The sequence below is a fragment of the Pseudophryne corroboree genome, unplaced genomic scaffold (assembly GCF_028390025.1).
Source record: "Pseudophryne corroboree isolate aPseCor3 unplaced genomic scaffold, aPseCor3.hap2 scaffold_143, whole genome shotgun sequence".
NCBI lineage: Eukaryota > Metazoa > Chordata > Amphibia > Anura > Myobatrachidae > Pseudophryne > Pseudophryne corroboree.
In genome coordinates this window covers 1036378-1324735 of record NW_026968057.1, presented here as the reverse complement: position 1 = coordinate 1324735, position 288358 = coordinate 1036378, and positions in this window count along the sequence as shown.

Genomic DNA, 288358 nt, shown 5'->3' with positions numbered 1-288358 from the left:
GGTTTGTTCTTGGATGTGAGACCACCTGGGAATACCAGGTGCTGTAGGTAGTTTTATACTACCAACACCGTTCTCTTGATGCATTCTATTTTGAAACTTATTCATTGATGTAGAAGTTAGAAACAGCAAAAATCATCTACAGCCGCATCACACTGGATATGTCCAATCCAGTGGCGTAACTAGAAATTTTTCTCCCCCAAGCCAAAAAATTCTTCGGCGCCCCCCCTTCATGCTCCATAATTGGGAGCAAGAAAGGGATAAATATGCGCGCGCCTAAGGCGCGCGCGTCAAAAAAGGGGCGTGGTTTTGTTGGAGTGGGCGTGGTTTCGCATAAAGGGGCGTGGCATTGCAGGAAAAGACTACCTTATACCCCAGTTTTGCAACCTGCACGCCCATACGTTGGCCACCACAGGAAAGAAAAATAATTCTGATTCATGCCCCTTACATTATTTGTCATTTTTCCTCCTTATAGTAATGCCCAGTATACATTATGCCACATACTGCAATGGCCCTTAGACATTATGCCGCACACAATAATGCACGACACAATATGCACACACTGTAATGCCCCCGACACATTATGCGGTTTTAAAAATACGGGGGATCCCCTGTCCGTTTTTCCCCCGGATTTTTAGAACCAGGACCGGCTCGAAGAGCCCGAGGCTGGTTATGCTTTGGAGGGGGGACCCCACGCAATTTTTCTTTTCCGGGTTTTTCACATTCCATTTAAAAAAAATAAAAAATAATAATCTTTTAAAAAATATATAAATAATACTTGTGCCTCCAAAAAAGACAAACCAAGTACCTAATCCCTTCTAATATAAATAGATATGCTATTACCCCAAAAAAATATTATTTTTTATTAGATTCCGCCTGCAAAGTGTGGCGGATTGAAAATGACGAATTTACTGTTTAAAAGCACTGTTGTCGAATTTACAAACTTCAATTGAATATACTTTTGTTGAATTGCCGCATTTGTACCATTGCAGAAAAGTCGAATTTGTCAAATGTCGAATTTTAAAAAGTCGAATTTTGAAAGGATGCAAGAATAGGCCCCGCCCCCTTCTTCACATCAGCCGTCCCCTTCTACCCCTGTACCTTGCTCTCTCCTGTCTGTGCTCTCTCCCGTCTGTAGGACTAGGCCCCGCCCCCTTCTTACCCTCCAGTGACTGCTCTCTCCTGACAAGTGGACCAGGCCTGCCCCCTACACGCTGCTGGTGTCTTCATTGTTACTTGGTCTGGAGCTCCGTTGGGGAGAGAACTCACGTGAGCTCATTAAGAATGAGGAACTGGGATGTTTTAATTTTATTGTGAGTAGTGTAGTGTGGTGATGTAGTATGTTGTATGGGGGGTATAGTGTAACTATGAAGTGCAGCATATGGGAGGGCTATAGCATAGTGATGTAGTGTGGCATATGGGGGGTGGTAGCGCATAGGCGTGCGTACAGGGGGTGCCTGGTGCGCACAGGCACTCCCTAATGTCCAGCACCGCTGCACGCCACGCTTGCTGTGGCACAGTGATCGCTGAGTGTGTGATCGGTGGAGCCTAGCCTGTAGCTCATTTCCATACCTCCCACCACCGCTGCGCCCGCCCCCCCTCTGCCTGCTGCTAATACTATGCTGAGTGCATTCGTCGGCGGCCTCACTGGGGGGACTGGTGTCACCTTGCAATGTGACGTGGTGATGTCCGCCTATGCTCTCCTCCCGCCCACCCGTGCTTTCCTCCCGCTGCGGTCTCTCAGTCCTAGTGTGCCGCGGCTGCCACACCACTGGCAGTGTTCCTCTAGGGGGGACTGGGAGCCGCCGGCAGACACATTCTGCTGAGACTTACTTGTCAGTGCGGGTTCCGGATGGCAGGCGGCGGGTGGGAGGGCAGACGGGGAGCAGGTGTCACAAGGAGTGTGTGGGTAACTAATTCACAATACTTCCGCTCAACGTGGCACTGCTGGTCCTTCATCTCCCATGTCTCTTCACCAGGTGGCGGGCGGCCCGGAAATTAAGTGATGTGTTGTGCAGCAGTCAGTGTGAAGTGACTGTGAGTAACACTGATGGTGCTGATGATGCTGCTGCAGAATCGGGAAGCAATTAATTCATAAATATAATGTACTCAGTGTATTATACATACATAAACATGTACATACGTGTATTTGTGTATACATGTATATACATGAGTGTGTGTGCATATATATATATATATACATACAGCCAGTTCCCTGGAACAAAAGTCCTCCCCCGCTTCCGCTAAGTCCACAGCATGACGCTGGGGCTCCACTGGTGGAGCCAGGTGCGGTGGGGGCCCGTCTCAAGTGCTTCAGCAATCAGTGGGCTTGCTCACAGGTGGATCCCTGGATTCTACAAGTAGTGTCTCAGGGATTCAAGCTGGAATTCGAGACGTCTCCCCCTCGCCGTTTCCTAAAATCTGCCTTGCCAACATCTCCCTTGGACAGGGAGGCTGTGATAGAGGCAAATTCACAAGCTGTATTTGCAGCAGGTGATAGTCAAGGTACCCCTCCTTCAACAAGGAAGGGGTTACTATTCCACGATGTTTGTGGTACCGAAACCGGACGGTTCGGTGAGACCCATTTTAAATTTTAAATCTTTGAACACGTATATAAAACGGTTCAAGTTCAAGATGGAATCGCTCAGGGCGGTTATCTCAAGCCTGGAGGAAGGGGATTACATGGTATCACTGGACATCAAGGATGCTTACCTGCATGTCCCCATTTACTCTCCTCACCAGGAGTACCTCAGATTTGTGGTACAGGACTGTCATTCTGCAGCGGGACTGCCGCATTCTAGATCAGTAAAAGCCCATTCCACGAGGAAGGTGGGCTCTTCTTGGGCGGCTGCCCGAGGGGTCTCTGCTTTACAACTTTGCCGAGCTGCTACTTGGTCGGGGTCAAACACATTTGCAAGATTTTACAAGTTTGACACCCTGGCTGAGGAGGACCTAGAGTTCGCTCATTTGGTGCTGCAGAGTCATCCGCACTCTCCCTCCCGTTTGGGAGCTTTGATATAATCCCCATGGTCCTTACGGAGTCCCAGCATCCACTTAGGATGTCAGAGAAAATAAGATTTTACTCACCGGTAAATCTATTTCTCGTAGTCCGTAGTGGATGCTGGGCGCCCATCCCAAGTACTTGTACATAGTTATTGTTAACAAAAGGGTTATTGTTGAGAGCCATCTGTGCAGAGGCTCCGTTGTTGTCATACTGTTAACTGGGTATAATATCACGAGTTGTACGGTGTGATTGGTGTGGCTGGTATGAGTCTTACCCGGGATTCAAAATCCTTCCTTAGTGTCAGCTCTTCCGGGCACAGTATCCTAACTGAGGTCTGGAGGAGGGTCATAGGGGGAGGAGCCAGTGCACACCAGGTAGTCCTAAAGCTCTCTTTAGTTGTGCCAAGTCTCCTGCGGAGCCGCTATTCCCCATGGTCCTTACGGAGTCCCAGCATCCACTACGGACTACGAGAAATAGATTTACCGGTGAGTAAAATCTTATTTTATATATATATATATATATATATATATGACTTGGGGTTTGTTTTATTAGATAGAGCATGTCCCTGTGAAGTGCCTTTTGGGGTTGTGGTTTTTCAGAAAGTTACAGGTTTTTTTTAATTAAGAGAAATATGCCCCATTATAGAGATCGGGCATTTCAATTTGTTGCGCCTGCGCAGTGGCCGCCAGCAGGGGGTGTACTAGAGTGCCTTCTCTTGAGAGCCGCAATATGGCCGCCTTCTCCCCGGTTATTCTGTAAATAGGAAAATAACCTCACAGGTTCACATAGGGCAGAGTTGCCACTACTAGTGCAGGGCTGTAACTTACAGTACTAAGGAAAAGCCATATACTAAAGCGGCACGGTGACCTCACCCCTCTCAGAGACACCAGGGCGCAGCACACTGGTACACACACCTGTTAGCTCAGGGCAGCACTATAGGACCCTCCTGTAATGCTGTGCTGGCGGCGTGTAGTGATCAGGGCACTGGGAGACTGGCTGGCTGGTCTCCGTCTCTGCTGCCTATAGAACTTCCACCTCTGTTATATATCAGGGCTGCTCTCCTGTTATGATTCCAATACTCTGGTCTGGGGATATCTTATAGCAAGGACCTGAGTACTGGAACGTAATGCTTGGAAAGGGAGTGGGAACGGGAATAGCCCCTGGCGCCCTATCTCCGTTGTCTCGCCCGTGCTGTCAGAAATCTCTTGCGAGACTATGGTTGCTTGGGCCCATGGCAGCCGCGTTTGAAGGGCGGATTACGTCTGCCCAACTCCGATGCCCCCTCAGGTCTTAATGGGAGACAAAGAGAAATCCGAGACAGGGTGATAACAAGGGGCCCTCTACTAAACAACAAAGCCAGGGGCTCAAAACTAACTTTAAACTAGAGTATGTGCGGAAAACCGCCAGGGAAAAGGACAACCAAAATACCCACTTGTCCACTCTTCTACCCGGCACCGGCGAGTTCCGGAGAGGAGTGTGGGAGCGTTAACCTCCGCAAATGCACCAACACAGAATACAAAATAAAGCGGCCTAGGCCGCAGCACGCGGCAGAGCCGCCACTCACGAAAATCACACGAGATCCTCTAGCGACTGTTGCGGGTAAATGAGGACTGGAAGACTCCTTGGGAAGAGATGACAACACTAAGATTCAGGAACTCTGAGGACAGGAATGACCGGACACAGCAGAACTGGAACAGACGTCAGCAAACCAAAGCAGCATGCAGGAAGCTATTACCGGCGTCTGTGTGAAGCACTGAGAAGGTATTTAGCAGGGAGTCCTTCAATCAGTAGTTCAGAGCCTGATTAGCACAATGCCGTGCAGCTGCCTTGCTGCACGACCAGAAGACAAGTGTGTGTGTGTAGTTCACTTGATTGACCCTGCAAGGGGAGCGCAGTCCGTCCGTGGCGTCCCCGTTGCTAGGGTCCAGGCGGCTCAGCGCGCCCGGCGTCCTAGCGTTGCTAGGGAGCCGGCGGCTAGCACGCTCGGCGTCCCTAGTTGCTAGGCGCCGGGCCGCGAGGACATCGCGGACCACGGCGCCTAACACCTGTGTGTTCTCTTCCTCTCCTACCTCACACTGGAACTGGCCGCCCAGAGAACGAGAGGGCAGCGGCTGACATCAGAGAGGGTGCAGCAATCTGTGTGGGCAGAGCCCCTCACAGCAAGGTGTCCTTATGCTGTGCCCCGTGTAATCACTGTGATCCATACAGACTCTCACCCTGGTATGCTCTCTATTATTTATTTTTTTACACTGCGGCATGATCGAGGGAAGGGAGCAGGCACCACCCCACCGCCACTACTCCTCCGCCAGCATCACTGCCGAGCCGGTCAGTGTTCCGGCGGCAATGAGCAGTAGGCAGCCACCAGCAACAACAGTCAGGAAGCTGTTACTCCCGGCAGCAGTAGCGTCAAGCTGCAATTCAGCCAGCGGCACGATGATCCGGGAGACAGTGGCAGCACAGGGAAGCAGTACCCCCTCCAATCGCAGCACCAACTAGGAGACTGAGGCAGCAACCTGCCCCCAGCAGCAGCACCACCCTGATGATAGGTAAGATGCATTTTGGTGTCACAAGAAGGTGGCCGGAGTAGTCGCTGGCTGTGGTCACACCCCGGGGAAAAGTGATAGTGATTTCAGTGTTCCCTTGCGCGGGGATTGGATGTTTAGATGTATGGAGGCTATGTATGTATAGATGTGAGCGGCAGTGTGCGGATGTATGAGAGCGGCAATGTACGGCTGTATAACTGCATCGGTGTGCGGCTGTATGAGTGCGATGGTGTGCGGCTGTATGCGTGCGGCGGTGTGCGGCTGTAAGAGTGCGGCAGTGTGCGGCTGTAAGAGCACGGCTGTAAGAGTGCGGCTGTAAGAGTGCGGGGTTGTACGGATGTATGAGAGCGGGGTTGTACGGATGTATGAGAGCGGGGTTGTACGGATGTATGAGAGCGGCAGTGTATGGATGTATGAGAGCAACAGTGTACAGTTGTGTGAGAGCGGCAGTGTGCGGATGTATGAGAGTGGCGGTGTACGGATGTATGAGAGCGGCAGTGTATGGATGGCAGCGTCATAGGAAGGGATGTCGGAATGCTGTTATAGGGTTCCTAATACAAAATGCCACGTTGGGCTTGATGGGCAGGTAGTGCGGCAAGCACACCCAAATTGGCATCTGACGTCGCCTGCAGTCCACACTGTTGTGAGGAGTCAGAGTTAATTTTGACTGTGTAGTGTACTCACAGAGGACCTACCGCCCGTCCCCTCGCATCTGAGCAGCAGGTCAGGCTCTTATTTTCTTTTTAATCAGGAGAGGCCGAGTGAACTGTGAGCAGGGGGGCAGAGCTACATGGGACCCAGAGGGGCTGCTGTGCTGTCAGAGAGGGAGAGGAAGAGAGAGATGAAGCTACTGCAGATCCCCAGCTGATTGTGAGGTGCCGGGTTGAAGGGTGATGTGATCACCCTTCTCCCTCGCTGCCGCTGGGGACCGCATCTAGGCTTCCTCCATCGAGGGCATGCGGCGCAGCAGTGGGCAGCGTGTAATGAGTTTGTCTGACTCATTATACTGCTGCCTGTTGTGGACACCTCCGTCCGTACGGACTGGTGTACATGCCCAGCACAGAGGTGACAGTGTTGGTGGAACTGCTGCCCAGTTCTGACCCTGCAGGCCTCCCTGATCTGACTGCGGCCGCTGCTACTGCTGCGGCCCGAAACCCCTGCCGGTCCCCTCCATAGACTTCTGCCTGTCCAGCGCTGAGGTACTAGGGGTATCCCAGCTGCGGGAAGGGTATGTCTCTGGCTTTCTCTCCGGCAGGGGAAGGTGACAGCGGCGGAGGAAGTGTTGCCCACCTCAGACACTGCAGGCCTCCCCGATCCAGCTGCGGCCACAGCTGATGCTGCCAGAACCCCCTGCTGGTCTCCTTTGTTGACTGCCGCATGGCCAGTGCTGAAGTACTGGGGGTAGGCCAGCTACGGGAAGAGTGTCTCTGCCTCGGGCTCTCTCTCTCTGTCAGGGGAAGGAAGGGCTGATTCTCTGGCACAACAGGGAGGGCTAGGCTGCAGGAACACAGCACTGGAAGAAACAGGAGGCCGAACTCATGACCAAAAAGTGAGCAGTGCAGTGATCAGCCCCCTAGTCTTTCCCTCTCTCTGGGTGCAGAGCTGTATTCTACAGAGAGAGCTGGGATGGGAAGAAGGGGAACGGCACCTGACACACACATACACGCGCGGCACCTGACACACACATACACGCGCAACACCTGACACACACACATACACGTGCGGCACCTGACACACACACACGTAGCATCAGACACAATAAAATAAACATGCAGCACCTGACCCACACATACACGCGCAACACCTGACACACACACATACACGTGCGGCACCTGACACACACACACGTAGCATCAGACACAATAAAATAAACATGCAGCACCTGACCCACACATACACGCGCAACACCTGACACACACACATATACACGTGCGGCACCTGACACACACACGTACCATCAGACACAATAAAATAAACATGCAGCACCTGACACATGCATATACACGCAGCACCTGACACATGCATATACACGCAGCACCTGACACATGCATATACACGCAGCACCTGACACATGCATATACACGCAGCACCTGACACATGCATATACACGCAGCACCTGACACATACATATACACGCACACCATCAGACACACACATACACACGCAGTGCCTTACTCACACACAGACACGTGCAGCACCTGAGGCACACACATGTACACGCGCAGCACCTGACGCACACACATGTACACGCGCAGCACCTGACGCACACTCATGTACACACGCAGCACCTGACGCACACTCATGTACACGCGCAGCACCTAATGCACACTCATGTACACGCGCAGCACCTGACGCACACTCATGTACACGCGCATCACCTGACACAGACATACGTATTCATGCACAGCACCAGACATACACTTGTACACACGCGGAGAACCTGATACTCACACACATATACACCCGCAACACCTGACACACACACACACACACACATGCGGCAGCTGACGCATACACACGCACCATCAGACACACTCATATATACACGCAGCACCAGACACACACATACACACAGGAGCTGACACACACATACACAGGCAGCACCTGACACACACACACATATACACGCGCAGCACCTGACACCACGCACTCACACGTACAAGCAATGCATTTCACGCCTACCTCCAGCCTCAGTTACAGGCTGCTGCCGCCTACCCCCCTCCCTGCATCAGCTGCAAAGGCAGCAAAATATTTTGACCAAAGTCTAAAGGCCCGTACACATTAAACGATGTCGCTCTGTGAGCTACATCGTCTAATGTTTCCCCTCCCGGGCCGGCCGGCGGCCGACTGTACACACTGAGCGATATGACCGCTCATATCGCTCAGTGACGTCACGCCCCCGCCAGCCCTGCATGAAGGTCGTGGACGACAGTCCACATCCTTCCTGCATGCCCTACCGACAGCGAAGATTGTTGCCGACCCGCGGGGCCGCGCATCGTTTGTCGCTGGCTGCATACACACTTAACGATAAAATGAGCGACGTCGCTCATTAAATCGTTAAGTGTGTACGGACCTTAAACAATTTGGTTTGGTTAATAAAATAATTTTGCACAGAACAGTGATGTTATACGAACATTTTCATTAAACATTTAAAAAATCAAATGTTTATTCTTTAAGTGAAATTTTACATTTCTGAATAAAAAAAATAAATTTAAAAAAAGCGATGAAATTCCATAGACAAAAAACCTTACGGTTTCACATGTCCCATTAAGGCTTCTTAGACATGATCGAAATTTCAGAAGCCTGTTGTAACTCTTCCACTCAAACTCCAAAAAGCAATGAAATTCCGATCATTAAGGCTGACGCCTTAATGGACGTGTTCCTTGCGCAATACAGATATGGTATGCCATCACAGCCTGTGGGTAAGTGCAGATTCAGCACTCTCACAGAGTGAGATTGCTGTCACTCACACAATGGTGGAGCTGCTAATTCACAGATTTGTGTGCTCATTGGAATACACACATGCAGTCTATGCAACTGAAGGTCTGAGCGGAAGACAAAGCTGCTCAGATGAGGTAAGAGTGTTGTTGATTGGAGGGAGGAGAGCGGTGTGGATGGGGGAACAGAAGTGTGTGGATAGAGGGAACACTAAGCAGCACTAATGGGGGGGACAGAGAAACACAGGGGGTAATTCAGACCGGAGCAGCAGCAGCAGCGATTGCAGTCTGAATTAGTTTGTGAGGTGCGTGCGTACCCCAGGAGCCCAGTGAGATGCTATCACCCTGTCTGATTGATAGGCAGAGGTGGTTGCGGGGAAGGAGGGGGGCGTGCAAACAGCGTTAGAATGCCATTGGCAGGGCATGGTCTGCACAACGGAGGCGTTTCCGGACCACTGGGGGGTGGGCTGTGGCGGTTATCCCCCTGCCAAGAGCGCAGGATCCACTAAATTTACCTTCAGGATGTCAGCTACATGAATAGGGTAAGAGTGGTGTGGATAGGGGGTAGATTAAGCAGCAAGTATGGGAAGGGAGACAGAGCGGTGCAGATGGGGGAAATGGTGCAGATGGGTTGAAAACACTGGCATGGATGGGTAGAAAACTGGTGCAGATGGGAGAGAAGACAGTGTGCCATGTACTGGAGGAGGCAGAGTGACGTTGAAGAATGAAACACTGAGCAGCACAGAGAGAAGGAAACGGTGGTACAGACAATGCACAGGTGGGGAAAGACAGATGGTACAGATAAGTTAGTACAGACTAGCACAGATGGGAGAACACAGCAGTAGGGATTGGGGAAGACCGGGCAGCATGGGGGTGTATAGGGGAAGTAAGTGTAGATGCATAGACCGTAGATGGGGTATTATAGTTTAGCAATTAACCAAGATGTTTGAGGGAGCTAAATGTGTATACTAAGTGAGATGGATGTATGGAGTTAGTAGGATGTTGTAACAAGGTGGCTTTGTTGTGTTGACTGAATGGGATGGTTGTGGGCACTGTGTGGGATGGGAGCACCACAAAACTGCTCAGACCTTCAGTTGCATAGACTGCATGTGTGTATTCCAATGAGCACACAAATCTGTGAATTAGCAGCTCCACCATTGTGTGAGTGACAGCAATCTCACTCTGTGAGAGTGCTGAATCTGCACTTACCCACAGGCTGTGATGGCATACCATATCTGTATTGCGCAAGGAACACGTCCATTAAGGCATCAGCCTTAATGATCGGAATTTCATTGCTTTTTGGAGTTTGAGTGGAAGAGTTACAACAGGTTTCTGAAATTTCGATCATGTCTAAGAAGCCTTAATGGGACATGTGAAACCGTAAGGTTTTTTGTCTATGGAATATATATATATATCACAAACATATATGATTCATACATATATCACACACACATACATGATACATACATGAGAAAGACCTGGGATGGTGATGAGGCCAGGGCCCCCTGCTGATGTTGCGTTGAGGAAGGCAGTGTTCCAGGGCGGATGCCAGTCGGGGAGAGCGCCGCGCAGCCCGGGAAAAATACTGCTGAGGAGCTACATCTGGAAGAGCCCCTGGGAGGGAGAGTGCCACATGCCCCATCCTGCGCGGCAGACTCTGCAGGCCTGCACATGGGAAGGGAGGTCTCTGGCCACACATACTCACCCTTCTGCTGAAGCCCCGCTGCTGTCCCCATCAGCGATCTCCAGCGGGGAGCGGGGCCAGGATGAACCTCAACCTGTGAGAACTATCTTCATGATCAAGAGATCTCATATGCAAGATAAGTATGTGTTGGGATAGGGCTGGGGAGGGCGGCTGCTCGGGCACACCCCCGTCAAGTTAAGGAGATTTAACTGAGGAAGCACAAGGGAACTCTCATCTGGGGACAACAACTGCAGGGAGACCACATCTTTTCAGATGAACATGGGAGGGCAGAAGGCTGCCTAATACTGAAGCACCCTCAGACATTAAACCATATGCAACAACTATTGCAAGCATTCCTGGGGGAAGGTCTGCAGCAGACGGATTTGCATACGGTGATGTCATCCAAGCAGTGGGCCAAAGTTGGCTGGAACCCTCATCTGTATATGAAAAGAGAAAAGGGGCATGCAGGGCATGGCGGCCTTTTGCGGCGCTTGTATAACCCCAAGTTTGCATTAAACACCCCCACCCTCCTTCGGTGTGGGGCTCATGTTGGCCATGCCCAAGCCCCTGAAGCATTCAAGCTGATTTCTTGCAGCAGCTGGGCACTGTAACAGCTTCAGAGCTGCTCTACAAGACAAGTAAAAGGGTGTGGGCCCTGCAGCACCACCTGTAGTTTGCATACACACATATATAGGACAGCATCTCTTATATGCCCCAGGGTCAATAAAATAGTATCCTTGTCTAGGCTATCCATCCCCTCAGATAAGGTATTTGTCCATGCCGCTACAGCACTACACACCCAGGCCGACGCAATTGCCGGTCTGAGTAAGGTACCTGAATGTGTATAAATGGACTTCAGGGTAATCTCCTGTTTGCGGTCAGCACACTCTTTGAGGGTAGCCGTATCCTGGGACGGGAGGGCTACCTTCTTGGATAAGCGTGTTAATGCTTTGTCCACCCTAGGGGAGGATTCCCATCGTAACCTATCCGTTGATGGGAAAGGATACGCCATAAGAATCCTTTTGGAAATCTGCAGTCTTTTATCTGGAGATTCCCAAGCTTTTTCACATAACTCGTTCAGCTCGTGTGAGGGGGGAAAGGTTACCTCAGGCTTCTTTCCCTTGTACATATGTACCCTCTTGTCAGCGACAGGGGGTTCCTCTGTGATGTGCAAAACATCTTTTATTGCCATAATCATAAATCGAATGGATTTTGCAAATTTTGGCTGTAACTTTGCATCATCGTAATCGACACTGGAGTCAGAATCCGTGTCAGTATCTGTGTCAACAATCTGGGATAGTGGGCGCTTATGAGACCCTGACAGTCCCTGCAACATAGGATCAGGCATGGGTTTAAATCCTGACTGTCCCAAAGCTTCTGCCTTGTCTAATCTTTTGTGCAATGAGTTTACACTAGCATTTAAAACATTCCACATATCCATCCAATCAGCTGTCGGCGGAGACACCACATTCATTTGCTCCCGCTCCTCTCTAATATAGCCTTCTTCCTCAGACATGTCGACACACGTGTACCGACATACTACACACACAGGGAATGCTTTTTCTGAAGACAGTTTCCCCACAAGGCCCTTTGGAGAGACAGAGAGAGAGTATGCCAGCACACCCCCCAGCGCTATATAACCCAGGAATAAAACAGTAACTTAATGTTTGCCCAGTAGTGCTGCTGTATGTAATTTGCGAATTATGTGCCCCCCCCCCCTCTTTTCAACCCTCTTGTCTAACGTGGTATAAGCAGGGTAGAGTCCGGGGAGCTTCCTCTCAGCGGTGCTGTGGAGAAAAAATGGCGCTGGTGAGTGCTGAGGGAGAAGCCCCGCCCCCTCGGAGGCGGGCTTCTGTCCCGCTTAAACTGTAAAATTGGTGGGGGCTTATACATATATAAAGTGCCCAGCTGTATATATGTTATATTTTTGCGAAAGAGGTTTATATTGCTGCCCAGGGCGCCCCCCCTGCGCCCTGCACCCTTACAGTGACCGGAGTATGTGAGGTGTATGGGAGCAAAGGCGCACAGCTGCAGTGCTGTGCGTTACCTCAGTGAAGATCATGAAGTCTTCTGCCGCCTCTGAAGTCTTCTTTTCTTCTCATACTCACCCGGCTTCTATCTTCCGGCTCTGCGAGGGGGACGGCGGCGCGGCTCTGGGACGGACGGCGAGGGTGAGATCCTGCGTACCAATCCCACTGGAGCTAATGGTGTCCAGTAGCCTAAGAAGCAGGACCTTGCAACTCAGATAGTAGGGCTGCTTCTCTCCCCTCAGTCCCTCGATGAGGGAGTCTGTTGCCAGCAGTGCTCCCTGAAAATTAAAAACCTAACAAAATACTTTCTGTCAGAAAGCTCAGGAGAGCTCCTGAAAAGCACCCAGTCTCCACTGGGTACAGTATCAAACTGAGGTCTGGAGGAGGGGCATAGAGGGAGGAGCCAGTGCACACCCAGAACTAAAGTCTTTCTTAAAGTGCCCATGTCTCCTGCGGAGCCCGTCTATCCCCATGGTCCTTACGGAGTCCCCAGCATCCTCTAGGACGTTAGAGAAAATAGGATTTTAATACCTACCGGTAAATCCTTTTCTCTTAGTCCGTAGAGGATGCTGGGCACCCGTCCCAGTGCGTACTGTGTCTGCAGTTATTAAATGGCCCTTAACTCCAGAACATTTATGTGGAGATGAAAACATCCAAGGAAGACTTGACCATCTTCCTTGGATGTTTTCCCCCTGTGTGACTGCTCTCCAGCCTCGGAGGGTTGCATCCGTGGTCCCTAGGATCCCGTCCTGGATCCCGAACCATCGCCCCTCTAGGTGGTGAGAACTGTGCAGCCACCAATGGAGTGAGATTCTGGTCTTGGAAGACAGGATTATCCTCCGGTGCATGTGTAGGTGGGATCCGGACAACTTGTCCAACAGGTCCCACTGGAACACTCTGGCATGGAACCTGCCAAACTGAATGGCCTCGTAGGCCGCAACCATCTTCCCCAGCAACTGAATGCATTGATGGATTAACACTCTTGCTGGTTTCAGAATTTGTTTGACCAGACTCTGGATCTCCAGAGCCTTTCCACTAGAAGAAAACCTCTTCTGTGTCCAGTATCACTCCCAAAAACAACAACCGCGTCATTGGGACCAACTGCGATTTTGGCAAGTTTAGGAGCCAACCATGTTGTTGAAGAACTGTCAGGGAGAGTAGATGTTTTGCACCAACTGGTCCCTGGATCTCGCCTTTATCAGGAGATCATCCAAGTACGGGATAATTGTGACTCCTTGCTTGCGAAGGAGGACCATCATTTCCGCCATCACCCTGGTGAAAATCCTCGGAGCCGTGGACAGACCAAACGGCAACGTCTGAAATTGGTAATGACAATCCTGAATTGCAAACCTCAGGTAGCTTGATGCAGTGGCTAAATGGGAACATATAAGTAGGCATCCTTTATGTCTACCAAAACCATGAAATCTCCTTTATCCCCCGGACTGGAGATCACTACCCTGAGAGATTCCATCTTGAAATTGAATTTCTTTAGGTAGAAATTAAGGGATTTCAGATTTAAGATTGGTCTGACTGAGCCGTCCGGCTTCTGGACCACGAAGAGGCTTGAATAAAAACCTTCTCCCTGCTGACTAAGGCTGATTTGAACAATCGTTGAGGGGGAACGTCTTGAAACCCCAGTTTGTACCCTTGGGACACTATTTGTAAAACCCACGAGTCCAGGTCCGAATGAATCTAGAACTGACTGAAGAGTTTTAGACGTGCCCCCCACTGGTGCGGGCTCCTGCAAGAGAGCCCCAGCGTCATGCAGTGGATTTGGCAGAAGCAGAGGACGATCTCTGCTCCTGCGATCTTGAAGAGGCTACAGACCTCTTCTCTCTTTTCCTTCCTCTACCTGCAAAGAAAGGGGAATCTTAACTTCTTGCATATCTATTGGGCCGAAATGACTGCGTCAGATAATGATGCGTCTTCATCCGTTGAGAGGGAACATAGGGCAAGAAGGATGACTTACCTGCGGGAGCTGCCGAGATCAAATTAACTAGGCCGTCGCCAAACAAGGCTTCACCTTCATAGGGAAGAGACTCCCTTTCTTCTTGGAGTCAGCATCAGCATTCCCTTGGTGAATCCACAATGCCCTCCTATCCGAGACTGCCATGAAATTGGCCCGTGAGCACTTGTGCCCGGTGTAGGATTTTTAAATATGTGTAGTTTACTGTATGCACGGGTTTAAAACCTTTTAGGAACTGAGATCTAAGGTGTATTACATGTAGTTTAAAAAAAACAAAAAAGGTTTATTTTATGGCAGTAGTTTCCAAACTGGGGTTCTTGCACTGGTAGCATAGTTTGGTGGTCCAGGACCAATTAAAATTATTTATACTTTATTAAATTGGCAAAACCATTCCCTCACAACATAACTGAACCTGAGGATGACATGCTATAAACACAATTTACTTAATTTTATATTTTTTTCTGAATTTCTCAATAAAAAAAACTTTGGCCTAGGGGTGCCGTGAAACAAATTTTGATACTCTAGGGCAGGGGTGTCAATCCCATGGGCCGCATGCCGCCCCCAATGCATCCTTTTGTGGCCCACAGGCCGGGGTCCGACAGGGGTCCTTTTGTGGCCCGATCACCTTGCTTAGAGCGAGGGCAGGAGAGTGCAGCCAGAGTCTTTGCTTTCTATGTGCGGCACCATCTTCCCGAAGAGATCACCGGGAAGATAGTGCCCCTTCCACTGGCTACAGCACAGGTATACTGGGGTGGGGTAGCAAACTGGGGGCCCCAATGGGCCCCTCCAGCAGTCCCTCTACCAAAACACGTCTTTTGGTGGTTTTGCGGTGTTGTTATAACTACATGGTGACGATACTGTAGCACAGAGATTTTCAACCATTTACAACTCACGTCACACAGAACAAGATTTAAATATTGACAAGGCACACTGAAATATAATGGTGATGCATGGTGCAGTATCGTGTCCTAGGATGTCATGTCGCAGCTTCTCCATAGGTAACGCCTGAACAGGCCCGGTGACAGGGGGGACAAAGGGGACACTTGTTCAGGGCTCCAAGTATTAAGAACAGAAATAATGGGGCCACAGTGCCAATATTGCTTTTTAAAGTGTATCCACCAACTGCTCAATTTAAGCAGGAAAACAATTAACAGGCCAACTAAACCCTCCCCCCTCCTTTTACCCCATCACTTTGTCCAGTCCCTGTGGTCCATACTGTATTGCCATTATTATGCATGTTGCTGTGCTGGCCCTTTTCTGAATGTCCCTGCCACCGCCACCGAAGAGCTGGATAGCCCAGTATGAAAACCACCTGCCGGCCTCACTGACGGTCCGAGTCAAAGGCTCCATTTTTTTTAAAGATCCCTCTGCCAAGTTAAGGGGGGGTTGAGGGGGCCCCAGAGATATCAGTGCACTGGGCCCCGAGATTTCTGTTGCTGGCCCTGACCCTCAGGGGCGTATCTACCCCTTGGCCAGGATGGCACTTGCCAGGGGCACCATCCAGCTGTGCCAACCGTAGCTAAGGGATAGAGTTCTGCAGTCTCGAAAGGGCGCTATGGCAATCAGCGTGGGACTGACCAATTAGACGGTGAGGGAAGGATACTGAAATTGTCCCAACCCTGTTACAGTTTGAAACGCCCCTCAACTGCTGTCCACTGCTTCACTCCTAGCTCTGCCCCTTTGAAATTATTAATCCCTACCCCCCGGTAGGCGGAGTTCTCCAGGCCCATACTCAGGAGTCACCACTGCTGTACATTATGTGCCGGTTGTAGAGGCAGAGCGGGGAACATCAGAGAACGCCACAAATTACACAGTGGGCAAGGAGATGGCTGGAGACAGCTGCACAGCCATGCCTTGCAAGTTCGAGAGAGCTGTTGAATTTCAGCACTTCAAGTCAGAGCCTGCCCCCTGCTGCCCAAGCAGTCCGTGACAGTTAGTGTCGAGGAGGGGGGGATTTGTGCATGTGTGCTATCAGTGTGTGTGTGGGGGGGTGGAGGATGTGTGCGACTGTGAGGGAGCTGTCAGTGTCAGTGGGGAGAGGAGCAGGAGGGAGTTGTCAGTGTGTGGAAGTGATGAGAGTCAGTACTGGGGAAATGTGTGTGTGTGTGTGTGTGTGTGTGTGTGTGTGTGTGTGTGTGTGTGTGTGTGTGTGTGTGTGTGTGTGTGTGTACTAGATTTAGGAGTGTGTGTTTGTGAGAGGTTTCAGTTGGGGAATTAGAGTTCATACAGTAATTAAATGTTTTCATATTGAGAACTACATCTCCCAGCATATACAGTGTGCTGGGGATGCTAACAAGCTTTATTTAAAAGTTTAAAAAACATTGCTTTTATGACTGCAATGGTTAAAAAGGGAGAGCTATAAATCAATTTATCAGTGAATGATCGCAGTTTGAGCTGTTACATTTTACTGAACCACCTATCCCTCCACACTCACTACCTGTCCTCAGGATACATTTACCATCCCGGCAGACGGTATACCGGCGGTCATTTGACCGATGTTGGAATCCTGACACCACTTGGGAGACTGGTGCCGGCACACAGACAGCCAACATCCCGAAGGCGAGTATTGGAGGGAGGGTTAGGACCGGGGGAGCGGGTGTTAGGGAAGGCACTAGGAGGGGGGGGGGGTTAGTCCTAGCTGCCACCCCCTGAGGGTTAGCCCTATCCGCCACCCCCCCAGAGGGTTAGGATTAGGTATCATGTGACTGCTGGAATCCCGAGCGCCGGATGCCATACCCAACCCCCTTTACTTTTTCAGGCATTTCTATCTCTCCTCTCTCTATGGTGTTCCGATTGCCCACTTTCCCTTGTGCTTTTCTCTCTCTCTCTCTCTCTCTCCTTTGTTTAGAGCATCAGTTTCTGTAGTCCACTTTATCCTTATTTTTTCCAGTGTTTCACTATCTCTCTGATGTAATGAGGATGTATGGTCTAGAGGGATCAGTAATGCATTGTACTGTATAGAGGCGTCAGGGATGTAGCGTAGGGTATAGAGGCGTCAGGGATGTAGCGTAGGTTATAGAGGCATCAGGAATGTAGCGTAGGGAATAGAGGCATCAGGGATGCAGCGTAGGGTATAGAGGCGTCAGGGATGTAGCATAGGGAATAGAGGCGTCAGGGATGTAGCGTAGGGAATAGAGGCGTCAGGGATTTAGCTAAGGGAATATAGGCATCAGGGATGTACTAGCAGGTATATAGAGGTCAGTGTACTGTATAGAGGGGTCAGTAATGCAGTGATGGTTATAGAAAGGTCAGTGATGTAGTGTAGGGTATAGAGGGGTCAGTTATGTAGTGTGGGGTAAAGAGGGGTCAGTAAAGATACTAAGCTGAAGTACTTAGAACACTTCTTGAATTAAGACACAACCTGCAAGAAAAAGTATGCAATATGGGTGAAAAGGCAAATGTCAGAGGTCTGATACAAGTAACCAGCTCCACACCTTGCACCACATAGCGTTATGTTAAACTGGGATATGTTCTTTTTTGGTGTGTGTGTGTGTGTGTGTGTGTGTGTGTGTGTGTGTGTGTGTGTGTATGTGTGTATGTGTGTGGGGGGGGGCCAAAGGAAATTTTTGCCATTGGCTCCTTTGGTCTAGAACCAGCCCTGATCACAAAATATTTTTGTCTAAGCAGACTGGACACTGATCAGCGTTGGCTCATTCTCAGCCCCCCGCCCAGCCTCTGCTGCCAACAGACTGCTATTAGCTAGTTAACCTTCTGCCTTCCCTATCTATGACACAGACTGCAGCTAATGCTACCAGACTGTTCCCAGTGGCTTCACACCAACAGTGAATCCCAGCCGATGATGTAGGGCAGCGTGTGGGGGAGGGGGTCAGTTGCTGTGGCTCCAACATGGTAACCGCCAATGGACTGCAATGCTTTATCGAAAGGGGGGGCGCCAGTCCCTTACTTTGCCAGGGGCGCTTGGACCCCTAGCTACACCTCTGTTGACCCTAACCGATACCCCTAAACTAACCATAATTCCTGCAGTAAAAATCCATGTTTCTATGTATATAGGGGGTCATTCCGAGTTGATCGCATGCTGCCGTTGTTCGCTGCGTAGCAATCAGTTGAAAAAAAATGGCTAATCTGTGCATGCGCATGCTCCGTAATGTGCATGCGCATCATACGGGTACAAAGTCCATTGTGGTTTTGCACTAGTTCTAGCGATTATTCCAATCACAGAACAGGCCACAAGGAGATTGACAGAAAGAGGGCGTTTCTGGGTGGCAACTGACCGTTTTCAGGGAGTGCTTGGAAAAATGCAGGCGTGGCAGAAGAAATGCAGACGTGGCTGGGCATTCGCTGGATGGGTGTGTGACATCAAAAGCCGTCCCTCGGTTGTTAGAATCAACGCACACGAAGTGTAACTGCAGTGCTGGTCTTATTTTGAAACGATTTTGCAGGCGCTCTGCTGCTCAAGTGTTCGCACTTCTCCAAAGTGAATATACACTCTCCAGTGGGCAGCGACAATGCGTTTGCATGGCTGCTAAAAACTGCTAGCGAGCAATCAACTCAGAATGACCCCCATAGTGTATTGCAAGAAAATATCTGTAAATCCAATGGTACCGTAAGTGCGGTATATACTCGCACTTCTTTGCGGGGTGAGAACATCTCCCCTAAGTGAAGTCAGCCCTATGAATAGAGTTTGTGTGATCCCTGTGCAGCAGTCACAGAAAGGGTTCATCTCTGCAGTTTGTCACTCAAATTACATTGCTGCATTTTTTCTAGAAGTGGATCTGAGAGCTGTTACCCGCAGACCAGCTACAATAATTATCCTGGGTACTCACTAGACCAGTGGTTCTCAAACTGCACCCTGGGGTGCCTCAGGACACTTGCAGGGGTGCCTTGGATTGGTGGTCCAGGACCAATTCAAAATATTTATAGTTAGTGTTATAGGCAAAACCAGTGCTGTTGGCTGGCAATCATAACATATGTGCACAAGCAGAAGCAAATCCTGTCCCCTACCAAAGGGCCAGTGCTAGGGTGTTTGGCGCCTCCCTGCAAACTATTAATTTGGGCCCTCTCTCCAATACTTAATAAAGGGACAGTGCGCTCCTTAAAAAAAGAAGGTGTGGTATCACAAGGAAGGGGCATGGCCACACAATAGCACCCCAAATCAAAATACGCCACACAGTAGCACTATCTTATTGTCATTACACCGCATATAATAATAATAATAATAATAATAATAATACCCACAGTCGCAGTGCCCTTTATACACATAACCACCATATCAGTGCAGCTTACACACATAATGCCAACAGTAGCAGTGCCCCTTCTACACATGCCCACGGTGGCAATCCTTTACATGGCAAATATCAACCTGGTTTTGCCATGTAAAGGATTGCCACTTTAAAAACAAACAATCAAACAAACAAACAAAAACAACAGGAAAAAACACAAAATCTCTCACTTTCTGATTCTCACACCCTATTACATTCCTCCCTATATATTTAAATGTTTCTATTACTGTATGTTCCCTCTTCCCTTCTCCAAACTATACACATCAACATTTTTTAGTATTTCCAGGTAAGTTTTGTGATGTAGGCCATGCACAATTTTAGTTGCCCTAATGTATTTACAGCCTTCTGGAGATATGGCTTCTGGAACTGAACACAGGATTCTAAATGTGGCTGTACCAAGGACCTATACAGTGGCATTACAGGTTGAGTATCCCTTATCCAAAATGCTTGGGACCAGAGGAATTTTGGATATCGGATTTTTCTGTATTTTGGAATAATTGCATACCATAACGAGATATTATGGTGATGGGACCTAAATCTAAGCACAGAAGGCATTTATGTTTCATATACACCTTATACACACAGCCTGAAGGTCATTTTAGCCAATATTTTTTATAACTTTGTGCATTAAACAAAGTGTGTGTACATTCACAGAATTCATTTATGTTTCATATACACCTTATACACACAGTCTGAAGTTCATTTAATACAATATTTTTAATAACTTTGAGTATTAAACAAAGTGTGTGTACACTGAGCCATCAAAACACAAAGGTTTCACTATCTCAGTCTCACTCAAAAAAGTCCGTATTTCGGAATATTCCGTATTTCGGAATATTTTGATATGGGATACTCAACCTGTATTACTTTTTTCTGCTACTGGTTCTTTAACCTATGCAAACAAGCATCTGACTTGCCTTTCCTATTGCTTTGTTACATTGCTTACCTGAAATAGTAATACTTAGATAGCTTTCCTCTTGCCATTATAATGCCCTTAATATTATAGTTAGCCTTTGCATTTTTGAGACGTGTATGATTTTGCATTTTTTGGCATTAAATGTTGCCATGTTCTTGACCATTCCTCTAGTCCAGGGGCGGAACTGCCAGAGACAACGGAGTCAGTTGCCGCCGGGCTCCAGCCCTAAAGGGGCTTCCTCCATTGCCCCCCGGCTGTTACGTGCCCTTCCTACTAAATAGACAAAGGCGCTACCAGCAGGGTCTCGCAGTTTGTACATTCCATGCCGTAACACCCTTCTTTCCACCTTCACAATGAAGCTATTGGTACTTTGCAAAAAAAAAAATTATTAGCATTGCAACTCAGCAGATCAATGCAGTGTGCAGCCACACACTCCATATATCTGCTCAGCCACAAAGCTGATTATTTCTTCACAAAGTACAAGGTGAGCTCCAAATAGAATTCTCTAGCTTAGATTATACCTTTCTATGCAAGGGTAAATAGCTCAATTGTTTGACTGCAATGCCACAGGAAATGGTTTGGATCCAAGACAGTGTGACTGAATAATAAAGAAACCTTAAGATGAGTTCATGAATGTTGTATAAGTATTAGTGAGAGAAGGGGTCAGGAGCATGCTAGGCTGCAAAAAATAAGGTAGGCTGCAAGTGAAAGTAATGATCTCCTATATATTTTCCCAGATCTGTCACTCTGTGTGGCTAACTCTGGGGGAAGTCACAGCAATGGGCGGAGACGGCAACTGCAGGACGATACACCAGTGCCAGCAGCAGACCGTAACAAAGTGACAGATCAGGGAGAATATATAGGAGGTAGGGAGGTGGCCATGGTACATGGCTGGCCAAGGGACACTAGCTCATGTACCCCTTTACCACTGAGGCTGGCCACCAAGGATGGACCTGTCACCAGTGCACATGCAATAACCTCTTCTGCTGCCCTCTTTGCAACTCAGATTGCCCAGTGCTCCCCTTCGCTAACAGTCCACAAAGTTTCCCCATCTCACGATCTGCCTCCTCACCCCCACTTTCATCTCTACAGCACACGCGCATATCATACAAGATCCCATCATGCGTACGTAGGTCTGAAATGCAAGAGGGAGGTTGGGGGGAGATTGGCATGCGCCAGCAACACCACACAGCTCACTGTGACCACAGTGGAGAGGCGCTGCAACAGGACAATACACCAACCTCGGAGCAAGGAACTGCGTCGGTCAGGAGGAGAACTATTTCAATAGCATAAAAATGTTAATGCGTCCCACCCTATGGACACCAGACTCATCAAGTCACTGTTGCCAGAGTCTCATACAATGACTCTGAACCTCTAAGCACACTATTTGACTGTCCACACCCTGCTGTGCCTATTACCCATCTCCTCCACCACCCTCAACACTGACCCACACATCATTCACCCACAAAGATACAATAAAGGTAGTTTGGATAAATTAGCTAAATGAAATGGATTTAACCAATTTATCTAAATGACCATTTTTGGATGTTTTCCAGTGTTTGTGAGCAAATGGTCAATTGTAATTTGCTGCCACATATTAGCATAATTTTGTTTCAACTAGAAAAAAAAATTGGACAGATAATCTAAGTGTGGATCCAGTTTAAAGGTCCGTATTCACGGCCCGATTTTGGTGAGAGATGTGTGCTGAGCGAACTGCTCAGCACACATCTCTCCCCCCGCTCAGCACAGCGTGATGTGTGCTGAGCGTACGGGGGGTGGGGGGGGCGCTCATTTCACCCCCTGTGTAGGGCATTCTGTGTGTATCCAGCTTAACAGGTGTGAGCATCATACAACTACTGACTTGCGAGTAACTATACAGCAGCTCCATACCTTGTGACTTGAAGAAACACCAGTTAACCCCGGGAATGCTGCAGTCAAAGCAACAATTCCTCTTCTTACATTCCGCTGCACTTATTGTGGGGTAGCCGCAATCCCTTCTGCTGTACGGTTCCACATTACATTGTTTCTTGTCACTTCCTGTTGATGCAGTAAGGAAACATCCAGGAATTACAGCAGCTTAGTTTTTTTTTTTTTTTTAACTGGGGCAATTTAGCTAGATCACAGGGCAATTTAGCTCCTTTGGTCCTTTTTTAGGACCAGTTAATCAGACAGTTGAGCAAACTGAAAAACAGCTAACAGGAAATTTCCACTTAAATGGTATTTTCTAATCTTATCTGACCATGACTAAGAATAAAGGATACACAAGATAAACTCTTAGAGCCATGGACCTTATCCATGTTTAAGCTCCATCAAATCTGTAATCAATAGCACTACATGCTCCCACTTTACCACTGTACTATATACTCTACCTGTGTTTTTAAGGTAAAAACACCATTTAACCCCAGTGACACTTGAATTAAAGCAGCAGCCTCTGGAATAGCATTCCTTAGCATTAATCCCAGGAAATCTGCAATCTTCACGCTCTTTGATAGCCATGCTACATTGCTGTTTACTTGGATGGAGCAGAGAGCACAACATCAGGACATAGGAAATATTACAATGCATGATAAGAAAGGTGTGAGCTCTACAGCAAGGCCTCTAACCCTTTGCCAGTGCCAAATACATAGGGCTTAACTCAGATCTGATCACAGCAGCAAATTTATTAGCTAAAACCATGTACACTGCAGGGGGGGGTATATAATATGTGCAGAGAGAGTTAGATTTTGGTGCGGTGTGTTCAAACTGAAATCTAAATTGCAGTGTAAAAACAAAACAGCCAGTATTTACCCTGCACACAAACAATATAACCCACCTAAATCTCTCTGCAAATGTTATATCTGCCCCCCCCCCCATCCCTGCAGTGCACATGGTTTTGCCCACTAGCTAACAAATTTGCTGCATCTGGGAATTACAGCAGCTTAATATTTCTTTTTACAGAAGGTTCAGCAAATTAAATTATTTAGTGAAATACTGTAATCATAACAGTTACAGGGATATTGTAGGTAGATTTATTGTCAGTGGATAAATGTAAAAATTAAACCCTTAGGCATAGTTCCAAAATGCTGTCATTGCAATCCAGATTTTAAGGATATCATGCTTGAGCACAGGTGACTTAATTAGAACTTCGGTCAATGTGAATTAACCATTGGACTCAACCATGGTTATCCTTAAAACCCAGGGGTCTATTTAAGATCGATCTTAATCGATGTTGGGCTTCCAGGTTGAAAAAAACACACACATTTACTAACATTTTAAAATTTATATAAAAAAATCATCTGTTCGTAAATGCAGTGCACATGGTTTTGCCCAACTGCTAACAAAAATCCTGCTGCGATCAACTCAGAATTACCCCCCATGGCCCTCATTCCGAGTTGTTCGCTCGCAAGCTGCTTTTAGCAGCATTGCACACGCTAAGCTGCCGCCTACTGGGAGTGAATCTTAGCATCTTAAAATTGCGAACGAAAGATTTGCAATATTGCGATAAGACATCTCTGTGCAGTTTCTGAGTAGCTCGAGACTTACTCTGCCAGTGCGATCAGTTCAGTGCTTGTCGTTCCTGGTTTGACGTCACAAACACACCCAGCGTTCGCCCAGACACTCCTCCGTTTCTCCAGCCACTCCCGCGTTTTCCCCAGAAACGGTAGCATTTTTTCCCACACGCCCCTAAAGCGGCCTGTTTCCGCCCAGAAACACCCACTTCCTGTCAATCACATTACGATCACCAGAACGATGAAAAAACCGTGAGTAATATTCCTAACTGCATAGCAAATTTACTTGGCGCAGTCGCAGTGTGAACATTGCGCATGCGCATTAAGCGGAAAATCGCTGCGATGCGAAGAAAATTACCGAGTGAACAACTCGGAATGACCACCTATGTGCACTGCAGGGAAGGCAGATTTAACATGTGCAGAGAGAGTTAGATTTGGGTGTGGTGTGTTCAATCTGCAATCTAATTTGCAGTGTAAAAATAAAGCAGTCAGTATTTACCCTGCACAGAAACAAAATAACTCACCCAAATCTAACTCTTTCTGCACATGTTATATCTGCCTCCCCTGCAGTACACATGGTTTTGCCCAACTGCTAACAAAATTCCTGCTGCGATCATCTTGGAATTACCCCCATCGATTGATGTTTTCACACTGCTCGTGTATATAAGACATATAGGGCCTAATTCAGTTTGGATCGTAATACGCGTTCCAACCGCAAAAACTATGAAGAGGATGGGGGCATATACGCAGGGTCCATCCTGTGCGTGTGCCTACATTTTCTCCGGGTGCCCCGCAGAAAATGCGAATGCCTCTGCCTGTCAATCAGTAGAGGGCGTACCTTCGCAGGTATATCGCGATCATGAGCCATGTCTCCCATTTTTGTCATTATAGGTGCTCTGTGAGCTGCTGGCCATGCCCCAGCCCCTCTGTCTCCCGTGAATAGACATTGAGGCTTATTCAGACCAGATCGCTTCAATTTATTTTCACCCAGCGGGCAATCTGGTCTGCACTGCACATGCGTATGCGCCACAATGCGTAAGTGCGACGGTCCGGAGATCACAAGAAGATTGACAAGAAGAGGGTGTTTGTGTGGGTGGCAACTGAATGTTTCTAGGGAGTGTCCGGAAAAACACTGGAGGGACCCGGCGTTTTGTGGGAGGATTTGTGACGTCACCTCAATGGCTGAGTAAGTGCTGAGCTGTGCAGCTCTTGTGCACATGTGATCACACACCTGCACAGCAAATTTTCCCTTCCGCTGTAGGCGGCAACTACCTGATTACAGGGATGCAAAAAACACACCCTAGCGATCAGGTCTGAATTACCCACAATTAGAGATGAGCGGGTTCGGTTTCTCTGAATCCGAACCCGCACGAACTTCATGTTTTTTTTCACGGGTCCGAGCGACTCGGATCTTCCCGCCTTGCTCGGTTAACCCGAGCGCGCCCGAACGTCATCATGACGCTGTCGGATTCTCGCGAGACTCGGATTCTATATAAGGAGCCGCGCGTCGCCGCCATTTTCACACGTGCATTGAGATTGATAGGGAGAGGACGTGGCTGGCGTCCTCTCCATTTAGATTAGGAGAGAGAGAGAGAGAGAGAGATTGACCTGAGGCTGATACTGTAGAAGAGAGTGCAGAGTTTAGTGACTGACCACAGTGACCACCAGCAGTGCAGTTGTTTTATTTAATATATCCGTTCTCTGCCTGAAAAAAACGGTACACACAGTGACTCAGTCACATACCATATCTGTGTGCACTGCTCAGCCCAGTGTGCTGCATGCCTGCATCATCTATGTATATATTATATATCTGACTGTGCTCAGCTCACACAGCTTATAATTGTGGGGGAGACTGGGGAGCACTGCAGTGCCAGTTATAGGTTATAGCAGGAGCCAGGAGTACAAGACAGTCACATACCATATCTGTGTGCACTGCTCAGCCCAGTGTGCTGCATCATCTATGTATATATTATATATCTGACTGTGCTCAGCTCACACAGCTTATAATTGTGGGGGAGACTGGGGAGCACTGCAGTGCCAGTTATAGGTTATAGCAGGAGCCAGGAGTACATATTATATTAAAATTAAACAGTGCACACTTTTGCTGCAGGAGTGCCACTGCCAGTGTGACTGACCAGTGACCTGACCACACTGACCACCAGTATAGTTAGTAGTATACTATATTGTGATTGCCTGAAAAAGTTAAACACTCGTCGTGTGACTTCACTTGTGTGGTGTTTTTTTTTTTATTCTATAAAAAACTCATTCTGCTGACAGACAGTGTCCAGCAGGTCCGTCATTATATAATATATATACCTGTCCGGCTGCAGTAGTGATATATATATATTTTTTATATCATTATTTATCATCCAGTCGCAGCAGACACAGTACGGTAGTTCACGGCTGTAGCTACCTCTGTGTCGGCACTCGGCAGTCCATCCATAATTGTATACCACCTACCCGTGGTTTTTTTTTCTTTCTTCTTTATACATACATACTACTACATCTCTTTATCAACCAGTCTATATTAGCAGCAGACACAGTACAGTACGGTAGTTCACGTCTGTGGCTACCTCTGTGTCGGCACTCGGCAGTCTGTCCATAATTGTATACCACCTAACCGTGGTTTTTTTTTCTTTCTTCTTTATACATACATACTACGACATCTCTTTATCAACCAGTCTATATTAGCAGCAGACACAGTACAGTACGGTAGTTCACGGCTGTGGCTACCTCTGTGTCGGCACTCGGCAGTCCGTCCATAATTGTATACCACCTAACCGTGGTTTTTTTTTCTTTCTTCTTCATACATACATACTACGACATCTCTTTATCAACCAGTCTATATTAGCAGCAGACACAGTACAGTACGGTAGTCCATGGCTGTGGCTACCTCTGTGTCGGCACTCGGCAGTCCGTCCATAATTGTATACCACCTAACCGTGGTTTTTTTTCTTTCTTCTTTATACATACATACTACGACATCTCTTTATCAACCAGTCTATATTAGCAGCAGACACAGTACAGTACGGTAGTTCACGGCTGTGGCTACCTCTGTGTCGGCACTCGGCAGTCCGTCCATAATTGTATACCACCTAACCGTGGTTTTTTTTTCTTTCTTCTTCATACATACATACTACGACATCTCTTTATCAACCAGTCTATATTAGCAGCAGACACAGTACAGTACGGTAGTTCACGGCTGTGGCTACCTCTGTGTCGGCACTCGGCAGTCCGTCCATAATTGTATACCACCTACCCGTGGTTTTTTTTTCTTTCTTCTTTATACATACATACTACTACATCTCTTTATCAACCAGTCTATATTAGCAGCAGACACAGTACAGTACGGTAGTTCACGGCTGTGGCTACCTCTGTGTCGGCACTCGGCAGTCCGTCCATAATTGTATACCACCTACCCGTGTTTTTTTTTTCTTTCTTCTTCATACATACATACTACGACATCTCTTTATCAACCAGTCTATATTAGCAGCAGACACAGTACAGTACGGTAGTTCACGGCTGTGGCTACCTCTGTGTCGGCACTCGGCAGTCCGTCCATAATTGTATACTAGTATCCATCCATCTCCATTGTTTACCTGAGGTGCCTTTTAGTTGTGCCTATTAAAATATGGAGAACAAAAATGTTGAGGTTCCAAAATTAGGGAAAGATCAAGATCCACTTCCACCTCGTGCTGAAGCTGCTGCCACTAGTCATGGCCGAGACGATGAAATGCCAGCAACGTCGTCTGCCAAGGCCGATGCCCAATGTCATAGTACAGAGCATGTCAAATCCAAAACACCAAATATCAGTAAAAAAAGGACTCCAAAACCTAAAATAAAATTGTCGGAGGAGAAGCGTAAACTTGCCAATATGCCATTTACCACACGGAGTGGCAAGGAACGGCTGAGGCCCTGGCCTATGTTCATGGCTAGTGGTTCAGCTTCACATGAGGATGGAGGCACTCAGCCTCTCGCTAGAAAAATGAAAAGACTCAAGCTGGCAAAAGCAGTGGCACCGCAAAGAACTGTGCGTTCTTCGAAATCCCAAATCCACAAGGAGAGTCCAATTGTGTCGGTTGCGATGCCTGACCTTCCCAACACTGGACGTGAAGAGCATGCGCCTTCCACCATTTACACGCCCCCTGCAAGTGCTGGAAGGAGCACCCGCAGTCCAGTTCCTGATAGTCAGATTGAAGATGTCAGTGTTGAAGTACACCAGGATGAGGAGGATATGGGTGTTGCTGGCGCTGGGGAGGAAATTGACCAGGAGGATTCTGATGGTGAGGTGGTTTGTTTAAGTCAGGCACCCGGGGAGACACCTGTTGTCCGTGGGAGGAATATGGCCGTTGACATGCCAGGTGAAAATACCAAAAAAATCAGCTCTTCAGTGTGGAGGTATTTCAACAGAAAAGCGGACAACAGGTGTCAAGCCGTGTGTTGCCTTTGTCAAGCTGTAATAAGTAGGGGTAAGGACGTTAACCACCTCGGAACATCCTCCCTTATACGTCACCTGCAGCGCATTCATAATAAGTCAGTGACAAGTTCAAAAACTTTGGGTGACAGCGGAAGCAGTCCACTGACCAGTAAATCCCTTCCTCTTGTAACCAAGCTCACGCAAACCACCCCACCAACTCCCTCAGTGTCAATTTCCTCCTTCCCCAGGAATGCCAATAGTCCTGCAGGCAATGTCACTGGCAATTCTGACGAGTCCTCTCCTGCCTGGGATTCCTCCGATGCATCCTTGCGTGTAACGCCTACTGCTGCTGGCGCTGCTGTTGTTGCTGCTGGGAGTCGATGGTCATCCCAGAGGGGAAGTCGTAAGCCCACTTGTACTACTTCCAGTAAGCAATTGACTGTTCAACAGTCCTTTGCGAGGAAGATGAAATATCACAGCAGTCATCCTGCTGCAAAGCGGATAACTGAGGCCTTGACAACTATGTTGGTGTTAGACGTGCGTCCGGTATCCGCCGTTAGTTCACAGGGAACTAGACAATTTATTGAGGCAGTGTGCCCCCGTTACCAAATACCATCTAGGTTCCACTTCTCTAGGCAGGCGATACCGAGAATGTACACGGACGTCAGAAAAAGACTCACCAGTGTCCTAAAAAATGCAGTTGTACCCAATGTCCACTTAACCACGGACATGTGGACAAGTGGAGCAGGGCAGGGTCAGGACTATATGACTGTGACAGCCCACTGGGTAGATGTATGGACTCCCGCCGCAAGAACAGCAGCGGCGGCACCAGTAGCAGCATCTCGCAAACGCCAACTCTTTCCTAGGCAGGCTACGCTTTGTATCACCGGTTTCCAGAATACGCACACAGCTGAAAACCTCTTACGGCAACTGAGGAAGATCATCGCGGAATGGCTTACCCCAATTGGACTCTCCTGTGGATTTGTGGCATCGGACAACGCCAGCAATATTGTGTGTGCATTAAATATGGGCAAATTCCAGCACGTCCCATGTTTTGCACATACCTTGAATTTGGTGGTGCAGAATTATTTAAAAAACGACAGGGGCGTGCAAGAGATGCTGTCGGTGGCCAGAAAAATTGCGGGACACTTTCGGCGTACAGGCACCACGTACAGAAGACTGGAGCACCACCAAAAACTACTGAACCTGCCCTGCCATCATCTGAAGCAAGAAGTGGTAACGAGGTGGAATTCAACCCTCTATATGCTTCAGAGGTTGGAGGAGCAGCAAAAGGCCATTCAAGCCTATACAATTGAGCACGATATAGGAGGTGGAATGCACCTGTCTCAAGCGCAGTGGAGAATGATTTCAACGTTGTGCAAGGTTCTGATGCCCTTTGAACTTGCCACACGTGAAGTCAGTTCAGACACTGCCAGCCTGAGTCAGGTCATTCCCCTCATCAGGCTTTTGCAGAAGAAGCTGGAGACATTGAAGGAGGAGCTAACACAGAGCGATTCCGCTAGGCATGTGGGACTTGTGGATGGAGCCCTTAATTCGCTTAACAAGGATTCACGGGTGGTCAATCTGTTGAAATCAGAGCACTACATTTTGGCCACCGTGCTCGATCCTAGATTTAAAGCCTACCTTGGATCTCTCTTTCCGGCAGACACAAGTCTGCTGGGGTTGAAAGACCTGCTGGTGAGAAAATTGTCAAGTCAAGCGGAACGCGACCTGTCAACATCTCCTCCTTCACATTCTCCCGCAACTGGGGGTGCGAGGAAAAGGCTCAGAATTCCGAGCCCACCCGCTGGCGGTGATGCAGGGCAGTCTGGAGCGACTGCTGATGCTGACATCTGGTCCGGACTGAAGGACCTGACAACGATTACGGACATGTCGTCTACTGTCACTGCATATGATTCTCTCACCATTGAAAGAATGGTGGAGGATTATATGAGTGACCGCATCCAAGTAGGCACGTCACACAGTCCATACTTATACTGGCAGGAAAAAGAGGCAATTTGGAGGCCATTGCACAAACTGGCTTTATTCTACCTAAGTTGCCCTCCCACAAGTGTGTACTCCGAAAGAGTGTTTAGTGCCGCCGCTCACCTTGTCAGCAATCGGCGTACGAGGTTACATCCAGAAAATGTGGAGAAGATGATGTTCATTAAAATGAATTATAATCAATTCCTCCGCGGAGACATTGACCAGCAGCAATTGCCTCCACAAAGTACACAGGGAGCTGAGATGGTGGATTCCAGTGGGGACGAATTGATAATCTGTGAGGAGGGGGATGTACACGGTGATATATCGAAGGGTGATGATGAGGTGGACATCTTGCCTCTGTAGAGCCAGTTTGTGCAAGGAGAGATTAATTGCTTCTTTTTTGGGGGGGGTCCAAACCAACCCGTCATATCAGTCACAGTCGTGTGGCAGACCCTGTCACTGAAATGATGGGTTGGTTAAAGTGTGCATGTCCTGTTTTGTTTATACAACATAAGGGTGGGTGGGAGGGCCCAAGGACAATTCCATCTTGCACCTCTTTTTTCTTTTATTTTTCTTTGCGTCATGTGCTGTTTGGGGAGGGTTTTTTGGAAGGGACATCCTGCGTGACACTGCAGTGCCACTCCTAAATGGGCCCGGTGTTTGTGTCGGCCACTAGGGTCGCTAATCTTACTCACACAGTCAGCTACCTCATTGCGCCTCTTTTTTTCTTTGCGTCATGTGCTGATTGGGGAGGGTTTTTTGGAAGGGACATCCTGCGTGACACTGCAGTGCCACTCCTAAATGGGCCCGGTGTTTGTGTCGGCCACTAGGGTCGCTAATCTTACTCACACAGTCAGCTACCTCATTGCGCCTCTTTTTTTCTTTGCGTCATGTGCTGATTGGGGAGGGTTTTTTGGAAGGGACATCCTGCGTGACACTGCAGTGCCACTCCTAAATGGGCCCGATGTTTGTGTCGGCCACTAGGGTCGCTAATCTTACTCACACAGTCAGCTACCTCATTGCGCCTCTTTTTTTCTTTGCGTCATGTGCTGATTGGGGAGGGTTTTTTGGAAGGGACATCCTGCGTGACACTGCAGTGCCACTCCTAAATGGGCCCGGTGTTTGTGTCGGCCACTAGGGTCGCTAATCTTACTCACACAGTCAGCTACCTCATTGCGCCTCTTTTTTTCTTTGCGTCATGTGCTGATTGGGGAGGGTTTTTTGGAAGGGACATCCTGCGTGACACTGCAGTGCCACTCCTAAATGGGCCCGGTGTTTGTGTCGGCCACTAGGGTCGCTTATCTTACTCACACAGTCAGCTACCTCATTGCGCCTCTTTTTTTCTTTGCGTCATGTGCTGATTGGGGAGGGTTTTTTGGAAGGGACATCCTGCGTGACACTGCAGTGCCACTCCTAAATGGGCCCGGTGTTTGTGTCGGCCACTAGGGTCGCTAATCTTACTCACACAGTCAGCTACCTCATTGCGCCTCTTTTTTTCTTTGCGTCATGTGCTGATTGGGGAGGGTATTTTGGAAGGGACATCCTGCGTGACACTGCAGTGCCACTCCAAAATGGGCCCGGTGTTTGTGTCGGCCACTAGGGTCGCTAATCTTACTCACACAGTCAGCTACCTCATTGCGCCTCTTTTTTTCTTTGCGTCATGTGCTGATTGGGGAGGGTTTTTTGGAAGGGACATCCTGCGTGACACTGCAGTGCCACTCCTAAATGGGCCCGATGTTTGTGTCGGCCACTAGGGTCGCTAATCTTACTCACACAGTCAGCTACCTCATTGCGCCTCTTTTTTTCTTTGCGTCATGTGCTGATTGGGGAGGGTTTTTTGGAAGGGACATCCTGCGTGACACTGCAGTGCCACTCCTAAATGGGCCCGGTGTTTGTGTCGGCCACTAGGGTCGCTAATCTTACTCACACAGTCAGCTACCTCATTGCGCCTCTTTTTTTCTTTGCGTCATGTGCTGATTGGGGAGGGTTTTTTGGAAGGGACATCCTGCGTGACACTGCAGTGCCACTCCTAAATGGGCCCGGTGTTTGTGTCGGCCACTAGGGTCGCTTATCTTACTCACACAGTCAGCTACCTCATTGCGCCTCTTTTTTTCTTTGCGTCATGTGCTGATTGGGGAGGGTTTTTTGGAAGGGACATCCTGTGTGACACTGCAGTGCCACTCCTAGATGGGCCAGGTGTTTGTGTCGGCCACTAGTGTCGCTTAGCTTAGTCATCCAGCGACCTTGGTGCAAATTTTAGGACTAAAAATAATATTGTGAGGTGTGAGGTATTCAGAATAGACTGAAAATGAGTGGAAATTATGGTTTTTGAGGTTAATAATAATATGGGATCAAAATGACCCCCAAATTCTATGATTTAAGCTGTTTTTTAGTGTTTTTTTAAAAAAACACCCGAATCCAAAACACACCCGAATCCGACAAAAAAAATTCGGTGAGGTTTTGCCAAAACGCGGTCGAACCCAAAACACGGCCGCGGAACCGAACCCAAAACCAAAACACAAAACCCGAAAAATTTCAGGCGCTCATCTCTACCCACAATGTGCATATTTGCAGAGCAACAAGCTACAGGGAGCCTTCCACCCCCCCCCCTTCCCCATGGGAAGGGGGGGGGGTTGTTTGGGTTAGCTGGACATTCCCCAAAAAAGTGACTGTCCTGCAAAAATTGGGATAGTTGGGAGGTATGTTCAAATACATTTATTGTTTTGCATGCAGGGTAAATACTGGCTTCTTTGACATTTAGCCACAAATGCTGCACAGCTGAATTACAGTATTACACTGCAATTAACAGTTATGCTAGGACATTCCCCCTCCCAAATCTACCTCTCTCTGCATGTTACATCTGTCCCACAGTGGCGTGCGGTGAGGTCAGTGGCTAGTGAGGCACTACAGCCATAATGTCCGCCGAATCCTGCCGATGACCCTTAGCCAATGCCCGCTACTGCCTCTGAGCCGATACCCGCTGCCACCGCCAATGGCTTACAAACTCGCCCACAATCAACTGACCCAGCCCTCCACCACTAATTTCTATCTCAGTCCGATGCCGCCAATGCCCGCTGCCTGCCTGCTCATTGTTCTCGTTATATATTATAAATTTTTAAAGAAAAAAAAATGAGTGTTTGGGACTGGGAAGGGTGAGGGAGGAGGACATGAATGCAATTTTGTTGTCCAGGGCTTCCATTAACTTAAAGGAGAAGGGTCTGAATGGGTTAAAAAAAAATGCGTGAGGTCCCCCCTCCTTAGTATAACCAGCCTCGGGCTCTTTGAGCCGGTCCTGGTTATTTAAATACTGGGGGAAAAATTGGACAGGGGTTCCCCGTATTTAGACAACTAGCACCGGGCTCTTAGACCGGTCCAGGTTCCAAAAATACGTGGGACAATAGATGTAGGGGTCCCCCATATTTTTAAAACCAGCACCGGGCTCCACTAGCCAGAGAGATAATGCCACAGCCGGGGGACACTTTTATGTAGGTCCCTGCGGCCCTGGCATTACCCCTCCAACTAGTCACCCCTGGCCGGGGTTCCCTGGAGGAGTGGGGACCCCTTAAATCAAGAGGTTCCTCCCCTCGAGGCACCCAAGGGCCAGGGGTGAAGCCCGAGGCTGTCCCCAGCACCCCTGGGTGGTGGGTGCCGGGCTGATAGCCATGTGTGTAAAAAAAGAATATTGTTTTTTCGTTGTGGAACTACAAGGCCCAGCAAGCCTCCCCTGCTTGCTGGTACTTGGAGAACCTCAAGTACCAGCAGGCGGGGAAATAACGGGCTTGCTGGTACCTGTAGTTCTACAACAACAAAAAATACCCAAATAAAAACACAAACACACACAGCGTGACAGTAAAATTATTGAGACAGGCTGTAGCATGTGGGTGCATGCAACCCTATAAAAGTGATGGATTGGGTGACTATTACAATACCCACTGTTGCTGTCTGAAAAATGATGGATTTATAGATTGCTCTGCCGAGACATGTTTTTTTCTAAAATGCACCACAGGTATGGATGGATAGTATACTTGACGACACAGAGGTAGGTAGAGCAGTGGCCTACTGTACCGTAATGCTATATATTATATTATTTATTATTATTATTATTATTATTATCCTTTATTTATATGGCGCCACAAGGGTTCCGCAGTGCCCAATTACAGAGTACATAAACAAATAATCAAACAGGAAAACAGCAACTTACAGTTGACGACAATATAGGACAACTACAGGGTAAATAAACATAGCTACATCAGCAGATGACACTGGAATAAGTATCAGGTGGCAGAAGACTGCTGGATTTGGTGCAGCTGAAGATTATTAAAGTAAGAAAAGAGTAAGCACATGAGGGAAGAGGGCCCTGCTCGTGAGAGCTTACATTCTAAAAGGGAGGGGTAGACAGACAGGGGTGAGACAGATGGGGTACATAGAGAGCATGGAACAGAGGTTTAGGATGAGATTTGGCTGGGTTTGGTGAAGAAGTGGGTCTTGAGAGCCCGTTTGAAGTTTTGTAGAGAGGTGGAGAGTCTGAGGGGGAGAGGTAGGGAATTCCAGAGAAGTGGTGCAGCACGTGAAAAATCTTGGAGGTAGGAGTGGGAGGAAGTAATCCGTAGGCAGGAGAGTCGGTGTGCATTAGCAGAGCGAAGAGGACGGGTGGGAGTGTAAAGCGAGATAAGATCAGAGATGTAGATGGGAGAGGAGTGGGTGAGGGCTTTGTAAGCAAGTGTGAGAAGCTTGAAATGGATTCTGAAAGGGAAGGGGAGCCAGTGAAGGACTAGTAAGAGAGGAGAGGTGGACGTAGTGCGTTTGGTGAGGAAAATGAGCCGGGCAGCAGCATTGAGGATAGATTGGAGTGGAGAGAGGTATTTGTCAGGAATGCCAGTCAGGAAGAGATTACAGCAGTCCAGTCTGGAGATGACCAGTGAGTGGATAAGAGTCTTAGTAGCATCCTGGGTCAGAAAAAGTCTGATCCTGGAAATATTTTTTAGATGAAAACGGCAGGTTTGTGAGAGGTGCTGAATGTGTGGTTTGAAGGAGAGGGAGGAGTCAAGGATTACTCCAAGACAGCGCGCTTGGGGGGTAGAGGAGATAGTAGTGCCATCAATAGATAATGAGATTGTAGGAGGTGAGATTATGCGGGAGGGAGGGAAGATGATCAGCTCGGTCTTAGACATGTTAAGTTTAAGAAAGCGCTGGGACATCCAGGAAGAGATAGCAGAGAGACAGTTGGAGATACGAGTGAGGAGAGTAGGGGAGAGGTCTGGAGAGGAAAGATAGATTTGAGTGTCATCAGCATAGAGATGATATTGGAAACCAAAAGAACTAATGAGCTTACCTAGTGAGGACGTATAGAGAGAGAAGAGAAGAGGACCAAGGACAGAACCTTGGGGTACCCCTACAGTTAGTGGAAGTGAGGGGGAGGTGGAGTCATGAGAGGAGACAGAGAATGAACGGTCAGAAAGGTAGGACGACAACCAAGAGAGGGCAGTGTTACGCAGACCAATGGAGTGAAGGATTTGCAGTAGGAGAGGATGGTCCACAGTATCAAAAGCAGCAGAGAGATCAAGTAGAATAAGTAGAGAGTAGTGTCCCTTAGATTTAGCAGCATGGAGGTCATTGCATACTTTTGTAAGGGCAGTTTCAGTGGAGTGGAGAGGATGGAAGCCAGACTGGAATGGGTCAAGCAGTGAGTGTGAGGAAAGAAAGGAAGTAAGGCGGTTGTAGACAATACGCTCAAGGAGTTTGGAGGCAAAAGGGAGGAGAGAGATGGGTCGGTAGTTGGAGAGAGTGTTTGGATCAAGGGTAGGTTTTTTAAGAATAGGAGAGATGAGAGCGTGCTTGAAGGCAGAGGGGACAGTGCCTGATGAGAGGGAGAGATTGAGAAGGTGGGAAAGATGGGAACAAGCAGAAGAGAGGTGGCAAAGGAGGCGGGAGGGGATAGGGTCAAGTGGGGAGGTGGTGAGGGGACAGGAACGAATGAGGGCCATGACTTCCTCTCCAGATGCATGGGAGAAAGATGACAGAGTTGGTGCGAGGGATGGGGAGGGTTGGTAAGGGATGGGAGAAGGCTGGTTACTGATAGTCTGGTGTGATGTGATGTCCTGACGTATGGAGTCAATTTTGGATGTGAAGTAAGTGGCAAAGTCAAGAGCAGAGAGTGAGGAAGGGAGACGAGGTGGAGGTGGGCAGAGGAGTGAGTTGAGAGTGGCAAAGAGGCGCCGGGGGTTGGAAGACTGGGAGGAGATGAGGTTCTTGAAGTATGACTGTTTAGCAAGAGAAAGGGCAGCACTGAAGGATGAGAGCATAAGTTTGAAATGGAGGAAGTCTGCCCTAGAGCGTGATTTCCTCCAGTGTCGCTCAGCAGTACATGAGCATTTTTGCAGATATCTGGTGCATTTGGTGTGCCAGGGTTGAGGTGTTAATTTGCAAGGGTGAATAGTGGTTGGTGGAGCAACAGAGTCAAGAGCAGAAGTAAGGGAAGCATTGTATGTGGAAGTGGCTTGTTCAGGGCATGAGAGAGAGAGAATAGGAGAGAGAAGTGAGTCAAACAGGGAGGAAAGGAATGTGGTGTCAATAGCTTCAATGTTACGCTTAGTGATGGTAGCCTTAGGAGGTAGAGATGGGGAAGTCGAGAGAGATAGGTTGAAGGAGAGCAGGTGGTGGTCAGAGAGGGGAAATGGGGAGTTGGAAAAATCAGAAATATCACAGCGGTGAGTGAAGACCAGATCCAGTGAGCTCCCATTCACATGGGAGGGTGAGGAGGTCCACTGGGAGAGACCAAGTGAAGAGGTGAGGTTAAGGAGTTTAGAGGCAGGGGATTGTGTGGGGATGTCAATAGGGATGTTGAAATTGCCTAGGATAATGGTGGGAATGTCAGAAGAGAGGAAGTGAGGAAGCCAGGAAGCAAAGTTGTCGATGAATTTGGAAGCAGTGCCAGGGGGGCGGTAAATGACAGCTACTCTAAGATGGACTGGTTGGAAGAGGCATATGGCGTGGACCTCAAATGTAGAGAATATAAGGGATGGTTCTGGTGGTATGAGTTGGTAGGAGTAACTAGAAGGTAAAAGGACCCCAACACCACCCCCATGGCGACCCCCAGGTCGGGGTGTGTGTGAATGTAAGGCCCCCAGCAGAGAGAGCAGCAGCAGAAGTAGTGTCAGAGGGCGTAATCCAAGTTTCAGTAATGGCTAGTAGGTGTAGGGAGTTGGAAATGAAAAGGTCATGAGTGGGGACCAGTTTGTTACAAACAGATCTGGCATTCCAGAGGGCACAGGATAGGGGGTATGAGTTTGTGGGAGAGATGTGAATTAGATTTTCAGGGTTGCTGTAGCGATTAGGTGGGATTAACTTTGAGGGCAGGGATGATGAGAGAGTAGTGATGGTACGGGTGCCTGAGCTAGGAGGGGAAACTGCAGGAGGTGGGCAGGGAGGGAGGTCAGTGTGATGTGGATGGGGGTGTGGGGAGGTGACAGGGAAGGGAGAGAGGGAGCAGGGCTGAGTTGTGGGGTAGCAGGACCATGGGGCAGAGGTGAATGAAAGTGGGGTAACAGGAAAGGTGGGGGAAGGAAACAGAGGGATGGAGGGGAGACAGAGGAGGGGAGAGAGGAGGAGGTGGAGGAGACTAGTGGGGGAAGGATAAAGATACATTATTAGGTAGACACTGAGTGATGTGGGGAGTATAAGAAAACCTTGACATAGTGTTAAGTAGGTAAATAGGTTGAAGTAGTGGAAGTAGGAGAGGAGACTGTAAGGCAATCCGAGCAGAAGAATTGCAGAAATGCAGGTGAGAAAAGCAGTGTAGGCTCAAGGGGTGTAGATTTAGTATGAAATGAGTCAAAAGCGTAGATAAAGTGGGTGCAGAAATGTATTTGGAGTGTAAGAAATGAAAGGATTGTGAGAGGTTTAAGAAGCAATGGTAATTATGTTAGATGTTTTAAGTGTTTGCAGGTAAAATTGCATTGGTGCAGCTGTGCTTAAAAAACAAAATTACAATAATACAGATACAGGCATTTGTAGGTGAAATGGATGGTTTATGAAATGTCCAAGTAAGGTAGTTCTGTGCTATGTAATCAGATGCAACAATCAGGAGGTGAGTGATCTGAGGAGTAAGTGACTCACATTTGTTATTAGTTCTTCAGTTTTCTTTGTTTTGTTAGATCGGTGTGCTTCTGTTTTCCTTCTTTTTCACTTCGATTGAACGCTGATTGAACACTGCTGTTATGTGTCAATTTTATCACGCTTTGATAAAAATGCACGCTTAGATCAATAAATGCACAGCCAAATGGCTTTGCACAGCCTACACCATTGGACTTAAGTAGAAGACTATTACAAGTGAAACCAATAATTGAAATCTGTAACCACACCCCACCCCCTCAAATGCCAGGCAATAAATTACCTTAAAAACAACAACCAGGCATTCCACAAAGATTAAACTGGGTCTATATCATTCAAAACTTTAAAAAAGTACTTCAAAATCACATACTATGCAATAATGTTTCAATTTGCATTACCCAGCAGAATTAGCTTTGCATATATAGATATAGTGCAGCAGAATATATTGGTGGTTGTAGTCAATTGTAATTACCTGGAGGTGACAAGAAGAGAAGAAACGTCAATTCACAATCGATATCAGCTGAAGATAAATTAACGCTGATTGAACACTGCTGTTATGTGTCAATTTTATCACGCTTTGATAAAAATGCACGCTTGGATCAATAAATGCGCAGCCAAACGGCTTTGCACAGCCTACACCATTGGACTTAAGTAGAAGACTATTACAAGTAAAACCAATAATTGAAATCTGTAACCAAACCCCCCCCACCTCAAATGTCAGGCAATAAATTACCTTAAAAACAACAACCAGGCATTCCACAAAGATTAAACTGGGTCTATATCATTCAAAACTTTAAAAAAGTACTTAAAAATAAACATACTATGCAATAATGTTTCAATTTGCATTACCCAGCAGAATTAGCTTTGCATATATAGATATAGTGCAGCAGAATATATTGGTGGTTGTAGTCAATTGTAATTACTCAGCAGAATTAGCTTTGCATATATAGATATAGTGCAGCAGAATATATTGGTGGTTGTAGTCAATTGTAATTACCCAGCAGAATTAGCTTTGCAAATATAGATATAGTGCAGCAGATATATTGGTGGTTGTAGTCAATTGTAATTACCCAGCAGAATTAGCTTTGCATATATATAGTGCAGCAGAATATATTGGTGGTTGTAGTAAATTGTAATTACCCAGCAGCAGCTCTACTGCACTCGACATCACCAGTGCTCACAATATATATAATGCTATATACTATGCCATAGTGGTGCTTACTATATAACACCTCCTACTGCGTTCCCCCTGGCAATGAGCATGACACCCAGAGAGTGAAACCCCTGGCAATGAGCATGACACCCAGCACGTGAAACTCTTGGCGTTGAGCAGTTTTTGTAAAAGTAATTAGAAGCTTTACTGTAGGGCATAGTGTATCACAGATATTGTGGTGAGTGACATAATATGTTCCAAAGGGCATTAATGTGTGGGGCTTAACATGGTGGAAATTACTGTACTTTTTTCCCTGTGGTGGCCGAGGTCTGTTGGTGCAGGGTCAAGAACTAGGGTGTAAGGTAGTCTTTGCCTGCAAGGCTACGCTCATTTTATGGAGACCATACCCATACATTTAAGTGTGGCATATACCTGCGCTTGCTCGCGGGGTGAGAACATCTCCCTAATTGAATTCAGCGATATGAATAGAGGTTGTGCAGCAGCCACAGAAAGGGTTAATCTCTGCAGCTTGTCACTAAATTACATTGTTGCAATTTTAGCTGGGAGCTGCAATAATTACTCTAATACATAACACAGCCAACACTTCTATATTCACACAATATACTGCATGGTGAATATAGAAGTGGTGCTTGCTAAACAGCACCTCCTACTGCATTCCACATCACCGCTGGTCACACTCATATCAGGCCCATAATGCTGTATACTATGCCATAGTGGTGCTTACTATATAACACCAGGTGCTGTGCAGTGGTCAAAACACACTAACTGGTCCCATGCTGTTGTTGAACTAAAGGCCTATACACACGATGAGATTCGGTCTATGCTAATAGGTTTAAAAAGGTTACATAAAAGCTACTTTATGTATTTATTCATTAAAGTTTTTAAGTTGTATTTTACAACCATACAATGATATGATATATAATGTATCGTATAATCATTACATAATGTTGATGGCATTGAATTGTCTCTGCCTTGACTAGTGGCAGCAGCTTCAGCACTAGGTGGAAGTGGATCTTGATCTTTCCCTATTTTACCCTCCACCTTTTTGTTCTCCATTTTTTAATGTGTGGAATTATATGCCAGTAATATATCTGGAATTAGACGGTGGTAATGTCTGGAATTAGATACCACTAGATAGATACCAGATATCACTGTGACTGGAATGATGACATATGCACAGTGACAGGACACTACCACAGCACCCTACAGCAGCCATATGCGGCACAAGACACTGGAGTATTAGTAATGTACTGTAGTATACTGAGCACCACAAGACAATGAGCAGTGATACGGAGCACTGATGAGATTACTAGAACTGACACTGAGCAGCCAGATGCAGCACTGGACTATTAGTAATGTTCTGTAGTATACTGAGCACCACAATGCAGCACAAGACAATGAGCAGTGATACTGAGCACTGATGAGGATACTAGAACTGACACTGAGCAGCAAGATGCAGCACTGGACTATTAGTAATGTACTCTAGTATACTGAGCACCACATTGCAGCACAAGACAATGAGCAGTGATACTGAGCACTGATGAGGATACTACTGAGAACTGACACTGAGCAGGAGAGACACACTACAATTTCATCTTGCGCCTCTTTTTTTATTTATCTTTGCATCATGTGCTGTTTGGGGCTATTTTTTTAAGTGCCATCCTGTCTGACACTGCAGTGCCACTCCTAGATGGGCCAGGTGTTTGTGCTGCCCACTTGGGTCGCTTAGCTTAGTCATCCAGGGACCTTGGTGCAAATTTTAGGACTAAAAATAATATTGGGAGGTGTGAGGTGTTCAGAATAGACTGGAAAGGAGTAGAAATTATGGTTATTGAGCTTAATACTATAGGATCAAAATTACCCCCAAATTCTATGATTTTAGCTGTTTGAGGTTTTAAAAAAAAATCACCCGAATACAAAACCCGAAAGGGTGGTTTTGCCAAAACGCGTCCGTATCCAAAACACAACTGCGGATCCGAAACCAAAACCAAAACATGAAACACGAAAAATGCCCGCTGCACATCTCTAGTTAGGGGAGAAGCATGTAGCCTTGTAGACTATGCACAGCTATATCTAGAAAAATATACGATCTAATCTTTAACCAACCAATGCAAGAAAGTATTTAATGTGAAAATACGAAACACTAGACTAATTGGAGGTGCGCCCTAAAGCAAATTACAATGTTAGGATTAGGGGGTTCGGAGAGACCTCTAGTGTAAACACTACTATATACATTTTAAGATAGGAAGGTACAAATTACATATTCACATTGCATCTATGGGCTGGATTCAAATGTCCCTTTCCTCCCTCAATCGTGCCCGTCAGCAGCTATTCTAATGTTGCTGCCAACGGGTGCGACATGTTTATTTCAGCTCGCTACCCCCAGGGGAAACAAGCTGAAATGTGTGCAAAGAGACCCATTTGGGCAACCAAACGGTGTCTTTTCATGATCGCGCCCATTACTTTATTCAGGTTTAGGTGCTTTGTGCACCTAAACCAGAGTGTAATGTGCGCAATAATTGAGGGCATTTGAATTTCCCTTATATGTGTGTGTGTGTGTGATATACACACAGACACACATACTGTATTTCTTTATATAATGGACACCTCAGTTTCTATTCATTCATGTCCTGCCCCCTACTCTGTCAGACCCCTTCCCCTCTACTTTTCTGACCCCAAACGCCACTCATTCTTGTTGAGTGCTGGTGGGCCCATTCAGAATTTTGCTATGGGGCCCACAAAGGTCTAGTTACGCCACTGGGCAGGGTTATAGAGGAGGCGGTGCAAGGCATCCTGGGAACAGTCAAAGCTTTAGCCTGTTGGTGCCTTGGATCAAGATCCAACTCTACACCCCGATGTTAGTGTAGTGCCTTTTGGGGTTAAGGTTTTACAGAAAGTTACAGGTTTTTTTAATTTAGTAAAATATGCCCCATTTTAAAGATAGGGCATTTACATTTGTTGCACCTGTGCAGTACATAGCAGCCTGCAGGGCATGTACAGTGGCTTCATTTGGGTGCACATACATTGCCGGCTCCTGGTCGCAAACTGAAATTATTGTGTGTAAGTGGAATTAGCGGTGTTTATTAGAGATGAGCGCCTGAAATTTTTCGGGTTTTGTGTTTTGGTTTTGGGTTCGGTTCCGCGGCCGTGTTTTGGGTTCGAACGCGTTTTGGCAAAACCTCACCGAATTTTTTTTGTCGGATTCGGGTGTGTTTTGGATTCGGGTGTTTTTTTCAAAAAACACTAAAAAACAGCTTAAATCATAGAATTTGGGGGTCATTTTGATCCCAAAGTATTATTAACCTCAAAAACCATAATTTACACTCATTTTCAGTCTATTCTGAATACCTCACACCTCACAATATTATTTTTAGTCCTAAAATTTGCACCGAGGTCGCTGTGTGAGTAAGATAAGCGACCCTAGTGGCCGACACAAACACCGGGCCCATCTAGGAGTGGCACTGCAGTGTCACGCAGGATGGCCCTTCCAAAAAACCCTCCCCAAACAGCACATGACGCAAAGAAAAAAAGAGGCGCAATGAGGTAGCTGTGTGAGTAAGATTAGCGACCCTAGTGGCCGACACAAACACCGGGCCCATCTAGGAGTGGCACTGCAGTGTCACGCAGGATGTCCCTTCCAAAAAACCCTCCCCAAACAGCACATGACGCAAAGAAAAAAAGAGGCGCAATGAGGTAGCTGCGTGAGTAAGATTAGCGACCCTAGTGGCCGACACAAACACCGGGCCCATCTAGGAGTGGCACTGCAGTGTCACGCAGGATGGCCCTTCCAAAAAACCCTCCCCAAACAGCACATGACGCAAAGAAAAAAAGAGGCGCAATGAGGTAGCTGTGTGAGTAAGATTAGCGACCCTAGTGGCCGACACAAACACCGGGCCCATCTAGGAGTGGCACTGCAGTGTCACGCAGGATGTCCCTTCCAAAAAACCCTCCCCAAACAGCACATGACGCAAAGAAAAAAAGAGGCGCAATGAGGTAGCTGTGTGAGTAAGATTAGCGACCCTAGTGGCCGACACAAACACCGGGCCCATCTAGGAGTGGCACTGCAGTGTCACGCAGGATGTCCCTTCCAAAAAACCCTCCCCAAACAGCACATGACGCAAAGAAAAAAAGAGGCGCAATGAGGTAGCTGACTGTGTGAGTAAGATTAGCGACCCTAGTGGCCGACACAAACACCGGGCCCATCTAGGAGTGGCACTGCAGTGTCACGCAGGATGTCCCTTCCAAAAAACCCTCCCCAATCAGCACATGATGCAAAGAAAAAGAAAAGAAAAAAGAGGTGCAAGATGGAATTGTCCTTGGGCCCTCCCACCCACCCTTATGTTGTATAAACAAAACAGGACATGTACACTTTAACCAACCCATCATTTCAGTGACAGGGTCTGCCACACGACTGTGACTGATATGACGGGTTGGTTTGGACCCCCCCCAAAAAAGAAGCAATTAATCTCTCCTTGCACAAACTGGCTCTACAGAGGCAAGATGTCCACCTCATCTTCACCCTCCGATATATCACCGTGTACATCCCCCTCCTCACAGATTATCAATTCGTCCCCACTGGAATCCACCATCTCAGCTCCCTGTGTACTTTGTGGAGGCAATTGCTGCTGGTCAATGTCTCCGCGGAGGAATTGATTATAATTCATTTTAATGAACATCATCTTCTCCACATTTTCTGGATGTAACCTCGTACGCCGATTGCTGACAAGGTGAGCGGCGGCACTAAACACTCTTTCGGAGTACACACTTGTGGGAGGGCAACTTAGGTAGAATAAAGCCAGTTTGTGCAAGGGCCTCCAAATTGCCTCTTTTTCCTGCCAGTATAAGTACGAACTGTGTGACGTGCCTACTTGGATGCGGTCACTCATATAATCCTCCACCATTCTATCAATGTTGAGAGAATCATATGCAGTGACAGTAGACGACATGTCCGTAATCGTTGTCAGGTCCTTCAGTCCGGACCAGATGTCAGCATCAGCAGTCGCTCCAGACTGCCCTGCATCACCGCCAGCGGGTGGGCTCGGAATTCTGAGCCTTTTCCTCGCACCCCCAGTTGCGGGAGAATGTGAAGGAGGAGATGTTGACAGGTCGCGTTCCGCTTGACTTGACAATTTTGTCACCAGCAGGTCTTTCAACCCCAGCAGACCTGTGTCTGCCGGAAAGAGAGATCCAAGGTAGGCTTTAAATCTAGGATCGAGCACGGTGGCCAAAATGTAGTGCTCTGATTTCAACAGATTGACCACCCGTGAATCCTTGTTAAGCGAATTAAGGGCTGCATCCACAAGTCCCACATGCCTAGCGGAATCGCTCCCTTTTAGCTCCTTCTTCAATGCCTCCAGCTTCTTCTGCAAAAGCCTGATGAGGGGAATGACCTGACTCAGGCTGGCAGTGTCTGAACTGACTTCACGTGTGGCAAGTTCAAAGGGCATCAGAACCTTGCACAACGTTGAAATCATTCTCCACTGCACTTGAGACAGGTGCATTCCACCTCCTATATCGTGCTCAATTGTATAGGCTTGAATGGCCTTTTGCTGCTCCTCCAACCTCTGAAGCATATAGAGGGTTGAATTCCACCTCGTTACCACTTCTTGCTTCAGATGATGGCAGGGCAGGTTCAGTAGTTTTTGGTGGTGCTCCAGTCTTCTGTACGTGGTGCCTGTACGCCGAAAGTGTCCCGCAATTTTTCTGGCCACCGACAGCATCTCTTGCACGCCCCTGTCGTTTTTTAAAAAATTCTGCACCACCAAATTCAAGGTATGTGCAAAACATGGGACGTGCTGGAATTTGCCCATATTTAATGCACACACAATATTGCTGGCGTTGTCCGATGCCACAAATCCACAGGAGAGTCCAATTGGGGTAAGCCATTCCGCGATGATCTTCCTCAGTTGCCATAAGAGGTTTTCAGCTGTGTGCGTATTCTGGAAAGCGGTGATACAAAGCGTAGCCTGCCTAGGAAAGAGTTGGCGTTTGCGAGATGCTGCTACTGGTGCCGCCGCTGCTGTTCTTGCGGCGGGAGTCCATACATCTACCCAGTGGGCTGTCACAGTCATATAGTCCTGACCCTGCCCTGCTCCACTTGTCCACATGTCCGTGGTTAAGTGGACATTGGGTACAACTGCATTTTTTAGGACACTGGTGAGTCTTTTTCTGACGTCCGTGTACATTCTCGGTATCGCCTGCCTAGAGAAGTGGAACCTAGATGGTATTTGGTAACGGGGGCACACTGCCTCAATAAATTGTCTAGTTCCCTGTGAACTAACGGCGGATACCGGACGCACGTCTAACACCAACATAGTTGTCAAGGCCTCAGTTATCCGCTTTGCAGTAGGATGACTGCTGTGATATTTCATCTTCCTCGCAAAGGACTGTTGAACAGTCAATTGCTTACTGGAAGTAGTACAAGTGGGCTTACGACTTCCCCTCTGGGATGACCATCGACTCCCAGCGGCAACAACAGCAGCGCCAGCAGCAGTAGGCGTTACACGCAAGGATGCATCGGAGGAATCCCAGGCAGGAGAGGACTCGTCAGAATTGCCAGTGACATGGCCTGCAGGACTATTGGCATTCCTGGGGAAGGAGGAAATTGACACTGAGGGAGTTGGTGGGGTGGTTTGCGTGAGCTTGGTTACAAGAGGAAGGGATTTACTGGTCAGTGGACTGCTTCCGCTGTCACCCAAAGTTTTTGAACTTGTCACTGACTTATTATGAATGCGCTGCAGGTGACGTATAAGGGAGGATGTTCCGAGGTGGTTAACGTCCTTACCCCTACTTATTACAGCTTGACAAAGGGAACACACGGCTTGACACCTGTTGTCCGCATTTCTGGTGAAATACCTCCACACCGAAGAGCTGATTTTTTTGGTATTTTCACCTGGCATGTCAACGGCCATATTCCTCCCACGGACAACAGGTGTCTCCCCGGGTGCCTGACTTAAACAAACCACCTCACCATCAGAATCCTCCTGGTCAATTTCCTCCCCAGCGCCAGCAACACCCATATCCTCCTCATCCTGGTGTACTTCAACACTGACATCTTCAATCTGACTATCAGGAACTGGACTGCGGGTGCTCCTTCCAGCACTTGCAGGGGGCGTGCAAATGGTGGAAGGCGCATGCTCTTCACGTCCAGTGTTGGGAAGGTCAGGCATCGCAACCGACACAATTGGACTCTCCTTGTGGATTTGGGATTTCGAAGAATGCACAGTTCTTTGCTGTGCTGCTTTTGCCAGCTTGAGTCTTTTCATTTTTCTAGCGAGAGGCTGAGTGCTTCCATCCTCATGTGAAGCTGAACCACTAGCCATGAACATAGGCCAGGGCCTCAGCCGTTCCTTGCCACTCCGTGTGGTAAATGGCATATTGGCAAGTTTACGCTTCTCCTCCGACAATTTTATTTTAGGTTTTGGAGTCCTTTTTTTTCTGATATTTGGTGTTTTGGATTTGACATGCTCTGTACTATGACATTGGGCATCGGCCTTGGCAGACGACGTTGCTGGCATTTCATCGTCTCGGCCATGACTAGTGGCAGCAGCTTCAGCACGAGGTGGAAGTGGATCTTGATCTTTCCCTAATTTTGGAACCTCAACATTTTTGTTCTCCATATTTTAATAGGCACAACTAAAAGGCACCTCAGGTAAACAATGGAGATGGATACTAGTATACAATTATGGACTGCCTGCCGACTGCAGACACAGAGGTAGCCACAGCCGTGAACTACCGTACTGTACTGTGTCTGCAGCTAATATAGACTGGTTGATAAAGAGAAGATGTCTATGTAACTATGTATGTATAAAGAAGACTGAAAAAAATCCACGGTTAGGTGGTATACAATTATGGACGGACTGCCTGCCGAGTGCAGACACAGAGGTAGCCACAGCCGTGAACTACCGTACTGTACTGTGTCTGCAGCTAATATAGACTGGTTGATAAAGAGAAGATGTCTATGTAACTATGTATGTATAAAGAAGAATGAAAAAAATCCACGGTTAGGTGGTATTACAATTATGGACGGACTGCCTGCCGAGTGCAGAGACACAGAGGTAGCCACAGCCGTGAACTACCGTACTGTGTCTGCTGCGACTGGATGATAAATGATATAAAATATATATATATATCACTACTGCAGCCGGACAGGTATATATTATATATTATATAATGACGGACCTGCTGGACACTGTCTGTCAGCAGAATGAGTTTTATTTTTATAGAATAAAAAAAAAAAAAACACACAAGTGAAGTCACACGACGAGTGTTTAACTTTTTCAGGCAATCACAATATAAGTATACTACTAACTATACTGGTGGTCAGTGTGGTCAGGTCACTGGTCAGTCACACTGGCAGTGGCACTCCGGCAGCAAAAGTGTGCACTGTTTAATTTTAATATAATATGTACTCCTGGCTCCTGCTATAACCTATAACTGGCACTGCAGTAGTGCTCCCCAGTCTCCCCCACAATTATAAGCTGTGTGAGCTGAGCAGTCAGACAGATATATAATATATATAGATGATGCAGCACACTGGCCTGAGCCTGAGCAGTGCACACAGATATGGTATGTGACTGACTGAGTCACTGTGTGTATCGCTTTTTTCAGGCAGAGAACGGATATATTAAATAAACTGCACTGTGTGTCTGGTGGTCACTCACTATATAATATATTATGTACTCCTGGCTCCTGCTATAACCTATAACTGGCACTGCAGTAGTGCTCCCCAGTCTCCCCCACAATTATAAGCTGTGTGAGCTGAGCAGTCAGACAGATATATAATATTATATATAGATAATAGATGATGCAGCACACTGGCCTGAGCCTGAGCAGTGCACACAGATATGGTATGTGACTGACTGAGTCACTGTGTGTATCGCTTTTTTCAGGCAGAGAACGGATATATTAAATAAACTGCACTGTGTGTCTGGTGGTCACTCACTATATAATATATTATGTACTCCTGGCTCCTGCTATAACCTATAACTGGCACTACAGTAGTGCTCCCCAGTCTCCCCCACAATTATAAGCTGTGTGAGCTGAGCAGTCAGACAGATATATATAATATTATATATAGATAATAGATGATGCAGCACACTGGCCTGAGCCTGAGCAGTGCACACAGATATGGTATGTGACTGACTGAGTCACTGTGTGTATCGCTTTTTTCAGGCAGAGAACGGATATATTAAATAAACTGCACTGTGTGTCTGGTGGTCACTCACTATATAATATATTATGTACTCCTGGCTCCTGCTATAACCTATAACTGGCACTGCAGTAGTGCTCCCCAGTCTCCCCCACAATTATAAGCTGTGTGAGCTGAGCAGTCAGACAGATATATATAATATTATATATAGATAATAGATGATGCAGCACACTGGCCTGAGCCTGAGCAGTGCACACAGATATGGTATGTGACTGAGTCACTGTGTGCTGTGTATCGCTTTTTTCAGGCAGAGAATGGATTATAAAGTAAACTGCACTGTCCTCACTAGTAAACTCTCTCCACTCAGTCTCTACACTTCTACAGTAACAGTACTCCTCCTAGTCAGCTCCAGTAAATCTCTCTCAGTCTCTTATAATCTAAATGGAGAGGACGCCAGCCACGTCCTCTCCCTATCAATCTCAATGCACGTGTGAAAATGGCGGCGACGCGCGGCTCCTTATATAGAATCCGAGTCTCGCGATAGAATCCGAGCCTCGCGAGAATCCGACAGCGTCATGATGACGTTCGGGCGCGCTCGGGTTAACCGAGCAAGGCGGGAAGATCCGAGTCGCTCGGACCCGTGAAAAAAAACATGAAGTTCTGGCGGGTTCGGATTCAGAGAAACCGAACCCGCTCATCTCTAGTGTTTATGTCATACAGGGGGGTGGGGGAGGTTTGTGGTTGGTGGGGGGCACGCTGTGTGATTATTATCCTGCATCTATACATACATGCGCTAACACCTGGACATACACTGATGTACCCACACCTAATATCCATACATACACGCCCTGACACCTGGACATACACCAACATTCCCACACCTGCATCTATACATACACATGCTGACACCTGGACATACACCAACATACAAGCACCTGCATCTACATATACACGCGCTGACAAATGGACATACACCGACGTACCCACACTTGCATCTATACATACATGCACTGACATCTGGACATACAAGCACCTGCATCTATACATACACGCGCTGACACCTGAACCTACACTGACGTTCCCACACCTGCATCTATACATACACATTCTGACACCTGGACATACACAGACGTACCCACACCTGCATCTATACATACACGCGTTGACACCTGGACGTACACTGACGTACACACACCTACATCTATATATGCATGGATGCAAATGTGGGTACGTCTGTATACGTCCAGGTGTTAGCATGTGTATGTATAGATGTTAGGTGTGGGTACATCAGTGTATGTCCAGGTGTCAGCACATGTATGTATAGATTCACATGTGGGTAAGCCGGTGTACGTCCACGTGTCAGCATGTGTAGGTATAGATGCAGGTGTGGGTACGTTGGTGTACGTTTAGGGGTCAGCGTGTTTATGTATAGATGTTGGTGTGTGTATGTCAGTGTACGTACAGATATAGGTGTGTGTATGTATGTATGTATGTATGTATGTATGTATATGTATAGAGGAAGGTGTGATACATACATATAACACATACATGATAGATACATACATATATCACACACACGATAGATAGATAGATAGATAGATAGATAGATAGATAGAACACATACATACAAGATAGATACATACATACATACATGATAGATACATATATATTAGAGATGAGCGGGTTCGGTTTCTTTGAATCCGAACCCGCACGAACTTCACTTTTTTTTTCACGGGTCCGAGCGACTCGGATCTTCCCGCCTTGCTCGGTTAACCCGAGCGCGCCCGAACGTCATCATGACGCTGTCGGATTCTCGCGAGACTCGGATTCTATATAAGGAGCCGCGCGTCGCCGCCATTTTCACACGTGCATTGAGATTGATAGGGAGAGGACGTGGCTGGCGTCCTCTCCATTTAGATTAGATTTAGAAGAGAGAGAGAGAGAGAGATTGCTGTGATACTGTAGATTAGAAGAGAGTGCAGACAGAGTTTAGTGACTGACGACCACAGTGACCAGTGACCACCAGAGACAGTGCAGTTGTTTGTTTTATTTAATATATCCGTTCTCTGCCTGAAAAAAACGATACACAGTCACACAGTGACTCAATCTGTGTGCACTGCTCAGCCCAGTGTGCTGCACATCAATGTATTGTATATAAAGCTTATAATTGTGGGGGAGACTGGGGAGCACTGCAGGTTGTTATAGCAGGAGCCAGGAGTACATGATAAATAATATTATATTAAAATTAAACAGTGCACACTTTTGCTGCAGGAGTGCCACTGCCAGTGTGACTAGTGGTGACCAGTGCCTGACCACCAGTATATTAGTAGTATTGTATACTATCTCTTTATCAACCAGTCTATATTAGCAGCAGACACAGTACAGTGCGGTAGTTCACGGCTGTGGCTACCTCTGTGTCGGCACTCGGCAGGCAGTCCGTCCATCCATAATTGTATTATAATATATACCACCTAACCGTGGTTTTTTTTTCATTCTTTATACCGTCGTCATACTAGTTGTTACGAGTATACTACTATCTCTTTATCAACCAGTGTACAGTGCGGTAGTTCACGGCTGTGGCTACCTCTGTGTCGGCACTCGGCAGGCAGTCCGTCCAACCATAATTGTATTATATACCACCTAACCGTGGTTTTTTTTTCATTCTTTATACCGTCGTCATACTAGTTGTTACGAGTATACTACTATCTCTTTATCAACCAGTGTACAGTGCGGTAGTTCACGGCTGTGGCTACCTCTGTGTCGGCACTCGGCAGGCAGTCCGTCCATCCATAATTGTATTATAATATATACCACCTAACCGTGGTTTTTTTTTCATTCTTTATACCGTCGTCATACTAGTTGTTACGAGTATACTACTATCTCTTTATCAACCAGTGTACAGTGCGGTAGTTCACGGCTGTGGCTACCTCTGTGTCGGCACTCGGCAGGCAGTCCGTCCAACCATAATTGTATTATAATATATACCACCTAACCGTGGTTTTTTTTTCATTCTTTATACCGTCGTCATACTAGTTGTTACGAGTATACTACTATCTCTTTATCAACCAGTGTACAGTGCGGTAGTTCACGGCTGTGGCTACCTCTGTGTCGGCACTCGGCAGGCAGTCCGTCCAACAATAATTGTATTATATACCACCTAACCGTGGTTTTTTTTTCATTCTTTATACCGTCGTCATACTAGTTGTTACGAGTATACTACTATCTCTTTATCAACCAGTGTACAGTGCGGTAGTTCACGGCTGTGGCTACCTCTGTGTCGGCACTCGGCAGGCAGTCCGTCCAACCATAATTGTATTATAATATATACCACCTAACCGTGGTTTTTTTTTCATTCTTTATACCGTCGTCATACTAGTTGGCCACAAAAGGATGCATTGGGGGCGGCATGCGGCCCATGGGTTTGACACCCCTGCCCTAGAGTATCAAAATTTGTTTCACGGCACCCCTAGGCCAAAGTTTTTTTTATTGAGAAATTCAGAAAAAAATATAAAATTAAGTAAATTGTGTTTATAGCATGTCATCCTCAGGTTCAGTTATGTTGTGAGGGAATGGTTTTGCCAATTTAATAAAGTATAAATAATTTTAATTGGTCCTGGACCACCAAACTATGCTAATAGTGCAAGAACCCCAGTTTGGAAACTACTGCCATAAAATAAACCTTTTTTGTTTTTTTTTAAACTACATGTAATACACCTTAGAGCTCAGTTCCTAAAAGGTTTTAAACCCTTGCATACAGTAAACTACACATATTTAAAAATCCTACACCGGGCACAAGTGCTCACGGGCCAATTTCATGGCAGTCTCGGATAGGAGGGCATTGTGGATTCACCAAGGGAATGCTGATGCTGACTCCAAGAAGAAAGGGAGTCTCTTCCCTATGAAGGTGAAGCCTTGTTTGGCGACGGCCTAGTTAATTTGATCTCGGCAGCTCCCGCAGGTAAGTCATCCTTCTTGCCCTATGTTCCCTCTCAACGGATGAAGACGCATCATTATCTGACGCAGTCATTTCGGCCCAATAGATATGCAAGAAGTTAAGATTCCCCTTTCTTTGCAGGTAGAGGAAGGAAAAGAGGGAAGAGGTCTGTAGCCTCTTCAAGATCGCAGGAGCAGAGATCGTCCTCTGCTTCTGCCAAATCCACTGCATGACGCTGGGGCTCTCTTGCAGGAGCCCGCACCAGTGGGGGGCACGTCTAAAACTCTTCAGTCAGTTCTGAATTCATTCGGACCTGGACTCGTGGGTTTTACAAATAGTGTCCCAAGGGTACAAACTGGGGTTTCAAGACGTTCCCCCTCACCGATTGTTCAAATCAGCCTTAGTCAGCAGGGAGAAGGTTTTTATTCAAGCCTCTTCGTGGTCCCGAAGCCGGACGGCTCAGTCAGACCAATCTTAAATCTGAAATCCCTTAATTTCTACCTAAAGAAATTCAATTTCAAGATGGAATCTCTCAGGGTAGTGATCTCCAGTCCGGGGGATAAAGGAGATTTCATGGTTTTGGTAGACATAAAGGATGCCTACTTATATGTTCCCATTTAGCCACTGCATCAAGCTACCTGAGGTTTGCAATTCAGGATTGTCATTACCAATTTCAGACGTTGCCGTTTGGTCTGTCCACGGCTCCGAGGATTTTCACCAGGGTGATGGCGGAAATGATGGTTCTCCTTCGCAATCAAGGAGTCACAATTATCCCGTACTTGGTTGATCTCCTGATAAAGGCGAGATCCAGGGACCAGTTGGTGCAAAACATCTACTCTCCCTGACAGTTCTTCAACAACATGGTTGGCTCCTAAACTTGCCAAAATCGCAGTTGGTCCCAATGACGCGGTTGTTGTTTTTGGGAGTGATACTGGACACAGAAGAGGTTTTCTTCTAGTGGAAAGGCTCTGGAGATCCAGAGTCTGGTCAAACAAATTCTGAAACCAGCAAGAGTGTTAATCCATCAATGCATTCAGTTGCTGGGGAAGATGGTTGCGGCCTACGAGGCCATTCAGTTTGGCAGGTTCCATGCCAGAGTGTTCCAGTGGGACCTGTTGGACAAGTGGTCCGGATCCCACCTACACATGCACCGGAGGATAATCCTGTCTTCCAAGACCAGAATCTCACTCCATTGGTGGCTGCACAGTTCTCACCACCTAGAGGGGCGATGGTTCGGGATCCAGGACGGGATCCTAGGGACCACGGATGCAACCCTCCGAGGCTGGAGAGCAGTCACACAGGGGGAAAACATCCAAGGAAGATGGTCAAGTCTTCCTTGGATGTTTTCATCTCCACATAAATGTTCTGGAGTTAAGGGCCATTTAATAACTGCAGACACAGTACGCACTGGGACGGGTGCCCAGCATCCTCTACGGACTAAGAGAAAAGAATTTACCGGTAGGTATTAAAATCCTATTTTCTCTAACGTCCTAGAGGATGCTGTGGACTCCGTAAGGACCATGGGGATAGACGGGCTCCGCAGGAGACATGGGCACTTTAAGAAAGACTTTAGTTCTGGGTGTGCACTGGCTCCTCCCTCTATGCCCCTCCTCCAGAACTCAGTTTGATACTGTACCCAGTGGAGACTGGGTGCTTTTCAGGAGCTCTCCTGAGCTTTCTGACAGAAAGTATTTTGTTAGGTTTTTAATTTTCAGGGAGCACTGCTGGCAACAGACTCCCTCATCGAGGGACTGAGGGGAGAGAAGCAGCCCTACTCTCTGAGTTGCAAGGTCCTGCTTCTTAGGCTACTGGACACCATTAGCTCCAGTGGGATTGGTACGCAGGATCTTACCCTCGCCGTCCGTCCCAGAGCCGCGCCGCCGTCCCCCTCGCAGAGCCGGAAGATAGAAGCCGGGTGAGTATGAGAAGAAAAGAAGACTTCAGAGGCGGCAGAAGACTTCATGATCTTCACTGAGGTAACGCACAGCACTGCAGCTGTGTGCCTTTGCTCCCATACACCTCACATACTCCGGTCACTGTAAGGGTGCAGGGCGCAGGGGGGCGCCCTGGGCAGCAATATAAACCTCTTTCGCAAAAATATAACATATATACAGCTGGGCACTTTATATATGTATAAGCCCCCACCAATTTTACAGTTTAAGCGGGACAGACGCCCGCCTCCGAGGGGGCGGGGCTTCTCCCTCAGCACTCACCAGCGCCATTTTTTCTCCACAGCACCGCTGAGAGGAAGCTCCCCGGACTCTACCCTGCTTATACCACGTTAGACAAGAGGGTTGAAAAGAGGGGTGGGGGGGCACATAATTCGCAAATTACATACAGCAGCACTACTGGGCAAACATTAAGTTACTGTTTTATTCCTGGGTTATATAGCGCTGGGGGTTGTGCTGGCATACTCTCTCTCTGTCTCTCCAAAGGGCCTTGTGGGGAAACTGTCTTCAGAAAAAGCATTCCCTGTGTGTGTAGTGTGTCGGTACACGTGTGTCGACATGTCTGAGGAAGAAGGCTATATTAGAGAGGAGCGGGAGCAAATAAATGTGGTGTCTCCGCCGACAGCTGATTGGATGGATATGTGGAATGTTTTAAATGCTAGTGTAAACTCATTGCACAAAAGATTAGACAAGGCAGAAGCTTTGGGACAGTCAGGGTTTCAACCCATGCCTGATCCTATGTTGCAGGGACTGTCAGGGTCTCATAAGCGCCCACTATCCCAGATTGTTGACACAGATACCGACACGGATTCTGACTCCAGTGTCGATTACGATGATGCAAAGTTACAGCCAAAATTGGCAAAATCCATTCGATTTATGATTATGGCAATAAAAGATGTTTTGCACATCACAGAGGAACCCCTTGTCGCTGACAAGAGGGTACATATGTACAAGGGAAAGAAGCCTGAGGTAACCTTTCCCCCCTCACACGAGCTGAACGAGTTATGTGAAAAAGCTTGGGAATCTCCAGATAAAAGACTGCAGATTTCCAAAAGGATTCTTATGGCGTATCCTTTCCCATCAACGGATAGGTTACGATGGGAATCCTCCCCTAGGGTGGACAAAGCATTAACACGCTTATCCAAGAAGGTAGCCCTCCCGTCCCAGGATACGGCTACCCTCAAAGAGTGTGCTGACCGCAAACAGGAGATTACCCTGAAGTCCATTTATACACATTCAGGTACCTTACTCAGACCGGCAATTGCGTCGGCCTGGGTGTGTAGTGCTGTAGCGGCATGGACAAATACCTTATCTGAGGGGATGGATAGCCTAGACAAGGATACTATTTTATTGACCCTGGGGCATATAAGAGATGCTGTCCTATATATGTGTGTATGCAAACTACAGGTGGTGCTGCAGGGCCCACACCTTTTACTTGTCTTGTAGAGCAGCTCTGAAGCTGTTACAGTGCCCAGCTGCTGCAAGAAATCAGCTTGAATGCTTCAGGGGCTTGGGCATGGCCAACATGAGCCCCACACCGAAGGAGGGTGGGGGTGTTTAATGCAAACTTGGGGTTATACAAGTGCCGCAAAAGGCCGCCATGCCCTGCATGCCCCTTTTCTCTTTTCATATACAGATGAGGGTTCCAGCCAACTTTGGCCCACTGCTTCGATGACATCACCGTATGCAAATCCGTCTGCTGCAGACCTTCCCCCAGGAATGCTTGCAATAGTTGTTGCATATGGTTTAATGTCTGAGGGTGCTTCAGTATTAGGCAGCCTTCCGCCCTCCCATGTTCATCTGAAAAGATGTGGTCTTCCTGCAGTTGTTGTCCCCAGACGAGAGTTCCCTTGTGCTTCCTCAGTTAAATCTCCTTAACTTGACGGGGGTGTGCCCGAGCAGCCGCCCTCCCCAGCCCTATCCCAACACATACTTATCTTGCATATGAGATCTCTTGATCATGAAGATAGTTCTCACAGGTTGAGGTTCATCCTGGCCCCGCTCCCCGCTGGAGAGCGCTGATGGGGATAGCAGCGGGGCTTCAGCAGAAGGGTGAGTATGTGTGGCCAGAGACCTCCCTTCCCATGTGCAGGCCTGCAGAGTCTGCCACGCAGGATGGGGCATGTGGCACTCTCCCTCCCAGGGGCTCTTCCAGATGTAGCTCCTCAGCAGTATTTTTCCCGGGCTGCGCGGCGCTCTCCCCGACTGGCATCCGCCCTGGAACACTGCCTTCCTCAACGCAACATCAGCAGGGGGCCCTGGCCTCATCACCATCCCAGGTCTTTCTCATGTATGTATCATGTATGTGTGTGTGATATATGTATGAATCATATAAGTTTGTGATATATCTATCTATCTATCTATCTATCTATCCATCGTATGTGTGTGTATATATATTAGAGATGAGCGCCTGAAATTTTTCGGGTTTTGTGTTTTGGTTTTGGGTTCGGTTCCGCGGCCGTGTTTTGGGTTCGAACGCGTTTTGGCAAAACCTCACCGAATTATTTTTGTCGGATTCGGGTGTGTTTTGGACTCGGGTGTTTTTTTCCAAAAACACTAAAAAACAGCTTAAATCATAGAATTTGGGGGTCATTTTGATCCCAAAGTATTATTAACCTCAAAAACCATAATTTACACTCATTTTCAGTCTATTCTGAATACCTCACACCTCACAATATTATTTTTAGTCCTAAAATTTGCACCGAGGTCGCTGTGTGAGTAAGATAAGCGACCCTAGTGGCCGACACAAACACCGGGCCCATCTAGGAGTGGCACTGCAGTGTCACGCAGGATGTCCCTTCCAAAAAACCCTCCCCAAACAGCACATGACGCAAAGAAAAAAAGAGGCGCAATGAGGTAGCTGTGTGAGTAAGATTAGCGACCCTAGTGGCCGACACAAACACCGGGCCCATCTAGGAGTGGCACTGCAGTGTCACGCAGGATGGCCCTTCCAAAAAACCCTCCCCAAACAGCACATGACGCAAAGAAAAAAAGAGGCGCAATGAGGTAGCTGACTGTGTGAGTAAGATTAGCGACCCTAGTGGCCGACACAAACACCGGGCACATCTAGGAGTGGCACTGCAGTGTCACGCAGGATGTCCCTTCCAAAAAACCCTCCCCAAACAGCACATGACGCAAAGAAAAAAAGAGGCGCAATGAGGTAGCTGTGTGAGTAAGATTAGCGACCCTAGTGGCCGACACAAACACCGGGCACATCTAGGAGTGGCACTGCAGTGTCACGCAGGATGTCCCTTCCAAAAAACCCTCCCCAAACAGCACATGACGCAAAGAAAAAAAGAGGCGCAATGAGGTAGCTGTGTGAGTAAGATTAGCGACCCTAGTGGCCGACACAAACACCGGGCCCATCTAGGAGTGGCACTGCAGTGTCACGCAGGATGTCCCTTCCAAAAAACCCTCCCCAATCAGCACATGATGCAAAGAAAAAGAAAAGAAAAAAGAGGTGCAAGATGGAATTATCCTTGGGCCCTCCCACCCACCCTTATGTTGTATAAACAAAACAGGACATGCACACTTTAACCAACCCATCATTTCAGTGACAGGGTCTGCCACACGACTGTGACTGATATGACGGGTTGGTTTGGACCCCCCCCAAAAAAGAAGCAATTAATCTCTCCTTGCACAAACTGGCTCTACAGAGGCAAGATGTCCACCTCATCTTCACCCTCCGATATATCACCGTGTACATCCCCCTCCTCACAGATTATCAATTCGTCCCCACTGGAATCCACCATCTCAGCTCCCTGTGTACTTTGTGGAGGCAATTGCTGCTGGTCAATGTCTCCGCGGAGGAATTGATTATAATTCATTTTAATGAACATCATCTTCTCCACATTTTCTGGATGTAACCTCGTACGCCGATTGCTGACAAGGTGAGCGGCGGCACTAAACACTCTTTCGGAGTACACACTTGTGGGAGGGCAACTTAGGTAGAATAAAGCCAGTTTGTGCAAGGGCCTCCAAATTGCCTCTTTTTCCTGCCAGTATAAGTACGGACTGTGTGACGTGCCTACTTGGATGCGGTCACTCATATAATCCTCCACCATTCTATCAATGTTGAGAGAATCATATGCAGTGACAGTAGACGACATGTCCGTAATCGTTGTCAGGTCCTTCAGTCCGGACCAGATGTCAGCATCAGCAGTCGCTCCAGACTGCCCTGCATCACCGCCAGCGGGTGGGCTCGGAATTCTGAGCCTTTTCCTCGCACCCCCAGTTGCGGGAGAATGTGAAGGAGGAGATGTTGACAGGTCGCGTTCCGCTTGACTTGACAATTTTGTCACCAGCAGGTCTTTCAACCCCAGCAGACCTGTGTCTGCCGGAAAGAGAGATCCAAGGTAGGCTTTAAATCTAGGATCGAGCACGGTGGCCAAAATGTAGTGCTCTGATTTCAACAGATTGACCACCCGTGAATCCTTGTTAAGCGAATTAAGGGCTCCATCCACAAGTCCCACATGCCTAGCGGAATCGCTCCGTGTTAGCTCCTTCTTCAATGCCTCCAGCTTCTTCTGCAAAAGCCTGATGAGGGGAATGACCTGACTCAGGCTGGCAGTGTCTGAACTGACTTCACGTGTGGCAAGTTCAAAGGGCATCAGAACCTTGCACAACGTTGAAATCATTCTCCACTGCACTTGAGACAGGTGCATTCCATCTCCTATATCGTGCTCAATTGTATAGGCTTGAATGGCCTTTTGCTGCTCCTCCAACCTCTGAAGCATATAGAGGGTTGAATTCCACCTCGTTACCACTTCTTGCTTCAGATGATGGCAGGGCAGGTTCAGTAGTTTTTGGTGGTGCTCCAGTCTTCTGTACGTGGTGCCTGTACGCCGAAAGTGTCCCGCAATTTTTCTGGCCACCGACAGCATCTCTTGCACGCCCCTGTCGTTTTTTAAAAAATTCTGCACCACCAAATTCAAGGTATGTGCAAAACATGGGACGTGCTGGAATTTGCCCATATTTAATGCACACACAATATTGCTGGCGTTGTCCGATGCCACAAATCCACAGGAGAGTCCAATTGGGGTAAGCCATTCCGCGATGATCTTCCTCAGTTGCCGTAAGAGGTTTTCAGCTGTGTGCGTATTCTGGAAAGCGGTGATACAAAGCGTAGCCTGCCTAGGAAAGAGTTGGCGTTTGCGAGATGCTGCTACTGGTGCCGCCGCTGCTGTTCTTGCGGCGGGAGTCCATACATCTACCCAGTGGGCTGTCACAGTCATATAGTCCTGACCCTGCCCTGCTCCACTTGTCCACATGTCCGTGGTTAAGTGGACATTGGGTACAACTGCATTTTTTAGGACACTGGTGAGTCTTTTTCTGACGTCCGTGTACATTCTCGGTATCGCCTGCCTAGAGAAGTGGAACCTAGATGGTATTTGGTAACGGGGGCACACTGCCTCAATAAATTGTCTAGTTCCCTGTGAACTAACGGCGGATACCGGACGCACGTCTAACACCAACATAGTTGTCAAGGACTCAGTTATCCGCTTTGCAGTAGGATGACTGCTGTGATATTTCATCTTCCTCGCAAAGGACTGTTGAACAGTCAATTGCTTACTGGAAGTAGTACAAGTGGGCTTACGACTTCCCCTCTGGGATGACCATCGACTCCCAGCGGCAACAACAGCAGCGCCAGCAGCAGTAGGCGTTACACGCAAGGATGCATCGGAGGAATCCCAGGCAGGAGAGGACTCGTCAGACTTGCCAGTGACATGGCCTGCAGGACTATTGGCATTCCTGGGGAAGGAGGAAATTGACACTGAGGGAGTTGGTGGGGTGGTTTGCGTGAGCTTGGTTACAAGAGGAAGGGATTTACTGGTCAGTGGACTGCTTCCGCTGTCACCCAAAGTTTTTGAACTTGTCACTGACTTATTATGAATGCGCTGCAGGTGACGTATAAGGGAGGATGTTCCGAGGTGGTTAACGTCCTTACCCCTACTTATTACAGCTTGACAAAGGGAACACACGGCTTGACACCTGTTGTCCGCATTTCTGGTGAAATACCTCCACACCGAAGAGCTGATTTTTTTGGTATTTTCACCTGGCATGTCAACGGCCATATTCCTCCCACGGACAACAGGTGTCTCCCCGGGTGCCTGACTTAAACAAACCACCTCACCATCAGAATCCTCCTGGTCAATTTCCTCCCCAGCGCCAGCAACACCCATATCCTCCTCATCCTGGTGTACTTCAACACTGACATCTTCAATCTGACTATCAGGAACTGGACTGCGGGTGCTCCTTCCAGCACTTGCAGGGGGCGTGCAAATGGTGGAAGGCGCATGCTCTTCACGTCCAGTGTTGGGAAGGTCAGGCATCGCAACCGACACAATTGGACTCTCCTTGTGGATTTGGGATTTCAAAGAACGCACAGTTCTTTGCGGTGCTTTTGCCAGCTTGAGTCTTTTCAGTTTTCTAGCGAGAGGCTGAGTGCTTCCATCCTCATGTGAAGCTGAACCACTAGCCATGAACATAGGCCAGGGCCTCAGCCGTTCCTTGCCACTCCGTGTGGTAAATGGCATATTGGCAAGTTTACGCTTCTCCTCCGACAATTTTATTTTAGGTTTTGGAGTCCTTTTTTTTCTGATATTTGGTGTTTTGGATTTGACATGCTCTGTACTATGACATTGGGCATCGGCCTTGGCAGACGACGTTGCTGGCATTTCATCGTCTCGGCCATGACTAGTGGCAGCAGCTTCAGCACGAGGTGGAAGTGGATCTTGATCTTTCCCTAATTTTGGAACCTCAACTTTTTTGTTCTCCATATTTTATAGGCAGAACTAAAAGGCACCTCAGGTAAACAATGGAGATGGATGGATTGGATACTAGTATACAATTATGGACGGACTGCCACGGTTAGGTGGTATAAAAAAACCACGGTTAGGTGGTATATAATACAATTATGGATGGACGGACTGCCTGCCGAGTGCCGACACAGAGGTAGCCACAGCCGTGAACTACCGCACTGTACACTGGTTGATAAAGAGATAGTAGTATACTCGTAACAACTAGTATGACGACGGTATAAAGAATGAAAAAAAAAACACGGTTAGGTGGTATATATTATAATACAATTATGGTTGGACGGACTGCCTGCCGAGTGCCGACACAGAGGTAGCCACAGCCGTGAACTACCGCACTGTACACTGGTTGATAAAGAGATAGTAGTATACTCGTAACAACTAGTATGACGACGGTATAAAGAATGAAAAAAAAACCACGGTTAGGTGGTATATATTATAATACAATTATGGATGGACGGACTGCCTGCCGAGTGCCGACACAGAGGTAGCCACAGCCGTGAACTACCGCACTGTACACTGGTTGATAAAGAGATAGTAGTATACTCGCACTCTCCTGCCCTCGCTCTAAGCGAGGTGATCGGGCCACAAAAGGACCCCTGTCGGACCCCGGCCTGTGGGCTCTTTCTTCAGGAGACAGCCGGGAGAGACCCATCTGCATGGTCTCCTCTACGTCTTCAGGAATGGAATATACACACGGACTTGACCTTACAGGTGCTCCTTTTTCAGCCCTCCGCTCTCTGAGACGACGATCAATCTTAATAGAAAGCTCCATGAGTTTATCGAGAGTCTCAGGAGCGGGGTACTGAAGGAGACTGTCTTTTATAGACTCTGATAAGCCGAGGCGAAACTGACTGCGCAGGGCTGGGTCATTCCAGCCACAGTCGTTCGACCAACGGCGAAACTCCGTACAATAAACCTCTGCAGGATTTCTACCCTGTCTGAGAGCGCGCAACTGACTTTCAGCGGACGCCTCTCTATCAGGGTCATCATACAAGAGCCCTAAAGACTCAAAAAAAGCGTCAACTGACAACAATGCCGGATCCTCTGCTCTTAAACCAAATGCCCAGGTCTGAGGATCCCCCTGGAGCAAAGAAATAATAAACCCGACCCGCTGAGATTCAGTACCCGAGGAAGTCGGTCTTAAACGAAAATAAAGTTTACAGGATTCTTTAAAATTAAAAAACTCTTTTCTATCACCAGAAAAAACGGTCAGGCAAATGCATCTTTGGTTCAGGGACTACCCTTGGGGAAGCTCGCAAAAGATCTTCCTGCGACTTCACCCGAAGAGAAAGATCCTGAACCATCTGAGTAAGTTCTTGAATCTGGCTGACTAAGAGCTGACCAGGATTTGGCCCTAAACCTGTTGGATTCATGAGGCCGATAAACTCTCACAAAACTGAATGAGAAAAAATTAAACCCCGTTTAATTTTAAGTTTTGGTATGGCCGGTAATAATGTTATGATACCAGCACTCTGGTCAGAGAAAATCTTATGGCATCTAGGAGTGGCACTGCAGTGTCACACAGGATGGCCCTTCCAAAAAACCCTCCCCAAACAGCACATGACGCAAAGAAAAAAAGAGGCGCAATGAGGTAGCTGTGTGAGTAAGATTAGCGACCCTAGTGGCCGACACAAACACCGGGCCCATCTAGGAGTGGCACTGCAGTGTCACGCAGGATGTCCCTTCCAAAAAACCCTCCCCAAACAGCACATGACGCAAAGAAAAAAAGAGGCGCAATGAGGTAGCTGTGTGAGTAAGATTAGCGACCCTAGTGGCCTGACTTGACCATCTTCCTTGGACGTTTTCCCCCTGTGTGACTGCTCCCCAGCCTCGGAGGGTTGCATCCGTGGTCCCTAGGATCCAGTCCTGGATCCCGAACCATCGCCCCTCTAGGAGGTGAGAACTGTGCAGCCACCAATGGAGTGAGATTCTGGTCTTGGAAGACAGGATTATCCTCCGATGCATGTGTAGGTGGGATCCGGACCACTTGTCCAACAGGTTCCACTGGAACACTCTGGCATGGAACCTGCCAAACTGAATGGCCTCGTAGGCCACAACCATCTTCCCCAGCAACCGAATGCATTGATGGATTAACACTCTTGCTGGTTTCAGAATGTGTTTGACCAGACTCTGGATCTCCATAGCCTTTCCACTGGAAGAAAACCTCTTCTGTGTCCAGTATGACTCCCAAAAACAACAACCGCGTCATTGGGACCAACTGCGGTTTTGGCAAGTTTAGGAGCCAACCATGTTGTTGAAGAACTGTCAGGGAGAGTGCAATGTTTTGCACCAACTGGTCCCTGGATCTCGCCTTTATCAGGAGATCATCCAAGTATGGGATAATTGTGACTCCTTGCTTGCGAAGGAGAACCATCATTTCCGCCATCATCCTGGTGAAAATCCTCGGAGCTGTGGACAGACCAAACGGCAACGTCTGAAATTGGTAATGACAATCCTGAATTGCAAACCTTAGGTAGCTTGATGCAGTGGCTAAATGGGAACATGTAAGTAGGCATCCTTTATGTCTACCAAAACCATGAAATCTCCTTCCTCCGGACTGGAGATCACTACCCTGAGAGATTCCATCTTGAAATTGAATTTCTTTAGGAAGAAATTGAGGGATTTCAGATTTAAGATTGGTCTGACTGAGCCGTCCGGCTTCGGGACCACGAAGAGGCTTGAATAAAAACCTTCTCCCTGCTGACTAAGGCCAGTTTGAACAATCAGTGAGGGGGAACGTCTTGAAACCCCAGTTTGTACCCTTGGGACACTATTTGTAAAACCCACGAGTCCAGGTCCGAATGAATCCAGAACTGACTGAAGAGTTTTAGACGTGCCCCCACTGGTGTGGGCTCCTGCAAGAAAGCCCCAGCGTCATGCAGTGGATTTGTCAGAAGCAGAGGACAATCTCTGCTCCTGCGATCTTGAAGAGGCTATAGACCTCTTCTTTCTCCTTCCTCTACCTGCAAAGAAAAGGGAATCTTAACTTCTTGCATATCTATTGGGCCAAAATGACTGCGTTAGATAATGATGCGTCTTCATCCGTTGAGAGGGAACATAGGGCAAGAAGGTTGACTTACCTGCGGGAGCTGCCGAGATCAAATTAACTAGGCCGTCGCCAAACAAGGCTTCACCTTCATAGGGAAGAGACTCCCTTTCTTCTTGGAGTCAGCATCAGCATTCCCTTGGTGAATCCACAATGCCCTCCTATCCGAGACTGCCATGAAATTGGCCCGTGAACTCAATGTTTTTTTCCTGGGTCATATAGGGCTGGGGTGTGTGCTGGCATACTCTCTCTCTCTGTCTCTCCAAAGGGCCTTGTTGGGGAACTGTCCTCAGATAAGAGGATTCCCTGAGTGTATGGTGTGTCGGTACACGTGTGTCGACATGTATGAGGTAGAAGGCTCTCCTAGAGAGGAGCAGGAGCAAATTAATGTGGTGTCTCCGTCGACAACGCCGACACCTGTCTGGATGGATATGTGGAATGTTTTAAGTGCTAATGTAAACTTATTGCACAAGAGATTAGACAAAGCTGAAGCTAGGGAACAGTCAGGGAGTCAACCCATGCCTGTCCCTATGTCGCAGGGACCTTCGGGGTCTCAAAAGCGCCCACTCTCCCAAATAGTTGACACAGATACCGACACGGATTCTGACTCCAGTGTCGACTACGATGATGCAAAGTTACAGCCAAAATTGGCTAAATGTATTCGATATATGATTATTGCAATAAAAGATGTTTTGCACATCACAGAGGAACCCCCTGTCCCTGACACGAGGGTACACATGTATAAGGGAAAGAAACCTGAGATAACCTTTCCCCCCTCACATGAGTTGAACGAATTATGTGAAAAAGCTTGGGAATCTCCAGACAAAAAGCTGCAGATTTCCAAAAGGATTCTTATGGCGTATCCTTTCCTGCCAATGGACAGGATACGGTGGGAATCCTCCCCTAGGGTGGATAAATCATTGACACACTTATCCAAAAAGGTAGCGCTGCCATCCCAGGATACGGCTACCCTCAGGGACCCTGCTGACCGCAAGCAGGAGGTTACCCTAAAGTCCATTTACACACATTCTGGTACCTTACTCAGACCGGCAATTGCGTCGGCCGGGGTTGTAGCGCGGTAGCAGCATGAACAGATCCCTTATTAGCAGAGATTGAGACCCTAGATAAGGATGCTATGTTATTGACCATAGGGCATATAAAAGATGCTGTCCTATATATGAGAGATGCTCAAAGAGACATTAGTCTACTGGGTTCTAGAATAAACGCTATGTCGATTTCTGCTAGACGAGTCCTATGGACCCGGCAATGGACAGGTGATGCCGACTCAAAAAGGCATATGGAGGTTTTACCTTACAGGGGTGAGGAATTGTTTGGGGAAGGTCTCTCGGACCTAGTCTCCACAGCTACAGCTGGTAAATCAAATTTTTTGCCTTATATTCCCTCACAGCCTAAGACAGCACCACATTATCAAATGCAGTCCTTTCGATCACAGAGAAACAAGAAAGTACGAGGTGCGTCCTTTCTTGCCAGAGGTAAGGGCAGAGGGAAAAAGCTGCACAACACAGCTAGTTCCCAGGAACAGAAGTCCTCCCCGGCCTCTACAAAATCCACTGCATGACGCTGGTGCTCCGCTAAAGGAGTACGCCCCAGTGGGGGCACGTCTTCGAGTTTTCAGCCACATCTGGGTTCATTCGCAGGTGAATCCCTAGGCAATAGAAATTGTTTCTCAGGGTTACAAGCTGGAATTCGAAGAGGTGCCTCCTCGCCGGTTTTTCAAATCGGCCCTACCATCTTCTCCCCTGGAAAGGGAGATAGTGTTAAATGCAATTCACAAATTGTATCTTCAACAGGTGGCGGTCAAGGTTCCCCTGCTTCAACAAGGAAGGGAAAATTATTCGACCCTGTTTGTAGTCCCGAAACCGGACGGTTTGGTCAGACCCATATTAAATTTAAAATCCCTGAACCTATACTTGAAAAGGTTCAAGTTCAAGATGGAATCGCTAAGAGCGGTCATCGCCAGCCTAGAGGGGGGGGGGATTTTATGGTATCTCTGGACATAAAGGAGGCATACCTTCATGTACCCATTATCCACCTCATCAGGCGTACCTAAGATTTGTGGTACAGTATTGTCATTACCAATTTCAGACGTTGCCGTTTGGTCTCTCCAGAATTTTCCCCGAGAATTTTCACCAAGGTAATGGCGGAAATTATGGTGCTCCTGCAAAAGCAAGGTGTCACAATTATCCCGTACTTGAACGATCTCCTCATAAAAGCGAGATCAAGAGAGCAGTTGCTGAACAGCGTATAACTTTCACTGAAGGTGTTACAGCAACACAGCTGGATTCTCAATATCCCGAAGTCGCAGTTGGTTCCTACGACTCGTCTGACTTTGCTTGGGCATGATTCTGGATACGGACCAGAAAAAGGTTTATCTTCCGATAGAAAAGGCCCAGGAACTCATGACTCTGGTCAGGAACCTATTGAAACCAAAGGGTGTGGAGTGTAAGAGGGTGAGGGACTCACAAGCCCGAAGCTTTATTGAAAGACAGACACATATAAAGGGAGGATTAATAAATACAAAGATATCCTTTACTATAGAATGTAGTCCAATCCGGTCTTTCAACTCTTCCAGAACTGAAAAACGGATAGTGTTCCCAAGCCTTCCATCCTGGAATATCTTCAGTCTCTCGCCAAAGAAGAAAACAATCCCTCCAGCAGACTCTTCAACCACGATACAAGATCACAGCCAAAAGGGCGAGAAGCAACTACACTTGCGTTTAACCAAAATGGCTAAAACTTAGTGGAGGAAAGTGCAGTGCACCAAAACATAAGCTGACACAATCATGGAGAATGCGCCAGCATATATGCTCTTCTAACAAGGGCCCTCATTCCGAGTTGTTCGCTCGGTAAAAATCTTCGCATCGCAGCGATTTTAAGCTTAATGCGCATGCGCAATGTCTGCACTGCGACTGCGCCAAGTAAATTTGCTATGCAGTTAGGAATTTTACTCATGGCATTTTCATCGTTCTGGCGATCGTAATGTGATTGACAGGAAATGGGTGTTACTGGGCGGAAACAGGCCGTTTTATGGGCGTGTGGGAAAAAACGCTACCGTTTCCGGAAAAAACGCAGGAGTGGCCGGAGAAACGGAGGAGTGTCTGGGCGAACGCTGGGTGTGTTTGTGACGTCAAACCAGGAACGACAAGCACTGAACTGATCGCAGATGCCGAGTAAGTCTGAAGCTACTCAGAAACTGCTACGAGGTGTGTAATCGCAATATTGCGAATACATCGTTCGCAATTTTAAGATGCTAAGATTCACTCCCAGTAGGCGGCGGCTTAGCATGAGCAAATCTGCTAAAATCCGCTTGCGAGCGAACAACTCGGAATGAGGGCCTATATTTTGCAAACCTGCTCTTGTTCCCTCCAGCTGCTCCATGTAGATTTGACGTCTGGCAAGGTGCATAACCCACTGACAAGCAGGCACACTCCTGCATGAGTTTTCACTCTCACTAGCTGGATGATACACATTCATTTGCACAGAGCCGGCCCTAACCAATATGATGCCCTAGGCAAGATTTTGGATGGTGCCCCCTAGCACCACCGCTGGTTCTGCCTCTGACCTTGCACCTCTTTCCCAGCACCATCACCCCTAACCCATAGCAGTCCTTGAACCCCCTATATTTTAAATAGGAACAGTTCGCACATTTGACGTACAGCCCAAAAAGAAGCATCTTCTTGCTGGGAAGGGGCATGGCCACACAATAGTAACCCCAATTCCAATTACACAACACATTACTGCAACTTTATTCACATTTTATCTTGTGATAGTGTCCATAATTCATATTATATCCCACAGTAGTATCACTTTACCTTATAAACGTTACTCCTCACAGTAGAGCCCCTTATTCACTTTACATCACACTGAATTGCTCCTTATTCACATTACACCACACTTTATTGCTCTTTATTCACATTAGACGACACAGTAGTGCCCTTTCTATATGCAACACCACATAGTAGAGCACCTTATACACATAATGTCACACATTAGTAATGCATTTATACACAATTCCACACAGTAATGCCCCTTACACATAAGAGACACATTAATGTCCTAATAAACATAATGCACCTTACAAATTTTATGACAACCTTTATTAATACCCTTTTACACATAATGTCCCTTACACATATGCCGCACATTATTAATGCCCTTATACACATAATGACACAAATAGTGCCCCCTACACATTTGATGCACATTATTAGTGCCCCTATACACATAATGACACACATAGTGGCCCTTTACACATATGTTGCACGTTATTAAAGCATTTTTACATGACACACATAATGCTCCTTACACATGTTCTGAACACTACTGCACAACCAACCCATTCACATGCACACAGCACTCACATTTCCACTAACACTGTGACCTCTGCCTCTGCTTGGATACAGATGTGTCCTCACAAATCTTGCATCAATGCTAACGTCGGGCACCTTTTTTTCATGAAAATGCATCTTATTTGCATTGCCATGAGGCTAGGATGCACAAGCAGCTTCTGCTGATTAAACTGATATGCAGCATGCCTATCTACTGTGTGCGACTGTGGCTGTATCTGCATATGAAATGTGGCTGTATCTGCATATGAAATGCTACATACAGAATATAGGCGTGCTGCATATCATTTTAATCAGCAGAAGCTGATGATGCCCCTAGGCATATCAAATGCCCTAGGCAATTGCCTAGTTTGCCTATGCCTATGGCCGGCTCTGCATTTGCATGTGCTCCACCTCCGACACACCGCCCACCCAACCACCCAGTCACCAGAGCCACCCACAAGCCAACTGGCTCCGTGATTTAATTTGCACAGTGCAGTCATCCAGGCAGCATGTCCTTCTCAATGGAATAATCTCTGGTTCCATGGAATCTTCCGCATTGGAATGCTGCGGAACAAAAATGATTTAAACATTCAGCTTGCTAGCATTCAATGTACCTGCGGCTTGGCTCTAGCACATGGGTCTTCATCCTGTGGCCCTCCAGCTGCTGTGAAACTATACATCCCAGCATGCCCTGCCATAGTTTTGCTATTAAGGTATGCTAAAACTGAGGCAGGGCATGCTGGGATATGTAGTTCCACAGCAGCTGGAGGGTCGCAGGTTGAAGACCCATGTTCTAGCATGCCTGTTCTATGATGCATGTTCCGTGATGTCACAATCAGCTTGGAATGGGGTGTCTAGCATGCATTTACTGACAGCCACTTGAGGGAGACACACATCAGGAGATGCAGCATATCGGAGGTCTTCGATGCCTTTCCAGCAAATGCACACCACCAGCTGCTGGTCTGGACACAAAGCAATGCCCACAATTGAAGGCTCAAAATGCCCAACTACAGGATTAATGTAAGTAGTGAATTTAGGAATGAATTTAGAAGTAGGAAATTAAGTTAGTTCACAAGTACATTCAAATTCAGATCTAAAGTCTAGGTAGGCCTCACGTCCTGGCAGCCCCCAGCATTTAAAAATGCCTTGATTAGAGTTAGGGAATTAAATGTAGATAAGAAGTAGACACAAAATAAGACTCCACAGAGCAATTATCAGGTGTCTTTATCAATTGTTGCATTTAAAAAATCAAGCAATTAGGGAACACAATGTTGTGACAATGTAACCCTATTTGCAAAATAGTACTAAATAAGTTTGTCGATGTAAGACATTTGCAAAGGCGCAAACAAAACACGCTGGAAAATGCAACTGAATCTGTTTTTGGAGGTTAGAATAGATGCAGGATCAAGTAGCTCAATGGGTAGGGTGTTTGATTAGAATTCAACAGGTTATAGGTTTGAATCCTGGGTATGGTAGTTTGAGATGTGTTATTTAATAAAGTATGTTTATATATTAGTCACACATGGCTTACTTGTATAAATGGCATGTCACCAGTTAGTGCTGACTGCTGATATGCCATTTGCACAAACACGCCATGTGTGACTGTATATGCATTTAAGGAGGGCAATACCACAAACCATTGAGTGTCAAGTATACTAGATATATCTTCATATCTCATGTGCTTTCTCTGAGACCAATCTTGTTATGCCCCTTCCCCACAAGGCATGCGCCTTTTGTCCATATTGCAAAAATGGGGAGGGGGGGGGCATATAATTCTCTGTCACAGGGCACCAAAAAGTCTAGTTATGGCTCTGGTATGCATTATGTAATCTGGCAGACCATCTCTCCAACACTGTCTGGTTGGAATAGAAATCCGGTTATCTATGTGAGCAAATGACCATCAACGATTTACTCTCAAACACTTGAAAATGGACAAAAATGGTCCCCTAAACAAATTGGTTAAATTTTGGGTTTAACCAATTTGTGTAATGACCATTTTTGACCACTTTTCTAGTGTTTGGGAGCAAATGGTTAATTGACATTTGCTCCTATACATTACCAGATTTTCATGCCATCCATCCAGACTGGATAGATAGCCTGACAGATAATTGTGTAGTGTACGCCCAGGATAACTGTCAGATGTGCTTTCTTTTATGACGGCACATAAATGGGTGGGCAGATCTAGGGCAAGCACTGCCCACTCATGCATAGTTGTCAACTGATGTGAAGTTCCAGGGGGCAATCTCAGTTATAAAGAAAAGTATCTGGAAATTGTCCCTAGTTTAAAAAAAAAAAAAAAAGAAATTGATCAACTCCATTTATTTAGTATGCTATCCCAGGTGATAGGATGCCGGCAGTCAGAACAACATACTTTATTAAATAACACATCTCAAACTACCATACCCAGGATTCAAACCTATAACCTGTTGAATTCTAATCAAACACCCTACCCATTGAGCTATTTGATCCTGCATAAAAATTGTGAACATTATATGAAGCTATTGGTACTTTGCAAAAAAAAAGTATCAGCATTACAATGCAGCAGATCCATGCAGTTTGCAGCCACACACTACATGTACCTGCTCAGCCACAATGCTGATTATTTCTTCACAAAGTACAAGGTGAGCTCCAAACAAAATTCTTTAGCTTAGAATTATACCTTTCTATGCCAAACCTAGAAGTCCCCCAGAGGGAGGCCTGCACCGTCATGCGGCAGGCTTGTCCGTTTTGGAAGCAGGCTGATGGGCAGCCCAGGCTTGCTTCAGTCTGGGCTTGGCAGGTCTGGAAGCATGAGCTTGCATTGGGTATGCCTGACCTTGGGTACGCTTTACCTGGAGGATGAAAGGGCCAAGGGAAAGTACTTTTAGCCTTCTGCGTGGTAGGAGTCATACTAGGTAGGCAAGCTGTTTTAGCAGTAGCCAGATCAGCTACAATCTTATTGAGGTCTTCTCCAAAGAGAGTGTCTCCCTTGAAAGGAAGCACCTCCAGGGTTTTCTTGGAATCCATATCCACCGACCAGGATCTCAACCAGCTGTATAAAGTATTACCTTGGAACTGGCTCTCCACTCCCCATTATCTGGTTATCATGGCTTCCTCCGCCAGTGTCCAGACTCGCTTGCTGAAGCTCGGCCACTTCTTCCTAGCAGCAGGCTCCTGGATCACTGGGCAGCAGAGGTGCTTGGGAGCCGGAAGGGGGCGGAGCAATCAGGCAGGCAGTTGCAGTGCTGCCCAGCTATCTGTGGTGTGAGAAGAAGCAGGGGCACCCCACCGCTGGCAGTGCTGCAGCTAGAGGCTGCTGGGCTGGGTCTTGAAAAAGGTGGAAAGAAGGGTGTTACGGCATGGAATGTACAAACTGCGAGACCCTGCTGGTAGCGCCTTTGTCTATTTAGTAGGAAGGGCACGTAACAGCCGGGGGGCTATGGGGGAAGCCCCTTTAGGGCTGGAGCCCGGCGGCAACTGACTCCGTTGTCTCTGGCAGTTCCACCCCTGCACTAGAGGAATGGTCAAGAACATGGCAACATTTAATGCCAAAAAATGCAAAATCATACACGTCTCAAAAATGCAAAGGCTAACTATAAGATTAAGGGCATTATAATGGCAAGAGGAAAGCTATCTAAGTATTACTATTTCAGGTGAGCAATGTATCAAAGCAATAGGAAAGGCAAGTCAGATGCTTGTTTGCATAGGTTAAAGAACCAGTAGCAGAAAAAAGTAATACAGGTTGAGTATCCCATATCCAAATATTCCGAAATACGGAATATTCCGAAATACGGACTTTTTTGAGTGAGACTTTGTTTTTTGATGGCTCAGTGTACACAAACTTTGTTTAATACTCAAAGTTATTAAAAATATTGTATTAAATGAACTTCAGACTGTGTGTATAAGGTGTATATGAAACATAAATGAATTCTGTGAATGTACACACACTTTGTTTAATGCACAAAGTTATAAAAAATATTGGCTAAAATGACCTTCAGGCTGTGTGTATAAGGTGTATATGAAACATAAATGCATTCTGTGCTTAGATTTAGGTCCCATCACCATAATATCTCGTTATGGTATGCAATTATTCCAAAATACAGAAAAATCCGATATCCAAAATTCCTCTGGTCCCAAGCATTTTGGATAAGGGATACTCAACCTGTAATGCCACTGTATAGGTCCTTGGTACAGCCACATTTAGAATCCTGTGTTCAGTTCCAGAAGCCATATCTCCAGAAGGCTGTAATTACATTAGGGCAACTAAAATGGTGCATGGCCTACATCACAAAACTTACCTGGAAATACTAAAAGATATTGATGTGTATAGTTTGGAGAAGGGAAGAGGGAACATACAGTAATAGAAACATTTAAATATATAGGGAGGAATGTAATAGGGTGTGAGAATCAGAAAGTGAGAGATTTTGTGTTTTTTTCCTGTTGTTTTTTTGTTTTTGTTTGATTGTTTGTTTTTTAAAGTGGCAATCCTTTACATGGCAAAACCAGGTTGATTTTTGCCATGTAAAGGATTGCCACCATGGGCATGTGTAGAAGGGGCACTGCTACTGTTGGCATTATGTGTGTAAGCTGCACTGATATGGTGGTTATGTGTATAAAGGGCACTGCGACTGTGGGTATTATTATTATTATTATTATTATTATTATTACATGCGGTGTAATGACAATAAGATAGTGCTACTGTGTGGCGTATATTGATTTGGGGTGCTATTGTGTGGCCATGCCCCTTCCTTGTGATACCACACCTTCTTTTTTTAAGGCGCCTTTATTAAGTATTGGAGAGAGGGCTTAAATTAATAGTTTGCAGGGAGGCGCCAAACACCCTAGCACCGGCCCTTTGGTAGGGGACAGGATTTGCTTCTGCTTGTGCACATATGTTATGATTGCCAGCCAACAGCACTGGTTTTGCCTAACTATAAATATTTTGAATTGGTCCTGGACCACCAATCCAAGGCACCCCTGCAAGGTGTCCTGAGGCACCCCAGGGTGCAGTTTGAGAACAACTGGTCTAGTGAGTACCCAGGATAATTATTGTAGCTGGTCTGCGGGTAACAGCTCACAGATCCACTTCTAGAAAAAATGCAACAATGTAATTTGAGTGACAAACTGCAGAGATGAACCCTTTCTGTGACTGCTGCACAGGGATCACACAAACTCTATTCATAGGGCTGACTTCACTTAGGGGAGATGTTCTCGCCCGTATATACCGCACTTACGGTACCATTGGATTTACAGATATTTTCTTGCAATACACTATGGGGGTCATTCTGAGTTGATTGTTTGCTAGCAGTTTTTAGCAGCCTTAAAACGGTGGAGTTAACATATCTCACGTGGAAGGTGGTCATGTTATTAGCCTTGGCTTCGGCTAGGCGAGTGTCGGAATTAGCGGCTTTGTCACATAAAAGCCCATATTTGGTGTTCCATGTGGATAGAGCGGAATTGCGGACCCGTCCTCAATTCCTACCAAAAGTGGTCTCATCTTTTCATATGAACCAACCTATTGTGGTGCCTTTGGCTATGTGTGACTTGGAGGATTCCGAGTTACTTGATGTGGTCAGGGCTTTGAAAATTTACGTGGCCAGGACTGCTAGAGTCAGGAAAACTGAAGCGCTGTTTGTCCTGTATGCAACCAACAAGATTGGTGCCCCTGCTTCAAAGCAGGCTATTGCTCGCTGGATTTGTAACACGATTCAGCAAGCGCATTCTATGGCTGGATTGCAGTTACAGAAATCGGTCTAGGCCCATTCCACGAGGAAAGTGGGCTCTTCTTGGGCGGCTGCCCGAGGGGTCTCGGCACTACAGCTGTGTCGAGCTGCTACTTGGCCAGGTTCAAACACCTTTTCAAAATACTATAAGTTTGATACCCTGGCTGAGGAGGAACTCATGTTTGCTCAATCGGTGCTGCAGAGTCATCCGCACTCTCCCGCCCGTTTTGGAGCTTTGGTATAATCCCCATGGTCCTTACGGAGTCCCCAGCATCCTCTAGGACGTTAGAGAAAATAAGATTTTAAACCTACCGGTAAATCTTTTTCTCGTAGTCCGTAGAGGATGCTGGGCGCCCGTCCCAAGTGCGGACTACTTCTGCAATACTTGTATATAGTTAATGCTTCAATAAGGGTTATGTTATAGTTGCATCGGTCCTGCACTGATGCTACAGTATGTTGTTTTTTCGTACTCATAACTGGGTAGTTTATCACAAGTTATACGGTGTGATTGGTGTGGCTGGTATGAATCTTGCCCTGGATTAACAAAATCCTTTCCTCATACTGTCAGTCTCCTCTGGGCACAGTTACTCTAACTGTGGCATAGAGGGGCATAGAGGGAGGAGCCAGTGCACACCCAGAACTAAAGTCTTTCTTAAAGTGCCCATGTCTCCTGCGGAGCCCGTCTATCCCCATGGTCCTTACGGAGTCCCCAGCATCCTCTACGGACTACGAGAAAAAGATTTACCGGTAGGTTTAAAATCTTATTTTCTACTTTATTCTTTTCTATCCTAGTTTATTCAGACCAACTCTCATCCAAGGAGTTTGATATTCTACTACCTGCATGCAATTTAAATTGCTTAAATTGTTTATATGGTTGATTTGTCCTTCACAATCCATAATCTGCAACTTGGATGTACTTGTGTCATTGAAAATCTTATAATAAAAATGTTTATATATTGAAAAAAAAAGTTATAAGACATATGCATTCAATATTTGAAGAAACAAAATAAAATAAAGCTATGTATTGGGTTTCACTAACAAGCACATTGGAAGACTTGACTACTGTTAAAAGACATGCATTACATGGTATAGAGCCACAAACCACAATGTAGTAAAATAAAAACAAACTTACATGTGTATCAAACCTATGTGAGGCTTACATTGATAGTGCAAGATCAACACTCTATCAACTGTGCAAACTAGACTGCACATAAATGCCATAAAATTTATCTGAGATTTTAGTAAATAAGGCCCGTTGCTGTCCGGGTCACACAGCCGTCACGGCCCGCCCCCATACGGTCCGGTCATGTCTGCGTTGTCCTGACTGTGCCCCCAAAATGGCGGCACAACGCCGCTGGCCCGACTCCTCCTGCCCAGTGACCGCCTCTGCCTGTCAATCAGACAGAGGCGCTCACTGGGCAGAGATGCTGATCGCATCTCTGGCATGTGCCGGTGCACTGTGGCACCAGCACACACGCACTTCAGACCTGATCTCCTGTTGTGTGAATATGCACAGCAGGGATCAGGTCTTAATTAGGCCCTATATACAGCTGTCAGTAAAGCAGGGATGTGCTGCTGCCAGTGAGGCAGGGATGTTCTGCTGTCAGTGAAGCAGTGATGTGCTGCTGTCAGTGAAGCAGTGATGTGCTGCTGTCAGCGAGGCAGTGATGTGCTGCTGTCAGCGAGGCAGGGATGTGCTGCTATAAGTGAGGCAGGGATGTGCTGCCGTCAATGAGGCAGGGATGTGCTGCCGTCAATGTTGCAGGGATGTGTTGCTGTCAACGTTGCAGGGATGTGCTGCTGTCAGTGAAGCAGGAATGTGCTGCTGCAGTGAGGCAGAGATATGCTGCCCACTATCTCCCTATCACCCCTGCCTGAGTCACACACTTTCCCTGTCACCCCTGCCTCAGTTACCCACTATCTCCCAGTCACCGCTGCCTCAGTCAACCACTATACCTGCGACCCCTGCCTCAGTCACCCACTATCCCTGTCACCCCTGCCTCAGTCACCCACTGTCACCCTATCACCCCTGCTTCAGTCACCCACTATCCCTGTCAACCCTGCCTCAGTCTCTTACTGTCCCTGTCACCCCTGCCACAGTCATCCACTATCTCCCTATCATCCCTGCCTTATTCATTTATTATCCCTGTCACCCACTTTCTTCCCATACTTACCCAACCCCTTCCTATCACCCCTCCCTCAGTAACCCACTATCTCCCTGTCACCCCTGCCTCAGTCACCCACTATCACTGTCACCCCTGCATCAGTCACCCACTATCTCCCAGTCACCCCGGCTTCAGTCACCCACTATCTCCCACTCATACATGCTTCAGTCACCCACTATCTCCCAGTCATCCCTGCCTCAGTCACCTACTGACACCAGTGCAGATATTTCTGCTGCAGCCTCTCCACTCTCCAGCGTGAACGTCCTGACGACTGAGGAAATCCGCTTTCCAGTTGAGGACTCCGGGAATGAACACTGCCGATATTGCTGGCAGATGACGTTCTACCCAACTGAGGATTTTTTTATACTTCCAGCTTTGCCATGCAGTTTCGAGTGCCGACTTGATGATTTGTGTACACTACCGTGGTGGCGTTGTCCGATTGTACTTGAACAGGCCTGTTCTGTACTAGAGGCAGGGCCAGTATCAATGAATTGAACACTGCCCGCAATTCCAGAATGTTTATCGGGAGGAGAGATTCCTCCCTGGTCCACCGATGGTGAAGGGTCGTCATCACGGCCATGACCTTGGTGAATTTCCGAGGTGCCGTGGCCAAACCAGAAGGCAGGACCTGAAATCCAAAAACTAACCAGGCACAACACTGCTTAGCTTCCAACATCAGATGAGATTGGACATATCCAGTGTGATGCGGCTGTAGATGATTTTTGCTGTTTCTAACTTCTACATCAATGAATAAGTTTCAAAATAGAATGCATCAAGAGAACGGTGTTGGTAGTATAAAACTACCTACAGCACCTGGTATTCCCAGGTGGTCTCACATCCAAGAACAAACCAGGCCTAAGATCAGGTGATATTGGGCATATACAGTGTGGTGTGGCTGTAGATGAACTTAGTGGTTTCTGTTAGAGTTCTTCTACTTCTAACTACTAGTACATAAATGAATAAGCGGCCGATTTATTAAACCTGGTGGAATGATAAAGTACCAGCCAATCAGCTCCTAATTGCCATGTCACAGGCTGGGTTTGAAAAATGACAGTTAGGAGCTGACTGGCTGGTACTTTATCACCTTGCACTTTATCAGTTCACCAGGCTTAATAGATCTGCCCCAATGTTTCAAAATGGAATGCATCAAGAGAACGGTGTTGGTATTGTAAAAATACACACAGCTCCTGGTATTTCCTGGTGGTCTCCCATCCAAGTACTAAAACCAGGACCAACACTGCTCAGCTTCCATGATCAGGAGAGATTGGGCAAATCCAGTGTGCTGTGGCTGTAGATGAGCTGGTGGTTTCTGCTAGAGCTTTTCTACTTCTAACTTCTGGTACATAAAAGAATACGTGTAAAAATTAAATGTACCAAGAAAAGGGTGTTGGTAGTTTAAAAACACCTAAAGAATCTGATAATACATGGATGGGAGACTGCTTGGTAGTAACAAAGTCCAATACTGCTTTGCTTCAAAGATCAAATGAGATTGGGCATATCCAGTGTGGTGTGGCTTTAGATAAGCTTTGTGGTTTCTGTTAGAGCTCTTCTACTTCTAACTACTGGTACATTAATGAATATGTATAAGGTTGTAGTTTATCCAATATGCCTTTACTACCTTACCTTCCCCCCCCCTCCCCTCCCCTCCTTATAGCTTCCTTTGTTCTCTCCTCCTCGTGTGTGCGTTATTTGTTTTCTCATACGTCCTAGAGGATGCAGGGATCACATTAAGAACCATGGGGTATAGACGGGATCCGCAGGAGACATGGGCACTTTAAGACTTTCAAAGGGTGTGAACTGTCTCCTCCCTCTATGCCCCTCCTCCAGACTCCAGTTTTAGAATTGTGCCCAGTGAGACTGGATGCACTACAGGGGAGCTCTACTGAGTTTCTCTGAAAAGACTTATGTTAGTTTTTCTTATTTTCAGGGAGGCTGCTGGCAACAGTCTCCCTGCTTCGTGGGACTTAGGGGAGAGAAGTATGACCAACTTCTAGTGAGTTCAATGGCTCTACTTCTGGCTGACAGGACACCATTAGCTCCTGAGGGTGCTGATCGCTGGGTACGCCTAGATGCCCACTCCCGTAGCCTGCCGTCACCCCCTTACAGAGCCAGAAGTCAGAAGACAGGCGAGTAGCAGAAGAACAGATGGCATTCTGAGGTACCACGCAGCGAGCGGAATGCTGTGCGCCATGCTCCCACACAAACACAGGCACTGCAGGGTGCAGGGCGTGGGGGGAGGGCACCCTGGGCAGCATAAATTCCTCACAAAAGGCTGGCAAAAGTGGACATTAGTGCCTGGGCACTGTCCTTACCCCACCAGCGTAATTAATTATTTGTTTCTGAGCGGGACAGAAGCGTGCCATTTCAGCGGCGGGGCTTCTTCCTCACCTCACCAGCACATCTAAAGAGCGTTACAAGTCTATCACTATAGAGTTTATTATTTCCCAGACTGTGTACTTTTGACGCTGGGTTGTGAGCTGAAAAATCCCATCTGTCCCTCTGACATATTTACTGTAGGTCTATCCCCCATAAGCCGATGTGTCTGTGGGTACTTGGTACATGTGTGTCAACATGTCGGTGGCTGAATGTTTTTCCCAAGAGGAAACTATATTAGGAATGCAGACATATGATGGTGGCCCTGTTGGCACCACCAATAACTGACTGGGTGAAAGTTTCAGTAATATCAGAGTGAGTTTGGATAAATCTGTGTCCCAGACACAGACGTAGAGAAAAGATGTGATGTTCATGGCTATGCTTCTTTTCCCTCAGGCCCCGCAAAAATGTTATTTTGCCCAGTTACTACACACTGATACTGACTCGGATACTGATTCCTATGTCGACCATAATATTTCCTGATTAGATCCAATATTGGCAAGGAGCATTCAGTACATGATTGTGGATATTAAGGACATATTAACATCACTGAGGACCCTGCTGTTCCTGACAAAGGGGTCTATTTGTATGTATATATAGATATATAATGAAAGCTGATGTAACGTTCCTTCATCTCTGTTTGAGAAAGTCTGGGCCAGCTCGACAAGATGGTTTCAAATCCCCAAAAGGTTTCCGGTTGTTTATTTATTTCCTGCCGCGGACAGAATAAAGTGGGAGTCACCCCCTGTTCTGCACGGGGCCCTGTCACAAATCCAGCGGATCGTATGCAGGAAGCTACATTATTTCTAGTTATGTAACCACGGGTACATTACTTAGACCTGCCATTACATGCGCATGGGTGAGTAGTAGTATTCAAGAATTGGTCGAATACCTTGTCATCCAATATAGATATCCTGGAGACATGGGATGCTCCTTACGTTGGATCATATCAAGGACACTGCAGCATACTTACGACTGCAAGGGATATAGGACTCTTGAGTTCACGGGCCAATTTCATGGCAGTCTCGGATAGGAGGGCATTGTGGATTCACCAAGGGAATGCTGATGCTGACTCCAAGAAGAAAGGGAGTCTCTTCCCTATGAAGGTGAAGCCTTGTTTGGCGACGGCCTAGTTAATTTGATCTCGGCAGCTCCCGCAGGTAAGTCAACCTTCTTGCCCTATGTTCCCTCTCAACGGATGAAGACGCATCATTATCTAACGCAGTCATTTTGGCCCAATAGATATGCAAGAAGTTAAGATTCCCATTTCTTTGCAGGTAGAGGAAGGAGAAGAGGGAAGAGGTCTGTAGCCTCTTCAAGATCGCAGGAGCAGAGATCGTCCTCTGCTTCTGCCAAATCCACTGCATGACGCTGGGGCTCTCTTGCAGGAGCCCACACCAGTGGGGGCACGTCTAAAACACTTCAGTCAGTACTGGATTAATTTGGACCTGGACTCGTGGGTTTTACAAATAGTGTCCCAAGGGTACAAACTGGGGTTTCAAGACGTTCCCCCTCACCGATTGTTCAAATCGGCATTAGTCAGCAGGGAGAAGGCTTTTATTCAAGCCTCTTCGTGGTCCCGAAGCCGGACGGCTCAGTCAGACCAATCTTAAATCTGAAATCCCTCAATTTCTACCTAAAGAAATTCAATTTCAAGATGGAATCTCTCAGGGTAGGGATCTCCGGTCCGGAGGAAGGAGATTTCATGGTTTTGGTAGACATAAGGATGCCTACTTACATGTTCCCGTTTAGCCACTGCATCAAGCTACCTGAGGTTTGCAATTCAGGATTGTCATTACCAATTTCAGACATTGCCGTTTGGTCTGTCCACGGCTCCGAGGATTTTCACCAGGGTGATGGCGGAAATGATGGTTCTCCTTCGCAAGCAAGGAGTCACAATTATCCCGTACTTGGATGATCTCTTGATAAAGGCGAGATCCAGGGACCAGTTGTTGCAAAACATTGCACTCTCCCTGACAGTTCTTCAACAACATGGTTGGCTCCTAAACTTGCCAAAATCGCAGTTGGTCCCAATGACACGGTTGTTGTTTTTGGGAGTGATACTGGACACAGAAGAGGTTTTCTTCCAGTGGAAAGGCTATGGAGATCCAGAGTCTGGTCAAACAAATTCTGAAACCAGCAAGAGTGTTAATCCATCAATGCATTCGGTTGCTGGGGAAGATGGTTGCGGCCTACGAGGCCATTCAGTTTGGCAGGTTCCATGCTAGAGTGTTCCAGTGGGACCTGTTGGACAAGTGGTCCGGATCCCACCTACACATGCACCGGAGGATAATCCTGTCTTCCAAGACCAGAATATCACTCCATTGGCGGCTGCACAGTTCTCACCTCCTAGAGGGGCGATGGTTCGGGATCCAGGACTGGATCCTAGGGACCACGGATGCAACCCTCCGAGGCTGGGAAGCAGTCACACAGGGTGAAAACATCCAAGGAAGATGGTCAAGTCGGGAAAGTTGTCTCCACATAAATGTTCTGGAGTTAAGGGCCATTTAATAACTGCAGACACAGTACGCACTGGGACGGGTGCCCAGCATCCTCTACGGACTAAGAGAAAAGGATTTACCGGTAGGTATTAAAATCCTATTTTCTCTAACGTCCTAGAGGATGCTGGGGACTCCGTAAGGACCATGGGGATAGACGGGCTCCGCAGGAGACATGGGCACTTTAAGAAAGACTTTAGTTCTGGGTGTGCAGTGGCTCCTCCCTCTATGCCCCTCCTCCATACCTCAGTTTGATACTGTGCCCAGTGGAAACTGGGTGCTTTTCAGGAGCTCTCCTGAGCTTTCTGACAGAAAGTATTTTGTTAGGTTTTTAATTTTCAGGGAGCACTGCTGGCAACAGACTCCCTGCATCGAGGGACTGAGGGGAGAGAAGCAGCCCTACTCTCTGAGTTGCAAGGCCCTGCTTCTTAGGCTACTGGACACCATTAGCTCCAGAGGGATTGGTACACAGGATCTCACCCTCGCCGTCCGTCCCAGAGCCGCGCCGCCGTCCCCCTCGCAGAGCCGGAAGATAGAAGCCGGGTGAGTATGAGAAGAAAAGAAAGACTTCAGCGGCGGAAGAAGACTTCATGATCTTCACTGAAGTAACGCACAGCACTGCAGCTGTGCGCCATTGCTCCCATACACCTCACATACTCTGGTCACTGTAAGGGTGCAGGGCGCAGGGGGGGCGCCCTGGGCAGCAATATAAACCTCTTTTTGCCAAAAATATAACACATATACAGCTGGGCACTGTATATATATATGAGCCCCCGCCAATTTTACAGTTTAAGCGGGACAGAAGCCCGCAGCTGAGGGGGCGTGGCTTCTCCCTCATCACTCACCAGCGCCATTTTTTCTCCACAGCACCGCTGAGGAAGCTCCCCAGACTCTCCCCTGCTGAAACCACGGTAGACAAGAGGGTTGAAAAGAGGGGGGGGGGCACATAATTCGGCGCAAATTACATACAGCAGCACTACTGGGCAAACATTAAGTTACTGTGTTATTCCTGGGTTATATAGCGCTGGGGTGTGTGCTGGCATACTCTCTCTCTCTGTCTCTCCAAAGGGCCTTGTGGGGAAACTGTCTTCAGAAAAAGCATTCCCTGTGTGTGTGGTGTGTCGGTACACGTGTGTCGACATGTCTGAGGAAGAAGGCTAAGAGCCCGGTGCTAGTTGTCTAAATACGGGGAACCCCTGTCCAATTTTTCCCCCAGTATTTAAATAACCAGGACCGGCTCAAAGAGCCCGAGGCTGGTTATACTAAGGAGGGGGGACCTCACGCATTTTTTTTAACCCATTCAGACCCTTCTCCTTTAAGTTAATGGAAGCCCTGGACAACAAAATTGCATTCATGTCCTCCTCCCTCACCCTTCCCAGTCCCAAACACTCATTTTTTTTTTCTTTAAAAATTTATAATATATAACGAGAACAATGAGCAGGCAGGCAGCGGGCATTGGCGGCATCGGACTGAGATAGAAATTAGTGGTGGAGGGCTGGGTCAGTTGATTGTGGGCGAGTTTGTAAGCCATTGGCGGTGGCAGCGGGTATCGGCTCAGAGGCAGTAGCGGGCATTGGCTAAGGGTCATCGGCAGGATTCGGCGGACATTATGGCTGTAGTGCCTCACTAGCCACTGACCTCACCGCACGCCACTGTGGGACAGATGTAACATGCAGAGAGAGGTAGATTTGGGAGGGGGAATGTCCTAGCATAACTGTTAATTGCAGTGTAATACTGTAATTCAGCTGTGCAGCATTTGTGGCTAAATGTCAAAGAAGCCAGTATTTACCCTGCATGCAAAACAATAAATGTATTTGAACATACCTCCCAACTATCCCAATTTTTGCAGGACAGTCACTTTTTTGGGGAATGTCCAGCTAACCCAAACAACCCCCCCCCCCCTTCCCATGGGGAAGGGGGGGGGGGGGGGTGGAAGGCTCCCTGTAGCTTGTTGCTCTGCAAATATGCACATTGTGGGTAATTCAGACCTGATCGCTAGGGTGTGTTTTTTGCATCCCTGTAATCAGGTAGTTGCCGCCTACAGCGGAAGGGAAAATTTGCTGTGCAGGTGTGTGATCACATGTGCACAAGAGCTGCACAGCTCAGCACTTACTCAGCCATTGAGGTGACGTCACAAATCCTCCCACAAAACGCCGGGTCCCTCCAGTGTTTTTCCGGACACTCCCTAGAAACATTCAGTTGCCACCCACACAAACACCCTCTTCTTGTCAATCTTCTTGTGATCTCCGGACCGTCGCACTTACGCATTGTGGCGCATACGCATGTGCAGTGCAGACCAGATTGCCCGCTGGGTGAAAATAAATTGAAGCGATCTGGTCTGAATAAGCCTCAATGTCTATTCACGGGAGACAGAGGGGCTGGGGCATGGCCAGCAGCTCACAGAGCACCTATAATGACAAAAATGGGAGACATGGCTCATGATCGCGATATACCTGCGAAGGTACGCCCTCTACTGATTGACAGGCAGAGGCATTCGCATTTTCTGCGGGGCACCCGGAGAAAATGTAGGCACACGCACAGGATGGACCCTGCGTATATGCCCCCATCCTCTTCATAGTTTTTGCGGTTGGAACGCGTATTACGATCCAAACTGAATTAGGCCCTATGTCTTATATACACGAGCAGTGTGAAAACATCAATCGATGGGGGTAATTCCAAGATGATTGCAGCAGGAATTTTGTTAGCAGTTGGGCAAAACCATGTGTACTGCAGGGGAGGCAGATATAACATGTGCAGAAAGAGTTAGATTTGGGTGAGTTATTTTGTTTCTGTGCAGGGTAAATACTGACTGCTTTATTTTTACACTGCAAATTAGATTGCAGATTGAACACACCACACCCAAATCTAACTCTCTCTGCACATGTTAAATCTGCCTTCCCTGCAGTGCACATAGGTGGTCATTCCGAGTTGTTCGCTCGGTAATTTTCTTCGCATCGCAGCGATTTTCCGCTTAATGCGCATGCGCAATGTTCACACTGCGACTGCGCCAAGTAAATTTGCTATGCAGTTAGGAATATTACTCACGGTTTTTTCATCGTTCTGGTGATCGTAATGTGATTGACAGGAAGTGGGTGTTTCTGGGCGGAAACAGGCCGCTTTAGGGGCGTGTGGGAAAAAATGCTACCGTTTCTGGGAAAAACGCGGGAGTGGCTGGAGAAACGGAGGAGTGTCTGGGCGAACGCTGGGTGTGTTTGTGACGTCAAACCAGGAACGACAAGCACTGAACTGATCGCACTGGCAGAGTAAGTCTCGAGCTACTCAGAAACTGCACAGAGATGTCTTATCGCAATATTGCAAATCTTTCGTTCGCAATTTTAAGATGCTAAGATTCACTCCCAGTAGGCGGCAGCTTAGCGTGTGCAATGCTGCTAAAAGCAGCTTGCGAGCGAACAACTCGGAATGAGGGCCATGGGGGGTAATTCTGAGTTGATCGCAGCAGGATTTTTGTTAGCAGTTGGGCAAAACCATGTGCACTGCATTTACGAACAGATGATTTTTTTATATAAATTTTAAAATGTTAGTAAATGTGTGTGTTTTTTTCAACCTGGAAGCCCAACATCGATTAAGATCGATCTTAAATAGACCCCTGGGTTTTAAGGATAACCATGGTTGAGTCCAATGGTTAATTCACATTGACCGAAGTTCTAATTAAGTCACCTGTGCTCAAGCATGATATCCTTAAAATCTGGATTGCAATGACAGCATTTTGGAACTATGCCTAAGGGTTTAATTTTTACATTTATCCACTGACAATAAATCGTCCTACAATATCCCTGTAAATGTTATGATTACAGTATTTCACTAAATAATTTAATTTGCTGAACCTTCTGTAAAAAGAAATATTAAGCTGCTGTAATTCCCAGATGCAGCAAATTTGTTAGCTTGTGGGCAAAACCATGTGCACTGCAGGGATGGGGGGGGGGGGGGGGGGCAGATATAACATTTGCAGAGAGATTTAGGTGGGTTATATTGTTTGTGTGCAGGGTAAATACTAGAGATGAGCGCCTGAACTTTTTCGGGTTTTGTGCTTTGGTTTTGGGTTCGGTTCCGCGGCCGTGTTTTGGGTTCGAACGCGTTTTGGCAAAACCTCACCGAATTTTTTTTGTCGGATTCGGGTGTGTTTTGGATTCGGGTGTTTTTTTCAAAAAACACTAAAAAACAGCTTAAATCATAGAATTTGGGGGTCATTTTGATCCCAAAGTATTATTAACCTCAAAAACCATAATTTACACTCATTTTCAGTCTATTCTGAATACCTCACACCTCACAATATTATTTTTAGTCCTAAAATTTGCACCGAGGTCGCTGTGTGAGTAAGATAAGCGACCCTAGTGGCCGACACAAACACCGGGCCCATCTAGGAGTGGCACTGCAGTGTCACGCAGGATGTCCCTTCCAAAAAACCCTCCCCAAACAGCACATGACGCAAAGAAAAAAAGAGGCGCAATGAGGTAGCTGTGTGAGTAAGATTAGCGACCCTAGTGGCCGACACAAACACCGGGCCCATCTAGGAGTGGCACTGCAGTGTCACACAGGATGGCCCTTCCAAAAAACCCTCCCCAAACAGCACATGACGCAAAGAAAAAAAGAGGCGCAATGAGGTAGCTGTGTGAGTAAGATTAGCGACCCTAGTGGCCGACACAAACACCGGGCCCATCTAGGAGTGGCACTGCAGTGTCACGCAGGATGTCCCTTCCAAAAAACCCTCCCCAAACAGCACATGACGCAAAGAAAAAAAGAGGCGCAATGAGGTAGCTGTGTGAGTAAGATTAGCGACCCTAGTGGCCTGACTTGACCATCTTCCTTGGACGTTTTCCCCCTGTGTGACTGCTCCCCAGCCTCGGAGGGTTGCATCCGTGGTCCCTAGGATCCAGTCCTGGATCCCGAACCATCGCCCCTCTAGGAGGTGAGAACTGTGCAGCCACCAATGGAGTGAGATTCTGGTCTTGGAAGACAGGATTATCCTCCGATGCATGTGTAGGTGGGATCCGGACCACTTGTCCAACAGGTTCCACTGGAACACTCTGGCATGGAACCTGCCAAACTGAATGGCCTCGTAGGCCACAACCATCTTCCCCAGCAACCGAATGCATTGATGGATTAACACTCTTGCTGGTTTCAGAATGTGTTTGACCAGACTCTGGATCTCCATAGCCTTTCCACTGGAAGAAAACCTCTTCTGTGTCCAGTATGACTCCCAAAAACAACAACCGCGTCATTGGGACCAACTGCGGTTTTGGCAAGTTTAGGAGCCAACCATGTTGTTGAAGAACTGTCAGGGAGAGTGCAATGTTTTGCACCAACTGGTCCCTGGATCTCGCCTTTATCAGGAGATCATCCAAGTATGGGATAATTGTGACTCCTTGCTTGCGAAGGAGAACCATCATTTCCGCCATCATCCTGGTGAAAATCCTCGGAGCTGTGGACAGACCAAACGGCAACGTCTGAAATTGGTAATGACAATCCTGAATTGCAAACCTTAGGTAGCTTGATGCAGTGGCTAAATGGGAACATGTAAGTAGGCATCCTTTATGTCTACCAAAACCATGAAATCTCCTTCCTCCGGACTGGAGATCACTACCCTGAGAGATTCCATCTTGAAATTGAATTTCTTTAGGAAGAAATTGAGGGATTTCAGATTTAAGATTGGTCTGACTGAGCCGTCCGGCTTCGGGACCACGAAGAGGCTTGAATAAAAACCTTCTCCCTGCTGACTAAGGCCAATTTGAACAATCTGTGAGGGGGAACGTCTTGAAACCCCAGTTTGTACCCTTGGGACACTATTTGTAAAACCCACGAGTCCAGGTCCGAATGAATCCAGAACTGACTGAAGAGTTTTAGACGTGCCCCCACTGGTGTGGGCTCCTGCAAGAAAGCCCCAGCGTCATGCAGTGGATTTGTCAGAAGCAGAGGACAATCTCTGCTCCTGCGATCTTGAAGAGGCTATAGACCTCTTCTTTCTCCTTCCTCTACCTGCAAAGAAAAGGGAATCTTAACTTCTTGCATATCTATTGGGCCAAAATGACTGCGTTAGATAATGATGCGTCTTCATCCGTTGAGAGGGAACATAGGGCAAGAAGGTTGACTTACCTGCGGGAGCTGCCGAGATCAAATTAACTAGGCCGTCGCCAAACAAGGCTTCACCTTCATAGGGAAGAGACTCCCTTTCTTCTTGGAGTCAGCATCAGCATTCCCTTGGTGAATCCACAATGCCCTCCTATCCGAGACTGCCATGAAATTGGCCCGTGAACTCAATGTTTTTTTCCTGGGTCATATAGTGCTGGGGTGTGTGCTGGCATACTCTCTCTCTCTGTCTCTCCAAAGGGCCTTGTTGGGGAACTGTCCTCAGATAAGAGGATTCCCTGAGTGTATGGTGTGTCGGTACACGTGTGTCGACATGTCTGAGGTAGAAGGCTCTCCTAGAGAGGAGCAGGAGCAAATTAATGTGGTGTCTCCGTCGACAACGCCGACACCTGTCTGGATGGATATGTGGAATGTTTTAAGTGCTAATGTAAACTTATTGCACAAGAGATTAGACAAAGCTGAAGCTAGGGAACAGTCAGGGAGTCAACCCATGCCTGTCCCTATGTCGCAGGGACCTTCGGGGTCTCAAAAGCGCCCACTATCCCAAATAGTTGACACAGATACCGACACGGATTCTGACTCCAGTGTCGACTACGATGATGCAAAGTTACAGCCAAAATTGGCTAAATGTATTCGATATATGATTATTGCAATAAAAGATGTTTTGCACATCACAGAGGAACCCCCTGTCCCTGACACGAGGGTACACATGTATAAGGGAAAGAAACCTGAGATAACCTTTCCCCCCTCACATGAGTTGAACGAATTATGTGAAAAAGCTTGGGAATCTCCAGACAAAAAGCTGCAGATTTCCAAAAGGATTCTTATGGCGTATCCTTTCCTGCCAATGGACAGGATACGGTGGGAATCCTCCCCTAGGGTGGATAAATCATTGACACACTTATCCAAAAAGGTAGCGCTGCCATCCCAGGATACGGCTACCCTCAGGGACCCTGCTGACCGCAAGCAGGAGGTTACCCTAAAGTCCATTTACACACATTCTGGTACCTTACTCAGACCGGCAATTGCGTCGGCCGGGGTTGTAGCGCGGTAGCAGCATGAACAGATCCCTTATTAGCAGAGATTGAGACCCTAGATAAGGATGCTATGTTATTGACCATAGGGCATATAAAAGATGCTGTCCTATATATGAGAGATGCTCAAAGAGACATTAGTCTACTGGGTTCTAGAATAAACGCTATGTCGATTTCTGCTAGACGAGTCCTATGGACCCGGCAATGGACAGGTGATGCCGACTCAAAAAGGCATATGGAGGTTTTACCTTACAGGGGTGAGGAATTGTTTGGGGAAGGTCTCTCGGACCTAGTCTCCACAGCTACAGCTGGTAAATCAAATTTTTTGCCTTATATTCCCTCACAGCCTAAGACAGCACCACATTATCAAATGCAGTCCTTTCGATCACAGAGAAACAAGAAAGTACGAGGTGCGTCCTTTCTTGCCAGAGGTAAGGGCAGAGGGAAAAAGCTGCACAACACAGCTAGTTCCCAGGAACAGAAGTCCTCCCCGGCCTCTACAAAATCCACTGCATGACGCTGGTGCTCCGCTAAAGGAGTACGCCCCAGTGGGGGCACGTCTTCGAGTTTTCAGCCACATCTGGGTTCATTCGCAGGTGAATCCCTAGGCAATAGAAATTGTTTCTCAGGGTTACAAGCTGGAATTCGAAGAGGTGCCTCCTCGCCGGTTTTTCAAATCGGCCCTACCATCTTCTCCCCTGGAAAGGGAGATAGTGTTAAATGCAATTCACAAATTGTATCTTCAACAGGTGGCGGTCAAGGTTCCCCTGCTTCAACAAGGAAGGGAAAATTATTCGACCCTGTTTGTAGTCCCGAAACCGGACGGTTTGGTCAGACCCATATTAAATTTAAAATCCCTGAACCTATACTTGAAAAGGTTCAAGTTCAAGATGGAATCGCTAAGAGCGGTCATCGCCAGCCTAGAGGGGGGGGGGATTTTATGGTATCTCTGGACATAAAGGAGGCATACCTTCATGTACCCATTATCCACCTCATCAGGCGTACCTAAGATTTGTGGTACAGTATTGTCATTACCAATTTCAGACGTTGCCGTTTGGTCTCTCCAGAATTTTCCCCGAGAATTTTCACCAAGGTAATGGCGGAAATTATGGTGCTCCTGCAAAAGCAAGGTGTCACAATTATCCCGTACTTGAACGATCTCCTCATAAAAGCGAGATCAAGAGAGCAGTTGCTGAACAGCGTATAACTTTCACTGAAGGTGTTACAGCAACACAGCTGGATTCTCAATATCCCGAAGTCGCAGTTGGTTCCTACGACTCGTCTGACTTTGCTTGGGCATGATTCTGGATACGGACCAGAAAAAGGTTTATCTTCCGATAGAAAAGGCCCAGGAACTCATGACTCTGGTCAGGAACCTATTGAAACCAAAGGGTGTGGAGTGTAAGAGGGTGAGGGACTCACAAGCCCGAAGCTTTATTGAAAGACAGACACATATAAAGGGAGGATTAATAAATACAAAGATATCCTTTACTATAGAATGTAGTCCAATCCGGTCTTTCAACTCTTCCAGAACTGAAAAACGGATAGTGTTCCCAAGCCTTCCATCCTGGAATATCTTCAGTCTCTCGCCAAAGAAGAAAACAATCCCTCCAGCAGACTCTTCAACCACGATACAAGATCACAGCCAAAAGGGCGAGAAGCAACTACACTTGCGTTTAACCAAAATGGCTAAAACTTAGTGGAGGAAAGTGCAGTGCACCAAAACATAAGCTGACACAATCATGGAGAATGCGCCAGCATATATGCTCTTCTAACAAGGGCCCTCATTCCGAGTTGTTCGCTCGGTAAAAATCTTCGCATCGCAGCGATTTTAAGCTTAATGCGCATGCGCAATGTCTGCACTGCGACTGCGCCAAGTAAATTTGCTATGCAGTTAGGAATTTTACTCATGGCATTTTCATCGTTCTGGCGATCGTAATGTGATTGACAGGAAATGGGTGTTACTGGGCGGAAACAGGCCGTTTTATGGGCGTGTGGGAAAAAACGCTACCGTTTCCGGAAAAAACGCAGGAGTGGCCGGAGAAACGGAGGAGTGTCTGGGCGAACGCTGGGTGTGTTTGTGACGTCAAACCAGGAACGACAAGCACTGAACTGATCGCAGATGCCGAGTAAGTCTGAAGCTACTCAGAAACTGCTACGAGGTGTGTAATCGCAATATTGCGAATACATCGTTCGCAATTTTAAGATGCTAAGATTCACTCCCAGTAGGCGGCGGCTTAGCATGAGCAAATCTGCTAAAATCCGCTTGCGAGCGAACAACTCGGAATGAGGGCCTATATTTTGCAAACCTGCTCTTGTTCCCTCCAGCTGCTCCATGTAGATTTGACGTCTGGCAAGGTGCATAACCCACTGACAAGCAGGCACACTCCTGCATGAGTTTTCACTCTCACTAGCTGGATGATACACATTCATTTGCATGTGCTCCACCTCCGACACACCGCCCACCCAACCACCCAGTCACCAGAGCCACCCACAAGCCAACTGGCTCCGTGATTTAATTTGCACAGTGCAGTCATCCAGGCAGCATGTCCTTCTCAATGGAATAATCTCTGGTTCCATGGAATCTTCCGCATTGGAATGCTGCGGAACAAAAATGATTTAAACATTCAGCTTGCTAGCATTCAATGTACCTGCGGCTTGGCTCTAGCACATGGGTCTTCATCCTGTGGCCCTCCAGCTGCTGTGAAACTACACATCCCAGCATGCCCTGCCATAGTTTTGCTATTAAGGTATGCTAAAACTGAGGCAGGGCATGCTGGGATATGTAGTTCCACAGCAGCTGGAGGGTCGCAGGTTGAAGACCCATGTTCTAGCATGCCTGTTCTATGATGCATGTTCCGTGATGTCACAATCAGCTTGGAATGGGGTGTCTAGCATGCATTTACTGACAGCCACTTGAGGGAGACACACATCAGGAGATGCAGCATATCGGAGGTCTTCGATGCCTTTCCAGCAAATGCACACCACCAGCTGCTGGTCTGGACACAAAGCAATGCCCACAATTGAAGGCTCAAAATGCCCAACTACAGGATTAATGTAAGTAGTGAATTTAGGAATGAATTTAGAAGTAGGAAATTAAGTTAGTTCACAAGTACATTCAAATTCAGATCTAAAGTCTAGGTAGGCCTCACGTCCTGGCAGCCCCCAGCATTTAAAAATGCCTTGATTAGAGTTAGGGAATTAAATGTAGATAAGAAGTAGACACAAAATAAGACTCCACAGAGCAATTATCAGGTGTCTTTATCAATTGTTGCATTTAAAAAATCAAGCAATTAGGGAACACAATGTTGTGACAATGTAACCCTATTTGCAAAATAGTACTAAATAAGTTTGTCGATGTAAGACATTTGCAAAGGCGCAAACAAAACACGCTGGAAAATGCAACTGAATCTGTTTTTGGAGGTTAGAATAGATGCAGGATCAAGTAGCTCAATGGGTAGGGTGTTTGATTAGAATTCAACAGGTTATAGGTTTGAATCCTGGGTATGGTAGTTTGAGATGTGTTATTTAATAAAGTATGTTTATATATTAGTCACACATGGCTTACTTGTATAAATGGCATGTCACCAGTTAGTGCTGACTGCTGATATGCCATTTGCACAAACACGCCATGTGTGACTGTATATGCATTTAAGGAGGGCAATACCACAAACCATTGAGTGTCAAGTATACTAGATATATCTTCATATCTCATGTGCTTTCTCTGAGACCAATCTTGTTATGCCCCTTCCCCACAAGGCATGCGCCTTTTGTCCATATTGCAAAAATGGGGAGGGGGGGGGCATATAATTCTCTGTCACAGGGCACCAAAAAGTCTAGTTATGGCTCTGGTATGCATTATGTAATCTGGCAGACCATCTCTCCAACACTGTCTGGTTGGAATAGAAATCCGGTTATCTATGTGAGCAAATGACCATCAACGATTTACTCTCAAACACTTGAAAATGGACAAAAATGGTCCCCTAAACAAATTGGTTAAATTTTGGGTTTAACCAATTTGTGTAATGACCATTTTTGACCACTTTTCTAGTGTTTGGGAGCAAATGGTTAATTGACATTTGCTCCTATACATTACCAGATTTTCATGCCATCCATCCAGACTGGATAGATAGCCTGACAGATAATTGTGTAGTGTACGCCCAGGATAACTGTCAGATGTGCTTTCTTTTATGACGGCACATAAATGGGTGGGCAGATCTAGGGCAAGCACTGCCCACTCATGCATAGTTGTCAACTGATGTGAAGTTCCAGGGGGCAATCTCAGTTATAAAGAAAAGTATCTGGAAATTGTCCCTAGTTTAAAAAAAAAAAAAAAAGAAATTGATCAACTCCATTTATTTAGTATGCTATCCCAGGTGATAGGATGCCGGCAGTCAGAACAACATACTTTATTAAATAACACATCTCAAACTACCATACCCAGGATTCAAACCTATAACCTGTTGAATTCTAATCAAACACCCTACCCATTGAGCTATTTGATCCTGCATAAAAATTGTGAACATTATATGAAGCTATTGGTACTTTGCAAAAAAAAAGTATCAGCATTACAATGCAGCAGATCCATGCAGTTTGCAGCCACACACTACATGTACCTGCTCAGCCACAATGCTGATTATTTCTTCACAAAGTACAAGGTGAGCTCCAAACAAAATTCTTTAGCTTAGAATTATACCTTTCTATGCCAAACCTAGAAGTCCCCCAGAGGGAGGCCTGCACCGTCATGCGGCAGGCTTGTCCGTTTTGGAAGCAGGCTGATGGGCAGCCCAGGCTTGCTTCAGTCTGGGCTTGGCAGGTCTGGAAGCATGAGCTTGCATTGGGTATGCCTGACCTTGGGTACGCTTTACCTGGAGGATGAAAGGGCCAAGGGAAAGTACTTTTAGCCTTCTGCGTGGTAGGAGTCATACTAGGTAGGCAAGCTGTTTTAGCAGTAGCCAGATCAGCTACAATCTTATTGAGGTCTTCTCCAAAGAGAGTGTCTCCCTTGAAAGGAAGCACCTCCAGGGTTTTCTTGGAATCCATATCCACCGACCAGGATCTCAACCAGCTGTATAAAGTATTACCTTGGAACTGGCTCTCCACTCCCCATTATCTGGTTATCATGGCTTCCTCCGCCAGTGTCCAGACTCGCTTGCTGAAGCTCGGCCACTTCTTCCTAGCAGCAGGCTCCTGGATCACTGGGCAGCAGAGGTGCTTGGGAGCCGGAAGGGGGCGGAGCAATCAGGCAGGCAGTTGCAGTGCTGCCCAGCTATCTGTGGTGTGAGAAGAAGCAGGGGCACCCCACCGCTGGCAGTGCTGCAGCTAGAGGCTGCTGGGCTGGGTCTTGAAAAAGGTGGAAAGAAGGGTGTTACGGCATGGAATGTACAAACTGCGAGACCCTGCTGGTAGCGCCTTTGTCTATTTAGTAGGAAGGGCACGTAACAGCCGGGGGGCTATGGGGGAAGCCCCTTTAGGGCTGGAGCCCGGCGGCAACTGACTCCGTTGTCTCTGGCAGTTCCACCCCTGCACTAGAGGAATGGTCAAGAACATGGCAACATTTAATGCCAAAAAATGCAAAATCATACACGTCTCAAAAATGCAAAGGCTAACTATAAGATTAAGGGCATTATAATGGCAAGAGGAAAGCTATCTAAGTATTACTATTTCAGGTGAGCAATGTATCAAAGCAATAGGAAAGGCAAGTCAGATGCTTGTTTGCATAGGTTAAAGAACCAGTAGCAGAAAAAAGTAATACAGGTTGAGTATCCCATATCCAAATATTCCGAAATACGGAATATTCCGAAATACGGACTTTTTTGAGTGAGACTTTGTTTTTTGATGGCTCAGTGTACACAAACTTTGTTTAATACTCAAAGTTATTAAAAATATTGTATTAAATGAACTTCAGACTGTGTGTATAAGGTGTATATGAAACATAAATGAATTCTGTGAATGTACACACACTTTGTTTAATGCACAAAGTTATAAAAAATATTGGCTAAAATGACCTTCAGGCTGTGTGTATAAGGTGTATATGAAACATAAATGCATTCTGTGCTTAGATTTAGGTCCCATCACCATAATATCTCGTTATGGTATGCAATTATTCCAAAATACAGAAAAATCCGATATCCAAAATTCCTCTGGTCCCAAGCATTTTGGATAAGGGATACTCAACCTGTAATGCCACTGTATAGGTCCTTGGTACAGCCACATTTAGAATCCTGTGTTCAGTTCCAGAAGCCATATCTCCAGAAGGCTGTAATTATATTAGGGCAACTAAAATGGTGCATGGCCTACATCACAAAACTTACCTGGAAATACTAAAAGATATTGATGTGTATAGTTTGGAGAAGGGAAGAGGGAACATACAGTAATAGAAACATTTAAATATATAGGGAGGAATGTAATAGGGTGTGAGAATCAGAAAGTGAGAGATTTTGTGTTTTTTTCCTGTTGTTTTTTTGTTTTTGTTTGATTGTTTGTTTTTTAAAGTGGCAATCCTTTACATGGCAAAACCAGGTTGATTTTTGCCATGTAAAGGATTGCCACCATGGGCATGTGTAGAAGGGGCACTGCTACTGTTGGCATTATGTGTGTAAGCTGCACTGATATGGTGGTTATGTGTATAAAGGGCACTGCGACTGTGGGTATTATTATTATTATTATTATTATTACATGCGGTGTAATGACAATAAGATAGTGCTACTGTGTGGCGTATATTGATTTGGGGTGCTATTGTGTGGCCATGCCCCTTCCTTGTGATACCACACCTTCTTTTTTTAAGGCGCCTTTATTAAGTATTGGAGAGAGGGCTTAAATTAATAGTTTGCAGGGAGGCGCCAAACACCCTAGCACCGGCCCTTTGGTAGGGGACAGGATTTGCTTCTGCTTGTGCACATATGTTATGATTGCCAGCCAACAGCACTGGTTTTGCCTATAACACTAACTATAAATATTTTGAATTGGTCCTGGACCACCAATCCAAGGCACCCCTGCAAGGTGTCCTGAGGCACCCCAGGGTGCAGTTTGAGAACAACTGGTCTAGTGAGTACCCAGGATAATTATTGTAGCTGGTCTGCGGGTAACAGCTCACAGATCCACTTCTAGAAAAAATGCAACAATGTAATTTGAGTGACAAACTGCAGAGATGAACCCTTTCTGTGACTGCTGCACAGGGATCACACAAACTCTATTCATAGGGCTGACTTCACTTAGGGGAGATGTTCTCGCCCGTATATACCGCACTTACGGTACCATTGGATTTACAGATATTTTCTTGCAATACACTATGGGGGTCATTCTGAGTTGATTGTTTGCTAGCAGTTTTTAGCAGCCTTAAAACGGTGGAGTTAACATATCTCACGTGGAAGGTGGTCATGTTATTAGCCTTGGCTTCGGCTAGGCGAGTGTCGGAATTAGCGGCTTTGTCACATAAAAGCCCATATTTGGTGTTCCATGTGGATAGAGCGGAATTGCGGACCCGTCCTCAATTCCTACCAAAAGTGGTCTCATCTTTTCATATGAACCAACCTATTGTGGTGCCTTTGGCTATGTGTGACTTGGAGGATTCCGAGTTACTTGATGTGGTCAGGGCTTTGAAAATTTACGTGGCCAGGACTGCTAGAGTCAGGAAAACTGAAGCGCTGTTTGTCCTGTATGCAACCAACAAGATTGGTGCCCCTGCTTCAAAGCAGGCTATTGCTCGCTGGATTTGTAACACGATTCAGCAAGCGCATTCTATGGCTGGATTGCAGTTACAGAAATCGGTCTAGGCCCATTCCACGAGGAAAGTGGGCTCTTCTTGGGCGGCTGCCCGAGGGGTCTCGGCACTACAGCTGTGTCGAGCTGCTACTTGGCCAGGTTCAAACACCTTTTCAAAATACTATAAGTTTGATACCCTGGCTGAGGAGGAACTCATGTTTGCTCAATCGGTGCTGCAGAGTCATCCGCACTCTCCCGCCCGTTTTGGAGCTTTGGTATAATCCCCATGGTCCTTACGGAGTCCCCAGCATCCTCTAGGACGTTAGAGAAAATAAGATTTTAAACCTACCGGTAAATCTTTTTCTCGTAGTCCGTAGAGGATGCTGGGCGCCCGTCCCAAGTGCGGACTACTTCTGCAATACTTGTATATAGTTAATGCTTCAATAAGGGTTATGTTATAGTTGCATCGGTCCTGCACTGATGCTACAGTATGTTGTTTTTTCGTACTCATAACTGGGTAGTTTATCACAAGTTATACGGTGTGATTGGTGTGGCTGGTATGAATCTTGCCCTGGATTAACAAAATCCTTTCCTCATACTGTCAGTCTCCTCTGGGCACAGTTACTCTAACTGTGGCATAGAGGGGCATAGAGGGAGGAGCCAGTGCACACCCAGAACTAAAGTCTTTCTTAAAGTGCCCATGTCTCCTGCGGAGCCCGTCTATCCCCATGGTCCTTACGGAGTCCCCAGCATCCTCTACGGACTACGAGAAAAAGATTTACCGGTAGGTTTAAAATCTTATTTTCTACTTTATTCTTTTCTATCCTAGTTTATTCAGACCAACTCTCATCCAAGGAGTTTGATATTCTACTACCTGCATGCAATTTAAATTGCTTAAATTGTTTATATGGTTGATTTGTCCTTCACAATCCATAATCTGCAACTTGGATGTACTTGTGTCATTGAAAATCTTATAATAAAAATGTTTATATATTGAAAAAAAAAAGTTATAAGACATATGCATTCAATATTTGAAGAAACAAAATAAAATAAAGCTATGTATTGGGTTTCACTAACAAGCACATTGGAAGACTTGACTACTGTTAAAAGACATGCATTACATGGTATAGAGCCACAAACCACAATGTAGTAAAATAAAAACAAACTTACATGTGTATCAAACCTATGTGAGGCTTACATTGATAGTGCAAGATCAACACTCTATCAACTGTGCAAACTAGACTGCACATAAATGCCATAAAATTTATCTGAGATTTTAGTAAATAAGGCCCGTTGCTGTCCGGGTCACACAGCCGTCACGGCCCGCCCCCATACGGTCCGGTCATGTCTGCGTTGTCCTGACTGTGCCCCCAAAATGGCGGCACAACGCCGCTGGCCCGACTCCTCCTGCCCAGTGACCGCCTCTGCCTGTCAATCAGACAGAGGCGCTCACTGGGCAGAGATGCTGATCGCATCTCTGGCATGTGCCGGTGCACTGTGGCACCAGCACACACGCACTTCAGACCTGATCTCCTGTTGTGTGAATATGCACAGCAGGGATCAGGTCTTAATTAGGCCCTATATACAGCTGTCAGTAAAGCAGGGATGTGCTGCTGCCAGTGAGGCAGGGATGTTCTGCTGTCAGTGAAGCAGTGATGTGCTGCTGTCAGTGAAGCAGTGATGTGCTGCTGTCAGCGAGGCAGTGATGTGCTGCTGTCAGCGAGGCAGGGATGTGCTGCTATAAGTGAGGCAGGGATGTGCTGCCGTCAATGAGGCAGGGATGTGCTGCCGTCAATGTTGCAGGGATGTGTTGCTGTCAACGTTGCAGGGATGTGCTGCTGTCAGTGAAGCAGGAATGTGCTGCTGCAGTGAGGCAGAGATATGCTGCCCACTATCTCCCTATCACCCCTGCCTGAGTCACACACTTTCCCTGTCACCCCTGCCTCAGTTACCCACTATCTCCCAGTCACCGCTGCCTCAGTCAACCACTATACCTGCGACCCCTGCCTCAGTCACCCACTATCCCTGTCACCCCTGCCTCAGTCACCCACTGTCACCCTATCACCCCTGCTTCAGTCACCCACTATCCCTGTCAACCCTGCCTCAGTCTCTTACTGTCCCTGTCACCCCTGCCACAGTCATCCACTATCTCCCTATCATCCCTGCCTTATTCATTTATTATCCCTGTCACCCACTTTCTTCCCATACTTACCCAACCCCTTCCTATCACCCCTCCCTCAGTAACCCACTATCTCCCTGTCACCCCTGCCTCAGTCACCCACTATCACTGTCACCCCTGCATCAGTCACCCACTATCTCCCAGTCACCCCGGCTTCAGTCACCCACTATCTCCCACTCATACATGCTTCAGTCACCCACTATCTCCCAGTCATCCCTGCCTCAGTCACCTACTGACACCAGTGCAGATATTTCTGCTGCAGCCTCTCCACTCTCCAGCGTGAACGTCCTGACGACTGAGGAAATCCGCTTTCCAGTTGAGGACTCCGGGAATGAACACTGCCGATATTGCTGGCAGATGACGTTCTACCCAACTGAGGATTTTTTTATACTTCCAGCTTTGCCATGCAGTTTCGAGTGCCGACTTGATGATTTGTGTACACTACCGTGGTGGCGTTGTCCGATTGTACTTGAACAGGCCTGTTCTGTACTAGAGGCAGGGCCAGTATCAATGAATTGAACACTGCCCGCAATTCCAGAATGTTTATCGGGAGGAGAGATTCCTCCCTGGTCCACCGATGGTGAAGGGTCGTCATCACGGCCATGACCTTGGTGAATTTCCGAGGTGCCGTGGCCAAACCAGAAGGCAGGACCTGAAATCCAAAAACTAACCAGGCACAACACTGCTTAGCTTCCAACATCAGATGAGATTGGACATATCCAGTGTGATGCGGCTGTAGATGATTTTTGCTGTTTCTAACTTCTACATCAATGAATAAGTTTCAAAATAGAATGCATCAAGAGAACGGTGTTGGTAGTATAAAACTACCTACAGCACCTGGTATTCCCAGGTGGTCTCACATCCAAGAACAAACCAGGCCTAAGATCAGGTGATATTGGGCATATACAGTGTGGTGTGGCTGTAGATGAACTTAGTGGTTTCTGTTAGAGTTCTTCTACTTCTAACTACTAGTACATAAATGAATAAGCGGCCGATTTATTAAACCTGGTGGAATGATAAAGTACCAGCCAATCAGCTCCTAATTGCCATGTCACAGGCTGGGTTTGAAAAATGACAGTTAGGAGCTGACTGGCTGGTACTTTATCACCTTGCACTTTATCAGTTCACCAGGCTTAATAGATCTGCCCCAATGTTTCAAAATGGAATGCATCAAGAGAACGGTGTTGGTATTGTAAAAATACACACAGCTCCTGGTATTTCCTGGTGGTCTCCCATCCAAGTACTAAAACCAGGACCAACACTGCTCAGCTTCCATGATCAGGAGAGATTGGGCAAATCCAGTGTGCTGTGGCTGTAGATGAGCTGGTGGTTTCTGCTAGAGCTTTTCTACTTCTAACTTCTGGTACATAAAAGAATACGTGTAAAAATTAAATGTACCAAGAAAAGGGTGTTGGTAGTTTAAAAACACCTAAAGAATCTGATAATACATGGATGGGAGACTGCTTGGTAGTAACAAAGTCCAATACTGCTTTGCTTCAAAGATCAAATGAGATTGGGCATATCCAGTGTGGTGTGGCTTTAGATAAGCTTTGTGGTTTCTGTTAGAGCTCTTCTACTTCTAACTACTGGTACATTAATGAATATGTATAAGGTTGTAGTTTATCCAATATGCCTTTACTACCTTACCTTCCCCCCCCCCTCCCCTCCCCTCCTTATAGCTTCCTTTGTTCTCTCCTCCTCGTGTGTGCGTTATTTGTTTTCTCATACGTCCTAGAGGATGCAGGGATCACATTAAGAACCATGGGGTATAGACGGGATCCGCAGGAGACATGGGCACTTTAAGACTTTCAAAGGGTGTGAACTGTCTCCTCCCTCTATGCCCCTCCTCCAGACTCCAGTTTTAGAATTGTGCCCAGTGAGACTGGATGCACTACAGGGGAGCTCTACTGAGTTTCTCTGAAAAGACTTATGTTAGTTTTTCTTATTTTCAGGGAGGCTGCTGGCAACAGTCTCCCTGCTTCGTGGGACTTAGGGGAGAGAAGTATGACCAACTTCTAGTGAGTTCAATGGCTCTACTTCTGGCTGACAGGACACCATTAGCTCCTGAGGGTGCTGATCGCTGGGTACGCCTAGATGCCCACTCCCGTAGCCTGCCGTCACCCCCTTACAGAGCCAGAAGTCAGAAGACAGGCGAGTAGCAGAAGAACAGATGGCATTCTGAGGTACCACGCAGCGAGCGGAATGCTGTGCGCCATGCTCCCACACAAACACAGGCACTGCAGGGTGCAGGGCGTGGGGGGAGGGCACCCTGGGCAGCATAAATTCCTCACAAAAGGCTGGCAAAAGTGGACATTAGTGCCTGTGCACTGTCCTTACCCCACCAGCGTAATTAATTATTTGTTTCTGAGCGGGACAGAAGCGTGCCATTACAGCGGCGGGGCTTCTTCCTCACCTCACCAGCACATCTAAAGAGCGTTACAAGTCTATCACTATAGAGTTTATTATTTCCCAGACTGTGTACTTTTGACGCTGGGTTGTGAGCTAAAAAATCCCATCTGTCCCTCTGACATATTTACTGTAGGTCTATCCCCCATAAGCCGATGTGTCTGTGGGTACTTGGTACATGTGTGTCAACATGTCGGTGGCTGAATGTTTTTCCCAAGAGGAAACTATATTAGGAATGCAGACATATGATGGTGGCCCTGTTGGCACCACCAATAACTGACTGGGTGAAAGTTTCAGTAATATCAGAGTGAGGTTGGATAAATCTGTGTCCCAGACACAGACGTAGAGAAAAGATGTGATGTTCATGGCTATGCTTCTTTTCCCTCAGGCCCCGCAAAAATGTTATTTTGCCCAGTTACTACACACTGATACTGACTCGGTGTCACGAACCGGTCTCTCACCTCTGCGGGTTCTGGGGTTCATCCATTGCCAGTGCGGTTGCTTGCGGTGCTGTGCGCCCGTGTGGGGACACGGCGTGATCAATGGCACAGGTGATGCAGAGTCTGGGAACTGTGAGTGCGGGGACCAAATGGCCTAAGGCACTGCGGTGTGTCTGCTGTATAGGAGGTGGCCATGTTGGAGACCAAATAGCTAATACAGAGCACTTGTGAAAACACCTGTGGGCAGGTGTAAGCCAATCCCGTGCTTGTGCTGCCTTTAAGTAGGCTGGGATTATGTTACTCTGGGCCAGTGCTTTGTTGTATCAAAGCTGTGCTCTAGCTCTGAACTCTCTCCGTGCATTCCTGTGTGATTCCCGTGGTCCAGATATCGCCTCCGTTCCCAGAGGTCCGTTTGCAGCCTTCACTGCCAAAGATCTACCGGCTCTCCATTGTGCTATCAGTCAATTGCACACCTATTGGAAATACTTGGATTCCCAGTGTCCTGCATGAGGTTACCTTGTCAGTCTGCCTATCCTACAAAGTCTGCAGGATCTCATTTCTCTCAGCTGTTCGTTTGTTCAACTCTGCATTTAACCCATTCATCACCTTGTCTTCTACTACAGTTTCACAGTGATCTCCGGAACCCGCAAGTAACCCAATTCAGTATCAGTACCTTTTGCTATGTTGTCATTACAAGGATAATTCATCACAGTCTCTCAGTTAACTCTCAAAGCTTCATTGCTAATCCTTACAGTTATCTCTTCATGTCTGCATTATCCAGTTAATAACATTCTACAGTTCAGCATCAAAGTTTGTTTATATTTGCTATGTTGTCATAACAAGGATAATTCTTCACAGTCTCTCAGTTAACTCTCAAAACTCCATTGCAAATCCTTACAGTTATTTCTTCATGTCTGCATTATCCAGTTAATAACATTCTACAGTTCAGCATCAAAGTTTGTTTATATTTGCTATGTTGTCATAACAAGGATAATTCTTCACAGTCTCTCAGTTAACTCTCAAAACTCCATTGCAAATCCTTACAGTTATCTCTTCATGTCTGCATTATCCAGTTAATCACATTCTGCAGTTCTGCATCAAAGCTTGTTTATATTTGGACAATCCAACATTTATTCATCAGCTTGTTTTGCATATGTTTCCATGAACATTTCTTTTATTTATTTTTGAGTTTTCTCTTGCATATTATTCCTGCAATACTTCAGTATAATATGATGATTACCAACTTGTCAGTTAACCCTTTACTGAATTATTATTTTGAATAAATATATGAATCGGAACTTTCTTCGTCCTCCCTGCTTTCTTCATAGCCCAGCACCTACACCTGTGGTTGGTTCCGGGTTAACGGATTCACAAAAACACCCGGGCCTGACAGTAAGCACTGGCCACATGGATCCGTCAAGTGACCAATTCGCAGGAGGCGGTGCTACGTCAGATATCCTTTCCCGTCTGGAAAATCAGGAGTCTATACAGACACAAATAGTGCAGTTTATGCAAACTATGGCAGACCGTTTAGAGACTCTTCATACGGCTATTAAAACGTTCCAAGTCCAGAGTCCAACCCTGGATGTCCCAGTTACCACTACAGCTTCTCCTGTGACGCTACCTACGTCCCGCTTGCAGTTACCCTCTCCGAGTAAGTTTGACGGAACCCCAAAACTTTGCAGAGGATTCCTGAATCAATGCGAGATCCAGTTCGAACTGTTGTCCTCCAGTTTCCCATCAGCTCGTTCTAAAGTTGCATATATTATTGCCCTCCTCTCCGGTCAGGCTCTGGAGTGGGCATCACCATTATGGGAGAGAGGTGATCCTATCCTCTCTAATTACAAAGAGTTCGTATCTTCCTTCCGGAGAATCTTTGACGAACCAGGCAGGACCACCTCAGCATCCTTGGAGATTCTCCGTCTACGTCAAGGTTTACGTCCTGTCAGTCAATATATTATTCAGTTTCGCACGTTGTCTTCAGAGTTAAACTGGAATGAGGAGGCCCTGATCGCCGCGTTTTGGAATGGACTTTCAGAGAGAATCAAGGATGATTTAACTATCCGGGATGTGCCAATTAAACTGGATGAATTGATTTCTCTCTGTAACAAATTTGACCTACGTCACAGGGAGCGATGTTTAGAGAAATCCAGGGCAGAGCGATCCAGTCCACGTGATCATCCTAGACCTCGACAAGATTCTTCATCACAGTCTCCAGTAATGACTGAAGAACCTATGCAGATTGGGCGCTCTCGCCTCACAGAGGAGGAACGACTTCGTCGTCGACAGGGTAACCTCTGCATGTACTGTGGGTCCTCCGAACATTTAGTTAAATTCTGCAAACTCCGACCGGGAAACTCTCGCCTCCTAGCTTATTCAAGAGAGGTTAAGCTAGGAGTTACTCTAGAATCACGTTCTGGGAAAGAGCCGACCTTGTCTATTCAATTAGAAGTTCCAAGTTCTACAGTGAAAGTTTCAGCTCTCCTAGATTCCGGGGCAGCCGAGAACTTCATCTCCTCAGCCTTTGTCATGCGGTCTAAAGTTCGAACCATGCCTCTGGAAGCAGCAGTTGCCGTTACAGCAGTGGATGGAAGTCGAATTCCAGATGGTATAATTACTCATCGAACCGTATGTCTCAAGATGAAAGTTGGTGAGCTCCATTCCGAATACCTCTCCTTCTACGTGATTCCCAAAGCCTCTCAAGATGTGATACTTGGTTTACCTTGGCTGCAGAAACATAATCCTCAACTCAATTGGCAAACCATGGAAGTCCTTTCATGGGGTAAATCTTGTACCAAGGACTGTGTAGCTGCAATTGTACCTCTTCGGTCAATTAGCCTTTCCGATCTACCTCCGGTGTATCAATCCCTTGCGGATGTTTCCAGTAAGCAAGCAGCAGACTCTCTACCTCCTCATAGTGAATGGGACTGCCCAGTCGTCCTGGTTCCGGGCAAGACCCCTCCTAGGGGACAAATTCATCCGCTATCCATCCCAGAGACGCGAGCTATCCGGGATTGGTCCACTCCTACAACTCTCAAGGGGATTCAGCGATTTCTTGGCTTTGCTAATTTCTATAGGAGATTCATTAAGAATTATTCTACGTTAGCTGCTCCTATCACAGCCCTAACTCGCAAGGGAGCAAATCCTACGAACTGGTCTTCTGAAGCAATCAAAGCCTTCTCTGATTTAAAGCAAGCCTTTGTGTCAGCCCCCATTCTTCGACAGCCTGAGTTGAATCGTCCCTTTCTATTAGAGGTGCATGCATCTACAGAAGCAGTAGGAGCTGTGTTGCCACAAGTCTCCAAAAACGGCTGCTTACCTGGGCTCACTCCTCTTCCTTCATGGGTCATCATGGGGTTCTAAAGACTCTCGAATTTATTCAACAGTCTTATTGGTGGCCACGTCTCAAAGCCGATGTCCAAGAGTTTATAGCAGCATGTCCTAAATGTGCCCAACATAAGAGTCCAAGAAGTTCTCCACCAGAGTTTCATCCTTTGCCAGCCCTAGAGGTTCCAGCAGCAGATCAAGAGCTTCAACGTCTATCTAGCATCTGGAGTTGTGTACGTAAGTCCTTGGTCAAAACTTCCACTCGTTATAAATCTTTTGCAGATAGAAAACGTAAAGCTGTACCGAATTACTAAGTGGGAGACCAAGTTTGGATTTCTACGCCAAATCTCAAGTTCAAAGTTCCTTCTAAGAAATTTGCTCTCAGGTTTATTGGTCCATTTCCCATTGTAAAGGTACTCAACCTTGTGTCATACAAAGTCAAATTGCCACCGTCTTTGAGAATTCCTAACGCCTTTCATACATCTTTACTGAAGCCTTTGATTCTCAATAAGTTCCGTACTACCCAGTCCAAATCTCCTAAAGTTCACTCTTTGCAGAATGAGGAATTTGAAGTTAAAGAGATTGTGGACTCACGTTCCCGATATGGTCGTTTACAGTTTCTGGTCGACTGGAAGGGTTACGGTCCGGAGGAGAGATCCTGGGTTTTCTCTGAAGATGTTCATGCTCCAAGACTGGTACAGAAATACTTCTCCAAAAATCCTGACAAGGTTCAAAGGTGTTCGGAGACCACCCGTAGAAGAGGGGGTACTGTCACGAACCGGTCTCTCACCTCTGCGGGTTCTGGGGTTCATCCATTGCCAGTGCGGTTGCTTGCGGTGCTGTGCGCCCGTGTGGGGACACGGCGTGATCAATGGCACAGGTGATGCAGAGTCTGGGAACTGTGAGTGCGGGGACCAAATGGCCTAAGGCACTGCGGTGTGTCTGCTGTATAGGAGGTGGCCATGTTGGAGACCAAATAGCTAATACAGAGCACTTGTGAAAACACCTGTGGGCAGGTGTAAGCCAATCCCGTGCTTGTGCTGCCTTTAAGTAGGCTGGGATTATGTTACTCTGGGCCAGTGCTTTGTTGTATCAAAGCTGTGCTCTAGCTCTGAACTCTCTCCGTGCATTCCTGTGTGATTCCCGTGGTCCAGATATCGCCTCCGTTCCCAGAGGTCCGTTTGCAGCCTTCACTGCCAAAGATCTACCGGCTCTCCATTGTGCTATCAGTCAATTGCACACCTATTGGAAATACTTGGATTCCCAGTGTCCTGCATGAGGTTACCTTGTCAGTCTGCCTATCCTACAAAGTCTGCAGGATCTCATTTCTCTCAGCTGTTCGTTTGTTCAACTCTGCATTTAACCCATTCATCACCTTGTCTTCTACTACAGTTTCACAGTGATCTCCGGAACCCGCAAGTAACCCAATTCAGTACCTTTTGCTATGTTGTCATTACAAGGATAATTCATCACAGTCTCTCAGTTAACTCTCAAAGCTTCATTGCTAATCCTTACAGTTATCTCTTCATGTCTGCATTATCCAGTTAATAACATTCTACAGTTCAGCATCAAAGTTTGTTTATATTTGCTATGTTGTCATAACAAGGATAATTCTTCACAGTCTCTCAGTTAACTCTCAAAACTCCATTGCAAATCCTTACAGTTATCTCTTCATGTCTGCATTATCCAGTTAATAACATTCTACAGTTCAGCATCAAAGTTTGTTTATATTTGCTATGTTGTCATAACAAGGATAATTCTTCACAGTCTCTCAGTTAACTCTCAACTCCATTGCAAATCCTTACAGTTATCTCTTCATGTCTGCATTATCCAGTTAATCACATTCTGCAGTTCTGCATCAAAGCTTGTTTATATTTGGACAATCCAACATTTATTCATCAGCTTGTTTTGCATATGTTTCCATGAACATTTCTTTTATTTATTTTTGAGTTTTCTCTTGCATATTATTCCTGCAATACTTCAGTATAATATGATGATTACCAACTTGTCAGTTAACCCTTTACTGAATTATTATTTTGAATAAATATATGAATCGGAACTTTCTTCGTCCTCCCTGCTTTCTTCATAGCCCAGCACCTACACCTGTGGTTGGTTCCGGGTTAACGGATTCACAAAAACACCCGGGCCTGACACTCGGATACTGATTCCTATGTCGACCATAATATTTCCTGATTAGATCCAATATTGGCAAGGAGCATTCAGTACATGATTGTGGATATTAAGGACATATTAACATCACTGAGGACCCTGCTGTTCCTGACAAAGGGGTCTATTTGTATGTATATATAGATATATAATGAAAGCTGATGTAACGTTCCTTCATCTCTGTTTGAGAAAGTCTGGGCCAGCTCGACAAGATGGTTTCAAATCCCCAAAAGGTTTCCGGTTGTTTATTTATTTCCTGCCGCGGACAGAATAAAGTGGGAGTCACCCCCTGTTCTGCACGGGGCCCTGTCACAAATCCAGCGGATCGTATGCAGGAAGCTACATTATTTCTAGTTATGTAACCACGGGTACATTACTTAGACCTGCCATTACATGCGCATGGGTGAGTAGTAGTATTCAAGAATTGGTCGAATACCTTGTCATCCAATATAGATATCCTGGAGACATGGGATGCTCCTTACGTTGGATCATATCAAGGACACTGCAGCATACTTACGACTGCAAGGGATATAGGACTCTTGAGTTCACGGGCCAATTTCATGGCAGTCTCGGATAGGAGGGCATTGTGGATTCACCAAGGGAATGCTGATGCTGACTCCAAGAAGAAAGGGAGTCTCTTCCCTATGAAGGTGAAGCCTTGTTTGGCGACGGCCTAGTTAATTTGATCTCGGCAGCTCCCGCAGGTAAGTCAACCTTCTTGCCCTATGTTCCCTCTCAACGGATGAAGACGCATCATTATCTAACGCAGTCATTTTGGCCCAATAGATATGCAAGAAGTTAAGATTCCCATTTCTTTGCAGGTAGAGGAAGGAGAAGAGGGAAGAGGTCTGTAGCCTCTTCAAGATCGCAGGAGCAGAGATCGTCCTCTGCTTCTGCCAAATCCACTGCATGACGCTGGGGCTCTCTTGCAGGAGCCCACACCAGTGGGGGCACGTCTAAAACACTTCAGTCAGTACTGGATTAATTTGGACCTGGACTCGTGGGTTTTACAAATAGTGTCCTAAGGGTACAAACTGGGGTTTCAAGACGTTCCCCCTCACCGATTGTTCAAATCGGCATTAGTCAGCAGGGAGAAGGCTTTTATTCAAGCCTCTTCGTGGTCCCGAAGCCGGACGGCTCAGTCAGACCAATCTTAAATCTGAAATCCCTCAATTTCTACCTAAAGAAATTCAATTTCAAGATGGAATCTCTCAGGGTAGGGATCTCCGGTCCGGAGGAAGGAGATTTCATGGTTTTGGTAGACATAAGGATGCCTACTTACATGTTCCCGTTTAGCCACTGCATCAAGCTACCTGAGGTTTGCAATTCAGGATTGTCATTACCAATTTCAGACATTGCCGTTTGGTCTGTCCACGGCTCCGAGGATTTTCACCAGGGTGATGGCGGAAATGATGGTTCTCCTTCGCAAGCAAGGAGTCACAATTATCCCGTACTTGGATGATCTCTTGATAAAGGCGAGATCCAGGGACCAGTTGTTGCAAAACATTGCACTCTCCCTGACAGTTCTTCAACAACATGGTTGGCTCCTAAACTTGCCAAAATCGCAGTTGGTCCCAATGACACGGTTGTTGTTTTTGGGAGTGATACTGGACACAGAAGAGGTTTTCTTCCAGTGGAAAGGCTATGGAGATCCAGAGTCTGGTCAAACAAATTCTGAAACCAGCAAGAGTGTTAATCCATCAATGCATTCGGTTGCTGGGGAAGATGGTTGCGGCCTACGAGGCCATTCAGTTTGGCAGGTTCCATGCTAGAGTGTTCCAGTGGGACCTGTTGGACAAGTGGTCCGGATCCCACCTACACATGCACCGGAGGATAATCCTGTCTTCCAAGACCAGAATATCACTCCATTGGCGGCTGCACAGTTCTCACCTCCTAGAGGGGCGATGGTTCGGGATCCAGGACTGGATCCTAGGGACCACGGATGCAACCCTCCGAGGCTGGGAAGCAGTCACACAGGGTGAAAACATCCAAGGAAGATGGTCAAGTCGGGAAAGTTGTCTCCACATAAATGTTCTGGAGTTAAGGGCCATTTAATAACTGCAGACACAGTACGCACTGGGACGGGTGCCCAGCATCCTCTACGGACTAAGAGAAAAGGATTTACCGGTAGGTATTAAAATCCTATTTTCTCTAACGTCCTAGAGGATGCTGGGGACTCCGTAAGGACCATGGGGATAGACGGGCTCCGCAGGAGACATGGGCACTTTAAGAAAGACTTTAGTTCTGGGTGTGCAGTGGCTCCTCCCTCTATGCCCCTCCTCCATACCTCAGTTTGATACTGTGCCCAGTGGAAACTGGGTGCTTTTCAGGAGCTCTCCTGAGCTTTCTGACAGAAAGTATTTTGTTAGGTTTTTAATTTTCAGGGAGCACTGCTGGCAACAGACTCCCTGCATCGAGGGACTGAGGGGAGAGAAGCAGCCCTACTCTCTGAGTTGCAAGGCCCTGCTTCTTAGGCTACTGGACACCATTAGCTCCAGAGGGATTGGTACACAGGATCTCACCCTCGCCGTCCGTCCCAGAGCCGCGCCGCCGTCCCCCTCGCAGAGCCGGAAGATAGAAGCCGGGTGAGTATGAGAAGAAAAGAAAGACTTCAGCGGCGGAAGAAGACTTCATGATCTTCACTGAAGTAACGCACAGCACTGCAGCTGTGCGCCATTGCTCCCATACACCTCACATACTCTGGTCACTGTAAGGGTGCAGGGCGCAGGGGGGGCGCCCTGGGCAGCAATATAAACCTCTTTTTGCCAAAAATATAACACATATACAGCTGGGCACTGTATATATATATGAGCCCCCGCCAATTTTACAGTTTAAGCGGGACAGAAGCCCGCAGCTGAGGGGGCGGGGCTTCTCCCTCATCACTCACCAGCGCCATTTTTTCTCCACAGCACCGCTGAGGAAGCTCCCCAGACTCTCCCCTGCTGAAACCACGGTAGACAAGAGGGTTGAAAAGAGGGGGGGGGGCACATAATTCGGCGCAAATTACATACAGCAGCACTACTGGGCAAACATTAAGTTACTGTGTTATTCCTGGGTTATATAGCGCTGGGGTGTGTGCTGGCATACTCTCTCTCTCTGTCTCTCCAAAGGGCCTTGTGTGGAAACTGTCTTCAGAAAAAGCATTCCCTGTGTGTGTGGTGTGTCGGTACACGTGTGTCGACATGTCTGAGGAAGAAGGCTAAGAGCCCGGTGCTAGTTGTCTAAATACGGGGAACCCCTGTCCAATTTTTCCCCCAGTATTTAAATAACCAGGACCGGCTCAAAGAGCCCGAGGCTGGTTATACTAAGGAGGGGGGACCTCACGCATTTTTTTTAACCCATTCAGACCCTTCTCCTTTAAGTTAATGGAAGCCCTGGACAACAAAATTGCATTCATGTCCTCCTCCCTCACCCTTCCCAGTCCCAAACACTCATTTTTTTTTTCTTTAAAAATTTATAATATATAACGAGAACAATGAGCAGGCAGGCAGCGGGCATTGGCGGCATCGGACTGAGATAGAAATTAGTGGTGGAGGGCTGGGTCAGTTGATTGTGGGCGAGTTTGTAAGCCATTGGCGGTGGCAGCGGGTATCGGCTCAGAGGCAGTAGCGGGCATTGGCTAAGGGTCATCGGCAGGATTCGGCGGACATTATGGCTGTAGTGCCTCACTAGCCACTGACCTCACCGCACGCCACTGTGGGACAGATGTAACATGCAGAGAGAGGTAGATTTGGGAGGGGGAATGTCCTAGCATAACTGTTAATTGCAGTGTAATACTGTAATTCAGCTGTGCAGCATTTGTGGCTAAATGTCAAAGAAGCCAGTATTTACCCTGCATGCAAAACAATAAATGTATTTGAACATACCTCCCAACTATCCCAATTTTTGCAGGACAGTCACTTTTTTGGGGAATGTCCAGCTAACCCAAACAACCCCCCCCCCCCTTCCCATGGGGAAGGGGGGGGGGGGGGGTGGAAGGCTCCCTGTAGCTTGTTGCTCTGCAAATATGCACATTGTGGGTAATTCAGACCTGATCGCTAGGGTGTGTTTTTTGCATCCCTGTAATCAGGTAGTTGCCGCCTACAGCGGAAGGGAAAATTTGCTGTGCAGGTGTGTGATCACATGTGCACAAGAGCTGCACAGCTCAGCACTTACTCAGCCATTGAGGTGACGTCACAAATCCTCCCACAAAACGCCGGGTCCCTCCAGTGTTTTTCCGGACACTCCCTAGAAACATTCAGTTGCCACCCACACAAACACCCTCTTCTTGTCAATCTTCTTGTGATCTCCGGACCGTCGCACTTACGCATTGTGGCGCATACGCATGTGCAGTGCAGACCAGATTGCCCGCTGGGTGAAAATAAATTGAAGCGATCTGGTCTGAATAAGCCTCAATGTCTATTCACGGGAGACAGAGGGGCTGGGGCATGGCCAGCAGCTCACAGAGCACCTATAATGACAAAAATGGGAGACATGGCTCATGATCGCGATATACCTGCGAAGGTACGCCCTCTACTGATTGACAGGCAGAGGCATTCGCATTTTCTGCGGGGCACCCGGAGAAAATGTAGGCACACGCACAGGATGGACCCTGCGTATATGCCCCCATCCTCTTCATAGTTTTTGCGGTTGGAACGCGTATTACGATCCAAACTGAATTAGGCCCTATGTCTTATATACACGAGCAGTGTGAAAACATCAATCGATGGGGGTAATTCCAAGATGATTGCAGCAGGAATTTTGTTAGCAGTTGGGCAAAACCATGTGTACTGCAGGGGAGGCAGATATAACATGTGCAGAAAGAGTTAGATTTGGGTGAGTTATTTTGTTTCTGTGCAGGGTAAATACTGACTGCTTTATTTTTACACTGCAAATTAGATTGCAGATTGAACACACCACACCCAAATCTAACTCTCTCTGCACATGTTAAATCTGCCTTCCCTGCAGTGCACATAGGTGGTCATTCCGAGTTGTTCGCTCGGTAATTTTCTTCGCATCGCAGCGATTTTCCGCTTAATGCGCATGCGCAATGTTCACACTGCGACTGCGCCAAGTAAATTTGCTATGCAGTTAGGAATATTACTCACGGTTTTTTCATCGTTCTGGTGATCGTAATGTGATTGACAGGAAGTGGGTGTTTCTGGGCGGAAACAGGCCGCTTTAGGGGCGTGTGGGAAAAAATGCTACCGTTTCTGGGAAAAACGCGGGAGTGGCTGGAGAAACGGAGGAGTGTCTGGGCGAACGCTGGGTGTGTTTGTGACGTCAAACCAGGAACGACAAGCACTGAACTGATCGCACTGGCAGAGTAAGTCTCGAGCTACTCAGAAACTGCACAGAGATGTCTTATCGCAATATTGCAAATCTTTCGTTCGCAATTTTAAGATGCTAAGATTCACTCCCAGTAGGCGGCAGCTACACAGTACTGGCTAACTTTCATGAACTGACTAACCAACAAAGATTCAGCAGCATCTGCTCACCCTGAAAAGAGGCCCTATAAAGCAGGTGCTGTCCACGCCCCACTCAGACCTCACAGACTGTGAGCACAAAAACCAGCACCGGATCCCCTGCCGTGCACAGAGCCTATAACCACTGCACAGCAAAAGACCCGAACCGGAGTATCAGCTGCGCTCAGGTTACTCCACTAGCACTTGTCTCCCGGTTGCCATGACGACGTGGTAGCACAGGGCAGGAGACCCTAACACATGGTTGGCTCCTAAACTTGCCAAAATCGCAGTTGGTCCCAATGACGCGGTTGTTGTTTCTGGGAGTCATACTGGACACAGAAGAGGCTTTCTTCCAGTGGAAAGGCTATGGAGTTCCAGAGTCTGGTCAAACAAATTCTGAAACCAGCAAGAGTGTTAATCCATCAATGCATTCACCCACTATCTCCCAGTCATCCCTGCCTCAGTCACCTACTGACACCAGTGCAGACATTTCTGCTGCGGCCTCTCCACTCTCCAGCGTGAACGTCCTGACGACTGAGGAAATCCGCTTCCTAGTTGAGGACTCCGGGAATGAACACTGCCGATATTGCTGTCAGATGACTTTCTACCCAACGGAGGATTTTTGATACTTCCAGCTTTGCCATGCAGTTTCGAGTGCCGCCTTGATGATTTGTGTACACTACCGTGGTGGCGTTGTCAGATTGTACTTGAACAGGCCTGTTCTGTACTAGAGGCAGGGCCAGTGTCAATTAATTGAACACTGCCTGCAATTCCAGAATGTATATCAGGAGGAGAGATTCCTCCCTGGTCCACCGACCCTGGAGAAAGTGTTGCTCCAACACCATGGCCCAGCCCAAAACACTGGCATCCATTGTCAGGAGGACACAGTTGGAGATCCAGAAGGGATGGCCCCTGCTCAACTGTTGGTCCTGTAGCCACCAGCTCACAGCTCAGTGTCAGACGAACCTCCGGAGTCAAGGAGATCATTTGAGACATCATCCGATGAGGCAGGCCGTCCCACTTGGAGAGGATTAACCTCTGCAGAGGGCGGTAATGAAATTGAGCGTACTCTACCATATCGAAAGCCGACACCATGAGGTCTAGTACTTGCATCGCCGTGTGTATCAACACTCTTGGGCGAGAGAGGACGATACTGTCCTGAATTTTCAGGACTTTCTCTGGAGACAGAAACAATTGTTGGCTGTGTGTGTCCAGCAGTGCCCCTAGGTGCACAATGTTCCGAGCAGGCACCAGCGAGGACTTTTTTCAGTCTCTCACAAGATTGGTGCCCCTGCTTCAAATATTGTTTACAATTTTGTAATCAATGGCCTAATTCAGTAAGGATTGCAAATTCTGCTAAGTAACAGAATTTGCAATCCTTTGGTTCGCAGGCTGGGGCCACCCATCACAGGGCATGGCCACCCAGCATGCCGCCTCCCTTCTTGACCACGCTGAAATTGCAGTCTCAGTGCAGTTCAGCGTGATCATAAAAAATGGGTTAGCCTCCTGTTGGTGCAGACTGTACGTGTGCGCAGGAAGCCGCCACCATTTTTGTGATAGCAACGGCTGCATGTGATGTCATGCAGCCGCTCTGACCACGCCTCCTGTTTCTCCGTTGAAGCCCTGCCCCCGCACCGCTCCATCTCCGACTTTGATATGGAGTGTTGCTGACCCCCCCCCCCTCCCGCACCGATTGACAGTCACAGAAAATGCAGGCGCATGCGTATGCTCTTTACAATTTTTGCAGTTGGATTGCTTATTGTGATTGCAATCCAACCTGAATCAGGCTCTATTACCTATCACAATGCACTGCAGGTAGTACAAAATGGGGTTAATATAGGAGAAAAACCCCCAGAGCTGTGCTCCTTAACTGTCCCTGGTGGCTAGTGGAGCGGCTGCCCAGTAATCAGTGTCCACGCCAGTGCGCACACGGCCCGCCCCCTACTGCCACGCTGGATCACGGTATAGTGTGGGCACAGAAGCCCCTTACCTCCCTTTCATCAGCGGCCTCGTGATCCCGGAGGGCGGTGTGTGTGTGACTGACCTTAGGAAGAAACCGGAGCCTCCGCTGCAGTGACCCAGCAACCAGGGCACGGGAGTATACTGCGCCGCTGGGAGTGATGGAGCTGCAGTAAAGATGTCTATTAGACCTAGCCTGCTGCAGCCCTTGTACATTCTTATAAAAAAAGTTCTTCTTTTCTTGTCAAAATTAATAGCTAAGTATAGGCTGCCTGAGGCAGCCCCCTGTTAAGTGTCCTGCTACTGAAGGCACCAACTACAAACTGAGCTCCCTGTTCATGGAAGCGAGGTTATAGAGCAGGGGGCGCTGAGCATCTTGGGAACAGTCAAAAGCTTTGAGCCTGTTGGTGCCTCAGATCAAGATCCTACTCTACACCCCAATGTGAATCCTTGTGGAGTCCAGTGTACCCCACAGAAGAAATGAATGTGTCACACCCATTGGCAGCAACATTAGAATAGCTGCTGATGGGCACAATTGAGAAAGGAAGGGGGGAAAACATTTGAATCCAGCACATATATGTAATTTGAATATGTAATTTGTACCTTCCTACTTTAAAATGTAATGGATGAACCTCACCCTGTGAGAACTATCTTCATGATCAAGAGATCTCATATGCAAGATAAGTATGTGTTGGCAGAGGCGCTCACTGGGCAGAGATGCTGATCGCACTGCGGCACCAGCACACACACACACACACTTCAGACCTGATCTCCTGTTGTGTGAATATGCACAGCAGAGATCAGGTCTGAATTAGGCCCTTTATACAGCTGTCAGTAAGGCAGGGATCTGCTGCTGCCAGTGAGGCAGGGATGTGCTGCTGTCAGTGAAGCAGTGATCTGCTGCTGCCAGTGAGGCAGGGATCTGCTGCTGCCAGTGAGGCAGGGATGTGCTGCTATAAGTGAGGCAGGTATGTGCTGCTGTCAATGAGGCAGGGATGTGCTGCTGTCAGTGAAGCAGGGATGTGCTGCTGTCAGCGAGGCAGTGATCTGCTGCCCACTATCTCCCTATCACCCCTGCCTGAGTCACACACTTTCCCTGTCACCCCTGCCCCAGTTACCCACTATCTCCCAGTCACCGCTGCCTCAGTTAACCACTATACCTGCGACCCCTGCCTCAGTCACCCACTATACCAGTCACCCCTGCTTTAGTCACCCACTATCTCTGTCACCCCTGCCTCAGTCAACCACTATCTCCATATCACCCCTACCTCAGTCACCCACTATCCCTGTCACCTCTGCCTCAGTCACCCACTGTCACCCTATCACCCCTGCCTCAGTCACCCACTATCCCTGTCACCCCTGCCTCAGTCTCCTACTGTCCCTGTCACCCCTGCCACAGTCATCCACTATATCCCTATCACCCCTGCCTTAGTCACTGACTATTTCCCAGTCACCCCGGCCTCAGTCACCCACTATCTCCCAGTCATACATGCTTCAGTCACCCACTATCTCCCAGTCATCCCTGCCTCAGTCACCTACTGACACCAGTGCAGACATTTCTGCTGCGGCCTCTCCACTCTCCAGCGTGAACGTAGTGACGACTGAGGAAATCCGCTTCCCAGTTGAGGACTCCGGGAATGAACACTGCCGATATTGCTGGCAGATGACGTTCTACCCAACTGAGGATTTTTGATACTTCCAGCTTTGCCATGCAATTTCGAGTGCCGCCTTGATGATTTGTGTACATTACCGTGGTGTCGTTGTCCGATTGTACTTGAACAGGCCTGTTCTGTACTAGAGGCAGGGCCAGTGTCAATGAATTGAACACTGCCCGCAATTCCAGAATGTTTATCGGGAGGAGAGATTCCTCCCTGGTCCACCGATGGTGAAGGGTCGTCATTACGGCCATGACCTTGGTGAATTTCCGAGGTGCCGTGGCCAAACCAGAAGGCAGGACCTGAAATCCAAAAACTAACCAGGCACAACACTGCTTAGCTTCCAACATCAGATGAGATTGGACATATCCAGTGTGATGCGGCTGTAGATGATTTTTGCTGTTTCTAACTTCTACTTCTAACTACTGGTACATCAATGAATAAGTTTCAAAATATAATGCATCAAGAGAACGGTGTTGGTAGTATAAAACTACCTACAGCACCTGGTATTCCCAGGTGGTCTCACATCCAAGAACAAACCAGGCCTAAAATCAGGTGATATTGGGCATATACAGTGTGGTGTGGCTGTAGATGAGCTTAGTGGTTTCTGTTAGAGTTCTTCTACTTCTAACTACTCGTACATAAATGAGTAAGCAGCCGATTTATTAAACCTGGTGAAATGATAATTTGCATGGTGATAAAGTACCAGCCAATCAGCTCCTAATTGCCATGTCACAGGCTGGGTTTGAAAAATGACAGTTAGGAGCTGACTGGCTGGTACTTTATCACCTTGCACTTTATCAGTTCACCAGGCTTAATAGATCTGCCCCAATGTTTCAAAATGGAATGCATCAAGAGAACGGTGTTGGTAGTATAAAACTACCTACAGCACCTGGTATTCCCAGGTGGTCTCACATCCAAGAACAAACCAGGCCTAAAATCAGGTGATATTGGGCATATACAGTGTGGTGTGGCTGTAGATGAGCTTAGTGGTTTCTGTTAGAGTTCTTCTACTTCTAACTACTCGTACATAAATGAGTAAGCAGCCGATTTATTAAACCTGGTGAAATGATAATTTGCATGGTGATAAAGTACCAGCCAATCAGCTCCTAATTGCCATGTCACAGGCTGGGTTTGAAAAATGACAGTTAGGAGCTGACTGGCTGGTACTTTATCACCTTGCACTTTATCAGTTCACCAGGCTTAATAGATCTGCCCCAATGTTTCAAAATGGAATGCATCAAGAGAACGGTGTTAGTATTGTAAAAATACACACAGCTCCTGGTATTTCCTTGTGGTCTCCCATCCAAGTACTAAAACCAGGACCAACACTGCTCAGCTTCCATGATCAGGAGAGATTGGGCAAATCCAGTGTGCTGTGGCTGTAGATGAGCTGGTGGTTTCTGTTACAGCTCTTCTACTTCTAACTTCTGGTACATAAAAGAATACATGTAAAAATTAAATGTACCAAGAAAATGGTGTTGGTAGTTTAAAAACACCTAAAGAATCTGATACTACCAAGCAGTCTCCCATCCATGTATTAACAAAGTCCAATACTGCTTTGCTTCAAAAATCAAATGAGATTGGGCATATCCAGTGTGGTGTGGCTTTAGATAAGCTTTGTGGTTTCTGTTAGAGCTCTTCTACTTCTAACTACTGGTACATTAATGAATATGTATAAGGTTGTAGTTTATCCAATATGCCTTTACTACCTTACCTTTCAACCCCCCCTCCCTCCCCTCTTCTCCTTATAGCTTCCTTAGTTCTCTCCTCCTCGTGTGTGCGTTATTTGTTTTCTCATACGTCCTAGAGGATGCTGGGGTCACATTAAGAACCATGGGGTATAGACGGGATCCGCAGGAGACATGGGCACTTTAAGACTTTCAAAGGGTGTGAACTGTCTCCTCCCTCTATGCCCCTCCTCCAGACTCCAGTTTTAGTATTGTGCGCAGTGATACTGGATGCACTACAGGGGAGCTCTACTGAGTTTCTCTGAAAAGACTTGTTAGTTTTTTTTATTTTCAGGGAGGCTGCTGGCAACAGTCTCCCTGCTTCGTGGGACTTAGGGGAGAGAAGTATGACCAACTTCTAGTGAGTTCAATGGCTCTGCTTCAGGCTGACAGGACACCATTAGCTCCTGAGGGTGCTGATCGCTGGGTACGCCTAGATGCACACTCCCGCAGCCTGCCGTCACCCCCTTACAGAGCCAGAAGACAGGTGAGTAGCAGAAGAACAGAAGACTTCTTCTTCAGTGACGGCATTCTGAGGTACCGAGCAGCGAGCGGAACGCTGCGCGCCATGCTCCCACACAAACACAGGCACTGCAGGGTGCAGGGCACGGGGGGGGGGGGCACCCTGGGCAGCATAAATTCCTCACAAAAGGCTGGAAAAAGTGGACATTAGTGCCTGGGCACTGTCCTTACCCCGCTAGCGTAATTAATTATTTCTGAGCGGGACAGATACGCGCCATTACAGCGGCGGGGCTTCTTCCTCACCTCACCAGAACATCTTTAGAGCATTACAAGTCTATCACTATAGAGTTTATTATTTCCCAGACTGTGTACTTTTGGCGCTGGATTGTGAGCTGAAAAATCCTCTGTGTCCCTCTGACAGATTTACTGACGGTCTGTCCCCCATAAGCCGGTGTGTCTGTGGGTACTTGGTATATGTGTGTCAACATGTCGGTGGCTGAATGGTTTTCCCAAGAGGAAACTATATTAGGAATGCAGACATATGATGGTGGCCCTGTTGGCACCACCAATAACTGACTGGGTAAAAGTTTCAGTAATATCAGAGTAAGGTTGGATAAATCTGTGTCCCAGACACAGACTTAGAGAATAGATGTGATATTCATGGCTATGTTTCTTTTCCCTCAGGCCCCGCTGGGTCGCAAAAATGTTATTTTGCCCAGTTACTACACACTGATACTGACACGGATACTGATACTTATGTCGACCATAATGTTTCCTGATTAGATCCAATATTGGCAAGGAGCATTCAGTACATGATTGTGGATATTAAGGACATATTAAAATCACTGAAGACCCTGCTGTTCCTGACAAAGGGGTCTATATGTATGTATATATAGATATATAATGAAAGCTGATGTAACGTTCCTCCATCTCTGTTTGAGAAAGTCTGGGCCAGCTCGACAAGATGGTTTCAAATCCCCAAAAGGATTCTGGTTGTTTATTCATTTCCCGCCGCGGACAGAATAAAGTGGGAGTCACCCCCTGTTCTGCACGGGGCCCTGTCACAAATCCAGCGGATCGTATGCAGGAAGCTACATTATTTCTAGTTATGTAACCACGGGTACATTACTTAGACCTGCCATTACATGTGCATGGGTGAGTAGTAGTATTCAAGAATTGGTCGAATACCTTGTCATCCGATATAGATACCCTGGAGAGATGGGATACTCCTTACGTTGTATCATATCAAGGACACTGCAGCATACTTACGTGAGACTGCAAGGGATATAGGACTCTTGAGTTCACGGGCCAATTTCATGGCAGTGTCGGATAGGAGGGCATTGTGGATTCACCAAGAGAATGCTGATGCTGACTCCAAGAAGAAAGGGAGTCTCTTCCCTATGAAGGTGAAGCCTTGTTTGGTGACTGCCTAGTTAATTTGATCTCGGCAGCTCCCGCAGGTAAGTCAACCTTCTTGCCCTATGTTCCCTCCCAACGGATGAAGACGCATCATTATCTGATGCAGTCATTTCGGCCCAATAGATATGCAAGAAGTTAAGATTCCCCTTTCTTTGCAGGTAGAGGAAGGAGAAGAGAGAAGAGGTCTGCATCCTCTTCAAGATCGCAGGAGCAGAGATCATCCTCTGCTTCTGCCAAATCCACTGCATGACGCTGGGGCTCTCTTGCAGGAGCCCGCACCAGTGGGGGCATGTCTAAAACTCTTCAGTCAGTTCTGGATTCATTCGGACATGGACTCGTGTGTTTTACAAATAGTGTCCCAAGGGTACAAACTGGGGTTTCAAGATGTTCCCCCTCACCGATTGTTCAAACATTAAGTTACTGTGCTATTCCTGGGTTATATAGCGCTGGGGTATGTGCTGGCATACTCTCTCTCTGTCTCTCCAAAGGGCCTTGTGGGGGAAATGTCTTCAGTAAAAGTATTCCCTGTGTGTGTGGTGTGTCGGTACGCGTGTGTCGACATGTCTGAGGAAGAAGGCTATATTAGAGAGGAGCGGGAGCAAATGAACGTGGTGTCTCCGCCGACACCTGATTGGATGGATATGTGGAATGTTTTAAATGCTAGTGTAAACTCATTGCACAAAAGATTAGACAAGGCAGAAGCTTTGGGACAGTCAGGGTCTCAACCAATGCCTAATCCTATGTCGCAGGGACTGTCAGGGTCTCATAAGCGCCCACTATCCAGATTGTTGACACAGATACCGACACGGATTCTGACTCCAGTGTCGATTACGATGATGCAAAGTTACAGCCAAAATTGGCAAAATACATTTGATATATGATTATGGCAATAAAAGATGTTTTGCACATCACAGAGGAGCCCCCTATCCCTGACAAGAGGGTACATATGTACAAGGGAAAGAAGCCTGAGGTAACCTTTCCCCCCTCACACGAGCTGAACGAGTTATGTGAAAAAGCTTGGGAATCTCCTGCAGATTTCCAAAAGGATTCCCCTTTCCCATCAACGGATAGGTTATGATGGGAATCCTCCCCTTGGGTGGACAAAGCATTAACACGCTTATCCAAGAAGGTAGCCCTCCCGTCCCAGGATACGGCTACCCTCAAAGAGTCTGCTGACCGCAAACAGGAGATTACCCTGAAGTCCATTTATACACATTCAGGTACCTTACTCAGACCGGCAATTGCGTCGGCCTGGGTGTGTAGTGCTGTAGCGGCATGGACGGATACCCTAGATAAGGCTACTATTTTATTGCCCCTGGGGCATATAAGAGATGCTGTCCTATATATGTGTGTATGCAAACTACAGGTGGTGCTGCAGGGCTCACACCCTTTTACTTGTCTTGTAGAGCAACTCTGGAGCTGTTACTGGGTCCAGCTGCTGCAAGAAATCAGCTTGAATGCTTCAGGGGCTTGGGCATGGCCAACATGAGCCCCACACTGATGGGGGTGTATAAAGCGATCTAGGGGTCATCCAAGCGCAACCCCACAAAGGCCGCCATGCCCTGCGTGACCATTTTCATATGCAGACGAGGGTTGCAGCCAACTATGCCCATTGCTTGGATGACATCACCGTATGCAAATCCGTCTGCTGCAGACCTTTCCCCAGGAATGCTTGTACTAGTTGTTGCATATGGTTTGATGTTTGAGGGTGCTTCAGTATTAGGCAGCCTTCCGCCCTCTCATGTTCATCTGAAAATATGTGGTCTCCCTGCAGTTCCCTTGTGCTTCCTCAGTTGAATCTCCTTAACTTGACGGGTGTGTGCCCGAGCAGCCGCCCTCCACAGCCCTATCCCAGCACATGCTTTTCTTGCGTATGAGATCTCTTGATCATGAAGATAGTTCTCACAGGGTGAGGTTCATCCATTACATTTTAAAGTAGGAAGGTACAAATTACATATTCAAATTACATATATGTGCTGGATTCAAATGTTTTCCCCCCTTCCTTTCTCAATTGTGCCCATCAGCAGCTATTCTAATGTTGCTGCCAATGGGTGTGACACATTCATTTCTTCTGTGGGGTACACTGGACTCCACAAGGATTCACATTGGGGTGTAGAGTAGGATCTTGATCTGAGGCACCAACAGGCTCAAAGCTTTTGACTGTTCCCAAGATGCTCAGCGCCCCCTCCTCTATAACCTCGCTTCCATGAACAGGGAGCTCAGTTTGTAGTTGGTGCCTTCAGTAGCAGGCCACTTAAGAGGGGGCTGCCTCAGGCAGCCTATTCTTAGCTATTAATTTTGACAAGAAAAGAAGAACTTTTTTTTATAAGAATCTACAAGGGCTGCAGCAGGCTAGGTCTAATAGACATCTTTACTGCAGCTCCATCACTCCCAGCGGCACAGTATACTCCCGCGCCCTGGTTGCTGGGTCACTGCAGCGGAGGCTCCGGTTTCTTCCTAAGGTCAGTCACACACACACCGCCCTCCGGGATCACGAGGCCGCTGATGAAAGGGAGGTAAGGGACTTCTGTGCCCACACTATACCGTGATCCAGCGTGGCTGTAGGGGGCGGGCCATGTGCGCACTGGCGTGGACACTGATTACTGGGCAGCTGCTCCACTAGCCACCAGGGACAGTTAAGGAGCACAGCTCTGGGGGGTTTTCTCTTATATTAACCCCATTTTGTACTACCCACAGTGCATTGTGATAGGTAATAGAGCCTGATTCAGGTTGGATTGCAATCGCAATAAGCAGTCCAACTGCAAAAATTGCTAAGAGCATACGCATGCGCCTGCATTTTCTGCGGCACCCCGCAGTTAATGCGATCGCCTCTGACTGTCAATCGGTGCTGGGGGGGGGGGTCAGCAACACTCCATTTCCAAGTCTGAGATGGAGCGGTGCGTGGGCAGGGCTTCAAAATGGGGTCGGCAACGGAGAAACAGGAGGCGTGGTCAGAGCGGTTGCATGACATCACATGCAGCAGCTGCGATCACAAAAATGGTGGCGGCTTCCTGCGCACACATACAGTCTGCACCAACAGGAGGCTAACCCATTTTTTATGATCACGCTGAACTGCACTGCGACTGCAATTTCAGCATGGTCAAGAAGGGAGGCGGCATGCTGGGTGGCCCCAGCATGCGAACCAAAGGATTGCAAATTCTGTTACTTAGCAGAATTTGCAATCCTTACTGAATTAGGCCCATTGATTACAAAATTTATTTGTAAATATTTGAAGTTTTTCTTCAGGGACTAACACAAAAGATGCTTGGGGCTACTAACACATGGGTAAGCCACGTAAAGCTTCCCATGGGTCAGTGGCATCACAACGGGGTTGCGGCCCACACCCGAGTGTCACCCGCCAAGGGGGGTGACACCAAAGTGCCGGCTCCTCTTCAGTGACAGAATATGGGTGTTTCACTGTGACATTACGTGCAACACCCAGTTTCTGTCACTGTGCAGGAGCCAGCACCACTCACACACTAGTCCCCGGGTGCAGCACTCAACCCCCGGGATACCCGGAGCAACAAAATGGAGATTCAGGCCAACAGGCCACACCCCTACCTATGAGACCATGCCTCCATTTTACCATTGCGCTGCTTATCTGCGCGCACTGCATTACAATCTCCCTCGCTGCCTCTCTGGGTGTCACAAATGATAGTGACACCTTTGCCATCCTTGTAGCAGCTGGTCCTAAGATCTACGCCTCCAGCCCTGAGTGTTTGCCCTTGTGACTTGTTGATCATCATAGCGAAGCAGATTCTTACAGAAAACTGCAGGGGCTTAGATTGAAAAGAAAAACATTGACGAACCCATCATTTCAGCAACAGGGTCTGCCACACGGCTGACTGAAATGACTGGTTGGTTTGGACCCCCACCAAAAAAGAAGCAATCAATCTCTCCTTGCACAAACTGGCTCTACAGAGGCAAGATGTCCACCTCATCATCCTCCGATTCCTCACCCCTTTCACTGTGTACATCGCCCTCCTCACAGATTATTAATTCGTCCCCACTGGAATCCACCATCTCAGATCCCTGTGTACTTTCTGGAGGCAATTGCTGGTGAATGTCTCCACGGAGGAATTGATTATAATTCATTTTGATGATCATCATCTTCTCCACAATTTCTGGAAGTAACCTCGTACGCCGATTGCTGACAAGGTGAGCGGCTGCACTAAACACTCTTTTGGAGTACACACTGGAGGGAGGGCAACTTAGGTAGAATAAAGCCAGTTTGTGCAAGGGCCTCCAAATTGCCTCTTTTTCCTGCCAGTATACATACGGACTGTCTGACGTGCCTACCTGGATGCGGTCACTCATATAATCCTCCACCATTCTTTCAAAGGTGACAGAATCATATGCAGTGACAGTAGACGACATGTCAGTAATCGTTGCCAGGTCCTTCAGTCCGGACCAGATGTCAGCACTCACTCCAGACTGCCCTGCATCACCGCCAGCGGGTGGGCTCGGAATTCTTAGCCTTTTCCTCGCACCCCCAGTTGCGGGAGAATGTGAAGGAGGAGCTGTTGACGGGTCACGTTCCGCTTGACTTGACAATTTTCTCACCAGCAGGTCTTTGAACCTCTGCAGACTTGTGTCTGCAGGAAAGAGAGATACAATGTAGGTTTTAAATCTAGGATCGAGCACGGTGGCCAAAATGTATTGCTCTGATTTCAACAGATTGAATCCTGGTTAAGCGAATTAAGGGCTCCATCCACAAGTCCCACATGCCTAGCGGAATCGCTCTGTTTTAGCTCCTCCTTCAATGTCTCCAGCTTCTTCTGCAAAAGCCTGATGAGGGGAATGACCTGACTCAGGCTGGCAGTGTCTGAACTGACTTCACGTGTGGCAAGTTCAAAGGATTGCAGAACCTTGCACAACGTTGAAATCATTCTCCACTGCGCTTGAGTCAGGTGCATTCCCCCTCCTTTGCCTATATCGTGGGTAGATGTATAGGCTTGAATGGCCTTTTGCTGCTCCTCCATCCTCTGAAGCATATAGAGGGTTGAATTCCACCTCGTTACCACCTCTTGCTTCAGAGGATGGCAGGGCAGGTTCAGGAATGTTTGGTGGTGCTCCAGTCTTCGGCACGCGGTGGCTGAATGCAGAAAGTGGCCCGCAATTCTTCGGGCCACCGACAGCATCTCTTGCACGCCCCTGTCGTTTTTTAAATAATTCTGCACCACCAAATTCAATGTATGTGCAAAACATGGGACGTGCTGGAATTTGCCCAGATGTAATGCACGCACAATATTGGTGGCGTTGTCCGATGTCACAAATCCCCAGGAGAGTCAAATTGGGGTAAGCCATTCTGCGATGATGTTCCTCAGTTTCCGTAAGAGGTTGTCAGCTGTGTGCCTCTTATGGAAAGCGGTGATACAAAGCGTAGCCTGCCTAGGAACGAGTTGGCATTTGCGAGATGCTGCTACTGGTGCCGCCGCTGCTGTTCTTGCTGCGGGAGGCAATACATCTACCCAGTGGGCTGTCACAGTCATATAGTCCTGAGTCTGCCCTGCTCCACTTAACCACGGACATGTGGACCAGTGGACATTGGGTACAACTGCATTTTTTAGGACACTGGTGACTCTTTTTCTGAGGTCTGTGTACATTTTCGGTATCGCCTGCCTAGAGAAATGGAACCTAGATGGCATTTGGTACCGGGGACACAGTACCTCAATCAAGTCTCTAGTTGCCTCTGAATTAACGATGGATACCGGAACCACGTTTCTCACCACCCAGGCTGACAAGACCTGAGTTATCCGCTTTGCAGCAGGATGACTGCTGTGATATTTCATCTTCCTCGCAAAGGACTGTTGGACAGTCAATTGCCTACTGGAAGTAGTACAAGTGGTCTTCCGACTTCCCCTCTGGGATGACGATCGACTCCCAGCAGCAACAACAGCAGCGCCAGCAGCAGTAGGCGTTACACTCAAGGATGCATCGGAGGAATCCCAGGCAGGAGAGGACTCGTCAGACTTGCCAGTGACATGGCCTGCAGGACTATTGGCTCTCCTGTCTAAGGAGGAAATTGACACTGAGGGAGTTGGTGGTGTGGTTTGCAGGAGCTTGGTTACAAGAGGAAGGGATTTAGTGGTCAGTGGACTGCTTCCGCTGTCATCCAAAGTTTTTGAACTTGTCACTGACTTATGATTAATGTGCTGCAGGTGACGTATAAGGGAGGATGTTCTGAGGTGGTTAACGTCCTTACCCCTACTTATTACAGCTTGACAAAGGCAACACACGGCTTGACACCTGTTGTCCGCATTTGTGTACAGGATGCATACCTTCATGTCCAAATTTATCCATCTCATCAGTCGTACCTCAGATTTGCGGTACAGGACTGTCATTGCCAATTTCAGACGTTGCTGTTTGGTCTCTCCACGGCCCAGAGAATTTTCACCAAGGTAATGGTGGAAATGATGGTTCTCCTGCGCAAGCAATGTGTCACAATTATCCCGTACTTGAGCGATCTCATAAAAGCGAGATCAAGAGAGCAGTTGCTGAACAGCGTATCACTTTCACTGAAAGTGTTACAGCAACACGGCTGGATTTTCAATATCCCAAAGTCGCAGTTGGTCTGTCTTTCTTGGGCATGATTCTGGACACAGACCAGAAGAGGGTTTATCTCCCGATAGAAAAGGCCCAGGAACTCATGACTCTTGTCAGGAACCTATTGAAACCAAAACTTGTGTCAGTGCATCACTGCACTCGAGTCCTGGGAAAGATGGTGGCATCATACAAAGCCATTCCATTCGGCAGGTTCCATGCGAGGACTTTCCAATGGGACCTACTGGACAAGTGGTCTGGGTCACATTTACAGATGCATTGGTTGATCACCCTCTCCCCCAGGGTCAGGGTATCACTCCTGTGGTGGCTGCAGAGTGCTCACCTTCTCGAGTGACGCAGATTCGGCATTCAGGACTGGATCCTGGTGACCACAGATGCAAGCCTCCAAGGTTGGGGAGCAGTCACACAGGGAAGAAATTTCCAAGGTCTTTGGTCAAGTCAAGAGACTTGTCTTCACATCAACATCCTGAAACTAGGGGCCATATACAATGCCCTACGTCAAGCGGAGACCTTACTTTGCGACCAACCGGTTCTGATCCAGTCAGACAACGTCACCGCAGTGGCTCATGTAAACCGCCAAGGCGGCACAAGGAGCAGAGTGGCGATGGCACAAGCTACCTTTGCATTTTTCTCCCAAACGAAGGACACTAGAATGAAAATTTTAAAGCCTCCTGTTAGTGCTTCATCTACACGGTATAGCCCTGAATTTTCCAATGCGTAGCTCTTTGCAAAAGAGAGATATTGGCAAGGAAAAGCTGTCTTGTACCTTTGCATTTTTCTCCCAAACGAAGGACACTAGAAAGAAAATTTTAAAGCCTCCTGTTAGGCCATCATCTACACGGCATAGCCCTGAATTTTCCAATGCGTAGCTCTTTGCAAAAGAGAGATATTGGCAAGGAAAAGCTGTCTTGTACCTTTGCATTTTTCTCCCAAACGAAGGACACTAGAAAGAAAATTTTAAAGCCTCCTGTTAGGCCATCATCTACACGGCATAGCCCTGAATTTTCCAATGTGCAGCTCTTTGCAAAAGAGAGATATTGGCAAGGAAAAGCTGTCTTGTACCTTTGCATTTTTCTCCCAAACGAAGGAAACTAGAATGAAAATTTTAAAGCCTCCTGTTAGTGCTTCATCTACACGGTATAGCCCTGAATTTTCCAATGCGTAGCTCTTTGCAAAAGAGAGATATTGGCAAGGAAAAGCTGTCTTTCAACTCTTCCACAACTGAAAAACAGATAGTGTTCCCAAGCCGTCCATCCTGTAATATCTTCAGTCTCTTGTCAATGAAGAAAACAATCCCTCCAGCAGACTCTTCAACCACGATACAAGATCACAGCCAAAAGGGCGAGAAGCAACTACACTTGCGTTTAACCAAAATGGCTAAAACTTAGTGGAGGAAAGTGCAGTGCACCAAAACATAAGCTGACACAATCATGGAGAATGCGCCAGCATATATGCTCTTCTATCTATATTTTGCAAACCTGCTCTTGTCCCCTCCAGCTGCTCCATGTAGATTTGACGCCTGGCAAGGTGCATAACCCACTGACAAGCAGGCACACTCCTGCATGAGTTTTCACTCTCACTAGCAGGATGATACACATTCATTTGCATGTGCTCCACCTCTGACACACCGCCCACCCAACCACCCAGTCACCAGAGCCACCCACAAGCCAAAAGGCTCCGTGATTTAATTTGCACAGTGCAGTCATCCAGGCAGCATGTCCTTCTCAATGGAATAATCTCTGGTTCCATGGAATCTTCCGCATTGGAATGCTGCGGAACAAAAAGGATTTAAACATTCAGCTTGCTAGCATTCAATGTACCTGCGGCTTGGCTCTAGCACATGGGTCTTCATCCTGTGGCCCTCCAGCTGCTGTGAAACTACACATCCCAGCATGCCCTGCCACAGTTTTGCTATTAAGGTATGCTAAAACTGAGGCAGGGCATGCTGGTATATGTAGTTCCACAGCAGCTGGAGGGTCGCAGGTTGAAGACCCATATTCTAGCATGCCTGTTCTATGATGCATGTTCCGTGATGTCACAATCAGCTTGGAATGGGGTGTCTAGCATGCATTTGCTGACAGCCACTTGAGGGAGACACACATCAGGAGATGCAGCATATCGGAGGTCTTCGATGCCTTTCCAGCAAATGCACACCACCAGCTGCTGGTCTGGACACAAAACAATACCCACAATTGAAGGCTCAAAATGCCCAACTACAGGATTAATGTAAGTAGTGAATTTAGGAATGAATTTAGAAGTAGGAAATTAAGTTAGTTCACAAGTACATTCAAATTCCGATCTAAAGTCTAGGTAGGCCTCACGTCCTGGCAGCCCCCAGCATTTAAAAATGCCTTGATTAGAGGTAGGGAATTAAATGTAGATAAGAAGTAGACACAAAATAACACTCCACAGAGCAATTATCAGGTGTCTTTATCAATTGTTGCATTTAAAAAATCAAGCAATTAGGGAACACAATGTTGCGACAATGTAACCCTATTTGCAAAATAGTACTAAATAAGTTTGTCGATGTAAGACATTTGCAAAGGCGCAAACAAAACACGCTGGAAAATGCAACTGAATCTGTTTTTGGAGGTTAGAATAGATGCAGGATCAAGTAGCTCAATGGGTAGGGTGTTTGATTAGAATTCAACAGGTTATAGATTTGAATCCTGGGTATGATAGTTTGAGGTGTTATTTAATAAAGTATGTTTATATATTAGTCACACATGGCTTACTTTTACAAATGGCATGTCACCAGTTAGTGCTGGCTGCTGATATGCCATTTGCACAAACACCCCATGTGTGACTGTATATGCAGTTAAGGAGGGCACCCCGGCAATACCACAAACCATTGAGTGTCAAGTATACTAGATATATCTTCATATCTCATGTGCTTTCTCTGAGACCAATCTTGTTATGCCCCTTCCCCACAAGGCATGCGCCTTTTGTCCATATTGCAAAAATGGGGAGGGGAGGGGGGGGGGCATATAATTCTCTGTCACAGGGCACCAAAAAGTCTAGTTATGGCTCTGGTATGCATTATGTAATCTGGCAGACCATATCTCCAACACTGGCTGGTTGGAATAGAAATCCGGTTATCTATGTGAGCAAATGACCATCAACGATTTACTCTCAAACACTAGAAAATGGACAAACATGGTCCCCTAAACAAATTGGTTAAATTTTGGGTTTAACCAATTTGTGTAATGACCATTTTTGACCACTTTTCTAGTGTTTGGGAGCAAATGGTTAATTGACATTTGCTACTATACATTACCAGATTTTCATTCCACCCATCCAGACTGGATAGATAGCCTGACAGATAATTGTGTAGTGTACGCCCAGGATAACTGTCAGTTGTGCTTTCTTTTATGACGGCACATAAATGGGTGGGCAGATCCAGAGCAAGCACTGCCCACTCATGCATAGTTGTCAACTGATGTGAAGTTCCAGGGGGCAATCTCAGTTATAAAGAAAAGTATCTGGAAATTGTCCCTAGTTTAAAAAAAAAAAAAAAAAAAAATTGATCAACTCCATTTATTTAGTATGATATCCCAGCAGTCAGAACAACATACTTTATTAAATAACACATCTCAAACTACCATACCCAGGATTCAATTCAAACCTATAACCTGTTGAATTCTAATCAAACACCCTACCTATTGAGCTATTTGATCCTGCATAAAAATTGTGAACATTATATGAAGCTATTGGTACTTTGCAAAAAAAAAGTATCAGCATTACAACGCAGCAGATCCATGCAGTTTGCAGCCACACACTACATGTATCTGCTCAGCCACAATGCTGATTATTTCTTCACAAAGTACAAGGTGAGCTCCAAACAGAATTCTCTAGCTTAGAATTATACCTTTCTATGCCAAACCTAGAAGTCGGGCCCCCCACCATGGGATCCCCCAGAGGGAGGCCTGCACCGTCATGCGGCAGGCTTGTCCGTTTTGGAAGCAGGCTGATGGGCAGCCCAGGCTTGCTTCAGTCTGGGCTTGGCAGGTCTGGAAGCATGAGCTTGCTTTGGGTATGCCTGACCTTGGGTACGCTTTACCTGAGGGATGAAAGGGCCAAGGGAAAGTACTTTTAGCCTTCTGCGTGGTAGGAGTCATACGAGGTAGGCAAGCTGTTTTAGCAGTAGCCAGATCAGCTACAATCTTATTGAGGTCTTCTCCAAAGAGAGTGTCTCCCTTGAAAGGAAGCACCTCCAGGGTTTTCTTGGAATCCATATCCACCGACCAGGATCTCAACCAGCTGTATAAAGTATTACCTTGGAACTGGCTCTCCACTCCCCATTATCTGGTTATCATGGCTTCCTCCGCCAGTGTCCAGACTCGCTTGCTGAAGCTCGGCCACTTCTTCCTAGCAGCAGGCTCCTGGATCACTGGGCAGCAGAGGTGCTTGGGAGCCGGAAGGGGGCGGAGCAATCAGGCAGGCAGTTGCAGTGCTGCCCAGCTATCTGTGGTGTGAGAAGAAGCAGGGGCACCCCACCGCTGGCAGTGCTGCAGCTAGCGGTGGTGGCAGCGGCGAGGCTGCTGGGCTGGGTCTTGAAAAAGGTTGAAAGAAGGGTTTTACGGCATGGAATGTACAAACTGCGAGACCCTGCTGGTAGCGCCTTTGTCTATTTAGTAGGAAGGGCACGTAACAGCCGGGGGGCAATGGAGGAAGCCCCTTTAGGGCTGGAGCCCCTTCAGGGCTGGAGCCCGGCGGCAACTGACTCCGTTGTCTCTGGCAGTTCTGCCCCTGGACTAGAGGAATGGTCAAGAACATGGCAACATTTAATGCCAAAAAATGCAAAATCATACACGTCTCAAAAATGCAAAGGCTAACTATAATATTAAGGGCATTATAATGGCAAGAGGAAAGCTATCTAAGTATTACTATTTCAGGTGAGCAATGTAACAAAGCAATAGGAAAGGCAAGTCAGATGCTTGTTTGCATAGGTTAAAGAACCAGTAGCAGAAAAAAGTAATACAGGTTGAGTATCCCATATGCAAATATTCCGAAATACGGAATATTCCGAAATACGGACTTTTTTGAGTGAGACTGAGATAGTGAAACCTTTGTTTTTTGATGGCTCAGTGTACACAAACTTTGTTTAATACTCAAAGTTATTAAAAATATTGTATTAAATGAACTTCAGACTGTGTGTATAAGGTGTATATGACACATGAATGAATTCTGTGAATGTACACACACTTTGTTTAATGCACAAAGTTAAAAAAAATATTGTCTAAAATGACCTTCAGGCTGTGTGTATAAGGTGTATATGAAACATAAATGCATTCTGTGCTTAGATTTAGGTCCCATCACCATAATATCTCGTTATGGTATGCAATTATTCCAAAATACAGAAAAATCCGATATCCAAAATTCCTCTGGTCCCAAGCATTTTGGATAAGGGATACTCAACCTGTAATGCCACTGTATAGGTCCTTGGTACAGCCACATTTAGAATCCTGTGTTCAGTTCCAGAAGCCATATCTCCAGAAGGCTGTAAATACATTAGGGCAACTAAAATTGTGCATGGCCTACATCACAAAACTTACCTGGAAATACTAAAAAATGTTGATGTGTATAGTTTGGAGAAGGGAAGAGGGAACATACAGTAATAGAAACATTTAAATATATAGGGAGGAATGTAATAGGGTGTGAGAATCAGAAAGTGAGAGATTTTGTGTTTTTTCCTGTTTTTTTTTTTTATTGTTTGTTTTTTAAAGTGGCAATCCTTTACATGGCAAAACCAGGTTGATATTTGCCACCGTGGGCATGTGTAGAAGGGGCACTGCTACTGTTGGCATTATGTGTGTAAGCTGCACTGATATGGTGGTTATGTGTATAAAGGGCACTGCGACTGTGGGTATTATTATTATTATTATTATTACATGCGGTGTAATGACAATAAGATAGTGCTACTGTGTGGCGTATTTTGATTTGGGGTGCTATTGTGTGGCCATGCCCCTTCCTTGTGATACCACACCTTCTTTTTTTAAGGAGCGCACTGTCCCTTTATTAAGTATTGGAGAGAGGGCCCAAATTAATAGTTTGCAGGGAGGCGCCAAACACCCTAGCACTGGCCCTTTGGTAGGGGACAGGATTTGCTTCTGCTTGTGCACATATGTTATGATTGCCAGCCAACAGCACTGGTTTTGCCTATAACACTAACTATAAATATTTTGAATTGGTCCTGGACCACCAATCCAAGGCACCCCTGCAAGTGTCCTGAGGCACCCCAGGGTGCAGTTTGAGAACCACTGGTCTAGTGAGTACCCAGGATAATTATTGTAGCTGGTCTGCGGGTAACAGCTCTCAGATCCACTTCTAGAAAAAATGCAGCAATGTAATTTGAGTGACAAACTGCAGAGATGAACCCTTTCTGTGACTGCTGCACAGGGATCACACAAACTCTATTCATAGGGCTGACTTCACTTAGGGGAGATGTTCTCACCCCGCAAAGAAGTGCGAGTATATACCGCACTTACGGTACCATTGGATTTACAGATATTTTCTTGCAATACACTATGGGGGTCATTCTGAGTTGATTGCTCGCTAGCAGTTTTTAGCAGCCATGCAAACGCATTGTCGCTGCCCACTGGAGAGTGTATATTCACTTTGGAGAAGTGCGAACACTTGAGCAGCCGAGCGCCTGCAAAATCGTTTCAAAATAAGACCAGCACTGTAGTTACACTTCGTGTGCGTTGATTCTAACAACCGAGGGACGGCTTTTGATGTCACACACCCATCCAGCGAATGCCCAGCCACGTCTGCATTTCTTCTGCCACGCCTGCATTTTTCCAAGCACTCCCTGAAAACGGTCAGTTGACACCCAGAAACGCCCTCTTTCTGTCAATCTCCTTGTGGCCTGTTCTGTGATTGGAATAATCGCTAGAACTAGTGCAAAACCACAATGGACTTTGTACCCGTACGATGCGCATGCACATTACGGAGCATGCGCATGCACAGATTAGCCATTTTTTTTCAACTGATTGCTACGCAGCGAACAACGGCAGCAAGCGATCAACTCGGAATGACCCCCTATATACATAGAAACATGGATTTTTACTGCAGGAATTATGGTTAGTTTAGGGGTATCGGTTAGGGTCAACAGAGGTGTAGCTAGGGGTCCAAGCGCCCCTGGCAAAGTAAGGGACTGGCGCCCCCCCTTTCGATAAAGCATTGCAGTCCATTGGCGGTTACCATGTTGGAGCCACAGCAACTGACCCCCTCCCCCACACGCTGCCCTACATCATCGGCTGGGATTCACTGTTGGTGTGAAGCCACTGGGAACATTCTGGTAGCATTAGCAGCAGTCTGTGTCATAGATAGGGAAGGCAGAAGGTTAACTAGCTAATAGCAGTCTGTTGGCAGCAGAGGCTGGGCGGGGGGCTGAGAATGAGCCAACGCTGATCAGTGTCCAGTCTGCTCAGACAAAAATATTTTGTGATCAGGGCTGGTTCTAGACCAAAGGAGCCAATGGCAAAAATTTCCTTTGGCACCCCCCCCCCCCCCACACACACACATACACACACACACACACACACACAAACACACACATACACACACACACACCAAAAAAGAACATATCCCAGTTTAACATAACGCTATGTGGTGCAAGGTGTGGAGCTGGTCACTTGTATCAGACCTCTGACATTTGCCTTTTCACCCATATTGCATACTTTTTCTTGCAGGTTGTGTCTTAATTCAAGAAGTGTTCTAAGTACTTCAGCTTAGTATCTTTACTGACCCCTCTTTACCCCACACTACATAACTGACCCCTCTATACCCTACACTACATCACTGACCTTTCTATAACCATCACTGCATTACTGACCCCTCTATACAGTACACTGACCTCTATATACCTGCTAGTACATCCCTGATGCCTATATTCCCTAAGCTAAATCCCTGACGCCTCTATTCCCTACGCTACATCCCTGACGCCTCTATACCCTACGCTACATCCTGTCACAACTGAGGGCCTGAGCTGACGGGAGGCAGCCTCAGTTGTAGGGGCTGAGATGTACCGGAACCTGGGAGGTTGTATCAGACCCCTGGACATGTAAGTAACATGAATAATAACTGCCCGAAGGCGTGACCACGACAACTTGGATAAAAGTCAATGATGTTTATTATGACAAATCCGCAACACAGCAGCAGTAAAAGAAAACGTAAAAGTCAGCAAATAATAAATACAGTTCCTGGGTACTACAGGATGGCAGGAGCCACAGGGCACTGGTAGTGTGAGATAGTTCTTATGATCTTCTAGATGGAAAGTCCTTACCAGGCCCGACTGTAGCAATGGAGATAACCCAGGATTGTGCCAGCTGGTGTTCCAGGAAAAGCTGGGTTGCTGAAGGTAAAACAGCTGCTGTGGATACTGGCTGGAACCAGACTGTTGTTAGCACGGAGTGGATACTGGCTGGAACCAGTTAAATAATAAATGAACTTGGGAGCGATGAAATATGAACTGAAATGTAGAACTTGAGAGCGGAGAAATAATAATACCGGTGGAGAGTGGTAAAGTGTAGAAAGGACACCGGCCCTTTAAGGAAAGCTGTACTCTGCTGGAAGCTGAGCTGGAAGCAGGTAATGTTGTAGCTGGAAACAGATGAATCCACAATGGATTGGAGAGTCAGGCTACACCGCAGGTGGAATGCTGGTGCGGGTCTCTATGGTGGAAGTCTTGAGACAGGAGCTGGAACCTGGAAGACAATCACAGGAGAGAGACAAACAGGAACTAGGTTTGACAACCAAAGCACTGACGCCTTCCTTGCTCAGGCACAGTGTATTTATACCTGCAGCAAGGAAGGGATTGGCTAGGCAATTATGCAGATTATCAATACTGAGAACAGATTGGTGGAAATGATCAGCTGACAGAATCCAAGATGGCTGCGCCCATGCAGACACTTGGAGGGAAGTTTGGTTTGTAATCCATGTGGCAATGAAAACAGTAATGGCGGCGCCGGCCACCGGAGACAGGAGGCGCCAGGCTGACAGATGCACATCCAACCACGCGGACACAGCGGAGGCCGCGGCCGACGTAATCGCCACTCAGACACTCTGCATGCAGAAGTTCAGGGACGGCGGCGGAGGCCGCGGGAGACGCCATGCCAGGTGTAATATGGCGTCCACTGTGACAGCGTCCCAGAGTGACAGGATAGGATACAGGAATGTACACATCAGGATAACAGATGGGATCCGGTCCTGGAGCGCTGAGCCAGCCTTAGGAGGCATCTGATGGGTAAGAAATGGCGTCCAGATACCCGGATCGTGACAGCACCCCCCCCTTTAGGAGTGGCCCCAGGACACTTATTTGGCTTTTGAGGAAACTTGGAATGGAATCTCCGGACCAAGGCAGGAGCATGGACATCAGAAGCATTGGTCCATGAACGTTCCTCAGGACCATAACCCTTCCAGTCAATAAGATATTGTAGTTGACCGTAACGGTGACGTGAGTCCAGGATCTTGGCCACTTCATACTCAACGCCTCGTTGAGTTTGGCTTTCGGAGTTGGAGGAAGTGAGGAATGAAACCGATTCAAGATCAGCGGTTTCAACAGGGAAACATGGAATGTCCTGGGTATTTTTAAGAAGGGAGGCAACTGGAGTCTGTAAGCAACAGGATTGATGACTTGTTCAATCTTGAAAGGACCGATATAGCGAGGTGCAAACTTCATACTGGGAACTCTTAACCTCAAATTCTTCGTGGATAACCATACCCGATCACCCACCTTGAGAGCAGGAACTGCTCGACGCTTCTTATCCGCAAACTTCTTGTACCTGAACGATGCCTTGAGCAGAGCTGATCGTACGCTCTTCCAGATATTGGCAAACTGATGCAAGGTGATATCCACTGCGGGAACAGAAGTTGCTGGAAGCGGTTGGAACTCAGGGACTTTAGGGTGGAATCCAAAGTTAGTGAAGAATGGTGTTGAAGCAGATGAAGAATGATACTGGTTGTTATGACAGAACTCGGCCCAGGGAAGTAATTGAACCCAGTCATCTTGAGAGGAGGACACATAGATGCGGAGGAAGGCCTCCAAGTCCTGATTCACCCTCTCGGTTTGACCATTGGTCTGAGGATGGTAAGCCGTGGAAAACTTTAGCTTGACTTGGAGGACTTGACATAAACTTCGCCAGAATTTGGCTGTGAATTGAACTCCTCGATCTGAGATAATTTCTTCAGGAAGACCGTGGAGTCGGAAGATCTCTTGTATGAATACTTGAGCCAACTTGGAAGCTGACGGAAGACCGGTGAGAGGAATGAAGTGTGCCATCTTGGTGAACCGGTCAACTACCACCCAGATGGTATTGAACTTGTTGCACATGGGTAAGTCTGTAATGAAATCCATCGACAAGTGGGTCCATGGTCGACGGGGAACGGATAGTGGAACCAGTTGCCCCGCAGGCGACTGGCGGGATACTTTATGTTGGGCACACTTTGGGCAAGATGCAATAAACTCCAAGACGTCCTTTTTCAGAGTTGGCCACCAATAGGACCTAGAGATAAACTCCAGGGTTTTTTGGATACCTGTATGTCCGGCAAAACGGGAAGCATGGGCCCAATGCATGAGCTTCTTCCTTAGCATCGGCTTCACAAAACTTTTCCCTGATGGGGGCGTAGAGTCCATCCCTACCGTGGAGAATGCCAACGGATTTATAATAGGATGCTTGTCTGAAGACTCTGACTCATTTTCTTGCTCCCATGAGCGGGAAAGGGCATCGGCCTTGCGATTCTGAGAGCCCGGACAGAACTGGAGTTTAAAGTCGAACCTGGAAAAGAAAAGTGCCCATCTGGCCTGACGAGGGTTGAGACATTGTGCGCCCTTCAGGTATAAAAGGTTCTTGTGGTCTGTAAGTATGGTGATTGAATGAGAAGCTCCCTCCAACAGATACCTCCACTCTTCTAGAGCGAGCTTGATGGCTAGCAACTCCTGGTCGCCAATGGCATAGTTGCGCTCAGCTGGGGAGAACTTCCGGGAGAAGAAACTGCAAGGGTGTAAATGGCCATCTTTAGCCCTCTGAGATAACACCGCTCCTACTCCAACGGAGGAGGCATCCACCTCTAAGATGAAAGGAGAGTCGATGTCAGGCTGTTTCAGAACAGGCGCAGAGATGAACCTTTGTTTTAAAAGATGAAATGCTTGCATGGCTTCTTCAGACCACTTGGACGGGTTAGCACCCTTCTTAGTGAAAGCAGTAATAGGTGCCACAATGGTGGAAAAGTCTCGTATAAACTTTCGGTAATAGTTGGCGAACCCTAAGAACCTCTGGACCCCTTTGAGGGTTAAGGGTACCGGCCAATTTTGGATTGCTTGTAGTTTCTCAGGATCCATCTCTAGTCCGGAACCAGACACAATGTACCCTAGAAACGGAATGGACTTGACTTCAAAGACGCATTTTTCTAATTTGCAATAGAGATGATTGACACGGAGACGGGACAGAACCTCTTTAACCCAAAAACGATGTTCCTCTAAATCGTTGGCAAAAATGAGGATATCGTCTAGATAGACCACGACATGACGGTATAGAATGTCTCTGAAGATCTCATTGACAAAATGCTGGAAGACAGCTGGAGCATTGCTCAATCCGAAGGGCATGACGAGGTACTCATAATGTCCGTCACGGGTGTTAAAGGCGGTCTTCCACTCGTCACCCTCACGGATCCGGATGAGATTGTATGCACCTCGCAAGTCCAGCTTTGTAAAGATGGTAGCTCCGCTAACTCTGTCAAAGAGCTCAGTAATCAGGGGTAAAGGATAACGGTTATTGATGGTAATGTCGTTCAAACCTCTGTAGTCAATGCACGGCCGCAGACCACCATCTTTCTTTTTTACAAAAAAGAAGCCTGCGCCGGCTGGGGAAGAAGAAGGTCGAATGAACCCCTTTGCTAGGTTCTCTTTAATGTATTCCTCCATAGAATGCGTCTCAGGCAGAGACAACGGATAAGTTCGGCCTCGAGGTGGAACCTTCCCTGGAACGAGATCAATCGGGCAGTCCCATTCTCTATGAGGAGGAAGGATATCAGCAGAAGCTTTACTGAACACATCCGTGAAATCTTGATATGGAGGAGGTGGAACATCAGACGACCTGGGGGAGGAAGAACAGACAGGCAATACTTTAAACAAACATGTCTCTGCACAAGAGGAACCCCATGCCAGGATTTGCGTAGTCGTCCAATCAATTGTAGGATTGTGAAGACGGAGCCATGGAAGGCCCAGGACCACAGGATGTGTGGCTCTTGGAATCACTAAAAGTGAAATAAGTTCGGAATGAAGAACTCCCACTCTCAGACGAACTGGTAGAGTCCTTAGAGCAATAACAGTATCAAAAATTTTACTGCCATCCACGGCAGTTAAGGAAAAGGAGGAAGGAAGTCTCTCGGTGGGTAGGGACCACCGTTTAACATAGGCTTCAGTAATAAAGTTCCCAGCTGCTCCGGAATCAAGGAGGGCAATGACGTTCCGATAACGTTGAGCAACTTGAAGCGAGACTGGGAGATTACAATCATGAGGAGATGGAGAGGAGATCATTACTCCTAGCCGGCCCTCTCCTGGGCGAGCTAGGGTTTGGAGTTTTCCCGGACGTTCGGGACAGGCATTGATGGTGTGAGACGGAGCTGCACAGTAAAGACAAAGAGACTCAGAGAGACGTCTTCGGCGCTCAGCAGGAGTTAAACGGGAACGGCCAATTTGCATGGGCTCATATTTAGATGGTGACAGTTGACGAGGAGGAGGAGCAGAAGATTTTGGAGCAGATGATCTTCCACGCTCAGTTGCTCTCTCTCTGAAACGTAAATCAACTTTCGTGCAGAGTGAGATTAGCTCATCTAACTTAGAAGGTAAGTCTCTGGTAGCTAACTCATCTTTAATAAGCTCAGATAAGCCATGCCAGAATGCAGCATACAGGGCCTCGTCGTTCCATGCCAGTTCGGATGCCAGGATCTGGAACTGTATCAGATATTGTCCTACAGTACGTGACCCCTGGCGTAAACGGAGAATCTCGGATGAAGCTGAGGTTACCCGGCCTGGCTCGTCGAAGATGCGCCTGAATGTTGACACGAATGCAGTGTAAGAAGATAGCAGGGTGTCGGACCTCTCCCATAACGGTGATGCCCAGTCAAGGGCGGAGCCACTGAGAAGAGAGATGATGTAGGCAATTTTTGTACGGTCACTGGGAAAATTGCCAGGTTGTAGCTCAAACTGAATCTCACACTGGTTGAGAAATCCCCTGCAGAATCTTGGAGATCCGTCAAATTTTGCTGGCGTTGGAAGATGAAGACGTGGAGCAGAAATGGGTACGGTGGGTGGGGTTATAGCTGGAGTCACTGTGGTTGACGCACCAGATGCGCCTGATCCACGGAGAGTTGTCTGAATCCCATCCAGCCGAGTAGAGAGATCCTGGAGACAGCGGATGATGTGGCCCTGTGCAGCCTCCTGATGTTCTAGTCGGGCTGCCAGTTCTTGCATCGGCCTGGCCGCTTGATCCTGGTCTCCGGCTGGATTCATTAGGTCAGTGCTTACTGTCACAACTGAGGGCCTGAGCTGACGGGAGGCAGCCTCATTTGTAGGGGCTGAGATGTACCGGAACCTGGGAGGTTGTATCAGACCCCTGGACATGTAAGTAACATGAATAATAACTGCCCGAAGGCGTGACCACGACAACTTGGATAAAAGTCAATGATGTTTATTATGACAAATCCGCAACACAGCAGCAGTAAAAGAAAACGTAAAAGTCAGCAAATAATAAATACAGTTCCTGGGTACTACAGGATGGCAGGAGCCACAGGGCACTGGTAGTGTGAGAGAGTTCTTATGATCTTCTAGATGGAAAGTCCTTACCAGGCCCGACTGTAGCAATGGAGATAACCCAGGATTGTGCCAGCTGGTGTTCCAGGAAAAGCTGGGTTGCTGAAGGTAAAACAGCTGCTGTGGATACTGGCTGGAACCAGACTGTTAGCACGGAGTGGATACTGGCTGGAACCAGTTAAATAATAAATGAACTTGGGAGCGATGAAATATGAACTGAAATGTAGAACTTGAGAGCGGAGAAATAATAATACCGGTGGAGAGTGGTAAAGTGTAGAAAGGACACCGGCCCTTTAAGGAAAGCTGTACTCTGCTGGAAGCTGAGCTGGAAGCAGGTAATGTTGTAGCTGGAAACAGATGAATCCACAATGGATTGGAGAGTCAGGCTACACCGCAGGTGGAATGCTGGTGCGGGTCTCTATGGTGGAAGTCTTGAGACAGGAGCTGGAACCTGGAAGACAATCACAGGAGAGAGACAAACAGGAACTAGGTTTGACAACCAAAGCACTGACGCCTTCCTTGCTCAGGCACAGTGTATTTATACCTGCAGCAAGGAAGGGATTGGCTAGGCAATTATGCAGATTATCAATACTGAGAACAGATTGGTGGAAATGATCAGCTGACAGAATCCAAGATGGCTGCGCCCATGCAGACACTTGGAGGGAAGTTTGGTTTGTAATCCATGTGGCAATGAAAACAGTAATGGCGGCGCCGGCCACCGGAGACAGGAGGCGCCAGGCTGACAGATGCACATCCAACCACGCGGACACAGCGGAGGCCGCGGCCGACGTAATCGCCACTCAGACACTCTGCATGCAGAAGTTCAGGGACGGCGGCGGAGGCCGCGGGAGACGCCATGCCAGGTGTAATATGGCGTCCACTGTGACAGCGTCCCAGAGTGACAGGATAGGATACAGGAATGTACACATCAGGATAACAGATGGGATCCGGTCCTGGAGCGCTGAGCCAGCCTTAGGAGGCATCTGATGGGTAAGAAATGGCGTCCAGATACCCGGATCGTGACACATCCCTGATGCCTCTATTCCCTACGCTACATTCCTGATGCCTCTATAACCTACGCTACATCCCTGACGCCTCTATACCCTACGCTACATCCCTGACGCCTCTATACAGTACAATGCATTACTGATCCCTCTAGACCATACATCCTCATTACATCAGAGAGATAGTGAAACACTGGAAAAAATAAGGATAAAGTGGACTATAGAAACTGATGCTCTAAACAAAGGAGAGAGAGAGAAAAGCACAAGGGAAAGTGGGCAATCGGAACACCATAGAGAGAGGAGAGATAGAAATGCCTGAAAAAGTAAAGGGGGTTGGGTATGGCATCCGGCGCTCGGGATTCCAGCAGTCACATGATACCTAATCCTAACCCTCTGGGGGGGTGGCGGATAGGGCTAACCCTCAGGGGGTGGCAGCTAGGACTAACCCCCCCCCCCCCTCCTAGTGCCTTCCCTAACACCCCCTCCCCCGGTCCTAACCCTCGCTCCAATACTCGCCTTCGGGATGTTGGCTGTCTGTGTGCCGGCACCAGTCTCCCAAGTGGTGTCAGGATTCCAACATCGGTCAAATGACCGCCGGTATACCGTCTGCCGGGATGGTAAATGTATCCTGAGGACAGGTAGTGAGTGTGGAGGGATAGGTGGTTCAGTAAAATGTAACAGCTCAAACTGCGATCATTCACTGATAAATTGATTTATAGCTCTCCCTTTTTAACCATTGCAGTCATAAAAGCAATGTTTTTTAAACTTTTAAATAAAGCTTGTTAGCATCCCCAGCACACTGTATATGCTGGGAGATGTAGTTCTCAATATGAAAACATTTAATTACTGTATGAACTCTAATTCCCCAACTGAAACCTCTCACAAACACACACTCCTAAATCTAGTACACACACACACACACACACACACACACACACACACACACACACACACACACACACACACACACACATTTCCCCAGTACTGACAACTCTCATCACTTCCACACACTGACAACTCCCTCCTGCTCCTCTCCCCACTGACACTGACAGCTCCCTCACAGTCACACACATCCTCCACCCCCCCATCCCCCCCCCACACACACACTGATAGCACACATGCACAAATCCCCCCCTCCTCGACACTAACTGTCACGGACTGCTTGGGCAGCAGGGGGCAGGCTCTGACTTGAAGTGCTGAAATTCAACAGCTCTCTCGAACTTGCAAGGCATGGCTGTGCAGCTGTCTCCAGCCATCTCATTGCCCACTGTGTAATTTGTGGCGTTCTCTGATGTTCCCCGCTCTGCCTCTACAACCGGCACATAATGTACAGCAGTGGTGACTCCTGAGTATGGGCCTGGAGAACTCCGCCTACCGGGGGGTAGGGATTAATAATTTCAAAGGGGCAGAGCTAGGAGTGAAGCAGTGGACAGCAGTTGAGGGGCGTTTCAAACTGTAACAGGGTTGGGACAATTTCAGTATCCTTCCCTCACCGTCTAATTGGTCAGTCCCACGCTGATTGCCATAGCGCCCTTTCGAGACTGCAGAACTCTATCCCTTAGCCACGGTTGGCACAGCTGGATGGTGCCCCTGGCAAGTGCCATCCTGGCCAAGGGGTAGATACGCCCCTGAGGGTCAGGGCCAGAAACAGAAATCTCGGGGCCCAGTACACTGATATCTCTGGGGCCCCCTCAACCCCCCCTTAACTTGGCAGAGGGATCTTTAAAAAAAAATGGAGCCTTTGACTCGGACCGTCAGTGAGGCCGGCAGGTAGTTTTCATACTGGGCTATCCAGCTCTTCGGTGGCGGTGGCAGGGACATTCAGAAAAGGGCCAGCACAGCAACATGCATAATAATGGCAATACAGTATGGACCACAGGGACTGGACAAAGTGATGGGGTAAAAGGAGGGGGGAGGGTTTAGTTGGCCTGTTAATTGTTTTCCTGCTTAAATTGAGCAGTTGGTGGATACACTTTAAAAAGCAATATTGGCACTGTGGCCCCATTATTTCTGTTCTTAATACTTGGAGCCCTGAACAAGTGTCCCCTTTGTCCCCCCTGTCACCGGGCCTGTTCAGGCGTTACCTATGGAGAAGCTGCGACATGACATCCTAGGACACGATACTGCACCATGCATCACCATTATATTTCAGTGTGCCTTGTCAATATTTAAATCTTGTTCTGTGTGACGTGAGTTGTAAATGGTTGAAAATCTCTGTGCTACAGTATCGTCACCATGTAGTTATAACAACACCGCAAAACCACCAAAAGACGTGTTTTGGTAGAGGGACTGCTGGAGGGGCCCATTGGGGCCCCCAGTTTGCTACCCCACCCCAGTATACCTGTGCTGTAGCCAGTGGAAGGGGCACTATCTTCCCGGTGATCTCTTCGGGAAGATGGTGCCGCACATAGAAAGCAAAGACTCTGGCTGCACTCTCCTGCCCTCGCTCTAAGCAAGGTGATCGGGCCACAAAAGGACCCCTGTCGGACCCCTGCCGGACCCCGGCCTGTGGGCCACAAAAGGATGCATTGGGGGCGGCATGCGGCCCATGGGTTTGACACCCCTGCCCTAGAGTATCAAAATTTGTTTCACGGCACCCCTAGGCCAAAGTTTTTTTTATTGAGAAATTCAGAAAAAAATATAAAATTAAGTAAATTGTGTTTATAGCATGTCATCCTCAGGTTCAGTTATGTTGTGAGGGAATGGTTTTGCCAATTTAATAAAGTATAAATAATTTTAATTGGTCCTGGACCACCAAACTATGCTACCAGTGCAAGAACCCCAGTTTGGAAACTACTGCCATAAAATAAACCTTTTTTGTTTTTTTTAAACTACATGTAATACACCTTAGAGCTCAGTTCCTAAAAGGTTTTAAACCCTTGCATACAGTAAACTACACATATTTAAAAATCCTACACCGGGCACAAGTACTCACGGGCCAATTTCATGGCAGTCTCAGATAGGAGGGCATTGTGGATTCACCAAGGGAATGCTGATGCTGACTCCAAGAAGAAAGGGAGTCTCTTCCCTATGAAGGTGAAGCCTTGTTTGGCGACGGCCTAGTTAATTTGATCTCGGCAGCTCCCGCAGGTAAGTCATCCTTCTTGCCCTATGTTCCCTCTCAACGGATGAAGACGCATCATTATCTGACGCAGTCATTTCGGCCCAATAGATATGCAAGAAGTTAAGATTCCCCCTTCTTTGCAGGTAGAGGAAGGAAAAGAGGGAAGAGGTCTGTAGCCTCTTCAAGATCGCAGGAGCAGAGATCGTCCTCTGCTTCTGCCAAATCCACTGCATGACGCTGGGGCTCTCTTGCAGGAGCCCGCACCAGTGGGGGGCACGTCTAAAACTCTTCAGTCAGTTCTGAATTCATTCGGACCTGGACTCGTGGGTTTTACAAATAGTGTCCCAAGGGTACAAACTGGGGTTTCAAGACGTTCCCCCTCACCGATTGTTCAAATCAGCCTTAGTCAGCAGGGAGAAGGTTTTTATTCAAGCCTCTTCGTGGTCCCGAAGCCGGACGGCTCAGTCAGACCAATCTTAAATCTGAAATCCCTTAATTTCTACCTAAAGAAATTCAATTTCAAGATGGAATCTCTCAGGGTAGTGATCTCCAGTCCGGGGGATAAAGGAGATTTCATGGTTTTGGTAGACATAAAGGATGCCTACTTATATGTTCCCATTTAGCCACTGCATCAAGCTACCTGAGGTTTGCAATTCAGGATTGTCATTACCAATTTCAGACGTTGCCGTTTGGTCTGTCCACGGCTCCGAGGATTTTCACCAGGGTGATGGCGGAAATGATGGTTCTCCTTCGCAAGCAAGGAGTCACAATTATCCCGTACTTGGATGATCTCCTGATAAAGGCGAGATCCAGGGACCAGTTGGTGCAAAACATCTACTCTCCCTGACAGTTCTTCAACAACATGGTTGGCTCCTAAACTTGCCAAAATCGCAGTTGGTCCCAATGACGCGGTTGTTGTTTTTGGGAGTGATACTGGACACAGAAGAGGTTTTCTTCTAGTGGAAAGGCACTGGAGATCCAGAGTCTGGTCAAACAAATTCTGAAACCAGCAAGAGTGTTAATCCATCAATGCATTCAGTTGCTGGGGAAGATGGTTGCGGCCTACGAGGCCATTCAGTTTGGCAGGTTCCATGCCAGAGTGTTCCAGTGGGACCTGTTGGACAAGTGGTCCGGATCCCACCTACACATGCACCGGAGGATAATCCTGTCTTCCAAGACCAGAATCTCACTCCATTGGTGGCTGCACAGTTCTCACCACCTAGAGGGGCGATGGTTCGGGATCCAGGACGGGATCCTAGGGACCACGGATGCAACCCTCCGAGGCTGGAGAGCAGTCAAACAGGGGGAAAACATCCAAGGAAGATGGTCAAGTCTTCCTTGGATGTTTTCATCTCCACATAAATGTTCTGGAGTTAAGGGCCATTTAATAACTGCAGACACAGTACGCACTGGGACGGGTGCCCAGCATCCTCTACGGACTAAGAGAAAAGGATTTACCGGTAGGTATTAAAATTCTATTTTCTCTAACGTCCTAGAGGATGCTGTGGACTCCGTAAGGACCATGGGGATAGACGGGCTCCGCAGGAGACATGGGCACTTTAAGAAAGACTTTAGTTCTGGGTGTGCACTGGCTCCTCCCTCTATGCCCCTCCTCCAGAACTCAGTTTGATACTGTACCCAGTGGAGACTGGGTGCTTTTCAGGAGCTCTCCTGAGCTTTCTGACAGAAAGTATTTTGTTAGGTTTTTAATTTTCAGGGAGCACTGCTGGCAACAGACTCCCTCATCGAGGGACTGAGGGGAGAGAAGCAGCCCTACTCTCTGAGTTGCAAGGTCCTGCTTCTTAGGCTACTGGACACCATTAGCTCCAGTGGGATTGGTACGCAGGATCTCACCCTCGCCGTCCGTCCCAGAGCCGCGCCGCCGTCCCCCTCGCAGAGCCGGAAGATAGAAGCCGGGTGAGTATGAGAAGAAAAGAAGACTTCAGAGGCGGCAGAAGACTTCATGATCTTCACTGAGGTAACGCACAGCACTGCAGCTGTGCGCCTTTGCTCCCATACACCTCACATACTCCGGTCACTGTAAGGGTGCAGGGCGCAGGGGGGCGCCCTGGGCAGCAATATAAACCTCTTTCGCAAAAATATAACATATATACAGCTGGGCACTTTATATATGTATAAGCCCCCACCAATTTTACAGTTTAAGCGGGACAGACGCCCGCCTCCGAGGGGGCGGGGCTTCTCCCTCAGCACTCACCAGCGCCATTTTTTCTCCACAGCACCGCTGAGAGGAAGCTCCCCGGACTCTACCCTGCTTATACCACGTTAGACAAGAGGGTTGAAAAGAGGGGTGGGGGGGCACATAATTCGCAAATTACATACAGCAGCACTACTGGGCAAACATTAAGTTACTGTTTTATTCCTGGGTTATATAGCGCTGGGGGGTGTGCTGGCATACTCTCTCTCTGTCTCTCCAAAGGGCCTTGTGGGGAAACTGTCTTCAGAAAAAGCATTCCCTGTGTGTGTAGTGTGTCGGTACACGTGTGTCGACATGTCTGAGGAAGAAGGCTATATTAGAGAGGAGCGGGAGCAAATGAATGTGGTGTCTCCGCCGACAGCTGATTGGATGGATATGTGGAATGTTTTAAATGCTAGTGTAAACTCATTGCACAAAAGATTAGACAAGGCAGAAGCTTTGGGACAGTCAGGGTTTCAACCCATGCCTGATCCTATGTTGCAGGGACTGTCAGGGTCTCATAAGCGCCCACTATCCCAGATTGTTGACACAGATACCGACACGGATTCTGACTCCAGTGTCGATTACGATGATGCAAAGTTACAGCCAAAATTGGCAAAATCCATTCGATTTATGATTATGGCAATAAAAGATGTTTTGCACATCACAGAGGAACCCCCTGTCGCTGACAAGAGGGTACATATGTACAAGGGAAAGAAGCCTGAGGTAACCTTTCCCCCCTCACACGAGCTGAACGAGTTATGTGAAAAAGCTTGGGAATCTCCAGATAAAAGACTGCAGATTTCCAAAAGGATTCTTATGGCGTATCCTTTCCCATCAACGGATAGGTTACGATGGGAATCCTCCCCTAGGGTGGACAAAGCATTAACACGCTTATCCAAGAAGGTAGCCCTCCCGTCCCAGGATACGGCTACCCTCAAAGAGTGTGCTGACCGCAAACAGGAGATTACCCTGAAGTCCATTTATACACATTCAGGTACCTTACTCAGACCGGCAATTGCGTCGGCCTGGGTGTGTAGTGCTGTAGCGGCATGGACAAATACCTTATCTGAGGGGATGGATAGCCTAGACAAGGATACTATTTTATTGACCCTGGGGCATATAAGAGATGCTGTCCTATATATGTGTGTATGCAAACTACAGGTGGTGCTGCAGGGCCCACACCCTTTTACTTGTCTTGTAGAGCAGCTCTGAAGCTGTTACAGTGCCCAGCTGCTGCAAGAAATCAGCTTGAATGCTTCAGGGGCTTGGGCATGGCCAACATGAGCCCCACACCGAAGGAGGGTGGGGGTGTTTAATGCAAACTTGGGGTTATACAAGCGCCGCAAAAGGCCGCCATGCCCTGCATGCCCCTTTTCTCTTTTCATATACAGATGAGGGTTCCAGCCAACTTTGGCCCACTGCTTGGATGACATCACCGTATGCAAATCCGTCTGCTGCAGACCTTCCCCCAGGAATGCTTGCAATAGTTGTTGCATATGGTTTAATGTCTGAGGGTGCTTCAGTATTAGGCAGCCTTCCGCCCTCCCATGTTCATCTGAAAAGATGTGGTCTCCCTGCAGTTGTTGTCCCCAGACGAGAGTTCCCTTGTGCTTCCTCAGTTAAATCTCCTTAACTTGACGGGGGTGTGCCCGAGCAGCCGCCCTCCCCAGCCCTATCCCAACACATACTTATCTTGCATATGAGATCTCTTGATCATGAAGATAGTTCTCACAGGTTGAGGTTCATCCTGGCTGGAGAGCGCTGATGGGGACAGCAGCGGGGCTTCAGCAGAAGGGTGAGTATGTGTGGCCAGAGACCTCCCTTCCCATGTGCAGGCCTGCAGAGTCTGCCACGCAGGATGGGGCATGTGGCACTCTCCCTCCCAGGGGCTCTTCCAGATGTAGCTCCTCAGCAGTATTTTTCCCGGGCTGCGCGGCGCTCTCCCCGACTGGCATCCGCCCTGGAACACTGCCTTCCTCAACGCAACATCAGCAGGGGGCCCTGGCCTCATCACCATCCCAGGTCTTTCTCATGTATGTATCATGTATGTGTGTGTGATATATGTATGAATCATATATGTTTGTGATATCTATCTATCTATCTATCTATCTATCTATCTATCGTATGTGTGTGTATATATATGTATCTATCATGTATGTATGTATGTATCTATCTTGTATGTATGTGTTCTATCTATCTATCTATCTATCTATCTATCGTGTGTGTGATATATGTATGTATCTATCATGTATGTGTTATATGTATGTATCACACCTTCCTCTATACATATACATACATACATACATACATACATACATACATACATACATACATACATACACACACCTATATCTGTACGTACACTGACATACACACACCAACATCTATACATTAACACGCTGACCCCTAAACGTACACCAACGTACCCACACCTGCATCTATACCTACACATGCTGACACGTGGACGTACACCGGCTTACCCACATGTGAATCTATACATACATGTGCTGACACCTGGACATACACTGATGTACCCACACCTAACATCTATACATACACATGCTAACACCTGGACGTATACAGACGTACCCACATTTGCATCCATGCATATATAGATGTAGGTGTGTGTACGTCAGTGTACGTCCAGGTGTCAACGCGTGTATGTATAGATGCAGGTGTGGGTACGTCTGTGTATGTCCAGGTGTCAGAATGTGTATGTATAGATGCAGGTGTGGGAACGTCAGTGTAGGTTCAGGTGTCAGCGCGTGTATGTATAGATGCAGGTGCTTGTATGTCCAGATGTCAGTGCATGTATGTATAGATACAAGTGTGGGTACGTCGGTGTATGTCCATTTGTCAGCGCGTGTATATATAGATGCAGGTGCTTGTATGTTGGTGTATGTCCAGGTGTCAGCATGTGTATGTATAGATGCAGGTGTGGGAATGTTGGTGTATGTCCAGGTGTCAGGGCGTGTATGTATGGATATTAGGTGTGGGTACATCAGTGTATGTCCAGGTGTTAGCGCATGTATGTATAGATGCAGGATAATAATCACACAGCGTGCCCCCCACCAACCACAAACCTCCCCCACCCCCCTGTATGACATAAACACCGCTAATTCCACTTACACACAATAATTTCAGTTTGCGACCACGAGCCGGCAATGTATGTGCACCCAAATGAAGCCACTGTACATGCCCTGCAGGCTGCTATGTACTGCACAGGTGCAACAAATGTAAATGCCCTATCTTTAAAATGGGGCATATTTTACTAAATTAAAAAAACCTGTAACTTTCTGTAAAACCTTAACCCCAAAAGGCACTACACTAACATCGGGGTGTAGAGTTGGATCTTGATCCAAGGCACCAACAGGCTAAAGCTTTGACTGTTCCCAGGATGCCTTGCACCGCCTCCTCTATAACCCTGCCCAGTGGCGTAACTAGACCTTTGTGGGCCCCATAGCAAAATTCTGAATGGGCCCACCAGCACTCAACAAGAATGAGTGGCGTTTGGGGTCAGAAAAGTAGAGGGGAAGGGGTCTGACAGAGTAGGGGGCAGGACATGAATGAATAGAAACTGAGGTGTCCATTATATAAAGAAATACAGTATGTGTGTCTGTGTGTATATCACACACACACACACATATAAGGGAAATTCAAATGCCCTCAATTATTGCGCACATTACACTCTGGTTTAGGTGCACAAAGCACCTAAACCTGAATAAAGTAATGGGCGCGATCATGAAAAGACACCGTTTGGTTGCCCAAATGGGTCTCTTTGCACACATTTCAGCTTGTTTCCCCTGGGGGTAGCGAGCTGAAATAAACATGTCGCACCCGTTGGCAGCAACATTAGAATAGCTGCTGACGGGCACGATTGAGGGAGGAAAGGGACATTTGAATCCAGCCCATAGATGCAATGTGAATATGTAATTTGTACCTTCCTATCTTAAAATGTATATAGTAGTGTTTACACTAGAGGTCTTTCCGAACCCCCTAATCCTAACATTGTAATTTGCTTTAGGGCGCACCTCCAATTAGTCTAGTGTTTCGTATTTTCACATTAAATACTTTCTTGCATTGGTTGGTTAAAGATTAGATCGTATATTTTTCTAGATATAGCTGTGCATAGTCTACAAGGCTACATGCTTCTCCCCTAACTAGAGATGTGCAGCGGGCATTTTTCGTGTTTCATGTTTTGGTTTTGGTTTCGGATCCGCAGTTGTGTTTTGGATACGGACGCGTTTTGGCAAAACCACCCTTTCGGGTTTTGTATTCGGGTGATTTTTTTTTAAAACCTCAAACAGCTAAAATCATAGAATTTGGGGGTAATTTTGATCCTATAGTATTAAGCTCAATAACCATAATTTCTACTCCTTTCCAGTCTATTCTGAACACCTCACACCTCCCAATATTATTTTTAGTCCTAAAATTTGCACCAAGGTCCCTGGATGACTAAGCTAAGCGACCCAAGTGGGCAGCACAAACACCTGGCCCATCTAGGAGTGGCACTGCAGTGTCAGACAGGATGGCACTTAAAAAAATAGCCCCAAACAGCACATGATGCAAAGATAAATAAAAAAAGAGGCGCAAGATGAAATTGTAGTGTGTCTCTCCTGCTCAGTGTCAGTTCTCAGTAGTATCCTCATCAGTGCTCAGTATCACTGCTCATTGTCTTGTGCTGCAATGTGGTGCTCAGTATACTAGAGTACATTACTAATAGTCCAGTGCTGCATCTTGCTGCTCAGTGTCAGTTCTAGTATCCTCATCAGTGCTCAGTATCACTGCTCATTGTCTTGTGCTGCATTGTGGTGCTCAGTATACTACAGAACATTACTAATAGTCCAGTGCTGCATCTGGCTGCTCAGTGTCAGTTCTAGTAATCTCATCAGTGCTCCGTATCACTGCTCATTGTCTTGTGGTGCTCAGTATACTACAGTACATTACTAATACTCCAGTGTCTTGTGCCGCATATGGCTGCTGTAGGGTGCTGTGGTAGTGTCCTGTCACTGTGCATATGTCATCATTCCAGTCACAGTGATATCTGGTATCTATCTAGTGGTATCTAATTCCAGACATTACCACCGTCTAATTCCAGATATATTACTGGCATATAATTCCACACATTAAAAAATGGAGAACAAAAAGGTGGAGGGTAAAATAGGGAAAGATCAAGATCCACTTCCACCTAGTGCTGAAGCTGCTGCCACTAGTCAAGGCAGAGACAATTCAATGCCATCAACATTATGTAATGATTATACGATACATTATATATCATATCATTGTATGGTTGTAAAATACAACTTAAAAACTTTAATGAATAAATACATAAAGTAGCTTTTATGTAACCTTTTTAAACCTATTAGCATAGACCGAATCTCATCGTGTGTATAGGCCTTTAGTTCAACAACAGCATGGGACCAGTTAGTGTGTTTTGACCACTGCACAGCACCTGGTGTTATATAGTAAGCACCACTATGGCATAGTATACAGCATTATGGGCCTGATATGAGTGTGACCAGCGGTGATGTGGAATGCAGTAGGAGGTGCTGTTTAGCAAGCACCACTTCTATATTCACCATGCAGTATATTGTGTGAATATAGAAGTGTTGGCTGTGTTATGTATTAGAGTAATTATTGCAGCTCCCAGCTAAAATTGCAACAATGTAATTTAGTGACAAGCTGCAGAGATTAACCCTTTCTGTGGCTGCTGCACAACCTCTATTCATATCGCTGAATTCAATTAGGGAGATGTTCTCACCCCGCGAGCAAGCGCAGGTATATGCCACACTTAAATGTGTGGTCTCCATAAAATGAGCGTAGCCTTGCAGGCAAAGACTACCTTACACCCTAGTTCTTGACCCTGCACCAACAGACCTCGGCCACCACAGGGAAAAAAGTACAGTAATTTCCACCATGTTAAGCCCCACACATTAATGCCCTTTGGAACATATTATGTCACTCACCACAATATCTGTGATACACTATGCCCTACAGTAAAGCTTCTAATTACTTTTACAAAAACTGCTCAACGCCAAGAGTTTCACGTGCTGGGTGTCATGCTCATTGCCAGGGGTTTCACTCTCTGGGTGTCATGCTCATTGCCAGGGGGAACGCAGTAGGAGGTGTTATATAGTAAGCACCACTATGGCATAGTATATAGCATTATATATATTGTGAGCACTGGTGATGTCGAGTGCAGTAGAGCTGCTGCTGGGTAATTACAATTTACTACAACCACCAATATATTCTGCTGCACTATATATATGCAAAGCTAATTCTGCTGGGTAATTACAATTGACTACAACCACCAATATATCTGCTGCACTATATCTATATTTGCAAAGCTAATTCTGCTGGGTAATTACAATTGACTACAACCACCAATATATTCTGCTGCACTATATCTATATATGCAAAGCTAATTCTGCTGAGTAATTACAATTGACTACAACCACCAATATATTCTGCTGCACTATATCTATATATGCAAAGCTAATTCTGCTGGGTAATGCAAATTGAAACATTATTGCATAGTATGTTTATTTTTAAGTACTTTTTTAAAGTTTTGAATGATATAGACCCAGTTTAATCTTTGTGGAATGCCTGGTTGTTGTTTTTAAGGTAATTTATTGCCTGGCATTTGAGGGGGTGGGGTGTGGTTACAGATTTCAATTATTGGTTTCACTTGTAATAGTCTTCTACTTAAGTCCAATGGTGTAGGCTGTGCAAAGCCATTTGGCTGTGCATTTATTGATCTAAGCGTGCATTTTTATCAAAGCGTGATAAAATTGACACATAACAGCAGTGTTCAATCAGCGTTCAATCGAAGTGAAAAAGAAGGAAAACAGAAGCACACCAATCTAACAAAACAAAGAAAACTGAAGAACTAATAACAAATGTGAGTCACTTACTCCTCAGATCACTCACCTCCTGATTGTTGCATCTGATTACATAGCACAGAACTACCTTACTTGGACATTTCATAAACCATCCATTTCACCTACAAATGCCTGTATCTGTATTATTGTAATTTTGTTTTTTAAGCACAGCTGCACCAATGCAATTTTACCTGCAAACACTTAAAACATCTAACATAATTACCATTGCTTCTTAAACCTCTCACAATCCTTTCATTTCTTACACTCCAAATACATTTCTGCACCCACTTTATCTACGCTTTTGACTCATTTCATACTAAATCTACACCCCTTGAGCCTACACTGCTTTTCTCACCTGCATTTCTGCAATTCTTCTGCTCGGATTGCCTTACAGTCTCCTCTCCTACTTCCACTACTTCAACCTATTTACCTACTTAACACTATGTCAAGGTTTTCTTATACTCCCCACATCACTCAGTGTCTACCTAATAATGTATCTTTATCCTTCCCCCACTAGTCTCCTCCACCTCCTCCTCTCTCCCCTCCTCTGTCTCCCCTCCATCCCTCTGTTTCCTTCCCCCACCTTTCCTGTTACCCCACTTTCATTCACCTCTGCCCCATGGTCCTGCTACCCCACAACTCAGCCCTGCTCCCTCTCTCCCTTCCCTGTCACCTCCCCACACCCCCATCCACATCACACTGACCTCCCTCCCTGCCCACCTCCTGCAGTTTCCCCTCCTAGCTCAGGCACCCGTACCATCACTACTCTCTCATCATCCCTGCCCTCAAAGTTAATCCCACCTAATCGCTACAGCAACCCTGAAAATCTAATTCACATCTCTCCCACAAACTCATACCCCCTATCCTGTGCCCTTTGGAATGCCAGATCTGTTTGTAACAAACTGGTCCCCACTCATGACCTTTTCATTTCCAACTCCCTACACCTACTAGCCATTACTGAAACTTGGATTACGCCCTCTGACACTACTTCTGCTGCTGCTCTCTCTGCTGGGGGCCTTACATTCCCACACACACCCCGACCTGGGGGTCGCCATGGGGGTGGTGTTGGGGTCCTTTTACCTTCTAGTTACTCCTACCAACTCATACCACCAGAACCATCCCTTATATTCTCTACATTTGAGGTCCACGCCATATGCCTCTTCCAACCAGTCCATCTTAGAGTAGCTGTCATTTACCGCCCCCCTGGCACTGCTTCCAAATTCATCGACAACTTTGCTTCCTGGCTTCCTCACTTCCTCTCTTCTGACATTCCCACCATTATCCTAGGCGATTTCAACATCCCTATTGACATCCCCACACAATCCCCTGCCTCTAAACTCCTTAACCTCACCTCTTCACTTGGTCTCTCCCAGTGGACCTCCTCACCCTCCCATGTGAATGGGAGCTCACTGGATCTGGTCTTCACTCACCGCTGTGATATTTCTGATTTTTCCAACTCCCCATTTCCCCTCTCTGACCACCACCTGCTCTCCTTCAACCTATCTCTCTCGACTTCCCCATCTCTACCTCCTAAGGCTACCATCACTAAGCGTAACATTGAAGCTATTGACACCACATTCCTTTCCTCCCTGTTTGACTCACTTCTCTCTCCTATTCTCTCTCTCTCATGCCCTGAACAAGCCACTTCCACATACAATGCTTCCCTTACTTCTGCTCTTGACTCTGTTGCTCCACCAACCACTATTCACCCTTGCAAATTAACACCTCAACCCTGGCACACCAAATGCACCAGATATCTGCAAAAATGCTCATGTACTGCTGAGCGACACTGGAGGAAATCACGCTCTAGGGCAGACTTCCTCCATTTCAAACTTATGCTCTCATCCTTCAGTGCTGCCCTTTCTCTTGCTAAACAGTCATACTTCAAGAACCTCATCTCCTCCCAGTCTTCCAACCCCCGGCGCCTCTTTGCCACTCTCAACTCACTCCTCTGCCCACCTCCACCTCGTCTCCCTTCCTCACTCTCTGCTCTTGACTTTGCCACTTACTTCACATCCAAAATTGACTCCATACGTCAGGACATCACATCACACCAGACTATCAGTAACCAGCCTTCTCCCATCCCTTACCAACCCTCCCCATCCCTCGCACCAACTCTGTCATCTTTCTCCCATGCATCTGGAGAGGAAGTCATGGCCCTCATTCGTTCCTGTCCCCTCACCACCTCCCCACTTGACCCTATCCCCTCCCGCCTCCTTTGCCACCTCTCTTCTTCTGCTTGTTCCCATCTTTCCCACCTTCTCAATCTCTCCCTCTCATCAGGCACTGTCCCCTCTGCCTTCAAGCACGCTCTCATCTCTCCTATTCTTAAAAAACCTACCCTTGATCCAAACACTCTCTCCAACTACCGACCCATCTCTCTCCTCCCTTTTGCCTCCAAACTCCTTGAGCGTATTGTCTACAACCGCCTTACTTCCTTTCTTTCCTCACACTCACTGCTTGACCCATTCCAGTCTGGCTTCCGTCCTCTCCACTCCACTGAAACTGCCCTTACAAAAGTATGCAATGACCTCCATGCTGCTAAATCTAAGGGACACTACTCTCTACTTATTCTACTTGATCTCTCTGCTGCTTTTGACACTGTGGACCATCCTCTCCTACTGCAAATCCTTCACTCCATTGGTCTGCGTAACACTGCCCTCTCTTGGTTGTCGTCCTACCTTTCTGACCGTTCATTCTCTGTCTCCTCTCATGACTCCACCTCCCCCTCACTTCCACTAACTGTAGGGGTACCCCAAGGTTCTGTCCTTGGTCCTCTTCTCTTCTCTCTCTATACGTCCTCACTAGGTAAGCTCATTAGTTCTTTTGGTTTCCAATATCCTCTCTATGCTGATGACACTCAAATCTATCTTTCCTCTCCAGACCTCTCCCCTACTCTCCTCACTCGTATCTCCAACTGTCTCTCTGCTATCTCTTCCTGGATGTCCCAGCGCTTTCTTAAACTTAACATGTCTAAGACCGAGCTGATCATCTTCCCTCCCTCCCGCATAATCTCACCTCCTACAATCTCATTATCTATTGATGGCACTACTATCTCCTCTACCCCCCAAGCGCGCTGTCTTGGAGTAATCCTTGACTCCTCCCTCTCCTTCAAACCACACATTCAGCACCTCTCACAAACCTGCCGTTTTCATCTAAAAAATATTTCCAGGATCAGACTTTTTCTGACCCAGGATGCTACTAAGACTCTTATCCACTCACTGGTCATCTCCAGACTGGACTGCTGTAATCTCTTCCTGACTGGCATTCCTGACAAATACCTCTCTCCACTCCAATCTATCCTCAATGCTGCTGCCCGGCTCATTTTCCTCACCAAACGCACTACGTCCACCTCTCCTCTCTTACTAGTCCTTCACTGGCTCCCCTTCCCTTTCAGAATCCATTTCAAGCTTCTCACACTTGCTTACAAAGCCCTCACCCACTCCTCTCCCATCTACATCTCTGATCTTATCTCGCTTTACACTCCCACCCGTCCTCTTCGCTCTGCTAATGCACACCGACTCTCCTGCCTACGGATTACTTCCTCCCACTCCTACCTCCAAGATTTTTCACGTGCTGCACCACTTCTCTGGAATTCCCTACCTCTCCCCCTCAGACTCTCCACCTCTCTACAAAACTTCAAACGGGCTCTCAAGACCCACTTCTTCACCAAACCCAGCCAAATCTCATCCTAAACCTCTGTTCCATGCTCTCTATGTACCCCATCTGTCTCACCCCTGTCTGTCTACCCCTCCCTTTTAGAATGTAAGCTCTCAGGAGCAGGGCCCTCTTCCCTCATGTGCTTACTCTTTTCTTACTTTAATAATCTTCAGCTGCACCAAATCCAGCAGTCTTCTGCCACCTGATACTTATTCCAGTGTCATCTGCTGATGTAGCTATGTTTATTTACCCTGTACTTGTCCTATATTGTCGTCAACTGTAAGTTGCTGTTTTCCTGTTTGATTATTTGTTTATGTACTCTGTAATTGGGCACTGCGGAACCCTTGTGGCGCCATATAAATAAAGGATAATAATAATAATAATAAATAATATAATATATAGCATTACGGTACAGTAGGCCACTGCTCTACCTACCTCTGTGTCGTCAAGTATACTATCCATCCATACCTGTGGTGCATTTTAGAAAAAAACATGTCTCGGCAGAGCAATCTATAAATCCATCATTTTTCAGACAGCAACAGTGGGTATTGTAATAGTCACCCAATCCATCACTTTTATAGGGTTACATGCACCCACATGCTACAGCCTGTCTCAATAATTTTACTGTCACGCTGTGTGTGTTTGTGTTTTTATTTGGGTATTTTTTGTTGTTGTAGAACTACAGGTACCAGCAAGCCCGTTATTTCCCCGCCTGCTGGTACTTGAGGTTCTCCAAGTACCAGCAAGCGGGGGAGGCTTGCTGGGCATTGTAGTTCCACAACGAAAAAACAATATTCTTTTTTTACACACATGGCTATCAGCCCGGCACCCACCACCCAGGGGTGCTGGGGACAGCCTCGGGCTTCACCCCTGGCCCTTGGGTGCCTCGAGGGGAGGAACCTCTTGATTTAAGGGGTCCCCACTCCTCCAGGGAACCCCGGCCAGGGGTGACTAGTTGGAGGGGTAATGCCAGGGCCGCAGGGACCTACATAAAAGTGTCCCCCGGCTGTGGCATTATCTCTCTGGCTAGTGGAGCCCGGTGCTGGTTTTAAAAATATGGGGGACCCCTACATCTATTGTCCCACGTATTTTTGGAACCTGGACCGGTCTAAGAGCCCGGTGCTAGTTGTCTAAATACGGGGAACCCCTGTCCAATTTTTCCCCCAGTATTTAAATAACCAGGACCGGCTCAAAGAGCCCGAGGCTGGTTATACTAAGGAGGGGGGACCTCACGCATTTTTTTTAACCCATTCAGACCCTTCTCCTTTAAGTTAATGGAAGCCCTGGACAACAAAATTGCATTCATGTCCTCTTCCCTCACCCTTCCCAGTCCCAAACACTCATTTTTTTTTTCTTTAAAAATTTATAATATATAACGAGAACAATGAGCAGGCAGGCAGCGGGCATTGGCGGCATCGGACTGAGATAGAAATTAGTGGTGGAGGGCTGGGTCAGTTGATTGTGGGCGAGTTTGTAAGCCATTGGCGGTGGCAGCGGGTATCGGCTCAGAGGCAGTAGCGGGCATTGGCTAAGGGTCATCGGCAGGATTCGGCGGACATTATGGCTGTAGTGCCTCACTAGCCACTGACCTCACCGCACGCCACTGTGGGACAGATGTAACATGCAGAGAGAGGTAGATTTGGGAGGGGGAATGTCCTAGCATAACTGTTAATTGCAGTGTAATACTGTAATTCAGCTGTGCAGCATTTGTGGCTAAATGTCAAAGAAGCCAGTATTTACCCTGCATGCAAAACAATAAATGTATTTGAACATACCTCCCAACTATCCCAATTTTTGCAGGACAGTCACTTTTTTGGGGAATGTCCAGCTAACCCAAACAACCCCCCCCCCCCTTCCCATGGGGAAGGGGGGGGGGGGGGGTGGAAGGCTCCCTGTAGCTTGTTGCTCTGCAAATATGCACATTGTGGGTAATTCAGACCTGATCGCTAGGGTGTGTTTTTTGCATCCCTGTAATCAGAAAGTTGCCGCCTACAGCGGAAGGGAAAATTTGCTGTGCAGGTGTGTGATCACATGTGCACAAGAGCTGCACAGCTCAGCACTTACTCAGCCATTGAGGTGACGTCACAAATCCTCCCACAAAACGCCGGGTCCCTCCAGTGTTTTTCCGGACACTCCCTAGAAACATTCAGTTGCCACCCACACAAACACCCTCTTCTTGTCAATCTTCTTGTGATCTCCGGACCGTCGCACTTACGCATTGTGGCGCATACGCATGTGCAGTGCAGACCAGATTGCCCGCTGGGTGAAAATAAATTGAAGCGATCTGGTCTGAATAAGCCTCAATGTCTATTCACGGGAGACAGAGGGGCTGGGGCATGGCCAGCAGCTCACAGAGCACCTATAATGACAAAAATGGGAGACATGGCTCATGATCGCGATATACCTGCGAAGGTACGCCCTCTACTGATTGACAGGCAGAGGCATTCGCATTTTCTGCGGGGCACCCGGAGAAAATGTAGGCACACGCACAGGATGGACCCTGCGTATATGCCCCCATCCTCTTCATAGTTTTTGCGGTTGGAACGCGTATTACGATCCAAACTGAATTAGGCCCTATATGTCTTATATACACGAGCAGTGTGAAAACATCAATCGATGGGGGTAATTCCAAGATGATCGCAGCAGGAATTTTGTTAGCAGTTGGGCAAAACCATGTGTACTGCAGGGGAGGCAGATATAACATGTGCAGAAAGAGTTAGATTTGGGTGAGTTATTTTGTTTCTGTGCAGGGTAAATACTGACTGCTTTATTTTTACACTGCAAATTAGATTGCAGATTGAACACACCACACCCAAATCTAACTCTCTCTGCACATGTTAAATCTGCCTTCCCTGCAGTGCACATAGGTGGTCATTCCGAGTTGTTCGCTCGGTAATTTTCTTCGCATCGCAGCGATTTTCCGCTTAATGCGCATGCGCAATGTTCACACTGCGACTGCGCCAAGTAAATTTGCTATGCAGTTAGGAATATTACTCACGGTTTTTTCATCGTTCTGGTGATCGTAATGTGATTGACAGGAAGTGGATGTTTCTGGGCGGAAACAGGCCGCTTTAGGGGCGTGTGGGAAAAAATGCTACCGTTTCTGGGAAAAACGCGGGAGTGGCTGGAGAAACGGAGGAGTGTCTGGGCGAACGCTGGGTGTGTTTGTGACGTCAAACCAGGAACGACAAGCACTGAACTGATCGCACTGGCAGAGTAAGTCTCGAGCTACTCAGAAACTGCACAGAGATGTCTTATCGCAATATTGCAAATCTTTCGTTCGCAATTTTAAGATGCTAAGATTCACTCACAGTAGGCGGCAGCTTAGCGTGTGCAATGCTGCTAAAAGCAGCTTGCGAGCGAACAACTCGGAATGAGGGCCATGGGGGGTAATTCTGAGTTGATCGCAGCAGGATTTTTGTTAGCAGTTGGGCAAAACCATGTGCACTGCATTTACGAACAGATAATTTTTTTATATAAATTTTAAAATGTTAGTAAATGTGTGTGTTTTTTTCAACCTGGAAGCCCAACATCGATTAAGATCGATCTTAAATAGACCCCTGGGTTTTAAGGATAACCATGGTTGAGTCCAATGGTTAATTCACGTTGACCGAAGTTCTAATTAAGTCACCTGTGCTCAAGCATGATATCCTTAAAATCTGGATTGCAATGACAGCATTTTGGAACTATGCCTAAGGGTTTAATTTTTACATTTATCCACTGACAATAAATCTACTTACAATATCCCTGTAACTGTTATGATTACAGTATTTCACTAAATAATTTAATTTGCTGAACCTTCTGTAAAAAGAAATATTAAGCTGCTGTAATTCCCAGATGCAGCAAATTTGTTAGCTAGTGGGCAAAACCATGTGCACTGCAGGGATGGGGGGGGGGGGGGGGGGGGGGCAGATATAACATTTGCAGAGAGATTTAGGTGGGTTATATTGTTTGTGTGCAGGGTAAATACTGGCTGTTTTGTTTTTACACTGCAATTTAGATTTCAGTTTGAACACACCGCACCAAAATCTAACTCTCTCTGCACATATTATACACCCCCCCCCCCCTGCAGTGTACATGGTTTTAGCTAATAAATTTGCTGCTGTGATCAGATCTGAGTTAAGCCCTATGTATTTGGCACTGGCAAAGGGTTAGAGGCCTTGCTGTAGAGCTCACACCTTTCTTATCATGCATTGTAATATTTCCTATGTCCTGATGTTGTGCTCTCTGCTCCATCCAAGTAAACAGCAATGTAGCATGGCTATCAAAGAGCGTGAAGATTGCAGATTTCCTGGGATTAATGCTAAGGAATGCTATTCCAGAGGCTGCTGCTTTAATTCAAGTGTCACTGGGGTTAAATGGTGTTTTTACCTTAAAAACACAGGTAGAGTATATAGTACAGTGGTAAAGTGGGAGCATGTAGTGCTATTGATTACAGATTTGATGGAGCTTAAACATGGATAAGGTCCATGGCTCTAAGAGTTTATCTTGTGTATCCTTTATTCTTAGTCATGGTAAGATAAGATTAGAAAATACCATTTAAGTGGAAATTTCCTGTTAGCTGTTTTTCAGTTTGCTCAACTGTCTGATTAACTGGTCCTAAAAAAGGACCAAAGGAGCTAAATTGCCCTGTGATCTAGCTAAATTGCCCCAGTTAAAAAAAAAAAAAAAAACTAAGCTGCTGTAATTCCTGGATGTTTCCTTACTGCATCAACAGGAAGTGACAAGAAACAATGTAATGTGGAACCGTACAGCAGAAGGGATTGCGGCTACCCCACAATAAGTGCAGCGGAATGTAAGAAGAGGAATTGTTGCTTTGACTGCAGCATTCCCGGGGTTAACTGGTGTTTCTTCAAGTCACAAGGTATGGAGCTGCTGTATAGTTACTCGCAAGTCAGTAGTTGTATGATGCTCACACCTGTTAAGCTGGATACACACAGAATGCCCTACACAGGGGGTGAAATGAGCGCCCCCCCCACCCCCCGTACGCTCAGCACACATCACGCTGTGCTGAGCGGGGGGAGAGATGTGTGCTGAGCAGTTCGCTCAGCACACATCTCTCCCCAAAATCGGGCCGTGAATACGGACCTTTAAACTGGATCCACACTTAGATTATCTGTCCAATTTTTTTTTCTAGTTGAAACAAAATTATGCTAATATGTGGCAGCAAATTACAATTGACCATTTGCTCACAAACACTGGAAAACATCCAAAAATGGTCATTTAGATAAATTGGTTAAATCCATTTCATTTAGCTAATTTATCCAAACTACCTTTATTGTATCTTTGTGGGTGAATGATGTGTGGGTCAGTGTTGAGGGTGGTGGAGGAGATGGGTAATAGGCACAGCAGGGTGTGGACAGTCAAATAGTGTGCTTAGAGGTTCAGAGTCATTGTATGAGACTCTGGCAACAGTGACTTGATGAGTCTGGTGTCCATAGGGTGGGACACATTAACCTTTTTATGCTATTGAAATAGTTCTCCTCCTGACCGACGCAGTTCCTTGCTCCGAGGTTGGTGTATTGTCCTGTTGCAGCGCCTCTCCACTGTGGTCACAGTGAGCTGTGTGGTGTTGCTGGCGCATGCCAATCTCCCCCCAACCTCCCTCTTGCATTTCAGACCTACGTACGCATGATGGGATCTTGTATGATATGCGCGTGTGCTGTAGAGATGAAAGTGGGGGTGAGGAGGCAGATCGTGAGATGGGGAAACTTTGTGGACTGTTAGCGAAGGGGAGCACTGGGCAATCTGAGTTGCAAAGAGGGCAGCAGAAGAGGTTATTGCATGTGCACTGGTGACAGGTCCATCCTTGGTGGCCAGCCTCAGTGGTAAAGGGGTACATGAGCTAGTGTCCCTTGGCCAGCCATGTACCATGGCCACCTCCCTACCTCCTATATATTCTCCCTGATCTGTCACTTTGTTACGGTCTGCTGCTGGCACTGGTGTATCGTCCTGCAGTTGCCGTCTCCGCCCATTGCTGTGACTTCCCCCAGAGTTAGCCACACAGAGTGACAGATCTGGGAAAATATATAGGAGATCATTACTTTCACTTGCAGCCTACCTTATTTTTTGCAGCCTAGCATGCTCCTGACCCCTTCTCTCACTACTACTTATACAACATTCATGAACTCATCTTAAGGTTTCTTTATTATTCAGTCACACTGTCTTGGATCCAAACCATTTCCTGTGGCATTGCAGTCAAACAATTGAGCTATTTACCCTTGCATAGAAAGGTATAATCTAAGCTAGAGAATTCTATTTGGAGCTCACCTTGTACTTTGTGAAGAAATAATCAGCTTTGTGGCTGAGCAGATAAATGGAGTGTGTGGCTGCACACTGCATTGATCTGCTGAGTTGCAATGCTAATAATTTTTTTTTTTGCAAAGTACCAATAGCTTCATTGTGAAGGTGGAAAGAAGGGTGTTACGGCATGGAATGTACAAACTGCGAGACCCTGCTGGTAGCGCCTTTGTCTATTTAGTAGGAAGGGCACGTAACAGCCGGGGGGCAATGGAGGAAGCCCCTTTAGGGCTGGAGCCCGGCGGCAACTGACTCCGTTGTCTCTGGCAGTTCCGCCCCTGGACTAGAGGACTGGTCAAGAACATGGCAACATTTAATGCCAAAAAATGCAAAATCATACACGTCTCAAAAATGCAAAGGCTAACTATAATATTAAGGGCATTATAATGGCAAGAGGAAAGCTATCTAAGTATTACTATTTCAGGTAAGCAATGTAACAAAGCAATAGGAAAGGCAAGTCAGATGCTTGTTTGCATAGGTTAAAGAACCAGTAGCAGAAAAAAGTAATACAGGTTGAGTATCCCATATCAAAATATTCCGAAATACGGAATATTCCGAAATACGGACTTTTTTGAGTGAGACTGAGATAGTGAAACCTTTGTGTTTTGATGGCTCAGTGTACACAAACTTTGTTTAATACTCAAAGTTATTAAAAATATTGTATTAAATGAACTTCAGACTGTGTGTATAAGGTGTATATGAAACATAAATGAATTCTGTGAATGTACACACACTTTGTTTAATGCACAAAGTTATAAAAAATATTGCCTAAAATGACCTTCAGGCTGTGTATAAGGTGTATATGAAACATAAATGCCTTCTGTGCTTAGATTTAGGTCCCATCACCATAATATCTCGTTATGGTATGCAATTATTCCAAAATACAGAAAAATCCGATATCCAAAATTCCTCTGGTCCCAAGCATTTTGGATAAGGGATACTCAACCTGTAATGCCACTGTATAGGTCCTTGGTACAGCCACATTTAGAATCCTGTGTTCAGTTCCAGAAGCCATATCTCCAGAAGGCTGTAAATACATTAGGGCAACTAAAATTGTGCATGGCCTACATCACAAAACTTACCTGGAAATACTAAAAAATGTTGATGTGTATAGTTTGGAGAAGGGAAGAGGGAACATACAGTAATAGAAACATTTAAATATATAGGGAGGAATGTAATAGGGTGTGAGAATCAGAAAGTGAGAGATTTTGTGTTTTTTCCTGTTGTTTTTTTTTTTTTTTTGTTTGATTGTTTGTTTTTAAAGTGGCAATCCTTTACATGGCAAAACCAGGTTGATATTTGCCATGTAAAGGATTGCCACCATGGGCATGTGTAGAAGGGGCACTGCTACTGTTGGCATTATGTGTGTAAGCTGCACTGATATGGTGGTTATGTGTATAAAGGGCACTGCGACTGTGGGTATTATTATTATTATATGCGGTGTAATGACAATAAGATAGTGCTACTGTGTGGCGTATTTTGATTTGGGGTGCTATTGTGTGGCCATGCCCCTTCCTTGTGATACCACACCTTCTTTTTTTAAGGAGCGCACTGTCCCTTTATTAAGTATTGGAGAGAGGGCCCAAATTAATAGTTTGCAGGGAGGCGCCAAACACCCTAGCACTGGCCCTTTGGTAGGGGACAGGATTTGCTTCTGCTTGTGCACATATGTTATGATTGCCAGCCAACAGCACTGGTTTTGCCTAAAACACTAACTATAAATATTTTGAATTGGTCCTGGACCACCAATCCAAGGCACCCCTGCAAGTGTCCTGAGGCACCCCAGGGTGCAGTTTGAGAACCACTGGTCTAGTGAGTACCCAGGATAATTATTGTAGCTGGTCTGCGGGTAACAGCTCTCAGATCCACTTCTAGAAAAAATGCAGCAATGTAATTTGAGTGACAAACTGCAGAGATGAACCCTTTCTGTGACTGCTGCACAGGGATCACACAAACTCTATTCATAGGGCTGACTTCACTTAGGGGAGATGTTCTCACCCCGCAAAGAAGTGCGAGTATATACCGCACTTACGGTACCATTGGATTTACAGATATTTTCTTGCAATACACTATGGGGGTCATTCTGAGTTGATTGCTCGCTAGCAGTTTTTAGCAGCCATGCAAACGCATTGTCGCTGCCCACTGGAGAGTGTATATTCACTTTGGAGAAGTGCGAACACTTGAGCAGCAGAGCGCCTGCAAAATCGTTTCAAAATAAGACCAGCACTGTAGTTACACTTCGTGTGCGTTGATTCTAACAACCGAGGGACGGCTTTTGATGTCACACACCCATCCAGCGAATGCCCAGCCACGTCTGCATTTCTTCTGCCACGCCTGCATTTTTCCAAGCACTCCCTGAAAACGGTCAGTTGCCACCCAGAAACGCCCTCTTTCTGTCAATCTCCTTGTGGCCTGTTCTGTGATTGGAATAATCGCTAGAACTAGTGCAAAACCACAATGGACTTTGTACCCGTATGATGCGCATGCACATTACGGAGCATGCGCATGCACAGATTAGCCATTTTTTTTCAACTGATTGCTACGCAGCGAACAACGGCAGCATGCGATCAACTCGGAATGACCCCCTATATACATAGAAACATGGATTTTTACTGCAGGAATTATGGTTAGTTTAGGGGTATCGGTTAGGGTCAACAGAGGTGTAGCTAGGGGTCCAAGCGCCCCTGGCAAAGTAAGGGACTGGCGCCCCCCCCTTTCGATAAAGCATTGCAGTCCATTGGCGGTTACCATGTTGGAGCCACAGCAACTGACCCCCTCCCCCACACGCTGCCCTACATCATCGGCTGGGATTCACTGTTGGTGTGAAGCCACTGGGAACAGTCTGGTAGCATTAGCAGCAGTCTGTGTCATAGATAGGGAAGGCAGAAGGTTAACTAGCTAATAGCAGTCTGTTGGCAGCAGAGGCTGGGCGGGGGGCTGAGAATGAGCCAACGCTGATCAGTGTCCAGTCTGCTTAGACAAAAACATTTTGTGATCAGGGCTGGTTCTAGACCAAAGGAGCCAATGGCAAAAATTTCCTTTGGCACCCCCCCCCCCCCCCCCCCCACACACACACACACACACACACACACACACACACCAAAAAAGAACATATCCCAGTTTAACATAACGCTATGTGGTGCAAGGTGTGGAGCTGGTTACTTGTATCAGACCTCTGACATTTGCCTTTTCACCCATATTGCATACTTTTTCTTGCAGGTTGTGTCTTAATTCAAGAAGTGTTCTAAGTACTTCAGCTTAGTATCTTTACTGACCCCTCTTTACCCCACACTACATAACTGACCCCTCTATACCCTACACTACATCACTGACCTTTCTATAACCATCACTGCATTACTGACCCCTCTATACAGTACACTGACCTCTATATACCTGCTAGTACATCCCTGATGCCTATATTCCCTAAGCTACATCCCTGACGCCTCTATTCCCTACGCTACATCCCTGACGCCTCTATTCCCTATGCTACATCCCTGACGCCTCTATACCCTACGCTACATTCCTGATGCCTCTATTCCCTACGCTACATTCCTGATGCCTCTATAACCTACGCTACATCCCTGACGCCTCTATACCCTACGCTACATCCCTGACGCCTCTATACAGTACAATGCATTACTGATCCCTCTAGACCATACATCCTCATTACATCAGAGAGATAGTGAAACACTGGAAAAAATAAGGATAAAGTGGACTACAGAAACTGATGCTCTAAACAAAGGAGAGAGAGAGAGAGAAAAGCACAAGGGAAAGTGGGCAATCGGAACACCATAGAGAGAGGAGAGATAGAAATGCCTGAAAAAGTAAAGGGGGTTGGGTATGGCATCCGGCGCTCGGGATTCCAGCAGTCACATGATACCTAATCCTAACCCTCTGGGGGGGTGGCGGATAGGGCTAACCCTCAGGGGGTGGCAGCTAGGACCAACCCCCCCCCCCCCCCCTCCTAGTGCCTTCCCTAACACCCGCTCCCCCGGTCCTAACCCTCCCTCCAATACTCGCCTTCGGGATGTTGGCTGTCTGTGTGCCGGCACCAGTCTCCCAAGTGGTGTCAGGATTCCAACATCGGTCAAATGACCGCCGGTATACCGTCTGCCGGGATGGTAAATGTATCCTGAGGACAGGTAGTGAGTGTGGAGGGATAGGTGGTTCAGTAAAATGTAACAGCTCAAACTGCGATCATTCACTGATAAATTGATTTATAGCTCTCCCTTTTTAACCATTGCAGTCATAAAAGCAATGTTTTTTAAACTTTTAAATAAAGCTTGTTAGCATCCCCAGCACACTGTATATGCTGGGAGATGTAGTTCTCAATATGAAAACATTTAATTACTGTATGAACTCTAATTCCCCAACTGAAACCTCTCACAAACACACACTCCTAAATCTAGTACACACACACACACACACACACACACACACACACACACACACACACACACACACACATTTCCCCAGTACTGACTCTCATCACTTCCACACACTGACAACTCCCTCCTGCTCCTCTCCCCACTGACACTGACAGCTCCCTCACAGTCACACACATCCTCCACCCCCCCACACACACACTGATAGCACACATGCACAAATCCCCCCCTCCTCGACACTAACTGTCACGGACTGCTTGGGCAGCAGGGGGCAGGCTCTGACTTGAAGTGCTGAAATTCAACAGCTCTCTCGAACTTGCAAGGCATGGCTGTGCAGCTGTCTCCAGCCATCTCCTTGCCCACTGTGTAATTTGTGGCGTTCTCTGATGTTCCCCGCTCTGCCTCTACAACCGGCACATAATGTACAGCAGTGGTGACTCCTGAGTATGGGCCTGGAGAACTCCGCCTACCGGGGGGTAGGGATTAATAATTTCAAAGGGGCAGAGCTAGGAGTGAAGCAGTGGACAGCAGTTGAGGGGCGTTTCAAACTGTAACAGGGTTGGGACAATTTCAGTATCCTTCCCTCACCGTCTAATTGGTCAGTCCCACGCTGATTGCCATAGCGCCCTTTCGAGACTGCTGAACTCTATCCCTTAGCCACGGTTGGCACAGCTGGATGGTGCCCCTGGCAAGTGCCATCCTGGCCAAGGGGTAGATACGCCCCTGAGGGTCAGGGCCAGCAACAGAAATCTCGGGGCCCAGTGCACTGATATCTCTGGGGCCCCCTCAACCCCCCCTTAACTTGGCAGAGGGATCTTTAAAAAAAATGGAGCCTTTGACTTGGACCGTCAGTGAGGCCGGCAGGTGGTTTTCATACTGGGCTATCCAGCTCTTCGGTGGCGGTGGCAGGGACATTCAGAAAAGGGCCAGCACAGCAACATGCATAATAATGGCAATACAGTATGGACCACAGGGACTGGACAAAGTGATGGGGTAAAAGGAGGGGGGAGGGTTTAGTTGGCCTGTTAATTGTTTTCCTGCTTAAATTGAGCAGTTGGTGGATACACTTTAAAAAGCAATATTGGCACTGTGGCCCCATTATTTCTGTTCTTAATACTTGGAGCCCTGAACAAGTGTCCCCTTTGTCCCCCCTGTCACCGGGCCTGTTCAGGCGTTACCTATGGAGAAGCTGCGACATGACATCCTAGGACACGATACTGCACCATGCATCACCATTATATTTCAGTGTGCCTTGTCAATATTTAAATCTTGTTCTGTGTGACGTGAGTTGTAAATGGTTGAAAATCTCTGTGCTACAGTATCGTCACCATGTAGTTATAACAACACCGCAAAACCACCAAAAGACGTGTTTTGGTAGAGGGACTGCTGGAGGGGCCCATTGGGGCCCCCAGTTTGCTACCCCACCCCAGTATACCTGTGCTGTAGCCAGTGGAAGGGGCACTATCTTCCCGGTGATCTCTTCGGGAAGATGGTGCCGCACATAGAAAGCAAAGACTCTGGCTGCACTCTCCTGCCCTCGCTCTAAGCAAGGTGATCGGGCCACAAAAGGACCCCTGTCGGACCCCGGCCTGTGGGCCACAAAAGGATGCATTGGGGGCGGCATGCGGCCCATGGGATTGACACCCCTGCCCTAGAGTATCAAAATTTGTTTCACGGCACCCCTAGGCCAAAGTTTTTTTTATTGAGAAATTCAGAAAAAAATATAAAATTAAGTAAATTGTGTTTATAGCATGTCATCCTCAGGTTCAGTTATGTTGTGAGGGAATGGTTTTGCCAATTTAATAAAGTATAAATAATTTTAATTGGTCCTGGACCACCAAACTATGCTACCAGTGCAAGAACCCCAGTTTGGAAACTACTGCCATAAAATAAACCTTTTTTGTTTTTTTTAAACTACATGTAATACACCTTAGATCTCAGTTCCTAAAAGGTTTTAAACCCTTGCATACAGTAAACTACACATATTTAAAAATCCTACACCGGGCACAAGTGCTCACGGGCCAATTTCATGGCAGTCTCGGATAGGAGGGCATTGTGGATTCACCAAGGGAATGCTGATGCTGACTCCAAGAAGAAAGGGAGTCTCTTCCCTATGAAGGTGAAGCCTTGTTTGGCGACGGCCTAGTTAATTTGATCTCGGCAGCTCCCGCAGGTAAGTCATCCTTCTTGCCCTATGTTCCCTCTCAACGGATGAAGACGCATCATTATCTGACGCAGTCATTTCGGCCCAATTGATATGCAAGAAGTTAAGATTCCCCTTTCTTTGCAGGTAGAGGAAGGAAAAGAGAGAAGAGGTCTGTAGCCTCTTCAAGATCGCAGGAGCAGAGATCGTCCTCTGCTTCTGCCAAATCCACTGCATGACGCTGGGGCTCTCTTGCAGGAGCCCGCACCAGTGGGGGGCACGTCTAAAACTCTTCAGTCAGTTCTAGATTCATTCGGACCTGGACTCGTGGGTTTTACAAATAGTGTCCCAAGGGTACAAACTGGGGTTTCAAGACGTTCCCCCTCACCGATTGTTCAAATCAGCCTTAGTCAGCAGGGAGAAGGTTTTTATTCAAGCCTCTTCGTGGTCCAGAAGCCGGACGGCTCAGTCAGACCAATCTTAAATCTGAAATCCCTTAATTTCTACCTAAAGAAATTCAATTTCAAGATGGAATCTCTCAGGGTAGTGATCTCCAGTCCGGGGGATAAAGGAGATTTCATGGTTTTGGTAGACATAAAGGATGCCTACTTATATGTTCCCATTTAGCCACTGCATCAAGCTACCTGAGGTTTGCAATTCAGGATTGTCATTACCAATTTCAGACGTTGCCGTTTGGTCTGTCCACGGCTCCGAGGATTTTCACCAGGGTGATGGCGGAAATGATGGTCCTCCTTCGCAAGCAAGGAGTCACAATTATCCCGTACTTGGATGATCTCCTGATAAAGGCGAGATCCAGGGACCAGTTGGTGCAAAACATCTACTCTCCCTGACAGTTCTTCAACAACATGGTTGGCTCCTAAACTTGCCAAAATCGCAGTTGGTCCCAATGACGCGGTTGTTGTTTTTGGGAGTGATACTGGACACAGAAGAGGTTTTCTTCTAGTGGAAAGGCTCTGGAGATCCAGAGTCTGGTCAAACAAATTCTGAAACCAGCAAGAGTGTTAATCCATCAATGCATTCAGTTGCTGGGGAAGATGGTTGCGGCCTACGAGGCCATTCAGTTTGGCAGGTTCCATGCCAGTGTGTTCCAGTGGGACCTGTTGGACAAGTGGTCCGGATCCCACCTACACATGCACCGGAGGATAATCCTGTCTTCCAAGACCAGAATCTCACTCCATTGGTGGCTGCACAGTTCTCACCACCTAGAGGGGCGATGGTTCGGGATCCAGGACGGGATCCTAGGGACCACGGATGCAACCCTCCGAGGCTGGAGAGCAGTCACACAGGGGGAAAACATCCAAGGAAGATGGTCAAGTCTTCCTTGGATGTTTTCATCTCCACATAAATGTTCTGGAGTTAAGGGCCATTTAATAACTGCAGACACAGTACGCACTGGGACGGGTGCCCAGCATCCTCTACGGACTAAGAGAAAAGGATTTACCGGTAGGTATTAAAATCCTATTTTCTCTAACGTCCTAGAGGATGCTGGGGACTCCGTAAGGACCATGGGGATAGACGGGCTCCGCAGGAGACATGGGCACTTTAAGAAAGACTTTAGTTCTGGGTGTGCACTGGCTCCTCCCTCTATGCCCCTCCTCCAGACCTCAGTTTGATACTGTACCCAGTGGAGACTGGGTGCTTTTCAGGAGCTCTCCTGAGCTTTCTGACAGAAAGTATTTTGTTAGGTTTTTAATTTTCAGGGAGCACTGCTGGCAACAGACTCCCTCATCGAGGGACTGAGGGGAGAGAAGCAGCCCTACTATCTGAGTTGCAAGGTCCTGCTTCTTAGGCTACTGGACACCATTAGCTCCAGTGGGATTGGTACGCAGGATCTCACCCTCGCCGTCCGTCCCAGAGCCGCGCCGCCGTCCCCCTCGCAGAGCCGGAAGATAGAAGCCGGGTGAGTATGAGAAGAAAAGAAGACTTCAGAGGCGGCAGAAGACTTCATGATCTTCACTGAGGTAACGCACAGCACTGCAGCTGTGCGCCTTTGCTCCCATACACCTCACATACTCCGGTCACTGTAAGGGTGCAGGGCGCAGGGGGGGCGCCCTGGGCAGCAATATAAACCTCTTTCGCAAAAATATAACATATATACAGCTGGGCACTTTATATATGTATAAGCCCCCACCAAATTATACAGTTTAAGCGGGACAGAAGCCCGCCTCCGAGGGGGCGGGGCTTCTCCCTCAGCACTCACCAGCGCCATTTTTTCTCCACAGCACCGCTGAGAGGAAGCTCCCCGGACTCTACCCTGCTTATACCACGTTAGACAAGAGGGTTGAAAAGAGGGGGGGGGCACATAATTCGCAAATTACATACAGCAGCACTACTGGGCAAACATTAAGTTACTGTTTTATTCCTGGGTTATATAGCGCTGGGGGGGGTGCTGGCATACTCTCTCTCTGTCTCTCCAAAGGGCCTTGTGGGGAAACTGTCTTCAGAAAAAGCATTCCCTGTGTGTGTAGTGTGTCGGTACACGTGTGTCGACATGTCTGAGGAAGAAGGCTATATTAGAGAGGAGCGGGAGCAAATGAATGTGGTGTCTCCGCCGACAGCTGATTGGATGGATATGTGGAATGTTTTAAATGCTAGTGTAAACTCATTGCACAAAAGATTAGACAAGGCAGAAGCTTTGGGACAGTCAGGATTTAAACCCATGCCTGATCCTATGTTGCAGGGACTGTCAGGGTCTCATAAGCGCCCACTATCCCAGATTGTTGACACAGATACCGACACGGATTCTGACTCCAGTGTCGATTACGATGATGCAAAGTTACAGCCAAAATTGGCAAAATCCATTCGATTTATGATTATGGCAATAAAAGATGTTTTGCACATCACAGAGGAACCCCCTGTCGCTGACAAGAGGGTACATATGTACAAGGGAAAGAAGCCTGAGGTAACCTTTCCCCCCTCACACGAGCTGAACGAGTTATGTGAAAAAGCTTGGGAATCTCCAGATAAAAGACTGCAGATTTCCAAAAGGATTCTTATGGCGTATCCTTTCCCATCAACGGATAGGTTACGATGGGAATCCTCCCCTAGGGTGGACAAAGCATTAACACGCTTATCCAAGAAGGTAGCCCTCCCGTCCCAGGATACGGCTACCCTCAAAGAGTGTGCTGACCGCAAACAGGAGATTACCCTGAAGTCCATTTATACACATTCAGGTACCTTACTCAGACCGGCAATTGCGTCGGCCTGGGTGTGTAGTGCTGTAGCGGCATGGACAAATACCTTATCTGAGGGGATGGATAGCCTAGACAAGGATACTATTTTATTGACCCTGGGGCATATAAGAGATGCTGTCCTATATATGTGTGTATGCAAACTACAGGTGGTGCTGCAGGGCCCACACCCTTTTACTTGTCTTGTAGAGCAGCTCTGAAGCTGTTACAGTGCCCAGCTGCTGCAAGAAATCAGCTTGAATGCTTCAGGGGCTTGGGCATGGCCAACATGAGCCCCACACCGAAGGAGGGTGGGGGTGTTTAATGCAAACTTGGGGTTATACAAGCGCCGCAAAAGGCCGCCATGCCCTGCATGCCCCTTTTCTCTTTTCATATACAGATGAGGGTTCCAGCCAACTTTGGCCCACTGCTTGGATGACATCACCGTATGCAAATCCATCTGCTGCAGACCTTCCCCCAGGAATGCTTGCAATAGTTGTTGCATATGGTTTAATGTCTGAGGGTGCTTCAGTATTAGGCAGCCTTCTGCCCTCCCATGTTCATCTGAAAAGATGTGGTCTCCCTGCAGTTGTTGTCCCCAGACGAGAGTTCCCTTGTGCTTCCTCAGTTAAATCTCCTTAACTTGACGGGGGTGTGCCCGAGCAGCCGCCCTCCCCAGCCCTATCCCAACACATACTTATCTTGCATATGAGATCTCTTGATCATGAAGATAGTTCTCACAGGTTGAGGTTCATCCTGGCCCCGCTCCCCGCTGGAGATCGCTGATGGGGACAGCAGCGGGGCTTCAGCAGAAGGGTGAGTATGTGTGGCCAGAGACCTCCCTTCCCATGTGCAGGCCTGCAGAGTCTGCCGCGCAGGATGGGGCATGTGGCACTCTCCCTCCCAGGGGCTCTTCCAGATGTAGCTCCTCAGCAGTATTTTTCCCGGGCTGCGCGGCGCTCTCCCCGACTGGCATCCGCCCTGGAACACTGCCTTCCTCAACGCAACATCAGCAGGGGGCCCTGGCCTCATCACCATCCCAGGTCTTTCTCATGTATGTATCATGTATGTGTGTGTGATATATGTATGAATCATATATGTTTGTGATATATATATATATTCCATAGACAAAAAACCTTACGGTTTCACATGTCCCATTAAGGCTTCTTAGACATGATCGAAATTTCAGAAACCTGTTGTAACTCTTCCACTCAAACTCCAAAAAGCAATGAAATTCCGATCATTAAGGCTGACGCCTTAATGGACGTGTTCCTTGCGCAATACAGATATGGTATGCCATCACAGCCTGTGGGTAAGTGCAGATTCAGCACTCTCACAGAGTGAGATTGCTGTCACTCACACAATGGTGGAGCTGCTAATTCACAGATTTGTGTGCTCATTGGAATACACACATGCAGTCTATGCAACTGAAGGTCTGAGCAGTTTTGTGGTGCTCCCATCCCACACAGTGCCCACAACCATCCCATTCAGTCAACACAACAAAGCCACCTTGTTACAACATCCTTCTAACTCCATACATCCATCTCACTTAGTATACACATTTAGCTCCCTCAAACATCTTGGTTAATTGCTAAACTATAATACCCCATCTACGGTCTATGCATCTACACTTACTTCCCCTATACACCCCCATGCTGCCCGGTCTTCCCCAATCCCTACTGCTGTGTTCTCCCATCTGTGCTAGTCTGTACTAACTTATCTGTACCATCTGTCTTTCCCCACCTGTGCATTGTCTGTACCACCGTTTCCTTCTCTCTGTGCTGCTCAGTGTTTCCTTCTTCAACGTCACTCTGCCTCCTCCAGTACATGGCACACTGTCTTCTCTCCCATCTGCACCAGTTTTCTACCCATCCATGCCAGTGTTTTCAACCCATCTGCACCATTTCCCCCATCTGCACCGCTCTGTCTCCCTACCCATACTTGCTGCTTAATCTACCCCCTATCCACACCACTCTTACCCTATTCATGTAGCTGACATCCTGAAGGTAAATTTAGTGGATCCTGCGCTCTTGGCAGGGGGATAACCGCCACAGCCCACCCCCCAGTGGTCCGGAAACGCCTCCGTTGTGCAGACCATGCCCTGCCAATGGCATTCTAACGCTGTTTGCACGCCCCCCTCCTTCCCCGCAACCACCTCTGCCTATCAATCAGGCAGGGTGATAGCATCTCACTGGGCTCCTGGGGTACGCACGCACCTCACAAACTAATTCAGACTGCAATCGCTGCTGCTGCTGCTGCGGTCTGAATTACCCCCTGTGTTTCTCTGTCCCCCCCATTAGTGCTGCTTAGTGTTCCCTCTATCCACACACTTCTGTTCCCCCATCCACACCGCTCTCCTCCCTCCAATCAACAACACTCTTACCTCATCTGAGCAGCTTTGTCTTCCGCTCAGACCTTCAGTTGCATAGACTGCATGTGTGTATTCCAATGAGCACACAAATCTGTGAATTATCAGCTCCACCATTGTGTGAGTGACAGCAATCTCACTCTGTGAGAGTGCTGAATCTGCACTTACCCACAGGCTGTGATGGCATACCATATCTGTATTGCGCAAGGAACACGTCCATTAAGGCGTCAGCCTTAATGATCGGAATTTCATTGCTTTTTGGAGTTTGAGTGGAAGAGTTACAACAGGCTTCTGAAATTTCGATCATGTCTAAGAAGCCTTAATGGGACATGTGAAACCGTAAGGTTTTTTGTCTATGGAATTTCATCGCTTTTTTTTAATTTATTTTTTTTATTCAGAAATGTAAAATTTCACTTAAAGAATAAACATTTGATTTTTTAAATGTTTAATGAAAATGTTCGTATAACATCACTGTTCTGTGCAAAATTATTTTATTAACCAAACCAAATTGTTTAAGGTCCGTACACACTTAACGATTTAATGAGCGACGTCGCTCATTTTATCGTTAAGTGTGTATGCAGCCAGCGACAAACGATGCGCGGCCCCGCGGGTCGGCAACAATCTTCGCTGTCGGTAGGGCATGCAGGAAGGATGTGGACTGTCGTCCACGACCTTTATGCAGGGCTGGCGGGGGCGTGACGTCACTGAGCGATATGAGCGGTCATATCGCTCAGTGTGTACAGTCGGCCGCCGGCCGGCCCGGGAGGGGAAACATTAGACGATGTAGCTCACAAAGCGACATCGTTTAATGTGTACGGGCCTTTAGACTTTGGTCAAAATATTTTGCTGCCTTTGCAGCTGATGCAGGGAGGGGGGTAGGCGGCAGCAGCCTGTAACTGAGGCTGGAGGTAGGCGTGAAATGCATTGCTTGTACGTGTGAGTGCGTGGTGTCAGGTGCTGCGCGTGTATATATGTGTGTGTGTGTCAGGTGCTGCCTGTGTATGTGTGTGTCAGCTCCTGTGTGTATGTGTGTGTCAGGTGCTGCGTGTATATATGAGTGTGTCTGATGGTGCGTGTGTATGCGTCAGCTGCCGCACGTGTGTGTGTGTGTGTCAGGTGTTGCGGGTGTATATGTGTGTGAGTATCAGGTGCTCCGCGTGTGTACAAGTGTATGTCTGGTGCTGTGCATGAATACGTATGTCTGTGTCAGGTGATGCGCGTGTACATGTGTGCGTCAGGTGCTGCGCGTGTACATGAGTGTGCATTAGGTGCTGCGCGTGTACATGAGTGTGCGTCAGGTGCTGCGTGTGTACATGAGTGTGCGTCAGGTGCTGCGCGTGTACATGTGTGTGCGTCAGGTGCTGCGCGTGTACATGTGTGTGCCTCAGGTGCTGCACGTGTCTATGTGTGTGTGAGTAAGGCACTGCGTGTGTATGTGTGTGTCTGATGGTGTGCGTGTATATGTATGTGTCAGGTGCTGCGTGTATATGCATGTGTCAGGTGCTGCGTGTATATGCATGTGTCAGGTGCTGCGTGTATATGCATGTGTCAGGTGCTGCGTGTATATGCATGTGTCAGGTGCTGCATGTTTATTTTATTGTGTCTGATGGTACGTGTGTGTGTCAGGTGCCGCACGTGTATATGTGTGTGTGTCAGGTGTTGCGCGTGTATGTGTGGGTCAGGTGCTGCATGTTTATTTTATTGTGTCTGATGCTACGTGTGTGTGTGTCAGGTGCCGCACGTGTATGTGTGTGTGTCAGGTGTTGCGCGTGTATGTGTGGGTCAGGTGCTGCATGTTTATTTTATTGTGTCTGATGCTACGTGTGTGTGTGTCAGGTGCCGCACGTGTATGTGTGTGTGTCAGGTGTTGCGCGTGTATGTGTGTGTCAGGTGCCGCGCGTGTATGTGTGTGTCAGGTGCCGTTCCCCTTCTTCCCATCCCAGCTCTCTCTGTAGAATACAGCTCTGCACCCAGAGAGAGGGAAAGACTAGGGGGCTGATCACTGCACTGCTCACTTTTTGGTCATGAGTTCGGCCTCCTGTTTCTTCCAGTGCTGTGTTCCTGCAGCCTAGCCCTCCCTGTTGTGCCAGAGAATCAGCCCTTCCTTCCCCTGACAGAGAGAGAGAGCCCGAGGCAGAGACACTCTTCCCGTAGCTGGCCTACCCCCAGTACTTCAGCACTGGCCATGCGGCAGTCAACAAAGGAGACCAGCAGGGGGTTCTGGCAGCATCAGCTGTGGCCGCAGCTGGATCGGGGAGGCCTGCAGTGTCTGAGGTGGGCAACACTTCCTCCGCCGCTGTCACCTTCCCCTGCCGGAGAGAAAGCCAGAGACATACCCTTCCCGCAGCTGGGATACCCCTAGTACCTCAGCGCTGGACAGGCAGAAGTCTATGGAGGGGACCGGCAGGGGTTTCGGGCCGCAGCAGTAGCAGCGGCCGCAGTCAGATCAGGGAGGCCTGCAGGGTCAGAACTGGGCAGCACTTCCACCAACACTGTCACCTCTGTGCTGGGCATGTACACCAGTCCGTACGGACGGAGGTGTCCACAACAGGCAGCAGTATAATGAGTCAGACAAACTCATTACACGCTGCCCACTGCTGCGCCGCATGCCCTCGATGGAGGAAGCCTAGATGCGGTCCCCAGCGGCAGCGAGGGAGAAGGGTGATCACATCACCCTTCAACCCGGCACCTCACAATCAGCTGGGGATCTGCAGTAGCTTCATCTCTCTCTTCCTCTCCCTCTCTGACAGCACAGCAGCCCCTCTGGGTCCCATGTAGCTCTGCCCCCCTGCTCACAGTTCACTCGGCCTCTCCTGATTAAAAAGAAAATAAGAGCCTGACCTGCTGCTCAGATGCGAGGGGACGGGCGGTAGGTCCTCTGTGAGTACACTACACAGTCAAAATTAACTCTGACTCCTCACAACAGTGTGGACTGCAGGCGACGTCAGATGCCAATTTGGGTGTGCTTGCCGCACTACCTGCCCATCAAGCCCAACGTGGCATTTTGTATTAGGAACCCTATAACAGCATTCCGACATCCCTCCCTATGACGCTGCCATCCATACACTGCCGCTCTCATACATCCGTACACCGCCACTCTCATACATCCGCACACTGCCGCTCTCACACAACTGTACACTGTTGCTCTCATACATCCATACACTGCCGCTCTCATACATCCGTACAACCCCGCTCTCATACATCCGTACAACCCCGCACTCTTACAGCCGCACTCTTACAGCCGTGCTCTTACAGCCGCACACTGCCGCACTCTTACAGCCGCACACCGCCGCACGCATACAGCCGCACACCATCGCACTCATACAGCCGCACACCGACGCAGTTATACAGCCGTACATTGCCGCTCTCATACATCCGCACACTGCCGCTCACATCTATACATACTGTCGAAGTCAGAAAAATGTCTCTATGCACGTTGCCATATTTGCACCTCATTCATGTCCGCGCTGCGCAGGCGTACGCTCTCCCGTACGTACACATACTCACAGCAGCGTGCACTCACAGGCGCGGTATGCGTATTTACGGTAGAGTTTACGTAGTCGTAGCGTGCGACTCATTCGTTACATATTTTCACAATTAATGTAGTTTATAGATTATGGTCCCTTTGATAGATTCTGAAAGTTTGGTTAATATAGAATGTCCCTGAACGGAGGAATCCCTCTTTGTATTGTGCGAAGGGTCTAACAGGAGTCAGACAGTGTGTTTGGTACCTATCGGAAGAGTATTTAAATAGCAATATTCCGGTGTTGGTTTGGAGCAGATTAATTGCTCGTGCGAATAGTTATGGACATAAGAAGTTATGTCCATTTATTTATTATTATTTGTCCTTACTTAGTCATGCATCTGAACAGTTGGAGACAGGCATCAGTAGGTCTCAAATGTCTCTTTGACCTCAGAGATCCCCCAAACAATAGTTTGCATGTTAAGAGGGCCTCATATCTATACATGCATAAGGTAAACACAGGAATAGTAATTGAAGATCAATTGTACTCCAAATCAGTATCTTTCCCGCAGACGGAGTACAATAGTCTTTAATTACACTGAGCTTTTGAGACTCAATGAGGAAGGCCAACACCTGTGTTTACAAATGGGGCTGGATTTGTATACAGGAGAATGAGGGCTGAGATGTCATTGTCTCAACTGAAAGTGGACATCATGAATATAAAACAAAGCCCAGAGACAGGATTCTGTTTTGTATTCGCCAAACAATAGCTTCTCACTAGACAGGAATGTGTTGGTCATCACCCATTGTGTTACATAACCAAGGCCACTGATGCAGCTGGCTCACATGCTGGGAGGGACACACACTTCCGGTGGTTGACACACCCCCACAGCTGGAATGCAGGTATGATATACCCACTGGAGATCACAGGGCTGACTCTCTCACTCAGAACTAAGCTAGCATCAAGCAGCATGGCGGCTACATCCCCAGGACAGAATTCCTTCCCAAAGGCTAAGTATAGAATCACATGGCTATAGAAGGAAATATAGACATATTGCTTTCTGGTTTAAATAGGATATTGTAACTTGGCTGGGATGATTGTTGGGTGTTTGTGTTGGTGCCCTGTGGAATCTGTGATGGTAGCTGGGATCTTGTTAATCATAAATACCACCATGCAGTACTTTTGAATATGTGCTGGTAGCAATGGCAGGCTGATACTTGTGAGTACCTGGTGGTCTGGTCTTGTGATAACTCATATGCTCTGGTTATAGAGATACTGTGTTTGCTTGAAATTGTGAAAGGTGATTTAGATTGTTTGGAATTGTAAAATCAGAACATATGCATTGTTTTGAGGCTTGGACATTTTGGAATCAATTGGAGTTTTTCCCAAAATGGAGTCTAGCTTCTGCCCCATGCGGCATTGTAGGGACGATTGTGTAGCTGGGTGTTGTGTATATAGGGACAGGCAGCATAGGTAAGCTCAAGTACTTTCTAAACAAAGATTCTCAGCATTTATTAACTGCGCAGCGATTGTTCCTCACATGTGTAAGCTTCGCTGCAACCATATTGTCTTTTAATGTTATTGTGAGCCAATTTCTCTCATCTCTCTCCGTCTCTCTCTCTCTCTCTCTCTCTCTCTCTCTCTCTCCTCTTTTCTCTTATATCTCTCATAGTATTATAGTATTGTACTGTATTGCATTTAGGTCAGTGTAGTATTGTCTTTTTGTATTTATTGTTTAGATCTGTGGTTAGGAAGTCTCTGTTATATTGTAGTGTATCATTTGTACTGTTACCCCCTTTTTACAAGTATATTAGATATAATACAGTTAATAGGCCTTGGAACCTAAACCAGTATCTGTGTATTTTCTATAGTGTTAAGTGTTCACTTGAGCGTCGGTGACGCTCAAGCAGCTTTGTAGTTAGTCAGGTTACACAAGGTTGCATTTACACCCTGTACTCACATTAAGGTATTCAGTGTATTTCATTGGTATAAGGTTTTAACATAAAGGTATAGCGTTGTGAGCGTCTGCGCCGCTGGTGACCTCCTCGTGGTCTCGAGCGTATGCTACGCCATAGCGAATCATTCCCCTAGACATAGCCAATAACGTGTCCTGTGATCACTGGGCCGTGAGCGTACGTGACGCTTGAGCGTCTCGCCTACGGCTGAGCGATCGCTACGCCAATAGCGTACCATTACGGTACTTCTTGAGCAAACAGCGTACAGTGTTCTTAGCTTCATAAAGGGTTGTTTATACGACAAGGAATTTAGCATTGTCAATTGCGGGCTCGTCCTATACTTCTCACATCTGCACTAGGTAGATCAGCAGACATTATCCCCCAGCAAAGGGTGGGAGATTGTCTCATAGTGCTGGCGGGATAAGCGTCTGCTTCGCTTAGATAAAGAGTGCTGAAGGAACCCGGTAACCGGAAGTAAGAACAAAACGCTTGTGTCTTTTTAAAACTGTTTATTTTTCTTTTGTCTTGCGTACGCATACATACCTGCATTTCTTTTCACTTGTGTATTTCATTTTTCGTATATCACTATTCCTGTTTGCCAAATTTTATAGTTGATAGAAAGTGCTAAAAGGAGATTTGCTGTTATTTAATAGTAGAGGTAATAGTTAAAGTATAGAACAACACACGGTTTGTCTGAAGATACAAGGCAGTCAGTGTGGATTGCGGTAGATGATCAGGGATCACCTACATTGATAAATAAATATATTGTGTTACGGTGGATCCTTTGCATTGCGTACACGTGTCGCTAACAAAGACTAGCGTACGCAATCCAAAAGGCAGACGCACGCAGCGTTCATTACGCAACGTAGCGTCCGGTTACGCCCACGTAGCTCAAGTTGTGATAAAGTGAAGTAACGCAAAGGCGATAATTAACGCACAGCGGTAGATAACGCGACGCGGTAAATAACGCAAATCTATTTTTAGAAAATCTGAAATTTAGTTTAACAGATCCTGCTCCTAATTGGTAACACTCTTGGCCTGAAGACAATTTCTGCGCAGAAATAGACATAGAAACAAAGTGTACATGTGTTGAGTGAGTGTGTTTATACAATTTAAAAGGTGGAACCAAAAGGAAAAGCCGAGTACTCGTCGAGGGACATACGTGTAAGTGACATATACGGTGGCTAGGGAGGCATCCCTGGTTAAATAATATTTGAGCATTAGAGTATAGCGGACCATAAGGTAACAAGACCAGGAGGTCATAAGGAACAAGACCAGGAGGTCATAAGGTAACAAGACCAGGAGGTCGTAAGGTAAAAGGTCCGCTATAAAAGTTCAGTGGCACAACGCCTGGGGTGTTGGTGCAGAACCCATATAGGCCATACAAGCTCTGGCTGAAGGAATCGCAGCCGGAAACATAGATTCCATTGATCTTTCAGTACATGACAAGTAGTGCTCGTATACTGAACGATTGGACCGCACGTTATTGTGTGCAGTAGTTAGTAATCTGACCTAATACCATTAGAGTAAAGTGGTCACAAACGCTATCTGTACATTCTGACGTGATTTGTGTAATTTTTTATTTTTGGAAGGGAAGTTCGCTGGTCACTCAGGAACTATCTAACAACCCCAACTTTACTGGAAAGAGTAAGTGTCCTGCGGGTAACCCTCATATGTTCCAGTAAATAAAGGTTCACAGGGGCCCTAGGTTGGGTACAGCAGCTCTGGCTACAGTGATTGCAGCACAGGCCAACGTGGGCGAGAAGTAAGTGGGGTACTTGATAAACCACCACCGCCGGCCTGCCCAAGGACATCTTGGTTTGTTTGTAAGGGTTCGCTGAAAGCCTTGATATTCAAGGAGGAATAAGCAACGCCTGCAGATTATGGGGGCCATTTGTTCAGGTAGGGGGCGATCAACCCTGGTTCAAGTTGATTCTGTGAACCGACCAGTTGGGTCGGCACGATATGTAATGTGTGAAAAATACGGTAGTCACACAGAGGTTTTATGTGATGAATGGGAGAGAATGACTGTACAAGACAGGGACAAATTCCCAAGAATAGGTAGCTTCAGTCCAGAAGTGTTACAAAATTTAAGGAGGAGGATATGTCTCGTAAAATCAGCAAAGAGACGAATTCAGCATCATGATTATTTACAGTTATGGCACCAGGAAGGTGAGATACAAAGAGGTTTGGCTCTGGCGGCAGGATCTGGGGCAGTCAGGAAGTTGATTGCCACAGCTCCTCCCCCACCATACATTGCAGGAGAGGAGTTGATTGCGGAGAGAAAAGCACAAAAGTGGAACAATAAAAATGCTCTTAGCAACTGTAGTATAGATAATAAGAATAAGTGTAATGAATGTAACAATGATTATTGTAATACTGTTGAATGTACAACTATTAACCCATGCAAGTCGCACCCCATGTTAAACTTTCCTCAGGAATACAAACAAGAAAGTGAGCCCAGAACGATGTCGGCACCTCTTCCAGAAGCCATCCTACAAGACATCCAGGTGGACACGACCAAATTGGTAAAGGCAATAATCAAACCCCCTAACGGAGGGTCAGGTGAGGTCGTGTCCACAGGTACGTACAATGTTTTATATCACGCACAAACAAATGTACCCCATATTGTAAGACCAAAACAAGGTGATGTGATTGAGTTTAGTCCTGTCAGGGTGATCACAGTCCCCAATGGGAAGACTGACGATCAGGGAACCATTCCCGTCAAGGACAGTGCAATGCGCCATCCCTGGTCCCGGACAGAATTGAGATCAATCATGTCTGATTACCCAGATCCTAGGAAAGATCTAACTGTATGATCAAAGATTCACAGAAGGTATATCAACTCCCTAGACAACGACATAATCATGGTATCCAAGGAATCAGGTAGGTACAGGGAAAGCGGTTGATGGTGATGAGCATCCAAACGTTTGAGGAGGCATCAAATCAGCCAAGACCCCATTTCACTGACACTTGGAGGAAGCCCAGGGTTTGTTATCATTGTAGAAGAGAAGGGCATTATGCCAGTAACTGTAATAACCCACATAAAGTTAGACCCCCTAGACATGAAAATGAGCATGAATATGACACACCAAATTACAAGCAGGGATCATATAGGAAGAATTTTGGGCCACACCCATAATATATAGTCAGGAAAGGTGATCATTAGGACTGATGGTAAGCCTGAGGTAACGGTTAGTAAATTGGGAGGTCATTCACTGAAGACACAGGAATGACCAGGTTAAACGTTGTAAATGTATTTGTGAAAAATGTTTTTTTTCTTTCTCTCTCTATCCCCATCTCTGACGATTATTGGTAAGAATTCAAACATTGCATATTCGCTTGGTCCTTGCAGAAGTCTACCAAACCCCAGCATGACCTATCCACCACAATGTATTCTGGCCAGATACAGACAGTGGAATAATGCAAGTGCTGGTGGGGAGGGACTGCTCAAGGAGACCAGTAGATACATAGATATGACAGCCTAATAAGTCTGACAATGTTTTTCTAATGCTAACAATGTTTTCTTACAATGTTTAAAAATGCTTTGTTTCTCTTTTCTTATTGATGGTTATTGTCGAGTTATGTAATGTATATATGCACATGAATTGTTCTCTATCTCTTTTGTTTTTTTATTTTCTCTCTCTCCTCACTCATGTTTCCATGATTTAAAGATGGTATGTCACCCCTAAGTGTTAACCAATGGTAATGCCAGATTTTTGCTCCTTACAGAAAGATCGTCGGTTAGGAAGGAATATTGCATCACCAGAATGATCGTTTTTGAAGACTGAGAGACAACACCTTTGAGAGGACAGCAGAACAAGAAGAACAACAAGACGAGAGAACTTATTATCGTAACGAGTTCTCTCCCCCTCAAACTGATTTTCTTATACCCCATTTACAAATTTCTTCTTTTCTCCTCCTGTAAGATGGACTTGCCCCAAGAGACTGTGATATGGATTTTTCCCGTTAACCATGATGTTGACCAGAGCAGTCTGTTTCGGTGAGAGTACCAGTGAGGTCGAGAAAGGATCCAGAAAGGTCCTGATGACTGAGACGGAGGTGTAAATTTCCAATAGCAACCCAATCACCAAGCAAAGGCGAGTACCGGGCACGATCTAACAACCATGTTATTTGTAAACAACTGTGAAGGAATGTTAGTTCAAAAAGAAAGTTGTATCTGTAGGCTCTGTAACAAAGAAATGCCAATCTAGTTTTAATATCCATATGGACCGGCATCCATTGAGTGACTATCACTCCTTAGTGGGTAACGTATTAAACAAGACCGATTGTTGGGTATGCTCTCAAGTACCTCAGGGTCACAGCAAATCAGGGCTAGTACCATTTCCTTTAACGTTAGGGGAGGTACTTGAGCTAAGTGGTGGGAGACCGGTGGACCGGAGGTTTAACATCTCCAGCCCTCCTAGTTTGAAGCTCCACCAATACCATGTGGATAGGTCCCTCTTATGTTTTAATATCTCCAATCCTAGAAAACCGGGAAATTGGGAAGTGTCATGGAGCAACCTTACCATGACCTTTTCACACAGAGCAGATAGAATGCCTACAGATACCGAGCTCGTACGCCACATAGCCAGTAGAGGAAAATCTTTTCGGTATCGATATACCTTAGGAAATAGGATTACTAGAGTTGGAGAGGTATCACCAGGATACTGTGCACATGTCATACAAACTGATACGTGCATTAGGCAGATGGAAGAATTAGGGTCAGGAGATTTCACCTGGAAGGTTTGTAACATGGTCATGTCCTTCTCCGTCCCTTATGTTCTCCCCGATGACGCATATTTCATATGCGGGAGAAAGGCGTACAAGTGGCTAGCCCCAAACTCTGAAGGATTGTGTTATATTGGAAAAGTATTGCCTGAAGTGATGACTTTTACACATGACAAAATGAAGGACATACACCGTGGTGCCCAAGCTCCTTATACTCACACTCATTACGAGCACCGAGTTAAAAGACAACTGTCAGAAAGGTTAGAGCATCCGGCCTCTGATCTTATCCATGAATCCACCGGGATTCAGGTTCTGGTAGCGTTAGATTTCACTCGTACCGCTCGAGGAGTGATGAATTATAAATACATTTCCGCACTCGCCAATTTGTTAGATAATATCACTGAAATGTATGATGACACGTTTAGATACACTGGAAGAGAACTTCAAGCTTACAAAACAGAACTAGTTCAGCATAGGATGGTTCTTAATTACCTTACAGCAGTAACAGGCGGATATTGTGTTACATTGGCAACACAGTACGGCATAAAGTGTTGCACGTATATCACAAATAGCACCGAGGATCCGGTAGAGGTCATAGACCAAAAGATGGACGATATTCTGCAATTAAAGTGGGAATTTCGTCGAAAACACAATCTCACCCTTGCTGCTGTAGGTAATGAGCTGACTGGTTGGGTGTCATGGTTGAACCCGCGAAATTGGTTCTCCGGTTTGGGAGAATGGGCTCAAGGAGTCATAATGGATGTTGGAAAGTTTCTACTATGTATCTTGGGTGTCGTTATATCAATTGGATTGATATTTAGATGCGGGCAGGCTTTAATGAGGTGCAAACAAAGTACAAAAGTGATGAGCTTGAGGAGTGAGGAAACTGTAATTAACCTGGATTTGATTTATGACCCAATGATAGAAACCAGAATGTGATGAAAAATGCGATTATACGGTCCGTTTCTTTCACCTGTTTTTCTGCTTTTCTCCAAGATACAAAGACCCCTTGGACGAGGAAGTTGACGAGACGGTATACAGACAAGACAACAGACAAGACCAAAGATGAAGTTTTGACAACCTATGATATGGACACTTGATGAACTTTGCCATGGATCCCCAGTTTCCCTAGTACTTTTAAACTCACGCTAGCCCAACATTTTTTGTAAATCTGATGGCTCAGACAAAGCTATTTGCTCATGCCTAAGGAGCAATACAGCGCAAAGAAGACGACTCTCAACAGATACCGAACACAACCTCAACGACAGATGTACATTTCCCTGACATAGAATATCATTGCATTCTCCATAAGTGTTCTTTATCTTCATCTCTACAACCCTCAGGTAATAACACACATAGACGATAGGGAATACAGGCACAGATATCAGCAACCACATACCTCCCCCATTCATGTATCATCAATTAAAATGTGCATCCCCATTTTGTTACAACCATAGCCGAAATGAGCTCGGTAGAGTTTGACAGCCCATCCACAGACCCTTAGTACGGGATAAGAAGGAATTCAAATGTATACTTCGCAATACCTCGAAGCTTGATTTACCACACGTACGGCACGATGATACATGACCCCCCAAACATGGACTCATACACACATGCTTCTACTTTCTCACTAGGTCATACCCTTTTCACACCTACTCCTCTCTTCTTCCTTACCCCACCATGGAAATCAATTAACCCCTGACTTACATTTTTCTCCTTAAATGTTTTGTGGCAGTTATTATTGACTGCCAAAGGGTGGACTGTCGAAGTCAGAAAAATGTCTCTATGCACGTTGCCATATTTGCACCTCATTCATGTCCGCGCTGCGCAGGCGTACGCTCTCCCGTACGTACACATACTCACAGCAGCGTGCACTCACAGGCGCGGTATGCGTATTTACGGTAGAGTTTACGTAGTCGTAGCGTGCGACTCATTCGTTACATATTTTCACAATTAATGTAGTTTATAGATTATGGTCCCTTTGATAGATTCTGAAAGTTTGGTTAATATAGAATGTCCCTGAACGGAGGAATCCCTCTTTGTATTGTGCGAAGGGTCTAACAGGAGTCACAGTGGTGTTTGGTACCTATCGGAAGAGTATTTAAATAGCAATATTCCGGTGTTGGTTTGGAGCAGATTAATTGCTCGTGCGAATAGTTATGGACATAAGAAGTTATGTCCATTTATTTATTATTATTTGTCCTTACTTAGTCATGCATCTGAACAGTTGGAGACAGGCATCAGTAGGTCTCAAATGTCTCTTTGACCTCAGAGATCCCCCAAACAATAGTTTGCATGTTAAGAGGGCCTCATATCTATACATGCATAAGGTAAACACAGGAATAGTAATTGAAGATCAATTGTACTCCAAATCAGTATCTTTCCCGCAGACGGAGTACAATAGTCTTTAATTACACTGAGCTTTTGAGACTCAATGAGGAAGGCCAACACCTGTGTTTACAAATGGGGCTGGATTTGTATACAGGAGAATGAGGGCTGAGATGTCATTGTCTCAACTGAAAGTGGACATCATGAATATAAAACAAAGCCCAGAGACAGGATTCTGTTTTGTATTCGCCAAACAATAGCTTCTCACTAGACAGGAATGTGTTGGTCATCACCCATTGTGTTACATAACCAAGGCCACTGATGCAGCTGGCTCACATGCTGGGAGGGACACACACTTCCGGTGGTTGACACACCCCCACAGCTGGAATGCAGGTATGATATACCCACTGGAGATCACAGGGCTGACTCTCTCACTCAGAACTAAGCTAGCATCAAGCAGCATGGCGGCTACATCCCCAGGACAGAATTCCTTCCCAAAGGCTAAGTATAGAATCACATGGCTATAGAAGGAAATATAGACATATTGCTTTCTGGTTTAAATAGGATATTGTAACTTGGCTGGGATGATTGTTGGGTGTTTGTGTTGGTGCCCTGTGGAATCTGTGATGGTAGCTGGGATCTTGTTAATCATAAATACCACCATGCAGTACTTTTGAATATGTGCTGGTAGCAATGGCAGGCTGATACTTGTGAGTACCTGGTGGTCTGGTCTTGTGATAACTCATATGCTCTGGTTATAGAGATACTGTGTTTGCTTGAAATTGTGAAAGGTGATTTAGATTGTTTGGAATTGTAAAATCAGAACATATGCATTGTTTTGAGGCTTGGACATTTTGGAATCAATTGGAGTTTTTCCCAAAATGGAGTCTAGCTTCTGCCCCATGCGGCATTGTAGGGACGATTGTGTAGCTGGGTGTTGTGTATATAGGGACAGGCAGCATAGGTAAGCTCAAGTACTTTCTAAACAAAGATTCTCAGCATTTATTAACTGCGCAGCGATTGTTCCTCACATGTGTAAGCTTCGCTGCAACCATATTGTCTTTTAATGTTATTGTGAGCCAATTTCTCTCATCTCTCTCCGTCTCTCTCTCTCTCTCTCTCTCTCTCCTCTTTTCTCTTATATCTCTCATAGTATTATAGTATTGTACTGTATTGCATTTAGGTCAGTGTAGTATTGTCTTTTTGTATTTATTGTTTAGATCTGTGGTTAGGAAGTCTCTGTTATATTGTAGTGTATCATTTGTACTGTTACCCCCTTTTTACAAGTATATTAGATATAATACAGTTAATAGGCCTTGGAACCTAAACCAGTATCTGTGTATTTTCTATAGTGTTAAGTGTTCACTTGAGCGTCGGTGACGCTCAAGCAGCTTTGTAGTTAGTCAGGTTACACAAGGTTGCATTTACACCCTGTACTCACATTAAGGTATTCAGTGTATTTCATTGGTATAAGGTTTTAACATAAAGGTATAGCGTTGTGAGCGTCTGCGCCGCTGGTGACCTCCTCGTGGTCTCGAGCGTATGCTACGCCATAGCGAATCATTCCCCTAGACATAGCCAATAACGTGTCCTGTGATCACTGGGCCGTGAGCGAACGTGACGCTTGAGCGTCTCGCCTACGGCTGAGCGATCGCTACGCCAATAGCGTACCATTACGGTACTTCTTGAGCAAACAGCGTACAGTGTTCTTAGCTTCATAAAGGGTTGTTTATACGACAAGGAATTTAGCATTGTCAATACATAGCCTCCATACATCTACACATCCAATCCCCGTGCAAGGGAACACTGAAATCACTATCACTTTTCCCCGGGGTGTGACCACAGCCAGCCACTACTCCGGCCACCTTCTTGTGACACCAAAATGCATCTTACCTATCATCAGGGTGGTGCTGCTGCTGGGGGCAGGTTGCTGCCTCAGTCTCCTAGTTGGTGCTGCGATTGGAGGGGGTACTGCTTCCCTGTGCTGCCACTGTCTCCCGGATCATCGTGCCGCTGGCTGAATTGCAGCTTGACGCTACTGCTGCCGGGAGTAACAGCTTCCTGACTGTTGTTGCTGGTGGCTGCCTACTGCTCATTGCCGCCGGAACACTGACCGGCTCGGCAGTGATGCTGGCGGAGGAGTAGTGGCGGTGGGGTGGTGCCTGCTCCCTTTCCACGAGCATGCCGCAGTGTAAAAAAATAAATAATAGAGAGCATACCAGAGTGAGAGTCTGTATGGATCACAGTGATTACACGGGGCACAGCATAAGGACACCTTGCTGTGAGGGGCTCTGCCCACACAGATTGCTGCACCCTCTCTGATGTCAGCCGCTGCCCTCTCGTTCTCTGGGCGGCCAGTTCCAGTGTGAGGTAGGAGAGGAAGAGAACACACAGGTGTTAGGCGCCGTGGTCCGCGATGTACTCGCGGCCCGGCGCCTAGCAACTAGGGACGCCGAGCGTGCTAGCCGCCGGCTCCCTAGCAACGCTAGGACGCCGGGCGCGCTGAGCCGCCTGGACCCTAGCAACGGGGACGCCACGGACGGACTGCGCTCCCCTTGCAGGGTCAATCAAGTGAACTACACACACACACTTGTCTTCTGGTCGTGCAGCAAGGCAGCTGCACGGCATTGTGCTAATCAGGCTCTGAACTTCTGATTGAAGGACTCCCTGCTAAATACCTTCTCAGTGCTTCACACAGACGCCGGTAATAGCTTCCTGCATGCTGCTTTGGTTTGCTGACGTCTGTTCCAGTTCTGCTGTGTCCGGTCATTCCTGTCCTCAGAGTTCCTGAATCTTAGTGTTGTCATCTCTTCCCAAGGAGTCTTCCAGTCCTCATTTACCCGCAACAGTCGCTAGAGGATCTCGTGTGGTTTTCGTGAGTGGCGGCTCTGCCGCGTGCTGCGGCCTAGGCCGCTTTATTTTGTATTCTGTGTTGGTGCATTTGCGGAGGTTTACGCTCCCACACTCCTCTCCGGAACTCGCCGGTGCCGGGTAGAAGAGTGGACAAGTGGGTATTTTGGTTGTCCTTTTCCCTGGCGGTTTTCCGCACATACTCTAGTTTAAAGTTAGTTTTGAGCCCCTGGCTTTGTTGTTTAGTAGAGGGCCCCTTGTTATCACCCTGTCTCGGATTTCTCTTTGTCTCCCATTAAGACCTGAGGGGGCATCGGAGTTGGGCAGACGTAATCCGCCCTTCAAACGCGGCTGCCATGGGCCCAAGCAACCATAGTCTCGCAAGAGATTTCTGACAGCACGGGCGAGACAACGGAGATAGGGCGCCAGGGGCTATTCCCGTTCCCACTCCCTTTCCAAGCATTACGTTCCAGTACTCAGGTCCTTGCTATAAGATATCCCCAGACTAGAGTATTGGAATCATAACAGGAGAGCAGCCCTGATATATAACAGAGGTGGAAGTTCTATAGGCAGCAGAGACGGAGACCAGCCAGCCAGTCTCCCAGTGCCCTGATCACTACACGCCGCCAGCACAGCATTAAAGGAGGGTCCTATAGTGCTGCCCTGAGCTAACAGGTGTGTGTACCAGTGTGCTGCGCCCTGGTGTCTCTGAGAGGGGTGAGGTCACCGTGCCGCTTTAGTATATGGCTTTTCCTTAGTACTGTAAGTTACAGCCCTGCACTAGTAGTGGCAACTCTGCCCTATGTGAACCTGTGAGGTTATTTTCCTATTTACAGAATAACCGGGGAGAAGGCGGCCATATTGCGGCTCTCAAGAGAAGGCACTCTAGTACACCCCCTGCTGGCGGCCACTGCGCAGGCGCAACAAATTGAAATGCCCGATCTCTATAATGGGGCATATTTCTCTTAATTAAAAAAAACCTGTAACTTTCTGAAAAACCACAACCCCAAAAGGCACTTCACAGGGACATGCTCTATCTAATAAAACAAACCCCAAGTCATATATATATATATATATATATAATAAGATTTTACTCACCGGTAAATCTATTTCTCGTAGTCCGTAGTGGATGCTGGGACTCCGTAAGGACCATGGGGAATAGCGGCTCCGCAGGAGACTTGGCACAACTAAAGAGAGCTTTAGGACTACCTGGTGTGCACTGGCTCCTCCCCCTATGACCCTCCTCCAGACCTCAGTTAGGATACTGTGCCCGGAAGAGCTGACACTAAGGAAGGATTTTGAATCCCGGGTAAGACTCATACCAGCCACACCAATCACACCGTACAACTCGTGATATTATACCCAGTTAACAGTATGACAACAACGGAGCCTCTGCACAGATGGCTCTCAACAATAACCCTTTTGTTAACAATAACTATGTACAAGTACTTGGGATGGGCGCCCAGCATCCACTACGGACTACGAGAAATAGATTTACCGGTGAGTAAAATCTTATTTTCTCTGACGTCCTAAGTGGATGCTGGGACTCCGTAAGGACCATGGGGATTATATCAAAGCTCCCAAACGGGAGGGAGAGTGCGGATGACTCTGCAGCACCGAATGAGCGAACTCTAGGTCCTCCTCAGCCAGGGTGTCAAACTTGTAAAATCTTGCAAATGTGTTTGACCCCGACCAAGTAGCAGCTCGGCAAAGTAGTAAAGCAGAGACCCCTCGGGCAGCCGCCCAAGAAGAGCCCACCTTCCTCGTGGAATGGGCTTTTACTGATCTAGAATGCGGCAGTCCCGCCGCAGAATGACAGTCCTGTACCACAAATCTGAGGTACTCCTGGTGAGGAGAGTAAATGGGGACATGCAGGTAAGCATCCTTGATGTCCAGTGATACCATGTAATCCCCTTCCTCCAGGCTTGAGATAACCGCCCTGAGCGATTCCATCTTGAACTTGAACCGTTTTATATACGTGTTCAAAGATTTAAAATTTAAAATGGGTCTCACCGAACCGTCCGGTTTCGGTACCACAAACATCGTGGAATAGTAACCCCTTCCTTGTTGAAGGAGGGGTACCTTGACTATCACCTGCTGCAAATACAGCTTGTGAATTTGCCTCTATCACAGCCTCCCTGTCCAAGGGAGATGTTGGCAAGGCAGATTTTAGGAAACGGCGAGGGGGAGACGTCTCGAATTCCAGCTTGAATCCCTGAGACACTACTTGTAGAATCCAGGGATCCACCTGTGAGCAAGTCCACTGATTGCTGAAGCACTTGAGACGGGCCCCCACCGCACCTGGCTCCACCAGTGGAGCCCCAGCGTAATGCTGTGGACTTAGCGGAAGCGGGGGAGGACTTTTGTTCCTGGGAACTGGCTGTATGTATATATATATATGCACACACACTCATGTATATACATGTATACACAAATACACGTATGTACATGTTTATGTATGTATAATACACTGAGTACATTATATTTATGAATTAATTGCTTCCCGATTCTGCAGCAGCATCATCAGCACCATCAGTGTTACTCACAGTCACTTCACACTGACTGCTGCACAACACATCACTTAATTTCCGGGCCGCCCGCCACCTGGTGAAGAGACATGGGAGATGAAGGACCAGCAGTGCCACGTTGAGCGGAAGTATTGTGAATTAGTTACCCACACACTCCTTGTGACACCTGCTCCCCGTCTGCCCTCCCACCCGCCGCCTGCCATCCGGAACCCGCACTGACAAGTAAGTCTCAGCAGAATGTGTCTGCCGGCGGCTCCCAGTCCCCCCTAGAGGAACACTGCCAGTGGTGTGGCAGCCGCGGCACACTAGGACTGAGAGACCGCAGCGGGAGGAAAGCACGGGTGGGCGGGAGGAGAGCATAGGCGGACATCACCACGTCACATTGCAAGGTGACACCAGTCCCCCCAGTGAGGCCGCCGACGAATGCACTCAGCATAGTATTAGCAGCAGGCAGAGGGGGGGCGGGCGCAGCGGTGGTGGGAGGTACGGAAATGAGCTACAGGCTAGGCTCCACCGATCACACACTCAGCGATCACTGTGCCACAGCAAGCGTGGCGTGCAGCGGTGCTGGACATTAGGGAGTGCCTGTGCGCACCAGGCACCCCCTGTACGCACGCCTATGCGCTACCACCCCCCATATGCCACACTACATCACTATGCTATAGCCCTCCCATATGCTGCACTTCATAGTTACACTATACCCCCCATACAACATACTACATCACCACACTACACTACTCACAATAAAATTAAAACATCCCAGTTCCTCATTCTTAATGAGCTCACGTGAGTTCTCTCCCCAACGGAGCTCCAGACCAAGTAACAATGAAGACACCAGCAGCGTGTAGGGGGCAGGCCTGGTCCACTTGTCAGGAGAGAGCAGTCACTGGAGGGTAAGAAGGGGGCGGGGCCTAGTCCTACAGACGGGAGAGAGCACAGACAGGAGAGAGCAAGGTACAGGGGTAGAAGGGGACGGCTGATGTGAAGGGGGCGGGGCCTATTCTTGCATCCTTTCAAAATTCGACTTTTTAAAATTCGACATTTGACAAATTCGACTTTTCTGCAATGGTACAAATGCGGCAATTCAACAAAAGTATATTCAATTGAAGTTTGTAAATTCGACAACAGTGCTTTTAAACAGTAAATTCGTCATTTTCAATCCGCCACACTTTGCAGGCGGAATCTAATAAAAAAATAATATTTTTTTGGGGTAATAGCATATCTATTTATATTAGAAGGGATTAGGTACTTGGTTTGTCTTTTTTGGAGGCACAAGTATTATTTATATATTTTTTAAAAGATTATTATTATTTTTTTTTTTTAAATGGAATGTGAAAAACCCGGAAAAGAAAAATTGCGTGGGGTCCCCCCTCCAAAGCATAACCAGCCTCGGGCTCTTCGAGCCGGTCCTGGTTCTAAAAATCCGGGGGAAAAACGGACAGGGGATCCCCCGTATTTATAAAACCAGCTCCGGGCTCTGCGCCTGGTGCTGGTGCAAAAAATACGGGGGACAAAAAGAGTAGGATCCCCCATTATTTTTACACCAGCATCGGGCTCCACTAGCTGGACAGATAATGCCACAGCCGGGGGTCACTTTTATACAGTGCCCTGCGGCCGTGGCATTAAATATCCAACTAGTCACCCCTGGCCGGGGTACCCTGGGGGAGTGGGGACCCCTTCAATCAAGGGGTCCCCCCCCAGCCACCCAAGGGCCAGGGGTGAAGCCCGAGGCTGTCCCCCCCATCCAAGGGCTGCGGATGGGAGGCTGATAGCCTTGAGAAAATTGAAAGAATATTGTTTTTTCCAGTAGTACTACAAGTCCCAGCAAGCCTCCCCCGCAATCTGGTACTTTGAGAACCACAAGTACCAGCATGCGGGAGAAAAACGGGCCAGCTGGTACCTGTAGTTCTACTGGGGAAAAAATACCCAAATAAAAACAGGACACAGACACCGTGAAAGTATAACTTTATTTCACACCTGCCGACACACACATACTTACCTATGTTGACACGAAGCAGTCGGTCCTCTTCTCCAAGTAGAATCCACGGGTACCTGAAAATAAAAGATAATTATACTCACCTGATCCAGGTTCCAGATTAACTCCACGTACTTGGCAAAACAACAAACCGAACACCCGGACCAGACGGACTGAAAGGGGTCCCATGTTTACACATGGGACCCCTTTCCACGAATGCAGACATCCGAATCTCGCGGGAATCCGACAGCGGGATGATGACGTTCGGGCGCGCTCGGGTTAGCCGAGCAAGGCGGGAAGGTTCAAACCTGCCTCGGACCCATGTAAAATGGGTGAAGTTCGGGGGGTCCGGATTCCGACGAACCGAACCCACTCATCACTAGTATGTACGTGTGTGTCAGGTGCCGTGCGCGTACGTACGTGTGTGTCAGGTGTCGTGCGTGTACGTGTGTGTGTGTCAGGTGGCGCGTACCTACATGTGTGTATGTCAGGTGCTGTGCATGTGTGTACGTACACGCGTGTATGTGTCAGGTGCCGCGCGTGTACGTGTGTGTGTGTGTGTGTGTGTGTGTGTGTGTGTGTGTGTGTGTGTGTGTGCCAGTGTGCCAGGAGCCACGCGTGTACATGCGTGAGGGTGTCAGGAGCCGCGCGTATACGTACATACGTGTAGGTTTCAGGTGCCGCGCGTATACATACGTGTGTGTGTCAGGAGCCGAGCGCGTACGTACATGTGTGTGTGTCAGGAGCAACGCGCGTGTGTGTCAGGAGCCACACGTGTGCATACGTGTGTGTGTCAGGTGCCACACATGTACGTACGTACGTACGTGTGTGTGTGTGTCAGGTGCCGCGCGTGTACGTGTGTGTCAAGTGCCGCGTGTGTACGTACGTATGTGTGTGCCTGGAGCCGCGCGTGTACATACATGTGTGTGTGTGTCTCAGGTGCTGTACGTGTATGTGTGTGTCTCAGGTGCTGCACGTGTATATGTGTGTATTTCAGGTGCTGCATTTGTATGCGTCAGCTGCCACGTGGGTGTCAGGTGTTGAGCGTGTATGTGTTTGTGTCAGCTGTCGCATCTGTATGTGTGTGACTGTCAGGTGCTGCGCGTGTATGTGTGTGTCAGGTGCTGTTCATGTATGTGGGAGTGGCAGGTGCTGCATGTGTATATATGTGTGAGTGGCAGGTGCTGCGTGTGTATACGAGTGTGTGTGAGGTGCTGCGAGTGTATGTGTGTGTTAGGTGCTCTGAGTGTATATGATTGTGTGTCAGGTGCTGTGCGTGTGTGCGTTAAATGCCACATGTATATATGTGTCAGGTGCTGTGTGTGTGTGTGTGTGTGTCAGGTGCTGCATGTTTGTATGTGTGTGTGTGTGTGTGTGTGTGTGTGTCAGGTGCTGCATGTCTGTATGTGTGTGTGTGTCAGGCGCTGCATGTCTGTGTGTGTGTGTGTCAGGTGCTGCATGTCTGTATATATGTGTGTGGGTGTGTCAGGTGATGCATGTCTGTGTGTGTGGGTGTGTCAGGTGATGCATGTGTGTGTGTGTGTGTGTGTGGGTGTGTCAGGTGCTGCATGTCTGTGTGTGTGTGTGTGGGTGTGTGTGTCTGTCAGGTGCTGCATGTGTGTGTCAGGTGCTGCATGTCTGCGTGTGTGTGTGTCAGGCGCTGTATGTCTGCGTGTGTGTGTCAGGCGCTGCATATCTGTGTCAGGTGCTGTGTGTGTGTGTGTGCGTGTCTGTCAGGTGCTGCGTGTCTGCGTGTGTGTCAGGCGCTGCGTGTCTGCGTGTGTGTCAGGCGCTGCGTGTCTGCGTGTGTGTCAGGCGCTGCGTGTCTGCGTGTGTGTCAGGCGCTGCGTGTCTGCGTGTGTGTCAGGCGCTGCGTGTGTGTCAGGCGCTGCGTGTGTGTCAGGCGCTGCGTGTGTGTCAGGCGCTGCGTGTCTGCGTGTGTGTCAGGCGCTGCGTGTGTGTCAGGCGCTGCGTGTTTGTGTGTGTCAGGCGCTGCGTGTCTGCGTGTGTGTCAGGCGCTGCGTGTGTGTCAGGCTCTGCGTGTGTGTCAGGCGCTGCGTGTCTGCGTGTGTGTCAGGCGCTGCGTGTCTGTCAGGCGCTGCGTGTCTGCGTGTGTGTCAGGCGCTGCGTGTCTGCGTGTGTGTCAGGCGCTGCGTGTCTGCGTGTTTGTGTGTCAGGTGCTGCGTGTGTGTGTCAGGTGCTGCGTGTGTGTGTGTCAGATGCTGCGTGTCTGCGTGTGTGTCAGGTGCTGCGTGTGAGTATGTCAGGTGCTGCGTGTGTCAGGAGCATGTGAGTGTCAGGTGCGTGTGTGTGTCAGGCGCTGCGTGTGTCAGGCGCTGCGTGTGTCAGGCGCTGCCTGTGCGTGTGCGTGTGTGTCAGGCGCTGCGTGTCTGTGTGTGTCAGGCGCTGCGTGTCTGTGTGTGTCAGGCGCTGCGTGTCTGTGTGTGTCAGGCGCTGCGTGTGTGCCAGGCGCTGCCTGTGCGTGTGTGTCAGGCGCTGCCTGTGCGTGTGTGCCAGGCGCTGCCTGTGCGTGTGTGCCAGGCGCCGCGTGTCTGTCAGGCGCCGCCTGTGCGTCAGGCGCCGCCTGTGCGTCAGGCGCCGCGTGTCTATGTGCGTCAGGCGCCGCGTGTGAGTGTGTGCGTGTGTGTCAGGTCCGTGTGAGTGTCAGGTGCTGCGTCTGTGTGTGCGTGTGTCAGGTGCTGCGTGTGTGTCAGGTGCTGCGTGTGAGTGTATGCGCGTGTGTCAGGTCCGTGTTAGTGTCAGGTGCTGTGTGTGTGCGTGTGTGTGTGTGTGCGTGTGTCAGGTGCTGTGTGTGTGCGTGTGTGTCAGGCGCTGCATATGCGTATGCGTGTCAGGCGTTGCATGTCTGTGTGTGTCAGACGCTGCGTGTCTGGGGGGGGGGTGGCCGGACACACAGCAGAGGGGGGGGGTGGCTGGACACACAGCACAGAGGGGAGGGTGACCGGACACACGGCAGGGAGGGGAGGGGGTAGGGGGTAACCGAACACAGCAGGAAGAGGGGGGAGTTGCCGAACACACAGCAGGGGAGGGGAGGGGATGGTGGCCAGACAAACAGCAGGGGAGGGGAGGGAGGGAGGGTAGGCCGGACACACAGCAGGTGAGGGGGGGGGGTGGCTGGACACACAGCAGGGAGGGGGGGTAGGCAGGACACACAGCAGGGGAGGGGAGGGTGGCCGGACAAACAGCAGGGAGGGGGGTAGGCCGGACACACAGCAGGGGAGGGGGGGTGGCTGGACACACAGCAGGTGAGGGGGGGCTGGACACACAGCAGGTGAGGGGGGGGGGCTGGACACACAGCAGGTGAGGGGGGGGGGGGCTGGACACACAGCAGGTGAGGGGGGGGGGGGCTGGACACACAGCAGGTGAGGGGGCTGGACACACAGCAGGTGAGGGGGGGGGGGCTGGACACACAGCAGGTGAGGGGGGGGGGCTGGACACAGCAGGTGAGGGGGGGGCTGGACACACAGCAGGTGAGGGGGGGGGGCTGGACACACAGCAGGTGAGGGGGGGGGCTGGACACGCAGCAGGTGAGGGGGGGGGGCTGGACACGCAGCAGGTGAGGGGGGGGGGCTGGACACACAGCAGGGGAGGGGGGGGGTAGGCCGGACACACAGCAGGGGAGGGGAGGGTGGCCGGACACACAGCAGGGGAGGGGAGGGTGGCCGGACACACAGCAGGGGAGGGGAGGGTGGCCGGACAAACAGCAGGGAGGGGGGGGGTAGGCCGGACACACAGCAGGGAGGAGGGGGGGGGGCTGGACACACAGCAGGTGAGGGGGGGGGGCTGGACACACAGCAGGTGAGGGGGGGGTAGGCCGGACACACAGCAGGGAGGGGGGGGGGTAGGCCGCCGGACACACAGCAGGGGAGGGGAGGGTGGCCGGACAAACAGCAGGGAGGGGGGGGTAGGCCGGACACACAGCAGGTGAGGGGGTGGGGGGGGGGTGGCTGGACACACAGCAGGTGAGGGGGGGGTCTGGACACACAGCAGGGAGGGGGGGGGTAGGCCGGACAAACAGCAGGGAGGGGGGGGGGTAGGCCGGACACACAGCAGGGAGGGGGGGGGGGGGCTGGACACACAGCAAGGGGGGGGGGGTAGGCCAGACACACAGCAGGTGAGGGGGGGTGGCTGGACACACAGCAGGGAGGGGGGGGGGTAGGCCGGACACGCAGCAGGTGAGGGGGGGGGGGGGCTGGACACACAGCAGGTGAGGGGGGGGGGCTGGACACACAGCAGGTGAGGGGGGGGGTAGGCCGGACACACAGCAGGTGAGGGGGGGGGGGTGGCTGGACACACAGCAGGGAGGGAAGGGGGTAGGGGGGTGGCCTTATTATAATAACCGTGTGGGGGAGGAGTCTGCGGCGGTGGGTGAATGAGATGTGGGGGCAGGCTGCTAAGGGTGCAGGGGAGGAGGGGAATGGAGCCGGATGGATCTGAATGTGAGCCGCACGTAAGGGACCATACTGATCCTCCCCACCTCAGCCAGCTGGTGCTGCTGCTGCTGCCTGACTTCTTCCGTGCAGCACAGCCAGGGCCGGTGCAAGGTTTCTCGGCACCCTAGGCAAAACTTCAGCCTCCCTCCCTCCGCCCCCCTCCCCAAACCCCAACCCCCCCCCCACCACCCCCATTGGGCACCACAGGAAAAAATAAAACACATTGGCATCCACAGGAAAATGTATAACAAATACATTGGCCCCTTTCAGGAAAAAAACACTTTGGCCTCCACACAATAAAAAAACATACACATTTGCTCCCCAGTACATAATTTGCATTTACCCCTTTATTATTGACAGAACAGCAAATTAATGTCCTCCTGCTAAGTACAAAGGGAAAATGTGATGGCTTCTCCAACATGTGTGCAAGGCCCTATCTTAAAGTATCAAAACTATTGTTATTGTTTACTTAGATAGTGCCACTAATTTGCACAGCGCTGTACACATAACAACATCAGAATTCGTATCACTCCCTGTCCCACTGGAATGAGAGTGATATTCCCTAAAATAAAAACACACACAGACAAATCCACATAACCTTCCCATATGTTTTTGGAGTGTGGGAGGAAACAGGAATACCCAGAGGAAACCCACACAAAAAGAAAATGCAAACTCCGCACATTCAGGCCATGACCAGGAATTGAACTAATGACCTGAGTGCTGAGGCGGTAATGCTTACCCTATGCCACTGTCCCGCGGATTGGATTATAACGTATAAAAAATGTTGCAGGCTGCATAGAGAATACACCCTACAGCAGGTTGGGAAAGGGATCCTGCCGCTTAGAATCCCAACACCTCGTTGGAAAGTATGCTAATCCTCTCCCCTTCCCTCCCCTTCCTGCAGCCTAACCCTAACTTCCCCCCTGCAACCTAACTACCCTCCCCAGCACACTTACATTCAGTATGCTGACTCTTGTGATTCCGGCATCGGGATTCTGAGCGTTGTCGGGCAGCACCTTTTTTTAGTGTGTGCAGTTAGATTTCAGTACTAATATACTGTATGGCAAAAAAATAGAACACGACAAATTGACAAATGCGTTTTCTAAGCAACAGGTACGGATGTCTTGTTCAGCCATACACTATATATCTGGTGATATACTATGTTGGTGCATTAACAAACAGTTTTTATTTGCAAATATAGGGAAATGTGCCCCCCCAGCCAATGTGGAAATACGAGTCCCAGCATATCCTGCTAAAAAGAAGCAGGTCATACTGGGAAATGTAGTTTCACATTAGCTACAGATGACACATGGAAAAAAAACTCCACTACCTACTTGTAAGGAGGAGAAACCATCAGATGGAGAAGCAATCAGTCAGCATCCATCACAGCCTATGGACCTACAGGTGTTCCGTAGCTCTGTAGGACAAAGTAAAAAAAAGTCTGTAGTAGGATCACAGGCTGGTGCTGGTCCCACAGTGACAGTGGGATTAGGCGGCAGACACATAAACCACTGGACCACTAGGGCACTTTCTGTAAAGGAGGCGACAAAGGACATACTGAGAGACACACACACACACACACACACTCATACTGAGACACACACACACTGACACTCATACTAAGGCAGAGGCACACGCACACACACTCATACTGAGACTGAGACACACTCACACTGACACTCATACGGAGTCAGAGGCACACACATTCATACTGGAGCACACACACACTGACACTTATACTGAGGCAGAGGCACACATACACTCATACTGAGGCAGAGGCACACACACTCATACTGAGACTGAGACACACTCACACTGAGGCAGAGGCACACACACACTCATACTGATACACACACACACACATACTGACACTCATACTGAGGCAGAGGCACACACACACACACACACACTGAAACTGAGACACGCTCATACTGAGGCAGAGGCACACACACTCATACTGAGACACACACACAGTGATACTGAGACATACACACTGACACTCATACTGAGGCAGAGACACACATACATTCATACTGAGACACACACAGTGAAACGGAGACACACACTCATACTGATACACACACACAGTGATACTGAGACACACACAGTGACAGAGAGACACACACACACTCATACTGAGACACACACAGTGACAGAGAGACACACACACACACTCATACTGAGACACACACAGTGATACTGAGACACACACAGTGACAGAGACACACACTCATACTGAGACGCACAGTGATACTGAGTCAGAGGCACATGTACACTCACATTGAGGCACACAAACACACTCACACTGAGGAACACACACACTCATTCTGAGGCACACACTGATATTGAGAGACACACACGCACTGACACATATACTAAGGCAGAGGCACACACACTCATACTGAGACACCCACAGTGACAGACACACACACACACACACACTGATACTGAGACACACACTGATACTCATACTGAGGCAGAGGCACACATACACTCATACTGAGGCAGAGGCACACACACTCATTCTGAGGCACACACACTCATACTGAGGCACACACTGATATTGAGAGACACACACGCACTGACACATATACTGAGGCAGAGGCACACACACTCATACTGAGACACCCACAGTGATAGAGAGACACACACACACACACACACACACACACACACACACACACACACTCATACTGAGACACACACTGATACTCATACTGAGGCAGAGGCACACATACACTCATACTGAGACTGAGACACACTCATACTGAGGCAGAGGCATGCACACACTCAAACTGAGACTGAGACACACTCACACTGACACTCATACTGAGGCAGAGGCACACACATACACACACACTCATACTGAGACACACACACAGTGACAGAGAGACACACACACACACACACACACACACACACACACACACACACACACACACTCATACTGAGACACACACTCATACTGAGACACACACTGACACACAAAGTGACAGAGAGAGACACACACTCATACTGAGACCCACAGTGATACTGAGTCAGAGGCACATGTACACTCACATTGAGGCACACAAACACACACTCACACTGAGGAACACACACACTCATTCTGAGGCACACACTGATATTGAGAGACACACACGCACTGACACACATACTGAGGCAGAGGCACACACGCTCATACTGAGACTGAGACACACTCACACTGAGGCAGAGGCACACTCACACTCATACTGATACACACACACACATACTGACACTCATACTGAGGCAGAGGCACACACACACACACTGAAACTGAGACACGCTCATACTGAGGCAGAGGCACACACACTCATACTGAGACACACACACAGTGATACTGAGACATACACACTGACACTCATACTGAGGCAGAGACACACATACATTCATACTGAGACACACACACAGTGAAACGGAGACACACACTCATACTGATACACACACACAGTGATACTGAGATACACACAGTGACAGAGAGACACACACACACACACACACACACACACACACTCATACTGAGACACACACAGTGATACTGAGACACACACAGTGATACTGAGACACACACAGTGATACTGAGACACACACACACACACACACACATACTGAGACACACACAGTGATACTGAGACACACACAGTGACAGAGACACACACAGTGACAGAGACACACACAGTGACAGAGACACACACAGTGACAGAGACACACAGTGATACTGAGTCAGAGGCACATGTACACTCACATTGAGGCACACAAACACACACTCACACTGAGGAACACACACACTCATTCTGAGGCACACACTGATATTGAGAGACACACACGCACTGACACATATACTAAGGCAGAGGCACACACACTCATACTGAGACACCCACAGTGACAGACACACACACACACACACACACACACACACACACACACACACACTGATACTGAGACACACACTGATACTCATACTGAGGCAGAGGCACACATACACTCATACTGAGACTGAGACACACACTGACACTCATACTGAGGCAGAGGCACACACACACTCATTCTGAGGCACACACACTCATACTGAGGCACACACGCACTGACACATATACTGAGGCAGAGGCACACACACTCATACTGAGACACCCACAGTGATAGAGAGACACACACACACACACTCATACTGACACACACACAGTGATACTGAGACACACACTGATACTCATACTGAGGCAGAGGCACACATACACTCATACTGAGACTGAGACACACTCATACTGAGGCAGAGGCATACACACACTCATACTGAGACACACACACAGTGATACTGAGACACGCTGACACTCATACTGAGGCAGAGGCACACACACACTCAAACTGAGACTGAGACACACTCACACTGACACTCATACTGAGGCAGAGGCACACACATACACACACACTCATACTGAGACACACACACAGTGACAGAGAGACACACACACACTCATACTGAGACACACAGTGATACTGAGACACACACTGACACACAAAGTGACAGAGACACACACTCATACTGAGACCCACAGTGATACTGAGTCAGAGGCACATGTACACTCACATTGAGGCACACAAACACACACTCACACTGAGGCACACTCATACTGAGGCACACACTGATATTGAGAGACACACGCACTGACACACATACTGAGGCAGAGGCACACACGCTCATACTGAGACACACAGTGACAGAGAGACACACACACTCATACTGAGACACACACAGTGATACTGATACACACACTGATACTCATACTGAGGCAGAGGCACACATACTGAGACTGAGACACACTGACACTCATACTGAGGCAGAGGCATACACACACTCATACTGAGACACACACACACACACACACACAGTGATACTGAGACACGCACAGTGATACTGAGACACACTGACACTCATACTGAGGCAGAGGCACACACACACTGACACTCATACTGAGGAAGAGTCACACACACTCATACTGAGACACACACACACAGTGATACTGAGACACACACACTGACACTCATACTTAGTCAGAGGCACACGTACACTCACATTGAGGCACACAAATACACACTCACACTGGGGCACACACACTCATACTGAGGCACACACTGATATTGAGAGACACACACGCACTGACACACATACTGAGGCAGAGGCACCCACAGACTCATACTGAGACACACATACACACACTTATACCGAGAGACACACACACAGTAGCACAGTAGTAACCTTCAGGCAGCTCAGATCACAGGAGCCAGTCTCCGAAAGAGTAGGCATGCCAGGCAGCAGAGCCACAGAGACAGACTATGGAGAACCTAGCATACTCAGGGGCGTGGCCTAATCACGGAGGTGTGGCCACGCCCCCTTTTTTTAAAAACCCATCAAGCAGCAGGCTATAGAGCTACCCGGTAGAGAGGAAACACCGGACTGGCCGAGGGGGAAACCACCTCTCTGCTCACACTACATAGTGGAGCGGTGGTGAATGAAAGAAAATCACTGGTGGATCCCAGGACACAGGGTAGTGTATAGTGCATCAGCTGCCTGTCAGTCCACTTAGCAGAATTGCAGGACTACCCGCAGCGTTGCTATGTGTGTCTATGACGCCGGGTGCCCTGCTGCTGCTATTGCGTGGGGGCTATATGGCGGGGGAGGGGGGGCAGCCTCAGCGTACCGCCCCCTCAGGTCCAGGCGCCCATAGGCAGCTGCCTAAAGCTGCCTAATGGAAGCGCCGGCCCTGAGCACAGCTGTCTTCTCCGGCTGCCGCTGCCGCTCCCGCACCCGCTTCAGGTGTGGGGGTACCACACCGCTCAGTAGGCAAGCGCTGTCAGTCAGGAGTCAGCGCTGCACCGGATGTCTCTTCTGGATGTCCTCTGACTTTCTCCTGCGGCGCAACTCCAGCTATTCCTCCCGCTGCGGCTCCCACTTCGGGTAAGGGGACCATATTTCTCAGTAGTGAGCACTTTCGGTAAGCCTGCGGCTGCTATGCCGCTACCCCTCTCCTCCACAGTCCTAATGGCATACTTGCCTACCTGACCCTCTCCATGAGGGAGAAAATGCTCTGTTCCTGGACTTTTCTGGTAATGTATGATTGCCATCACCTGTGGTGAAACACCTTTCTCATCAATGAACTAGCTCACCACAGGTGATGGCAATCATACATTACCAGGAAAGTCCAGGAGCAGAGCATTTTCTCCCTCATGGAGCGGGTCAGGTAGGCAAGTATGCCTAATGGGTCGCTGCAGTCTGTAAGGGACCGCAGGTGCACACACCCAGGAACCGCTGGCTCTCCTCCCGCCGCCAGCAGCTACTTTCTCTGACGTCCTAAGTGGATGCTGGGGACTCCGTCAGGACCATGGGGATTAGCGGCTCCGCAGGAGACAGGGCACAAAACTAAAGCTTTAGGATCAGGTGGTGTGTACTGGCTCCTCCCCCTATGACCCTCCTCCAAGCCTCAGTTAGGTTTTTGTGCCCGTCCGAGCAGGGTGCAATCTAGGTGGCTCTCTTAAGGAGCTGCTTAGAAAAAGTTTTTAGGTTTCTTATTTTCAGTGAGTCCTGCTGGCAACAGGCTCACTGCATCGAGGGACTTAGGGGAGAGAAGTTCAACTCACCTGCGTGCAGGATGGATTGGCTTCTTAGGCTACTGGACACCATTAGCTCCAGAGGGAGTCGGAACACAGGTCTCACCCTGGGGTTCGTCCCGGAGCCGCGCCGCCGACCCCCCTTGCAGATGCTGAAGATTGAAGGTCCAGAAACCGGCGGCAGAAGGCTTTTCAGTCTTCATGAAGGTAGCGCACAGCACTGCAGCTGTGCGCCATTGTTGTCACACACTTCACACCAACGGTCACGGAGGGTGCAGGGCGTTGCTGGGGGCGCCCTTGGCAGCAATGTATAATACCTTATTCTGGCTAAAAATACATCACATATAGCCCCTGGAGGCTATATGGATGTATTTAACCCCTGCCAGGTCTCAGAAAAACGGGAGAAGAAGCCCGCCGAAAAGGGGGCGGGGCCTATTCTCCTCAGCACACAGCGCCATTTTCCCTCACAGAAATGCTGGTGGGAAGGCTCCCAGGCTCTCCCCTGCACTGCACTACAGAAACAGGGTTAAAACAGAGAGGGGGGGCACTTATTTGGCGATATGTATATATATATTAAAATGCTATAAGGGAAAAACACTTATATAAAGGTTGTCCCTGTATAATATAGCGTTTTCTCTGACGTCCTAGTGGATGCTGGGCTCCGTAAGGACCATGGGGAATAGCGGCTCCGCAGGAGACAGGGCACAAAATAAAAGCTTAAGGATCAGGTGGTGTGCACTGGCTCCTCCCCCTATGACCCTCCTCCAAGCCTCAGTTAGATTTTTGTGCCCGGCCGAGAAGGGTGCAATCTAGGTGGCTCTCCTGAGCTGCTTAGAATAAAAGTTTAGTTTTTTTTTTTTTTTTTTTTTCAGTGAGTACTGCTGGCAACAGGCTCACTGCATCGTGGGACTAAGGGGAGAAGAAACGGACTCACCTGAGTGCAGAGTGGATCGGGTTTCTTAGGCTACTGGACATTAGCTCCAGAGGGACGATCACAGGTTCAGCCTGGATGGGTCACCGGAGCCGCGCCGCCGTCCCCCTTACAGAGCCAGAAGAGACGAAGAGGTCCGGTGAAATCGGCGGCAGAAGACATCCTGTCTTCAGACTAAGGTAGCGCACAGCACCGCAGCTGTGCGCCATTGCTCTCAGCACACTTCACACTCCGGTCACTGAGGGTGCAGGGCGCTGGGGGGGAGCGCCCTGAGACGCAATATAACAGTATATACCTTAGGTGGCAAAAAGAATACATCACATATAGCTCCTGGGCTATATGGATGTATTTTAACCCCTGCCATTTTTACACAAAAAAGCGGGAGATAAGGACGTCGTGAAGGGGCGGAGCCTATCTCCTCAGCACACAAGCGCCATTTTCCCTCACAGCTCCGCTGGAAGGACGGCTCCCTGACTCTCCCCTGCAGTCCTGCTTCAGAATCAGGGTAAAAAAGAGAAGGGGGGGCATTTTTGGCAGCAAATAACGATAATAACAGCAGCTATAAGGGAATAACACTTATATAAGGTTATCCCTGTATATATATATAGCGCTGGGTGTGTGCTGGCAGACTCTCCCTCTGTCTCTCCAAAGGGCTAAGTGGGGTCCTGTCCTCTATCAGAGCATTCCCGGTGTGTGTGCTGTGTGTCGGTACGCGTGTGTCGACATGTATGAGGAGGAAAATGATGTGGAGGCGGAGCAGTTGCCTGTGTTGGTGATGTCACCCCCTAGGGAGTCGACACCTGACTGGATGATTGTATTTAAACAATTAAGTGATAATGTCAGCAATTTGCAAAAAACTGTTGACGACATGAGACAGCCGGCAAATCAATTAGTGCCTGTCCAGGCGTCTCAGACACCGTCAGGGGCGCTAAAACGCCCGTTACCTCAGTGGGTCGACACAGACCCTGACACAGATACTGAGTCTAGTGTCAACGGTGACGAGACAAACGTAATGTCCAGTAGGGCCACACGTTACATGATCACGGCAATGAAAGAGGCATTGAACCTTTCTGACACTACAAGTACCACAAAGAAGGGTATTATGTGGGGTGTGAAAAAACTACCAATAGTTTTTCCTGAGTCAGAGGAAATAAATGAGGTGTGTGATAAAGCGTGGGTTTCCCCCGATAAAAAACAGCTAATTTCTAAAAAATTATTAGCATTATATCCCTTCCCGCCAGAGGTTAGGGCGCGTTGGGAAACACCCCCTAGGGTAGATAAGGCGCTCACACGTTTATCTAAACAAGTAGCGTTACCGTCTCCTGATACGGCCACCCTCAAAGAACCAGCTGATAGAAGGCTGGAAAATATCCTAAAAAGTATATACACACATACTGGTGTTATACTGCGACCAGCAATCGCCTCAGCCTGGATGTGCAGTGCTGGAGTCGCATGGTCGGATTCCCTGACTGAGAATATTGATACCCTGGATAGGGACAATATTTTGTTAACTATAGAACATTTAAAGGATGCATTACTATATATGCGTGATGCACAGAGGGATATTTGCACCCTGGCATCAAGAGTAAGTGCTATGTCCATCTCTGCCAGAAGAGCGTTATGGACGCGACAGTGGTCAGGGGATGCGGATTCCAAACGGCACATGGAAGTATTGCCGTATAAAGGGGAGGAGTTATTTGGGGCTGGTCTATCGGACCTGGTGGCCACGGCAACGGCTGGAAAATCCACCTTTTTACCCCAGGTCACTTCACATCAGCAGAAAAAGACACCGTCTTTTCAAACTCAGTCCTTTCGTTCCCATAAGTACAAGCGAGCAAAAGGCCACTCCTTTCTGCCCCGGGGCAGAGGAAGAGGAAAAAGACTGCACCATGCAGCCGCTTCCCAGGAGCAGAAGCCCTCCCCTGCTTCTGCCAAGTCTTCAGCATGACGCTGGGGCTTTACAAGCAGACTCAGATATGGTGGGGGCCCGTCTCAAGAATTTCAACGCGCAGTGGGCTCACTCGCAAGTGGATCCCTGGATTCTACAGGTAGTATCGCAGGGGTACAAATTGGAATTCGAGGCGTTTCCCCCTCGTCGGTTCCTGAAGTCTGCTTTACCAAAGTCTCCCTCCGACAGGGAGGCAGTTTTGGAAGCCATTCACAAGCTGTATTCCCAGCAGGTGATAATCAAGGTACCCCTCCTGCAACAAGGAAAGGGGTATTATTCCACGCTGTTTGTGGTACCGAAGCCGGACGGCTCGGTGAGACCAATTTTAAATCTGAAATCCTTGAACACTTACATAAAAAGGTTCAAATTCAAGATGGAGTCACTCAGAGCAGTGATAGCGAACCTGGAAGAAGGGGACTATATGGTGTCTCTGGACATCAAAGATGCTTATCTCCACGTCCCAATATACCCTTCTCACCAAGGGTACCTCAGGTTTGTAGTACAAAACTGTCATTATCAGTTTCAGACGCTGCCGTTTGGATTGTCCACGGCACCTCGGGTCTTTACCAAGGTAATGGCCGAAATGATGATTCTTCTACGAAGAAAAGGCATTTTAATTATCCCTTACTTGGACGATCTCCTGATAAGGGCAAGATCCAGGGAACAGTTAGAAGTCGGAGTAGCACTATCTCAGGTAGTGTTACGTCAGCACGGGTGGATTCTAAATATTCCAAAATCGCAGCTGATTCCAACGACACGTCTACTGTTCCTAGGAATGATTCTGGACACAGTCCAGAAGAAGGTGTTTCTCACGGAGGAGAAGGCCAGGGAGTTATCCGAGCTAGTCAGGAACCTCCTAAAACCAGGCCAGGTCTCAGTGCATCAGTGCACGAGGGTCCTGGGAAAAATGGTGGCTTCTTACGAAGCGATTCCATTCGGAAGATTCCATGCAAGAACGTTTCAGTGGGATCTACTGGACAAATGGTCCGGATCGCATCTGCAGATGCATCAGCGGATAACACTGTCGCCAAGGACAAGGGTGTCTCTCCTGTGGTGGCTGCAGAGTGCTCATCTACTAGAGGGCCGCAGATTTGGCATTCAGGATTGGATCCTGGTAACCACGGATGCCAGCCTGAGAGGCTGGGGAGCAGTCACACAGGGAAGGAATTTCCAGGGCTTGTGGTCAAGCATGGAAACATCTCTTCATATAAACATTCTGGAACTAAGGGCCATTTACAATGCCCTAAGTCAAGCAAAACCTCTGCTTCAGGGTCAGGTGGTGTTGATCCAATCGGACAACATCACGTCAGTCACCCACGTAAACAGACAGGGCGGCACGAGAAGCAGGAGGGCAATGGCAGAAGCTGCAAGGATTCTTCGCTGGGCGGAAAATCATGTGATAGCACTGTCAGCAGTGTTCATTCCGGGAGTGGACAACTGGGAAGCAGACTTCCTCAGCAGACACGACCTTCACCCGGGAGAGTGGGGACTTCACCCAGAAGTCTTCCACCTGATTGTAAACCGTTGGGAAAAACCAAAGGTGGACATGATGGCGTCACGTCTAAACAAAAAACTGGACAGATATTGCGCCAGGTCAAGGGACCCTCAGGCAATAGCAGTGGACGCTCTGGTAACGCCGTGGGTGTACCAGTCAGTGTATGTGTTCCCTCCTCTGCCTCTCATACCAAAAGTACTGAGAATCATAAGAAGGAGAGGAGTAAGAACTATACTCGTGGTTCCGGATTGGCCAAGAAGGACTTGGTACCCGGAACTTCAAGAGATGCTCACGGACGAACCGTGGCCTCGACCTCTAAGAAAGGACCTGCTACTGCAGGGGCCTTGTCTGTTCCAAGACTTACCGCGGCTGCGTTTGACGGCATGGCGGTTGAACGCCGGATCCTGAGGGAAAAAGGCATTCCAGAAGAAGTCATCCCTACTCTGGTCAAAGCCAGGAAGGACGTAACCGCAAAACATTATCACCGCATTTGGCGTAAATATGTTGCGTGGTGTGAGGCCAAGAAGGCCCCTACAGAGGAATTTCAACTGGGTCGTTTGCTTGGGACCAGAGGTATTTTGGATATGGGATTTTTCCGTATTTTGGAATAATTGCATACCATAATGAGATATCATGGCGATGGGACCCAAGTCTAAGCACAGAATGCATTTATGTTTCATATACACCTTATACACACAGCCTGAAGGTCATTTTAGCCAATATTTTTTGTAACTTTGTGCATTAAACAAAGTGTGTCTACATTTACACAATTCATTTATGTTTCATATACACCTTATACACACAGCCTGAAGGTCATTTAATACAATATTTTTAATAACTTTGTGCATTAAACAAAGTTTGTGTACATTGAGCCATCAAAAAACAAAGGGTTCACTATATCACTCTCACTCAAAAAAGTCCGTATTTCGGAATATTCCGTATTTCGGAATATTTGGATATGGGATACTCAACCTGTACCTGCGGCTACCAGGGACTTAGAGGACTCTAAGTTGCTTGACGTTGTCAGGGCCTTGAAAATATATGTTTCCAGGACGGCTGGAGTCAGAAAATCTGACTCGCTGTTTATCCTGTATGCACCCAACAAGCTGGGTGCTCCTGCTTCTAAGCAGACGATTGCTCGTTGGATTTGTAGTACAATTCAGCTTGCACATTCTGTGGCAGGATTGCCACAGCCAAAATCAGTAAAAGCCCATTCCACAAGGAAAGTGGGCTCATCTTGGGCGACTGCCCGAGGGGTCTCGGCTTTACAACTTTGCCGAGCAGCTACTTGGTCAGGGGCAAACACGTTTGCTAAATTCTACAAATTTGATACCCTGGCTGAGGAGGACCTGGAGTTCTCTCATTCGGTGCTGCAGAGTCATCCGCACTCTCCCGCCCGTTTGGGAGCTTTGGTATAATCCCCATGGTCCTTACGGAGTCCCAGCATCCACTAGGACGTCAGAGAAAATAAGATTTTACTTACCGATAAATCTATTTCTCGTAGTCCGTAGTGGATGCTGGGCGCCCATCCCTAGTGCGGATTGTCTGCAATACTTGTATATAGTTATTGTTACAAAAATTCGGGTTATTATTGTTGTGAGCCATCTTTTCAGAGGCTCCTTTGCGTTTATCATACTGTTAACTGGGTTCAGATCACAAGTTGTACGGTGTGATTGGTGTGGCTGGTATGAGTCTTACCCGGGATTCAATATCCTTCCTTATTATGTACGCTCGTCCGGGCACAGTATCCTAACTGAGGCTTGGAGGAGGGTCATAGGGGGAGGAGCCAGTGCACACCACCTGATCCTTAAGCTTTTATTTTGTGCCCTGTCTCCTGCGGAGCCGCTATTCCCCATGGTCCTTACGGAGCCCAGCATCCACTACGGACTACGAGAAATAGATTTATCGGTAAGTAAAATCTTATTTTTGGTGTGTGCTGGCAAACTCTCCCTCTGTCTCCCCAAAGGGCTAGTGGGGTCCTGTCCTCTATCAGAGCATTCCCTGTGTGTGTGCTGTGTGTCGGTACTTGTGTGTCGACATGTATGAGGACGATGTTGGTGAGGAGGCGGAGCAATTGCCGGTAATGGTGATGTCACTCTCTAGGGAGTCGACACCGGAATGGATGGCTTAATTAAGGAATTACGTGATAATGTCAACACGCTGCAAGGTCGGTTGACGACATGAGACGGCCGGCAAACCAATTAGTACCTGTCCAGGCGTCTAAAACACCGTCAGGGGCGTTAAAACGTCCTTTTTACCTCAGTCGGTCGACACAGACACAGACACGGACACTGACTCCAGTGTCGACGGTGAAGAAACAAACGTATTTTCCTTTAGGGCCACACGTTACTTGTTAAGGGCAATGAAGGAGATGTTACATATTTCTGATACTACAAGTACCACAAAAAAGGGTATTATGTGGAGTGTGAAAAAACTACATGTGGTTTTTCCTGAATCAGATAAATTAAATGAAGTGTGTGATGATGCGTGGGTTTCCCCCGATAGAAAATTATTGGCGGTATACCCTTTCCCGCCAGAAGTTATGGCGCGTTGGGAAACACACCTTAGGGTGGATAAGGCGCTCACACGCTTATAAAAACAAGTGGCGTTACCGTCTCCAGATACGGACGCCCTCAAGGAGCCAACTGATAGGAGGTTGGAAAATATCCTAAAAAGTATATACACACATACTGGTGTTATACTGCGACCAGCGATCGCCTCAGCCTGGATGGGCAGCGCTGGGGTGGCTTGGTCGGATTCCCTGACTGGAAATATTGATACCCTTGACAGGGACAGTATTTTATTGACTATAGAGCATTTAAAAGATGCATTTCTATATATGCGAAACTCTGGCATCAAGAGTAAGTGCGATGTCCATATCTGCCAGACGATGTTTATGGACACGACAGTGGTCAGGTGATGCAGATTCCAAACGGCACATGGAAGTATTGCCGTATAAAGGGGAGGAGTTATTTGGGGTCGGTCCATCGGACCTGGTGGCCACGGCAACAGCTAGAAAATCCACCTTTTTTACCCCAAGTCACATCTCAGCAGAAAAAGACATAGTCTTTTCAGCCTCAGTCCTTTCGTCCCCATAATATCTGCCCAGGGATAGAGGTAAGGGAAGAAGACTGCAGCAGGCAGCCCATTCCCAGGAACAGAAGCCTTCCACTGCTTCTGCCAAGTCCTCAGCATGACGCTGGGGCCGTACAAACAGGTGCGGTGGGGGGTCGTCTCAAGAGTTTCAGCACGCAGTGGGCTCACTCGCAAGTGGACCCCTGGATCCTACAAGTAGTATCCCAGGGGTACAGATTGGAAATTCGAGACGTCTTCCCCTCGCAGGTTCCTGAAGTTTGCTTTACCAACGTCTACATCCGACAGGGAGGCAGTATTGGAAACAATTCACAAGCTGTATTCCCAGCAGGTGATAATCAAAGTACCCCTCCTACAACAAGTAAAGGGGTATTATTCCACACTATATTGTGGTACTGAAGCCAGACGGCTCGGTGAGACCTATTCTAAATGGAGTCACTCAGAGCAGTGATCGTGAACCAGGAAGAAGGGGACTATATGGTGTCCCTGGACATCAAGGATGCTTACCTCCATGTCCAAATTTGCCCTTCTCACAAAGGGTACCTCAGGTTCGTGGTACAAAACTGTCACTATCAGTTTCAGACGCTGCCGTTTGGATTGTCTACGGCACCCCGGGTCTTTACCAAGGTAATGGCCGAAATGATGATTCTTCTTCAAAGAAAAGGCGTCTTAATTATCCCTTACTTGGACGATCTCCTGATAAGGGCAAGGTCCAGAGAACAGTTGGAGGTCTGAGTAGCACTATCTCAAGTAGTTCTACGACAGCACGGGTGGATTCTAAATATTCCAAAATCGCAGCTGTCTCCGACGACACGTCTGCTGTCCCTAGGGATGATTCTGGACACAGTCCAGAAAAAGGTGTTTCTCCCGGAGGAGAAAGCCAGGGAGTTATCCGAGCTAGTCAGGATCCTCCAAAAAACCAGGAAAAGTGTCAGTGCATCATTGCACAAGGGTCCTGGGAAAAATGGTGGCTTCTTACGAAGCGATTCCATTCGGCAGATTTCACGCAAGAACTTTTCAGTGGGATCTGCTGGACAAATGGTCCGGATCGCATCTTCAGATGCATCAGCGGATAACCCTGTCTCCAAGGACAAGGGTGTCTCTTCTGTGGTGGCTGCAGAGTGCTCATCTACTAAAGGGCCACAGTTATGCATTCAGGACTGGGTCCTGGTGACCACGGATTCCAGCTTGAAAGGCTGGGGAGCAGTCACACAGGGAAAAAAATTTCCAGGGAGTGTGATCAAGTCTGGGGACTTCTCTCCGCATAAATATACTGGAGCTAAGAGCAATTTACAATGCTCTAAGCTTAGCAAGACCTCTGCTTCAAGGTCAGCCGGTATTGATCCAGTGGGACAACATCACGGCAGTCGCCCACGTAAACAGACAGGGCGGCACAAGAAGCAGGAGGACAATGGCAGAAACTGCAAGGATTCTTCGCTGGGCGGAAAATCATGTGATAGCACTGTCAGCAGTTTTCATTCCGGGAGTGGACAACTGGGAAGCAGACTTCCTCAGCACGACCTCCACCCGGGAGAGTGGGGACTTCATCGAGAAGTTTTTTCCACATGATTGTGCACCGTTGGTAAAGACCAAAGGTGGACATGATGGCGTCCCGCCTGAACAAAAAACTGGACAGGTATTGCGCCAGGTCAAGAGACCCTCAGGCAATAGCTGTGGACGTTCTGGTAACACCAGGGGTGTACCAGTCGGTGTATGTGTTCCCTCCTCTGCTTCTCATACCAAAGGTACTGAGAATTATAAGACGTAGAGGAGTAAGTACTATACTCGTGGCTCCGGATGGGCCAAGAAGGACTTGGTACCCGGAACTTCAAGAGATGCTCACAGAGGACTCAGGGCCTCTGCCGATTAAGAAGGGACTTGTTTCAGCAAGTACCATGTCTGTTCCAAGACTTACCGCGGCTGCGTTTGACGGCATGGCGGTTGAACGCCGGATCCTAAGGGAAAAAGGCATTCCGGAAGAGGTCATTCCTACCCTGGTCAAAGCCAGGAAGGAGGTGACCGCACAACATTATCACCACATGTGGCGAAAATATGTTGCGTGGTGTGAGGCCAGGAAGGCCCCACGAAGAAATTTCAACTCGGTCGATTCCTGCATTTCCTGCAAACAGGAGTGTCTATGGGCCTCAAATTGGGGTCCATAAGGTTCAAATTTCGGCCCTGTCAATTTTCTTCCAGAAAGAATTGGCTTCAGTTCCTGAAGTCCAGAAATTTGACAAGGGAGTACTGCATATACAACCCCCTTTTGTGCCTCCAGTGGCACTGTGGGATCTCAACGTAGTCCTGGGATTCCTCAAATCACGTTGGTTTAAACCGCTCAAATCTGTGGATTTGAAATATCTCACATGGAAAGTGACCATGATGTTGGCCCTGGCCTCGGCCAGGCGAGTGTCAGAATTGGCGGCTTTGTCTCACAAAAGCCCATATCTGATTTCCATTCGGACAGGGCAGAGCTGCGGACTAGAGATGAGCGCCTGAAATTTTTCGGGTTTTGTGTTTTGGTTTTGGGTTCGGTTCCGCGGCCGTGTTTTGGGTTCGAACGCGTTTTGGCAAAACCTCACCGAATTATTTTTGTCGGATTCGGGTGTGTTTTGGATTCGGGTGTTTTTTTCCAAAAACACTAAAAAACAGCTTAAATCATAGAATTTGGGGGTCATTTTGATCCCAAAGTATTATTAACCTCAAAAACCATAATTTACACTCATTTTCAGTCTATTCTGAATACCTCACACCTCACAATATTATTTTTAGTCCTAAAATTTGCACCGAGGTCGCTGTGTGAGTAAGATAAGCGACCCTAGTGGCCGACACAAACACCGGGCCCATCTAGGAGTGGCACTGCAGTGTCACGCAGGATGTCCCTTCCAAAAAACCCTCCCCAAACAGCACATGACGCAAAGAAAAAAAGAGGCGCAATGAGGTAGCTGTGTGAGTAAGATTAGCGACCCTAGTGGCCGACACAAACACCGGGCCCATCTAGGAGTGGCACTGCAGTGTCACGCAGGATGGCCCTTCCAAAAAACCCTCCCCAAACAGCACATGACGCAAAGAAAAAAAGAGGCGCAATGAGGTAGCTGACTGTGTGAGTAAGATTAGCGACCCTAGTGGCCGACACAAACACCGGGCACATCTAGGAGTGGCACTGCAGTGTCACGCAGGATGTCCCTTCCAAAAAACCCTCCCCAAACAGCACATGACGCAAAGAAAAAAAGAGGCGCAATGAGGTAGCTGTGTGAGTAAGATTAGCGACCCTAGTGGCCGACACAAACACCGGGCCCATCTAGGAGTGGCACTGCAGTGTCACGCAGGATGTCCCTTCCAAAAAACCCTCCCCAATCAGCACATGATGCAAAGAAAAAGAAAAGAAAAAAGGAGGTGCAAGATGGAATTATCCTTGGGCCCTCCCACCCACCCTTATGTTGTATAAACAAAACAGGACATGCACACTTTAACCAACCCATCATTTCAGTGACAGGGTCTGCCACACGACTGTGACTGATATGACGGGTTGGTTTGGACCCCCCCCAAAAAAGAAGCAATTAATCTCTCCTTGCACAAACTGGCTCTACAGAGGCAAGATGTCCACCTCATCTTCACCCTCCGATATATCACCGTGTACATCCCCCTCCTCACAGATTATCAATTCGTCCCCACTGGAATCCACCATCTCAGCTCCCTGTGTACTTTGTGGAGGCAATTGCTGCTGGTCAATGTCTCCGCGGAGGAATTGATAATTCATTTTAATGAACATCATCTTCTCCACATTTTCTGGATGTAACCTCGTACGCCGATTGCTGACAAGGTGAGCGGCGGCACTAAACACTCTTTCGGAGTACACACTTGTGGGAGGGCAACTTAGGTAGAATAAAGCCAGTTTGTGCAAGGGCCTCCAAATTGCCTCTTTTTCCTGCCAGTATAAGTACGGACTGTGTGACGTGCCTACTTGGATGCGGTCACTCATATAATCCTCCACCATTCTATCAATGTTGAGAGAATCATATGCAGTGACAGTAGACGACATGTCCGTAATCGTTGTCAGGTCCTTCAGTCCGGACCAGATGTCAGCATCAGCAGTCGCTCCAGACTGCCCTGCATCACCGCCAGCGGGTGGGCTCGGAATTCTGAGCCTTTTCCTCGCACCCCCAGTTGCGGGAGAATGTGAAGGAGGAGATGTTGACAGGTCGCGTTCCGCTTGACTTGACAATTTTGTCACCAGCAGGTCTTTCAACCCCAGCAGACCTGTGTCTGCCGGAAAGAGAGATCCAAGGTAGGCTTTAAATCTAGGATCGAGCACGGTGGCCAAAATGTAGTGCTCTGATTTCAACAGATTGACCACCCGTGAATCCTTGTTAAGCGAATTAAGGGCTGCATCCACAAGTCCCACATGCCTAGCGGAATCGCTCCGTGTTAGCTCCTTCTTCAATGCCTCCAGCTTCTTCTGCAAAAGCCTGATGAGGGGAATGACCTGACTCAGGCTGGCAGTGTCTGAACTGACTTCACGTGTGGCAAGTTCAAAGGGCATCAGAACCTTGCACAACGTTGAAATCATTCTCCACTGCACTTGAGACAGGTGCATTCCATCTCCTATATCGTGCTCAATTGTATAGGCTTGAATGGCCTTTTGCTGCTCCTCCAACCTCTGAAGCATATAGAGGGTTGAATTCCACCTCGTTACCACTTCTTGCTTCAGATGATGGCAGGGCAGGTTCAGTAGTTTTTGGTGGTGCTCCAGTCTTCTGTACGTGGTGCCTGTACGCCGAAAGTGTCCCGCAATTTTTCTGGCCACCGACAGCATCTCTTGCACGCCCCTGTCGTTTTTTAAAAAATTCTGCACCACCAAATTCAAGGTATGTGCAAAACATGGGACGTGCTGGAATTTGCCCATATTTAATGCACACACAATATTGCTGGCGTTGTCCGATGCCACAAATCCACAGGAGAGTCCAATTGGGGTAAACCATTCCGCGATGATCTTCCTCAGTTGCCGTAAGAGGTTTTCAGCTGTGTGCGTATTCTGGAAAGCGGTGATACAAAGCGTAGCCTGCCTAGGAAAGAGTTGGCGTTTGCGAGATGCTGCTACTGGTGCCGCCGCTGCTGTTCTTGCGGCGGGAGTCCATACATCTACCCAGTGGGCTGTCACAGTCATATAGTCCTGACCCTGCCCTGCTCCACTTGTCCACATGTCCGTGGTTAAGTGGACATTGGGTACAACTGCATTTTTTAGGACACTGGTGAGTCTTTTTCTGACGTCCGTGTACATTCTCGGTATCGCCTGCCTAGAGAAGTGGAACCTAGATGGTATTTGGTAACGGGGGCACACTGCCTCAATAAATTGTCTAGTTCCCTGTGAACTAACGGCGGATACCGGACGCACGTCTAACACCAACATAGTTGTCAAGGACTCAGTTATCCGCTTTGCAGTAGGATGACTGCTGTGATATTTCATCTTCCTCGCAAAGGACTGTTGAACAGTCAATTGCTTACTGGAAGTAGTACAAGTGGGCTTACGACTTCCCCTCTGGGATGACCATCGACTCCCAGCGGCAACAACAGCAGCGCCAGCAGCAGTAGGCGTTACACGCAAGGATGCATCGGAGGAATCCCAGGCAGGAGAGGACTCGTCAGACTTGCCAGTGACATGGCCTGCAGGACTATTGGCATTCCTGGGGAAGGAGGAAATTGACACTGAGGGAGTTGGTGGGGTGGTTTGCGTGAGCTTGGTTACAAGAGGAAGGGATTTACTGGTCAGTGGACTGCTTCCGCTGTCACCCAAAGTTTTTGAACTTGTCACTGACTTATTATGAATGCGCTGCAGGTGACGTATAAGGGAGGATGTTCCGAGGTGGTTAACGTCCTTACCCCTACTTATTACAGCTTGACAAAGGGAACACACGGCTTGACACCTGTTGTCCGCATTTCTGGTGAAATACCTCCACACCGAAGAGCTGATTTTTTTGGTATTTTCACCTGGCATGTCAACGGCCATATTCCTCCCACGGACAACAGGTGTCTCCCCGGGTGCCTGACTTAAACAAACCACCTCACCATCAGAATCCTCCTGGTCAATTTCCTCCCCAGCGCCAGCAACACCCATATCCTCCTCATCCTGGTGTACTTCAACACTGACATCTTCAATCTGACTATCAGGAACTGGACTGCGGGTGCTCCTTCCAGCACTTGCAGGGGGCATGCAAATAGTGGAAGGCGCATGCTCTTCCCGTCCAGTGTTGGGAAGGTCAGGCATCGCAAACGACACAATTGGACTCTCCTTGTGGATTTGGGATTTCAAAGAACGCACAGTTCTTTGCGGTGCTTTTGCCAGCTTGAGTCTTTTCAGTTTTCTAGCGAGAGGCTGAGTGCTTCCATCCTCATGTGAAGCTGAACCACTAGCCATGAACATAGGCCAGGGCCTCAGCCGTTCCTTGCCACTCCGTGTGGTAAATGGCATATTGGCAAGTTTACGCTTCTCCTCCGACAATTTTATTTTAGGTTTTGGAGTCCTTTTTTTTCTGATATTTGGTGTTTTGGATTTGACATGCTCTGTACTATGACATTGGGCATCGGCCTTGGCAGACGACGTTGCTGGCATTTCATCGTCTCGGCCATGACTAGTGGCAGCAGCTTCAGCACGAGGTGGAAGTGGATCTTGATCTTTCCCTAATTTTGGAACCTCAACATTTTTGTTCTCCATATTTTATAGGCAGAACTAAAAGGCACCTCAGGTAAACAATGGAGATGGATGGATTGGATACTAGTATACAATTATGGACGGACTGCCACGGTTAGGTGGTATAAAAAAACCACGGTTAGGTGGTATATAATACAATTATGGATGGACGGACTGCCTGCCGAGTGCCGACACAGAGGTAGCCACAGCCGTGAACTACCGCACTGTATACTGGTTGATAAAGAGATAGTAGTATACTCGTAACAACTAGTATGACGACGGTATAAAGAATGAAAAAAAAACCACGGTTAGGTGGTATATATTATAATACAATTATGGTTGGACGGACTGCCTGCCGAGTGCCGACACAGAGGTAGCCACAGCCGTGAACTACCGCACTGTACACTGGTTGATAAAGAGATAGTAGTATACTCGTAACAACTAGTATGACACTATGACGGTATAAAGAATGAAAAAAAAACCACGGTTAGGTGGTATATATTATAATACAATTATGGATGGACGGACTGCCTGCCGACTGCCGACACAGAGGTAGCCACAGCCGTGAACTACCGCACTGTACACTGGTTGATAAAGAGATAGTAGTATACTCGTAACAACTAGTATGACACTATGACGGTATAAAGAATGAAAAAAAAACCACGGTTAGGTGGTATATATTATAATACAATTATGGATGGACGGACTGCCTGCCGAGTGCCGACACAGAGGTAGCCACAGCCGTGAACTACCGCACTGTACACTGGTTGATAAAGAGATAGTAGTATACTCGTAACAACTAGTATGACTGACTATGACGGTATAAAGAATGAAAAAAAAACCACGGTTAGGTGGTATATATTATAATACAATTATGGATGGACGGACTGCCTGCCGACTGCCGACACAGAGGTAGCCACAGCCGTGAACTACCGCACTGTACACTGGTTGATAAAGAGATAGTAGTATACTCGTAACAACTAGTATGACACTATGACGGTATAAAGAATGAAAAAAAAACCACGGTTAGGTGGTATATATTATAATACAATTATGGATGGACGGACTGCCTGCCGAGTGCCGACACAGAGGTAGCCACAGCCGTGAACTACCGCACTGTACACTGGTTGATAAAGAGATAGTAGTATACTCGTAACAACTAGTATGACTGACTATGACGGTATAAAGAATGAAAAAAAAACCACGGTTAGGTGGTATATATTATAATACAATTATGGATGGACGGACTGCCTGCCGACTGCCGACACAGAGGTAGCCACAGCCGTGAACTACCGCACTGTACACTGGTTGATAAAGAGATAGTAGTATACTCGTAACAACTAGTATGACACTATGACGGTATAAAGAATGAAAAAAAAACCACGGTTAGGTGGTATATATTATAATAATACAATTATGGATGGACGGACTGCCTGCCGACTGCCGACACAGAGGTAGCCACAGCCGTGAACTACCGCACTGTACACTGGTTGATAAAGAGATAGTAGTATACTCGTAACAACTAGTATGACACTATGACGGTATAAAGAATGAAAAAAAAACCACGGTTAGGTGGTATATATTATAATACAATTATGGATGGACGGACTGCCTGCCGACACAGAGGTAGCCACAGCCGTGAACTACCGCACTGTACACTGGTTGATAAAGAGATAGTAGTATACTCGTAACAACTAGTATGACACTATGACGGTATAAAGAATGAAAAAAAAACCACGGTTAGGTGGTATATATTATAATACAATTATGGATGGACGGACTGCCTGCCGAGTGCCGACACAGAGGTAGCCACAGCCGTGAACTACCGCACTGTACACTGGTTGATAAAGAGATAGTAGTATACTCGTAACAACTAGTATGACTGACTATGACGGTATAAAGAATGAAAAAAAAACCACGGTTAGGTGGTATATATTATAATACAATTATGGATGGACGGACTGCCTGCCGACTGCCGACACAGAGGTAGCCACAGCCGTGAACTACCGCACTGTACACTGGTTGATAAAGAGATAGTAGTATACTCGTAACAACTAGTATGACACTATGACGGTATAAAGAATGAAAAAAAAACCACGGTTAGGTGGTATATATTATAATACAATTATGGATGGACGGACTGCCTGCCGAGTGCCGACACAGAGGTAGCCACAGCCGTGAACTACCGCACTGTACACTGGTTGATAAAGAGATAGTAGTATACTCGTAACAACTAGTATGACTGACTATGAGGGTATAAAGAATGAAAAAAAAACCACGGTTAGGTGGTATATATTATAATACAATTATGGATGGACGGACTGCCTGCCGACTGCCGACACAGAGGTAGCCACAGCCGTGAACTACCGCACTGTACACTGGTTGATAAAGAGATAGTAGTATACTCGTAACAACTAGTATGACACTATGACGGTATAAAGAATGAAAAAAAAACCACGGTTAGGTGGTATATATTATAATAATACAATTATGGATGGACGGACTGCCTGCCGACTGCCGACACAGAGGTAGCCACAGCCGTGAACTACCGCACTGTACACTGGTTGATAAAGAGATAGTAGTATACTCGTAACAACTAGTATGACACTATGACGGTATAAAGAATGAAAAAAAAACCACGGTTAGGTGGTATATATTATAATAATACAATTATGGATGGACGGACTGCCTGCCGAGTTCCGACACAGAGGTAGCCACAGCCGTGAACTACCGCACTGTACACTGGTTGATAAAGAGATAGTAGTATACTCGTAACAACTAGTATGACACTATGACGGTATAAAGAATGAAAAAAAAACCACGGTTAGGTGGTATATATTATAATACAATTATGGATGGACGGACTGCCTGCCGACTGCCGACACAGAGGTAGCCACAGCCGTGAACTACCGCACTGTACACTGGTTGATAAAGAGATAGTAGTATACTCGTAACAACTAGTATGACACTATGACGGTATAAAGAATGAAAAAAAAACCACGGTTAGGTGGTATATATTATAATACAATTATGGATGGACGGACTGCCTGCCGAGTGCCGACACAGAGGTAGCCACAGCCGTGAACTACCGCACTGTACACTGGTTGATAAAGAGATAGTAGTATACTCGTAACAACTAGTATGACTGACTATGACGGTATAAAGAATGAAAAAAAAACCACGGTTAGGTGGTATATATTATAATACAATTATGGATGGACGGACTGCCTGCCGACTGCCGACACAGAGGTAGCCACAGCCGTGAACTACCGCACTGTACACTGGTTGATAAAGAGATAGTAGTATACTCGTAACAACTAGTATGACACTATGACGGTATAAAGAATGAAAAAAAAACCACGGTTAGGTGGTATATATTATAATACAATTATGGATGGACGGACTGCCTGCCGAGTGCCGACACAGAGGTAGCCACAGCCGTGAACTACCGCACTGTACACTGGTTGATAAAGAGATAGTAGTATACTCGTAACAACTAGTATGACTGACTATGACGGTATAAAGAATGAAAAAAAAACCACGGTTAGGTGGTATATATTATAATACAATTATGGATGGACGGACTGCCTGCCGACTGCCGACACAGAGGTAGCCACAGCCGTGAACTACCGCACTGTACACTGGTTGATAAAGAGATAGTAGTATACTCGTAACAACTAGTATGACACTATGACGGTATAAAGAATGAAAAAAAAACCACGGTTAGGTGGTATATATTATAATACAATTATGGATGGACGGACTGCCTGCCGAGTGCCGACACAGAGGTAGCCACAGCCGTGAACTACCGCACTGTACACTGGTTGATAAAGAGATAGTAGTATACTCGTAACAACTAGTATGACTGACTATGACGGTATAAAGAATGAAAAAAAAACCACGGTTAGGTGGTATATATTATAATACAATTATGGATGGACGGACTGCCTGCCGACTGCCGACACAGAGGTAGCCACAGCCGTGAACTACCGCACTGTACACTGGTTGATAAAGAGATAGTAGTATACTCGTAACAACTAGTATGACACTATGACGGTATAAAGAATGAAAAAAAAACCACGGTTAGGTGGTATATATTATAATAATACAATTATGGATGGACGGACTGCCTGCCGACTGCCGACACAGAGGTAGCCACAGCCGTGAACTACCGCACTGTACACTGGTTGATAAAGAGATAGTAGTATACTCGTAACAACTAGTATGACACTATGACGGTATAAAGAATGAAAAAAAAACCACGGTTAGGTGGTATATATTATAATAATACAATTATGGATGGACGGACTGCCTGCCGAGTTCCGACACAGAGGTAGCCACAGCCGTGAACTACCGCACTGTACACTGGTTGATAAAGAGATAGTAGTATACTCGTAACAACTAGTATGACACTATGACGGTATAAAGAATGAAAAAAAAACCACGGTTAGGTGGTATATATTATAATACAATTATGGATGGACGGACTGCCTGCCGACTGCCGACACAGAGGTAGCCACAGCCGTGAACTACCGCACTGTACACTGGTTGATAAAGAGATAGTAGTATACTCGTAACAACTAGTATGACACTATGACGGTATAAAGAATGAAAAAAAAACCACGGTTAGGTGGTATATATTATAATACAATTATGGATGGACGGACTGCCTGCCGAGTGCCGACACAGAGGTAGCCACAGCCGTGAACTACCGCACTGTACACTGGTTGATAAAGAGATAGTAGTATACTCGTAACAACTAGTATGACTGACTATGACGGTATAAAGAATGAAAAAAAAACCACGGTTAGGTGGTATATATTATAATACAATTATGGATGGACGGACTGCCTGCCGACTGCCGACACAGAGGTAGCCACAGCCGTGAACTACCGCACTGTACACTGGTTGATAAAGAGATAGTAGTATACTCGTAACAACTAGTATGACACTATGACAGTATAAAGAATGAAAAAAAAACCACGGTTAGGTGGTATATATTATAATACAATTATGGATGGACGGACTGCCTGCCGACTGCCGACACAGAGGTAGCCACAGCCGTGAACTACCGCACTGTACACTGGTTGATAAAGAGATAGTAGTATACTCGTAACAACTAGTATGACTATGACGACGGTATAAAGAAAGAAAAAAAAATACCACGGTTAGGTGGTATATAATTATACAATTATGGATGGACGGACTGCCTGCCGAGTGCCGACTGCCGACACAGAGGTAGCCACAGCCGTGAACTACCGCACTGTACTGTGTCTGCTGCTAATATAGACTGGTTGATAAAGAGATAGTATACAACAATATACTACTATACTGGTGGTCAGGCACTGGTCACCACTAGTCACACTGGCAGTGGCACTCCTGCAGCAAAAGTGTGCACTGTTTAATTTTAAATTAATATAATATTATGTACTCCTGGCTCCTGCTATAACAACCTGCAGTGCTCCCCAGTCTCCCCCACAATTATTATAAGCTTTTATACATTGATGTGCAGCACACTGGGCTGAGCTGAGTGCACACAGACTGAGTCACACTGTGTGACTGCTGTGTATCGTTTTTTTCAGGCAGAGAACGGATATAGCAGAGAACGGATATATTAAATAAAAGTTAACTTAACAACAACTGCACTGGTCACTGTGGTAAACTCTGTCTGCACAATCTCTCTCTCTCTCTCTCTCTTCTAATCTATTCTAATGGAGAGGACGCCAGCCACGTCCTCTCCCTATCAATCTCAATGCACGTGTGAAAATGGCGGCGACGCGCGGCTCCTTATATAGAATCCGAGTCTCGCGAGAATCCGACAGCGTCATGATGACGTTCGGGCGCGCTCGGGTTAACCGAGCAAGGCGGGAAGATCCGAGTCGCTCGGACCCGTGAAAAAAAAAGTGAAGTTCGTGCGGGTTCGGATTCAAAGAAACCGAACCCGCTCATCTCTACTGCGGACTCGTCCCCAGTTTCTCCCTAAGTTGGTGTCAGCGTTTCATCTGAACCAGCTTATTGTGGTACCTGCGGCTACTAGAGACTTGGAGGACTCCAAGTTGCTAGATGTTGTCAGGGCCCTGAAAATATAGATTTCCAGGACGGCTGGAGTCAGGAAAACTGACTTGCTGTTATCCTGTATGCACCCAAAAAACTGGGTGCTCTTGCTTCTAAGCAGAAGATTGCTAGTTGAATGTGTAGTACAATTCAGCTTGCACATTCTGTGGCAGGATTGCCACAGCCAAAATATATAAATGCCCATTCCACAAGGAAGGGGGCTCATCTTGGGCGACTGCCCGAGGGGTCTCGGCTTTACAACTTTGCCGAGCTGCTACTTGGTCAGGGGCACACCCTGGCTGAGGAGGACCTGGAGTTCTCTCACTCGGTGCTGCAGAGTCATCCGCACTCTCCCGCCCGTTTGGGAGCTTTGGTATAATCCCCATGGTCCTGACGGAGTCCCCAGCATCCACTTAGGACGTCAGAGAAAATAAGATTTTACTTACCGATAAATCTATTTCTCGTAGTCCGTAGTGGATGCTGGGCGCCCATCCCAAGTGCGGATTGTCTGCAATACTTGTACATAGTTATTGTTACAAAAAAATCGGGTTGTTATTGTTGTGAGCCGTCTGTTCAGAGGCTCCTACGTTTGTCATACTGTTAACTGGGTTTAGATCACAAGTTATACGGTGTGATTGGTGTGGCTGGTATGAGTCTTACCCGGGATTCAATATCCTTCCTTATTGTGTACGCTCGTCCGGGCACAGTATCCTTACTGAGGCTTGGAGGAGGGTCATAGGGGGAGGAGCCAGTACACACCACCTGATCCTAAAGCTTTAGTTTTGTGCCCTGTCTCCTGCGGAGCCGCTAATCCCCATGGTCCTGACGAAGTCCCCAGCATCCACTACGGACTACGAGAAATAGATTTATCGGTAAGTAAAATCTTATTTCTCTGACGTCCTAGTGGATGCTGGGAACTCCGTAAGGACCATGGGGAATAGCGGCTCCGCAGGAGACAGGGCACATCTAAAGAAAGCTTTAGGATCACCTGGTGTGCACTGGCTCCTCCCCCTATGACCCTCCTCCAAGCCTCAGTTAGATTTCTGTGCCCGACGAGAAGGGTGCACACTAGGGGCTCTCCTGAGCTCTTTGTGAAAGTTTTAGTTTAGGTTTATTATTTTCAGTGAGACCTGCTGGCAACAGGCTCACTGCATCGAGGGACTAAGGGGAGAAGAAGCGAACTCACCTGCGTGCAGAGTGGATTGGGCTTCTTAGGCTACTGGACATTAGCTCCAGAGGGACGATCACAGGTTCAGCCTGGATGGGTCACCGGAGCCGCGCCGCCGGCCCCCTTACAGAGCCAGAAGAGCGAAGAGGTCCGGAAAAATCGGCGGCAGAAGACTTTCCTGTCTTCAGATAAAGGTAGGCGCACAGCACCGCAGCTGTGCGCCATTGCTCTCAGCACACTTCACACTCCGGTCACTGAGGGTGCAGGGCGCTGGGGGGGCAGCGCCCTGAGACGCAATAAATCGTTAGAAAACCTTTTATGGCTAAAATAAATGCATCACATATAACTCCTGGGCTATATGGATGCATTTAACCCCTGCCAAAACATACAAGAAAACGGATGATAAGGACGCCGAGAAAGGGGCGGAGCCTATCTCCTCAGCACACTGGCGCCATTTTCCCTCACAGCTCAGTTGGAGGGAAGCTCCCTGGCTCTCCCCTGCAGTCACTACACTACAGAAAGGGGTTAAAAAAGAGAGGGGGGCACAAATTAGGCGCAGTATAAACAATACAGCAGCTAAAAAGGGAAAAACACTTATATAAGGTTATCCCTGTATATATATAGCGCTCTGGTGTGTGCTGGCAAACTCTCCCTCTGTCTCCCCAAAGGGCTAGTGGGGTCCTGTCCTCTATCAGAGCATTCCCTGTGTGTGTGCTGTGTGTCGGTACGTTTGTGTCGACATGTATGAGGAGAAAAATGATGAGGAGACGGAGTAGAGTGTCTGTAATAGTGTTGTCACCCCCTGGGGGGTCGACACCTGAGTGGATGTACTGTGGAAATTGCGTGACAGTGTCAGCTTTGTATAAAAGACAGTGGTTGACATGAGACAGCCGGCTACTCAGCTTGTGCATGTCCAGACGTCTCATATAGGGGCTCTAAAGCGCCCGTTACCTCAGATACAGACGCCGACACGGATACTGACTCCTGTGTCGACGGTGAAGAGACAACCGTGATTTCCAAATAGGGCCACACATTGCATGATTGAGGCAATGAAAAAAGTTTACACTTTTCTGATAATATGAATACCACCAAAAAAAAAAGGGGTATTATGTTGGTGAGGAAAAACTTCCTGTAGTTTTCCTGAATCTGAGAAATAAAATGCGTGGGTTTCCCCCCGATAACAATTGATAATTTCTAAAAAGTTATTGGCAGTATACCTTTTCCCGCCAGAGGTTAGGGTGCGTTGGGAAACACCCCCTAGGGGGGATAAGGCGCTCACACGCTTGTAAGAACAAGGGCTCTACCCTCTCTTGAGATGGCCGCCCTTAAGGATCCTGCTGATAGAAAGCAGGAGGGTATCCTAAAATGTATTTACACACATACTGGTGTTATACTGCGACCAGCAATCGCCTCAGCCTGGATGTGCAGTGCTGGGTTGGCGTGGTCGGATTCCCTGACTGGAAATATGATATCCTAGATAAGGACAGTATATTATTGCCTATAGAGCAATTAAAAGATGCATTTCTATATATGCATGATGCACAGCGGAATATTTGCCGACTGGCATCAAGTATAAGTGCGTTGTCCAATTATACCAGTAAAGTGGTCAGGTGATGCGGATTCCAAACGGCATTTGGAAGTATTGCCTTAAAAGAGGGGATGTACCCCAGGTCGCCTCTAAAAATAAGACGCCGTATTATCAGGCGCAGGCCTGGTTGGCAAGCGGACAAAAGGGTTCCTCTTTTCTGCTCGTGACAGAGGGAGAGGAAAATGGCTGCAGAGATCAGCCAGTTCCAAGGAACAGAAACTCTTTTCCGCCTCTGCCAAGCCCTCAGTATGACGCTAGGGCTTTACAAGTTCAGGCACGGTGGGGTCCCGTTCTCAATGAATTTCAGTGCGCAGTGGGCTCACTCGCAAGTAGACCCCTGGATCCTTCAGGTAATATTTCAGGGGTACAAATTGGAATTCGAGACGTATCCCCCTCGCCGTTTCCAAAGGTCTGTTTTACCGACGTCTCCCGCTGACAGGGAGGCAGTTTTGGAAACCATTCACAAGCTGTATTCCCAGCAGGTGATAATCAAGGTACCCCTCCTGCAACAGGGAACGGGGTATTATTCCACACTATTGTGGTACCGAAGCCAGACGGCTCGGTGAGACCGATTTTAAAATCTAAAATCTAAAATCTTTGAACACTTGCATACAGAGGATCAAATTCAAAATTGAGTCACTCAGAGCAGTGATTGCAAACCTGGAAGAAGGGGACTACATGATGTCTCGGGACATCAAGGATGCTTACCTTCATGTCAAAATTTACCCTTCTCACCAAGGGTATTTCAGGTTATGGTACAGAACTGTCACTATCAGTTCGGACGCTGCCGTAGGGATGGTCCACGGCACCCCGGGTCTTTACTGAAGTAATGACCGTAATGATGATATTCCTTCGAAGGAAGGGAATTTTAGTTATCCGTTACTTGGACGATTCCCTGATAAGGGTAAGATCCAGGGAACAGTTGGAGATCGGTGTAGCACTATATCAGGTAGTGTTGCGGCAGCACGATTGGATTCTCAATATTCCAAAATCGCAGCTGGTTCCGACGACTTGTCTTCTGTTCCTAGGGATGATCCTGGACACAGTCCAGAAAGAAGGTGTTTCTCCCGGAGGAGAAAGCCAGGGAGTTATCCGAGCTAGTCAGGAACCTCCTAAAACCGAACCAAGTCTCAGTGCATCAATGCACAAGGGTTCTGGGTAAAAATGGTGGCTTCCTACGAAGCAATCCCATTCGGCAGATTCCACGCAAGACTTTCCAGTGGAACCTACTGGACAAATGGTCCGGGTCGCATCTTCAGATGCTTCAGCGGATAACCCTGTCACCGGGGACAAGGGTATCCCTCCTGTGGTGGTTGCAGAGTGCTCATCTTCTAGAGGGCCGCAGATTCGGCATTCGGGACTGGGTCCTGGTGGCCACGGATGCCAGCCTGCGAGGCTGGGGAGCAGTCACACAGGGAAGGAATTTCCAGGGCTTATGGTCAAGCCTGGAGACATCTCTTCATATAAACATTCTGGAACTAAGGGCCATTTACAATGCCCTAAGTCAAGCGAAACCCCTGCTTCAGGGTCAGGCGGTATTGATCCAATCGGACAACATCACGTCAGTCGCCCACGTAAACAGACAGGGCGGCACGGGAAGCAGGGGGGCAATGGCAGAAGCTGCAAGGATTCTTCGCTGGGCGGAAAATCATGTGATAGCACTGTCAGCAGTGTTCATTCCAGGAGTGGACAACTGGGAAGCAGACTTCCTCAGCAGACACGATCTTCACCCGGGAGAGTGGGGACTTCACCCAGAAGTCTTCCACCTGATTGTAAACCGTTGGAAAAAACCAAAGGTGGACATAATGGCGTCCCGTCTAAACAAAAAACTAGACAGATATTGCGCCAGGTCAGGGGACCCTCAGGCAATAGCGGTGGACGCTCTGGTAACACCGTGGGTGTACCAGTCAGTGTATGTGTTCCCTCCTCTGCCTCTCATACCAAAAGTACTGAGAATCATAAGAAGGAGAGGAGTAAGAACTATACTCGTGGTTCCGGATTGGCCAAGAAGGACTTGGTATCCGGAACTTCAAGAGATGCTCACGGACGAACCGTGGCCTCTACCTCTAAGAAAGGAGCTGCTCCAACAGGGGCCTTGTCTGTTCCAAGACTTACCGCGGCTGCGTTTGACGGCTTGGCGGTTGAACGCCGGATCCTGAAGGAAAAAGGCATTCCAGATGAAGTCATCCCTACCCTGGTCAAGGCCAGGAAGGACGTAACCGCAAAACATTATCACCGCATTTGGCGAAAATATGTTGCGTGGTGGGAGGCCAAGAAGGCCCCTACAGAGGAATTTCAACTGGGTCGTTTCCTCCATTTCCTGCAAACAGGACTGTCTATGGGCCTAAAATTAGGGTCCATTAAGGTTCAAATTTCGGCCCTGTCGATTTTCTTCCAAAAGGAACTGGCTTCAGAGCCTGAAGTTCAGACATTTGTAAAAGGGGTACTGCATATACAGCCTCCTTTTGTGCCTCCAGTGGCACCTTGGGATCTCAATGTTGTGTTGAGTTTCCTAAAGTCACATTGGTTTGAACCACTCACCACTGTGGACTTAAAATATCTCACATGGAAGGTGACGATGCTGTTAGCCCTGGCTTCAGCCAGGCGTGTGTCAGAATTGGCGGCATTATCATATAAAAGCCCTTATTTAATATTTCATTCTGACAGGGCAGAATTGAGGACTTGTCCTCAATTTCTACCTAAGGTGGTTTCTGCATTTCACATGAAGCAACCTATTGTGGTACCTGCGGCTACTAAGGACTTGGAGGATTCCAAGTTGCTTGACGTGGTCAGGGCCCTGAAAATATATGTTTCCAGGACGGCTGGAGTCAGAAAATCTGACTCGCTGTTTATCCTGTATGCACCCAACAAACTGGGTGCTCCTGCTTCTAAGCAGACGATTGCTTGTTGGATTTGTAGTACAATTCAGCTTGCACATTCTGTGGCAGGCCTGCCACAGCCAAAAATCTTAAAATGCCCACTCCACAAGGAAGGTGGGCTCATCTTGGGCAGCTGCCCGAGGGGTCTCGGCTTTACAACTTTGCCGAGCAGTTACTTGGTCAGGAGCAAATACGTTTGTAAAATTCTACAAATTTGATACCCTGGCTGAGGAGGACCTGGAGTTCTCTCATTCGGTGCTGCAGAGTCATCCGCACTCTCCCGCCCGTTTGGGAGCTTTGGTATAATCCCCATGGTCCTTACGGAGTTCCCAGCATCCACTAGGACGTCAGAGAAAATAAGAATTTACTTACCGATAATTCTATTTCTCGTAGTCCGTAGTGGATGCTGGGCGCCCATCCCAAGTGCGGATTGTCTGCAATACTGGTACATAATTATTGTTACCAAAAAAAATTCGGGTTATTGTTGTAGTGAGCCATCTTTTATAGAGGCTTCTCTATTATCATGCTGTTAACTGGGTTCAGATCACAAGTTGTACAGTGTGATTGGTGTGGCTGGTATGAGTCTTACCCGGGATTCAAAATCCTTCCTTATTGTGTACGCTCGTCCGGGCACAGTATCCTAACTGAGGCTTGGAGGAGGGTCATAGGTGGAGGAGCCAGTGCACACCAGGTGATCCTAAAGCTTTCTTTAGATGTGCCCTGTCTCCTGCGGAGCCGCTATTCCCCATGGTCCTTACGGAGTTCCCAGCATCCACTACGGACTACGAGAAATAGAATTATCGGTAAGTAAATTCTTATTTTTTATAACCTCAGCCTGCACGAGACCCCTTCCCTCACTCACTCTCGCTCTCCTGGCGGCCACTGCGCAGCCGCAACAAATTGAAAAGCCCTATCTCTATAATGGGGCATATTTCTCTTAATTAAAAAAACCCTATAACTTTCTGAAAAACCACAACCCCAAAAGGCACTACACTGGGGCATACTCTATCTAGTAAAACAAACCCCAAGTCTTAATTCGTCCTCTATCCGGAGTTATGCCTTCCCAAAAAATATCTAATTCACTCTATAGGAAAACGGTGTCAAAAAGCCACAAAGGAAGTCACAGAAAAAAACTGACAGTTGGAACTTTAGGTTACTCCCAATTCCTCATTTTTTTATTATTTTGCCCTGAAATTTGGCATGCAGCACCGGGTGACGATTCTACACGCCCATGCCAAATTTCAGCTCAGTACGTCCAATCAGTTTTGAGGTGTAGCCCCTCAAACACCATGCCCCCATCTCAGAAGTTCCCTATGGGAGAATTCCGTTTGTTCGATTCAGCCTTAATATAAGGGCACGACCGTGCCCTTATAATATCTATCTATCTATCTATCTATCGTATGTGTATATATACATCTATACATACATGCGCTAACACCTGGACATACACTGATGTACCCACACCTAATATCCATACATACACGCCCTGACACCTGGACATACACCAACATTCCCACACCTGCATCTATACATACACATGCTGACACCTGGACATACACCAACATACAAGCACCTGCATCTATATATACACGCGCTGACAAATGGACATACACCGACGTACCCACACTTGCATCTATACATACATGCACTGACATCTGGACATACAAGCACCTGCATCTATACATACACGCGCTGACACCTGAACCTACACTGACCTTCCCACACCTGCATCTATACATACACATTCTGACACCTGGACATACACAGACGTACCCACACCTGCATCTATACATACACGCGTTGACACCTGGACGTACACTGACGTACACACACCTACATCTATATATGCATGGATGCAAATGTGGGTACGTCTGTATACGTCCAGGTGTTAGCATGTGTATGTATAGATGTTAGGTGTGGGTACATCAGTGTATGTCCAGGTGTCAGCACATGTATGTATAGATTCACATGTGGGTAAGCCGGTGTACGTCCACGTGTCAGCATGTGTAGGTATAGATGCAGGTGTGGGTACGTTGGTGTACGTTTAGGGGTCAGCGTGTTAATGTATAGATGTTGGTGTGTGTATGTCAGTGTACGTACAGATATAGGTGTGTGTGTGTATGTATGTATGTATGTATGTATGTATGTATGTATATGTATAGAGGAAGGTGTGATACATACATATAACACATACATGATACATACATATATCACACACACGATAGATAGATAGAACACATACATACAAGATAGATACATACATACATACATGATAGATACATATATATACACACACATACGATAGATAGATAGATACATACATACATATATATACACACACATACGATAGATAGATAGATAGATAGATAGATAGATAGATAGATAGATACATATATATATCACAAACATATATGATTCATACATATATCACACACACATACATGATACATACATGAGAAAGACCTGGGATGGTGATGAGGCCAGGGCCCCCTGCTGATGTTGCGTTGAGGAAGGCAGTGTTCCAGGGCGGATGCCAGTCGGGGAGAGCGCCGCGCAGCCCGGGAAAAATACTGCTGAGGAGCTACATCTGGAAGAGCCCCTGGGAGGGAGAGTGCCACATGCCCCATCCTGCGCGGCAGACTCTGCAGGCCTGCACATGGGAAGGGAGGTCTCTGGCCACACGTACTCACCCTTCTGCTGAAGCCCCGCTGCTGTCCCCATCAGCGCTCTCCAGCGGGGAGCGGGGCCAGGATGAACCTCAACCTGTGAGAACTATCTTCATGATCAAGAGATCTCATATGCAAGATAAGTATGTGTTGGGATAGGGCTGGGGAGGGTGGCTGCTCGGGCACACCCCCGTCAAGTTAAGGAGATTTAACTGAGGAAGCACAAGGGAACTCTCGTCTGTCTCGTCTGGGGACAACAACTGCAGGGAGACCACATCTTTTCAGATGAACATGGGAGGGCGGAAGGCTGCCTAATACTGAAGCACCCTCAGACATTAAACCATATGCAACAACTATTGCAAGCATTCCTGGGGGAAGGTCTGCAGCAGACGGATTTGCATACGGTGATGTCATCCAAGCAGTGGGCCAAAGTTGGCTGGAACCCTCATCTGTATATGAAAAGAGAAAAGGGGCATGCAGGGCATGGCGGCCTTTTGCGGCGCTTGGATAACCCCAAGTTTGCATTAAACACCCCCACCCTCCTTCGGTGTGGGGCTCATGTTGGCCATGCCCAAGCCCCTGAAGCATTCAAGCTGATTTCTTGCAGCAGCTGGGCACTGTAATAGCTTCAGAGCTGCTCTACAAGACAAGTAAAAGGGTGTGGGCCCTGCAGCACCACCTGTAGTTTGCATACACACATATATAGGACAGCATCTCTTATATGCCCCAGGGTCAATAAAATAGTATCCTTGTCTAGGCTATCAATCCCCTCAGATAAGGTATTTGTCCATGCCGCTACAGCACTACACACCCAGGCCGACGCAATTGCCGGTCTGAGTAAGGTACCTGAATGTGTATAAATGGACTTCAGGGTAATCTCCTGTTTGCGGTCAGCACACTCTTTGAGGGTAGCCGTATCCTGGGACGGGAGGGCTACCTTCTTGGATAAGCGTGTTAATGCTTTGTCCACCCTAGGGGAGGATTCCCATCGTAACCTATCCGTTGATGGGAAAGGATACGCCATAAGAATCCTTTTGGAAATCTGCAGTCTTTTATCTGGAGATTCCCAAGCTTTTTCACATAACTCGTTCAGCTCGTGTGAGGGGGGAAAGGTTACCTCAGGCTTCTTTCCCTTGTACATATGTACCCTCTTGTCAGCGACAGGGGGTTCCTCTGTGATGTGCAAAACATCTTTTTCTCTAACGTCCTAAGTGGATGCTGGGGACTCCGTCAGGACCATGGGGTTTAGCGGCTCCGCAGGAGACAGGGCACAATAATAAAAGCTTTAGGATCAGGTGGTGTGCACTGGCTCCTCCCCCTATGACCCTCCTCCAAGCCTCAGTTAGATTCTTGTGCCCGGCCGAGAAGGGTGCAATCTAGGTGGCTCTCCTGAGCTGCTTAGAATAAAAGTTTAAGTTAGGTTTTTTATTTTCAGTGAGTCCTGCTGGCAACAGGCTCACTGCTACGAGGGACTTAGGGGAGAGAAGTAAACTCACCTGCGTGCAGGATGGATTTGCTTCTTAGGCTACTGGACACCATTAGCTCCAGAGGGAGTCGGAACACAGGTCTCACCCTGGGGTTCGTCCCGGAGCCGTGCCGCCGACCCCCCTTGCAGATGCCGAAGTTGAAGAGGTCCAGAGGTCCAGAAACAGGCGGCAGAAGACTTTCAGTCTTCATAAGGTAGCGCACAGCACTGCAGCTGTGCGCCATTGTTGTCAGCACACTTCATACCAGCGGTCACTGAGGGTGCAGGGCGCTGGGGGGGGGCGCCCTGGGCAGCAATATATTATACCTTTTTTATGGCTAAAATACATCACATATAGCCCTTGAGGCTATATGGATGTATTTAACCCCTGCCAGATCTCACAAACTCCGGGAGAAGAGCCCGCCGTTTTAGGGGGCGGGGCCTATTCTCCTCAGCACACGGCGCCATTTTCCTGCTCAGCTCTGCTGTGAGGAAGGCTCCCAGGCTCTACCCTGCACTGCACTACAGAAACAGGGTTAAAACAGAGAGGGGGGGGGCACTTTTTTGGCGATATGATTACATATGTGAAAATGCTATAAGGGAAAACACTTGTATAAGGGGTTGTCCCTGTATAATTATAGCGTTTTTGGTGTGTGCTGGCAAACTCTCCCTCTGTCTCCCCAAAGGGCTAGTGGGGTCCTGTCCTCTATCAGAGCATTCCCTGTGTGTGTGCTGTGTGTCGGTACGTGTGTGTCGACATGTAGGAGGACGATGTTGGTGAGGAGGCGGAGCATATTGCCTGTATTGGTGATGTCACTCTCTAGGGAGTCGACACCGGAATGGATGGCTTATTTAGGAATTACGTGATAATGTCAACACGATGCAAGGTCGGTTGACGACATGAGACGGCCGGCAAACAAATTAGTACCTGTCCAGGCGTCTCAGACACCGTCAGGGGCTTGTAAAAACGCCCATTTACCTCAGTTGGTCGACACAGACACGGACACTGACTTCAGTGTCGACGGTGAAGAAACAAACGTATTTTCCTTTAGGGCCACACGTTACATGTTAAGGGCAATGAAGGAGGTGTTACATATTTCTGATACTACAAGTACCACAAATAAGGGTATTATGTAGGGTGGGAATAATCTACTTGTAGTTTTTCCTGAATCAGATAAATTAAAGTGTGTGATGATACGTGGGTTTCCTCCGATAGAAAATTATTGGAGGTATACCCTTTCCCGCCAGAAGTGAGGGCGAGTTGGGAAACACACCTTAGGGTGGATAAGGCGCTCACACGCTTATAAAAACAAGTGGCGTTACCGTCTCCAGATACGGCCGCCCTCAAGGAGCCAGCTGATAGGAAGCTGAAAAATATCCTAAAAAGTATATACACACATACTGGTGTTATACTACGACCAGCAATCGCCTCAGCCTGGATGTGCAGCGCTGGGGGGGCTTGGTCGGATTTCCTGACTGAAAATATTGATACCCTTGACAGGAACAATATTTTATTGACTATAGAGCATTTTAAGGATGCATTTCTATATATGCGAGATGCGCAGAGGGATATTTGCATTCTGGCATCAAGAGTAGATGTGATGTCCATATCTGCCAGACGATGTTTATAGACACGACAGTGGTCAGGTGATGCAGATTCCAGACGGCACATGGAAGTATTGCCGTATAAAGGGGCGGTCCATCGGACCTGGTGGCCATGGCAACAGCTGGAAAATCCACTTTTGTTACCCCAAGTCACATCTCAGCAGAAAAGGACACAGTCTTTTCAGTCTCAGTCCTTTCGTACCCATAAAGGCAGGCGGGCAAAAGGCCAGTCATATCTGCCCAGGGTTAGAGGAAAGGGAAGAAGACTGCAGCAGGCAGCCCATTCCCAGGAACAGAAGTCCTCCACAGCTTCTGCCAAGTCCGCAGCATGACGCTGGGGCCATACAAGCGGACTCAGGTGCGGTGGGGGGTCATCTCAAGAGTTTCAGCACGCAGTGGGCTCACTCGCAAGTGGACTCCTGGATCCTACACGTAGTATCCCAGGTGTACATTGGAAATTCGAGACGTCTTCCCCTCACAAGTTCCTGAAGTCTGCTTTACCAACGTCTCCCTCCGACAGGGAGGCAGTATTGGGAAAAAATTCACAGGCTGTATTCCCAGCAGGTGATAATCAAAGTACCCCTCCTACAACAAGGGAAGGGGTATTTCTCTATCGTCCTAGTGGATGCTGGGGTTCCTGAAAGGACCATGGGGAATAGCGGCTCCGCAGGAGACAGGGCACAAAAAGTAAAGCTTTTTCCGATCAGGTGGTGTGCACTGGCTCCTCCCCCCATGACCCTCCTCCAGACTCCAGTTAGATTTTTGTGCCCGGCCGAGAAGGGTGCAATCTAGGTGGCTCTCCTAAAGAGCTGCTTAGAAAAAGTTTAGCTAGGTTTTTTATTTTACAGTGATTCCTGCTGGCAACAGGATCACTGCAGCGAGGGACTGAGGGGAGAAGGAGTCAACTCACCTGCGTGCAGGATGGATTGGCTTCTTGGCTACTGGACATCAAGCTCCAGAGGGACGATCACAGGTACAGCCTGGATGGTCACCGGAGCCGCGCCGCCGGCCCCCTTGCAGATGCTGAAGTCAGAAGAGGTCCAGAATCGGCGGCTGAAGACTCCTGCAGTCTTCTAAAGGTAGCGCACAGCACTGCAGCTGTGCGCCATTTTCCTCTCAGCACACTTCACACGGCAGTCACTGAGGGTGCAGGGCGCTGGGAGGGGGGCGCCCTGGGAGGCAAATGAGTACCTATAAAGGCTAAAAATACCTCACATATAGCCCTAGAGGCTATATGGAGATATTTAACCCCTGCCTAATTTTTCTAAATAGCGGGAGACGAGCCCGCCGGAAAAGGGGCGGGGCCTATCTCCTCAGCACACGGCGCCATTTCCTCTCACAGCTCCGCTGGTCAGGACGGCTCCCAAGTCTCTCCCCTGCACTGCACTACAGAAACAGGGTAAAACAGAGAGGGGGGGGCACATTTATGGCGATATTTTGATATAACAAAGCAGCTATAAGGGAGCACTTATTATAAGGCTATCCCTGATATATATATAGCGCTTTTGGTGTGTGCTGGCAAACTCTCCCTCTGTCTCCCCAAAGGGCTAGTGGGTCCTGTCTTCATTAGGAGCATTCCCTGTGTGTCTGCTGTGTGTCGGTACGTGTGTGTCGACATGTATGAGGACGATATTGGTGTGGAGGCGGAGCAATTGCCAAATATGAGGATGTCACCCCCTAGGGAGTCGACACCAGAATGGATGCCTTTATTTATGGAACTACGGGATAGTGTCAACACGCTAAAGCAGTCGTTTGACGACATGAGACGGCCGGACAATCAATTAGTGCCTGTCCAGGCGACTCAAACACCGTCAGGGGCTGTGAAACGCCCTTTGCCTCAGTCGGTCGACACAGACCCAGACACAGGCGATGACTCCAGTGGTGACGGTGACGAATCAACCGTATTTTCCAGTAGGGCCACACGTTATATGATTTTGGCAATGAAGGAGGCGTTACATTTAGCTGATACTACAGGTACCACTAAACAGGGTATTATGTGGGGTATGAAAAAACTACCTATAGTTTTTCCTGAATCAGAAGAACTAAATGACGTGTGTAATGAAGCGTGGGTTGCCCCTGATAAAAAGCTGATAATTTCAAAGAAATTATTGGCATTATACCCTTTCCCGCCAGAGGTTAGGGAGCGCTGGGAAACACCTCCTAGGGTGGACAAGGCGCTAACACGCTTATCTAAACAAGTGGCGTTACCCTCTCCTGAGACGGCCGCACTTAAAGATCCATCAGATAGGAGGATGGAAAATATCCAAAAAAGTATATACACACATGCAGGTGTTATACTACGACCAGCTGTAGCGACTGCCTGGATGGGCAGTGCGGGGGTAGTTTGGTCAGAGTCCCTGATTGAAAATATTGATACCCTGGACAGGGACAATATTTTACTGTCGTTAGAACAAATAAAGGATGCATTTCTTTATATGCGTGATGCACAGAGGGATATATGCACACTGGCATCACGGGTAAGTGCTATGTCCATTTCGGCCAGAAGAGCTTTATGGACGCGACAGTGGACAGGCGATGCGGATTCAAAACGGCATATGGAAGTTTTGCCGTATAAAGGGGAGGAGTTATTTGGAGTCGGTCTATCAGATTTGGTGGCCACGGCTACAGCCGGGAAATCCACCTTTCTACCTCAAGTCACTCCCCAACAGAAAAAGGCACCGACTTTTCAACCGCAGCCCTTTCGTTCCTTTAAAAATAAGAGAGCAAAGGGCTATTCATATCTGCCACGAGGCAAAGGTCGAGGGAAGAGACAGCAACACGCAGCTCCTTCCCAGGATCAGAAGTCCTCCCCGGCTTCTACAAAAGCCTCAGCATGACGCTGGGGCTTCTCAAGCGGACTCGGGGACGGTGGGGGGTCGTCTCAAAAATTACAGCGCGCAGTGGGCTCACTCGCAAGTAGATCCCTGGATCCTGCAGATAATATCTCAGGGATACAGGTTGGAATTAGAGACAGATCCACCTCGCCGTTTCCTGAAGTCTGCTTTACCAACGTCCCCCTCCGAAAGGGAGACGGTGTTGGAAGCCATTCACAAGCTGTACTCTCAGCAGGTGATAGTCAAGGTACCTCTTCTGCAACAAGGGAAGGGGTATTATTCCACTCTTTTTGTGGTACCGAAGCCGGATGGCTCGGTAAGGCCTATTCTAAATCTGAAGTCCTTGAACCTGTACATAAAGAAGTTCAAGTTCAAAATGGAGTCACTCAGAGCAGTGATAGCGAACCTGGAAGAGGGGGACTTTATGGTATCCTTGGACATCAAGGATGCGTATCTCCACGTTCCAATTTACCCCTCACACCAGGGGTACCTCAGGTTCGTTGTACAAAACTGTCACTATCAGTTTCAGACGCTGCCGTTCGGATTGTCCACGGCACCTCGGATCTTTACAAAGGTAATGGCCGAGATGATGATTCTTCTTCGAAGAAAAGGCGTATTAATTATCCCATACTTGGACGATCTCCTAATAAGGGCGAGGTCCAGAGAACAGCTAGAGATGGGATTAGCACTGTCTCAAGAAGTGCTAAAACAGCACGGGTGGATTCTGAATATTCCAAAATCCCAGTTAATGCCGACAACTCGTCTGCTGTTCCTAGGGATGATTCTGGACACGGTTCAGAAAAAGGTTTTTCTCCCGGAGGAAAAAGCCAAGGAGTTATCCGAGCTTGTCAGGAACCTCCTAAAACCAGGAAAGGTGTCTGTACATCAATGCACAAGAGTCCTGGGAAAAATGGTGGCTTCTTACGAAGCAATTCCATTCGGCAGATTCCACGCAAGAATTTTCCAAAGGGATCTGTTGGACAAATGGTCAGGGTCGCATCTTCAGATGCACCTGCGGATAACCCTGTCTCCAAGGACAAGGGTGTCTCTTCTGTGGTGGTTGCAGAGTGCTCATCTATTGGAGGGCCGCAGATTCGGCATACAGGATTGGATCCTGGTGACCACGGACGCCAGCCTGAGAGGCTGGGGAGCAGTCACACAAGGAAGAAACTTCCAGGGAGTATGGACGAGCCTGGAAACGTCTCTTCACATAAACATTCTGGAACTAAGAGCAATATACAATGCTCTAAGCCAGGCAGAACCTCTGCTTCAGGGAAAACCGGTGTTGATCCAGTCGGACAACATCACGGCAGTCGCCCATGTGAACAGACAGGGCGGCACAAGAAGCAGGAGTGCAATGGCAAAAGCTGCAAGGATTCTTCGCTGGGCAGAGAATCATGTGATAGCACTGTCAGCAGTGTTCATCCCGGGAGTGGACAACTGGGAAGCAGACTTCCTCAGCAGACACGATCTTCACCCGGGAGAGTGGGGACTTCATCCAGAAGTCTTCCACATGCTGGTAACCCGTTGGGAAAGACCAATGGTGGACATGATGGCGTCTCGCCTCAACAAAAAACTGGACAGGTATTGCGCCAGGTCAAGAGATCCGCAGGCAATAGCTGTGGACGCGCTGGTAACGCCTTGGGTGTACCAGTCGGTGTATGTGTTTCCTCCTCTGCCTCTCATACCAAAAGTATTGAGAATTATACGGCAAAGAGGCGTAAGAACGATACTAGTGGTTCCGGATTGGCCAAGAAGGACTTGGTACCCGGAACTTCAAGAGATGATCACGGAAGATCCGTGGCCTCTACCTCTAAGGAGGGACTTGCTTCAGCAGGGTCCCTGTCTGTTTCAAGACTTACCGCGGCTGCGTTTGACGGCATGGCGGTTGAACGCCGGATCCTAAAGGAAAAAGGCATGCCGGAAGAAGTCATTCCTACTTTGATTAAAGCAAGGAAGGAAGTAACCGTGCAACATTATCACCGAATTTGGCGAAAATATGTTGCGTGGTGCGAAGATCGGAGTGCTCCGACGGAGGAATTTCAACTGGGTCGATTCCTACATTTCCTGCAATCAGGATTGTCAATGGGTCTCAAATTGGGATCTATTAAGGTTCAAATTTCGGCCCTGTCGATTTTCTTTCAAAAAGAATTGGCTTCAGTCCCTGAAGTCCAGACCTTTGTTAAGGGAGTGCTGCATATACAGCCTCCTGTGGTGCCTCCAGTGGCACCGTGGGATCTCAATGTGGTTTTGGACTTCCTAAAATCTCATTGGTTTGAACCACTAAAAAAGGTGGATTTGAAATATCTCACATGGAAAGTGACCATGCTTCTAGCCCTGGCTTCTGCCAGGAGAGTGTCAGAATTGGCAGCTTTATCTTACAAAAGCCCATATCTGATTTTCCATTCGGACAGGGCAGAACTGCGGACTCGTCCGCATTTTCTCCCTAAGGTGGTGTCAGCATTTCATCTGAACCAGCCTATTGTAGTGCCTGCGGCTACAAGTGACTTGGAGGACTCCAAGTTACTGGACGTTGTCAGAGCATTAAAAATATATATTGCAAGGACAGCTGGAGTCAGAAAATCTGACTCGTTGTTTATATTGTATGCACCCAACAAGATGGGTGCTCCTGCGTCTAAGCAGACGATTGCTCGTTGGATCTGTAGCACAATCCAACTTGCACATTCTGTGGCAGGCCTGCCACAGCCTAAATCTGTAAAGGCCCACTCCACAAGGAAGGTGGGCTCATCTTGGGCGGCTGCCCGAGGGGTCTCGGCATTACAACTTTGCCGAGCAGCTACGTGGTCAGGGGAGAACACGTTTGTAAAATTTTACAAATTTGATACTCTGGCTAAGGAGGACCTGGAGTTCTCTCATTCGGTGCTGCAGAGTCATCCGCACTCTCCCGCCCGTTTGGGAGCTTTGGTATAATCCCCATGGTCCTTTCAGGAACCCCAGCATCCACTAGGACGATAGAGAAAATAAGATTTTACTTACCGATAAATCTATTTCTCGGAGTCCGTAGTGGATGCTGGGCGCCCATCCCAAGTGCGGATTATCTGCATAAATTGTACATAGTTATTGTTAACTAATTCGGGTTATTGTTGAAGGAAGCCATCTTTCAGAGGCTCCGCTGTTATCATACTGTTAACTGGGTTTAGATCACAAGTTGTACGGTGTGATTGGTGTGGCTGGTATGAGTCTTACCCGGGATTCAAAATCCTCCCTTATTGTGTACGCTCGTCCGGGCACAGTACCTAACTGGAGTCTGGAGGAGGGTCATGGGGGGAGGAGCCAGTGCACACCACCTGATCGGAAAAAGCTTTACTTTTTGTGCCCTGTCTCCTGCGGAGCCGCTATTCCCCATGGTCCTTTCAGGAACCCCAGCATCCACTACGGACTCCGAGAAATAGATTTATCGGTAAGTAAAATCTTATTTATTCCACACTATATTGTGGTACTGAAGCCAAATGGCTCGGTGAGATCTAAAAGATTTGAACAATTACATACAAGGGTTCAAATCAAGATGGAGTCACTCAGAGCAGTGATAGCGAACCAGGACGATATGGTGTCACTGGATATCAGGGACGCTTACCTACATGTCCAAATTTTGCCCTTCTCACCAAGGGTATCTCAGGTTCGTGGTACAGAACTGTCCCTATCAGTTCAGACGCTGCCGTTTGGATTGTCCATGGCACCCCGGGTCTTTACCATGGTAATGGCCGAAATGATGATTCTTCCTAAAAGAAATATGGACGCTTTCCTGATAAGGGCAAGGTCCAGAGAACAGTTGGCGGTCGGAGTAGCACTATCTCAAGTAGTTCTACGACAGCGCGAGTGGTTTCTAAATATTCCAAAATCGCAGCTTTTCCGACGACACGTCTAATGTTCCTAGGAATGATTCTGGACACAGTCCAGAAAAGGATGTTTTCTCCCGGAGAAGAAGGCCAGGGAGTTATCCGAGCTAGTCAGGAACCTCCTAAAACCAGGAAAAGTATCAGTGCATACTTACACAAGGGTCCTGTGAAAAATGGTGGTTTCTTACAAAGCGATCCCATTCGGTAGATTTCACGCAAGAACCTTTCAGTGGAATCTGCTGGGAAAATGGTCCGGATCGCATCTTCAGATGCATCAGCGGATAACCCTGTCTCCAAGGACAAGGGTGTTTTCTTCTGCGGTGGCTGCAGAGTGCTCATCTATGAAAGGGCCGCAGATTCGACATTCAGGACTGGGTCCTGGTGACCACGGATGCCAGCCTGAGTGGCTGGGGAGCAGTCACACAAGGAAAAAATTTCCAGGGAGTGTGATCAAGTCTGGAGACTTCTCTCCACATAAATATACTGGAGCTAAGGGCAATTTACAAGGCTCTAAGCTTAGCAAGACCTCTGCTTCAAGGTCAGCCGGTATTGATCCAGTGGGACAACATCACGGCAGTCGCCCACGTAAACAGACAGGGCGGCACATGAAGCAGGAGGGAAATGGCAGAAACTGCAAGGATTCTTCGCTGGGCGAAAAATCATGTGATAACACTCTCAGCAGTGTTAATTCCGGGAGTGGAAAACTGGGAAGCAGACTTCCTCAGCAGGCATAACCTCCACCCGGGAGAGCGGGGACTTCAGCGGGAAGTCTTCCACATGATTGTAAACCGTTGGGAAAAACCAAAGGTGGACATGATGGCGTCCCGCCTGAACAAAAAACTAGACAGATATTGCGCCAGGTCAAGGGACCCTCAGGCAATAGCGGTGGACGCTCTGGTAACACTGTGGGTGTACCAGTCAGGGTATGTGTTCCCTCCTATGCATCTCATACCAAAAGTACTGAGAATCATAAGAAGGAGATGAGTAAGAACGATACTCGTGGTTCCGGATGGGTCAAGAAGGACTTGGTACCCGGAACTTCAAGAGATGCTCACGGAAGAACCGTGGCCTCTACCTTTAAGAGAGGACCTGCTCCAGCAGGGGCCTTGTCTGTTCCAAGACTTACCGCGGCTGCGTTTGACGTCATGGCAGTTGAACGCCGGATCCTGAAAGGGCATTCCAGATGAAGTCATCCCTACCCTGGTCGAAGCCAGGAAGGATGTAATCGCAAAACATTTTCACCGCATTGGGCGAAAATATGTTGCGTGGTGTGAGGCCAAGAAGGTCCCTACAGAGGAATTCCAACTGGGTCGTTTCCTACATTTCCTGAAAACAGGACTGTCTATGGGCCTAAAATTAGGGTCCATTAAGGTTCAAATTTCGACCCTGTCGAATTTCTTCCAGAAAGAACTGGCTTCAGTGCCTGAAGTTCAGACGTTTGTAAAAGGGATACTGCATATACAGCCTCCTTTTGTGCCCCCAGTGGCACCTTGGGATCTCAATGTTGTTTTGAGTTTCCTAAAGTCACATTGGTTGGATCCACTCACCACTGTGGAATTAAAATATTTCACATGGAAGGTGAAGATTCTATTAGCCCTGGCTTCAGCCAGGCGTGTGTCAGAATGGGCGGCTTTATCATATAAAAGCCCTTACTTAATTTTTTTATTCTGACAGGGCAGAATTGAGGACTCGTCCTCAATTTCTCCTTAAGGTGTTTTCTGTTTTTCACATGAACCAACCTATTGTGGTACCTGCGGCTACTAGGGACTTGGAGGACTCCAAGTTACTTGACGTTGTCAGGGCCCTGAAAATATATGTTTCCAGGACGACTGGAGTCAGAAAATCTGACTCGCTGTTTAGCCTGTATGCACCCAACAAGATGGGTGTTCCTGCTTCTAAGCAGACGATTACTCGCTGGATTTGTAGTACAATTCAGCTTGCACATTCTGTGGCAGGCTTGCCACAGCCAAAATCAGTAAAAGCCCATTCCACAAGGAAGTGGGCTCATCTTGGGCGGCTGCCCGAGGGGTCTCGGCTTTACAACTTTGCCGAGCTGCTACTTGGTCAGGGGCACACCCTGACTGAGGAGGACCTTGGAGTTCTCTCATTCGGTGCTGCAGAGTCATCCGCACTCTCCCGCCCGTTTGGGAGCTTTGGTATAATCCCCATGGTCCTGACGGAGTCCCCAGCATCCACTTAGGACGTTAGAGAAAATAAGAATTTACTTACCGATAATTCTATTTCTCGTAGTCCGTAGTGGATGCTGGGCGCCCATCCCAAGTGCAGATTGTCTGCAATACTTGTACATAGTTATTGTTACAAAAATCGGGTTATTCTTGTTGTGAGCCATCTTTTCAGAGGCTCCTTCGTTGTTATCATACTGTTAACTGGGTTCAGATCACAGGTTGTACGGTGTGATTGGTGTGGCTGGTATGAGTCTTACCCGGGATTCAATATCCTTCCTTATTATGCACGCTCGTCCGGGCACAGTATCCTAACTGAGGCTTGGAGGAGGGTCATAGGGGGAGGAGCCAGTGCACACCACCTGATCCTAAAGCTTTTATTATTGTGCCCTGTCTCCTGCGGAGCCGCTAAACCCCATGGTCCTGACGGAGTCCCCAGCATCCACTACGGACTATGAGAAATAGAATTATCGGTAAGTAAATTCTTATTTATTGCCATAATCATAAATCGAATGGATTTTGCCAATTTTGGCTGTAACTTTGCATCATCGTAATCGACACTGGAGTCAGAATCCGTGTCGGTATCTGTGTCAACAATCTGGGATAGTGGGCGCTTATGAGACCCTGACAGTCCCTGCAACATAGGATCAGGCATGGGTTGAAACCCTGACTGTCCCAAAGCTTCTGCCTTGTCTAATCTTTTGTGCAATGAGTTTACACTAGCATTTAAAACATTCCACATATCCATCCAATCAGCTGTCGGCGGAGACACCACATTCATTTGCTCCCGCTCCTCTCTAATATAGCCTTCTTCCTGTTAGGCGCCGGGGTCCGCTCGTCGGTGCGGCCCGGCGCCTAGCAACCAGGGACGCCGTGCGCGTTCAGCCGCCGGCTCCCTGGCAACGCTAGACGCCGGGCGCACAGAGCCGCTCTGACCTTAGCAACGGGGACGCCACGTTCAGCCGCGTTCCCCGTTGCTGGGTCTGTCCTAAATTACCTGATTTTGTGCTGGCCGTGCAGCATGCAAGCTGCACGGCATTTCCATTGATTACCCTGTCAGGATCTTGATTGGAGGGTTCCTGAATAAAGGCACCCTCAGGACTTCTTACAGACGCCGGTGATAGCTTCCTGTTTGCCTGTGTCTGCTACAGAGAGTTTCCAGTCCTGCTCAATCCGGTTGTTCCTGTCCTCAGAGATCCTGTACTCGGAAGTTTGCCATCTATTCCTGGAGTCTGACCGAGCACCTTTAACATCCTGTGGTGTTCGTGAGTCGCGGCTCAGCCGTGTGTTGCGGCTTGTCCGCTTACTGTTTATTATTTAGTTAATTTGTGTTCTGGAGCTTTTGCGGAGGATTCCGCTCCCACAGATCCACTCTGGTATCCAGCGGTGCTGGATAGGAGTAACGGATCAGTGGTTCTTTGGTTGTCCTTTTCCCTGGCGGCTAGTCCGCACATACCTTTGGTTAAAGTTAGTTAGCTTGTAACCCCTGGCCTGGTTGCTTAGTCAGAGGGCCCCTTGTTATCACCCTGTCTCGGATTTCCCTTTGTCTCCCATTAAGACCTGCGGGGGTCGGGGTTGGGCAGACATAATCCGCCCTTCGAACGCGGCTGCCATGGGCTCAAGCAACCATAGTCTCGCAAGGGATTTCTGATAACACGGGCGAGACAACGGAGTTAGGGCGCCAGGGGTTACTAGGCTCTCCTGCTCCCACAACCAGCATATCTTCCCAGTACTCAGACCTCTGCCATAAGATCTCTTCTGGTCTGGAGTACGGGAATCATAACACTTCCTCAGACATGTCGACACACGTGTACCGACACACTTCACACACAGGGAATGCTTTTTCTGAAGACCGTTTCCCCACAAGGCCCTTTGGAGAGACAGAGAGAGAGTATGCCAGCACCCCCCCCAGCGCTATATAACCCAGGAATAAAACAGTAACTTAATGTTTGCCCAGTAGTGCTGCTGTATGTAATTTGCGAATTATGTGCCCCCCCCCCCCCCCTTCCCCTCTTTTCAACCCTCTTGTCTAACGTGGTATAAGCAGGGTAGAGTCCGGGGAGCTTCCTCTCAGCGGTGCTGTGGAGAAAAAATGGCGCTGGTGAGTGCTGAGGGAGAAGCCCCGCCCCCTCGGAGGCGGGCTTCTGTCCCGCTTAAACTGTAAAATTGGTGGGGGCTTATACATATATAAAGTGCCCAGCTGTATATATGTTATATTTTTGCGAAAGAGGTTTATATTGCTGCCCAGGGCGCCCCCCCTGCGCCCTGCACCCTTACAGTGACCGGAGTATGTGAGGTGTATGGGAGCAAAGGCGCACAGCTGCAGTGCTGTGCGTTACCTCAGTGAAGATCATGAAGTCTTCTGCCGCCTCTGAAGTCTTCTTTTCTTCTCATACTCACCCGGCTTCTATCTTCCGGCTCTGCGAGGGGGACGGCGGCACGGCTCTGGGACGGACGGCGAGGGTGAGATCCTGCGGTACTGGAGCTAATGGTGTCCAGTAGCCTAAGAAGCAGGACCTTGCAACTCAGAGAGTAGGGCTGCTTCTCTCCCCTCAGTCCCTCGATGAGGGAGTCTGTTGCCAGCAGTGCTCCCTGAAAATTAAAAACCTAACAAAATACTTTCTGTCAGAAAGCTCAGGAGAGCTCCTGAAAAGCACCCAGTCTCCACTGGGTACAGTATCAAACTGAGGTCTGGAGGAGGGGCATAGAGGGAGGAGCCAGTGCACACCCAGAACTAAAGTCTTTCTTAAAGTGCCCATGTCTCCTGCGGAGCCCGTCTATCCCCATGGTCCTTACGGAGTCCCCAGCATCCTCTAGGACGTTAGAGAAAATAGGATTTTAATACCTACCGGTAAATCCTTTTCTCTTAGTCCGTAGAGGATGCTGGGCACCCGTCCCAGTGCGTACTGTGTCTGCAGTTATTAAATGGCCCTTAACTCCAGAACATTTATGTGGAGATGAAAACATCCAAGGAAGACTTGACCATCTTCCTTGGATGTTTTCCCCCTGTGTGACTGCTCTCCAGCCTCAGAGGGTTGCATCCGTGGTCCCTAGGATCCCGTCCTGGATCCCGAACCATCGCCCCTCTAGGTGGTGAGAACTGTGCAGCCACCAATGGAGTGAGATTCTGGTCTTGGAAGACAGGATTATCCTCCGGTGCATGTGTAGGTGGGATCCGGACCACTTGTCCAACAGGTCCCACTGGAACACTCTGGCATGGAACCTGCCAAACTGAATGGCCTCGTAGGCCGCAACCATCTTCCCCAGCAACTGAATGCATTGATGGATTAACACTCTTGCTGGTTTCAGAATTTGTTTGACCAGACTCTGGATCTCCAGAGCCTTTCCACTAGAAGAAAACCTCTTCTGTGTCCAGTATCACTCCCAAAAACAACAACCGCGTCATTGGGACCAACTGCGATTTTGGCAAGTTTAGGAGCCAACCATGTTGTTGAAGAACTGTCAGGGAGAGTAGATGTTTTGCACCAACTGGTCCCTGGATCTCGCCTTTATCAGGAGATCATCCAAGTACGGGATAATTGTGACTCCTTGCTTGCGAAGGAGAACCATCATTTCCGCCATCACCCTGGTGAAAATCCTCGGAGCCGTGGACAGACCAAACGGCAACGTCTGAAATTGGTAATGACAATCCTGAATTGCAAACCTCAGGTAGCTTGATGCAGTGGCTAAATGGGAACATATAAGTAGGCATCCTTTATGTCTACCAAAACCATGAAATCTCCTTTATCCCCCGGACTGGAGATCACTACCCTGAGAGATTCCATCTTGAAATTGAATTTCTTTAGGTAGAAATTAAGGGATTTCAGATTTAAGATTGGTCTGACTGAGCCGTCCGGCTTCGGGACCACGAAGAGGCTTGAATAAAAACCTTCTCCCTGCTGACTAAGGCTGATTTGAACAATCGGTGAGGGGGAACGTCTTGAAACCCCAGTTTGTACCTTTGGGACACTATTTGTAAAGCCCACGAGTCCAGGTCCGAATGAATCCAGAACTGACTGAAGAGTTTTAGACGTGCCACCCACTGGTGCGGGCTCCTGCAAGAGAGCCCCAGCGTCATGCAGTGGATTTGGCAAAAGCAGAGGACGATCTCTGCTCCTGCGATCTTGAAGAGGCTACAGACCTCTTCCCTCTTTTCCTTCCTCTACCTGCAAAGAAAGGGGAATCTTAACTTCTTGCATATCTATTGGGCCGAAATGACTGCGTCAGATAATGATGCGTCTTCATCCGTTGAGAGGGAACATAGGGCAAGAAGGATGACTTACCTGCGGGAGCTGCCGAGATCAAATTAACTAGGCCGTCGCCAAACAAGGCTTCACCTTCATAGGGAAGAGACTCCCTTTCTTCTTGGAGTCAGCATCAGCATTCCCTTGGTGAATCCACAATGCCCTCCTATCCGAGACTGCCATGAAATTGGCCCGTGAGCACTTGTGCCCGGTGTAGGATTTTTAAATATGTGTAGTTTACTGTATGCAAGGGTTTAAAACCTTTCAGGAACTGAGATCTAAGGTGTATTACATGTAGTTTAAAAAAAACAAAAAAGGTTTATTTTATGGCAGTAGTTTCCAAACTGGGGTTCTTGCACTGGTAGCATAGTTTGGTGGTCCAGGACCAATTAAAATTATTTATACTTTATTAAATTGGCAAAACCATTCCCTCACAACATAACTGAACCTGAGGATGACATGCTATAAACACAATTTACTTAATTTTATATTTTTTTCTGAATTTCTCAATAAAAAAAACTTTGGCCTAGGGGTGCCGTGAAACAAATTTTGATACTCTAGGGCAGGGGTGTCAAACCCATGGGCCGCATGCCGCCCCCAATGCATCCTTTTGTGGCCCACAGGCCGGGGTCCGACAGGGGTCCTTTTGTGGCCCGATCACCTTGCTTAGAGCGAGGGCAGGAGAGTGCAGCCAGAGTCTTTGCTTTCTATGTGCGGCACCATCTTCCCGAAGAGATCACCGGGAAGATAGTGCCCCTTCCACTGGCTACAGCACAGGTATACTGGGGTGGGGTAGCAAACTGGGGGCCCCAATGGGCCCCTCCAGCAGTCCCTCTACCAAAACACGTCTTTTGGTGGTTTTGCGGTGTTGTTATAACTACATGGTGACGATACTGTAGCACAGAGATTTTCAACCATTTACAACTCACGTCACACAGAACAAGATTTAAATATTGACAAGGCACACTGAAATATAATGGTGATGCATGGTGCAGTATTGTGTCCTAGGATGTCATGTCGCAGCTTCTCCATAGGTAACGCCTGAACAGGCCCGGTGACAGGGGGGACAAAGGGGACACTTGTTCAGGGCTCCAAGTATTATGGGGCCACAGTGCCAATATTGCTTTTTAAAGTGTATCCACCAACTGCTCAATTTAAGCAGGAAAACAATTAACAGGCCAACTAAACCCTCCCCCCTCCTTTTACCCCATCACTTTGTCCAGTCCCTGTGGTCCATACTGTATTGCCATTATTATGCATGTTGCTGTGCTGGCCCTTTGCTGAATGTCCCTGCCACCGCCACCGAAGAGCTGGATAGCCCAGTATGAAAACCACCTGCCGGCCTCACTGACGGTCCGAGTCAAAGGCTCCATTTTTTTTTAAAGATCCGTCTGCCAAGTTAAGGGGGGGTTGAGGGGGCCCCAGAGATATCAGTGTACTGGGCCCCGAGATTTCTGTTGCTGGCCCTGACCCTCAGGGGCGTATCTACCCCTTGGCCAGGATGGCACTTGCCAGGGGCACCATCCAGCTGTGCCAACCGTGGCTAAGGGATAGAGTTCTGCTGTCTCAAAAGGGCGCTATGGCAATCAGCGTGGGACTGACCAATTAGACGGTGAGGGAAGGATACTGAAATTGTCCCAACCCTGTTACAGTTTGAAACGCCCCTCAACTGCTGTCCACTGCTTCACTCCTAGCTCTGCCCCTTTGAAATTATTAATCCCTACCCCCCGGTAGGCGGAGTTCTCCAGGCCCATACTCAGGAGTCACCACTGCTGTACATTATGTGCCGGTTGTAGAGGCAGAGCGGGGAACATCAGAGAACGCCACAAATTACACAGTGGGCAAGGAGATGGCTGGAGACAGCTGCACAGCCATGCCTTGCAAGTTCGAGAGAGCTGTTGAATTTCAGCACTTCAAGTCAGAGCCTGCCCCCTGCTGCCCAAGCAGTCCGTGACAGTTAGTGTCGAGGAGGGGGGGATTTGTGCATGTGTGCTATCAGTGTGTGTGTGGGGGGGTGGAGGATGTGTGTGACTGTGAGGGAGCTGTCAGTGTCAGTGGGGAGAGGAGCAGGAGGGAGTTGTCAGTGTGTGGAAGTGATGAGAGTTGTCAGTACTGGGGAAATGTGTGTGTGTGTGTGTGTGTGTGTGTGTGTGTGTGTGTGTGTGTGTGTGTGTGTGTGTACTAGATTTAGGAGTGTGTGTTTGTGAGAGGTTTCAGTTGGGGAATTAGAGTTCATACAGTAATTAAATGTTTTCATATTGAGAACTACATCTCCCAGCATATACAGTGTGCTGGGGATGCTAACAAGCTTTATTTAAAAGTTTAAAAAACATTGCTTTTATGACTGCAATGGTTAAAAAGGGAGAGCTATAAATCAATTTATCAGTGAATGATCGCAGTTTGAGCTGTTACATTTTACTGAACCACCTATCCCTCCACACTCACTACCTGTCCTCAGGATACATTTACCATCCCGGCAGACGGTATACCGGCGGTCATTTGACCGATGTTGGAATCCTGACACCACTTGGGAGACTGGTGCCGGCACACAGACAGCCAACATCCCGAAGGTGAGTATTGGAGGGAGGGTTAGGACCGGGGGAGGGGGTGTTAGGGAAGGCACTAGGAGGTGGGGGGGGGGTTAGTCCTAGCTGCCACCCCCTGAGGGTTAGCCCTATCCGCCACCCCCCCAGAGGGTTAGGATTAGGTATCATGTGACTGCTGGAATCCCGAGCGCCGGATGCCATACCCAACCCCCTTTACTTTTTCAGGCATTTCTATCTCTCCTCTCTCTATGGTGTTCCGATTGCCCACTTTCCCTTGTGCTTTTCTCTCTCTCTCTCTCTCTCTCTCTCCTTTGTTTAGAGCATCAGTTTCTGTAGTCCACTTTATCCTTATTTTCTCTAACGTCCTAAGTGGATGCTGGGGACTTCGTAAGGACCATGGGGAATAGCGGCTCCGCAGGAGACTGGGCACATCTAAAGAAAGCTTTAGGACTAGCTGGTGTGCACTGGCTCCTCCCCCTATGACCCTCCTCCAAGCCTCAGTTAGATTTCTGTGCCCGACGAGAAGGGTGCACACTAGGGGCTCTCCTGAGCTTCTTAGTGAAAGTTTTAGTTTAGGTTTGTTATTTTCAGTGAGACCTGCTGGCAACAGGCTCACTGCATCGAGGGACTAAGGGGAGAAGAAGCGAACTCACCTGCGTGCAGAGTGGATTGGGCTTCTTGGCTACTGGACATTAGCTCCAGAGGGACGATCACAGGTCCAGCCTGGATGGGTCCCGGAGCCGCGCCGCCGGCCCCCTTACAGAGCCAGAAGAGCGAAGAGGTCCGGAAAAATCGGCGGCAGAAGACGTTCCTGTCTTCAATAAGGTAGCGCACAGCACTGCAGCTGTGCGCCATTGCTCTCAGCACACTTCATACTCCGGTCACTGAGGGTGCAGGGCGCTGGGGGGGGCGCCCTGAGACGCAATAAAACACGACAGAAATACCTTACATGGCAAAAAATACATCACATATAGCTCCTGGGCTATATGGATGCATTTAATCCCTGCCAAAATATACAAAAAACCGGGAGATAAGGCCGCCGGAAAGGGGGCGGAGCCTATCTCCTCAGCACACTGGCGCCATTTTCCCTCACAGCTCAGTTGGAGGGAAGCTCCCCTGGCTCTCCCCTGCAGTCACTACACTACAGAAAGGGTTAAAAAAGAGAGGGGGGCACTAATTAGGCGCAGTATTAAAACATACAGCAGCTATAAGGGGAAAAACACTTATATAAGGTTATCCCTGTATATATATAGCGCTCTGGTGTGTGCTGGCATACTCTCCCTCTGTCTCCCCAAAGGGCTAGTGGGGTCCTGTCCTCTATCAGAGCATTCCCTGTGTGTGTGCTGTGTGTCGGTACGTTTGTGTCGACATATATGAGGAGAAAAATGATGTGGAGATGGAGCAGAGTGTCTGTAACAGTGATGTCACCCCCTAGGGGGTCGACACCTGAGTGGATGTACTGTTGAAAATTACGTGACAGTGTCAGCTCTATATAAAAACAGTGGTTGACATGAGACAGCCGGCTACTCAGCTTGTGCCTGTCCAGACGTCTCATAGGCCGTCAGGGGCTCTAAAGCGGCCGTTACCTCAGATGGCAGATACAGACGCCGACACGGATACTGACTCCTGTGTCGACGGTGAAGAGACAACCGTGATTTCCAGTAGGGCCACACGTTACATGATTGATACAATGGAAAATGTTTTTATACATTTCTGATAATACGAGTACCACCAAAAAGGGGTATTATGTTCGGTGGGGGAAAAACTACCTGTAGTTTTCCTAAATCTGAAAAATAAAATGAGGTGTGTGATGATGCGTGGGTTTCCCCCCGATAACACTTGATAATTTCTTAAAAAGTATTGGCTGCATACCCTTTCCCGCCAGAGGTTAGGGTGCGTTGGGAAACACCCCCTACGGGGAATAAGGCGCTCACACGCTTGTAAGAACAAGGGCTCTACCCTCTCATGAGATGGCCGCCCTTAAGGATCCTGCTGATAGAAAGCAGGAGGGTATCCAAAAATGTATTTACACACATACTGGTGTTATACTGCGACCAGCTATCGCCTCAGCCTGGAGGTGCAGTGCTGGGTTGGCATGGTCGGATTCCCTGACTGGAAATATTGATATCCTAGATAAGGATAGTATATTATTGCCTATAGAGCATTTAAAAGATGCATTTCTATATATGCATGATGCACAGCGGAATAATTGCCGACTGGCATCAAGTATAAGTGCGTTGTCCAATTCTACCAGTAAAATGGTCAGGTGATGCGGATTCCAAACGGCATTTGGAAGTATTGCCTTTGAAAGGGGACATTTGGGGTCGGTCCTTTAGACCTGGTGGCCACGGCAACAGCTGGGAAATCCACGTTTGTACCCCAGGTCGCCTCTCAAAATAAGACGCCGTATTATCAGGCGCAGTCCTTTGTTGGCAAGCGGACAAAAGGTTCCTCTTTTCTGCTCGTGACAGACGGAGAGGAAAAAGGCTGCAGAGATCAGCCAGTTCCCAGGAACAGAAACCCTTTCCCGCCTCTGCCAAGCCCTCAGTATGACGCTAGGGCTATACAAGCTCAGGCACGGTGGGGGCCCGTTCTCAATGAATTTCAGTGCGCAGTGGGCTCACTCGCAAGTAGACCCCTGGATCCTTCAGGTAATATCTCAGGGGTACATATTGGAATTCGAGACGTCTCCCCCTCGCCGTTTCCAAAAGTTGGCTTTACCGACATCTCCCTCTGACAGGGAGGCAGTTTTGGAAGCCATTCACAAGCTGTATTCCCAGCAGGTGATAATCAAGGTACCCCTCCTGCAACAGGGAACGGGGTATTATTCCACACTATTGTGGTACCGAAGCCAGACGGCTCGGTGAGACCGATTCTAAATCTAAAATCTAAAATCTTTGAACACTTACATACAGAGGTTCAAATTCAAGATTGAGTCACTCAGAGTAGTGATTGCGAACCTGGAAGAAGGGGACTACATGATGTCTCGGGACATCAAGGATGCTTACCTTCATGTTAAAATTTACCCTTCTCACCAAGGGTACCTCAGGTTATGGTACAGAACTGTCACTATCAGTTCAGACGCTGCCGTAGGGATGGTCCACGGCACCCCGGGTCTTTACCAAGGTAATGGACGAAATGATATCCCTTCGAAGGAAGGGAATTTTAGTTATCCCTTACTTGGACGATTCCCTGATAAGGGTAAGATCCAGGGAACAGTTGGAGGTCGGTGTAGCACTATCTCAGGTAGTGTTGCGGCAGCACGATTGGATTCTCAATATTCCAAAATCGCAGCTGGTTCCGACGACTTGTCTTCTGTTTCCTAGGGATGATCCTGGACACAGTCCAGAAAAAAGGTGTTTCTCCCGGAAGAGAAAGCCAGGGAGTTATCCGTGCTAATCAGGAACCTCCTAAAACCGAACCAAGTCTCAGTGCATCAATGCACAAGGGTTCTGGGAAAAAATGATGGCTTCATACGAAGCAATCCCATTCGTTAGATTCCACGCAAGAACTTTCCAGTGGAACCTACTGGACAAATGGTCCGGGTCGCATTTTTAGATGCATCAGCGGATAACCCTGTCACCAAGGACAAGGGTATCCATCCTGTGGTGGTTGCAGAGTGCTCATCTTCTAGAGGGCCGCAGATTCGGCATTCAGGACTGGGTCCTGGTGACCACGGATGCCAGCCTGCGAGGCTGGGGAGCAGTCACACAGGGAAGGAATATCCAGGGCTTAGGGTCAAGCCGGGATACATCACTTCACATAAATATCCTGAAGCTAAGGGCCATTTACAATGCTCTAAGCTTAGCAAGACCTCTGCTTCAAGGTCAGCCGGTGTTGATCCAGTCGGACAACATCATGGCAGTCACCCACGTAAACAGACAGGGTGGCACAAGAAGCAGGAGGGCAATGGCAGAAGCTGCAAGGATTCTTCGCTGGGCGGAAAATCATGTGATAGCACTGTCAATAGTATTCATTCCGGGAGTGGACAACTGGGAAGCAGACTTCCTCAGCACGACCTCCACCCGGGAGAGTGGGGACTTCACCCAGAAGTCATCCACATGATTAAAAAACTCGACAGGTATTGCGCCAGGTCAAGAGACCCTCAGGCAATAGTTGTAGACGCTCTGGTAACACCGTGGGTGTACCAGTCAGTATATGTGTTCCCTCCTCTGCCTCTCATACCCAAGGTACTGAGATTGATAAGATGGAGAGGAGAAAGCACTATATTCATGGCTCCGGATTGGCCAAGAAGGACTTGGTAACCGGAACTTCAAGAGATGCTCACGGAGGATCCGTGGCCTCTACCTCTAAGAAGGGACCTGCTCCAGCAAGGACCCTGTCTGTTCCAAGACTTACCGCGGCTGCGTTTGACGGCATGGCGGTTGAACACCGGACCCTGAAGGAAAAAAGGCATTCCGGATGAAGTCATCCCTATCCTGATCAATAGCCAGGAAGGATGTAACCGCAAAAAACATTATCACCGCAATTGGCGAAAATATGTTGCGTAGTGCGAGGACAGTAAGGCCCGACGGAGGAAATTCAACTGGGTCGATTCCTACATTTCCTGCAAACAGGAGTGTTTATGGGCCTGAAATTGGGGTCCATTAAGGTTCAGATTTCGGCCCTGTCAATTTTCTTCCAAAAAAGAACTAGCTTCAGTCCCTGAAGTTTAGACGTTTGTAAAAGGGGTACTGCATATACAGCCTCCTTTTGTGCCTCCAGTGGCAATTTGGGATCTCAATGTAGTTTGGGTTCCAAAAGTCACATTGGTTTGAACCACTTAAATCTGTGGAGTTAAAATATCTCACATGGAAAGTGGTCATGCTGTTGGCCCTGGCCTCGGCCAGGCGCGTGTCAGAATTGGCGGCTTTATCCTGTGAAAGCCCTTATCTGATTTTCCATTCGGACAGGGCGGAATTGAGGACTCGTCCTCAGTTTCTCCCTAAGGTGGTTCCAGCGTTTTCACCTGAACCAACCTATTGTGGTGCCTGCGGCTACTAGGGACTTGGAGGAATCCAGGTTGCTGGATGTTGTCAGGGCCCTGAAAAAGATGTTTCCAGGACGGCTGGAGTCAGGAAATCTGACTCGCTGTTTATCCTGTATGCACCCAACATGCTTGGTGTTTCTGCTTCTAAGCAGACTATTGCTCGTTGGATTGTAGTGCAATTCAGCTTGCACATTCTGTGGCAGGCCTGCCACAGCTAAAATCTGTAAAAGCCCGTTCCACAAGGAAAGTGGGCTCATCTTGGGCGGCTGCCCGAGGGGTCTCGGCTTTACAACTTTGCCGAGCAGCTACTTGGTCAGGGGCAAACACGTTTGCTAAATTCTACAAATTTGATACCCTGGCTGAGGAGGACCTGGAGTTCTCTCATTCGGTGCTGCAGAGTCATCCGCACTCTCCCGCCCGTTTGGGAGCTTTGGTATAATCCCCATGGTCCTTACGGAGTCCCCAGCATCCACTTAGGACGTTAGAGAAAATAAGAATTTACTTACCGATAATTCTATTTCTCATAGTCCGTAGTGGATGCTGGGCGCCCATCCCAAGTGCGGATTGTCTGCAATACTTGTACATAGTTATTGTTACAAAAATCGGGTTATTATTGTTGGGAGCCATCTTTTCAGAGGCTCCTCTGTTATCATACTGTTAACTGGGTTCAGATCACAAGTTATACGGTGTGATCGGTGTGGCTGGTATGAGTCTTACCCGGGATTCAAAATCCTTCCTTATTGTGTACGCTCGTCCGGGCACAGTATCCTAACTGAGGCTTGGAGGAGGGTCATAGGGGGAGGAGCCAGTGCACACCAGCTAGTCCTAAAGCTTTCTTTAGATGTGCCCAGTCTCCTGCGGAGCCGCTATTCCCCATGGTCCTTACGGAGTCCCCAGCATCCACTACGGACTATGAGAAATAGAATTATCGGTAAGTAAATTCTTATTTTTTCCAGTGTTTCACTATCTCTCTGATGTAATGAGGATGCATGGTCTAGAGGGATCAGTAATGCATTGTACTGTATAGAGGCGTCAGGGATGTAGCGTAGGTTATAGAGGCATCAGGAATGTAGCGTAGGGAATAGAGGCATCAGGGATGTAGCGTAGGGTATAGAGGCGTCAGGGATGTAGCATAGGGAATAGAGGCGTCAGGGATGTAGCGTAGGGAATAGAGGCGTCTGGGATTTAGCTTAGGGAATATAGGCATCAGGGATGTACTAGCAGGTATATAGAGGTCAGTGTACTGTATAGAGGGTAGAGATGAGCGGGTTCGGTTCCTCAGAATCCGAACCCGCCCGAACTTCAGGTTTTTTTACACGGGGCCGAGCGACTCGGATCTTCCCGCCTTGCTCGGTTAACCCGAGCGCGCCCGAACGTCATCATCCCGCTGTCGGATTCTTGCGAGGCTCGTATTCTATCGCGAGACTCGGATTCTATATAAGGAGCCGCGCGTCGCCGCCATTTTCACACGTGCATTGAGATTGATAGGGAGAGGACGTGGCTGGCGTCCTCTCCGTTTAGACTAGAGTACTAGAGAGAGACACAAATTTTGGGGAGCATATTATTAGGAGGAGTACTACTTGCTGCTGATAGTGTGACCAGTGACCACCAGTTTAATTAATCCGTTCTCTGCCTGAAAAAAAACGATACACAGTGTGACACAGTCACATACCATATCTGTGCTCAGCCCAGTGTGCTGCATTATATGTAATACTGTATATCATTATCTGACTGTGCTGAGTGCTCACTGCTCACACAGCTTAATTGTGGGGGAGACTGGGGAGCAGTTATAGCAGGAGTACATATTTTAAGTACAGTGCACACTTTTGCTGCCAGAGTGCCACTGCCAGTGTGACTGACCAGTGACCACTGACCACCAGTATTGTGATTGTCTGCTGACCACCAGTATATTGTGATTGTCTGCCTGAAAAAGTTAAACACTCGTCGTGTGGTGTTTTTATAAACGCATTCTGCAGACAGTGTCCAGCAGGTCCGTCATTACATAATATATACCTGTCCGGCTGCAGTACTAGTGTGATATATATATATATTTTAATTTTATCTCATTATCATCCAGTCTATATTAGCAGCAGACACAGTACGGTAGTCCACGGCTGTAGCTACCTCTGTGTCGGCAGTCGCTCGTCCATCCATAATTGTATACCACATACCCGTGTTTTTTTTTTTTTCTATCTTCTTGATACTAGTAGCTTACTTTAGGAGTCTGCAGTGCTGACAGACAGTGTCCAGCAGGTCCGTCATTACATAATATATACCTGTCCGGCTGCAGTACTAGTGTGATATATATATATATATATATATATTTTAATTTTATCTCATTATCATCCAGTCTATATTAGCAGCAGACACAGTACGGTAGTCCACGGCTGTAGCTACCTCTGTGTCGGCAGTCGCTCGTCCATCCATAATTGTATACCACCTACCCGTGGTTTTTTTTTTTTTCTATCTTCTTGATACTAGTAGCTTACTTTAGGAGTCTGCAGTGCTGACAGTGTCCAGCAGGTCCGTCATTACATAATATATACCTGTCCGGCTGCAGTACTAGTGTGATATATATATATATTTTAATTTTATCTCATTATCATCCAGTCTATATTAGCAGCAGACACAGTACGGTAGTCCACGGCTTTAGCTACCTCTGTGTCGGCAGTCGCTCGTCCATCCATAATTGTATACCACCTACCCGTGTTTTTTTTTTTTTTTCTATCTTCTTGATACTAGTAGCTTACTTTAGGAGTCTGCAGTGCTGACAGACAGTGTCCAGCAGGTCCGTCATTACATAATATATACCTGTCCGGCTGCAGTACTAGTGTGATATATATATATATTTTAATTTTATCTCATTATCATCCAGTCTATATTAGCAGCAGACACAGTACGGTAGTCCACGGCTGTAGCTACCTCTGTGTCGGCAGTCGCTCGTCATCCATAAGTATACTAGTATCCATCCATCTCCATTGTTTACCTGAGGTGCCTTTTAGTTGTGCCTATTAAAATATGGAGAACAAAAATGTTGAGTTTCCAAAAATAGGGAAAGATCAAGATCGACTTCCACCTCGTGCTGAAGCTGCTGCCACTAGTCATGGCCGAGACGATGAAATGCCAGCAACGTTGTCTGCCAAGGCCGATGCCCAATGTCATAGTACAGAGCATGTAAAATCCAAAACACCAAATATCAGTAAAAAAAGGACTCAAAAATCTTAAATAAAATTGTCGGAGGAGAAGCGTAAACTTGCCAATATGCCATTTACCACACGGAGTAGCAAGGAACGGCTGAGGCCCTGGCCTATGTTCATGGCTAGTGGTTCAGCTTCACATGAGGATGGAAGCACTCAACCTCTCGCTAGAAAAATGAAAAGACTCAAGCTGGCAAAAGCACAGCAAAGAACTGTGCGTTCTTCGAAATCCCAAATCCACAAGGAGAGTCCAATTGTGTCGGTTGCGATGCCTGACCTTCCCAACACTGGACGTGAAGAGCATGCGCCTTCCACCATTTGCACGCCCCCTGCAAGTGCTGGAAGGAGCACCCGCAGTCCAGTTCCTGATAGTCAGATTGAAGATGTCAGTGTTGAAGTACACCAGGATGAGGAGGATATGGGTGTTGCTGGCGCTGGGGAGGAAATTGACCAGGAGGATTCTGATGGTGAGGTGGTTTGTTTAAGTCAGGCACCCGGGGAGACACCTGTTGTCCGTGGGAGGAATATGGCCATTGACATGCCTGGTGAAAATACCAAAAAAATCAGCTCTTCGGTGTGGAAGTATTTCAACAGAAATGCGGACAACAGGTGTCAAGCCGTGTGTTGCCTTTGTCAAGCTGTAATAAGTAGGGGTAAGGACGTTAACCACCTCGGAACATCCTCCCTTATACGTCACCTGCAGCGCATTCATAATAAGTCAGTGACAAGTTCAAAAACTTTGGGCGACAGCGGAAGCAGTCCACTGACCAGTAAATCCCTTCCTCTTGTAACCAAGCTCACGCAAACCACCCCACCAACTCCCTCAGTGTCAATTTCCTCCTTCCCCAGGAATGCCAATAGTCCTGCAGGCCATGTCACTGGCAATTCTGACGAGTCCTCTCCTGCCTGGGATTCCTCCGATGCATCCTTGCGTGTAACGCCTACTGCTGCTGGCGCTGCTGTTGTTGCTGCTGGGAGTCGATGGTCATCCCAGAGGGGAAGTCGTAAGCCCACTTTTACTACTTCCACCAAGCAATTGACTGTCCAACAGTCCTTTGCGAGGAAGATGAAATATCACAGCAGTCATCCTGTTGCAAAGCGGATAACTGAGGCCTTGACAACTATGTTGGTGTTAGACGTGCGTCCGGTATCCGCCGTTCGTTCACAGGGAACTAGACAATTTCTTGAGGTAGTGTGCCCCCGTTACCAAATACCATCTAGGTTCCACTTCTCTAGGCAGGCGATACCGAGAATGTACACGGACGTCAGAAAAAGACTCACCAGTGTCCTAAAAAATGCAGCTGTACCCAATGTCCACTTAACCACGGACATGTGGACAAGTGGAACAGGGCAGGGTCAGGACTATATGACTGACAGCCCACTGGGTAGATGTATGGACTCCCGCCGCAAGATCAGCAGCGGCGGCACCAGTAGCAGCATCTCGCAAACGCCAACTATTTCCTAGGCAGGCTACGCTTTGTATCACCGCTTTCCAGAATACGCACACAGCTGAAAACCTCTTACGGCAACTGAGGAAGATCATCGCGGAAGGGCTTACCCCAATTGGACTCTCCTGTGGATTTGTGGCATCGGACAACGCCAGCAATATTGTGTGTGCATTAAATATGGGCAAATTCCAGCACGTCCCATGTTTTGCACATACCTTGAATTTGGTGGTGCAGAATTATTTAAAAAACGAGAGGGGCATGCAAGAGATGTTGTCGGTGGCCAGAAGAATTGCGGGACACTTTCGGCGTACAGGCACCACGTACAGAAGACTGGAGCAACACCAAAAACGCCTGAACCTGCCCTGCCATCATCTGAAGCAAGAAGTGGTAACGAGGTGGAATTCAACCCTATATATGCTTCAGAGGTTGGAGGAGCAGCAAAAGGCCATTCAAGCCTATACAATTGAGCACGATATAGGAGGTGGAATGCACCTGTCTCAAGCGCAGTGGAGAATGATTTCAACGTTGTGCAAGGTTCTGCTGCCCTTTGAACTTGCCACACGTGAAGTCAGTTCAGACACTGCCAGCCTGAGTCAGGTCATTCCTCTCATCAGGCTTTTGCAGAAGAAGCTGGAGACATTGAAGGAGGAGCTAACACAGAGCGATTCCGCTAGGCATGTGGGACTTGTGGATGGAGCCCTTAATTCGCTTAACAAGGATTCACGGGTGGTCAATCCGTTGAAATCAGAGCACTACATTTTGGCCACCGTGCTCGATCCTAGATTTAAAACCTACCTTGGATCTCTCTTTCCGGCACACACAAGTCTGCTGGGGTTCAAAGACCTGCTGGTGAGAAAATTGTCAAGTCAAGCGGAACGCGACCTGTCAACATCTCCTCCTTCACATTCTCCCGCAACTGGGGGTGCGAGGAAAAGGCTCAGAATTCCGAGCCCACCCGCTGGCGGTGATGCAGGGCAGTCTGGAGCGACTGCTGATGCTGACATCTGGTCCGGACTGAAGGACCTGACAACGATTACGGAGTCGGACATGTCGTCTACGTCTACTGGCACTGCATATGATTCTCTCCCCATTGAAAGAATGGTGGAGGATTATATGAGTGACCGCATCCAAGTAGGCACGTCAGACAGTCCGTACTTATACTGGCAGGAAAAAGAGGCAATTTGGAGGCCCTTGCACAAACTGGCTTTATTCTACCTAAGTTGCCCTCCCACAAGTGTGTACTCCGAAAGAGTGTTTAGTGCCGCCGCTCACCTTGTCAGCAATCGGCGTAAGAGGTTACTTCCAGAAAATGTGGAGAAGATGATGTTCATTAAAATGAATTATAATCAATTCCTCCGTGGAGACATTGACCAGCAGCAATTGCCTCCACAAAGTACACAGGGAGCTGAGATGGTGGATTCCAGTGGGGACGAATTGATAATCTGTGAGGAGGGGGATGTACACGGTGATGTATCGGAGGATGATGATGAGGTGGACATCTTGCCTCTGTAGAGCCAGTTTGTGCAAGGAGAGATTAATTGCTTCTTTTTTGGTGGGGGTCCAAACCAACCCGTCATTTCAGTCACAGTCGTGTGGCAGACCCTGTCACTGAAATGATGGGTTGGTTAAAGTGTGCATGTCCTGTTTATACAACATAAGGGTGGATGGGAGGGCCCAAGGACAATTCCATCTTGCACCTCTTTTTTCTTTCATTTTTCTTTGCGTCATGTGCTGTTTGGGGAGTATTTTTTTGAAGGGCCATCCTGCGTGACACTGCAGTGCCACTCCTAGATGGGCCAGGTGTTTGTGTCGGCCACTAGGGTCGCTTATCTTACTCACACAGCTACCTCATTGCGCCTCTTTTTTTCTTTGCGTCATGTGCTGTTTGGGGAGTGTTTTTTGGAAGGGCCATCCTGCGTGACACTGCAGTGCCACTCCTAGATGGGCCAGGTGTTTGTGTCGGCCACTAGGGTCGCTTATCTTACTCACACAGCTACCTCATTGCGCCTCTTTTTTTCTTTGCATCATATGCTGTTTGGGGAGTGTTTTTTGGAAGGGCCATCCTGCGTGACACTGCAGTGCCACTCCTAGATGGGCCAGGTGTTTGTGTCGGCCGCTAGGGTCGCTTAGCTTACTCACACAGCTACCTCATTGCGCCTCTTTTTTTCTTTGCGTCATGTGCTGTTTGGGGAGTGTTTTTTGGAAGGGCCATCCTTCGTGACACTGCAGTGCCACTCCTAGATGGGCCAGGTGTTTGTGTCGGCCACTAGGGTCGCTTAGCTTAGTCATCCAGCGACCTCGGTGCAAATTTTAGGACTAAAAATAATATTGTGAGGTGTGAGGCGTTCAGAATAGACTGAAAATGAGTGGAAATTTATGGTTTTTGAGGTTAATAATACTTTGGGATCAAAATGAACCCCAAATTCTATGATTTAAGCTGTTTTTTAGTGTTTTTTGAAAAAAACACCCGAATCCAAAACACACCCGAATCCGACAAAAAAAATTCGTTGAAATTTTGCCAAAACGCGGTCGAACCCAAAACACGGCCGCGGAACCGAACCCAAAACCAAAACACAAAACCCGAAAAATTTCAAGTGCACATCTCTAGGGGGTCAGTAATGCAGTGATGGTTATAGAAAGGTCAGTGATGTAGTGTAGGGTATAGAGGGGTCAGTTATGTAGTGTGGGGTAAAGAGGGGTCAGTAAAGATACTAAGCTGAAGTACTTAGAACACTTCTTGAATTAAGACACAACCTGCAAGAAAAAGTATGCAATATGGGTGAAAAGGCAAATGTCAGAGGTCTGATACAAGTGACCAGCTCCACACCTTGCACCACATAGCGTTATGTTAAACTGGGATATGTTCTTTTTTGGTGTGTGTGTGTGTGTGTGTGTGTGTGTGTGGGGGGGGGGGGGGGGGGGGTGCCAAAGGAAATTTTTGCCATTGGCTCCTTTGGTCTAGAACCAGCCCTGATCACAAAATATTTTTGTCTGAGCAGACTGGACACTGATCAGCGTTGGCTCATTCTCAGCCCCCCGCCCAGCCTCTGCTGCCAACAGACTGCTATTAGCTAGTTAACCTTCTGCCTTCCCTATCTATGACACAGACTGCTGCTAATGCTACCAGAATGTTCCCAGTGGCTTCACACCAACAGTGAATCCCAGCCGATGATGTAGGGCAGCGTGTGGGGGAGGGGGTCAGTTGCTGTGGCTCCAACATGGTAACCGCCAATGGACTGCAATGCTTTATCGAAAGGGGGGGCGCCAGTCCCTTACTTTGCCAGGGGCGCTTGGACCCCTAGCTACACCTCTGTTGACCCTAACCGATACCCCTAAACTAACCATAATTCCTGCAGTAAAAATCCATGTTTCTATGTATATAGGGGGTCATTCCGAGTTGATCGCTTGCTGCCATTGTTCGCTGCGTAGCAATCAGTTGAAAAAAAATGGCTAATCTGTGCATGCGCATGCTCCGTAATGTGCATGCGCATCGTACGGGTACAAAGTCCATTGTGGTTTTGCACTAGTTCTAGCGATTATTCCAATCACAGAACAGGCCACAAGGAGATTGACAGAAAGAGGGCGTTTCTGGGTGTCAACTGACCGTTTTCAGGGAGTGCTTGGAAAAATGCAGGCGTGGCAGAAGAAATGCAGACGTGGCTGGGCATTCGCTGGATGGGTGTGTGACATCAAAAGCCGTACCTCGGTTGTTAGAATCAACGCACACGAAGTGTAACTACAGTGCTGGTCTTATTTTGAAACGATTTTGCAGGCGCTCTGCTACTCAAGTATTCGCACTTCTCCAAAGTGAATATACACTCTCCAGTGGGCAGCGACAATGCGTTTGCATGGCTGCTAAAAACTGCTAGCGAGCAATCAACTCAGAATGACCCCCATAGTGTATTGCAAGAAAATATCTGTAAATCCAATGGTACCGTAAGTGCGGTATATACTCGCACTTCTTTGCGGGGTGAGAACATCTCCCCTAAGTGAAGTCAGCCCTATGAATAGAGTTTGTGTGATCCCTGTGCAGCAGTCACAGAAAGGGTTCATCTCTGCAGTTTGTCACTCAAATTACATTGCTGCATTTTTTCTAGAAGTGGATCTGAGAGCTGTTACCCGCAGACCAGCTACAATAATTATCCTGGGTACTCACTAGACCAGTGGTTCTCAAACTGCACCCTGGGGTGCCTCAGGACACTTGCAGGGGTGCCTTGGATTGGTGGTCCAGGACCAATTCAAAATATTTATAGTTAGTGTTATAGGCAAAACCAGTGCTGTTGGCTGGCAATCATAACATATGTGCACAAGCAGAAGCAAATCCTGTCCCCTACCAAAGGGCCAGTGCTAGGGTGTTTGGCGCCTCCCTGCAAACTATTAATTTGGGCCCTCTCTCCAATACTTAATAAAGGGACAGTGCGAACCTTAAAAAAAGAAGGTGTGGTATCACAAGGAAGGGGCATGGCCACACAATAGCACCCCAAATCAAAATACGCCACACAGTAGCACTATCTTATTGTCATTACACCGCATGTAATAATAATAATAATAATAATAATAATAATACCCACAGTCGCAGTGCCCTTTATACACATAACCACCATATCAGTGCAGTTTACACACATAATGCCAACAGTAGCAGTGCCCCTTCTACACATGCCCACGGTGGCAATCCTTTACATGGCAAATATCAACCTGGTTTTGCCATGTAAAGGATTGCCACTTTAAAAACAAACAATCAAACAAACAAAACAAAAAAAACAACAGGAAAAAACACAAAATCTCTCACTTTCTGATTCCCACACCCTATTACATTCCTCCCTATATATTTAAATGTTTCTATTACTGTATGTTCCCTCTTCCCTTCTCCAAACTATACACATCAACATTTTTTAGTATTTCCAGGTAAGTTTTGTGATGTAGGCCATGCACAATTTTAGTTGCCCTAATGTATTTACAGCCTTCTGGAGATATGGCTTCTGGAACTGAACACAGGATTCTAAATGTGGCTGTACCAAGGACCTATACAGTGGCATTACAGGTTGAGTATCCCTTATCCAAAATGCTTGGGACCAGAGGAATTTTGGATATCGGATTTTTCTGTATTTTGGAATAATTGCATACCATAACGAGATATTATGGTGATGGGACCTAAATCTAAGCACAGAAGGCATTTATGTTTCATATACACCTTATACACACAGCCTGAAGGTCATTTTAGCCAATATTTTTTATAACTTTGTGCATTAAACAAAGTGTGTGTACATTCACAGAATTCATTTATGTTTCATATACACCTTATACACACAGTCTGAAGTTCATTTAATACAATATTTTTAATAACTTTGAGTATTAAACAAAGTTTGTGTACACTGAGCCATCAAAACACAAAGGTTTCACTATCTCAGTCTCACTCAAAAAAGTCCGTATTTCGGAATATTCCGTATTTCGGAATATTTGGATATGGGATACTCAACCTGTATTACTTTTTTCTGCTACTGGTTCTTTAACCTATGCAAACAAGCATCTGACTTGCCTTTCCTATTGCTTTGTTACATTGCTCACCTGAAATAGTAATACTTAGATAGCTTTCCTCTTGCCATTATAATGCCCTTAATATTATAGTTAGCCTTTGCATTTTTGAGACGTGTATGATTTTGCATTTTTTGGCATTAAATGTTGCCATGTTCTTGACCATTCCTCTAGTCCAGGGGCGGAACTGCCAGAGACAACGGAGTCAGTTGCCGCCGGGCTCCAGCCCTAAAGGGGCTTCCTCCATTGCCCCCCGGCTGTTACGTGCCCTTCCTACTAAATAGACAAAGGCGCTACCAGCAGGGTCTCGCAGTTTGTACATTCCATGCCGTAACACCCTTCTTTCCACCTTCACAATGAAGCTATTGGTACTTTGCAAAAAAAAAATTATTAGCATTGCAACTCAGCAGATCTATGCAGTGTGCAGCCACACACTCCATATATCTGCTCAGCCACAAAGCTGATTATTTCTTCACAAAGTACAAGGTGAGCTCCAAATAGAATTCTCTAGCTTAGATTATACCTTTCTATGCAAGGGTAAATAGCTCAATTGTTTGACTGCAATGCCACAGGAAATGGTTTGGATCCAAGACAGTGTGACTGAATAATAAAGAAACCTTAAGATGAGTTCATGAATGTTGTATAAGTATTAGTGAGAGAAGGGGTCAGGAGCATGCTAGGCTGCAAAAAATAAGGTAGGCTGCAAGTGAAAGTAATGATCTCCTATATATTTTCCCAGATCTGTCACTCTGTGTGGCTATCTCTGGGGGAAGTCACAGCAATGGGCGGAGACGGCATCTGCAGGACGATACACCAGTGCCAGCAGCAGACCGTAACAAAGTGACAGATCAGGGAGAATATATAGGAGGTAGGGAGGTGGCCATGGTACATGGCTGGCCAAGGGACACTAGCTCATGTACCCCTTTACCACTGAGGCTAGCCACCAAGGATGGACCTGTCACCAGTGCACATGCAATAACCTTTTCTGCTGCCCTCTTTGCAACTCAGATTGCCCAGTGCTCCCCTTCGCTAACAGTCCACAAAGTTTCCCCATCTCACGATCTGCCTCCTCACCCCCACTTTCATCTCTACAGCACACGCGCATATCATACAAGATCCCATCATGCGTACGTAGGTCTGAAATGCAAGAGGGAGGTTGGGGGGAGATTGGCATGCGCCAGCAACACCACACAGCTCACTGTGACCACAGTGGAGAGGCGCTGCAACAGGACAATACACCAACCTCGGAGCAAGGAACTGCGTCGGTCAGGAGGAGAACTATTTCAATAGCATAAAAAGGTTAATGCGTCCCACCCTATGGACACCAGACTCATCAAGTCACTGTTGCCAGAGTCTCATACAATGACTCTGAACCTCTAAGCACACTATTTGACTGTCCACACCCTGCTGTGCCTATTACCCATCTCCTCCACCACCCTCAACACTGACCCACACATCATTCACCCACAAAGATACAATAAAGGTAGTTTGGATAAATTAGCTAAATGAAATGGATTTAACCAATTTATCTAAATGACCATTTTTGGATGTTTTCCAGTGTTTGTGAGCAAATGGTCAATTGTCATTTGCTGCCACATATTAGCATAATTTTGTTTCAACTAGAAAAAAAAAATTGGACAGATAATCTAAGTGTGGATCCAGTTTAAAGGTCCGTATTCACGGCCCGATTTTGGGGAGAGATGTGTGCTGAGCGAACTGCTCAGCACACATCTCTGCCCCCGCTCAGCACAGCGTGATGTGTGCTGAGCGTACGGGGGGTGGGGGGGGGCGCTCATTTCACCCCCTGTGTAGGGCATTCTGTGTGTATCCAGTTTAACAGGTGTGAGCATCATACAACTACTGACTTGCGAGTAACTATACAGCAGCTCCATACCTTGTGACTTGAAGAAACACCAGTTAACCCCGGGAATGCTGCAGTCAAAGCAACAATTCCTCTTCTTACATTCCGCTGCACTTATTGTGGGGTAGCCGCAATCCCTTCTGCTGTACGGTTCCACATTACATTGTTTCTTGTCACTTCCTGTTGATGCAGTAAGGAAACATCCAGGAATTACAGCAGCTTAGTTTTTTTTTTTTTTAACTGGGGCAATTTAGCTAGATCACAGGGCAATTTAGCTCCTTTGGTCCTTTTTTAGGACCAGTTAATCAGACAGTTGAGCAAACTGAAAAACAGCTAACAGGAAATTTCCACTTAAATGGTATTTTCTAATCTTATCTGACCATGACTAAGAATAAAGGATACACAAGATAAACTCTTAGAGCCATGGACCTTATCCATGTTTAAGCTCCATCAAATCTGTAATCAATAGCACTACATGCTCCCACTTTACCACTGTACTATATACTCTACCTGTGTTTTTAAGGTAAAAACACCATTTAACCCCAGTGACACTTGAATTAAAGCAGCAGCCTCTGGAATAGCATTCCTTAGCATTAATCCCAGGAAATCTGCAATCTTCACGCTCTTTGATAGCCATGCTACATTGCTGTTTACTTGGATGGAGCAGAGAGCACAACATCAGGACATAGGAAATATTACAATGCATGATAAGAAAGGTGTGAGCTCTACAGCAAGGCCTCTAACCCTTTGCCAGTGCCAAATACATAGGGCTTAACCCAGATCTGATCACAGCAGCAAATTTATTAGCTAAAACCATGTACACTGCAGGGGGGGGGGGTGTATAATATGTGCAGAGAGAGTTAGATTTTGGTGCGGTGTGTTCAAACTGAAATCTAAATTGCAGTGTAAAAACAAAACAGCCAGTATTTACCCTGCACACAAACAATATAACCCACCTAAATCTCTCTGCAAATGTTATATCTGCCCCCCCCCCAACCCTGCAGTGCACATGGTTTTGCCCACTAGCTAACAAATTTGCTGCATCTGGGAATTACAGCAGCTTAATATTTCTTTTTACAGAAGGTTCAGCAAATTAAATTATTTAGTGAAATACTGTAATCATAACAGTTACAGGGATATTGTAGGTAGATTTATTGTCAGTGGATAAATGTAAAAATTAAACCCTTAGGCATAGTTCCAAAATGCTGTCATTGCAATCCAGATTTTAAGGATATCATGCTTGAGCACAGGTGACTTAATTAGAACTTCGGTCAATGTGAATTAACCATTGGACTCAACCATGGTTATCCTTAAAACCCAGGGGTCTATTTAAGATCGATCTTAATCGATGTTGGGCTTCCAGGTTGAAAAAAAAACACACATTTACTAACATTTTAAAATTTATATAAAAAATCATCTGTTCGTAAATGCAGTGCACATGGTTTTGCCCAACTGCTAACAAAAATCCTGCTGCGATCAACTCAGAATTACCCCCCATGGCCCTCATTCCGAGTTGTTCGCTCGCAAGCTGCTTTTAGCAGCATTGCACACGCTAAGCTGCCGCCTACTGGGAGTGAATCTTAGCATCTTAAAATTGCGAACGAAAGATTTGCAATATTGCGATAAGACATCTCTGTGCAGTTTCTGAGTAGCTCGAGACTTACTCTGCCAGTGCGATCAGTTCAGTGCTTGTCGTTCCTGGTTTGACGTCACAAACACACCCAGCGTTCGCCCAGACACTCCTCCGTTTCTCCAGCCACTCCCGCGTTTTTCCCAGAAACGGTAGCATTTTTTCCCACACGCCCCTAAAATGGCCTGTTTCCGCCCAGAAACACCCACTTCCTGTCAATCACATTACGATCACCAGAACGATGAAAAAAACGTGAGTAATATTCCTAACTGCATAGCAAATTTACTTGGCGCAGTCGCAGTGTGAACATTGCGCATGCGCATTAAGCGGAAAATCGCTGCGATGCGAAGAAAATTACCGAGCGAACAACTCGGAATGACCACCTATGTGCACTGCAGGGAAGGCAGATTTAACATGTGCAGAGAGAGTTAGATTTGGGTGTGGTGTGTTCAATCTGCAATCTAATTTGCAGTGTAAAAATAAAGCAGTCAGTATTTACCCTGCACAGAAACAAAATAACTCACCCAAATCTAACTCTTTCTGCACATGTTATATCTGCCTCCCCTGCAGTACACATGGTTTTGCCCAACTGCTAACAAAATTCCTGCTGCGATCAACTTGGAATTACCCCCATCGATTGATGTTTTCACACTGCTCGTGTATATAAGACATAGGGCCTAATTCAGTTTGGATCGTAATACGCGTTCCAACCGCAAAAACTATGAAGAGGATGGGGGCATATACGCAGGGTCCATCCTGTGCGTGTGCCTACATTTTCTCCGGGTGCCCCGCAGAAAATACGAATGCCTCTGCCTGTCAATCAGTAGAGGGCGTACCTTCGCAGGTATATCGCGATCATGAGCCATGTCTCCCATTTTTGTCATTATAGGTGCTCTGTGAGCTGCTGGCCATGCCCCAGCCCCTCTGTCTCCCGTGAATAGAGATTGAGGCTTATTCAGACCAGATCGCTTCAATTTATTTTCACCCAGCGGGCAATCTGGTTTGCACTGCACATGCGTATGCGCCACAATGCGTAAGTGCGACGGTCCGGAGATCACAAGAAGATTGACAAGAAGAGGGTGTTTGTGTGGGTGGCAACTGAATGTGTCTAGGGAGTGTCCGGAAAAACACTGGAGGGACCCGGCGTTTTGTGGGAGGATTTGTGACGTCACCTCAATGGCTGAGTAAGTGCTGAGCTGTGCAGCTCTTGTGCACATGTGATCACACACCTGCACAGCAAATTTTCCCTTCCGCTGTAGGCGACAACTACCTGATTACAGGGATGCAAAAAACACACCCTAGCGATCAGGTCTGAATTACCCACAATGTGCATATTTGCAGAGCAACAAGCTACAGGGAGCCTTCCACCCCCCCCCCTCCCCCATGGGAAGGGGGGGTGGGTTGTTTGGGTTAGCTGGACATTCCCCAAAAAAGTGACTGTCCTGCAAAAATTGGGATAGTTGGGAGGTATGTTCAAATACATTTATTGTTTTGCATGCAGGGTAAATACTGGCTTCTTTGACATTTAGCCACAAATGCTGCACAGCTGAATTACAGTATTACACTGCAATTAACAGTTATGCTAGGACATTCCCCCTCCCAAATCTACCTCTCTCTGCATGTTACATCTGTCCCACAGTGGCGTGCGGTGAGGTCAGTGGCTAGTGAGGCACTACAGCCATAATGTCCGCCGAATCCTGCCGATGACCCTTAGCCAATGCCCGCTACTGCCTCTGAGCCGATACCCGCTGCCACCGCCAATGGCTTACAAACTCGCCCACAATCAACTGACCCAGCCCTCCACCACTAATTTCTATCTCAGTCCGATGCCGCCAATGCCCGCTGCCTGCCTGCTCATTGTTCTCGTTATATATTATAAATTTTTAAAGAAAAAAAAAATGAGTGTTTGGGACTGGGAAGGGTGAGGGAGGAGGACATGAATGCAATTTTGTTGTCCAGGGCTTCCATTAACTTAAAGGAGAAGGGTCTGAATGGGTTAAAAAAAAATGCGTGAGGTCCCCCCTCCTTAGTATAACCAGCCTCGGGCTCTTTGAGCCGGTCCTGGTTAAATAAATACTGGGGGAAAAATTGGACAGGGGTTCCCCATATTTAGACAACCAGCACCGGGCTCTTAGACCGGTCCAGGTTCCAAAAATACGTGGGACAATAGATGTAGGGGTCCCCCATATTTTTTAAACCAGCACCGGGCTCCACTAGCCAGAGAGATAATGCCACAGCCGGGGGACACTTTTATGTAGGTCCCTGCGGCCCTGGCATTACCCCTCCAACTAGTCACCCCTGGCCGGGGTTCCCTGGAGGAGTGGGGACCCCTTAAATCAAGAGGTTCCTCCCCTCGAGGCACCCAAGGGTCAGGGGTGAAGCCCGAGGCTGTCCCCAGCACCCCTGGGTGGTGGGTGCCGGGCTGATAGCCATGTGTGTAAAAAAAGAATATTGTTTTTTCGTTGTGAAACTACAAGGCCCAGCAAGCCTCCCCCGCTTGCTGGTACTTGGAGAACCTCAAGTACCAGCAGGCGGGGAAATAACGGGCTTGCTGGTACCTGTAGTTCTACAACAACAAAAAATACCCAAATAAAAACACAAACACACACAGCGTGACAGTAAAATTATTGAGACAGGCTGTAGCATGTGGGTGCATGTAACCCTATAAAAGTGATGGATTGGGTGACTATGACAATACCCACTGTTGCTGTCTGAAAAATGATGGATTTATAGATTGCTCTGCCGAGACATGTTTTTTTCTAAAATGCACCACAGGTATGGATGGATAGTATACTTGACGACACAGAGGTAGGTAGAGCAGTGGCCTACTGTACCGTAATGCTATATATTATATTATTTATTATTATTATTATCCTTTATTTATATGGCGCCACAAGGGTTCCGCAGTGCCCAATTACAGAGTACATAAACAAATAATCAAACAGGAAAACAGCAACTTACAGTTGACGACAATATAGGACAAGTACAGGGTAAATAAACATAGCTACATCAGCAGATGACACTGGAATAAGTATCAGGTGGCAGAAGACTGCTGGATTTGGTGCAGCTGAAGATTATTAAAGTAAGAAAAGAGTAAGCACATGAGGGAAGAGGGCCCTGCTCGTGAGAGCTTACATTCTAAAAGGGAGGGGTAGACAGACAGGGGTGAGACAGATGGGGTACATAGAGAGCATGGAACAGAGGTTTAGGATGAGATTTGGCTGGGTTTGGTGAAGAAGTGGGTCTTGAGAGCCCGTTTGAAGTTTTGTAGAGAGGTGGAGAGTCTGAGGGGGAGAGGTAGGGAATTCCAGAGAAGTGGTGCAGCACGTGAAAAATCTTGGAGGTAGGAGTGGGAGGAAGTAATCCGTAGGCAGGAGAGTCGGTGTGCATTAGCAGAGCGAAGAGGACGGGTGGGAGTGTAAAGCGAGATAAGATCAGAGATGTAGATGGGAGAGGAGTGGGTGAGGGCTTTGTAAGCAAGTGTGAGAAGCTTGAAATGGATTCTGAAAGGGAAGGGGAGCCAGTGAAGGACTAGTAAGAGAGGAGAGGTGGACGTAGTGCGTTTGGTGAGGAAAATGAGCCGGGCAGCAGCATTGAGGATAGATTGGAGTGGAGAGAGGTATTTGTCAGGAATGCCAGTCAGGAAGAGATTACAGCAGTCCAGTCTGGAGATGACCAGTGAGTGGATAAGAGTCTTAGTAGCATCCTGGGTCAGAAAGGGTCTGATCCTGGAAATATTTTTTAGATGAAAACGGCAGGTTTGTGAGAGGTGCTGAATGTGTGGTTTGAAGGATAGGAAGGAGTCAAGGATTACTCCAAGACAGCGCGCTTGGGGGGTAGAGGAGATAGTAGTGCCATCAATAGATAATGAGATTGTAGGAGGTGAGATTATGCGGGAGGGAGGGAAGATGATCAGCTCGGTCTTAGACATGTTAAGTTTAAGAAAGCGCTGGGATATCCAGGAAGAGATAGCAGAGAGACAGTTGGAGATACGAGTGAGGAGAGTAGGGGAGAGGTCTGGAGAGGAAAGATAGATTTGAGTGTCATCAGCATAGAGATGATATTGGAAACCAAAAGAACTAATGAGCTTACCCAGTGAGGACGTATAGAGAGAGAAGAGAAGAGGACCAAGGACAGAACCTTGGGGTACCCCTAGTTAGTGGAAGTGAGGGGGAGGTGGAGTCATGAGAGGAGACAGAGAATGAACGGTCAGAAAGGTAGGACGACAACCAAGAGAGGGCAGTGTTACGCAGACCAATGGAGTGAAGGATTTGCAGTAGGAGAGGATGGTCCACAGTGTCAAAAGCAGCAGAGAGATCAAGTAGAATAAGTAGAGAGTAGTGTCCCTTAGATTTAGCAGCATGGAGGTCATTGCATACTTTTGTAAGGGCAGTTTCAGTGGAGTGGAGAGGACGGAAGCCAGACTGGAATGGGTCAAGCAGTGAGTGTGAGGAAAGAAAGGAAGTAAGGCGGTTGTAGACAATACGCTCAAGGAGTTTGGAGGCAAAAGGGAGGAGAGAGATGGGTCGGTAGTTGGAGAGAGTGTTTGGATCAAGGGTAGGTTTTTTAAGAATAGGAGAGATGAGAGCGTGCTTGAAGGCAGAGGGGACAGTGCCTGATGAGAGGGAGAGATTGAGAAGGTGGGAAAGATGGGAACAAGCAGAAGAAGAGAGGTGGCAAAGGAGGCGGGAGGGGATAGGGTCAAGTGGGGAGGTGGTGAGGGGACAGGAACGAATGAGGGCCATGACTTCCTCTCCAGATGCATGGGAGAAAGATGACAGAGTTGGTGCGAGGGATGGGGAGGGTTGGTAAGGGATGGGAGAAGGCTGGTTACTGATAGTCTGGTGTGATGTGATGTCCTGACGTATGGAGTCAATTTTGGATGTGAAGTAAGTGGCAAAGTCAAGAGCAGAGAGTGAGGAAGGGAGACGAGGTGGAGGTGGGCAGAGGAGTGAGTTGAGAGTGGCAAAGAGGCGCCGGGGGTTGGAAGACTGGGAGGAGATGAGGTTCTTGAAGTATGACTGTTTAGCAAGAGAAAGGGCAGCACTGAAGGATGAGAGCATAAGTTTGAAATGGAGGAAGTCTGCCTTAGAGCGTGATTTCCTCCAGTGTCGCTCAGCAGTACATGAGCATTTTTGCAGATATCTGGTGCATTTGGTGTGCCAGGGTTGAGGTGTTAATTTGCAAGGGTGAATAGTGGTTGGTGGAGCAACAGAGTCAAGAGCAGAAGTAAGGGAAGCATTGTATGTTGAAAGTGGCTTGTTCAGGGCATGAGAGAGAGAGAATAGGAGAGAGAAGTGAGTCAAACAGGGAGGAAAGGAATGTGGTGTCAATAGCTTCAATGTTACGCTTAGTGATGGTAGCCTTAGGAGGTAGAGATGGGGAAGTCGAGAGAGATAGGTTGAAGGAGAGCAGGTGGTGGTCAGAGAGGGGAAATGGGGAGTTGGAAAAATCAGAAATATCACAGCGGTGAGTGAAGACCAGATCCAGTGAGCTCCCATTCACATGGGAGGGTGAGGAGGTCCACTGGGAGAGACCAAGTGAAGAGGTGAGGTTAAGGAGTTTAGAGGCAGGGGATTGTGTGGGGATGTCAATAGGGATGTTGAAATCGCCTAGGATAATGGTGGGAATGTCAGAAGAGAGGAAGTGAGGAAGCCAGGAAGCAAAGTTGTCGATGAATTTGGAAGCAGTGCCAGGGGGGCGGTAAATGACAGCTACTCTAAGATGGACTGGTTGGAAGAGGCATATGGCGTGGACCTCAAATGTAGAGAATATAAGGGATGGTTCTGGTGGTATGAGTTGGTAGGAGTAACTAGAAGGTAAAAGGACCCCAACACCACCCCCATGGCAACCCCCAGGTCGGGGTGTGTGTGTGAATGTAAGGCGCCCAGCAGAGAGAGCAGCAGCAGAAGTAGTGTCAGAGGGCATAATCCAAGTTTCAGTAATGGCTAGTAGGTGTAGGGAGTTGGAAATGAAAAGGTCATGAGTGGGGACCAGTTTGTTACAAACAGATCTGGCATTCCAGAGGGCACAGGATAGGGGGTATGAGTTTGTGGGAGAGATGTGAATTAGATTTTCAGGGTTGCTGTAGCGATGAGGTGGGATTAACTTTGAGGGCAGGGATGATGAGAGAGTAGTGATGGTACGGGTGCCTGAGCTAGGAGGGGAAACTGCAGGAGGTGGGCAGGGAGGGAGGTCAGTGTGATGTGGATGGGGGTGTGGGGAGGTGACAGGGAAGGGAGAGAGGGAGCAGGGCTGAGTTGTGGGGTAGCAGGACCATGGGGCAGAGGTGAATGAAAGTGGGGTAACAGGAAAGGTGGGAGAAGGAAACAGAGGGATGGAGGGGAGACAGAGGAGGGGAGAGAGGAGGAGGTGGAGGAGACTAGTGGGGAAGGATAAAGATACATTATTAGGTAGACACTGAGTGATGTGGGGAGTATAAGAAAACCTTGACATAGTGTTAAGTAGGTAAATAGGTTGAAGTAGTGGAAGTAGGAGAGGAGACTGTAAGGCAATCCGAGCAGAAGAATTGCAGAAATGCAGGTGAGAAAAGCAGTGTAGGCTCAAGGGGTGTAGATTTAGTATGAAATGAGTCAAAAGCGTAGATAAAGTGGGTGCAGAAATGTATTTGGAGTGTAAGAAATGAAAGGATTGTGAGAGGTTTAAGAAGCAATGGTAATTATGTTAGATGTTTTAAGTGTTTGCAGGTAAAATTGCATTGGTGCAGCTGTGCTTAAAAAACAAAATTACAATAATACAGATACAGGCATTTGTAGGTGAAATGGATGGTTTATGAAATGTCCAAGTAAGGTAGTTCTGTGCTATGTAATCAGATGCAACAATCAGGAGGTGAGTGATCTGAGGAGTAAGTGACTCACATTTGTTATTAGTTCTTCAGTTTTCTTTGTTTTGTTAGATTGGTGTGCTTCTGTTTTCCTTCTTTTTCACTTCGATTGAACGCTGATTGAACACTGTTGTTATGTGTCAATTTTAGCACGCTTTGATAAAAATGCACGCTTAGATCAATAAATGCACAGCCAAATGGCTTTGCACAGCCTACACCATTGGACTTAAGTAGAAGACTATTACAAGTGAAACCAATAATTGAAATCTGTAACCACACTCCACCCCCTCAAATGCCAGGCAATAAATTACCTTAAAAACAACAACCAGGCATTCCACAAAGATTAAACTGGGTCTATATCATTCAAAACTTTAAAAAAGTACTTAAAAATCACATACTATGCAATATTGTTTCAATTTGCATTACCCAGCAGAATTAGCTTTGCATATATAGATATAGTGCAGCAGAATATATTGGTGGTTGTAGTCAATTGTAATTACCCAGCAGAATTAGCTTTGCAAATATAGATATAGTGCAGCAGAATATATTGGTGGTTGTAGTCAATTGTAATTACCCAGCAGAATTAGCTTTGCATATATATAGTGCAGCAGAATATATTGGTGGTTGTAGTAAATTGTAATTACCCAGCAGCAGCTCTACTGCACTCAACATCACCAGTGCTCACAATATATATAATGCTATATACTATGCCATAGTGGTGCTTACTATATAACACCTCCTACTGCGTTCCCCCTGGCAATGAGCATGACACCCAGAGAGTGAAACCCCTGGCAATGAGCATGACACCCAGCACGTGAAACTCTTGGCATTGAGCAGTTTTTGTAAAAGTAATTAGAAGCTTTACTGTAGGGCATAGTGTATCACAGATATTGTGGTGAGTGACATAATATGTTCCAAAGGGCATTAATGTGTGGGGCTTAACATGGTGGAAATTACTGTACTTTTTTCCCTGTGGTGGCCGAGGTCTGTTGGTGCAGGGTCAAGAACTGGGGTGTAAGGTAGTCTTTGCCTGCAAGGCTACGCCCATTTTATGGAGACCATACCCATTTTTGCGAGGTCACGCCCCCCCCCCCATCCCGTCCGGAGCGCTCACGCAAATATAGTTTTTTTTATATATATATATATGGGGAAGGGGCACAATTTTTTTTGCCAATGGTTGCGGGGGGCACGCATTTTTAAATCTCGCATTTGAAGCCAAATTGTTTAGAAACACCCCTGCAAGAAAATATCTGCAAATCCAATGTTACCATAAGTGTGGCATATACCTGCGCTTGCTGCTGCACAACCTCTATTCATATCGCTGAATTCAATTAGGGAGATGTTCTCACCCCGCGAGCAAGCGCAGGTATATGCCACACTTAAATGTATGGGTATGGTCTCCATAAAATGAGCGTAGCCTTGCAGGCAAAGACTACCTTACACCCCAGTTCTTGACCCTGCACCAACAGACCTCGGCCACCACAGGGAAAAAAGTACAGTAATTTCCACCATGTTAAGCCCCACACATTAATGCCCTTTGGAACATATTATGTCACTCACCACAATATCTGTGATACACTATGCCCTACAGTAAAGCTTCTAATTACTTTTACAAAAACTGCTCAATGCCAAGAGTTTCACGTGCTGGGTGTCATGCTCATTGCCAGGGGTTTCACTCTCTGGGTGTCATGCTCATTGCCAGGGGGAACGCAGTAGGGGGTGTTATATAGTAAGCACCACTATGGCATAGTATATAGCATTATATATATTGTGAGCACTGGTGATGTTGAGTGCAGTAGAGCTGCTGCTGGGTAATTACAATTTACTACAACCACCAATATATTCTGCTGCACTATATATATGCAAAGCTAATTCTGCTGGGTAATTACAATTGACTACAACCACCAATATATTCTGCTGCACTATATCTATATTTGCAAAGCTAATTCTGCTGGGTAATTACAATTGACTACAACCACCAATATATTCTGCTGCACTATATCTATATATGAAAAGCTAATTCTGCTGAGTAATTACAATTGACTACAACCACCAATATATTCTGCTGCACTATATCTATATATGCAAAGCTAATTCTGCTGGGTAATGCAAATTGAAACATTATTGCATAGTATGTGATTTTTAAGTACTTTTTTAAAGTTTTGAATGATATAGACCCAGTTTAATCTTTGTGGAATGCCTGGTTGTTGTTTTTAAGGTAATTTATTGCCTGGCATTTGAGGGGGTGGGGTGTGGTTACAGATTTCAATTATTGGTTTCACTTGTAATAGTCTTCTACTTAAGTCCAATGGTGTAGGCTGTGCAAAGCCGTTTGGCTGTGCATTTATTGATCCAAGCGTGCATTTTTATCAAAGCGTGATAAAATTGACACATAACAGCAGCGTTCAATCAGCGTTAATTTATCTTCAGCTGATATCGATTGTGAATTGACGTTTCTTCTCTTCTTGTCACCTACAGGTAATTACAATTGACTACAACCACCAATATATTCTGCTGCACTATATCTATATATGCAAAGCTAATTCTGCTGGGTAATGCAAATTGAAACATTATTGCATAGTATGTGATTTTTAAGTACTTTTTTAAAGTTTTGAATGATATAGACCCAGTTTAATCTTTGTGGAATGCCTGGTTGTTGTTTTTAAGGTAATTTATTGCCTGGCATTTGAGGGGGTGGGGTGTGGTTACAGATTTCAATTATTGGTTTCACTTGTAATAGTCTTCTACTTAAGTCCAATGGTGTAGGCTGTGCAAAGCCGTTTGGCTGTGCATTTATTGATCTAAGCGTGCATTTTTATCAAAGCGTGATAAAATTGACACATAACAGCAGCGTTCAATCAGCGTTAATTTATCTTCAGCTGATATCGATTGTGAATTGACGTTTCTTCTCTTCTTGTCACCTACAGGTAATTACAATTGACTACAACCACCAATATATTCTGCTGCACTATATCTATATATGCAAAGCTAATTCTGCTGGGTTATGCAAATTGAAACATTATTGCATAGTATGTGATTTTGAAGTACTTTTTTAAAGTTTTTAATGATATAGACCCAGTTTAATCTTTGTGGAATGCCTGGTTGTTGTTTTTAAGGTAATTTATTGCCTGGCATTTGAGGGGGTGGGGTGTGGTTACAGATTTCAATTATTGGTTTCACTTGTAATAGTCTTCTACTTAAGTCCAATGGTGTAGGCTGTGCAAAGCCATTTGGCTGTGCATTTATTGATCTAAGCGTGCATTTTTATCAAAGCATGATAAAATTGACACATAACAGCAGTGTTCAATCAGCGTTCAATCGAAGTGAAAAAGAAGGAAAACAGAAGCACACCAATCTAACAAAACAAAGAAAACTGAAGAACTAATAACAAATGTGAGTCACTTACTCCTCAGATCACTCACCTCCTGATTGTTGCATCTGATTACATAGCACAGAACTACCTTACTTGGACATTTCATAAACCATCCATTTCACCTACAAATGCCTGTATCTGTATTATTGTAATTTTGTTTTTTAAGCACAGCTGCACCAATGCAATTTTACCTGCAAACACTTAAAACATCTAACATAATTACCATTGCTTCTTAAACCTCTCACAATCCTTTCATTTCTTACACTCCAAATACATTTCTGCACCCACTTTATCTACGCTTTTGACTCATTTCATACTAAATCTACACCCCTTGAGCCTACACTGCTTTTCTCACCTGCATTTCTGCAATTCTTCTGCTTGGATTGCCTTACAGTCTCCTCTCCTACTTCCACTACTTCAACCTATTTACCTACTTAACACTATGTCAAGGTTTTCTTATACTCCCCACATCACTCAGTGTCTACCTAATAATGTATCTTTATCCTTCCCCACTAGTCTCCTCCACCTCCTCCTCTCTCCCCTCCTCTGTCTCCCCTCCATCCCTCTGTTTCCTTCCCCCACCTTTCCTGTTACCCCACTTTCATTCACCTCTGCCCCATGGTCCTGCTACCCCACAACTCAGCCCTGCTCTCTCTCTCCCTTCCCTGTCACCTCCCCACACCCCCATCCACATCACACTGACCTCCCTCCCTGCCCACCTCCTGCAGTTTCCCCTCCTAGCTCAGGCACCCGTACCATCACTACTCTCTCATCATCCCTGCCCTCAAAGTTAATCCCACCTCATCGCTACAGCAACCCTGAAAATCTAATTCACATCTCTCCCACAAACTCATACCCCCTATCCTGTGCCCTCTGGAATGCCAGATCTGTTTGTAACAAACTGGTCCCCACTCATGACCTTTTCATTTCCAACTCCCTACACCTACTAGCCATTACTGAAACTTGGATTATGCCCTCTGACACTACTTCTGCTGCTGCTCTCTCTGCTGGGGGCCTTACATTCACACACACACCCCGACCTGGGGGTCGCCATGGGGGTGGTGTTGGGGTCCTTTTACCTTCTAGTTACTCCTACCAACTCATACCACCAGAACCATCCCTTATATTCTCTACATTTGAGGTCCACGCCATATGCCTCTTCCAACCAGTCCATCTTAGAGTAGCTGTCATTTACCGCCCCCCTGGCACTGCTTCCAAATTCATCGACAACTTTGCTTCCTGGCTTCCTCACTTCCTCTCTTCTGACATTCCCACCATTATCCTAGGCGATTTCAACATCCCTATTGACATCCCCACACAATCCCCTGCCTCTAAACTCCTTAACCTCACCTCTTCACTTGGTCTCTCCCAGTGGACCTCCTCACCCTCCCATGTGAATGGGAGCTCACTGGATCTGGTCTTCACTCACCGCTGTGATATTTCTGATTTTTCCAACTCCCCATTTCCCCTCTCTGACCACCACCTGCTCTCCTTCAACCTATCTCTCTCGACTTCCCCATCTCTACCTCCTAAGGCTACCATCACTAAGCGTAACATTGAAGCTATTGACACCACATTCCTTTCCTCCCTGTTTGACTCACTTCTCTCTCCTATTCTCTCTCTCTCATGCCCTGAACAAGCCACTTTCAACATACAATGCTTCCCTTACTTCTGCTCTTGACTCTGTTGCTCCACCAACCACTATTCACCCTTGCAAATTAACACCTCAACCCTGGCACACCAAATGCACCAGATATCTGCAAAAATGCTCATGTACTGCTGAGCGACACTGGAGGAAATCACGCTCTAAGGCAGACTTCCTCCATTTCAAACTTATGCTCTCATCCTTCAGTGCTGCCCTTTCTCTTGCTAAACAGTCATACTTCAAGAACCTCATCTCCTCCCAGTCTTCCAACCCCCGGCGCCTCTTTGCCACTCTCAACTCACTCCTCTGCCCACCTCCACCTCGTCTCCCTTCCTCACTCTCTGCTCTTGACTTTGCCACTTACTTCACATCCAAAATTGACTCCATACGTCAGGACATCACATCACACCAGACTATCAGTAACCAGCCTTCTCCCATCCCTTACCAACCCTCCCCATCCCTCGCACCAACTCTGTCATCTTTCTCCCATGCATCTGGAGAGGAAGTCATGGCCCTCATTCGTTCCTGTCCACTCACCACCTCCCCACTTGACCCTATCCCCTCCCGCCTCCTTTGCCACCTCTCTTCTTCTGCTTGTTCCCATCTTTCCCACCTTCTCAATCTCTCCCTCTCATCAGGCACTGTCCCCTCTGCCTTCAAGCACGCTCTCATCTCTCCTATTCTTAAAAAACCTACCCTTGATCCAAACACTCTCTCCAACTACCGACCCATCTCTCTCCTCCCTTTTGCCTCCAAACTCCTTGAGCGTATTGTCTACAACCGCCTTACTTCCTTTCTTTCCTCACACTCACTGCTTGACCCATTCCAGTCTGGCTTCCGTCCTCTCCACTCCACTGAAACTGCCCTTACAAAAGTATGCAATGACCTCCATGCTGCTAAATCTAAGGGACACTACTCTCTACTTATTCTACTTGATCTCTCTGCTGCTTTTGACACTGTGGACCATCCTCTCCTACTGCAAATCCTTCACTCCATTGGTCTGCGTAACACTGCCCTCTCTTGGTTGTCGTCCTACCTTTCTGACCGTTCATTCTCTGTCTCCTCTCATGACTCCACCTCCCCCTCACTTCCACTAACTAGGGGTACCCCAAGGTTCTGTCCTTGGTCCTCTTCTCTTCTCTCTCTATACGTCCTCACTGGGTAAGCTCATTAGTTCTTTTGGTTTCCAATATCATCTCTATGCTGATGACACTCAAATCTATCTTTCCTCTCCAGACCTCTCCCCTACTCTCCTCACTCGTATCTCCAACTGTCTCTCTGCTATCTCTTCCTGGATATCCCAGCGCTTTCTTAAACTTAACATGTCTAAGACCGAGCTGATCATCTTCCCTCCCTCCCGCATAATCTCACCTCCTACAATCTCATTATCTATTGATGGCACTACTATCTCCTCTACCCCCCAAGCGCGCTGTCTTGGAGTAATCCTTGACTCCTTCCTATCCTTCAAACCACACATTCAGCACCTCTCACAAACCTGCCGTTTTCATCTAAAAAATATTTCCAGGATCAGACCCTTTCTGACCCAGGATGCTACTAAGACTCTTATCCACTCACTGGTCATCTCCAGACTGGACTGCTGTAATCTCTTCCTGACTGGCATTCCTGACAAATACCTCTCTCCACTCCAATCTATCCTCAATGCTGCTGCCCGGCTCATTTTCCTCACCAAACGCACTACGTCCACCTCTCCTCTCTTACTAGTCCTTCACTGGCTCCCCTTCCCTTTCAGAATCCATTTCAAGCTTCTCACACTTGCTTACAAAGCCCTCACCCACTCCTCTCCCATCTACATCTCTGATCTTATCTCGCTTTACACTCCCACCCGTCCTCTTCGCTCTGCTAATGCACACCGACTCTCCTGCCTACGGATTACTTCCTCCCACTCCTACCTCCAAGATTTTTCACGTGCTGCACCACTTCTCTGGAATTCCCTACCTCTCCCCCTCAGACTCTCCACCTCTCTACAAAACTTCAAACGGGCTCTCAAGACCCACTTCTTCACCAAACCCAGCCAAATCTCATCCTAAACCTCTGTTCCATGCTCTCTATGTACCCCATCTGTCTCACCCCTGTCTGTCTACCCCTCCCTTTTAGAATGTAAGCTCTCACGAGCAGGGCCCTCTTCCCTCATGTGCTTACTCTTTTCTTACTTTAATAATCTTCAGCTGCACCAAATCCAGCTGTCTTCTGCCACCTGATACTTATTCCAGTGTCATCTGCTGATGTAGCTATGTTTATTTACCCTGTACTTGTCCTATATTGTCGTCAACTGTAAGTTGCTGTTTTCCTGTTTGATTATTTGTTTATGTACTCTGTAATTGGGCACTGCGGAACCCTTGTGGCCCCATATAAATAAAGGATAATAATAATAATAAATAATATAATATATAGCAGTACGGTACAGTAGGCCACTGCTCTACCTACCTCTGTGTCGTCAAGTATACTATCCATCCATACCTGTGGTGCATTTTAGAAAAAAACATGTCTCGGCAGAGCAATCTATAAATCCATCATTTTTCAGACAGCAACAGTGGGTATTGTAATAGTCACCCAATCCATCACTTTTATAGGTCTTGTAGTTCCACAACGAAAAAACAATATTCTTTTTTTACACACATGGCTATCAGCCCGGCACCCACCACCCAGGGGTGCTGGGGACAGCCTCGGGCTTCACCCCTGGCCCTTGGGTGCCTCGAGGGGAGGAACCTCTTGATTTAAGGGGTCCCCACTCCTCCAGGGAACCCCGGCCAGGGGTGACTAGTTGGAGGGGTAATGCCAGGGCCGCAGGGACCTACATAAAAGTGTCCCCCGGCTGTGGCATTATCTCTCTGGCTAGTGGAGCCCGGTGCTGGTTTTAAAAATATGGGGTACCCCTACATCTATTGTCCCACGTATTTTTGGAACCTGGACCGGTCTAAGAGCCCGGTGCTGGTTGTCTAAATACGGGGAACCCCTGTCCAATTTTTCCCCCAGTATTTAAATAACCAGGACCGGCTCAAAGAGCCCGAGGCTGGTTATACTAAGGAGGGGGGACCTCACGCATTTTTTTTAACCCATTCAGACCCTTCTCCTTTAAGTTAATGGAAGCCCTGGACAACAAAATTGCATTCATGTCCTCCTCCCTCACCCTTCCCAGTCCCAAACACTCCATTCACTCCATTTTTTTTTTCTTTAAAAATGTATAATATATAACGAGAACAATGAGCAGGCAGGCAGCGGGCATTGGCGGCATCGGACTGAGATAGAAATTAGTGGTGGAGGGCTGGGTCAGTTGATTGTGGGCGAGTTTGTAAGCCATTGGCGGTGGCAGCGGGTATCAGCTCAGAGGCAGTAGCGGGCATTGGCTAAGGGTCATCGGCAGGATTCGGCGGACATTATGGCTGTAGTGCCTCACTAGCCACTGACCTCACCGCACGCCACTGTGGGACAGATGTAACATGCAGAGAGAGGTAGATTTGGGAGGGGGAATGTCCTAGCATAACTGTTAATTGCAGTGTAATACTGTAATTCAGCTGTGCAGCATTTGTGGCTAAATGTCAAAGAAGCCAGTATTTACCCTGCATGCAAAACAATAAATGTATTTGAACATACCTCCCAACTATCCCAATTTTTGCAGGACAGTCACTTTTTTGGGGAATGTCCAGCTAACCCAAACAACCCCCCCCCCTTCCCATGGGAAAGGGGGGGGGGGGTGGAAGGCTCCCTGTAGCTTGTTGCTCTGCAAATATGCACATTGTGGGTAATTCAGACCTGATCGCTAGGGTGTGTTTTTTGCATCCCTGTAATCAGGTAGTTGTCGCCTACAGCGGAAGGGAAAATTTGCTGTGCAGGTGTGTGATCACATGTGCACAAGAGCTGCACAGCTCAGCACTTACTCAGCCATTGAGGTGACGTCACAAATCCTCCCACAAAACGCCGGGTCCCTCCAGTGTTTTTCCGGACACTCCCTAGAAACATTCAGTTGCCACCCACACAAACACCCTCTTCTTGTCAATCTTCTTGTGATCTCCGGACCGTCGCACTTACGCATTGTGGCGCATACGCATGTGCAGTGCAAACCAGATTGCCCGCTGGGTGAAAATAAATTGAAG